Below are 232,852 nucleotides of genomic sequence, written 5' to 3' on the forward strand. Positions count from 1 at the left end.
AAAAAACGGGCCTGCTCGCCTGCCCACAAGGCTCCGGATCTTACCCGCTCTCCAGAGCCTGCTCCCTTCTGTGCTGTTCTCTCGGCAGCGCACACAACTCCTGCAGCGCGGTGAGAAGGTTTCCAAGCTCTGCCGCAGGGAAGGCTCGCTCCGTGCGCACACGTCCTTTCAATGCCAGTTCAACAAGTGCTCCGCATTAGCAGCGTCGGGGCTCCGGCGTGTCGCACCTCACCTCACCTCGCACAGCCCCCTCCTTGAATGTCTGGTGCTGGGCATGCCCCGCTCTCCTCCACCTTATCTTATCGCGTGTGACCACCGACAATGGCCACAATGCCGGGGAATGGCACCTGTAAAGTGTTAATTGGGGCACAGGAACAGCCCGTCTTGTCTCGGGGGCCGGCTTCAAAGACAATACAGCAAACACAGCAGGGCAGGGGAAGAAGACGACACGATACATGCAGGTACATTCAGCTCCGGCGGGAACGAGTCATTTGTCTGTCTTTTTCAAGTGCTGGGAGCCGAGTAATCCTTCGCTTGTATCGTTTCTCCCCGCTGACTAGATCTCACCCTGCGACTCTCGACTGGGCTCACCCACGGCAGCCCAGCAGGTGTGAGCCTAGCCGGCACCCGGATGGGAGATTCCCCCCGGAAAAGCTCAGGTTGCTGCTGCTCCTGCAAGAGGTGTGACTGGGACCAGTAGGGAGCGCTCACCCTGCGGTCTGTGTGGCTTTCTTATGCCCCAGCATCCTGATGGCGACACTCTGCTGCACAAACAGGCGCCGTCCTTCGGGGGGAGGTGGAAAACCGAGGTCCCGACCCTCCTTGTGTCAGTGTCACAGGGAGAGGATGGGCAATGTGAGACTGACAGTGCTGTCTGGGAGAAGCTCCTCCTACAGGACTAGGCACATTAGAGCTTCACCAACAGAGTCACACAGCGAACGTGATAACCGCTACACTATGGCAACCTGCAGGGGAACGATGGGAACTCGTGTCCAGTGGCCCAGCGCTCCTCAGCCAGTTTGATGATTTAATTAACTGTATAACTGTTATCACACTCTGTTTAACTGTATTTTTATAAGACTGTCTGCGAGAGATGTGTGGGAGATGCTGAATCCCAGGGCTGGTGTGGAATCACACACTGACAGATCTTCTGTGTGATCTGAGTCCCACTGCTCAGAGCTAAAGACTGGTCAACTGGTCACTATTGTAGACACAACCATTGGTCTGCTGCTGCTGAGAATCATGATACACTGGTAAGAGTGGCAATACTCACAACCAATTAATTCAACTGAAGAACCTTAGAATAATCGATTAACTTCACTGATTGGTGAGAACAAATTATTTTCCCATTTTGACCCTGTTTTTAATATGTAGAATACAATTCAACTGAAGAACTCAGATTGTCAGGATAAAGAGAAGGATGGAGATGAGCTTCTGTCTGTTCAGGAGGTAGGAGTTTTGGTAAAGTACTGAGGGATCCAATGCTCTGTGTGTGAGTCTGAGCTGTGAATCTGACTGAGATACATTTTTTTATTCTGCCTGTGAGAAGTCTTTTCCTTTGCCGATCAATGTTACATCCCATTCAGATACTCTGCACAGACTGTCAGAGTGAGAGAAAAGGAGAGAGAGATGGACAGATAAGAGCACACACAGCGAGAGAGACAGGAAGTGGGAGAGAGAGGAGAAGGAGCATGAAGACAGCGCAGGTGTTCAACCACACTGTGACCACAGGAGACAGGAGGCTTTTCTCAGCTGCTGAGGAGCTCAGGGCTCATGGCCACTCAGGCTCAGAGGCTCTGGCAGCAGTCAGGTCTGGGAGCTTCTCCTCATACTGACTCTGGAGCTCTGAGAGTCAGCCTCCATTCTGACAGGAATAGCCCCTCCTGTTCAGCCCCTGAAAGACACACTGAGAGAGCTGTTAGAGCCCTGAGACAGCTGTGTGGGTAGAAGACCTGTCACCCTGTAGAGCTCTGAACACTGGGCTCCCCTGTGTGCCTCACTGTACAGGAACAGAGCTCTGACTGGACTCCCCATGTGTCTCTGTACAGCACTAGAGCTCTGAGCACTGGGCTCCCCCATGTGTCTTCCTGTATACCTCATCACACTGCACTGCACAAACCACAAACTCACTGCACAGTCTGACCTGCAGTTCCAGTAAAGCTCTGTCGAAACAGGCCCATTTCCTAAAGACAGGGGAGTGAAGAGATAGTGCAGTTTTACTGAAGATAATATGTCCCTCTCTAAAAATATGCTGTCATATCATTATATTACATTTTTTCATGCTAGCCCAGCAGGAATTGTGGCCTTAAATCACAGCTGTTCAGCTGTATTAACAAGAACTGATTGTTTCTAGTTAATCATTTTATTGTTTGTATTAATATTAAAACTACCAGTTGTACTCTCACTAATATTAACAGGAATACACTAGCATTAGTATTAGTAGCTGTCCATGACATCACGCCGCTCTTTGTGACGAAAGCGAGATGCCTAGCCGGGCATAGTGACGTGGCGCGTGTTGCCGTGGTTACCATACTTATGATTTGTAAACAAATGGAAAATGCATTTCAACTGTTACTCAAACACATTTATCAACTTGGAATATAATTCTCTAGCTCTAGGATTAAATTCCTAAATAATAGGAAAGGGTCAAGAATGGGAAAAGAATCAGTACTCACCAATCGGTGAAGTTAATCGTTAATTCTACAGTTCTTCAGTTGAATTAATAGGTTGTCGATAGATAAGTGATCAATAACTCTCCGCAGTGCGCTCCACGCGCCTCCCGGGATCTCGCTCTCTGATCCCGGTGCTCTGGCTGGTGTCTCTGACGTCACAGTGCTCTTTCTAAAATATATAACATCTCCAAAAAAAAAAACACACCGGGCTTTGAAGAGAGGCGATTCATAACAGCTGGAGAAGGTGTAATATTTGTGTGTGTCAGCAGTGAAACTGCATGTTAATTGATGGAGGGCTGAGCGGGGAATAACGGTTGCTCAGGGTCACAGGGTCACAGGTCATAGTGACTGGATCGGAGTTACAGGATAAATAATAAAGAGTTTGTTCGAGTGTCACATCTTCGTCCTGGGTTCTTAATTTTTACACTATACGTGTAGGAGAAACAAGACAGTGTGTGTGTGTGCCCAGGTAATTCTGGGAGACAGATCGAATCTGGGCTAAAAGAGAGGGGGCTTAGCCCTCTTACATTTGCTAGTTCAAAGTTGTACAACCCATTTGTATCTGCTAGGCCCTGGTGAATTGCTGCGAAATGCTGAAATAACCTCTCGGCTCCTTGGTTGTCATTTCGTCAAACGTGCGTTTGGTACAAGAGTGCATGAAGGCACCGGAAATACATTGGGAACAAATGACCGTTGGCTCAAGACCTCTGTGAAGTAAGGGAGCGTGCAAAAAGAGGTTGTTTCCACATGGTCTCGAACCGGGGACCTTTCGCATGTGAAGCAAACATGATAACCGCTACACTTCGGAAACCTGTAGGAATTGTTGCTGGTGTCTCGCTTGCGTTTCGGGCTGAGAAAGGGAAGCATCACTTTGGCCAGGGGGCGCTGGAGAGAGGAACAAAGGGCGCGATGAAACAAAATGCCAAAACCCGGGATCAAACCAGGGACCTTTAGATCTTCAGTCTAACGCTCTCCCAAATGAGCTATATCGGCGGTGCGCAGAGCCCACGGCCACCTGCTCCAGCCTTCCTGTGTTGCGGCATGAGCGCACCAAGAGTAGAGGGAGAGTGTTGCAGGAACGTCACTCAGAAGGAAAGCCACCCAGCTGCGCCCTCTGAGCTCTGTCCAGCGCATCTTCCTCGCATGGACTCCTGCCTGCGACGGGCAGGAAACAATTAGCAAGAACAGAACGACACCCCATGGGTGTCTCATGACCGCACCTTAGGTTGTGACACGTGCAGGTGTGAGGGGTTGCCGGGCTACTTTGGAGCAGAGCTTGGGCGGAGGGGGTGCGGGAAAGCAGACAAAGAGGTGACACCTCAAGGTCTGCACGATCACAGCTCTCCGCCGCCCCAGGCTTCAGCTCGATAAGCTACTGGACACACCCGCCCCTCCTCACACAGACCGTGGAAAAGCCCCCGAGTGGGAGGGCTCTCTCTTCCTCCCAGGAGCTCTTGGACACGACGCACAGACAGGGCGGGGGGAGCCGCCGCCTGCAAACACGGCTCCAGGCAGGACTCCACTCCGCAGCAGCCGCAGAGCAGAGGAGATGAGGGCAGCTTAGCTCCTGTGCAGAGACCTGAGCTGTTGTTGCTGTGGATGCTGTCTTTTCTGCACTCGGGGTAGGAGTGAATGTTGAGTTGCCCTTAGAAATGAAGCAGAGCACTTCAACGGCACGGGTGTGTGTGTGTGCGCCCTGGTGATTCTGGGAGACAGATCGAACCTGGGCTACAAGAGAGGGGGCTTAGCCCTCTTCCATTTGCTAGTTCAAAGTTGTACAACCCATTTGTATCTGCTAGGCGGCGCAGTCGTCGTAAACAAAGAACGCTTTGAAAAGCGTCAAAGGCAAGTCATTCTGAGTTGGTCATTTGTGTTTTCCGTTCAGACGCGATATGCTGAAATGATCTCTCGGCTCCTCGGTTGTCATTTCTGCTCCGTAAAGGGATCACAGCACGCGTCGGCTTCCAGCATGCTGGGTCGGGACACGATGCCGGGGGTTGGAGAGAGCGATGTCTTCCTCGTTAGTATGGTGGCAAGTATCCCCGCCTGTCACGCGGGAGACTGGGGTTCGATTCCCTGACGGGGAGTAGCTTTTCTTTCACCTCCTTAGAGAAATGACTGCCTTTCACTTCTCTGTTTTCTTTCACAGCGTCGTGCACCTTTTCATTGCTCTCGCTATCAGAGCCTTCGCACGGCACACGACTCGACATCAGGAAGCACATTGAAGTGAAAGCAGGAAGCGCTGCGACATGCACTGTGCAGATCCCGCCACACTAAGAGGTGAGTGGGTCTGTTCGATGCACAAAGAACGCTTTGATAAGCGTCAAAGGCAAGTCATTCCGAGTTGGTCGTTTGTGTTTTCCGTTCAGACGCGAAATGCTGAAATGATCTCTCGGCTCCTCGGTTGTCATTTCTGCTCCGTTAAGGAATCACAGCACGCGTCGGCTTCCAGCACGGTGGGTCGGGACACGATGCCGGGGGTCGGAGAGAGAGCGATGTCTTCCTCGTTAGTATAGGACCTGTCACCTGTCCCCACCTGTCACGCGGGAGACCGGGGTACATCAGGACGCGCATTGAAGTGAAAGCAGGATGCGCTGCGACATGCACTGTGCAGAACCCGCCACACTAAGAGGTGAGTGGGTCTGTTCGATCACAGCGCTAGGCGAATCCCCAATCCCCTTTTGTGCGTGGCGACAAAAGAAGTCTGTTTCCGCCCGGTTTCGAACCGGGGACCTTTCGCGTGTGAGGCGAACGTGATAACCACTACACTACGGAAACGGTGGTAAGACGTGCCCAGCGGCCCAGCGCTGAGCTTCGCCAATGCGATTCAGCTGCTTCCAGTGCCTTTATTGGAGTGCGCTGATGGACCGTGCTCTCTCTCCAGAGACCAGCACGCCTGTCATGGACGGAGCAGGAAAGGCGGCGCCACATTTTACAGCCCTCTCCACGCAATCGACGAAATCGGGCTACTGAAGTGGAGAAAATTGCCTCTCCAGAAAGTGCAAATATCATCTTGGAGAGTATAAATCCTATTGCCGAAGGTCAGCCCTGTCTACCAGAGTAGCCCTCCCACAGTGATGATCAGCTCGTCTCACACGCGAGAAGTTTCGGTTGGAAACAAGCGCCCCCTCTTCTCGCACGTTTTGCACGTTCGAGTGGTTTTAATGCAGCTCCTTCGTACACGGTGCTGATCTTTTGGAAAGCAGGAGGCAAAACCGACACGTTCTCATACCGGGAGTCGAACCCGTGCCGCCTGGGTGAAAACCAGGAATCCTAACCCCTACACCATATGGCAGCAAACAACCACGTTGTTCCCGGCATCATGCAAGCAAACTACATAAATATGAGAAAACACGCAAGAGAGTTGTCACTCAGAGTGTCGAAGGGTCGATGTATACTGGGGCTCAGTTGAAATGCAACGTCAGGACTTTTCCGAATTATGTCACACAAAGATAATTTACTACTTGCACGAATGAAGGCAAAAAAAGCCAATCGATGTGAACGAACGGCGCTTTGCAGAGGAGTACTGCCTGACTGGATCGTTGATGAACGACAGAGGCCACTCCGACCTCTTCTCGGTTTTCTTCAATGACTTACTAAGGATCTTCTTCACATTCGCCCATGCAGGGGAAGCCAGTTACACCAAAGCAAATGCAGGGAAGTGCATTTCAAGCAGAGACCAGGAGGGACTTGTTTACACCGAGAGTGGTCGGAGAATGGAACAATGCGCCCAGCCCTGTTGCTGGAGCCGATTCTTGATGAGATCTTGGGCTCACTAAGAGGCCCCCGCTGGATGCTAATCTTTCTGTTGTTCTTGCAGGTCCTGCGCTGCTTTTAAGCCGACAGAGCTCGTCCTGGTCTGTCGGCACAGCCCAAATGCAAATGATCGGCTCCGCGTACAGAAGGAACGTGCGTTTGGTACAAGAGTGCACGAAGGCACCGGAAATACATTGGGAACAAATGACCGGTCGCTCAAGACCTCTGTGAAGTACAGGAGCATGCAAAACGAGGCTGTTTCCACCCGGTCTCGAACCAGGGACCTTTCGCGTGTTAGGCAAACGTGATAGCCGCTACACTACGGAAACCTGTAGGAAATGCTGCTGGTGTCTCGCTTGCGTTTCGGGCTGAGAAAGCGACGCGTCACTTTAGGTAGGGGGAGCTGGAGAGAGGAACATAGGGTGCGATGAAACAAAATGCCGAAACCCGGGATCAAACCAGGGACCTTTAGATCTTCAGTCTAACGCTCTCCCAAATGAGCTATTTCGGCGGTGCGCAGAGCCCACGGCCACCTGCTCCAGCCTTCATGTGTTGCGGCATGAGCGCACCAAGAGGAGCGGGAGAGTGTTGCAGGAACGTCACTCAGAAGGAAAGCCACCCAGCTGCGCCCTCTGAGCTCTGTCCAGTGCATCTTCCTCGCATGGACTCCTGCCTGCGACGGGCAGGAAACAATTAACAAGAACAGAACTACACCCCATGGGTGTCTCATGACCACACCTTAGGTTGTGACACGTGCAGGTGTGAGGGGTTGCCGGGCTACTTTGGAGCAGAGCTTGGGCAGAGGGGGGGCAGGAAAGCAGACAAAGAGGTGACACCTCAAGGTCTGCACGATCACAGCTCTCCGCCGCCCCAGGCTTCCGCTCGATAAGCTACTGGACACACCCGCCCCTCCTCACACAGACCGTGGAAAAGCCCCCGAGTGGGAGGGCTCTCTCTTCCTCCCAGGAGCTCTTGGACACGACGCACAGACAGAGCGCGGGGAGCCGCCGCCTGCAAACACGGCTCCAGGCAGGACTCCACTCCGGAGGAGCCGCAGAGCAGAGGAGATGGGGGCAGCTTAGATCCAGTGCAGAGACCTGATCTGTTGTTGCTGTGTACGCTGTCCTTTCTCTTCTCGGGGTAGGACATCAGGAAGCACATTGAAGCGCTGCGACATGCACTGTACAGATCCCGCCACTACTGGGCCCGATTTCCCCGGATCGAAACCGGGCGGAAACAGGCCCTTTTCGTTTGTTGCCACGCAGACTGTTTGGGGATTCGCCTAGCGCTGTGATCGAACAGACCCACTCACCTCTTAGTGTGGCGGGATCTGCACAGTGGATGTCGCAGCGCATCCTGCTTTCACTTCAATGCATGTCCTGATGTACCCTGGTCTCCTGCGTGACAGGTGGGGATATTTGCCACTATACTAACGAGGAAGACATCGCTCTCTGCTTAGTGTGTAAAACACTTACTTGCAGCATTGTGGGTGCTGTGGTTTAAATGCTATTGGTTTGTGAACAGAATACCCCTATCCAAGTACATTGTGCCACATTAAATAAACACACGAGAAAAAGAGATTCAGAACGCAAAGCTGTGTCAGTGTTCTGTGTAAAAAATCGGTTTGAACATCATGGGAGCTGTTTTTAATAAGCTGCTGAGTAAAGAATATTTTAATCTTCCTGCTGTCAGTAGTATTGTGAATATAGTTGACTCTTACCCGAATGAAAACAGAACGTAAAGGAAGGGTTTCAGAATTCAGACAAAGCTTTATTCCCGTGCTTACAGTCTGAGTAATTGGAGACTGCGCTATTCTGTTGCCTATGGTCATATACGGGTTTTTCGCATGAAGCCATATTGAACAGTATTTCTCGCGTTGTGAACTTGTGCACACAGCGGTCCCCCGGGTTCCAGTTAGTGCGTAATTACGCATCGATGAAAAACCGGAGGTTTAAAAAAAGATAATTAGCTCACAGATACTTTGATGTAGAGGCTGTGGAAATATCCACATGTCGTGGTCTTTTAAATGCATTTGGTTTGAAGGCGTTCTGTGCTTTCGTTGCGAAGATATGGACAAAAGAATATTCGTGCTTGGTCAAACAAATGTCATATAAACGAAAAAGTAAAGGCTGAGAAAGCATTCACAATGTATTTTATAAACAAAGCAAGTATTCTCGCGATTCTAAGAGGTTTCGTGTAAACGCTACAGGCGTGCCAAAATCGTTTTCGAACTTCAAGCTAACTTTTCCCCGGTCTGGTACCATAGGTCACGTAGCTTAAAATCCCAGTCATGGTTTTTTTCCTTGTGGTACATAACGTACCATTTCGGACTATCACAAAGGGCTTGATTTCGTTAAATGCATGTATTAATTTCCTTTCTGGAAAACTTGTATTTCAAGAAATTCACACAGCTTGCGAGAAATGAAATTCAATTCTTGATTATCAGTGCAGAAGAAATATTGCCATCTGGCAAAAAAATATATTTTTTTAACCGGAAAGTTGCGAGGTGAGACAGGGACCCACCATTCCGTCTGTGTGGCTTGTTTGATTGTTAACTGAAAGGTTGGTGGTTCGAGTCCACCCAGGGACGGGTTTCTTTTGCGATGTAAACATTGTCTTCGCAAAGGTCGATTGGATTTCTAAGCGAAACCTTAACCATTTTAATATTTGCAGGAAATGCGAGTGCTTAACACGTGTCTGAATCACCGGGAAATGTCCGATTGCTGTATGCCCAACATCGCAACTCCACAGGAAACCAAATTCACCCAAGAAAAAGTCGAGTCGTCATTTATACCCCCGTTGCATCCTCTGCTGAAATATTTTAAAAATACAATGCAGATTTGTTTAAGAACTTGCAAGCTTTGTTACATTAGCACCGTGCATTTGGACTTCGATATTTTGACACATTTACCTTAATTTTAAACATAAATACTGTACAATCTATTGTTATTTTGTTGTACTATTAAAATATGTTAGCTGAGGATGCAAAGGGGTGAAAGGGGAAGGTCAGAGGTGTAGTAACACCAAGGTTAGGATTGGTGGAGGTGATAAGGATGTTGATGGTTTTTCTCTGTAGAGAATTTTGAGTTTTTTATCCTTCTCTGAAGTGAGAAACTGGAAGAGTTGGGAGTTGAGGGATCTGATGAGGTTAGTTATGAAAGGAAGTTGATGTGGAGCTGTTAGCCGTAAAAACTCCTTAATGTCTTTGATGTTGTCATCAGCGATAAACTGCATTCAGCAAAGATAAAAAGAAAATTATCTTTGCTTACTGCCCTGTCTTTCTCACACCTGAAGAAGGCTCCACAGCCGAAACATTGTGATTCTTTTCTTCTCTTTTCAGCAGGAATAGTCCTTTACTTGTTCCTTTGCAGTCTACGCATGCTGACGCAGCTACCCACCCGATAGCTAACATTCCTATAATCACAACTATGAATGTCCACTTTGGGTATTTTTTCCATGCTTATTTATTATTATTATTATTTATTCTGTCATTGAAGCATATTTTATGTCATACTGAAGTGTCCTTATCACTGAAAAAATATTTTTTTAATTTAGAAAGTAAGAAAATGATAAATCACTAGGAACTGCATTTAGCCTGTTCTGATCTAGATTTTCTATATACTTTAACATGCCATGTTCACAATGTCACAACTCATAAATGAAACAGTGAAGTGTTGTAATTACAAATGTACATAGTGTCGGGACATTGAGATGTTTTGGTAATGAGGAAGGAGGGACATGCAATGTTCACAGGGTCAAATTTATAAAACGCTACAGTAAAATTTCTTGTATTTCGGGATTATGAGAGCCTGTTACATTGTGTCTCACACCTCAGTGTCAGAATTTTGAGACATTTTTATAACCAGAGGTAGGTTCATAGCAATAAGCAGAAAGTGCGATCATCCTTTGCTCATCTTCGGTTAACCATATATTCTCATATGCCATGTTCTGAATGTCCCATTTAAAACTGCTATATTAAAATTAAGACTTTTTTATGATCAGAAGGCAAGGTTGTGGTAAATATGCATAAAGTGCAAGTGAACTTATGTTTTGCCTTTGTCTTGTTATTGTGAGTTTTGAAAATTGGTTTTCGATTTTCTGAAATGCGTTTCACACAAAAATGCAATTTGGATAGTCACTACTTATATATTCCCCTTAACTGAGGATATGTACAGTAATCCATCCCGATTAGTACTTTTAAAAATTACTGTAGAGAGAGCCATCAGAAAGGGAATGAAAACTTGCATTAAACAAAATCAAGCTGCATGTAATCATCCATAGTGATACATTTTGTAAGACAAGACAGGAAGAAAGACACTGGTGGGATTTGAACGCAGAATCTCCTGTTTAATAGGAAAACACTTTAACCAAATCAGCCAGGATGCTGTCAGAGTATTAACATCATGTCTGCGTCAGTGATTACAGCTGACTATCGCTGGAGGACAGTTCACTGTGAACAAGTCAGCCTGCATAATGAGGGGGAAGAGACTGACCTCTGTGATGCACTATAGAGTTACATTAACCTTCTATCCAACTGTTCTATGCTGCATTCTATCCTAGTGGTAAATATTGGTTTCCGTGCGTGTAATATTCCTTTTTTTGTCAAATTTTATCAAGCACTAATTTTGCTGTTGAAAATAAGCCTTGTGGTTTTCAATGTTGTGATCCTTTTACCCCAGTGTCACCAAAATTGATACATTGTGCTTTGGCAATTCTTCAGGCTATATTGTTTAGAGGAGCTCAGTTGAATTAGTTTATATAAAGTATTTCTTTTCCCTTTAATCCTTTAAAACATATTACATTTTCAAAACATTGTATCTTTCTTCCTACTATTTGTAGCGGCAATGCTTATTAATAAGACAGAATTAAGTGTTGCTGTGCTTTCCCAAATGGGGCCCCATCTCTCTCTTCAAGCTATTCAGGCAGGCTGATTTAAAGATGTTTTCTTTTGATAGGGGACAGCTCCCAAATGGGGATGCATTTAGCTAAGCCTAGCTATCATGATCAGTGGGCATCCATTGGCGTCTATCTGTCTAGGGAGTGCCAGATGGACATCTGGACTGCATTCCTAAGTGTCAGGAGTAAGTGACTCATATCTCACCTTGATCAACCAATCAGGGACTGGTAGGGCCGAGTAACCCACGTGGGTCTCTGATGCCCATGAAACTTTCATCCAATGAACGAGCTGAAGTTCCTCCAGGTAAAAACAGGCAACACAGAGCTCCAAGACTATTCTAAAGGGAATTCAAAGGAGAATTCCAGGAGTGTGAGACAATTCCAGGGCGGGACGGCCCAGGAGCAGAAAGGCTGCCAAGGGCAGGACATTCTCGCAGCGCGCCTCCTGACCATCCTGAGACTCAGCCCGGACAACCACGGAACGGCCAGTGTGTCCGAGTGCCAGAACTTTCCTTTGTTCTAAGAGTCTAGAGCGGAGGTTGCCAGAGAGTAACCAGAGGATCCACCTGAGCAGGCCTCGCGAACAGGTCGGAACTGTGGACAGCTGAATCACTATTCAGAACTAGCTCTTCATCAGGAACGAACCGGTCCTCTTCCTGACTTGCTGGGACCCACAGTCATCTTTTCTCCTGTGTGCAAACTTTGCTAGTTAAAGCCAACACTAACTAGCTGGTCAGTGAGCATCAGCAGTGCACCGTCACAAGCCGCACAGCACAGCCTGGCACCGAGCCAGAGAGCGCGGATTGGACAGCAACAGCCTGCAACTGTTTCTTTGTGCCCGCAGGAGATCTGAATCCCCAGAGATTGGATGAGTATTCAACTTCAATGCATTACAGCTCGAGAATTCAATTGTTATCCCAAACAGTTGATATCAATTTAATTCCTAAGAGTTATGTACTTGTTTTGAGTATCTAATGTAGACGTTGTAACCAAGTTCAATTACGAAATGGTCTAAATGAATGATATACTGAACGTATGTCCTCTTGATATATGTAACTCTTGGTAACTGACTGAATATATACCCTTTGTATTCTGATAACCCTCTCGATAAGATCTGTTAGGTTTATATGCATATTCCATATATTAAGAAATGTATCCTCGTGTATTAGTACCTGTGTGTGTGCATTGTTTGAGTTATATCGCATGGTTAGATTCTAAAGCCATTAAAAGAATCAGTTTGTGATTTACTGCTACAATTAATAATTGTCCCAGTAAATGCCCAAACCCTACAGAACTGGTGCCTTCAGAGAGCACACTACATAGTGATGACATCTTTCTGTATGATCAGGACAGGAGCTGCAGGTCCACTGTGTTGTGGCTGCAGTACAATTTTAGCTTATTATTATAATACTTTTTAACAGCGACAGAATCTTAAGATCACAAGGTGTTTACGATATTATTTCAGTATTAAGCTGTTACTACATTCGGAACTGTCCCATAGGATTCAGTGTTCCATTAGTTTGGCACTAAACTGCTTAGTCTATTGCAGGAATTGTACTTAGTCCTGTCCTGTAGTGTCATCTAGAGAGCAGCAGCTGTTTCCTTGGGCTCATTGCAATTGGGAACATTGTGATTATTGAGCAGGGGACTAAAGTCAGCAGACGAGCGCGTTGCAAATCGGTAGTAATCTGGCGTACAGAGCTGCATGCTAATCTCTGGATCATCTCCAGTTAATGCGATGCTGTTCTTACCTTGCAATTGACCCAATCTGACTACTGGCACCAACCCTGTTATTACAAAGAAACTTCTTGTGTACCTACCGTGATACATAAGTTTGGTGGAGAGGTTTGGCAGCCCATATTCAGTCAAAGATGTGTGTGCAGATCACTGTGATATATAGGCATCAACAAACTGACAAATTCAATATTAAATGTTTAACTGATAAAGCCCAAATGAACCAAACCTGTATAAATTAGTGGTGGAAAGGAGTCTTTATATATAGCAAAAGGTCTCTGATCCTTTGGTAAGAACGATGGGTATATAACCCATTGTCCTCAATATTAGAAATGAATCCTTGAGCATTGCCGTTGTACCAACGATCCTCAAAAGTGCTGCCATTACCACTGTTCCATAAAATCCTAACATTACCTGTCTTGCATAAATTGTAGAACATGCCATCACATTTCAGTTGCTTCTCAGTAGCAGTTTGATCTATTATCACCCTACTCCCCACATCATAACCTTCGCTCTTCTAATTCTAGTCTCCTAACTGTCCCCCAAGCCTGTCTACACTGTATGGGTGACAGGGCCTTCTGCTGTTATGCCCCCAAGCTCTGGAACTCTCTCCCCAAGGATACCAGAGTCACCTTCCCTAAACTCCTTCAAATTCAGACTCAATACCCTTTTCTGTAGAAGACCCTTTACTGAACTGGTTCTATTCTTTACTCCTCTGCTTCTACTTTTCTCCTCAATCTATTGGAATTGTTTTATCCTGTGTATTCTAATTGTAATTTTGTCAAGTGCTTTGAGAAGCCACCTTCGGAACCATTATATAAAATAGTTTATTCTAAATCCTTGAAACTTTAATAGGGCACTGCAGTAGGGCTAAAAATTGACAGCCTTAGTGGGCCATCATGATTTGTGCAAATTATAGGTAGTCACAAAGGAAGACTAGGATTTACTTGAAATCCATGACATGGGACACTGAAACAGTGGAGAGGCTTTGTGTAGTAAGCGTTCAGTCTCAATCTACACCATCTGTGCTGCTGGTAGAGGTAGTTGTGAACACCTGTCTTCCGGATCAAGTACTGGGATCTCCAGTCTCAATCCTAATACTTATGACTGTCCACTACCACTGCTGTGAAACCAACACCCATAACATAAGACCTCCAAGATTCTAACTGCACCATTATTCACTGATGTTTGCACACCAGTATTGTTCCTCTGCTAAGGAAGGAAGGCCTACTTTACACCAAGCCCCTGTTGACAATTCCTTCCTTGTGTTTATTTTAGTCAGTTTGTGCAGCCCAGAATAGGACATCAGATCTCACTCTTACTGGGCACTACAGTAGCAACTCACTCCATAAGCACTACCCCTCTCGGAAACGGGAGGATTTCCAGTATATTGAACACCTCTGTCTCTCCCACAGTAAAAAAAAGTCACAATGACCTGCCCAAGGAATAGTGCGGCCATCTTCCCCCAGTACAACGCTTTATAACTCCAGCCATTTTCAGTCCTCATTGGCAGCAATACAGGAAGCATTCTTGAATGGGGAACCCCCACAAATACAGTACTTTAATTTATTAATGGGTCTCACTTCCCTTGAATTCCTCCACCCCATTCAAACCTGTAAACCATAAAGAAACAAGGGCAGGCAGAAGGGTCTTTCACAGCTTTATTGAAATGTTGCCATTACAAGGCGAGTGGAGGCAGGAGAGTCACAAGGGCCAGGCTGGAGCCTTCATTCAGGCACCTGGGGAGGAAGAAGGAGAACAATCCAGCTGAACTGCAGGACACCCACCCCTACAGGAGCTCCTCCTGCCAGACCCTACCTGTCCACTGGCCAACATCTCCAAAGTCCTCTGCTCCCTCCACATCCTCACTGGTGCTCTCAGCATCTTCACTGGAGATCCCTCCTCATCCTCAGTCCAGTCAGCTCCCACATCCAGAGGAGCTTCTACTGGTGCCACAGCCACCCGACTGCTGGTCACCAGGCTCCTGGTACCTGTGGACAAGCAACACCCAGGAGTGAGGGATCTGCTATACCCAGAGACCCACAGTCTACTCATCTATACAGTCCCTTTGTCCAGCACGGGATCATTCCTCAGTTATCCAAGCATGGTTGTCTCCTGGGCAGAGATGCATCCACAAGGGATAGAGAACCAGACCCACCTTCATTCCGACTGCCAGCACACCTGGACTCACAGCAGGCACAGACCTCATGGTCAACATACAGCTCCTCCCACCTGGAGGAGAGGAGGACAGGTGAGGCCTCCACCTGGCATGTCCCAGAGCACCCTCAGCAGGCTCCTTGCAGAAGTACCTCTTCGCCTCCCTGTTGTAGGTGCAGGACTTGGTCCCTGGTGTTGCTTTAGCAGGAGCCACAGCCATGACAGTGCATGTACAGCTCAGTCACTTCATGCTGCAAGAGGGAAGGTCACAGCATTAAGGGATCAAGGCCAATAGAGGGACAGAGAAGGACCTTCTGCCATCAGTGAAGGCAAGCTGGCAGCTCTAGGCACTACAGCTGCCACAGTCTGGTTCACATCTAGATCATGGATGGAAAAGCAGACAATGGATCAGTAGAGCAAGAAGGCTGAGCAGCCTTTGAGAGCAGTACCTTCCTGGACAGCTTCTTCTGGAAGAGGAAGGCATCAATTGTGAAGCGGAGCACATCCTTCTGCTTGGAGGGGACAAACCTGGACAGGCAGCCATCTGCCTTGCTGTCCACCATGCACCTGGGGACAAGGATGAACCCCTGCAGGCTCTCGGGGCTCCTGCCCACCTCTCCTTCCAGAAGGGGCCATACCCCAAGTTATCGATCACAGGGAAACGGGGCTGCGAGTGCTGGTCCGGTTTCTCGGTTACGCAACACGAGTGGATGTACAGCCTCTGCTCCGCTGTGGCAAAGTAGGCAGTGGCCTGGAAGTACATGGGCTGACCCAGGAAGTACTCATCCTTAGGAGAGAGCCAGACACAGTGGGCTGGAGAGAGAGAGAGGCAGCATTACACCTGCACACAGCACCCCCTGCTGGCAGGAGGAGCTATCGCTCAAGGAACTTACAGTTGGTGGTGAGCAGGACAAAGCTGTGCTTGTTTTTCAGGTCCTTGAAGGTCCTTCTCCTGGCCCACGTGGGGACATAGCCAACCTTGTAGGAGTAGTGGAACCTGCAGGACAGAGGAGATGAGGGGCTTCTGGACACTTTCCCAGTGGCTTCTCAGCAGCAGAGCCCTGCCTACCTGTTGTAGGAGCACTTGACCAGCACAGAGAAGGGAATGAAGTGATGCACAGGCGCACTGGAGGAGGGCGGGGCATAGCGGAGAGTGTTGGAGTACACCAGGCGGCCCTGGACAACCTGCAAGGTCACAGAGGAAGGGGTATTCCCAGGAAAGGCAACCCCGACACTAGCCCTACAGTTCACATCGATACATTGCCTGTAGATGAAGACCCGCTTACCGATCGCTCGGTACCGCACTCGTGAAGCCCGTAGATGAAGTAGAAGTAATGACGTGTGGTTCGGCTGAGGCTGCAGTTGCCCAAGGTCACCTCCGATGGCCGACAGCTGAAGCCGAACAGGAGCCGACTGACCCTCACGTACATCCTGCTGGAGTCGCACCACACGGCCACTCCTCGGGTGCCCCCGATGTCCGGGCGAGCCGGCTGCCGCCCTCGCTGGGGAGGAAACAGGACGCTCTTGATGTAGGCGGGTAAGGGGCGGCTGCCGGCTTCATCTTCTCCTTGTCGAAGTAGGGCGAAGAGTACGCATCTCTGGACACGGAAAGGCGGCGAAAGTCGGGGGCCAAGGACTGCGAGTCGTTCTCGCTTGCAGACAGGTCTTCGGAGGGCGCATCTGCCAGGTTCAAGTCCTCCAACTGGGCTGCATCTTCAGGAGCCGGGAGGTCGGCCTGGAGCGCCAATTCCCGAGAGTCCCAGCCAGCCGGCCCAGCGGAGACCAGTGCGGGGAGCCCGGCCCCTGCGCACAGGCACAGCACAAAGAGAAACGAGCGCATCGCCAAATTAATGTCCCGCTTAATTGCTACAGGAGTAAAATAAGTAAACCACAAAACCGTGTTGAAGCAAGAAAGCATAAAGTGTGAACGCGGTGACTAGGTTTTTATACTGGCAGGACCTGCTACCGCACACCTGGTCACACTACCGCTCAATCAACACAATCAATTACACACAGAGACCCGGATTGTTCTCAGCGTCTAATTAGAACCTGCTTCCAGTCTGAGGCGGGACTCCGTGAAGCCGCCTGAACACTTTCCCGTGTGTATCTGACCTCAGCGGAGGAGTTCCACGCAATTTCGACAGAATTAAATCACCCACACGTGTAAAATTTGCTCAGATTAATTTATTGTTCAATTAGTTTCTAATTTCCGAGGAAAGTGTGTTAAACTCGCTGTCAGACAGAGTACGGAACATGCGACACGTCCGTCCACACTTTCCTTTATCGAGGGGGCTGTTCTATCAACACGTACCGCAATGAAAATAATTTTACTATTTTTCATGTGTAATTGCATGTCATATTAAAATGTGTAATACAAGCATTTCTTTGCTTCCCAGTAAAGAAATACTGATCAGCTTTTGACATGATCTGATAATAATTTGTCTGATTTTCCAGAGATTGCTTTTGCTTCGCAGCACTGAGAACCTACGGAAGCCCGTTTCCGCCAGGGAGTAAAAAAAACGCACTATGGTATCTCAGAATTGTGACTTAGAATCATAGAATTGCGACCTAAAAACTCAGAATTTTGACTTTATCTCTCACATTTGCGACTTCGAAATAGCCCATATTTCATTGTCTGTCCTTTTGTTATTGTAACGGATTCGGGTTCTAGGGCTTGTGCCCTCGCCGCTCCCACCCTACTTCGTGCCTCAAACCCCGTATTGGCTCAAACCCAGGTCTTGCTGGCTAGAACCCGAATCCGTTACAATAACAAAAGGACAGACAATGAAATATGGGCTATTTCGAAGTTGCAAATGTGAGATATAAAGTCGGAGTTGTGAGTTACTAAGTCGCAATTCTGAGTTACTTAGCCGGAATTCTGCGATACCATAGCGCGTTTTTTTTGTAACTCCCTGGCGGAAACGGGCTTTCATACATTTCAAATAGTCTGATCAGTGCAGGACAAGTTAATGTAGAATCATTACTATGTGTGTCTCTTGTTTGTATATAAATGAATGTCTTTGACAACTTAATGTTAGTTTTTAATTTAGTTTTACGATGTAGGTCATGCGTTAACATATGCACGAGCATACGAAATGTCTCACTCCTGATTCAGCTCATGCTCCATAGGAGAGAAGAGATTCCTCCTGCTTTTCTTACAATCATATCAGAACAGAAGCCCGTGTCGCCCAGCTCTGATTCAAGAGCGACTCGCATCTTCAGCCCTTTTTTTATTCGTGATCCTAATTTTCTTTAGTTATGATCAATATTGAACTTTTTCTAAATAAAACGACAATAATCAAACATGCAGGCAGACTTTTAAAAAGTATTAGGAGCTGACACGGTGCCCCTTTGGAATAGTTGTCAGAAAATGTGAGAAAAGGAAAGGTACGTAAGCTCTCACACACAGCATTAGAGATTGGCATCTGATGAAAAAAACAACTACCTGTCTCCCCAGCATTTAAAGGTGCTGTTGTTTTGATTTTACATATTGTTAGCATTTTAATGAATTGTTAAAAGATTGATACACAAATCGCTAAATAAGAAAACGTAAAAACCCTAGCTGTAAGCAATTGGCCATTCATATTCCTGAATTTTAAATCCCTGTGTTTTTCTGTATCCGAATGCCTGGTGCAGCTAATTTGAAAGCAGAGTCTACCATTTACTGTATTGCAGAAGCACATTGTTGCCACCAAGGAAAAAAAAATCCTGAGTTTACAGGAGTAAAGGAGGAAACAAATGCAAACACCGTTTAGAAAAAACACACACGTCTCAGGCCTTAACCATGACAAGAATGGAATTTGAACCTAGATGAGCAGAGCACAATGGATTAGCAATCCAAAAACTCCTGACTCCTGTTTAATTTTCTTTTCGCTTGCTCGATTTGTAGTACGCTCCTCAATCCTTACAACCGATAAACAAAACGGCTTCATGTGCCACAGCATTCTGCTGCAGGTACGGGTTGCACCGTGTATTAGGCGAACCCGAATTAAATATTTCAAATATGTGAAGAATTTCATGAAAAAGATCACAGCCAATGTCAGCAAATCGGAGCCTGTAGGCAGCTTCAACAGAACAAAACGATCTGAAGCCGCAATTCTTTCATAGAGTGTATTGTGACACTCTAACCACACTGTTGCTATTACTGCTACTTCTGCTGCCGTTGGTTAAAACTCTACTCAGCGGGCAAGTAAAGGTGTACAAGGAATAGACTACTTTGAGCCGTCCAAATTCCATTATGTGAATTTAAGCTTTTTTTTAAATTAATAATAGCATTAGTAATACAATGCGTGCTCAGAAATGTTACTTATTAGCTTATGAAGCAACAGTGTTTCGACAATTTGCGGTCTTCAAAAAGTAAACGCTGAAGTTTTTATACTTCCTTGTGAGCAGATCACCTTTGATTTAGAAAAGGAAAACTTACTCCCCTGTTGCTTTCATTGCAATATCTGAATCGAGACCCAAGCGCTAAGAAAGCTGAATAACGCAAAAGACATATTCCCGATTTTAATTTAGATACACATTTTCTAATGCAGCTTTCATTACAAGACAGTCTATTTCTCGAAAGCGTGTTATGTAAAAAAGAGAAAAACGAAAATATATGCGACCCACTATGCCTTCCTCCAAATCTTTTTCTAGATCTCTTCGTCATACCTGCTCTTCCTCCCTGGGCCACTTGCCCGCTTCTCTCACTAAACCAGCATTCCGTCTCTTTACAGCTATCTGTTCCAAGACCAGGCTTTCTAACCACCTTCTATTCCTTTACAGATGTCGTCGACATAATATCATCCCTAAAGGATTTCGCCTTAAATTTAATACCTTTTCTTTTGACTCTGATACCACCCAGAGTAACACTCAGAGACTTCTAAAACAATTTGCTAGGAAACTAATGCTCTCTACCATTTTCTCCCTCAAAAAACAGATTATCCTTTACGACAACAACATCAAAGAGGCTAAGGAATTTCTACGGCTGACAGCTCCACATCATCTTCCCTTCATAACTTACCTCATTAGATCTCTCAACTCTAAACTCTACCAGTTTCTCACTACAGAGAAGGACAAAAAACTCAGTCATCTTCTACAGAAGAAAACCATCAACACCCCGAACACCCTCACCAACCCTAACCTTGTTGTCACCATACCTTCTGACCTTTCCCTTTCACAGGATGAGCGATCCCTCCTCAGCAAAGGGCTCAGTTTTGTACCAGTTCCCAGGAAACTGGACATCACCCAGACCAATGTCGACCTTAACCGCTTTTACCGCAGGATCCGTCTCAGAGCACATTTTGCAGACAATTTCTCTTCACAGGCAGCTGATAACAACCCGGTTATTGATGTCATTAACAACATTAATCCCAAACAGAGCTGTTGGACTCCCTCCTCTGGCCGTTTTCCACCAGTTGATTATTTCATCAACCAATGCACTAATCAAGCTCCCAAGGCACTCCCTATACCCAGTAAACATAGGTCTAACCTCACCCAAGGAAAAAATCAGGCGCTCCAGTCTCTCCGCAACAGGGATGATATTGTCATCAAACCAGCGGACAAAGGAGGTGTTGTTGTGGTGTGGCGTAAGGATCTATATATCTTTGAAGCCTCTAGACAACTAACTGACACTTCTGCCTACCTCCCTCTCCAACAGGACCCTACCACTGACTACCAAAAGGAAGTGGTTTCCACCATTTCCCTTTTTATCAGCAGTAACGAGCTCCCCCAGGAGGCGAACCGGCTCATCATGGAACATCCACAGGTATCTCAATTATACCTCCTCCCCAAAATCCACAAACCGGACACCCCTGGACGCCCCATCGTATCAGCATGTAACTGTCCAACTACTTACATCTCAGCCTTTCTCGACAGCCTCATGAGACCGCTGGTTGAAGATCTTCCCTCATACATCAAAGACACCAACCACGCGCTCCAACTTTTTAATGATTTCCAATTTCAGGGTACCGAATGCTACATTTTTACCATGGACATCACATCTCTGTACACCGTCATTCCCCATAATGACGGCCTTACAGCCCTCAAGCACATGCTGGACAAACGCACAGTGCTTGATCCACCCACCCACACCCTGGTACGCCGTGCAGAATTGGTCCTCACACTGAACGCATTCTCTTTCAATAATCTTTTTTACCAACAGGTCAGTGGAGTTGCCATGGGCACCAGAATGGGACCCAGCTATGCCAACATTTTTGTCAGCTGGGTAGAAGAACGCTTCTTCGCTTCCTACACTGGCTATGTCCCTGACCTCTACAAGCGATATATTGATGACTGCGTCGGTGCCGCCACATGCTCCAACGATCAGCTTGAGTTCTTCCTGCACCATTTCACCAACTTCCACCCGTCCCTCAAATATACGGTTAACATATCTTCCACCACTCTTCCGTTTCTAGACATCCACTTGTCTATCAACTACCCCCGACTGTCCACTTCAGTTTATTACAAACCCACGGATTCACACAGCTACCTCCTGTACAGCTAATTTCACCCCAACCACACTAAAAACTCTCTTCCTTTTTCACAATTCCTTAGGTTACGACGATTATGCAGCGACGACATCGACTTCGAGAACCAAGCCCTCGAAATGTACTCATTTTTCATCAACAGAGGATACCCCAGCAGTGTGATTGACAAGGCCCTTGCCCGAGCCAAAAACACCCCCCGGACCATCAACCCGATCAGGAACTCCCGCCGTAAAAACTGCATTCCTTTGGTGCTTCCTTACCACCCTAACACACTTCCTATCCCCAGGACCATTAACCAGAACTTTTCCATCGTACAGGATGATCCCTGCATTGGGGCCCTCTTTTCTGATCGCCCTATCATCTCATATCGCCGACCACCTAATCTGCGTAACCTCCTTGTTCACAGCTCCCTTGACCGCCCTCAACAACCATGTAACCCTGTCTGTAGATGGCTCTGTACTTGAGCTCCAATCAAAATTGAAAAACCTTGGGGTTATATTCGATTCTGGCTTAACATTCGACCCACATGTACAGCATACTGTCAAAACATCTTTTTTTCACCTTAGAAATATCGCAAGACTACGCCCTATGCTATCATTAACTGTGGCTGAAAAGCTGATCAACATATTTGTATTCTCTCGAATTGACTACTGCAATGCTCTGCTCCCTGGGGTATCTAAATCTACTCTGAACAAGCTGCAGTATGTCCAAAATTCAGCAGCCAGAATCCTGACCAGGTCCAGTGCAAGTGTTCACATTACTCCTATCCTGGAGTCCTTGCACTGGCTTCCGGTCAAATTCCGCGTAGACTTTAAAATCCTCATGCTCACCTACAAGGCTTTACATGGCTTGGCACCTCAATACCTGTCTGAACTTTTATCGCCCTACTCCCCACCTCGCAACCTCCGCTCTTCAAATTCTGCCCTCCTTACTGTCCCCCAAGCCCGTCTACATTGTATGGGCGACAGGGCCTTCTCCTGCTATGCCCCCAAGCTCTGGAACTCTTTGCCCAAGGATATTAGAGAGTCACCTTCTCTAAACTCCTTCAAATCCAGACTCAAAACCCTCCTTTTCAGAAAAGCCTTTACTTAACTGGTTCCATTCTTCACCCCTCTGCTCTTCTTAATACCATCTTCCACGGTCTCCTCTATTGTTATTGTTGTATTGTTGTAATTATAATTGTGTCCTGTCTTGTGAAATTTTCTTATTTATTGTTGTAGTCTTCTTATTTATTGTTATTGTCATCCTGTAAATCGCTTTGAGAAGCCACCTTTAAAGGCGCTATATAAAATAAAGTTTATTATTATTATTATTATTATTATTATTATTATTATCCACACCAGGCACTTTCCCTTGCAACAGAGCTCGCTGTATCACCTGCAAGTACACAGCCACCACCACACTCATTCAAGGCCCCTCAGGACAATTTCCGGATCACCCAGACAGCATCTTGTACCTCCAGCAACCTTATTTACTGTATCTCTTGCAGTAAATGCCCAGCCATCTACATTGGAGAAACAGGAAGGAGACTCGAAGACCGCTTCAGAGAACACGTCAGGGCTGTGAAGATTAAAGATCTCTCCAAGCCCATTGTTTCTCATTTCACCTCTGACGGCCACAACCACTCTAATCTCTCTGTATGTGTTCTCAAAGACAGTTTTCAGAAACTCATACATCAGAAAGACCACCGAAACTAAAATTATTCTGCAGCTAGGATCACACATTCTCCCTTCCCTTAACGACAGACTACTGTTCTTTTAAATTTTCTCCATTCATTGGAAGTTTCATTTCACACCTCTCTGCACCCAATCTGACTTCAAACCTCTTGATTGGCCTCTCTTTCTGTCCCCTGCTCCCGCCTCTCACTCCTCCTCTCTCCCAGCCTTTGTTCTCCCGCTACTTTACCTTTGCCTACTGTCCTGTCTCTCTCACACCTGAAGAAGGCTCCACGGCTGAAACGTTGTGTTCTCTTTCTTCTTTTTTTCAGCATGGAATAAACCTATTACTTGACACTGATTTATGCAGAGAGTAGCGGGGGTGGGATGTCAGGGCCATACGACAATTCTTTACGTAGAGAGTGGCAGGCGTGCAATGTCAGGGCCTGACAATACTGCTTAACGCAGAGAGTGGAGGGGTGGGTCTCAGGGCCATATGACAGTGCTTAACGCAGTGAGTGGCGAGGCTGGGATGTCAGGGCTATACGACAGTGCTTTACGCAGAGTGGAGGGGGCGGGATGTCAGGGCCTGACAACACTGCTTAACGCAGAGAGTGGAGGGGTGGGTGTCAGGGCCATATGACAGTGCTTTAGGCAGAAGGTGGCTGTCAGGGCCTGATGAGACTGCTTTATGCAGAGAGTGGAGGGGTGGGTGTCAGGGCCATACAACAGGGGTTAACGCAGAGAGTGGCGGGGGTGGGATGTCAGGGCCTGACGATACTGCTTTACGCAGATAGTGGCGGGGGTGGGATGTCAGGGCTTGACGATACTGCTATACGCAGAGAGTGGAAGGGGTTGGATGTCAGGGCCATAAGACAGTGCTTTACGCAGAGAGTGGCGGGGGTGGGATGTCAGGGCCTGATGAGACATCTTTATGCAGAGAGTGAAAGGGTGGGTGTCAGGGCCATATGACAGTGCTTTACGCAGAGAGTGGAGGGGGGGGGATGTCAGGGCCTGACGATACTGCTTTACACAGAGAGTGGCAGGGTTGGGATGTCAGGGCCTGACGATACTGCTTTACGCAGATAGTGGCGGGGGTGGGATGTCAGGGCATGAAGACACTGCTTTACGTAGAGAATGGAGGTGTGGGTGTCAGGGCCATACGACAGGGGTTAACGCACAGAGTGGCAGGGGTGGGATGTCAGAGCCTGACAGCACTGCTTAACGCAGAGAGTGGAGGGCTTGGTATCAGGGCCATACGACATTTCTTTACGTATAGGGTGGCGGGGGTGGTATGTCAGGGCCTGATGAGACTGCTTTATGCAGAGAGTGGAGGGGTGGGTGTCAGGGCCTGACAGCACTGCTTAACGCAGAGAGTGGCGAGGGTGGGATGTCAGGGCATGAAGACACTGGTTTCTGCAGAGAATGGAGGGGTGGGTGTCAGGGCCATACGACAATTCTTTACGGAGAGAGTCGCGGGTTTGGGATGTCAGATCCTGAAAGCACTGCTTAACGCAGAGAGTGGAGGGGTGGGTATCAGGGCCATACGACACTTCTTTTCGCAGAGAGTGGCAGGGGTGGGATGTCAGGGCCTGACGATACTGCTTTACGCAGATAGTGACAGGGGTGGGATGTCAGGGCCTGACGATACTGCTTTACGCAGATAGTGGTGGGGGTGGGATGTCAGGGCTTGACGACACTGCTTTATGCAGAGAGTGGAGGGGTGGGTGTCAGGGCCATACGACAGTGCTTAACGCAGTGAGCGACGAGGCTGGGATGTCAGGGCCATACGACCATGCTTAACGCAGAGAGTGGAGGGGTGAGTGTCAGGGCCATATGACAGTGCTTTACGCAGAGAGTGGCGGGGGTGGGATTTCAGGCCCTGACGAGACTGCTTAACGCAGAGAGTGGAGGGGTGAGTGTCAGGGCTATACGACACTTATTTATTCAGAGAGTGGCGGGGGTGGGATGTCAGGGCCTGACGATACTGCTTTACGCAGAGATTGGCGGGGGTGGGATGTCAGTGCATGAAGACACTGGTTTATGCAGAGAGTGGAGGGGTGGGTGTCAGGGCCTGACAACACTGCTTAACGCAGAGAGTGGAGGGGTGAGTGTCAGGGCCATATGACAGTGCTTTAGGCAGAGAGTGTCGTGGGTGGGATGTCAGAGCCTGACCATACTACTTTACGCAGAGAGTGGCAGGGGTGGGATGTCAGGGCCTGATGATACTGCTTTACACAGAGAGTGGCGGGGTTGGGATGTCAGGGCCTCACGAGACTGCATTATGCAGAGAGTTGAGGGGTGGGTGTCAGGGCCATACGACATTTCTTTACGCAGACAGTGGTGAGTTTGGGATGTCAGGGCATGAAGACAATGCTTTTTGTAGAAAATGGAGGGGTGGGTGTCAGGGCCATACGACAATTCTTTAGGCAGAGAGTGGCGGGGTTGGGATGTCAGAGCCTGACAGCACTGCTTAATGTAGAGTGTGGAGGGGTGGGTGTCAGGGCCATACGACAATTCCTTACGCAGAGAGTGGCGGGGTTGGGATGTCAGAGCCTGACAGCACTGCTTAATGCAGAGTGGAAGGGTGAGTGTCAGGGCCTGACGATACTGCTTTATGCAGATAGTGGCGGGGGTGGGATGTCAGGGCCTGACCATACTGCTTTACGCAGAGAGTGGCGGGGGTTGGATGTCAGGGCCTGACGAGACTGCTTAATGCAAAGAGTGGAGGGGTGGGTGTCAGGGCTATACGGCACTTATTTATTCAGAGAGTGGCGGGGGCTGGATGTCAGGGCCTGACGATACTGCTTTACGCAGAGATTGGCGGGGGTTGGATGTCAGGGCCATACGACAGTGCATTACGCAGATAGTGGAGGGTGTGGGATGTCAGGGTTTGACAACACTGCTTTATGCAGAGTGTGCAGGGGTGGGTGTCAGGGCTATACGACAGGGGTTAACGCAGAGAGTGGCGGGGGTGGGAAGTCAGGGCCTGACGATACTGCTTTACGCAGAGAGTGGCGGGGGTGGGATGTCAGGGCATGAAGACACTGGTTTATGCAGAGAATGGAGGGGTGGGTATCAGGGCCATATGACACTTCTTTTCGCAGAGAGTGGCAGAGGTGGGATGTCAGGGCCTGACGATACTGCTTACACAGATAGTGGCGGGGGTGGGATGTCAGGGCTTGAGGACACTGCTTTATGCAGAGAGTGGAGGGGTTGGTATCAGGGCCATACGACACTGCTTTATGCAGAGAGTGGAGGGGTGGGTGTCAGGGCCATACGACAGGGGTTAACGCAAAGAGTGGAGGGGTGTGATGTCAGGGCCATACGACAGTGCTTTACACAGAGAGTGGCGGGGTTGGGATGTCAGGGCCTCACGAGACTGCATTATGCAGAGAGTTGAGGGGTGGGTGTCAGGGCCATGCGACACATCTTTAAGCAGAGAGTGGCAGGGGTGGGATGTCAGGGCCATACGACAGTGCTTAACGCAGTGAGCGACGAGGCTGGGATGTCAGGGCCTGACCATACTGCTTTACGCAGAGATTGACGGGGGTGGGATGTCGGGGCCATACGAAAGTGCTTAACGCAGATAGTGGAGGGTGTGGGATGTCAGGGCTTAACAACACTGCTTTATGCAGAGAGTGGAAGGGTGGGTGTCAGGGCCATACGACAGTGCTTAACGCAGTGAGCGGCGAGGCTGGGATGTCAGGGCCATACGACAGTGCTTTACGCAGAGAGTGTAGGGGGTGGGATGTCAGGGCCTGACAACACTGCTTAACGTAGAGAGTGGCGGGGGTTGGATGTCAGGGCCTGACGAGACTGCTTTATGCAGAGAGTGACAGGGGTGGGATGTCAGGGCCCGACGATACTGCTTTACACAGAGAGTGGCAGGGTTGGGATGTCAGGGCTAAACGACACTGTTTTACACAGAGAGTGGAGGGGTGGGTGTCAGGGCTATACGACAGTGCTTTACGCAGGGAGTCGCAGGGGTGTGATGTCAGGGCCTGACGATACTGCTTTACGCAGAGAGTGGTGGGGGTGTGATATCAGGGCCATATGACACTGTTTTACACAGAGAGTGGAGGGGTGGGTGTCAGGGCCATATGACAGTGCCTTACGCAGGGAGTGAAGGGGGTGGAATGTCAGGGCTTGATGTCACTGCTTTAAGCACAGAGTGGACGGGTGGGTGTCAGGTCCAGACGACACTTCTTTACGCAGAGAGTTGCGGGATTGGGATGTCAGGGCCTGAAGATACTACTTTACGCAGTTAGTGGTGGGGGTGGGATATCAGGGCCATACGACACTTCTATATGTAGAGAGTGGCGGGGGTGGGATGTCGGGGCTTGATGACACTGCTTTAATCAATGAGTGGAGGGGTGGGTGTCAGGGCTATACGACAGTGCTTTCCGTAGAGAGTGGTGGGGGTGTGATGTCAGGGCCATACGACACTGCTTTACACAGTGAGTGGCGGGGTTGGGATGTCAGGGATGACAACCGAGGAGCCGAGAGATCATTTCAGCATTTCGCGTCTGAACGGAAAACACAAACGACCAACTCGGAATGACTTGCCTTTGACGCTTTTCAAAGCGTTCTTTGTGCACGACGACTGCGCCACCTAGCAGATACAAATGGGTTGTACAACTTTGAACTAGCAAATGGAAGAGGGCTAAGCCCCCTCTCTTTTAGCCCAGGTTCGATCTGTCTCCCAGAATCACCAGGGCGCACGCACACACACACACCCGTGCCGTTGAAGTGCTCTGCTTCAATTCTAAGGGCAACTCAACATTCACTCCTACCCCGAGTGCAGAAAAGACAGCGTCCACAGCAACAATAGCTCAGGTCTCTGCACAGGAGCTAAGCTGCCCTCATCTCCTCTGCTCTGCGGCTCCTGCGGAGTGGAGTCCTGCCTGGAGCCGTGTTTGCAGGCGGCAGCTCCCCGCGCCCTGTCTGTGCGTCGTGTCCAAGAGCTCCTGGGAGGAAGAGAGAGCCCTCCCACTCGGGGGCTTTTCCACGGTCTGTGTGAGGAGGGGCGGGTGTGTCCAGTAGCTTATCGAGCGGAAGCCTGGGGCGGCGGAGAGCTGTGATCATGCAGACCTTGAGGTGTCACCTCTTTGTCTGCTTTCCCGCCCCCCCTCCGCCCAAGCTCTGCTCCAAAGTAGCCCGGCAACCCCTCACACCTGCACGTGTCACAACCTAAGGTGCGGTCATGAGACACCCATGGGGTGTCGTTCTGTTCTTGCTAATTGTTTCCTGCCCGTCGCAGGCAGGAGTCCATGCGAGGAAGATGCGCTGGACAGAGCTCAGAGGGCGCACCTGGGTGGCTTTCCTTCAGAGTGACGTTCCTGCAACACTCTCCCGCTCCTCTTGGTGCGCTCATGCCGCAACACAGGAAGGCTGGAGCAGGTGGCTGTGGGCTCTCCGCACCGCCAAAATAGCTCAGTTGGGAGAGCGTTAGACTGAAGATCTACAGGTCCCTGGTTTGATCCCGGGTTTTGGCATTTTGTTTCATCGCGCCCTTTGTTCCTCTCTCCAGCGCCCCCTGCCTAAAGTGACGCGTCCCTTTCTCAGCCCGAAACACAAGCAAGACACCAGCATTGGTCCCTGCAGGTTTCCGTAGTGTAGCGGCTATCTCGTTCGCCTAACACGCGAAAGGTCCCCGGTTCGAGACCGGGTGGAAGCAGCCTCGTTTTGCACGCTCCTGTACTTCACAGAGGTCTTGAACGACCGGTCATTTGTTCCCAATGTATTTCCGGTGCCTTCGTGCACTCTTGTACCAAACGCACGTTCCTTCTGTACGTGGAGCCGATCATTTGCAATTGGGCTGTGCCGACAGACCAGGACGAGCTCTGTCGGCTCAAAAGCAGCGCAGGACCTGCAAGAACAACAGAAAGATTAGCATCCAGCGGGGGCCTCTTAGTGAGCCCAAGATCTCATCAAGAATCGGCTCCAGCAACAGGGCTGGGCGCATTGTTCCATTCTCCGACCACTCTCGGTGTAAACAAGTCCCTCCTGGTCTCTGCTTGAAATGCACTTTCCTGCATTTGCTTTGGTGTAACTGGCTTCTCCTGCATGGGCGAATGTGAAGAAGATCCTTAGTAAGTCATTGAAGAAAACCAAGAGGAGGTCGGAGTGGCCTCTGTCGTTCATCAACGATCCAGTCAGGCAGTACTCCTCCTATTCTGCCAGTATGCGGATTCGAACCGGGGTTGTTGCGGCCACAACACAAATTCTGAGCACTATACGATCACAGCGAGTTCACAGCGAGTTTTGCCTTCTGCTTTCCAAAGATCAGCACCATGTTTTACGCCTCCCCCGAATATCGAAGCTGCCTCTAAATCTGCAAATGAAGATGAGTCGATAAACCACTTGTTTTTCGTATAACTATACATATATTCATTTATTACTTATTTCATTCATTGAGCACGGATACAATAGAGGTACAGCCATTCACTGTTTGACATGTCTGCACTGGTACAGAACCTAGCAATCAGAAAACGGGTGAAACTGTCTTGAGAATTAGCATACAGTACCGAGGCCCCCATGACCAAATAAAGGCTAACCTCGATAATCAGCCTAAATAATGCAGACAACAGCAAAACGACTGACTTTGAAAAGGGAATGAATGTCCGGAAGGAGTAGTGTAACCAGCTTGAAATGCTTCTCCGAACCTCTAACTAAAAGAAACCAGGAACCAGCAGTGGCATCGACTCCTTTCGAACTGGGATCCTATCGTAGCTCGTGGTGTCGTAACTCTTCCGTATCTGATATTGGACGAAGCACATCAGAGGAGAGCGCGAACGCAGTCCCCCACTACCAGAAATTATGCAGTCGAGATTCCCACATTTGGGGAATCCGCAGGGGTCAGCACAGCCGGAGTGCAATGGCCGAGCCTCGCCCTGGGTGAATCGATTTTTTATTTTTAAGAACTTTATTTTCTTTTCACAAAAAAAAACACAGGATATCACAAATTAGAAAGCTTTACATTAATATACATACTTAAAACAGTATATATGATCACATCTCATTACATTTTGACACGGTACCAGTTACATAGCAACAATTTATTTTTTTCTGGTGCAAATCACATTCTTTACTTAAACATGATAATGTTTTTCACAGTCTCTTGAGATATTGACCTATGCTCTCTATTTCCCACAGATTTTCTGCTTCCTCCCTCCCTTCTCTCCACAGATCTCTGAGGTAATAGTTCTCTCGGGTGATGAACAGGGCCAGGCTACCTGCTGCCTTGACTGGGACCTTGATGCCTTTGAACAGCCCCATGTTCCTCACTCTCCACAGGGCGTCTTTCCCACTGTTCACCACGGCCCAGATCCTGTCAAACACGTCAGGAGGAAGTTTGACAGGAGAGATGCCGTATATGACGAAAGCAGCGGTCAGGGTAAATTGGGGCGAGAGAGCCTGCAACCAATCTTCAAACTGTGCCCAGAAGGCCTTAGCAAAAAAGCAGGACCACAGGAGATGGGTCACAGTCTCCTCCTCGCCGCAGCCCACCGTAACGCAGCGTGGGCTGGGGGTGAGGCCCCTACTGTACAAGAAAGTTCGTACCGGTAAGCACTGATGGACGACACTCCAGGCAAAATCTCTGTGAATGTTGCACAGAAACTTAGAGGATGTGTGTTTCCACACCTTCCTTGTTTGGGCTGATGTTAAAATGCCCACAGGGGTCTGCCTATTATTCTGGGGTGCAACGAAATCTTCCAGTTTTTGGACGCTGACATCTCGGAGGGGAATATGGCCAATTGGGTGAGATCTTAGAAAACTTTTAACTGTCCAATAAATTGCAGGGCATGTGTCAGAGAGTGGGACATCCAGCTTGGGTCTGACACCCCACACTCTGAACACCTCCCTACCTACCAAGAGCCTGGAAAAATAAGTCCAGGTACGCGCTGCAGGTGCTGTTGCAAAGCCTCTCAGCACAGAGGCCAGGAAAATACACAGCAGCTTCGTAGCAATATCTGGGACAGACTTCCCTCCTGAGGGTAGCGGCCTGTACATTATTTCCCTTCTGAGTCTTTCCTGCTTCCCACCCCATAGAAATTGAAACATCAATCTCCTCAGCACCGCCGCAACACGGTGTGGGATTGGGAAGGTAGAAGCCAGAAAATTAAAGACAGGCAATAGCTCGTCTTTGATGACCAGCACCTTCCCTGTCATGGTGAGGTCTCGGTCCTTCCATTGCATCAGTTTTTTGTTTAAGATTGGCAATTTGTTCTGACAATTTACTGTTCCCATCTCTTCTCCAAAATACACCCCCAGGACCTTAATTCTCTTCTCTTGCAGCCTGAGATCATGTCCTTCTTTTGGCTCCCTCCAGTTCTGATAAAAATCTCACTCTTAGATTTGTTAATTTTTGCAGAGGAAGCCAAGGAGAAACGATCACAGCACTGCAGAGCTCTGCTAATTGAGGCATTGTCAGAGAGGAGCAGGGTGACGTCATCCATGAATAGAGATGTCTTTACCTCTCCTCCCCCACTTCCAGGCACTGGTATCCCATTAATGGCCTGATCCTGGTGCAAGGCACAGGCTAAGGGCTCCATAGCCAAAATGAATAACAAGGGGAATAATGGGCAGCCCTGCCTCACCCCTGAACAGACTTCAAAGGGGCGTGATCTATTGCCATTAACCATTACTCTGCTGTTGCTACCTGTGTACAGCAGGTTAATCCACTTTCTCATGATGGGGCCAAACTTCATGTGCTCAAGTACCGATGTTAAGTACTGCCGGTTTAGGCGGTCAAAGGCCTTTTCTAGGTCACAGAAAATGCACAGAGGGAGGGAGCGATCCTCAGAGTACAGACAGACATCCCTCAACAAGGCCAGGTTGTCGCTCATCAGGCGTCCTGCTATCCCACAAGTCTGGTCTTTCCCTACCAGTTAGGCCACTACATTTTGTAGGCGCAGGAAAAGGGCTTTGGACAGGATCTTAGTGTCCACGCCTAACAGGCTGAGGGGTCTCCAGTTCTTTATGTCATTCTTTGCTCCTTTCTTAAACAAGAGAGAGATAGTGCCTTCTCTTAAGGAGTCAGGCAGCAATTCTGTCTTATAGCTTTCCTCGAATAGGAGCAGTAGCGGATCCTGAAGCAGATCCCAAAAGGTGCAATAAAATTCTTTAGGGACCCCGTCAGCACCCGGAGTTTTCCCCTTCTGTAAGCTCTCCATAGCCTGTCTCAGCTCTTCTACTGTCAAATCCCTCTCAAGTACTTCCCTATCTTCTTCACTCAAAACGTTTTCTAGCTTTGAGGTAAAAAAATGAATTTCTTCATCCTTTACCTCTGTAGAGCTGTACAGTCTTGAGTAGAAGGCCTCGGTGCAGGAGAGGATAGCACTCGGCTCTGTTCTCTCTCGTCCCTCCTCATCAACTACACTTTCCATGACAGACTTGGAGCCTACCACTTTCCTGAAAAAGAAGCGAGTACACTTCTCATTTTCTTCCAAGAACTGCACTCTGCTTCTTAACAGCACTCCTCGACTACTTTCTTTGGCTATGCTCCGGATGTCCTTTTTTAAAAGGGTGATATCCTCGAGCACATCGAAGCCACTGTGCAGCATCGTGTAGAGACGCTGCAGCTGCCTCTGTTTCCTGGCTAGCACTCCTCTCCGTCTGGCAGCAGCCTTCCTTCCCTCAGCCATGAAAAAGGCCTTTGTCCTCACCTTCACCTCCTCCCACCACTCTCCTACTGACCCGTACAGACACTGCAAGGACAGCCACTGTGATAGTTTCTCCTTGTAGCGGGATACTACCCCCTCATTCTAGCAGCTTTGTGTTGAGTTTCCAGAGGCCTGGGCCAAAGACAATCCAGCCCTGGAGTTCCACTCTACACCCTAAAGCCTGATGATCTGAGAAGAAGACAGGCTGAAGAGTGACCCCAACAACTTTCACTCTCTCTGAGACAAAGCAATAATCAATTCTGGAGCTGCTATTCCTCCCTGACCATGTATATCCTGCTGTTGTGGGATATATACATCTATATGTGTCTGAGAGTTTAAAGTCTTGAACTAAGTTTTGCAGGGCCAGTGAGCTGGAATCCAATTTTATCGGAGAGCTAGACTGCCTGTCTGTGTGCTCTAAGATACAATTAAAATCCCCTCCCACTATCACGTCTGTGCTACATAACAATAGGGGGAAGAGTGCCTTGAGTAGCTCCACCCTTCCTCCCACGTCAGTAGGGCAATACACATTGATTAGCCGCAGGTTAACGGTCCCCCATTCCACATCCACACACAGCAACCTGCCATCTATGACCTTCTGAATACTTTTCAATTTGAATGCCCATCCTTTGAAAAGAATGGCCACGCCAGAGGCTCTGTTGTTATTGTCCCCTGACCAAACAGAAGGCCCTTTATCCCACCTATCTTCAAAGCTTTTATACCTCTCTTGATAGGCTAAAGCACACTCCTGCAACATCAACACATCTCCCTCTCTCTGCTGGAGGTAATCAAAGACAGACTGGCATTTAACTCTGTCATTAATACCTCTGGTGTTAAGAGAAATTATGTTTAGAGCCATATTACATAAGAAAGTGGAACCAGTCTTTACAAAACACATTTCTCTTCTGTCTCACCTGTTACCTTCTTCTTTTTCTTTTTCTTCTTCCAATTTCCTGCCAGCCATCCTCTGAATGAGCCTTCATCAGGGTGGCAGCAGTAAAAGCGTTCACGGAGTCCATTTCAAGGAAGGGGGTAGAGGGAGGGGTGGTTCCAGCTCTCCCCATCGCCATGCTCTCCTTCCTCCTCGCTCAGGGAGAAACAGAGTCCTTTTTCCTTTTCCTCAAGTCCAGCTCCTGGGAGCACTGAGGGGAAAGAGGTGCAGCCGATGCACCAGTCTCCTCTTCCCCCCCACCCACCAGCTGCTGCAGATCCTCTGGGATGGACTGGATGGAGGAGAGGAGGGCATCTGTAGCACTTGCAGAGTCTGAGAGAAGCAGCTCCGCTGAATCCTGGGTATCCTCGCTGGACCCGCTCCACCGGGGGGCCCCACACTGGCCCTCGTTCTGAGCCTTCTCCACACAATCGACAAAATCGGGCTACTGAACTGGAGAAAATCTCCTCTCCAGAAAGTGCAAATATCATCTTGGAGAGTATAAATCCTATTGCCGAAGGTCAACGCTGTCTACCAGAGTCACCCCTCCCACCTCCGGCAGGTTTCCGAGCTGCAGCGATGATCAGTTCGGCTCACACGCAAGAGGTCCTCGTTTGAAAACATGCGCCCCCTTTTCTCGTACGTTTTGCACATGATCGAGTGGTTTATATGTGGCTCCTTCGTACATGGTGCTGATCTTTTGGAAAGCAGGAGGCAAAACTGACACGTTCCCATACCAGGAGTTGAACCCCGGCCACCTGGGTGAAAAATCAGGAATCATAACCACTAGACCATATGGGAGCATACAGCCATGCTGTTCCGTGCGTCATGTAAGCAAACTGTAATTGCTGCCTTCATGACCTGCTTGGTGGAGAAAACATACAAGAGAGTTGGCACTCAGAGTGTCGAAGGGTCGATGTATACTAGGGCTCAGTTGAAATACAACGTCAGGACTTTTCCGACTAGTGCCACACGAAGAGAGTACATCCTTCCCACCCCTCTGCGTCTGTCTCGGTAACTCGCTGTGATCGTATAGTGGTCAGTATTTTGTGTTGTGGCAGCAACAACCCCGGTTCGAATCTTTTTCTTCAATGACTTACTAAGGATCTTCTTCACATTCGCCCATGCAGGGGAAGCCAGTTACACCAAAGCAAACGCAGGAAAGTGCATTTCAAGCAGAGACCAGGAGGGACTTGTTTACACCGAGAGTGGTCGGAGAATGGAACAATGCGCCCAGCCCTGTTGCTGGAGCCGATTCTTGATGAGATTTTCGGCTCACTAAGAGGCCCCAGCTGGATGCTAATCGTTCTGTTGTTCTCGCAGGTGCTGCGCTGCTTTTGAGCCGACAGAGCTCGTCTTGCTTTGTAGGCACAGCCCAATTGCAAATGATCGGTACGCGTACAGAAGGAACGTGCGTTTGGTACAAGACTGCATGAAGGCACCGGAAATACATTGGGAACAAATGACCGTCGCTCAAGACCTCTGTGAAGTACAGGAGTGTGCAAAACGAGGCTGTTCCCGCCCGGTCTCAAACTGGGGACCTATCGCATGTGAGGCAAACGTAATAACCGCTACACTACGGAAACCTGCAGGGGCTGCTGTTGATGAGATCTTGGGCTCACTAAGAGGCCCCCGCTGGATGCTAATCTTTCTGTTGTTCTTGCGCTGCTTTTGAGCTGACAGAGCTCGTCCTGGTCTGTCGGCACAGCCCAATTGCAAATGATCGGCTCCGCGTACAGAAGGAACGTGCGTTTGGTACAAGAGTGCATGAAGGCACCGGAAATACATTGGGAACAAATGACCAGTCGCTCAAGACCTCTGTGAAGTACAGGAGCGTGCAAAAAGAGGCTGGCTGTTTCCACCCAGTCTCGAACCAGGGACCTTTTGTATGTTAGGCGAACGTGATAGTCACTACGCTACAGAAACCTGCGAGGATTGCTGCTGGTGTCTCGCTTGCGTTTCGGGCTGAGAAAGGGAAGCGTCACTTTAGGCAGGGGGCGCTGGAGAGAGGAACAAAGGGCGTGATGAAACAAAACACGGAAACCCAGGATCAAACCAGGGACCTTTACATCTTCAGTCTAATGCTCTCCCAGCTGAGCTATTTCGGCAGTGTACATAGCCCACACCCACCTGCTCCAGCCTTCCTGTGTTGCAGCATGCGACACGGCTCCAGGCAGGACTCCACTCCGCAGGAGCTGCAGAGCCCGTCTGGAAATAAATCCTCATTCTGATTATTGCCCTGGGCATGTACCAATAAATCACTGAGCCTATATATATATATCACTGTGTTGAAGCTAGAAACACAGAATCACTGCAAACACATCCTAAATACAGTGTTCCTGCACCTAACCCTAACCCTAACCTACTTAATAATTTAAGTAGAATAGATTCTAATAATATAATGATCCAGTGTGTTGCACTACTTCACTGATCTATGCCGTCTGGAAATAAAACCTCAGACTGCTTATTGCCCTGGGCATGTACCAATAAATCAAGACGTTGAATTAAAATAAAAGCTTTATTTTATGATCATTCGTCCAACCACTCCAGAGATTGTCCTTCTCCATTAAAAGACTTCCTGGAGACACCATAATCATATAGGAGCTCTTCTCCCACTGCAATCTCTCTTTTTGCCAAGAACAGAATTGTTATGTCAGTCTTTTCGTCAATTACAAAAGATTCTTTAATTGGTCTGATGTTGGCTTTTTTGTTTGAATGATTTATGCGCCTTCCAATTGTGTCCATATCCGGGTGGCAAGTGCAGTGTTCTTCACGCGAATCAATGCACATTTTTTGTTTAGGTCCATCAAAAAAGAATAGATATCCCATGTCTCCTTCTGCCATCTGTGCCGTTAGGGCTTCTCCTGCTGTCTTTGTGATAACCTTGCTATGGTAATCACACACCACCCCTCCCTTTTGGAAACGCCTGGAAGTTATAACCTTTTCCCTTTCACAGGATCGTCAACAATGTGCAGGCCTCTCCAGGTTTGGAGTTTTACCAGATTTTCAATGTCCTTGCCATTTGGTTGGACTTCTACATGCGGCTTCCAGTTCTGAAGTACCTCGGACACAGCTGGTGTATTGGTTGACCATCCCATTTTTTCTATATAATGGGTCACTTGGTTTTCTGTTGGTAACCGTCTTTTGTATTGATCTGTAGTGAAAAATCAGAAATCCACCCAAAGAATATATCCAGTAATAGACTCTTGAAATATTACTCTTTAAAAAGGGAAGAAATCCTGTTCTTACCAAATATGTTCTGTTACCTCCTTTTCCTCTGCTCAGCTCTCCATTTATTGTAACAGTGGCGGTCGTGAATGCCGGTCACTCTCAGGCGCTCTTTCTTTCTGGGAGGCTGCCTTCTAATGTCACGGGAAACATCTGTATCAGCTTCTGGAAGGCTGCAGCATCATCCATCTTTGGGCATCTATATGCAGCAGCTGCCACCGTGGACCTATTTGTAAAAAGAAAACTTAAATATCTCAGATCTAAGACAGAGTGGCTAAAAGGTAACTGAAAGAGGATATTGAATTAAAACTTACCGTATAGCAGCTGAACGTTCTTGTCCATAGCCTAAAGATTGCTCTCCTGATCCTGAACTGAAGTTTAAAAAAATATGAGAAATGTATGTTTATCTTAAATATTGACTTTCAGATACTGAATTTTGATATCACTGTGACACTTAGAGATCCTGCTTCTACAATGCCATGAATTAGTTCCCTGGCTGAGCACATGTCCTCATCTGTCAGCCTTCTGGCTAGGTTTTCAACAGTTCCATTTGAAACACCTAAATAATCATTCAGGACAGTTTTCTGATCAATAGGTAGCGTCTTTATTTCCATTTCAAATGCCCTTCTTGCAACATAGCAAGTAATCAGTGGTAGGTGGTACCTGCAAAACAAACATATATAAAATAGTTGTTTTCAAGCCACAGAAAAGTAAAAAGAAAATACATCAAAATAATTATATATTTCAATTTACTTCTCATGCAGTCTTCGCAGATCATAGGTAGGATTGTGAACTGGTTCTCCTCCTGCATACACAAAAAATGTTCTATTTCCATTCTGCAGTTTGCATCACAGCGTAACTTAATGAAGTAGCAGTGAAACATCTGAGAAAATAAAAAATAAAAATGCAGTTTAAATGCAGTATTCTTCACATACCATTGAATGCAAAAAGACAGTTTTTAGCAATGAAATATCAATAAAACCTTCAACTCACCTTTTCCTCTTCTTCATTTAGTGCAAAGGAAGCTAGTCGCTGAGTTGCAGCCATGCGCTCTTTGACAGAGATTATTACCCTGTTTTTACCCACTTTTATTCACAACAATTTTTCGCTGTATCCAATCCAGGACCTGAATTCAGAAGATTTTTTAATACAAATATTAATTAAATTCAATTTCTCGAAAAGAACATCTATAATCAAAATTCTCGGTTGTATGAAGGGATGCTTACTGTCATATTCTTTACCACCCCTGGGCTCTGAAGGTGCTTCAGCTGGAGAATGGCCTGCAGGTAAAGCATCACAACAATCCGCTCACTTGTGGTGATGTCTGCAGAGGTGTGTGTCTTGCCCAGTATCTGCTGCACATCTTTCTTTGCAACACTCAACACCTTCAAGCAATCGCTTAGTTTAGGTGGAGGACTCTGCAGCTGTGTTTGTCTTGGGGAGAGAGAGCAATACTATCAGCTTCCAAAAGGCAACATTCATGTGTTTGAATAGAAAAGCAAGTATAAGTTGAACCAACATTTAATAAGTAATGTACCTCTTTCTGGTTATTTCCTGTCTGACACTCTTGTTGTTTCTCTTTTTTTATATCCTTTAGATTGCTCTGGAAGTCTAATAAACTCTTAGCTAGACTGGGATCCTCCACTTGCAGGCTAGTGTTTTTTAGGATGAAGAGCAGGAATCTGCTGATATTAATGATATAACCTGCAATGGTCTGGTGAGACAGCCCAGTCATCTTCAACTGGGAAACAAATGTCTGCATTTTGGAAATGTCCTTCAGAAAACTTAAGGAAACTTCTGATGGATGCATAAAAAACAGGAACCTGGAGACATTTTCAACCTGAAAAACATATATAGAGAAAGTCATTATTTTTATAACCAACATCCGTGGTATGTGAAGTTTAAGCCGAGTAAAACCATGTACCAAATACCTACCTCCTTGAAGCAGTTTACCATTCCCAGGCCCTGGATAAGGTATTGTTTAAAGCCAGCCAGGAGAGGAGAATCAAGAGAGTGTTTTCTGTAAAGTCCAGCCAGGGCAACTCTTTTTTGGAGAGCTTTTAGATTACCTTTAACTGACACCCTGTAGAAATAAGACACATGGACAATTACATGTATTATAAGTGTTTCCGTTTTCTTAGTTGGCTTCTGGGAGAAAATGGCTTTAGATGTGGCCCCGTGTGAATATGTATATCTACCAATTAACTGACATCCTAATTAAGGCTACATTTTTTCTTGTCTCTGTGAAACAAAATCATTTTTTATACATACAACGTGCAAATAAAAAATAAAGCACTAGAAACCCTATTGAGCAGAGAGTCTTACTGTTCTCCATCTTCCCCTTCCTCCTCCGCTTCTGCTTCAGTTTCTGGAGCAGCCTCTGGCATCTCTTCCTCCTGGACAGCAGCCTCTTGCTCAGGGCCACTGGAATACAGGTAGAATCTTTTCAACATGCTTTTACATAATATGTTGTAACAATGATTTCAAAAAGAAACTACAGAAGCCTTACAAATTAAAAATATCTCACCTTGCCAATGTGTCTTCAGGCTTCCCACGTACAAAAAGGCCCAAGGACTCTAGCAGTCTTACAACCGCTATCCTGTTTGCCTCACCAGACACGATCTCTATTCTGTTGTAATCCACGATGACCCCGTTCTTCAGGTGATTCATCATGTCCTTTCTCGCCTGTTGAGAGGCCATCGTGATCTCCTCTGCCGTGGCGTGCTTCATACACGCCCTCTTCAAGTGAGCAGGAAGCTGATCAAAAGTATTCAGGCACATCTTGCACACCAGGGGAATCCTCGTGGGGTTTCCTTTGAAAATAAATAATATAATTTGTGTATAGAAACAAGCTAAGACTGATTTCTTAAATTATCCTTAATTTTCTCTCTCATAGTTTGAGCATAATGATTTTATTGTATTGCTCATTGCTCCAAAATAAATAATGGTTTCATAAAAAAAGTGAACATTCTCATCTATATTCATTTGCAGTTACACTATTGCAATTAATCTGTATCCATTCTGCATTCATATCTACTAGAAAGAGCTCTCAATTAATTAAATGCCCCATTGAACTGGCCCTGATTATACAATGCAAGGAGAAGTCTTCTAAGCCAATACTTGTAACCAGAAAGAGGCTGTATTTCAATTACACAATATACAAAACAACACCATTTAACACAAAGATATATTCCACACCTCAGCATGCACATGATGAGATTCTTGATATTAGATTAGTAAAAACAATATCAATGCACTGAGAGATGCTTAAGAATAAAGATGCATCTGCCTGACTGCATATTTGTTTTAAAAGGTTATCAGCAAATGCATTTAAAAGTAAAAATGTAAAGTCTTACCTCTTGATCGTGGTGGTGATTCAATAACCAGGACCTTAGTCAAGTCTCAGAGTTACTGTACCTCCTGTCTTGTTATAATTTAATTTAAAAACATGGTTAAGCATGGGTTTAAGGTATATTAAAGTATATTCAACAGTGCAGGTGCATCCAAAGAAATCCAAGCCCTCGGAAAGAATTACCATTTCCAAAGATGTCTAGTTTCAAGCATTAACATCCAAAGTACCCGTCTTAGCTGGGGCAGATAGTTTGCCAAGCCATCTGAAAGAATTACCATTTCCAAAGATGTCTGTTGTAGCCAGGTTCAATCATTACCATCCAAAGTATCGGTCTTCCCTTGGGGCAAGGGAGTTTCCTGTGTGTCTAGGATGTGTACTTCCCTTAAATAAAGGATGAATATGGGTACCATAGGTATTAAATCTCTCAAAGCTCAGAGTAAACTAAAAAACCCTTGGTAAGTGTGTTATAACATGGATGGGTATTTATAGTCCAGTGCCTTCTATTTGGTGTCCCCTGAAGGCATTTTGAACCCAGCAGGTGACACTGATTTAGTTTTATTTGGCCCTGATTATGCAATAAAGGATAAGTAACCAGAAAGAGGTGGTATTTCGATTTTACAGTATATAAAACAATACATATATTCCACAGCTCAGCATGCACATGGTGAGATTCTTGATATTAGATTAGTAAAAAATACCAAGGCACTGAGGCTTATTAATAAAGATGCTTTTGACTGACTGGACCTTGGGGCAAGGTGTGTAAATTACAACAGACATCTTTGGAAATGGTAATTCTTTCTGAGGGCCTGGGAAACTCTATTTCTTTGGATGCACCTGCACTGTTGAATATACTTTAAACCCATGCTTAGCCATGTTTTTAAAATTAAATTATAACGAATTTTGTGTTTGATAATGGTAGCAAAGGCTTCCTCCACCCACTGCTTTGCCAAAGGGGAGTGCTGTTTTCTGGGAGGGGTGGAGTCTTTGCTCGGGGTAACTTTCTGCTGAGTGCAATATACCTTTCACTTTTCACCTGCAATCGAGACAGGAGGTACAGTAACTCTGAGACTTGACTAAGGTCCTGGATATTGAATCACCACTACGATCAAGAGGTAAGACTTTACATTTTTACTTTTAAATACATTTGCTGATAACCTTTTAAAACTAATATGCAGTCAGGCAGATGCATCTTTATTCTTAAGCGTCTCTCAGTGCATTGATATTTTTTTTCTAATCTAATATCAAGAATCTCATCATGTGCATGCCACGGTGTGGAATATATCTTTGTGTTAAATGGTATTGTTTTGTATATTGTACAATTGAAATAAAGCCTCTTTCTGGTAACAAGTATTGGCTTAGAAGACTTCTCCTTGCATTGTATAATCAGGGCCAGTTCAATGGGGCATTTAATTTATTTAGAGTTCTTTCTAGTATTTAAGAATAAATATTAAATTTATGGTGTATTAAATAAAGGGTGAATATGGGTACCATAGGTATTAAACCTCTATAATCTCAGGGTTAAAATAAAAAAAAAACAAGGTGAATGAGGTGTAACATGGATTACATTGATTATTTAGTAGAACTTTAACTTTAGTAGAAAGTGGCTTTCAACAGCCATCTTTGGAAATGGTCAGTCTTTTAGACACCTGGGGAGAAGGTACAGAGTAATTTACACACCTTCCTGCTACCACGATCAGAGCAGTATTAGATTCAACTTGTAATTTATTGAAAGCCCAGTTTTTAACAATCATTTTCATTTTAACTTACTTTTTTCAAAGAAGGATCTGAGGTTCACTTCTTGAATTAAATCTTTTGACAAGAGGTAAGACTTCTATTTTACATTTAAACCCATGTTTAGCTGTGTTTTTTAGATTCAACTGAACCAATTTCTGTGTGTGATAATGTCCTTGAATTCTGACAACATCACACTAAATTACATGATATGAAACAGCTAACGTTTCTAGAGATTAAGTTTCTGGGATGCTTCTCATTACTTTGCATTACCAGGGACAGTTTAATTCACCTTGTACAGTATTGAAAGACCAAGATGCTTTTTTTAAAGTTATTTAACATTTTATAGAACTTTGTCTACTATGGCAACATGATAAGCTTTTGCACCTACCTGCCCCCGAGAGAAGGCCAATGCTTTCTAAATTGATGGTTCCCTACAGTAGACTGTACCTTATCTTCTAAGGCAATGTATATTGACCCAAATCAGTTTTGGAATCCAATCTACTGACGAGATGGAGCACATCCTTTTTTGGATACAGATTCATTGCAATAATGTAACTGCAAATGAATATAGATGAGCATGTATGTTTGTTCATATACAGTGGCAGGAGCAGTCTCTCATTGCAGTGAATTTTCAGGGCCAATTCATCTCTCCATCTTATACTGAATATGAAAGGTAGCTGTGTCTATATGGACTCCTCACTAGTTGGAATTTGTATATATTCCAGTGTTCCCTCAGCCAGTCCTTCTGTTGTAATTCAATTTATCTTATAACATTCCTTCCCCACTTCTAGGACCAGCAGTTTTTGAACTCCACAATGGCTCCTATTGGAAAGTCTGTGACTGAGACCAAGTAAGAGTTCACTTTTTTATATTAAGCCATTATTTCATTTGGAGCAATGAGCAAGTCTGATATAAATACAATAAAATCATTATGCTCAAACTATGAGAGAGAAAATTAAGGATAATTTAAGAAATCAGTCTTAGCTTGTTTCTATACACAAATTATATTATTTATTTTCAAAGGAAACCTGCAAGGATTCCCCTGGTGTGCAAGGTGTGCCTGAATACTTTTGATCAGCTTCCTGCTCACTTGAAGAGGGCGTGTATGAAGCACGCCACGGCAGAGGAGATCAGGATGGCCTCTCAACAGGCGAGGAAGGACATGATAAATCACCTGAAGAACGGGGTCATCGTGGATTACAACAGAATAGAGATCGTGTCTGGTGAGACAAACAGGACAGTGGTTGTAAGACTGCTGGAGTCCTTGGGCCTTTTTGTACGTGGGAAGCCTGGTAAATGATTTGAACTAATTTAACGTCATATTCGGGAAATCCAGAGAACGTCTTCACACTTGTCGTGGCTGTTGCAGGAAACACCTGTTGAATCTCACTCGGGATTTCTTGAGAGATCATTCAGCGAGCAAGTCGCAATTAGGAGATAATTTGGTATTTCTTAAGAGAACTCAGAGAACAACAGCACCGATAAATGCTGGGGAGACAGGTAGTTTTTTTGTAATCAGATTCCAATGTCGAATACTGTGTATGAGAGCTTACTGTACGTAACTTTCCTTTTCTCACATTTTCTGACGACTATTCCGAAGGGGCACCCTGTCAACTCCTAATACTTTCAAAAAATCTGTCTGCGTGTTTGATTATTGTCATTTAATTTTAAAAAAAGTTCAATGTTGATTATAACTAAAGAAATTAATGATCACAAACAAAAAAAGGGCTGAAGATGCGAGTCGCTTTTGTATTAGAGCTGGATGACACGAGCTTATAAATAAAAAACGTTTTCCTCCAATAAATCATACATTTTGTTCCATCCTTCTTACTATACTTCTCTCTTGTAGTAGTAAAGCATTTTGATTGAAACCGAACAATACATTAAAGGTTTCATCTATACACTTATACTTACGCTGCTGTGCAGCGGAGCCTGATACACCCCAGTGGGCAAAAGACGTATAATATATGTCTTAAACGCATACCTTAGACGTATAAATGTGGTCTGCAATTCGTCTAGAATGAAATTCTAATATACGTCTATTGTTATACGTCAATTATACGTCTATGATTAGATGTTCATTATACATAAATGGTTGGAGTTCTATTATATGGATAAATTTAGAGGTCTATTATACGGATAACTTTAGAGGACTATTATACGTATAACTTTAGAGGTCTATTATACGTATAACTTTAGAGGTCTATTATATGTATATGGTTAGAGGTCTATTATACGGATAACTTTAGAGGTCTATTATACGTATATGGTTAGAGGTCTATTATACGGATAACTTTAGAGGTCTAATATACGTATATGGTTAGAGGTCTATTATACGGATAACTTTAGAGGTCTATTATACGTTTATGAGTAGAGGTCTATTATACATCAAAGATAGGTTTTACTGGTGTAGAAACTAGTAAATCAAGCCAATGATTTGGTTTAGAAATTTATTCAGAAAATACACATTCACACCTGAAAAATATGTATTTCAAATTATACATTGTATACAATCGATCAACAATCAACATATGGGTGAAGAAAGATGTGAAGACGGGGTTTTGAATTTAATCTTTTCTGTAGGGGGTTTAGACTTCCAAGTCACAAGCAGGGGTTTATGGCAGGAAAGGGGGTTAACTGATAAGGATTGCAGATGCCAGCTAGGAACCCCCCTGGGTGTAATGTTAAACTGACCATTTGCCCAGAACATCATAAACTGGCCAAATACCATGAACCCCCCTCTTTACCATCAGACCGAGTGACGTCAGAAACGGAGAAGAAAACTGTATATAACCCAAAAGTTTGTAACAGTACGGGGAACAATACTTCGGTTTTGTTGTTTCTTGCGGGAAACAAGACTTCGGCTTTATTGTTCCTTGCATGCAATAAACTCATCTGTTTTACTTCATCTCGGGATCAAGAACCTTATTTTTTCTGTTACAACATGGGCAATAATCATAAAAAACACAACTAGTCTTAAACTTCAGCTACAAATTCTACTAACATGGCAATATACAGTATAGTAATGACAAACACTAATTACATTAACGCACTAAAACAAAAACACATTTTGATTCAAATATAAATTTTAAAATGCACAACTTCTACATTTCCAAGAAAAAAAATATTACAATGGAAATTAAGACGATTTTTGTCCACCATTTGCAAACCCTGTCTAATTGTCCTAACAATTAGAACCAGAAACTTATTATTTTCAGTGTCCAGATCTCCTGGCCCCCTGCCTTGCATATGCATTCTTCAAGTAATGCATTTTGTGCTCCTTAATTTCTTTTAATGTCGATGTAGGGTGGGACTATATTTATTACTATATTTAGTATACACGTGTAAATAAAGTAATTACTGCAAAAATAATTTACTTCGTGCACGATGCAGATTGCTGTATACTCCTAGTTGCGGCACACAAGACATTAACAGTAAAAAGCCTCAGGGACTGTGTCAGATGTGTTTTCGACGTTCTATATGCATTTATTAATGTTGTCGATTTTACGGTTGCAATTCGACGTTGATTATACGTCGTGACAACGTATATATAAGTATAGCCGTATTTTCGCCGTGATATATACGTATATTCGACGAATCACTGCCCACTGGGACGGTGCCGTCCGGTTTCAGCCGCACAGACACATCTGGACCCCCACTGAACGATCAGCAATCAATAACATTTGAACGATATAAGCTCCTGCGCTCCGGATCATGTGAGAGAGAAGGCACTGAAAAAGTCGTGTGAAAGTGGATTTTGCACCTGCGCCAGTGCTGTAGTGGTATCATACAGATGCCCATACAAATCCACCATAAAATATTGCTCTGCCCGTTGGTGGATTAGGTATGCATGCTATATTTCAATTTAAATATAAATTGAACCTATTAAAAATTCGATCTTAGATTCAAAATCGATTAATGTAAAAACTGATAAAGCTAAGGCTTTTTTTCAGGGCTATATCTACTTTTTTTTTAAAGAAGTCTATCGCAATTGTGAAAATTACATAAGGTGTACCAGCACAGGGAGTGAGAATGACCTCAGTCCGGCTCCCAGCAGAATCCGTCCTGGTTTGGTCACTGTCAGACTGTTTGGATCGCAACGTGGAAAAAAAAAATCGCTCTCATCGTGTGACTTCAACTAGAGGAAGGGAAGATCTCATGTTTAAAAAAAATTAGGACTGAAGATAACGTGAACTGAATCCGGGGCCTCACACTTATCAAATTATAAAATAATAATTATTAAAATATCAGGTTGTTTTATGCAGCATTTTGTGCATAGTACGTCGTATTTATCTAACAATAGAACAACAGCCTACCTCAAGGAGGGATTCACACGCAGTCTGGGGTATTTTCCCCTTTACATTTTTGCGATTTTATATCGAACCTGTTATACTCCCAAAAGTGCAGAGTAGCTTGTACTGTGTGCCCTGTTTGCCTTTGTAAGCATTTGATTAAAAAATAAGTTCACAATACGATAAAAACAGAGAAAGCACAAATGTAATAATATAACTATACAAAATCAATACCAAATCATAAAGCCAATTAAGTGCCTAACTTTTGAAAACAGACAACACTTTATCTACAAAAAACTTGACATTGGTATCTATTTTTGAATTACAAAGCAGATAGAGCAGTCCCTGAATTCAAAGACCAGATTAGTTAAAATCCCTTCCACCAATTTAGATTGATCTCGGTCAGAACAAGACCATCAGACGTGAAGGGAATTCGGAACAGGAGCCTCTGCTTCATCATTTATTGAGCTTCTGATCAACATGTGAGTGATAGTTATTTATTGTCTTTGATTAAAGTACACAAAAGTCGCCTTCCTTCGAGCCGGAGTCGAATCAGCAACCTTAGGATTCCCAGGTGTTCCTACTACAGTCCTCCGCTCTACCATCTGAGCTATCGAAGGGATAACAGGAGCTGTTTCCTCGCACACACTGCACAATGTAGTGAAATGTTCCAGGTTATTTAAATCCCAGTAAGACATCAAGTTTCCAACTCTTTTCCTTAGTCTTGGTTACCTTGAATTTAAGCTACGAACCAGGATTCTACTGTATACACTTCCGGGGATATTACAAAATGTTTGGTGTGCCATCAATCATTACAGGTGGAAATTGACTCTTTTCTTTCTCGAGGGATCATATTAAACCTTTCATTTGGATCGAGAAGAGGATCGGCATGAGACACAAAACATACCTGTCTTTTTTCTTAAAATTGAAGAATTCTTTAACTTAAGACTACAACGAACTCGGCCGCAGAAATCAGTCCACAGCTCCTTAATTAACCTGTTCTTCACTTCAAGGAACCCAATCCTGCGCCCTCTAGAGGTTACTGAAATAGAGGACAGACTGAAATGAAGACATTCAGAAGCAGACTAAGGGGAACACTGGATCTACATTAGAATATTACCCTTTATAGTGGGAATAAAATTGTCGCGACATAATGAATTTACGCATCAGTTGCTTGGAATATCATTGTAATATTTAATTTGCTTTCCTGTCACACCACTTTTATTAATTATGAAGTTTATCAATACACATTTATTTAAAACAATGTCATTTATTATTAATACACTTTCATTCCATTCTTATTAGAAGCTGTATCACAGATAATGCATGTAAAGCCTTCAGTATGCGATTGTGAGTTCAGTTATCCCAGGGAGTGAAGAGAACTGAAATTAAGTGAAATAACATTTAAATAGAGTGTAAATCTTCAAAGTTATCTCTCACTTCAGAATATTTACAAGAACTTACGAGGCGTGGGGTTTAAACCCACGTTGACATTTGTTTATTAGACCTTAAATCCCACGCCTTAACCACTCGGCCATCCTGGTCAATAGCAATTTTCTCTCCGTTCTTTAAAATTTCAATATGATTCAACAAGTTAAAAAAATAAACCACGGCCCTTTCACAGAAACGTATCCCGTTCTGCCGCGCACCAAACAGGGGTACTTAGCACTGTACTAAAGAGGAGTTGTTTACTGTCAGCAGACATTTCCTCATTTCAAAAGACGTTTTCGCCTGCTCTCAGCTTTTTAAAGACGGTCATAAACGCTCAAGAAGTAATTAATTTCAGTTTGAAGTCTGTTTCTTTTGTCTCCGCTCTTGATGAAGAAAAGCCGTGCGTGGGAGACTCCCTCTCTGAAGAAGTTTGCCGTCACCCTGCAAGAGAGAAGATCCATCATTCACCGAGGCAACCACTGAGACAATTAACATTAAACACGTGAAATGCGAGATGCTTTCTACCTAGGGATTTTATCGTTTCTCCTTTGTCAGAAGTGGGATGTAAACAATGGTCTCCAGGAAAAGCTGCAACCTAAACGCAACGCCTTAGACCACCAATACGGAATTATATTTTATTTCTTTCTACTTGTTGAAAAGAAAAAAAGTGAAATCATGTAATGAGGGAAATGTCTTTTTTTCCATGGGAAAAACTAGTACGAGGAAAGTTTATTGAGCAGCGCTCAATAAAAACGATCAGAAACCGAAAGCGCTTCTTATGCGGATCAGTATATTCCGATGCCGGTGATTCTGCAGAAGAAATAAGAAAAGCTGAACTCAAAGCACTGTGCTGCCATTACGGCTACTGTGTCTGCAGCTGCTTTAAGATCTACTCACACCGTGTTGCCATTAAGGCTACATAGTTAAAAAAAACATATCGTCATCTTTTTGAACGTGATTATTAGACACCCGTTAAATCTCCACCGAGGTTTCTTGAGAAATCGTTCAGCGAGCGAGTATTAAAAAACTACGTCGCTTCCATCCCCTGCTGTCACTGTAAACTCGGACGTGATGTTCTGCAGATGTGCAGTGTGCCTTTCCTCTTGTCGTATTCAAGAGTACTCACTGTGATTTAATTTAGATGATTACGTGGAGTAGAGTGACAAGATCTACTTGAACATTTTCGGTTTGTGAAATGAAACACTAAATACACTACTGTAAATACAAGTAATGGACATTTAAAATAACCACAGTACAGATAGAAGAGTGAAAGATAAGAGACTACTGAGAATGACTTTCACAACTGACTTAAGACCAGCACAACCGCCCGAACAGGGACTTGAACCCTGGGCCCTCAGATTAAAAGTCTGATGCGCTACCGACTGAGCTATCCGGGCTCTGAAAGAAAAGCGACACTGTCGGGATCCTCGCAAGTCACGTGTCTCTTGTGCTGAAGAGCAGTCATACCTGACCCGTCTGGAATGACCACTGACAGACTTTATCATGAAGCGACGGCACCACTCCCAGTAGAATGAGTGAGAAATACAGCATGACATTGGTAGTTAAGGGGCTCTCACAATCCATCTTTCCTCACATTCCTGATTTTTTTCAATAGCATTTTGACTTTTTTTCACATTCAGATTTTTTTCACATTTAATAAAATCTTTTAATCAACAACATTAAAAAGAAAACAAATGGAACATTTTTTGGAACAATAATTAAAAAAAAACTTTCAATGCCTTGGTTGTATACGTGTGCACACCCTTTATAAAGGGAGTTGCAACAGTGCTGAAATTTAAAGAGCATTTCTGTAGAGAAAACAGCATTTTTTCTGCCTTGATGTTAAGCTTAGGGAGCCTGTCTTTTAGAAATTCTATTTCTTAACACCTTGCACAGCCTCCCGACAGACTAACGAATATTTTTGTAGAAATTGGCTCACACACCGGAAGACACTAACGTTTATTTACATTAGAGTATGTAAAACTCAGGCTTTAACAGATGTTCATGATGTTTCACACGGGGTGTTACCTGTTGTAGTGTTTCAAAAGATGTGTTAGCGGACCACAAATTATCTTGAAAAGATTTGGGTTTGTACTGGCGGATTCAAACCCGACTCAATTATTTGGAAGGCGCTTGTACCACCAACGCACTTCCGAGAAGCACCTGCAAATTATCACAATCCTCTCTCTCACCAACAAAGTTATAGAGACACATACGTCCAATGAAAACTAATTTTATTCACTCAAGGCTCCACTCTTTTGTTGTGATTTCATTTTAATTGATATTAGCTTTGATAAGGTGTCGTTTTTGCCTCTTAAAGTCTGCTCCTTTCTTCCTGGTATAGAAATAACATGTTCCATCTTTGTTTAAAAACACCACTAAAAGTAAATTATTCAGCTCTAACGCCTGTGTGCATTGACAAGACATCTCAAAAGGACTTATCAAATAAGAACACGATCCTGCCTGTTACCATTCCTGTGGTTGGGGCGTTGTTTCACCCTTTTATGTTCTTCTACAATATTTGCAGACAGGGCTTTATCACTCGAGTTGTACAGAACAAGTGTGCATCGGCCCATGAAAATAATCAGTAGTGCTGTTTTTCTATGCATAGTTTAATCAAGAGCACTTAAAAGATGCAAAAAGCTTTCAAATAAAACAGAATTGAAAGACAGTCGAGTAAGGAGGTAGAAAAAAGCACTCCCGCGTCTGGGAATTAACCACCGTCGCACGTGTGACTGGATACAAAAATAATAGATTAATTTGTGCCCAGTCTCTTGAAGCTTCGATGCGATTATTTTTCCTTCCTTATTTCTTCATTCCCATGCATTTACTCTGTAGTAGAGGAAACGCACAAGTGGGAAACTGCAGGCATTCTTCGTGAGTGGTGGATTGTGATCAGTGAGCATCTGGACAAGTCTGTTCCATTACCTTTTCCATCGGGGATGTAGCTCAGTGGTAGAGTGCATGCTTCGCATGTATGAGGTCCCGGGTTCAATCCCTGGTATCTCCAGGTGCTTTATATTACAGTACTCACATCGCAATCTTCTGTTGAGTGAGAACTCTTTGCTTGTGTTCAGAGAGAGCCAGGTTTACACAATTAAATGCAGGCACACTCGACGTGCTGCAGAGTTGCGCTGCTGTTTTAAATGTACCTCATTTAGTTCTGTTAAATCCTAAATTATTTGAACTAATAATTTAGTTCAAATTCAGGAAATCCTGAGATTGCTTCACACTTGTCATGGCTGTTGCAGAAAACACCTGTTGAATCTCACCCAGGATTTCTTGAGAGATCATTCAGCGAGTGAATCCTCCTTCTAAACTCCGCACTAAACTGAAAGCTTCACGAACTCCTCACTGCTTGTCCTGTACTGTTACAAGTGCTTTCGTGTAGATGTGAAACACTGCCATAAACACACTTTGAACTTTTTCCGTTTGTTAAGGAAAATGCAAAAGAGCATGACAAGTATTGAACGTATAAAATATCCATGGCACAACTCGAGAAAGTACTGAAGGACTACACATCGACTTTTGATGATTACAAGAGATTCAAGAAACACAATCGTCCGCAGCTGGGTTTGGATCCTGAACTCTAGAGTTAAAAGAACATAAGCGACGGATATGACCTATAAACTCTCTCATTATAGTTTATGAAATAAAACAATTTCTTAATAAATTCTAACTGTTGATAGACGATTTATTGAATTTTAACAAAATCACAATGACAAACTTTTTCGGTTAAACTGTTATTCACATACTCTAACGTAAATAAACGTTAGTGTCTTCCGGTGTGTGAGCCAATTTCTCCAACAAATATTTGTTAGTCTGTCGGGAGGCTGTGCAAGGTGTCAAGAAATAGAATTTCGAAAAGACAGGCTCCCTAAGCTTAACATCAAGGCTGTTTTCTCTACAGAAATGCTCTTTAAATTTCAGCACTGTTGCAACTCCCTTTATAAAGGGTGTGCACACGTATACAACCAAGGCATTGAAATATTTTTTTTTAATTATTGTTCCAAAAAACGTTCCATTTGTTTTCTTTTTAATGTTGTTGATTAAAAGATTTTATTAAATGAGAAAAAAATCTGAATGTGAAAAAAGGTCCAAATGCTATTGAAAAAAATCAGTAATGTGAGGAAAGATGGATTATGGGAGCCCCTTAACTACCAATGTCATGCTGTATTTCTCACTCATTCTACTGGGAGTGGTGCAGTCGCTTCATGATAAAGTCTTTCAGTGGTCATTCCAGACGGGTCAGGTATGACTGCTCTTCGGAACAAGAGACACGTGACTTGCGAGGATCCCGACAGTGTCGATTTTCTTTCAGAGCCCGGATAGCTCAGTCGGTAGAGCATCAGACTTTTAATCTGAGGGCCCAGGGTTCAAGTCCCTGTTCGGGCGGATGTGCTGTTCTTAAGTCTATTGTGAATGTCATTCTAAATAGTCTTTAATCTTTCACTCTTCTAGCTGTACTTGGTTATTTTAAATGTCCATTACTTGTATTTACAGTAGTGTATTTAGTGTTTCATTTCACAAACCGAAAATGTTCAAGTAGATCTTGTCACTCTACTCCACGTAATCATCTAAATTAAATCACAGTAGAGTACGGAACACGCAGTGAGGAGCTCACACAGTGAGTACTCTTGAATACGACAAGAGGAAAGGCACACTGCACATCTGCAGAACATCACGTCCGAGTTTACAGTGACAGCAGAGGTTGGAAGCGAAGTAGTTTTTTAATACTCGCTCACTGAAGATCTCTCAAGAAACCTCGGTGGAGATTTAACGGGTGTCTAATAATCACGTTCAAAAAGGTGACGATAAGTTTTTTTTTTAACTAGGTAGCCTTAATGGCAACACGGTGTGAGTAGATCTTAAAGCAGCTGCAGAGTACCCGTAATGGCAACACAGTGCTTTGAGTTCGGCTTTTCTTATTTCTTCTGCAGAACCAGTGGAATCGGAATATACTGATCCGCATAAGAAGCGCTTTCGGGTTCTGATCATTTTTATTGAGCGCTGCTCTAAGTACCACAGGCAAGATGGCTGGTGGTCTTAGGCGTTGCGTTCAGGTCGCAGTTAACCCTGGAGACGTTTGTTAAAATCTCACTTCTAATAAAGAGGTCTTTCTCCTTAGAGTAGAAACGATAGAAGCCTTAAGCGGGAAAAAAATCACAACATCTCGCATTTCACGTGTTTAATGTTAACTGTCTCACTGGTTGCCTCGGTGATTGATGGCTCTTCTCCCTCGCAGGATGACGGCAAACTTCTTCAGAGAGGGAATCTCCCACGCACGGCTTTTCTTTATCAAGAGCTGAGACAACAGAAACAGACTTCCAACTGACATGAATTACTTCTTGAGCGTTTATGACTGTCTTGAAAAGCTGAGAGCAGGTGAAAAAGTCTTTGGAAATGAGGCAATGACTGCTGACAGTAAACAGAGCTGACGCTCAGCTGCAGACAAGCGCTCCTCGTTAGTATAGTGCTGAGTACCCCCGCTTGTTGCGCGGGAGACTGGGGTACGTTTCTGTGACAGGTCGCTGGTTTAATTTTTTAACAACCTGACTTCACTTAAAAAGTGTGTACTGTGTCCTATGTTTCGGACTTCTTACAGCGGTAGAATATGGAGATCATCTCCAGCTTTGAGCTCAACTGCAACAAGAAGTCATGCTAAATGTAGTATAGTGAGTAGACATCGCGAGACAACAGAACGAGAGAGTAGAAGGCAGGAATATATGGTGTAAGGGCATGATCTGTGTAGTTAACAAAATAGTTAAAATAATATAAAAACGTATTTTTATTAAGATACAAAACATTTATTGCAACGAGAGATGAGTGCTTGACGGACTCAAAGCGGGCAGAACACTGCAGATTTTAGTTCTCTTGCTGGTAGAAACGAACTTTTGAATTTTAGGACTTTTCGTTTAGCTAGCGCCATGGAAGATATGGCAGCCGCGCCGAGAAGCTTTGCTTATGCCCAGCTTTTTCCACCGCTTCCACTGAACCTCGGAGCTCCGGATTTGTATACGGAATACAAGATATGGATGGAGTCGTACAGATTTTTTTTAAATAGCCAGTGGATCTACAGAAGCTCAGGATGCTGTGAGACGTGCTACATTACTGCACTGTATCGGGGCTCCCGTGCAGCGGATTTTTGCCAACCTCCCTGGAGAAAATGACTGTAGCTGTCTCAGACGCTTCCTTTACACCGCGGAGAAAAGTGGTTTTAGAACGGCATAAATTTAGGCAGAGAACTTAGTCTCAGGACGAATCTGTTGATGCTTTTGTAACTGCACTAAGAGAACTGGCTAAATCTTGTGACTTTGGAGTATTGGAAACTGACATGTTAAGAGATCAACTTGTGGAAAAATGTGCACATAAGAGACTATAAATTGCTGCAGGAGGAAGGGCTGACACTAGAAAGAGCTCTTACAGTCGCTAGAATTCATGAAGCAGCTCAAGCAGAATCAAGAATGCTTTCTGACCACAGTGACAAAGTGACACTGAACGGGGCGCTCAAAATTTACAATCAAAAGCCGAGCAGCAGGACACAGTCATGCTAGAGAAATAGAAGAACAGGGGACGGCTGACATTACATGTTACAGGTGCGGACTAACAACGCACAAAGCAGATGAATGCGGAGCGTGAACAGCAAAATGTCTACACTGCAAGAAAACAGGACATTGTGCACATGTCTGCAGAACATCACGTCCGAGTTTAAGGACAAGTATCCCTTTTATTGTTGTTGCTGCCTCCGGTTTACATTTGGCGATGTAAACCAGATTCAGAAAAAAATAATTTGAACAACCTTATTCCCATGCTTACAAGTAGGCGCGGTGGCCAAGTGGTAAGGCGTCGGTCTCGTAAACCGAAGAGCGTGGGTTCAAACCCCACCCGTGCCTGTTTCATTTGTCACCGCTTTCCTTTAGTTTCAAAGTCTTAAAAAAACTCACAATGTAGGGATCTCAATAGTAAGAGAACATAACTGTCGCCAGTGATTAGTATTCTTGCATATCCTGCCTTGTTTTTTAGTCGACAAAGCTTGTTTCTCTTCACACCCATCTTCTGAATGATCGCCTCAGCATTGGGAAGGAACGTGCGCTTTGTACAGCCCCCGACTCCATGGTCTGATCACAAACAGATCGGGTGAGCTGTCAGTCCAGGTTGGAAGGAACGTTCGAAAGCACTAAAAATCTGACTTAGAAACGAGAATATGTTTTTTTAAATGAGTAAACGATAAAATAATATACTGCCTGCAAGACTATGTCAAGTTCAAGTTCAAGTTTAAAGTTCAAGTTCAAGTTTATTGTCATTATACTCATACACAGGTATATGGTATAACGAAATGCTATTTAGCAAGCTCTCGGACATAAGTAGTACAAAGAAGAAAACACAACAACAATACAATTGTATAACAAAAGAAAGACAGAGACAACAGCCGATGTGCAAAAAACAACAGGCAGCGTGCAAAACAACAAAAAGGTAACAGGTTATGTGCAAAAACATGCATCAAAAGAATGAAATAAAGGGATAGAAATGATGGGGAGTGAGCTTTTGACATGTATGGTAGAGGCAGATTTTCAATGTGTGTTTGGGTTTTTGGTAAGAAAGAAGGCACCGTGAGGTTCAGATCATAGGTGAGAGGTGAGGAGAGAGTGAGAGAGGCTGGGAGTTTAATAGTTTGATAGTGCGGGGGTAAAAACTGTTTCTGAGTCTGGTAGTCCGGACCCGAATGCTCTGGTACCGTTTTCCATGTCATGCTAAACGCCACAAATTGTGTTTGTCCAGTCGTATCAATCATCCTAAAGTTACAGAAAATCGGATGCGACTGGTACAATCAGCACACATTTTTTCAGGATAGTCGAGCGGTTTAAAACAGCTTATTCACAGCTTCGTGTCTTTTAAGCTTTGTGTTTCACTCTCCAAATAGAGGCAGGGGTTCAAATCCCACTCCCGACAGTCAGGCGTTTTACCCTGTCTTTTTTGCCTGCTTTTACACTGTTTCAGTCTTGTTGTGCTCGCTGACAATCACAGTACGAGGAAAACGGAGAAACTGCTTAGCAAAAACATAACGGACAGAAAAAAGCTTCATAAACATGTGAATGTGATTAGCAGCAGTAAGGTATGCATTCAAATGTTTAAGGCTGATTTATAACAGCAGCAGAAGAAAGTTGCAGCACAATGCAATTTGTGAGAATTCACGGGTTTTTATGCTGCTTGGACTTCTTTCAAGCCTATGAGGTGACCCCCGTTTTATTTTCATTTTCAAACTTCAGAACCGAATAACAAAAAGGTTTCATGTGTGACAGCATTCCGTTGCAAATACCGTTTCCACGATGTATTCAGCGACGGGAATGAAATATTTTAGTGCTGGCTCAAATGCGAGGAATTTCAGAAAAACCTGGAAAAGCAACGCTTGCAGTAAATGACATATCTAAAGCGTGTAGTCAGCATGAACAGAACAACGCAATGCTCTGTAAAAACGATCTGAAGCCGCAATTACTCTTTTATCTCAGGTAGTTCATTCCGATACGATATTTCCGCAGACTAAATGAAATGCCGAACTCCAAACATGTTGTTGCCATTATTGTACTCCTGCTGAAAGAAGAAAGAAAGAAAGGTGTCCTAAATGAACTTTGTCGCCCGTGGGAGATGTCAAGTGCATTGGACATGAAAAGTTCCCGATAAAACCCATTTCTGTACGTTTCTCTTAGTGTCGGGGCTCCTATTGAATGTAAAGGAGGCAACATGCTCAGCCAGCCGACTCAACGCTAACTTAACGCAGGTGTCTCAGAGCGGAATTATTCAGAACAGGAGCCTCTACTTCTTTGTATACTGAGCTTTCGGGTGAACGTCAAAGTGAAAGACAAATTCGCAATTTTCACTTTTTGATTAAGGAACAAGAAAACACCATCCTTCAAACTGGATTCAGACCAGGGACATAAGACATACTCGCTGCTTTTTCTACAGTTTTAAGAGCTAGCAACTGAGCTATCGAGAGGTCTAAAGTAAACGTTTTGTCACACGCGTAGCCCAATGCAGTGTAGTGTTCCTCTTTATTTAAATCCCAGTTCGACATCAAAATACTCACTCCCCATAGTCTCGTTTAGTAGAAGAAATGGACCAGGCTTCTACTCTATAAACGTCAAGAGTTCTTCTAAAACATTTGAAGGGATATCAGTGCAGGCGGAAATTGACTCTTTTTCTTTATGATTTGGTTTTGATTTTGAATCGTTATATTATTAAGTTTGTGCTTTCTCTGTTTTTATCGTATTGTGAACTTATACGAGCCTTACAAAGGCAAACAGGGCACACAGTACAAGCTAAATACCCCAGACTGCGTGTAAAGTCCTCCTTGAGGTATGCTTTCAAAATAGCTGCACCAGGCACTTGGACACAGATAAACACAGGGATTTAAAATTCAGGAATATGAATGGTCAATTGCATACAGTTGGGTTTTTTTCGTTTTGTATTTAGCGATTTGTGTATAAATCTTTTAACAATTCATTAAAATGCTAACAATATGTAAAATAAAAACAACAGCAACGTTAAATGCCAGGGAGACCGGCAGTTTTTTTTTACAATCAGATTCCAATCTCTAATGCTGTGTTTGAGAGCTGTGTGTGAGAGCTTACTGTACATAACTTTCCTTTTCTCACATTTTCTGAAAACTATTCCAAAGGGGCACCTGTCACGGACGTCCAAAGGGACTAGCCATGGGGAGTAGGAGAGCGGAAAAAGACCCATATGCGTAGCGGCGAGACGGGAAAAAGGCCCGGGCTCATTAGTGCAAAGAGTTCAGGAATGCCGTAAAGAAACCTATGCCTTCTCGGCCTTTTGGCTAAGATCAAGTTCAAGTGCCATGCCCGCAGTTCTTGTCTTTCCAAAGGTCTAGAAGGCGATCGAAGATTCTGAAGAGTGCTTGAGCTGGTATCGCTCTAGGTTGAGCCTAGGGGGTTAAGGCCAAGCAGCAGCTGAGCTGGGTGGAATCCGGCATCAACGTTCTCTCTCTCTGCTCTCTCCTCTCCTCTCCCCTCCCCCTTTCTCTTGCTCTGCCTCCTTGGCCTCTTGGCTGGAAGTGGGTACACGTGGCCTGCCCGCGGTGCTTGCTTTCTTCTTCGAGACTCGGAAGCGCTATCCGCTCCCTCTCTCTCTCGCTCTCTCTCTCTCCCTCTCTCTCTGCCTCCTTGGCCTCTTGGCTGGGAGTAGGTACACGTGGCCTGCCCGCGGTGCTTGCTTTCCACCTCGAGGCTCGGAAGCGCTATCCGCTCCCTCTCTCTCTCGCTCTCTCTCTCTCTGCCTCCTTGGCCTCTTGGCTGGGAGCAGGTACACGTGGCCTGCCCGCGGTGCTTGCTTTCTTCCTTGAGACCCGGAAGCACTTTCCGCTCTCCTCTCTCTCTCTCCTCCTGCGCCTGCACCTAGCTGGGCTTTGCCCACAAGGACAAAGGCCAGGGCTCCCTCGCTGCTCCCTTTGCTCTCTCTCTTTCCCTCCTTTTTTTTTTTCTCCCTCAGAGATGGCAGACAAGAGGACATTGATCCGGTTCCACTGGACAAAGAAGACGGAGCCGATGCCGACTGCAAAGGCCTTCTTTATGACCTTCCTGCGAGGGATCTTGCAGTTGGTGGCCGGAGATCTCTACTGCCTCCAGGACAACAAGGCAGAGAGATACATGGAGGCCTACATGGCTACGGATGCATCGTACGAAAAGGCAACGAGACTGATCAGGGAGAAAGGTAAGCACCCTGGTTTCTCTGATTACAGGCCGGAGCCGATGAGGAAGACGAATCAGAGGACCATCACGGTTTGCACATACAATCCCTACGTACCAGCGGAACGGGTAACAGCGTACCTAGGGAGGTATGTAACCGTGGTGGGAAAACCGACAGAGATCAGGGACAAAGGCGTCTGGTACGGCAAACGCCAGTACCGAGTCCTCCTGAAGGAGGACCCAGAGGGCGTTGACGGTTTCCAGCACCCCCCGGCTCGCTTCAACATCGGAGCCGACAGGGGGTACCTCTACTACCCCAAGATGCCGGATTTTTGCAGCAAGTGCAGACAGTCCGGCCACAAGACAAACACATGTGACAAAAACCTGCCGGGCAGCCAAAAAGTGCGACGGATGCGGCGCCGAGGGACACCTCCTTCGCCAATGTAAGGTAAGCAAACCTTCGTTTGCGCAGGTGGTGGAAGCCGGCAGGCAGAAACCGGTCTCCAGACAAAGGGAGAGGGCTGAGAACAAAGAACCCGCACCTCCCCCGCTGAGAACCGAAACTGCCGAGGCCACACCCCCAGCCTCATCGGTGCCACAAGATGGCCGCCAGGAAGAGGGACAAGACGGCCGACCGGAGTAAGGGTCCTGGATAACTCCCAGCAAAAAGGGAAAGAGAAAGCGGGAGAAGAGACCCAGGGCGGACCCACTTTCGGAAGGACAGAAAAAAAGAGTGGTAAGGGAAAACCGTTTCCTCGTCCTAGAGGAAATGGAACTTTCTTCCCTCGAGGCCCAGGAACAACCGGAGGAGGCTCCCCAGGAAACGGAACCCCCCTCCCCCGAGTCCCACGGACAAAAGGAGGAGGCAGCCCAGGAAGAGGTAACCCCCTCCCCCGAGGCCCAGGGACAACAGGAAGAGGCAGCCCAGAAATTGGAGCCCCCTTTCCCCGAGGCCCAGGAGAAACTGGAGGCCCCCGAAACTCCCGGAGAAACGGAAGAAAGGAGCCTTCCCGAAGCGGTGGCGGAGAGTATCCTCGAGGACGACGAGGATTATTTCGAAGCCGCCCTGGAGCCCGGACTGATGGTAGGGCTGGACCTGTCCAGCATGTTTACATTTCAGTCCCCAGCGAAACCTGGAGGGAGCCCAGCATATTCCCCCCAGGACCCGAACGAGAGGAGTTACATCTAGGCTAAAGAGTGCCCAGATGTAGACTCCCAAGTTTCAACTGTAAGTACAGAGAGGAGGTTTAACTTTCACTAGTTTAACCATGACTGTGAAACTAACCTTCCTAACAACTAACGTGAGAGGGCTGAGAGACCCCGTGAAAAGACGGGGAGTCTTTCATGATCTGGCCTCAAAGTCTTTCTCAGTTTGTTTCTTACAGGAGGTCCACCTGAAGGATGAAAGCGACAAGCTGACATTCACCAGGGAATGGACGAAGGGAGAATCATGCTGGAGCGTAGGAGGGGTCCATTCTTCCGGAGTGGGAATTCTCCTCGGACACCCAGAGATGACACTGGTTTCCTCCTTCTCGGTGGTGCAGGGCCAGATCCTGGTCGCAGACATCGACTGGAGGGGGCAGAAGTTGAGAGCAATTAACGTCTATGCTCCAACAGAACCCTCTATCCTGAAGGAAGTGTTTGCTGACCTGGCCAGCTGCTGCACCACCAACAGACAGATGGTGCTCGGCGGGGACTTCAACGTCGACCGGGAGAAGGGGAGCGACGCTAGCTCGGCAGAGCTGGAGTCGCTACTCAAGCAGTTCTCCCTGGTAGACGGCTTCAGACGGTGCCGCCCTAACGATGCCGGAACGACCTGGAAAAACTCCCGGGGAGTGTGCAGCCGCCTGGACTACATCTTCCTGCACACGACCTGCTCCCTGGAGTCGGCGACGGTGTCCCCGGCGAGGTATTCCGACCACGGTCGCTTGACGGTGGTGGCTAACACCAGCCTGCCGGCATTCGGTCGTGGGTACTGGAAGCTAAACTGGGAGATACTTGAGGAAGACGACTTCAGGGCACTGTTCCGGAAAGACTACGCGAGCTGGGTTGAGAGACGGCTACAGCTCCGTGGTGGAATGGTGGGAGTCGGTGAAGGACGGGACCCGAACCCTGGCGCAGACGTACTGCAGACGGAAGGCGGCCAGGGAGAGGAAGGAAGCTGCACGTCTCCAGAGGCAACTCGAGGAGGAGTACAGCTCGGCTAACGGGGGAGGAGCCTTCAATTCAGCCCGGGCACGGGACCTGAAGGAGAGGCTCCGCAAACTGCACACCGAGAAAGCCAAGGCTTTCCTGGTCAAGGCACAAAGGGAGCATTATGAAAATAATTAAACCTGTTCCTCCTATTTCTTCAACCAGGTCCGGGGAGCCCAGAAAAAGAGGGTGATCCACAGCCTGAGACGGGGAGATGGAGAGGAAGTGCTGGACGAGAGCGACAAAGTAGAAGCGGCCACCGCTTTCTACACGGAGCTCTTTTCAGAAAAGCAGACGGAGGTGGAGGCAGGCGATGCTTTTCTGGAGGGGCTGAAGGCACGAGTACCGGAGGAGGTGAGGGAGGACTTGGAGGGTCCGATAACGGCCGAGGAGCTGAAGGCGGCGTGCTTGTCCATGGAGAATGGCAAGGTGCCGGGGCCGGACGGACTCCCCAAGGAATTCTACACCTGCTTCTGGGACACCCTGGCGGCAGATCTGGTGGAAGTGGTGCAGGAGATCTTCCGCCGGGGGAAACTCGGAATACTCCATAGCCTCGGTGTCGAAGCTCTACCGCTGAAAGAGCAAACTGAAGTTCTTCGGGCCCTGGAAGCACAGGACGACGGCGCCGGAGGGTCTCGAGCTCTGCACGGAGCCCCTCAGAATACTGGGGGTTTCCTTCCAGAGCCGGGACAACGAGACCAACAACTGGACCGAGAGGATCGCCAGGGTGAACGCCAAGCTGGGTCTGTGGAAAACACGGTCGCTGTCCTACACAGGGAAAGTGATGGTGTTGAAACCAGACGTCCTGCCGGCTTTGGTTTACCTGGCGGTGGTGTACCCGCTGCCGGCTAGACTCAGACGAGCGCTGCAAGGGATGATCTTCGACTTCGTCTGGGGCGGGAGGTACGAGTACATCACGAGAAACCGGATGTGTCAGCCGGTCGAGGAAGGGGGTCGAGATGTCCCACATTTCCCCCTGAAACTCGACTGCATCTTTTACTGCAACCTCTGTCGGACGCTGCGAGAGCCCACCGGCCACAAGTACCAGTACTTTGTCAGGCTGTGGCTCTCCATCCCGATGAGGCACTTGGTCCAGTGGTCAAACACTGGGCCCAAGGCAGAGAGGCGACCAAAGTTCTACACCTACGCTGTCAAGTGGAGCAGGAGGTACGAGGCCACGAGACAGCCAGAGCTCTGCACCAACCACAGAGCTCTGTACAAAGAGGTGAGGGGGCATCTGGTCGCCGATGAAAGGCTGCAAGTTCCCAGACAAGTCTGGGAAAGGACACAGCCTAAAGAACTGGACAACGAACTGAAGGACCTCAACTGGATGGCCGTACACAAGAGACTGGCTACCAGAGAGGTCCTCTACAGACACTTGCTTACCAGGAACCCGCATTGCCCCCGGGACACGTGTTTCGTCGAGGAGACTCAGGAGCACGTGTTCTGGAGCTGCCCCTTCGCCAAGGCGGTGTGGGGCAGAATGGACAACACCATGCAACTCCTGGGGACGGGTGCGGTGCTCAGTTACCAGTACATTCTGCTGGGGCTGGCACCTACCGGACTGGACAGAGGGACACAGTTCCTGATATGGCTGCTGCTGTCCCTCACAAAAAAAGGCCTGTGGGACGCGAGGAACAATCTCATCCGGCACAACATCGAGTGGGGAGCGAGAGAGCTGGAGGAGAGGATCCTGGCGGACCTCAGGAGAAGGATGAAGCGCGACATTGCTAAATGGGGTTTCCCCACGGCAAAGGAGCACTGGAAAGGCCTATGGACCCTGTACAGGGATTAATGGTTTACAGCAAACGGTAGGGTTTGGAGGGACTCTCATAATAGCGCAAATCCGCCCACCCTTGCAAAGATTGATAACGGACAATCACCGCCGTTCCGCCGTTGTTTTAATTATGTGAAGTGATGATGTGTGAGATGTTTTCTTTTTGAGATGTGTTTTTTTCGGAATAAAGTATATTTTATAAGAAAAAAAATATGCGAGCTTACTGCCTCCTACGGGCTCTGTATTTGTTAGCGATACAAGACCGGCCGTGGAGAAATGAAGTGAGGAGGGTGTGTACGTTAAAAGGCTCATAGCGTCCCTGGAAGGGCTCAAACCACCACCCTTTTGGTTAACAACTGAGCCACAAAGACGCATGTACAGCTTAACACTTCTAGGTCTCAGTGAAAGTGATACACTCCGTAAAATTTCCAGAGATTCATTTATTTTAAAAGGAAAATCACCAACAGCGGCCGAGATCTACTGGAGTTTTTTCATTCTATACAGCGATTTCTGAAGGGTACCCTGTGAAAATACGAGTTTTGACGAGAAGGGATGGACATATAAGGTCAAAAGGCTTGGGGAATTGAACTTTAAGGTGAAGACTGTGGGTTCAGTAGCAGCAGAACCTGATCAGTATCAGTTGACTCCGATATACTTTGAAAATGAACTTGGGGATTTAGAGTCAGACGTGCTACCGTTGCACCATGGGGTACTTAATTTAAAAAAATAGAAAAAACAATCAGTGTTCCTGGATCTGTAATTGAGAACAACACCTACACAAGAGCTGCGCAGGAAGAATAAAATGTGGTCTAGGAAGAAAAGACTCTCTTCGGAAGAGCTGCGCTCTTCACAGATTTTTCTTTGTGAAGCTCATTTGTCTCCTTTGGGGAATTCAAAGGCACAGACTGCTGTGACTTCATGGCCCAATGGTAGCGTGTCTGACGCCAGATCAGGAGGCTGTGTGTTCAAATCATGTCGAGGTCAGCTGTTACTTTTTCAGGTTCTGCTGGTCCTGAACACAGAATTCACACCATGCAGTTGAGTTGTATCTGTACACCACATAGATAATCTAAACAAAATAGAGCAGTACAGGACACGCAGTGTGGAGCTCACACAGGCTTACAGTCTCCAGCATTGGAGTGAAGGGGAAAAAAAGAACTTTTTTTTTTAAGAGAAAAGGCACAGTTCACATCTGCTTAACATCACGTCCAACTTTAGAGACAGCTACATCAGATAATGGAATTCCTGAAGTTTCAGATAACTTTTTTTAATACAGGTTCAAGCAAACCTGAAAGTTAATGAGTTTCCGGACACTTTTGTTTTATTAAAAAGTGTCTGAAGCCTGAAAATGTAATTTGAAAAAGAAAAAACATTAGCAGGTGCTTTTTGTAACGATTTGCTATTTCATGCTGGAAACAGACCCAACGTTTGCTTTCAGGTGCGGTTCATTACATAATATACGTCTATTACTGAGGAGCTTGAATACAATTTACACGAGCCAGGTAGAAGTCGAACCTACAATCTTATGATCCGAAACCAGACGCGTTGTTTATTAAACCTCTGGCATTTCACATGACCTGAATTCCCCCATAGGGTGCTCAGCGTCGCTACTAGTAATGCACCGCTCCGTCTAAAATTTCAAAGTGAGAAACATGTGTTTTCTGATTTTTTATGAGTTTTAAAATATAATCTCTTTAAATCAGACAAGGGGTTTATGTTTCGCACTGAAATTCCGATTGACTGAGAATTCAAAGAAAGACTGTTTTCTTCCACAACACCGTATAATTATCACATCCACCAGACTCTCCAACCTCTCCAGACCTTGCTGGTTGAGCAATTGCTCCGATAAATTAGGTCATGTTAAATGTTAAATCATTTCTTCTCAACACAACATTTCCTGGTGCACGTTTTCTCTATGAAAAAAAAGACATTTTTCCCTTGCATGATTTCTCGTTTTTTATCAAAGCGTACAGAAATAAAAAAGAAGAAGAAATAGTGTGGCAAAAGAACTCTGTCGCCCTTGGGAGATGTCAAACGCATTGGACATGGAAATGCCAGATAAAAGCCAGTTCTCTTCGTTTCTCAGTGTCGGGGCTGCTATGTAAAAGAGGCAATTTGCTCTGAGCGCTGGTTAAACGCTTACTGAACGCAGATGTCTCAGAGCGGTGTGTCCAAGCGGCTGTAAAAGGTGATGGGTGTCCTGTCACCGTAGCCTAGTTGGTTAAAGCGCTTCTCTATTAAACAAAAGAACCGAGATTCAAATCCCGGCCGTGTCTTTCTTCCTATCTTGTAGTACAGAACGTATCATTTCGGGCAATCACAAAGGGCTTGATTTCGTTAAATGCATGTGTTCATTTCCTTTCTGGAAAACTTGTTTTTGATGAAATTCACACAGCTTGCGAAAAATGAAATTCAAATATTGGTTAACAGTGCAGAAGAAATATTACCATCTGGCAAAATAAACGGTAAGAGATTTTTTTTTAACCGAAAACCTCTGATTCGAGAAAAGAACACACCAGTCAGTCTCTGTGGCGCAATCGGTTAGCGCGTTCGGCTGTTAACCGAAAGGTTGGTGGTTCGAGTCCACCCAGGGACGGGTTTTCTTTTGCGATGTAAACGTTGTCTTTAGTCGATTGGATTTTTCAGCGAAACCATAACCATTTTAATATTTGCAGGAAATGCGAGTGTGTAACACGTGTCAGGGTCACCGAGAAATGTCCAATAATGCCCAACATTGCAACTCCCCAGAAAACCATATTCACCCAAAACAAATTATCGTCGAATCTTCATTTATACTCCAGTTGAATCCTCTGCTGAAATATTTTAAAAATACTATGCAGGTTTGTTTGAGACTTGACAAGCATTGTTAAGATAGCACTGTGCAGTTGGATTTTGATATTTTGACATATTTACCTTAATTTTAAACAAATACTATACAGTCTATTGTAATTTTAAAATATGTGAGCTGAGGATGCAAAAGGGTGAAAGGGAAAGGTCAGAGGGTATAGTAAAAACGAGGTTAGGATTGGTGGAGGTGGTAGGGGTGTTGATGGTTTTTCTCTGTAGAGGATGATTGAGTTTTTTATCCTTCTCTGAAGTGAGAAATTGGAAGAGTTGGGAGTTGAGGGATCTGATGAGGTTAGTTATAAAAGGAAGTTGATGTGGAGCTGTTAGCTGTAAAACTTCCTAACAACTTTGATGTTGTCATCAAAGATAAACTGCAGTAAGCAAAGATAAAGAAAATTATCTTTGCTTACTGACCTGTCTTTCTCACACCTGAAGAAGGCTCCACGGCCAACATGTTATGTTTCCTTTCTTCTCTTTTCAGCATGGAATAATCCTTTACTTTTTCCTTTGCAGCCTACGCATGCTGACACAGCTACTCACCTGATATATAACATTCCTATAATCGCAACTATGAATGTCCACTGTGGGTATTTTTTCCATTATTATTAAAACATTTTTTCATTTAGAAAGAATTAAAAAAATATAAATCACTATGAATTACATTTAACCTGTTCTGATCTAGGTTTTCTATATACTTTAACATGCCATGTTCAGAATGTCACAACGCAGAAATGCAACAGAGAAGTTTTGTAATTACTTAGTATGTGTCAGAATACTAAGATGTTTTGGTAACGAGGAAGGAGGGAAAAAGTAATTCAGCAGAAGGGGTGCTATTTTGTTGACTATAAATCCTCACATGGCATGTTCAGAGGGTCATATTAAAAAAATGGTACAGTAAATTTTCTTATACTTCATGATTTTTATAATTTGTTACATTGTGTCTCACACCTTTGTGTCAGAATTCTGAGATGTTTTTTTCTAAACAGGGGCCATCGCAATACAACAGAAAGAGCAATTAGCTTTTCCCTATGAATTCTCTCATGCCATATTCAGACAGTCATATTTTAAAAATGGTACAGCAACATTTCCTGAAGTTCAGGATTTTGAGAGTCTGTTACATTGTGTCTCACACCTCAGTGGCAGAATTGTGAGACAATTTTATAATCAGGAGGGAGGGTCATAGCAATAAGCAGAAAGTGTCATCACCCTTTGCTCATCCTCCGTTAACCATATATTCTCATATGCCATGTTCTAAATGTCCCATTGTAAACTGCTATAATAACATTTCTTGCAAAATGCAAGATTTTGAGACTTCACGTTTTGCCTTTGTTTTATTTACTTGTTGTCTAACATGCCAGTTTGTGTTATTGTGAGTTTTGAAAATTGGTTTTCGATTTTCTGAAATGTGTTTCATACAAAAATGCAATTTGGATAATCATTACTTACATATTCCCCTTTACTGGGGATATGTGCAGTAATCAACTCGGATTAGTATTTTTAAAAATGACTATAGAGAGCCATCTACAGGCAAAAGGCGGCATAACATCACAGCAGCAGCACTTAAGCTGGCGAATAAGCAGCCAACTTCAGCCTCGTTAATGCAATAGGATTGGGTGAGGTAGAAAAATATTTCTTCCTCTGAATCCTAACATTTTTGTAGGTGTTCTAGGACTTCTCGCCTCAGATAAAGCTGCCAATACATCACTTATTTCGACTCTATCAATATCAGCAGTGTTATCAGTACTGAGCCCTAAGTGTAGGTCCTGTCATAATATAAAAACTTGAATGTATCGACTGCATTCACCTGAAAAAATCTGATCAAATTGAAAAATACATCGGAAACAAATTTGCTTGTTTTTTTTCAGATCCAGAAGAGAATCATCATGAGACTCAAAACAGACCTGTTAGTAGTATAAAGCGACACCTTTCGTCAAACTTTTGACAGGTACCACGCCCCCTTTTCCAGCCAATGGTCGTCTGCGGTGGTTGGCTGTCCCGCCCCCTTGCCAGCCAATGGCGTGTTGTTATTTGTGCATGTCCCACCCCCTCAGGAGCCAATGGTATGTCGTTTTTGGAACTCCCGCCTCCCCCCCGGCCGGTCGGTCCGGAGCCTCAGGGTCCCAAAGCCCCAAGGCAGTGCATCCCTCGCTTTAGGTGTGTGAAAGTGTGTATTGGTTTGTGAGGGGACCATGTCTGCCGTGGGGTTGAGTGCGCTCTATTATAACCCTAGGAAATCGGGTAGTTACGGCGGCGCGGGGAGTCTGGTGCGGGCCGCGAGATCCCGGGGTGTGAGCGGCGCTAGCCGCGGCCGGGTGGCCGAGTGGTTGTCCGGCCAGGCTGCTTATACGCTGCACAAGCTGAGTCTCAAAAGCAGCAGGGGTGCAAGCACACACACACACTGACTGCGTAAAGTCACACGGAAAGAATTCGCAAGACAAACACCATGTGAAATGTGAACCGCTTTATTTCAACAGGGGGTTTTCAAACACAGAAACAGCGCAGCAGCACTTTTTACACAAGTTACAGACTCCAGTTTGCAAGTATGTGAAATGTGAACCGCTTTATTTCAAGTGGGGGTTTTCAAACACTGAAACAACGCAGCACACACGCGTTACTGGCTCCTGTTTGCATTCAACAATTAAACGTTGGTGCGGAAAATTAGTTCGGTACACGTAACCACCACCCCAACATTGCTGAGAAACTTTGCGGAATCTGAAAAAGCATTCATAAACCCCTTCCGCTCCCCGTGTCTAAAGCCATGCGAACCACACTGGGCGATCTGATCTAGCAGGGCAAAAAAATTTGCCTGCGTAATCAGCGGGATGGTGTTACCACAGGTTCTGTGCAAAAGACGCTGTATTTTGGAATACACACTGTAGAACCCCCAGTGTTTTTTCTGTTTGGGAGTGTTAAAAAACCTTATTTTAAAACTGCTTAGCTTTTAAAGTTAAAAGCGACTGGTCTGTGCGCGGGTCTATAGGCCGTTAACCACGCCACTTGACCCAGTAGCGCCACCACAGCCGTAAAGGAAACCGGTGTAACAACATGTCCGTGTAACTTGTTCCATTCACCTGCAGCCCTGTGTGTAAGGATGCGCCACATGTGTGGCGTTTTTATCATAGTTATCGTAGTTTTCTGATTTTGACAGTTTAGATTTCATTGATTGTTGTGTTGAAAAGACTTTTATTTTTAACACCGTGTAGTTTTCTGATTTTGAGATGTGGAGCATTGGCGTGGTAATAAAAAGTCTTCTATTTTTTCACACAGCCGCTGTATCGACGAGCGGCGAAACAAATGTGGCGGAAACGTCGGACCCTAAGGTGGTGAGTGCATCGGAGACGGCTGTTTAGACCCTGACCAAAGCCAGACATGTCAAGCCTGCGGAGAGAAATCATAACGCGCCTAAAGACTTGGTGTTGGGTGATGTGCTAGATTCAGTGCGCGGTATTACACAGTCACTATCAACGGCGATCAGTAATGAGGTGGCCAAAAAACGAGCTTTAGAGCATCTAAGAGCGGTTTTAGCCGGTGTACAGACCTTGTTTCCAAAACAGATCCAGGTTTTCACCGCTAACCTCTTAGATATAATTTCTACAGAAGATGCCGCTCTAAGCTCAGGATTTCAGACCATGATGATGATATTTCATGCTTCATTGGTGCAAAACCCCGGTGATAAATGACTAAACATGCGGTCTAAAAAGTGTTTAAAAGACCGAGCGCTTGCCAACAGCAAGCGTTTGTACATAAATAAAAGAATTAAACTGGCAAAAGCATGTTTGTTGCGTCGTCAAAGATTCAGAGAGAGGTATCAGATTTCCCAAGGGCCGCCCGAACCACCCAATGAGAATGCCGTGGTAGAAAATAACTTAAGGCCCGAGGTTGTTGTAGCAGAACAGGATGTCGGTAACCGAGAACCGGTTGTACTGAACGATCTGAATCAGGTTGGTGGCGGTGCAGGGGCGAATAGAGACCCCTTAGTTTTCCTGGAGCGTATACGTAGTTATAACAGGTCTTATAATAATTTTAGAGCAACAGAGCACCATGAAGAATTTCGTTTTGTTAATCTCGACAGAATAACCTCGTATGTACAGGCTATAGACGCTGTGCATGGTGCAGTCCAGAGAATACTGGATGAACTTTCTCCAAACATCGGGGCGAATGATTTTGTACAGCTGCGTTTGACTGCGGGTGGTTTTAACAAGCCCTTGTTCTCACGCAGGAGACACCCCGGAGAATTAAATGCTGCCGATTTTTTAAGCCACATCTCGGACCTCTTACAGAGCCACACAGAGGTTCTCACCAATGACAGCCACCGCTTAGTGGTGACGATAGTTAGGAATATGCAGGGGGGTGCCCGCCGAAGATTTAAATCCGTTCTGTACAGCCGGGTAATTGCTCAGAAAAAAGCGCACCTTATCGACTTACAATACACGGGCGGTAATCTGTGTTTCGCCGGGTGTGTGTACGGTTTGTTGAATGAGGGTTGTACCGATGGGGAAATGTTACAGGGCGCTAAACGAATGCACAAAGAGTTGGGTTTTCCAGAGAATCGGAAAATTAGTTTGTCAGACATTACCGCTTTTGAAAAACATTTCAAGGTGGTCATTAAAATTTTGTACCACGACCAGGGTGATTGGAAATATTTTACAACGGGACCCACACCACCAAATTTCTAAAATACTTTTTGTTCTACTGCATGAAGAGCATTTTATGGGGTTTTAAATATTAAAGCTTTTGTGGGGGCGGCGTATTTTTGGACTAACTGCCATGCGGCGTATAGCCACAAGAACACACACGCCTGTGTTAAAGCTTGTAAAACCTGTTTAGATCCCCAGTGTTGCAAAATTGATGCCGAAATTCAGAATTGCCCGGCCTGTAAGGTCTTTTGTCGTAGCTCTCAGGGGTTGGCGAGACACTTGTGGAATGCGGCGACGGGTGTGAGTAAGTGTGAGCGCAGGGTCTTTTGTGAGAAATGTGGGGTTTATAACCTCGCAAGTCACAAATGTAAAGAGAAACTGTGCTCGCGTTGTAACAACGTGATCGACACCCCAGACACACATTTGTGCTACATACCGCCTTTGGACAACCCCAAAATTTCAAACAAGTACATTTTTTTCGACTTTGAATGCATGCAGGAAACGGGGACCCATATACCAAATTACGTCCACGCCCTTCATATTGACAATAAACGCAGCTGGGAATTTTATGGTGAAACTTGTCTAAAGGATTTTGTGTGTAAATTTATCGATAGGCGTTTCAAAAACCATACGTTCATATCGCACAATGGCAAGGGATATGACAATTACCTAGTGATCAGGCAGTTGTTAGCTGAAAAGATGGACGTTGAACTAATTAATCAGGGTGGTAAGATAATGTGTATGACCGTAAAAGCTCTGAACATCCGATTTATCGATTCTTTAAACTTTCTGCCTATGAAATTAAGCAAACTGCCGGCCGCCATGGGGTTCCCCGGGTGTAAGGGTCATTTTCCACACTTGATGAACACTGCAGAAAACCAAAATTATGTCGGACCGATGCCTCCGCCTGAACTTTACGGCGTTAACTACATGCTGCCGAGCGAGAAAGCAGAGTTTTTGGTTTGGTATGAAGAATGTCGGAGAAGTGTGTTTAACTTACAGAGAGAGTTGAAACGTTACTGCCAGTTGGATGTGCCAATTCTAAGAGAAGGCTGTATCAGGTTTCGGGACGAGGTCATGAATATGACCAGACAGACACGCGTGACTGAGTTAGGGGCCGTCTGCGTTGTGTGCATCGATCCCTTTCAGTTTGTGACCATCGCTAGTGTCTGCATGGCCATGTTCAGACTTATGTTTTTACAGGAAGAGAAGATTGCGTTGCTACCCCATGACAATTACCACCGCCAGCAAAAACGATTTTCTACACCCAGCACACGTTAAAATCCAACACGCGTTAACCACGGCCGGTGAGTTCAAGGTTGACCCATATTTTCTGGATGGTTATGCTGTAATTGACGGAGTACCAACAGCCTTTGAGTTTAACGGTTGCTTTTTTCACGGTTGTTATTGTGTGAAAACGATTTTAATCCGCTAACAAACACTACTTTTGGTTGGTTGTACAGAAAGACGATGGTTAAAATTAATTTTCTCAAAACGAGAGGTTTTAATGTGTGTGTTTTGTGGGAGCACGAGTTCAGAGACATGCTTGTTGAAAATGGAGACTTGGGTAAATTTCTAACAGCTGCGCAGTTACCAGAGCCTCTGCAACCGCGCGAGTCGCTTTTTGGGGGGAGAACAAATGCTATTTGTTTGCATTACACAGCGCAGCCCGGTGAAAAAATTCATTACTATGATTTCACCAGTCTGTATCCGTTTGTGAACAAAACTAAAAAATACCCACTGGGGCACCCCCGAATACTATATAACAACTTTGGAGATTTAAAAAGGTATTTCGGTTTAGCGAAGGTGAAAGTTTACCCACCCAGACATTTGTACTTTCCAGTTCTTCCAACGAAAATTGACAAAAAACTGTTTTTCACTGTGTCGTAAAACAGACCACTCCCTGTGAGCACAGTGATGAAGATTGCGCCTTGACTGGTGCCTGGTGCACCCCTGAATTGCAGATGGCCTTAGATCTGGGGTATAGAATGCGTAAAATTTATGAAATTTGGCATTTCAAACTGCATCTGAAAGGGAAACAGGAAGCTTTGGGGTTTCCAGAGTGGTGTACAGATGTCACGAAACAACACAGATATATCAGCGAATATTATGAAAAAGATGGTGTCCGGCTGGACCCCAGCAACAGTTTGCCTTGAACAGTTTGTGGGGGGAAGTATGGACAAAGAGACAATTTACCACAGACCACCATTGTGAGAAACCCCGATGAATTGTTCAGGTACTTTTTTTATGCCATATCATGAGCTGACCAGCGAAATCAATGCTGGACAACACATCAAGTTTGTATCAACAGGGCCCAAGTCGTATGGGTACAAGCTGTCTGGTGGGAAAGCCTGTTCACATTGAGCGTAATAATTGTGAAAAAGTTAACTTTGAGAGTCTGCGGGACTTGGTTTTTGACTATGGCGTTAACCCTTATGCAGAGTGCCGGAGATTGAAACATTTCTATTCAACTGCCGATGATCGTGCGTGTTAAAAAGGATTGGCGCAGTGAGACCCGGACCTTAAAGAAAACCCAGAAGGTGGTGTACGACAAGCGGGTGCTGCAAGAAAATTTGACATGTTGCCCTACGGATATTGACACGATGGATGTCAGGTTAAAACACCCTTTTTCATGCATTTTGTCCGGACCCTCAAATTGCGGTAAAAGTTATTTTATAAAACAGCTCTTGGAGAACGGTGATACTGTTATGACTCGTAAACCCGAAAACATAGTCTGGTGTTACAGCTGCTGGCAGCCTCTATACGCTGAGTTGCTTGTGAAATTTTCATACATTCAGTTTATAGAAGGACTACCGACGTCATTTTCCGACGACCAGCTACTGCCACTGGAAAGAGTAAATTTGATTATAGTTGATGATTTGATGGAGTCTGCGTGTGAAAATAATGAGATAGAAAAACCTTTCACCAAATACGTACACCACCGAAACCTCAGCATCATGTATATCGTCCAAAATGTGTTTTGTCAAGGCCGGAAAAGTAGAACCATATCGTTAAATACAAAGTACATGGTGCTGTTTAAAAACCCTAGAAATAAACTACAGATTACAACCCTGTCCCGGCAGATGTACCCCGGTAAAGCCAAATTTTTTATGGAAGCGTTTGATGACGCTTCTAAAAAACCTTTCGGTTACTTGTTGGGGGATTTAAATGCCGACAACCCAGATGACTATCGCTTGTGAACAGGTCTTTTCCCCCCAGATGTACCCGTGGCTTATGTATTTAAAGAATCTAAAAGTCGGTGATCTCGCAACCATGCCAGCCCCAGTCACCGGAAAGCTATTCTCTGTGGGGCTTCAGATGATCTTGTACAGGCAATAGCTAAGCCTGCTAAGCAGTTTGGGACCCTGAAGAGAAAGCGTAAGCTTTTAAAGGCTTTGAGTCAAAAGGGTCTTTCTCTTAAAAGAAAGAGACTTGGTGAACCAGTCCGGCAGTTTTATTGGGACACTGTTGAGTATTGCAGTACCATTGATTACGGAGCTTCTACAACACTGATAATGGACCACACTGAAAAAAAAATGTACCTTGTACCTCAGAAACAGCTCGATAAACTGTGAGACCGGTCCGGCAATGAAACAGATTTGAGAAAAATAACAACCCGCAGGTTGGATGATGAAATGAGAGACATTTTTCAGAACTCGCATCTGCCTGAATATGAAAAAGTGAGATTATATAGTCAGGTGTTACAACAGTATTTGACATTAGTACACCAGGAGGTTTCTGAAGAGGGGACTTTAACTGTTGTACTACCCGAAAATGCACCCGCCGATCTATCACACGCATCACCACAACAGCCGTCATCGACCAGCGCTGACTTTGGGTATATTTTAGGCAGCGCATCTCAGTGGTTCAAGAGAAATGCCGAGATATTGTTAAAGACTATGGCATACAATAAACCATTAATAGCCTGGAATTAAAAAGGAAAATTTGTGTACAAGGGGGCACCCGTTGAGGGCTCTCACATGATTGATCTTGTCAGAGCTCTCACACAACAGCAATCAGTTGCTGCCGGTAAGAAGCTAAAAGGTTGGGATGTGTTCACAGGGGTTGGGATATGTTCACAATCAATGTACCAGGTACCTTGCTAGCCAACGCTGGTAACCGAGAGCTACTTGAAAAACTCAAGTCTGCCCCACTGTGGTGTGCAGCGTCTGTCAAAACTTTAAAACCCCATGTCCCGCCCCCTTTTCAACCAATGGTGTGTTGTTATAGGGCGGATGTCCCGCCTTCCCCCACCGAGCAGTAGTGTGATAGAGAGGTTTAACAGAACTATTAAAACAAAATTGTGGAGGTACCTGACACACAAAAACACTTCTATATATTGCCGATCTGTCTGATCTTATTTACTTTTATAATCATAGTTACCACACGACTATTAAACGAACCCCTGCTTCTGTTACGACTGACAACTCCCTTGAGATGTGGAGAACTGTCTATGGCGAACACTTTAAGCGAAAACAGTCAAAGTTTTCATTTAATGTGGGTGATCATGTGCGGGTGTCCAAAATAAAGGGAGTGTTTGAGAAGGGGTATGAACAGTCCTTCACAGATGAAATTTTCATTGTCAAAGAGCGGTTGCCAGCTCTGAAACCCTATTACAAACTGCAGGACTACGCAGGCGATGACATTAAGGGCTCCTTCTACACAGAAGAGCTACAGAAGATAAACCCCACTGCTGAGAATGTCTGTCGCATCCAAAAGATTTAAGGGGTGTGGTAAAAACAAACAGCTTTTGGTAAAGTAGCGCAGATAGAGCGATAAATTCAATAGTTGGGTAAAGGCTTCTGAGGTCAGAGAAATAGAGGTGCTGAAAAATGAACCCCAATGTCTATGTTACGCTGCCCAGTAATTCATCCTCAAAGATGTTTCCAAAGAACACCAGCACGTACTTTACAGAGCATCTAGCAAAGGCAATTGACCTGGACAGGAACTGTGAAGTGGGTCTGTTCGAGCTGCACTATCCGCATACACTAAACACGTTTGATCAAGATGAAGATTTTCTGTCCATATAGTCTCATCGCTGATGAACATGTACCTTACCTAGAGGGTACTACTGCAACATCGATCAGCTCATACATGAAATGAAACATGCTGTGGAAAAAATTCTGTTAAACCTCTCTATTACACTAACCTTCACATCACTGGCCATAATGAATTGTTCAATATTCTCACATTTGAGAAAATTTTGGAAGGTCCTGTAAAGAAATTCTTTTCTGTCATCAGTTTGTAGCATTTTAGGAGTATGACCCTCTTGAAATATATTTCGGAAATCACTTGTCACGACACCTCCAGAGTTTTCAGTGGCACGGCCCAGGCATATTTAGACAACATGTCTATACGTGATAAGATGTAACAGAAACCATCGTTGAACTCATTGTAGTCTCTCATGTTCACCAAGTCAGCCTGCCACTGCCAGTCCATTTCAGGTACCAGCGTCCTGTTTCTCTTAAAGCTCACACGTGCTGGCTTGTGTAGCGTATAAGTCAGCTGGCCAGACAACCAGTCTGACACCCGGCCGCGGCTGGCACTCACACCCCGGGAAGTTGTGGCCCTCACCAGACTCCCCACGCTGCCGTAACTTAGTTGGCAAGACCTGGGTTCGAGCCTATACAGTGAGGCACGAACTAAGGCGGGAGCGGCAAGTGCACAAGCCCTAGAACCTGAATCCATTACAATAACAAAAGGACAGAATTAAATGGGGTTAATTTCGAAATCGCAAATATGAGATACTATAGCGCGGTTTTTTTCCACTTCCTGGCGGAAACGGGCTTCCGTAGTTTTGTGTATTCTTGATGCATCACAAGGAGGTACAGATGCAGCCATTCAAAGTGCGCGGTACAGACACGTACCGGAAGTAATTGCATCACGATGCGCGACGCCGTAGCCATGATGATGCGGGGTACCGCGGTATGTGATTGGTTGACCGACAGGGGCACTCGTGGTCCGTTGGTCTGTCGTAGAAAGACTTACAGTACAGTAAACGTCTTTTCTGTGCCCGTTGTAGATATTTAATTTTACCACTGAAGGGAAATCTTAGTAGCAGAGCATAAAAAGAATAGGAGCATACTGTAACGTGTGTGAAGGCCATAAACGATATTAATTTTGGAATATAAACATACAGTATATGGCTGGTCTTGGAACTTTAAAGTAAAAAATACACACCAGTATTCCATTTCTCCCTAAACATTTTAAGCATCGAAGTCTAACTAAAGAGATACCGGAGTCAACAAGCATACTTTTAGAATTTGATTAATAGGGAATATAATATGGAATCGCGTATCTACAGAATTTAATAGCGATATGATTATATTTGTGTACTGCGACAGGGCTGTGTAGGACTGTTTCGTCTCCCTCTTCCGGAACTTCCCTTGTAGCCTACTGGTCTACGTGCTCGACTACCAACTCACGGGTTGTGTGTTCAAATCCAACTGGGGCTGGACATTTCTTCTAACAAACAGTTCTTCGAAAAAATAGAATAGTGATATTATGGACAATCAATTGACTTTTATATTTCAAAATATCAGAACATATATCGATTCTGAGTCATTTTTGATAACAATGAATAGTCACCTTCTTGCCTTCTGACAACAGTCCCCGCTTCCGCTTCCTGCTTCTATTGTGTGTGTGTAATAGAGTAAATTTTTATAGAGAAATGGAGGCTGGACAGTATGCGTTACAATATAAACATTTATATTGATTTAAATCGTGTTTTGAATTAAATCGCAAACGCGTGTTTAATTATGTGTTTTTTAATAATCAGGCTAATGCAACATAAATTGATACAGTATCTTTGTCTTCTAAGTATCTTAATAAACTTTCAGCATAGCTTTCTACCCGTTTAGATTTATATCTCTTGGGATTTTGGGATCAAACTTGGAAGGATTAGATTGTAAATGTTTTTATTTTTCAAATACGTTTTAGAAAAGTGTAATCTATACCTGCCCAGACTGTACGCCTTCCTAAACCTCGCCTTTCACTCCTGTCCTGCTCTTCCCCACGCACCCCAGCTGGGCGCTCTTCAGCCTCTGCCTGGGGCGAATGTATATTTTGATATTTACACCCGGCGCAGCACCGAGGGAGCATCTGCATTTATAACTTAGTTTTTAAAATTAGTCAAGCAATATGAAGCATCTCCTTTTACTTTTAAGTCCCTTAAATACATTGAGCACAGCTTTCTCGCCACTTAAGATTGCTTTTTGATACCATCCTTACACAAAGCAGAAACTTTCCGATGACATACAGTACAAGTGGAAAGATTACAGATTTTAATCGTCTTTAATTTTGTTACGTTATACATTTTAGGAACGTTTCATCTAAACAAACACCACAAAACTATTCTCGATTGTATTTCTGAATGTTATGTTACATCTACAGTAGTTCACTGCTTTAAATACATTGAATTAAGAAAGTTATGTGTAGCACTTTAGATCTTTTCTGAACCAGGGAAAATCTGATCATGTTTCGCTATAACAATAAAAAAAAACTTTATTTTACATATCACCTTTAAAAGTGGTAGTACTTTTTTTAGTACTATATTTTTGTATTATATTCCCTATTAATCCAACTCTAAGAGTATGTTTTGGCTTGTCCCCTCCTCCCGCCCCTCTCTATGTACAGTAGAGCCTCCTGTCCAGCCAGCACATGTCCACAGAGATTCACAACAGCGACATATCATAAAACGATTGCACATATAGTTAAATTATTAGTTGTTTTCCAGGAAGTTAAAAAAAAAACACTCGAATTACTTATCCAGTCTCTCGAAATAAAATTATTTTTCAAGCAATGCAACAAACGTCGGGCAATGTGTTTTTTTTAATCCAACATTGACAGCCACATCTTAAATCTTGTCAGTCAGGTCTTTTTTCTCTAGTTGAATTGTGGTTTACACATCGCACGACTTTAAAAGCTAGAAAGACAGGTTTCGGGTCACATTAGCTGGCGAGCCTTGTTAACAAAACAGACAATACCCATGGAGGGGGAGGTCAAGCCAGAGAGAGAGTTTTTTACCCTCTGTCTAAAAACCCAAATAACCCAGGGCAGAGACTGCGGGGGGATCATTGCGTGGTACAGAGCGGAGCTCAGTCAATTCTTATGGAATGTGTTTTCTTTCTTCTTTTTTTCATCATGGAATAAACCTGTTACTTGATACATATGGATGCCTGGTTCCGCCGGGGATTGAAAACTTTTTTTTTTTTTAATCGGGTATCAAAGGGAATAGGCAGTATAACCCTGTTCATGCACAAACTGTGGCATGTTACATTGATTTGGGTGTCTCCTCTTGCCAGAGAGCTCTAAATTGCATTTTGAGCGCGGTTTTTGACTTTTTTTAAATTGCATTTTGGGCACGGACAGCACATACAATGGTTAATGAACTGCGCCAAGAAATTTAAAATAGTATTCTTTAGGTGTGAGGGTAGGAGTGGACCGCAGCAGGCTTAATCAGCAAACCAGGAAAACAAAGAACAGGACAGGTGAGACGTGTATCCAGAAAGCGAGTGATCAGAAAAAGGAAATGGTGTGACGCCCAGGTTTTCGACCCAATTGTTTTAACTTGCTAATGCATCAGACACATTTCCTGGCGTATTGTGTTTTAAATAAAATAGGAGTGTCTTTCCCTGGCATTAGCTCATCGGTATGGTGTAAGTTTTATCTGTACCATACCATACAGTATATAGGTACAGAATTCAAGCTGCACCACTGTATCGCTTTGGTAAGGAGACGCACAATGACCAAAATCACGAAGACTCTCTCACACCAAATAATGAAGATGAAAAGAAACGGGAAGTCAACACGGGACATTGTACAGCAGTTGGCTTCGATGGACATCTTCGTTTCTGAAAGCAAAGTGAGACGGCATTATAAAGGGGAGAGGAGGCAAAGAGAATCTAAACCGAGGACGATTCAAAGGTAAATAAATTTCTAAAAATACCTTTCTTGCATGTAAATACAACTACGCACATTATTTCTTAAAACTAACTGTTGATCTCTTTTTTTTCCAAGTCCTATTGTGCGAGCTATCGACAAACTGACTGATGAAAATGATGAGCTACCGGCGATGCAAGTCCAAAGACGGCTATGGGCTGACCTCGGTGCGACCATTAGCCCGACATCGATAAAAAGAGTACGCAGGAGGCTTGGATGGAGATACAGAAAAACCAACACATGCCCCATGATAAGGCTAAAAAACAAAGACTCAAGCAAGCGCTCCAATGGATTGAACAGGGGAAGGCATTTCAGGATGTCCTTTTCACCGACGAAACAGTGGCTCTGGAACAGTTTTCAACAATGGCATTTTGCAAAAAGGGGAGATATGTGGACAAGCCAAAGCCCAAACATCCACTGAAGGTTCACGTCTGGGGGGGTATATCTAGAAGAGGCCCGGGACCACTTCTTATTTTCGAAGGAATTATGGACCGTGTATTCTTCGAGGAAGTCGTGGTCACACACCATGCCGCCCCATATATCAAGGAGCAGTTTGGATCAAGGCACCGTCTCTTTCAAGACAACGATCCGAAACACACAGCAGCAAGGGCGAGGCTTATAGCAGAAGGAGTGAACTGGGTGAAAACTCCAGCCGAATCACCAGATCTAAATCCGATAGAGATGGTTTGGCATTCGTTGAAAGACTACGTTCGGAAAACTGCTAAGCCCGTCACAAAGCAGGAACTGATCGATGCGATCTATAAATTCTGTGAGGAAGAACTGACCGAACAAAATTGTAACAATTTTATAACAGGCTGTTTCGTGTTCTTCCTAGGATTGTTGACCGGGGCGGGGGACATTCAGTAATGCAAGTCTGAGAAAGAGTCTCACATTTGTGGACAGTCTGTCCACAAACAAAACATGTAAAAAAACAATTACTTTTTGTCAATGAAAACCGGTGTGTGTGTGTCTCTCTCTGCTGGATGTCCCTCTCACTCTCTGCTGAATGAATAAAAGCATTTTATTAAAAACGCATTTGCGTTTGTCTGGTATTTACTTTGGTCCCTTTTAACTGTTTTTCCATCTACTTTATTGCTTTGAGATGCCACTTTTAAAGGTGATATGTAAAATAAAGTTTTTTTATTATTGTTATAGAGAAACACGATCAGGTTTTCCCTGGTTCAGAAAAAAGACGATTAAAATCTGTAATCTTTGCACTTGTATGTCATCGGAAAATACAATCAGTTTCTGCTTTGTGTAAGGATGGTGTGGTGAGAAGGTGAGAAAGTGGTGAGAAAGCTGTGCTCCTCAAAGCGCTTTAGAGGATAAAAACAATAACAACAATAGTGGCTGGGCAAACGATTTTTTTTTATCGAAATACAAAATGAGATACTGTATAATGTGCATGAACAAAGTTATACTGCAATTTTCCTTAGATACGCAATTAAAAAAAAATATATATTTTTTTGAATCCCCGGCGGAACACATTCCATAAGAATCAGCGCTTTACAACCCTTACTGCGTGCGACTGGAAAAGAATTCGTGATTGGATCAACGAAATGCTTCGTAGAAGGAGGCGCTCTTTTCCTCTAGTCTAACCACAAACAGAACATTCCTGTTAGACAAGAGGAATTGAAAAAAAACAATTTTGTCAATGGAAATTGGTGTGTGTCTCTCTCTGCTGGATGTCCCTCTCACTCTCTGCTGAATGAATGAAAGCATTTTATTAAAAACGCGTTTGCGTTTGTCTGGTATTTACTTTGGTCCCTTTTAACTGTTTTTCGATCTATTGTATTGCTTTGAGATGCCACTTTTAAAGGTGATATGTAAAATAAAGTTTTTTATTATTGTTATAGAGAAACATAATCAGATTTCCCCTGGTTCAGAAAAAAAGATCTAAAGTGCTACACCTAACTTTCTTAATTCGATGTATTTAAAGCAGTGAACTACTGTAGATGTAACATAACATTCAGAAATACAATCAAGAATAGTTTTGTGGTGTTTGTTTAGATGAAACGTTCCTAAAACGTATAATGTAACAAAATTAAAGACGATTAAAATCTGTAATCTTTCCACTTGTACTGTATGTCATCGGAAAGTTTCTGCTTTGTGTAAGGATGGTGTCAAAAAGCAATCTTAAGTGGTGAGAAAGCTGTGCTCAATGTATTTAAGGGACTTAAAAGTAAAAGGAGATGCTTCATATTGCTTGACTAATTTTAAAAACTAAGTTATAAATGCAGACGCTCCCTCGGTGCCGCGCCGGGTGTAAATATCAAAATATACATTCGCCCCAGGGAGAGGCTGAAGAGCGCCCAGCTGGGGTGCGTGGGGAAGAGCAGGACAGGAGTGAAAGGCGAGGTTTAGGAAGGCGTACAGTCTGGGCAGGTATAGATTACACTTTTCTAAAACGTATTTGAAAAATAAAAACATTTACAATCTAATCCTTCCATGTTTGATCCCAAAATCCCATGAGATATAAATCTAAATGGGTAGAAAGCTATGCTGAAAGTTTATTAAGATACTTAGAAGACAAAGATACTGTATCAATTTATGTTGCATTAGCCTGATTATTAAAAAACACATAATTAAACACGCATTTGCGATTTAAATCAAAACACGATTTAAATCAATATAAATGTTTATATTGTAACGCATACTGTCCAGCCTCCATTTCTCTATAAAAATTTACTCTATTACACACACACAATAGAAGCAGAAAGCAGAAGCGGGGACCGTTGTCAGAAGGCAAGAAGGTGACTATTCATTGTTATCAAAAATGACTTAGAATCGATATATGTTCTGATATTTTGAAATAAAAAAGTCAATTGATTGTCCATACTATCGCTATTCTATTTTTTCGAAGAAATGTTTGTTAAAAGAAAAGTCCAGCACCAGCTGGATTTGAACACACAACCTGTGAGTTGGTAATGGGGCACGTAGACCAGTAGGCTACAAGGGAAGTCACATGAAGAGAGAGGCGAAACAGCCCTACACAGCCCTGTCGCAGTATACGAATATAATCATATCGTTATTCAATTTTTTTAGATATGCGATTCCATATTATATTAGCAGAAAAGCTTAAAACTACCACTTTTTAACATGCTATTTCACATGCTAGTTAAATACTTGGATGCTTAAAATCGTTAGGGAGAAATGGAATACCGGTGTGTATTTTTCCTTTAAAAGTACCGATTCCTGGAATCTGACTGGCTGACACCCTTCTGAAGTGATTCCATAAAATCTGGTATACGGAAAAGAAAGCGTTGATACATACAAGTATCTTTTAATACAGTCTTTGCTGTGCTCTTGAGGATCCTTGTGATATTTTGAGCTCTAGTTGAATGATAGGAGTCGCATTTTAAATCATTTTCGTAGTTAGAAATTATGAAACGCCCTGTTAAAAGCAAGGGAGTTTTTATGCCCGTTGAAGTAAAAGAAAATGCCTGACAAAGTATGGCTTGGACAGATTCCAAGTGCTTGTACAAATGTGCTAAAGTAGTTATACTTTGAGTATACAGCTTGTCCAAAGTCATTCATTATTAATACTATTAGTAATATCTTTGGTAAAGGCTTTGATGCATAAATATTTCTGATAAAGGTAGGTTGTGTATTTTTGTCCAACTGAGCAATCTTGCTTTCATAAAATATACCAACATTTTAATGACTGATGATTAACATACTGTAATACACAGTTCAAAATTAAAAGGTCAAATGCTGTACATGAGAGGTTAAGCTCCCCCCGGCGGTTTTACAAGGTGACGCGGATAGTTTCCGGCATGGCATCAAATGACGTGATTAACCGCGTGATACTGCGTGACACCGCGACACGCCCACCGGGGTATGCCGCGGAATACCCCACCCATTTTGAATGGCTGCATCTGTACTCTTCTCTTTACCGCACGTATGGAGTTTGGGTCTGATCGAGCTCGTTACTCGTCACTCACGCAATCTACTACTTTCATCCAATACAGCCCTTTATTTGGCTTTAAACTCCACCTGTTACCCCTCACACTCAATGTTTCAGCAGTGTTTGAGCAGACAGAAGAAATAGAAGCGCCATTCGCGCCAGTTTAGCATAGTAACCACTAACTCCAATAATCCACTAATTATAATTATAATAATTATTATTATTATAAAAGCAAAAGAATCCTAGCTTCTGCATTAAAAAAAACCCACAAAAAAAACTATTGATATAGTGCATCTCCAACACTGGCTGGAGACTCTGTGTGTCCGGGCTCAGCGGTTATATAGGACAGGACTCGGCGAGCTGCAGGTGAAACTCATTGCTCTGCGCTCCCCGTGGGGAATGCGCGTCTCCTCCCTCCAGACTCGTCACACCGCCTTCTACAGCGGGAAAAAAACAAACTCCCTTTACTGTCTTAATACATCCCTCTTAAATCCCAGGAACACAGAAACTCCGGGGCGTTTCTGTGAGTCAGTACTGGGTTTCTCTGTTCGAGGTTACAAGCGGAAACAATAAAAGCGCTGAAAGCAGGAAGTTATTTCTGCTCGTAGGCATAAACGTGTAAAAATACATTTTGTGATTCCTAAAACCTAATAACATCCATGTAAGTCTCCCTTTTGTTCCCAATGCACATAACTGAATATAAACCAGTCAAGTTCAGGTACTTTTCTGATGTATATGAATACACTAGTTCTGGCGCTGCTGTTACAACAAAGATACTTACGAACTATTTTTTTCATACGAGCTCTTGCCGTTTTAAAATTGAATATTTTTTAATTTCGCTAAATCACACGAAACACCAACAACACTCATCGTAAGCATCTGACCAATCACATTCCTGAATTTTAAAAGTATTTAGTATTTATTTTTAACTTGTTTTATTTTTAAAAAATTGTATACACCTGTTTTACATATTCTTGCCATTTTTGGCATATTGTAAGTGGATTGTAACTTCAAAAAGATAATTCTTGATCTTTATAACTGTGTATCATTTCTTTTTACCTTGTTTTAATATGTTCTAATTATTTTTGCATTTTATAGAACTTTTTTAATATATTGAGCATTTTAGCATAATTTTAAAATAGGACTATCAATGCTCCTGACTTCTAAAACCTGTATTTATTCTGACATTTTTCTCTCCAACTGCAGATGAGGAGGGATGCATTTGATTTTAAATTGGTTGATTTTAGGGGAAAATGTACATTAATTTCTTTGTACGTATCATCAGTGGGAAACTTGGCATTTTGGGATGAATTGCAATCTTTACTGCAAGACTGATATAGAAATGATGGGAGATTTAAATGACACATTTGATAAATCAGACAGGCACAGTACAACATCTAAAATGGCAGAACCCTCTAAAGTGCTGAAATATTTTAGGCACATTCATAATCTACGAGATGTTTGGTGGTTACTGTGTCCTGCTACCCTTTCATATTTTTTAGTGTGCATGAATCTGTCCCACTTCTTTTACTAGTTTTTAAGGAAGATTCTGAAATATCTGATTATGAGATCAAGCCAGAAGAAAAATGATGACAATTAGTAGGAAGAAAGATACAATGTATTGACAATGTAATATGGTTTAAAAGATTAAAAGGAAAATAAATACTTTATCTACGCAAATTAATTCAACTGAGCTCCTCTAAAAACTATAGCCTGAGGAATTGCCAAAGCACAATGTATCACTTTGGGTGACACTAAGGGAAGAGGAACACAACACTCAAAACCACAAACAACTTATTTTCAACAGCAAAAATATGCTTGAAAATATTTGACAAAAAAAAGAAACCTTACACGCATGGAAACCAATATTTACCGCTAGGGTAGAATGCAGCAGAGAACAGTAGGGCAGAAGGTTAGTGTAACTGTATAGTGCATCACAGAGGCTGGTCTCTTCCCCTCATTATGCAGGCTGACTTGTTCACAGTGAACTGTCCTCCAGCGATAGTCAGCTGCAATCACTGACATCAGACATGATGTTAATACTCTGACAGCACTTTGGCTGATTTGGTTAATACGTTTTCCTATTAAACAGGAGATCTTGAGTTCAAATCCCAGTAGTGCCTTTCTTCCTGTATTGTCTTATAGAATGTATCACTATGGATGATCACGTGCGGCTTGATTTTGTTAAATGCAAGTTTTCATTTTCTTTCTAGAACAACTTGCTTTTCATGAAATTCATACAGCTTGCGAAAGATGAAACACAGATCTTGCTTATCAGTCCAAAACAAATATCACAGGCTGGCAAGAATAAAGCCTTTTTTTTTACCAAAAGCTTGCAAATGGAGAAAAGGGATGCAAGTGAGTCTCTGGGAGCTGTTAATTGAAAGGTTAGTGGTCCGAGCCCATTTCTCATTATTCTACTTAATTGGGTTTCTTAGTAAAACTTTAACCCAATTGATATTTGCAGGAAATGCAGTTGTTTTGTGCGTCGAACTACAACAAGTAAACAATTGAGTACATTAATCATTACCACTGGGAATGACCAGTCATGGCCAACATTCAAGGGAATCGTATTCAGCCATGGACTTTGACCTTCAAATTGCTGGCGGGAGAATTCATTTATACTCTCGTTGCACGCTTAGTTAAAATATTAAAAATTACAACACAGATTTGTTGTAGAACTTGAAAAGCAAAAAAGACAGTTGGACAGCATGATTATGTTAGGACTGTACATTTGTATTTCAATACTTTTGTATATTTATCTTAATTTTAATATAGATGTAACCATAAATGCTGTTCTATATATATATAAAGATTGTTGTATTTTATAATATTTTAGCAGAGGGCACAAGGGGGTCTATTATACCTTGCGAAACATCCAAGACATCTATAATAGAGGCTCATATTTTAATAAAATTTGCTTTAAAAGAAAACCAAAATTTGTATGATATCATCCCTTAATACCGACGTTCAGTTGAAGGATTTGAAAAAGCAACACAGATAGGTGAGTACATTGATTGTGGACCCATGTTTGCATCTGAATAATCTTTCCTCCTGGAAAGAATTAAAAACAGGTCTGTTTTGAGTCTCATGATGATTCTCTTCTGGATCTGAAAAAAAACAGTGCAAATTTGTTTCCGATGTATTTTTCAATTTTATCAGATTTTTTCAGGTGAATGCAGTCGATACGTTCGTTTTTATATGATGACAGGACCTACACTTAGGGCTCAGTACTGATAACACTGCTGATATTGATGGAGTAGAAATAAGTGATGTATTGGCAGCTTTATCTGAGGTGAGAAGTCCTAGAACACCTACAAAAATGTTAGGATTCAGAGGAAGAAATATTTTTCTACCTCACCCAATCCTATTGCATTAACGAGGCTGAAGTTGGCTGCTTATTCGCCAGCTTCTTATTCGCGTTTTTTGTTCCACCTTAAGTGCTGCTGCTGTGATGTTATGCCGCCTTTCGCCTGTAGATGGCTCTCTATAGTCATTTTTAAAAATACTAATCCGAGTTGATTACTGCACATATCCTCAGTAAAGGGGAATATGTAAGTAATGATTATCTAAATTGCATTTTTGTATGAAACACATTTCAGAAAATCGAAAACCAATTTTCAAAACTAACAATAACACAAACTGCCATGTTAGACAACAAGTAAATAAGACAAAGGCAAAACGTGAATTCTCAAAGTCTCAAAATCTTGCATTTTGCAAGAAATGTTATTATAGCAGTTTACAATGGGACATTTAGAACAAGGCATATGAGAATATATGGTTAACGGAGGATGAGCAAAGGGTGATGACACTTTCTGCTTATTGCTATGACCCTCCCTCCTGATTATAAAATCGTCTCACAATTCTGCCACTGAGGTGTGAGACACAATGTAACAGACTCCCAAAATCCTGAACTTCAGGAAATGTTGCTGTACCATTTTTAAAATATGACCCTCTGAATGTGGCATGAGAGAATTTATAGGGAAAAGCTAATTGCTCTTTCTGTTGTATTGCGATGGCCCCTGTTTAGAAAAAAACATCTCAGAATTCTGACACAAAGGTGAGACACAATGTAACAAATTATGAAAATCATGAAGTATAAGAAAATTTACTGTACCATTTTTTAATATGACCCTCTGAGCATGGCATGTGAGGATTTATAGTCAACAAAATAGCACCCTTTCTGCTGAATTACTTTTTCCCTCCTTCCTCGTTACCAAACCATCTTAGTATTCTGACACTAAGGTAAGAGAGACAAAATCACTCATCATGAAAATTTGTAATTACAAAACTTCACTGTTGCATTTCTGCTTTGTGACATTCTGAACATGGCATGTTAAAGTATATAGAAAACCTAGATCAGAACAGGTTAAATGTAATTCATAGTGATTTATTTTTTTTAATTCTTTCTAAATGAAAAAATATGTTTTTCAGTGATTATGACACTTCGGTATTACATAAAATATGCTTCAATGCCAAAATAAATAATAATGGAAAAAATAACCACAGTGGACATTCATAGTTGCGATTATAGGAATGTTATATATCAGGTGAGTAGCTGTGTCAGCATTCGTAGGCTGCAAAGGAAAAAGTAAAGGATTATTCCATGCTGAAAAGAGAAGAAAGGAAACATAACATGTTGGCCGTGGAGCCTTCTTCAGGTGTGAGAAAGACAGGGCAGTAAGCAAAGATAATTTTCTTTATCTTTGCTTACTGCAGTTTATCTTTGATGACAACATCAAAGACGTTAGGAAGTTTTACGGCTAACAGCTCCACATCAACTTCCTTTTATAACTAACCTCATCAGATCCCTCAACTCTCATCTCTTCCAATTTCTCACTTCAGAGAAGGATAAAAAACTCAATCATCCTCTACAGAGAAAAACCATCAACACCCCTACCACCTCCACCAATCCTAACCTCGTTTTTACTATACCCTCTGACCTTTCCCTTTCACCCCTTTGCATCCTCAGCTAACATATTTTAAAATTACAATAGACTGTATAGTATTTATGTTTAAAATTAAGGTAAATATGTCAAAATATCAAAATCCAACTGCACAGTGCTATCGTAATAATGCTTCTCAAGTTCTCAAACAAACCTGCATTGTATTTTTAAAATATTTCAGCAGAGAATTCAACTGGAGTATAAATAAAGATTCGACGATAATTTTTTTTGAGTGAATATGGTTTTCTGGGGAGTTGCAATGTTGGGCATTATTGGACATTTCCCGGTGACCCTGACACGTGTTAAACACTCGCATTTCCTGCAAATATTAAAATGGTTATGGTTTCGCTGAGAAATCCAATCGATTGAAGACATCGCAAAAGCACCCCATCCCTGGGTGGACTCGAGCCACCAACCTTTCGGTTAATAGCCAAACGCGCTAACCGATTGTGCCACAGAGAGTGGCTGGTGGGTTATTCTCTCGAATCACAAGTTTTCGGTTAAAAAAAAAATCTCTTGCCATTTATTTTGCCAGACGGTAATATTTCTTCTGCACTGATAACCAAGAATTGAATTTCATTTTTCGCAAGCTGTGTGAATTTAATCAAAAACAAGTTTTCCAGAAAGGAAATGAACACATGCATTTAACGAAATCAAGCCCTTTGTGATTGCCCGAAATGATACGTTCTGTACTACAAGATAGGAAGAAAGACACGGCTGGGATTTGAATCTCTGTTCTTTTGTTTGATAGAGAAGCGTTTTAACCAACTAGGGTATGGTGACAGGACGACCATCACCTTTTACAGCCGCTTGGACACACCACTCTGAGACATCCGCGTTCAGTAAGCGCTGAGCCTGCTCTCAGAGCAAATTACCTCTTTTACATAGCAGCCCCGACACTGAGAAACGAAGAGAACTGGCTTTTATCTGGCATTTTCATGTCCAATGCGTTTGACATCTCCCAGGGGCGACAGAGTTCTTTTGCGACACTATTTCTTCTTCTTTTTTATTTCTGTACGCTTTGATAAAAATCGAGAAATCGTGCAAGGGAAAAATGTCTTTTTTTCATAGAGAAAACGTGCACCAGGAAATGTTGTGTTGAGAAGAAATGATTTAACATGATACGTGACCTAATTTATCGGAGCAATTGCTCAACCAGCAACGTCTGGCGAGGTTGGAGAGTCTGGACCGGGGTAAAGTTAGCTCGAAGTTCGAAAACTATTTTGGCACGCCTGTAGCGCTTTCACGAAACCTCTTAGAATTGCGAGAATGCTTGTTTTGTGTATAAAATACATTGTGGATGCTTTCTCAGCCTTTACTTTTTCGTTTTTATGACATTTTTTTTACCAAGCACGAATATTCTTTTGTCCATATCTTCGCAATGGAAGCACAGAACGCCGTCAAACCAAATGCATTTTAAAGACCACAACTTGTGGATATTTCCACACCCTTTACATCAAACTATCAGTGAGCTAATTATCTTTTTTTAAACCTCCGGTTTTTCATCGATGCGTAATTACGCACGAACTGGAACCCGGGGGACCGCTGTGTGCACACGTTCACAAAGCGAGAAATACTGTTCAATACGGCTTCATGCGAAAAACCCGTATATGACCATAGGAAGCAGAACAGCGCGGTCTCCAATTACCCAGACTGTAAGCACGGGAATAAAGCTTTGTTTGATTTCTGAAACCCTTCCTTTACGTCCTGTTTTCATTCAGGTAAGGGTCAACTATATTCACAATACTACTGACAGCAGGAAGATAAAAATATTCTTTACTCAGCAGCTTATTAAAAACAGCTCCCATGATGTTCATACCGACTTTTTACACAGAACACTGACACAGCTTTGTGTTCTGAATCTCTTTTTCTCTTGCTTTTATTTAATGTGGCACAATGCACTGGGATAGGGGTATTCTGTTCACAAACCAATAGCATTTAAACCACAGCACCCACAATGCTGCAGGTAAGTGTTTTGCACACTAAGCAGGTAATCTGACTATTCCCAGCTTTGTTTTGGGTTATGGAACCTTTATTTTTTTATGATTTTCTGAAGATAACACTACAGGTAATACACTGGGATGGGTGGGTCGTCCTCATGGCTCAATAGCATTTCAAATACAACAGCCACACTGCTGAAACCAAGTGTTTTACACACCAGACAGGCCCCCGAACCTCATACAACCTTACTGTGGCTGTGGCCCCTTTCTTTATTTTGTAATGAGTTTCTGAAGATAACACTACAGGTAATACACTGGGACAGGTGGGTCGTCTTCATGGCTCAATAGCATTTCAATTACAGCACCCACACTACTGAAACCAAGTGTTTTACACACCAGACAGGCCCCCGAACCTCGTACAACCTTGCTGTGGCTGTGGCCCCTTTCTTTAATTTTTTATGATTTTCTGAAGATTACACTACAGGTAATACACTGGGACAGGTGGGTCATCTTCATGGCTCAATAGCATTTCAAATACAGCACCCACACTGCTGAAACCAGGTGTTTTACACACCAGACAGGCCCCCGAACCTCGTACAACCTTGCTGTGGCTGTGGCCCCTTTCTTTAATTTTTTATGATTTTCTGAAGATTACACTACAGGTAATACACTGGGACAGGTGGGTCGTCTTCATGGCTCAATAGCATTTCAAATACAGCACCCACACTGCTGAAACCAAGTGTTTTACACACCAGACAGGCCCCCGAACCTCATACAACATTACTGTGGCTGTGGCTCCTTTCTTTATTTTGTAATGAGTTTCTGAAGATAACACTACAGGTAATACACTGGGACAGGTGGGTCGTCTTCATGGCTCAATAGCATTTCAAATACAGCACCCACACTGCTGAAACCAAGTGTTTTACACACCAGACAGGCCCCCGAACCTCATACAACCTTACTGTGGCTGTGGCCCCTTTCTTTATTTTGTAATGAGTTTCTGAAGATAACACTACAGGTAATACACTGGGATAGGGGGGTGCTATTCATGAGTCAAAAGCTTCATCACAACATCTGAAAATTTTAGATTTTACATTCTTTTTATTTCCCATGTTTCGTTTAGTTTTTTCCTCTAATTTCACATTTTAAATAAGCTATATCTGTAATCACAATGAAGGTGTGGTATGCAGTCTTGATGATGTGCCGCACTGCACGTGTGAACAGGGGAATGAGCGAGCGAGCGGGGATAGGGCGCCTCCTGCGCTTAAAAGCTTGCAGCACCTGGTATTCCCAGGCGGTCTCCCATCCAAGTACTAACCAGGCCCATCCCTGTTTAGTTTCCGAGATCAGAGAAGATCAGGCGTGCTCAAGGGGGTGTGGCCGTAAGCGAGAGCAATGCTCGCTGGCACCCTTCTTATTGAGAGGACAGCTCCGTCACCTCTTTTACGACGCTGCTTTTTTTCCCTTGCGTTTTTCTCTTCTTCCCACGTTCTCTCTCTTCACTGCCTTCGTCCCCGCTCTATTTCACTTCAGCCCTTCACTCTTGCTTCCTTCCAATGAGGACGGAGCTGCGGGAGAAAGGGCGCTATAGAGGATCGCTGTGGAGAGCTGCTGCTGTGCTTTGACATCTGAGCTCTGTGGAAAACGATCTCAATACAATTCTGAAAAACGCGACTCCCCGAATGCCAGCCGAACCAGTCTCCACAGCCGAAGCGCTGTGTCTCTTTTCAGCTGGCAATAAACCTTTCCTCGATCCTTTGCGGACTTGTAAAACTGTTCCTGATCAGAATAAAAACCGCTCACGCTAATACACAAGCACCCGTGTCTCGCCAAAGCTGACAAATAAACAGACGGACAAGGTGCACTGCACTTGTGAACGGGGGAATGAGCGAGCGAGCGGGGATAGGGCGCCTCCTGCGCTTAAAAGCTTACAGCACCTGGTATTCCCAGGCGGTCTCCCATCCAAGTACTAACCAGGCCCAACCCTGCTTAGCTTCCAAGATCAGACGAGATTGGGCACTTTCAGGGTGGTGTGGCCACAAGCGAAAGCCATGGCGCCTAACTAGCTACTTGAAGCTATGTGTGGCTGGGGCTCTGTGTCCCCCGAGCGGGACTGAAGGATTGTTCGTGAGCAACTCTTTGGAAAGGAGCCTCTTTCCAAATCGCATTGCGTACCTGGATGTTGGCGAATGTGCTCCCTTGTGTTGGCTTGTCCCGCACTGGAGGAGAACAAACAAACTGCACGGAGGAGCACAAGGCAAGTCTTCACAAGACAAAAACGTCCAGTGCACAGCACTCTGAAAACATTTCTGGGCTGTCGCGTGTTTATTTCAGCACATAAAGCGCACCAGTCCAACACGTCGGCCGGGCTCGCGGTGCCTCCGCCCTGTTGTGGCCTTGCGGCGTCAGAGCAAGAGGCTCCTTCTCGCTGCCTTTCCGCTGTGTTGCAGAGCCCCGAGAGGGAACCTGGAGCGCACACTTTGTGGGGGGCGGGGAACCGCGTTCGCGCTCTGCCCCCGGTCTCTTGCGCGAGTACTAAATCTCACGGCGCCAGCCAGCGGCCAGGAGACAAATACAATATCGCGGGACAGGGGGGCCTCGTCATTGATTGTTACATATGAGACGGGGATTAGGAGGAGACCCCGACTCATTGGTAAAGGGGAACATTAACACCAGAGAGACACCCCCGGAGTCTCTTTTTGAGAGACGCCCTGGGATTTCTTAATGGCCAAGGAGGGTCGGGACCTCGGTTTTATGCCTCCCCCGAAGGACGGCGCCTGTTTGTGCAGCAGAGTGTCGCCATCAGGATGCTGGGGCATAAGAAAGCCACACAGACCGCAGGGTGAGCGCTCCCTACTGGTCCCAGTCACACCTCTTGCAGGAGCAGCAGCAACCTGAGCTTTTCCGGGGGGAATCTCCCATCCGGGTGCCGGCTAGGCTCACACCTGCTGGGCTGCCGTGGGTGAGCCCAGTCGAGAGTCGCAGGGTGAGATCTAGTCACCGGGGAGAAACGATACAAGCGAAGGATTACTCGGCTCCCAGCACTTGAAAAGACCGACAAATGACTCATTCCCGCCGGAGCTGAATGTACCTGAATTCCCCCGCCCCGCTGTGTTTGCTGTATTGTCTTTGAAGCCGGCCCCCGAGACGAGACGGGCTGTTCCTGTGCCCCAATTAACACTTTACAGGTGCCATTCCCCTGCATTGTGGCCATTGTCTGTGGTCACACGCGATAAGATAAGGTGGAGGAGAGCGGGGCATGCCCAGCGCCAGACATTCGAGGAGGTCTGCAGATGTGTAGGAAACGGCGCGCTCGTTTTCTCATTTTGCCCACCCTTTTGAGTGTTAGTGTGGCGTGTGAGTGTGCGAAAGAGTGGACCCAGCAGGAGGCGGTGGTGTGCGGGGTGAGGAGCAGGCCTAGGCTGCGCGCTTTGTGCTGTGGGTGCGGGCCGCTTGCAGGGGCTTGTACAGCTCATACTTACCTGGCAGGGGTGATACCTTGATCAGCCTGTAGGTGGAGTAGTTGGATTGTTTTCTTGTTTTGTGGAAGCAGTGTTTGTTTTTCAGTTTTCGAAATGGCAACCTTTGGATCCCGCAAGAATGCTGTGCGTTTTGAGCTTTTGGATGACCTCTTCATGGACCGTATGCAGTTCAGCAGAAAAGTGTTGCAGAAGGAACTTGGCTTTGAACCTCGGCACTTGGATTTCATCTTCGCTCTCCCAGGTCAGAAAGCATTTGAGGTTGTTTTTGCTACCTATTCTCTGTTTGAACAATGTGTGGATGTGTTTGAGGCAAAAAGAGGGAAAGTTCCTGCCCTTGAGAAGATCAACTTGCAGCCTCTGACACAGAGAGAGAGGAAAACGGTGCATGTTATTATGTTCTGGGAACTGGCAAAGACGGAGGACATTCACACCTGGCTTAACCAGTACTGCACCGTCCACCATGGAACTGAGGTTAGAGATGTTGACGGTATAAAAACAGGAGCAAGGAAATTCGAGGTTCGCTTGCTACCGGACAATGTAAATGGAGGCTTAAGGCACCTGCCCTCTACAATCCGGCTGGGCGCCTGCAATGGCTATGTTTTTTATGTGGGACAACCAAAGGTGTGTCGGCGCTGTGGTGCTGTGGGACACCTGGCATCATCCTGCACTGTGAAATGCTGCAAGACCTGTGGCAAACAGGAACATTTAGCCTCTGACTGTTCAATGCTGCCAAAGTGCAATTGATGTGGCTCGGAAGGACACGTTTTTAAGAACTGCCCTCACGGCTACACCAATAAACTCAAAATGAGAAAGGATGAACCAGTGCTTGTTTCAGCCAAACCGGCCCGAAAAGCCAAAGCAAACAAGTCAAACAAAGAACCCTTGTTGGACAAAGACTCTCAGCCTCCAGCCAGGATCAGTCCTGCTGTGGCTCCGGGGCCGGTGGAAGAGAAATCCACTATGCCCCCACAACCGCAGACTGCACCAGACAAGCACGAGGGTTTGAAAACCCCCGAGAACAGCGAGGACCCCTCCCCCACTCCTGCTCCTCAGAACGAGGGCCAGTGTGGGACCCCCCGGTGGAGCGGGTCCAGCGAGGATACCCAGGATTCAGCGGAGCTGCTTTTCTCGGACTCTGCAAGGGCTACAGATGTCCTCCTCTCCTCCATCCAGTCCATCACGGAGGATCTGCAGCAGCTGGTGGGTGAGGGGGAAGAGGAAACTGGTGCATCGGCTGCACCCCTTTCCCCTCAGTGCTCCCAGGAGCTGGACTTGAGGAAAAGGAAAAATGACTCTGTTTTCTCCCCGAGCAAGGAGGAAGGAGAGCATGGCGATGGGGACAGCTGGAACCCCTCCACCCCTCTCTCTACCCCATTCCTTGAAATGGACTCCGTGAACGCTTTTACTGCTGCCACCCTGATGAAGGCTCATTCAGAGGATGGCTGGCAGGAAATTGGTAAGAAGAAAAAGAAAAAGAAGAAGGGAACAGGTGAGACAGAAGAGAAATGTGTTTTGTAAAGACTGGTTCCACTTTCTTATGTAATATGGCTCTAAACATAATTTCTCTTAACACCAGAGGTATCAATGACAGAATTAAATGCCAGTCTGTCTTTGATTACCTCCAGCAGAGAGAGGGAGATGTGTTGATGTTGCAGGAGTGTGCTTTAGCCTATCAAGAGAGGTATAAAAGCTTTGAAGATAGGTGGGATAAAGGGCCATCTGTTTGGTCAGGGGACAATAACAACAGAGCCTCTGGCGTGGCCATTCTTTTCAAAGGATGGGCTTTCAAATTGAAAAGTATTCAGAGGGTCATAGATGGCAGGTTGCTGTGTGTGGATGTGGAATGGGGGACCGTTAACCTGCGGCTAATCAATGTGTATTGCCCTACTGATGTGGGAGGAAGGGTGGAGCTACTCAAGGCACTCTCCCCCCTATTGTTATGTAGCACAGACGTGATAGTGGGAGGGGATTTTAATTGTATCTTAGAGCACACAGATAGGCAGTCTAGCTCTCCGATAAAATTGGATTCCAGCTCACTGGCCCTGCAAAACTTAGTTCAAGACTTTAAACTCTCAGACACATATAGATGTATATATCCCACAACAGCAGGATATACATGGTCAGGGAGGAATAGCAGCTCCAGAATTGACTATTGCTTTGTCTCAGAGAGAGTGAAAGTTGTTGGGGTCACTCTTCAGCCTGTCTTCTTCTCAGATCATCAGGCTTTAGGGTGTAGAGTGGAACTCCAGGGCGGGACTGTCTTTGGCCCAGGCCTCTGGAAACTCCAGGAAACAGAGGCAGCTGCAGCATCTCTACACGATGCTGCACAGTGGCTTCGATGTGCTTGAAGATATCACCCTTTTAAAAAAGGACATCCGGAGCATAGCCGAAGAAAGCAGTCGAGGAATGCTGTTAAGAAGCAGAGTGCAGTTCTTGGAAGAAAATGAAAAGTGTACTCGCTTCTTTTTCAGGAAAGTGGTAGGCTCCAAGTCTGTCATGGAAAGTGTAGTTGATGAGGAGGGAAGAGAGAGTACAGAGCTGAGTGCTATCCTCTCCTGCATCGAGGCCTTCTTGTCACGGACGTCCAAAGGGACTAACCGTGGGGAGCAGGAGGGCAGAAAAAGACCCATATGCGTAGCGGCGAGACGGGAAAAAGGCCCGGGCTCATTAGTGCAAAGAGTTCAGGAATGCCGTATAGATACCTGTGCCCTCAGGGAGCGGACATGGGGCGCCCTGGTGCTAGGCGGGTCTCAGGACATCCGAACGTCAGTGCTGAGCGAGGACAGAGTGCAAGACCCGGAAATATATAACCCAAGGGAAAGAGAGGGACAGAAAGGACAGCAGACCAGAAACTAGGGACAGGACAGAGAAGGACCGCCCTCTGGCTGCAGAGGGCGTGACACTTCTACTCAAGACTGTACAGCTCTACAGAGGTAAAGGATGATGAAATTCATTTTTTTACCTCAAAGCTAGAAAACGTTTTGAGTGAAGAAGATAGGGAAGTACTTGAGGGGGATTTGACAGTAGAAGAGCTGAGAGGCTATGGAGAGCTTACAGAAGGGGAAAACTCCGGGTGCTGACAGGCTCCCTAAAGGGGCGTCTGCTTTTACTACTTGCACGAATGAAGGTAAAAAAAAGCCAATCGATGTGAACGAACGGCACTTTACAGAGGAGTACTGCTTGACTGGATGGTTGATGAACGACAGAGGCCACTCCGAGCTCTTCTCGGTTTTCTTCATTGACTTACTAAGGATCTTCTTCACATTCGCCCATGCAGGCGAAGCCAGTTACACCAAAGCAAACGCAGGAAAGTGCAATTCAAGCAGAGACCAGGAGGGACTTGTTTACACCGAGAGTGGTCGGACAATGGAACAATGCGCCCAGCCCTGTTGCTGGAGCCGATTCTTGATGAGATCTTGGGCTCACTAAGAAGCCCCCGCTGGATGCTAATCTTTCTGTTGTTCTTGCAGGTCCTGCGCTGCTTTTGAGCCGACAGAGCTCGTCCTGGTCTGTCGGAACAGCCCAATTGCAAATGATCTGCTCCGCGTACAGAAGGAACGTGCGTTTGGTACAAGAGTGCATGAAGGCACCGGAAATACATTGGGAACAGATGACCGGTCGCTCAATACCTCTGTGAAGTACAGGAGCGTGCAAAACGAGGCTGTTTCCACCCGGTCTCAAACCGGGAACATTTCACGGGTTAGGTGAACGTGATAGCCGCTACACTACGGAAACCTGCAGGGACCGCTGCTGGTGTCTCGCTTGCGTTTCGGGCTGAGAAAGGGACGCGTCACTTTAGGCAGGGTGCGCTGGAGAGAGGAACAAAGGGCACGATGAAACAAAATGCCGAAACCCGGGATCGAACCAGGGACCTTTAGACCTTCAGTCTAACGCTCTCCCAGCTGAGCTATTTTGCCAGTGCAGAGAGCACACAGCCACCTGCTCCAGCCTTCCTGTGTTGCGGCATGAGCGCACCAAGAGGAGCGGGAGAGTGTTGCAGGAACGTCACTCAGAAGGAAAGCAACCCAGGTGCGCCCTCTAAGCTCTGTCCAGCGCATCTTCCTCGCATGGACTCCTGCCGGCGACGGGCAGGAAACAATTAGCAAGAACAGAACGACACCCCATGGGTGTCTCATGACCACACCTTAGGTTGTGACACGTGCAGGTGTGAGGGGTTGCCGGGCCACTTTGGAGCAGAGCTTGGGCGGAGGGGGGGCGGGAAAGCAGACAAAGAGGTGACACCTCAAGGTCTGCACGATCACAGCTCTCCGCCGCCCCAGGCTTCCGCTCGATAAGCTACTGGACACACCCGCCCCTCCTCACACAGACCGTGGAAAAGCCCCCGAGTGGGAGGGCTCTCTCTTCCTCCCAGGAGCTCTTGGACACGACGCACAGACAGGGCGCGGCGAACTGCCGCCTGCAAACACGGCTCCAGGCAGGACTCCACTCCGCAGGAGCCGCAGAGCAGAGGAGATGAGGGCAGCTTAGCTCCTGTGCAGAGACCTGAGCTGTTGTTGCTGCGGACGCTGTCTTTTCTGTTCTCGGGGTAGGAGTGAATGTTGAGTTGCCCTTAGAAATGAAGCAGAGCACTTCAATGGCACGGGTGTGTGTGTGTGCGTGCGCCCTGGTGATTCTGGGAGACAGATCTATCCTGGGCTAAAAGAGAGGGGGCTTAGCCCTCTTCCATTTTCTAGTTCAGAGTTGTACAACCCATTTGTATCTGCTAAGCGGCGCAGTCGTCGTGCACAAAGAATGCTTTGAAAAGCGTCCAAAGCAAGTCATTCCGAGTTGGTCGTTTGTGTTTTCCGTTCAGACGCGAAATGCTGAAATGATCTCTCGGCTCCTCGGTTGTCATTTCTGATCCGTAAAGGAATCACAGCACGCGTCGCCATCCAGCATGCTGGGTCGGGACACGATGCCGGGGGTCAGAAAATGCGATGTCTTCCTCGTTAGTATAGTGGCAAGTATCCCCGCCTGTCACGCGGGAGACCGGGGTTCGATTCCCCGACGGGGAGTAGCTTTTCTTTCACCTCCTTAGAGAAAGGACTGCCTTTCACTTCTGTGTTTTCTTTCACAGCGTCGTGCACCTTTTCATTGCTCTCGCTTTCAGAGCCTCCGCACGGCACACGACTCGACATCAGGAAGCACATTGAAGTGAAAGCAGGGAGCGCTGAGACATGCACTGTGCAGATCCCACCACACTAAGAGGTGAGTGTGTCTGTTCGATGCACAAAGAACGCTTTGATAAGCGTCAAAGGCAAGTCATTCCGAGTTGGTCGTTTGTGTTTTCCGTTCAGACGCGAAATGCTGAAATGATCTCTCGGCTCCTCGGTTGTCATTTCTGCTCCGTAAAGGAATCACAGCACACATCGCCTTACAGCACGGTAGGTCGGGACACGATACCGGGGGTCGGAGAGAGCGATGTCTTCCTCGTTAGTATAGGACCTGTCACGCGGACCTGTCACCTGTCCCCACCTGTCACGCGGGAGACCGGGGTACATCAGGACGCGCATTGAAGTGAAACCAGGATGCGCTGTGACATGCACTGTGCAGATCCCGCCACACTAAGAGGTGAGTGGGTCTGTTCGATCACAGTGCTAGGCGAATCCCCAATCCCCTTTTGTGCGTGGCGACAAAAGAAGTCTGCTTCCGCCCAGTTTTGAACCGGGGACCTTTCGAGTGTGAGGCGAACGTGATAACCACTACACTACGGAAAGAGGTAAGAGGTGCCCAGCGGCCCAGCGCTGAGCTTCGTCAATGCGATTCAGCTGCTTCCAGTGCCTTTATTGGAGTGCGCTGATGGACCGTGCTCTCTCTCCAGAGACCAGCACGCCTGTCATGGACGGAGCAGTAAAGGCGGCACCACATTCTACAGCCCTCTCCACGCAATCGACGAAATCGGGCTACTGAAGTGGAGAAAATGGCCTCTCCAGAAAGTGCAAATATCATCTTGTATAAAACCTATTGCCGAAGGTCAGCCCTGTCTACCAGAGTAACCCTCCCACCTCCTGCAGTGATGATCAGCTCGTCTCACACGCGAGAAGTTTCGGCTGGAAACAAGCGCCCCCTCTTCTCACACGTTTTGCATGTTCGAGTAGTTTTAATGCGGCTCTTTCGTACACGGTGCTGATCTTTTGGAAAGCAGGATTCAAAACTGACACGTTCCCATGCCGGGAGTTGAACCCGGGCCACCTGGGTGAAAACCAGGAATCCTAACCGCTAGACCATATGGGAGCGCACAACCTCGTTGTTCCGGGCATCATGCAAGCAAACTACATAAATATGAGAAAACACGCAAGAGGTGTCACTCAGAGTGTCGAAGGGTCGATGTATACTGGGGCTCAGTTGAAATGCAACGTCAGGACTTTTCCGAATTATGTCACACGAAGAGAGCACAGCCTTTTCCGCCCTGCCACGTGTGTCTCGGTATCTTGCCGTGATCGTATAGTGCTCAGTACTTTGCATTGTGGCCGCAACAACCCCGGTTCGAGTCGGGGTCCCGGTAGAATAGGGGCGTCTGCTTTTACTACATGCACAAATGAAGCCAAAAAAAAGCCAATCGATGTGAACGAACGGCGCTTTACAGAGGAGTACTGCCTGACTGGATCGTTGATGAACGACAGAGGCCACTCCGACCTCTTCTCGGTTTTCTTCAATGACTTACTAAGGATCTTCTTCACATTCGCCCATGCAGGAGAAGCCAGTTACACCAAAGCAAACGCAGGAAAGTGCATTTCAAGCAGAGACCAGGAGGGACTTGTTTACACCGAGAGTGGGCGGAGAATGGAACAATGCACCCAGCCCTGTTGCTGGAGCCGATTCTTGATGAGATCTTGGGCTCACTAAGAGGCCCCCGCTGGATGCTAATCTTTCTGTTGTTCTTGCAGGTCCTGCGCTGCTTTTGAGCCGACAGAGCTCGTCCTGGTCTGTCAGCACAGCCCAATTGCAAATGATCGGCTCCACGTACAGAAGGAACGTGCGTTTGGTACAAGAGTGCATGAAGGCACCGGAAATACATTGGGAACAAATGACCAGTCGCTCAAGACCTCTGTGAAGTACAGGAGCGTGCAAAAAGAGGCTGTTCCCGTCCGGTTTCGAATCGGGGATTTTTCTGCGTGTAAGGCGAACGTGATAACCGCTGCACTACGGAAACGGTGAGAAAAGGGATCCCCCGGCAGTGAGTATTCAACCTTATTGCATTACTGCTCCCAACCAGTTGATATCAATTTAATTCCTAAGGGTTCTGTACTTGTTTTGAGTATCTCATGTAGAAGTTGTAAACAAGTTCAATTACGAAATGGTCTAAATGAATGATATACTGAACTTATGTCCTCTTGATATGTGTAACTCTTTGTAACTGAATGAATTTATATCTTTTGTATTCTGATAACCCATACGATAAGATCTGTTAGGTTTGCATGCATATTCTATATATTAACAAATGTATCCTCGTGTATTAGTACCTGTGTGTGCGTTGTTTGAGTTATGTCGCGTGGTTGGATTCTAAGACCATTAAAATAATCAATTTTGTGATTTACTGCCACAAAAATAATTGTCTCAGTAAATGCCCAAACCCCTACAGAACTGGTGCCTCGTGAGAGAACACTACAACAGTGTGTGATATCCTGTCCCAGCCTGTGGAGCAGACAGCGAGCCTGTCTCTAAATAATACTAATAATACAGTGTGTGATTCCCTGCCCCAGCCAGAGGAACAGACAGTGAGCCTGTCTCTCAATAATAATACAGTGTGTGATCTCCTGTCCCAGCCTGGGAAACAGTGAGTCAGCCTCTCAATAATTATAATACAGTGTGATCTACTGTCCCAGCTGAGGAACACACAGTGAGCCTGTATCTAAATAATAATAATACAGTGCGTGATCTCCTGTACTAGCCTGAGGAACAGACAGCGAGCCTGTCTCTCAATAATGATAACCTAGTGTGGAATGTCCTGTCCCAGTCTGAAGAACAAACAGTGAGCATGTCCCTCAGTAATAATAGAACAGTGTGTGATCTCCAGTCCCAGCAGGAGGAACAGACAGTGAGTCTGTATCTCAATAATAATAATACAGTGTGTGATCTCCTGTCCAAGCCTGGGGAACACTGAGGCTGTCTCTCAATACTAATAATACAGTGTGTGATCTCCTGTCTCAGCCTGGGGAACACTGAGCCTGTCTCTCAATACTAATTATACAGTGTGTCATTTCCTGCCCCAGTCAGAGGAACAGACAGTGAGCCCGTCTCTCAATAATAATAATACAGTGTGTGATCTCCTTTCCCAACCTGAGGAACAGACAGGAGTAAGCCAGTCTCTCAATAATAATAAAGCAGATTATGATCTGCTGTCCCAGCCTTAGGAACAGTCAGGAAAGAGCAGGTCTCTCTATAATAATAATACAGTTTGTGATCTCCTGTCCCAGCCTGAGGAACAGTGAGCCTGTCTCTCAATAATAATAATACAGTATGTGACCAACTGTCCCAGACTGAGGAAAAGACAGTGAGTCTGTCTTTTAATAATAATAATAATAATAATAATAATAATAATAATAATAATAATAATAATAATAATAATAATAATAATAATACAGTGTGAGTTCCTGTCTCAGCTTGTGGAACATACAGTGAGCCTGTCTCTCTATAATAATAATATAATGTATGACCTCCTGTCCCAGCCTGGGGAATATACAGTGAGCCTGTCTCACTATAATAATAATACAGTGTCTGATCTCCTGTCCCAGCCTGAGGAACAATAAGCCTGTCAAACAATAATAATACAGTATGTGATGTCCTGTCTCCACCTGAGGAACAGAGAGTAAGCCTGTCTCTCAATAATAATAATTCAGTGTGGGATCTCCTGTCCCAGTCTGATGAACAGACAGTGAGCCTGTCTCAAAATAATAATAATACAGTGTGGGATCTCCTGTCCCAGCCTGGGGAACAGTGTGCCAGACTCTCAATAATATTAATAATAATAATACAATGTGATCTACTGTCCCAGATTGAGGAACAGACAGTGAGCCTGTCTCAATAATAATATAGTGTGTGACCATCTGTCCCAGACAGAGGAAAAGACAGTGAGTCTGTCTCTAAATAATTATAATAATACAGTGTGGGATCTCCTGTCCCAGCCTGGGGAACAGACAGTGAGTTTGTCTCTCAATAATAATACAGTGTTATCTCCTGTCCCAGCCTGGGGAACAGATAGTGAGCCTGTCTCTCAATAATAATAATACAGTGTGTGACCATCTGTCCCAGACAGAGGAAAAGACAGTGAGTCTGTCTCTAAATAATTATAATAATACAGTGTGGGATCTCCTGTCCCAGCCTGGGGAACAGACAGTGAGTTTGTCTCTCAATAATAATACAGTGTTATCTCCTGTCCCAGCCTGGGGAACAGATAGTGAGCCTGTCTCTCAATAATAATAATACAGTGTGTGATCTCCTGTCCCAGACTGAGGAACAGACAGTGAGACTGTCTCTCAATAATTATAATAATACTGTGTGAGCTCCTGACCCAGCCTGGGGAACATACAGTGAGCCTGTCTCTCTATAATAATAATTCAGTGTGGGATCTCCTGTCCAACTCTGAGGAACAGACAGTGAGCCTGTCTCTAAATAATAATAATACAGTGTGTGATCCTCTGTCCCAGCCTGAGGAACAGACAGTGAGCTTGTCTCTCAATAATAATAATACAGTGTGTGATCTCCTGTCCCAGCCTGAGGAACAGTGAGCCTGTCAATCAATAATGATACAGTATGTGATGTCCTGTCTCAGCTTGAGGAACAGAGAGTAAGCCTGTCTCTCAATAATAATAATACAGTGTGGGATCTCCTGTCCCAGCCTGAGGTACAGACAGTGAGCCTGTCTCTCAATAATAATATAGTGTGTGACCACCTTCTGTGGTCTGTTTCAAATCCGCCCGTGATGAAACACCGAGGAGAAATGAAGAGCCCCAGTCGCGCTAGAAAATCACCCGGGAAAGAGACTTTCAATGTAGGAAAAAAAAGTCGTTAGTAACAGACATAATATGTTTGTTTTGTTTTTTTAATCGCTGCGATGTGTGACTAAGCTCATACGACTAAGAGTCGCCCCCTTTGTCTAGATCTGGTAACCTGCTCGTCGCTGGTGGGCCAGATCGTGTCCCCCGTCACTACACTGGGGCATTAAGACCCTCACAGACAGCAGGGTGAGTGCCCCCTGCTGGCCCCACTGAGAGGTCGAATCCCACCTCCTCCGCTCTCTGCGAAAAGCAGTATCTTCAGGCCCTGACATCCCACCCCTGCCACTCTCTGCGTAAATAAGTGTCGTATGGCCCTGACATCACACCCCCACCACTCTCTGCGGAAAGCACTGTCGTATAGCCCTGACACCCAACCCTCCACTCTTTGAATAAAGCAGTGTCGTCAGGCCCTGACATCCCACCCCCGCCACTCTCTACGTAAAGTAGTATCGTCAGGGCCTGACAGCCCACTCCCGCCACTCTCTGTGTAAAGTAGTGTCATATGGCCCTGACACCAATCCCTCCACTCTCTGCATAAAGCAGTGTCTTATGGCCCTGAAGCCCTCCCCTCCACTCTCTACATAAAGCAGTGTTGTCAAGCCCTGATATCCCTCCCCCGCCACTCTCTGTGAAAAGCACTGTCGTATGGCCCTGACATCACACCCCCACCACTCTCTGCGTAAAGCACTGCCGTATAACCCTGACACCCACCCCTAAACACTCTGCGTTAAGCTGTGTTGTCAGGGCCTGATATCCCACCCCCGCCACTCTCTGTGTAAAGCAGTGTCATATGGCCCTGACATCACACCCCCACCACTCTCTGTGTAAAGCACTGTCGTATGGCCTTGACACCCACCTCTCCACTCTCTGTGTAAAGCAGTGTCATCTAGCCCTGACATCCCACCCCCTCCACTCTCTGAATAAAGAAGTGTCGTATGGCCCTGACACCCACACCTCCATTCTCTGCATAAAGCGGTATCGTCAGGCCCTGACATCCCACCCCTCCACTCTCTGCGTAATGCGGTATCGTCAGGCCTTGACATCCAACCCCCGCCACTCTCTGCGTAAAGCAGACATGTTACAGACATTTACAACAAAGACATATTATAAAATATTGACATATACTGTAGGCGGCTGGAGCATTATTGGGAGACAGACTCACTGTTCCTCAGGCTGTGACAGGAGATCACATACTGGGCTCCCAGATCAACTGAGTTCCCTCCTCCCTCTCCCAGTAGGATTGGGACCCGTTGTGATTCTGGCAGGTGTGGGAACTCTGGGATTAGATTTCTGAATTTCGGGAAGAATGTTTCTCTAATCCCAGAGTATCTGTCACAGTGCAGTAGGAAGTGCACCTCTGTCTCTATTTCTCCCCCTGGCAGTGGGAGCACAGCCTGTCCCCTCTGGGCAGCCAGGTCTGCCTGTGTCGCCCAGTTTCTATGGCCAGGTTGTGGTCACTGAGCCTGTACTTCGTCAGGGTCTGTTTCTGTTTGTTATTTTTAATTTTGGTCAAATATTCAGCTAGTGTGTATTGTCTGTTTAAGGTTCTGTAGCATTCCAGTTTATGTTGTGTTTGTGTGTGTGTGTCCCAGTGTGTGAGATATTGCTGTTTAATCTGTGCTGTGATGTGGTTGAGTCTGGGTTGTGGTGCTCTAGCAGTGCTGTCCTGAGGCTGGTTAGTGTCAGTGTCACTCACTGCGAGTGTGATTTCAGCAGAGTCTCTGTACTCTTGGGACACTTGACTCACCTGTCTCTCTCTTTCTCTTCCTGTGCTGTCCCTCTCCTGCCCCCTCTCTCCCTCCTCAGACTCCAGCTGGAGGAGGTCCAATCACCACCTCCTGTGAGACAGAAGAAAAATAAGGAGGGTAATGCTCTGATCCTCTCTTTACTCCTGTCCAGTGTCCAGTCAGTGTCCAGTCAGTGTATCTGTATGAACCCCCCTCTCTCTCAGTGCAGTGTTCATGTACTGGAGTGTCCAGTCAGTGTGTCTGTATGAACCCCTCTCTCTCTCAGTGCAGTGTTCATGTACTGGAGTGTCCAGTCATGTGTCTGTATGAACCCCTCTCTCTCTCTCTCAATGCAGTGTTCATGTCCTGGAGTGTCCAGTCCGACTCTTAACGTGACTCTCCTGTCTCTGCTGCAGAATCGCTGGTGCGTCTTTTTAAACTCCCTGAGCTGCGTGTCGGTGGAGACAGATGATCAGGACGAGCCGATGGAGGCGGCGGAGACCGTGGGTCAGGAGAGGAAGAGCGAGGGAGAGGAGGAGCAGGCTGCCAGGAAGGACAAGAAGAGGAAGAGGAGGTGCAGGTGAGCAGACAGGGGGGCGCCGCCCGGTCGTGTCTGTGATTCAAGGAGGAGTCTCCTCTTGCTGTTTGATGTCATGGTGACGTCTGAGTCTGTGTCCCTCACACCTGCAATAACAATATTCTTTCCAGGTTCCTTTCCTGGTTCTGTGCCAGCTAAGATCTGGACTGGACTAGACTGGACTGGACTGGAGCTGAGGGACGCCAGACTGGACTGCACTGAAGCTGAGGGGCCCCAGACTGGACTGGACAGGTGCTGAGGGACACCAGACTGGACTGGACTGGAGCCTAGGGACACCAGACTGGACTGGACCGGAGCTGAGAGACACCAGACTGGACTGCACCGGAGCTGAGAGACACCAGACTGGACTGGACTGGAGCTGAGGGGCCCCAGACTGGACTGGACTGGAGCTGAGGGACCCCAGACTGTGCTGGACCGAAGCTGAGGGACCCCAGTCTGGACTGAAGCTGAGGGACCCCAGACTGTGCTGGACCGAAGCTGAGGGACCCCAGTCTGTGCTGGGCCGAAGCTGAGGGACACCAGACTGTGCTGGACCGAAGCTGAGGGACCCCAGTCTGGACTGAAGCTGAGGGACCCCAGTCTGTGCTGGACCGAAGCTGAGGGACCCCAGTCTGGACTGCACTGGAGCTGAGGGACACCAGGTTAGACTGGAGCTGAGGGGCCCCAGACTGGACTGGACTGAAGCTGAGGGGCCCCATTCTGGACTGGACTGAAGCTGAGGGACCCCAGACCCCAGTCTGGACTGAAGCTTGTAATTTTTGTTCTTTTGTTAAGCATCAATAAAATTTTTTTTTAAAAAATCTGTTCAACTTTTGGTTTTTTCCCTCCCCCCCCCCCCCAAAGTTGCTGCTGGGAGAGGTGTGAGTGGGGCCAGCAGGGGGCGCTCTCACCCTGTGGTCTGTGTGGGTCCTGATGCCCCAGTATAGTGACGGGGGACACTGGACTGTAAACAGGCGCCGTCCTTCGGATGAGACGTAAAACCGAGGTCCTGACTCTCTGTGCTCGTTAACAATCCTGGGGTGTTTCTGGAGAAGAGTAGGGGTGTTACCCCAGTGTCCTGGCCTGATTCCCCCCCTGGTCTTGACCCATCATGGCCTCCTTATCACCCCCCTCTCTGAACTGGCTCCATCCCTCTGCTCTCCTCCCCACTGAGAGCTGGTGTGTGCTGAGCGGACTGGAGCATCATCCAGGTAGGGGCTGCACACTGGGGGGGCTGGAGGGGATCCCCCTGACCTGGGAGGAGCTCTGAGTGGAGAGTCCAGACTTATTAATTATTATTATTATTCGTGCTGCACTGGTCTTCAGTCCTGGCAGTGAGAGGGGGACTCTGTGATCAGTACAGATACTTATGACTGTCTAATAATACACGATACAAATGGAAAACAGGGTAGCGCTGTAGTCCCTTCGAAACGTTTTGAACTGCCAGAAGAAGTTTTCACAACCCGGACTCGTGAAGGTACAGGTCTTCTCCCTTCGTCCGGAGTAAGGTGAGAGGTCACCCCCTCGGGGCGCAGTATCCCCGATGCACCCCCCCACCACCACCCAAAACGACACACACTTCTGTGACGATTGGGAGACCCCGGTTCGACCAGCCCATGCAGTGGAGGAAACGACCCGCTGGAGAGAACACGCAGACTCCACACAGAAGGGTCACCTCGGCATTTATTCCAACAGCAAAACAACACCAGAGAGAAACGGTCTCCGAAAGATAAGCGCACACCGGGAAAAACACGACGGGGTCATTACAAATGGGAATAGGAGTTCTTTTTTTCTTTTCCGGACGTCAGTTGTATAGTGTCCTGGTGATTTCTCCCGTTTCGAACGGAGTTTAATGTTGCGTTTCTACTTTATTAGAGAGAGGCACTGAACTTTGGGGAACGTGACATCCACCCAGTATTACTAGTAGGTTGATAAATATAAATGTTCTTTTTCCCCCCGTATGATACCTCGCGAAATATAACGATGGCCAACTCCTTAAGTCAAAATTTAAACCCTTCTCATGCTACAAGACAGTCCGTCAACATCGCCGCGGCCCGAAGCGCGACCTTCGGTATGACGTTGGCGGAAAAGGGGGTAGGGTAAGTACGTCACAGCCGGGGGAAGCCCCTATCACGTGAGAGGGGTGCGGCGGGCGATGAGCCCCCGGGGGCGAAGAGAAGTTGATTTGCGTGGGGTGTGGAAACACTACACAACCGGGCAAGCGAGCCGTTTTTTTTTGTTTTGTTTTTTCCAGAACATCAGAACAACCGCAGAGATGACCATCGATCCACCTCCAGACGTTTCCTTTTTTGTCCTCTTTGGCCTCCAAAATAAAAAAAAAACTGGGATCCATCGCCAAATTAAAACGTCAAGCACTTTTCGGGCTTTCGTGCTGTCCATGATGAAACCGTCATGGTTGTGTAAGCATACGTTACGTCACAGACCGGCGGCGCTCGGACGTGAGGAGTGTCGTTACGTTTTTGAAATGGCACGTCAGACAAGATCTCTGACAAGATCTCTGAAAAACCCAAACCTGTAAGATTCAATTTCAATTCAGTTTTTTTTATATAGCACCTTTCACAACAAGAATGCCCCAAGGCCCCGAACAAAGGAGTTGTTCCACACCCCCACCACCCTCTGTGTACAGTAGAGCCCCCTGTACTGACTGGAGGAGCTCACCCAGCTGTGTCTGGAGAGAAGCCGGGGTATCGGCTTCAACCACAGGGCTGGGCGGCTTGTTCCCCACCCCCTTCTGTGTACAGAAGAGCCTCCTGTCCTGACTCCAGTAGGAAATGTCACCTGGAGGCAACACACCGGCTTCTTTTAACAGATCACCTCGGGAATCGGGAACAACGGAGCTGTGTGCGGCCGTCTGTACGGAGGGGTTCAGCGCGGGGGGGCTCCGGGCTCGGGTCTGGACCCGGGGGGGGGGGGGGGGACTGTCTGTGTGGAGTCTGCATGTTCTCCCTGTGTTCTCCAGGTCCAAAGACAGGCTTTTGGGCTAATTGGCTTCTGAGAAAACTGGCCCAGGTGTGTGTGTGTCCTGTGATGGAGTGCTGTCCTGTCCAGGGTGTGTGAGTGAGTGTGTGTTTGTCATGTGATGGACTGGTTCCTGTCCAGGGTGTGTGAGTGTGTGTGTCTGAGTGTCCTGTGAGGGACTGGTGTCCTATCTAGGGTGTGTGTATGTCCTGTGATGGACTGGTGTCCTGTCCAGGGTGTGTGAGTGAGTGTGTGTGTGTCCTGTGATGGACTGGTGTCCTGTCCAGGGTGTGTGAGTGTGTGTGTCTGTGTGTCCTGTGATGGACAGATGGTACCAAGCCTGGACACCCATGAGACACTGGCTTCCTCAGAAGACTCTCACGGAGGGCACACTGTCCCTAACCCGGGTCCAGAAGAAACTACAGTGATCTATAATTCCTGCGCCTCGGAAGGGTTTATGACGTCTATGTCCGGTGCCCGCGCCCGTGGACTGGCGGTTTGGCGTCGCGCTCCGCAGCTCGAGCTTCGGTGCGAGGCAGGGCGGGAGGGAGTCGATGTGGCCTCGGCGCCATCTTTGCTGGTGAGTCAATTGTGACCGTTGCGGTACAATAAACCATCAATAAACCTTTTCCCACCCCGTCCAGTATTTCTGTCGCGGCCCACGTCCCTTACAATCGACAAACTATAAAAAAAACAGTAGCCCTTCGCAACATTACACGCCATTTTTTTTATTTTAAACGTCCGCTAGATACGCAGGTGGCTCGATACCTGTCTTATCCTCTCCGGCGTCTTTATACCGGCAAGTGAATTTTATTTGGGGTCCCTCAGAATTGTGACAGAAATGTCAGTGAACCACAATAAAAAACGAAATTTTTTTTTTAAAGGCGGTGAATGGATTTTCTGAGTAACCGTGTAGCGACTAACGTAAGGAAAAAAAAGTTGTCTTTCCCTACGAAGACGTTTTGGTACAGGACTTTCTTTAAATATCAGTTGTGCATAGCGTTTTACAAAAAGTTGATGATGATCTTGGAGATAATTGCAAAGGAAAATTGAGATAACTACCAAAACATTACGTGTGAAACGACAGGACAGAACTTTGAACCCACAAAGAAACAAAGGTATGAAATATTGCCTCGTCATGGGGGGTTGATAATTGTAGTAAGTGTTCCTAATTTTCGTAAAGAAATGTATATTATGGGAGTCACACGTGAGATTTAGTGTATATACGTTTCATATTGTGCATATATACGGGGTTAAAAAGTGGAATGAGTATGATTATAAACTCGTGTGTCCTATAATCAGATAATTTTTGAACAAGCTTTGATTAGACAGGTGAAAAACAACATCAGATCCTTTTTTTAATATATTCTCACGTCTGAATATCAGCTTCTCCCCTCTGGCCAACATTTCAGGGCTCCCAGGTGTAGATCCCAAATTGAAACAAATATTAATTTGTTACCCAGTTAAACAGTTAATAGAAGTGAGTGACCAGGGTAAATAAAGGTTGGTCAGTGTAAACTGTTTATTCTGGACCAGACTTCGTCATGTGTGATATGTCGTGACTTCTTATATTAAGTTTTATCTTTATATTTAGTTCTACATGTGTAATAGATGCGATGTGTGTCCATAAAAAGGTTTCTCCAGGGGAAAATCAAGTTGGTTTTAAAACCGTGTTTCCTTTTTAGGGTACGTTTGCATTCCAAGTGTGGGGTTTTTGCCTTTTTATCATATTTTGGATGTGAATCCGTGGTATTTTTGCTGAGACAAGTTGCCTTTCTTATACGCGGAGGGATCTGCTCGTGAGATGTCCGCTTGGTCCATTTCTGAGCTCAGTATAAGGTGTAGAAAGCATGACTGTCATCATAACCCGCCTCTCACCCAGGTGTGGAATAATGTTGTGACTATTGCTTCAGCAATAACACGCTGATTGCATGTTTCTAGATGGGTATAACAGAGATCTCAACTACTGAGGGGCCTTATTAATAAAGTCTCCACAGCCGAAGCGCTGTGTCTCTTTTCAGCTGGCGATAAACCTTTCCTCGATCCTTTGCGGACTTGTAAAACTGTTCCTGATCAGAATAAAAAACGCTCACGCTAATACACAAGCACCCGTGTCTCGCCAAAGCTGACAAATAAACAGACGGACAAGCCGCACTGCACGTGTGAACAGGGGAATGAGCGAGCGAGCGGGGATAGGGCGCCTCCTGCGCTTAAAAGCTTACAGCACCTGGTATTCCCAGGCAGTCTCCCATCCAAGTACTAACCAGGCCCATCCCTGTTTAGCTTCTGAGATCAGACGAGATCAGGCGTGTTCAAGGGGGTGTGGCCGTAAGCGAGAGCAAGGCTCACTGGCACCCTTCTTATTGAGAGGACAGCTCCGTCACCTCTTTTACGACGCTGCTTTTTTTCTCTTGCGTTTTTCTCTTCTTCCCACGTTCTCTCTCTTCACTGCCTTCGTCCCCGCTCTATTTCACTTCAGCCTTTCACTCTTGCTTCCTTCCAATGAGGACGGAGCTGCGGGAGAAAGGGCGCTATAGAGGATCGCTGTGGAGAGCTGCTGCTGTGCTTTGACATCTGAGCTCTGTGGAAAACGATCTCAATACAATTCTGAAAAACACCGGGGTAGAGTTAGCTTGAAGTTCGAAAACGATTTTGGCACGCCTGTAGCGCTTTCACGAAATCTCTTAGAGTTACAATAACACTTGCTTTGTGTATAAAATACATTGTGGATGATTTCTCAGCCTTTACTTTTTCGTTTTTATGACATTTTTTTGACCAAGCACGAATATTCTTTTGTCCATATTTCCGCAATGGAAGCACAGAACGCCTTCAAACCAAAAGCATTTTAAAGACCACGACTTGTGGATATTTCCACAGCCTTTACATCAAACTATCAGTGAGCTAATTATCTTTTTTTAAACCTCCGGTTTGTCATCGATGCGTAATTACGCACGAACTGGAACCCGGGGGACCGCTGTGTGCACACGTTCACAAAGCGAGAAATACTGTTCAATACGGCTTTGTGCGAAAAACCCGTATATGACCATAGGAAGCAGAACAGCGCAGTCTCCCATTACCCAGACTGTAAGCACGGGAATAAAGCTTTGTTTGATTTCTGAAACCCTTCCTTTACATCCTGTTTTCATTCAGGTAAGGGTCAACTATATTCACAGTACTACTGACAGCAGGAAGATTAAAATATTCTTTTCTCAGCAGCTTATTAAAAACAGCTCCCATGATGTTCAAACCGACGTTTTACACAGAACACTGACACAGCTTTGTGTTCTGAATCTCTTTTTCTCGTGCTTTTATTTAATGTGGCACAATGCACTGGGATAGGGGTATTCTGTTCACAAACCAATAGCATTTAAACCACAGCACCCACAATGCTGCAAGTGTTTTGCACACTAAGCAGGTCCTCTGACTTTTCCCAGCTTTGTTTTGGGTTGTGGAACCTTTCTTTATATTTTTTAGGATTTTCTGAAGATAACACTACAGGTAATACACTGGGATAGGTGGGTCATCTTCATGGCTCAATAGCATTTCAAGTACAGCACCCACACTGCTGAAACCAAGTGTTTTACACACCAGACAGGCCCCCTAACTTTATATAACCTTGCTGTGGCTGTGGCCCCTTTCTTTATTTTTTTTATGATTTTCTGAAGATAACACTACAGGTAATACACTGGGACAGGTGGGTCATCTTCATGGCTCAATAGCATTTCAAATACAGCACCCACACTGCTGAAACCAAGTGTTTTACACACCACACAGGTCCCCTAACCTTACACAACCTTTCTGTGGTTGTGGCCCCTTTATTTATTTTTTTAATAAGAATTTTAGTTTTTCAATATGGCACCATTAGACAGGCGGTACATGGGGATTGGGGGGGGCTATTCATGAGTCAATAGCTCTTCAAGCACAACAGCCACAGTGCTGCAACCAGGTGTTTTACACCAGACATTTCCCCTAACCTTATACAACCTCGCTTTGAGTTGTGGAACATTTCTTTATTTTTTAATGTTTTTTTTTACTGTAATCAAGTGTTGTGCTCACTAGGCAGGCCTCCTGACCTTTCACAGTCATGCTTTGTTGTGTGCAACTTTAATTATCTTTTTAGGATTTTTTGAACATGGCAACTTCCACCGAGACGGGTGGGGGGTGTGGGGGTGCTCTTCAATAGCTTTTTCATCTATACACACAAACGGATGTAACCAAGACACTCAGAACCTGTCACGCAGGGGCTGACTGCTGAGGATAGGGATCCAATGCGGTGCCCTTGGTAGGGTTGGCGCGAGACGCAGGCGTAGTCGGAGTAAACAGGCAGGGGCCCGAGTCCGGGAAGGCGTAGTACAGGCGTAGGCACAGAATCGACAGGCGAAGGCGTAGTCGAGGGACTGGCAGGGGTCGGAGTCCGGGAAGGCGTAGAAGTTGCGTCGGTAGGCAGAGGCGTAAATGAAGAGACAGGCTGGGGTCAGGATCCGAGAAAGCGTAAAACAGGCGAAGGTACAAAATCGAGTGGCTAAAGCAGTTGTCGGAAAAGCGGGGTCGAGGTCCAGGGGAGAAGTCATAGTAAGGCAAAGGCGTAGTTAGTAGGTAAGCTCCGGGAGAGAATCTCAATTGTGAGCAATGACCGGGGGACAGATGAGGGTTTAAGCAGAGGACTGATTGACATCGCACGTTTGGTATGGGGAGAGCTCGAGGGAATGCGGGAGCGCTTGCCTGCGTGAGGGAGATTCATGACAGAACCAACAGAATCAACCTGAACTCATAGAAAAACAAGAATGCCCCCGAGACACCTGAATCCCCCTCCTGGACCACTCTGGTATCAACACCCCCAAACCCATCCATACCAGCTAACAAGACTCAGAATCGGTGCAACCCTCCAACCTGGACCAAGAGCAGGATGGGACAAGAACCTGCACCACACTACGTACACAGGTTTGTATTTTTGGCTGAAGATGAAAATGTCTAACATAGATTGTTTTGGTTCTAGTAAAACACCTGGTTGCAGCACTGTGGCTGTTGTGCTTGAAGAGCTATTGACTCGTGAAGAGCACAATGTACTATCCCCATGTACCGCCTGTCTAATGGTGCCATATTGAAAAACTCATAAAAAAATAAAGAAAGGGGCCACAACCACAGCAAGGTTGTATACGGTTCTGGGGGCTGTCTGGTGTGTAAAACACTTGGTTTCAGCAGTGTGGCTGTTGTATTTGAAATGCTATTGAGCAATGAAGTCGACCCGCCTACGGCACTATATTACCTGTAGTGTTATCTTCAGAAAATCATTACAAAATAAAGAAAGGGGCCACAGCCACAGCAAGGTTATATAAAGTTAGGGGGCCTGTCTGGTGTGTAAAACACTTGGTTTCAGCAGTGTGGGTGCTGTATTTGAAATGCTATTGAGCCATGAAGATGACCCACCTGTCCCAGTGTATTACCTGTAGTGTTATCTTCAGAAAATCATAAAAAAATAAAGAAAGGGGCCACAGCCACAGCAAGGTTATATAAAGTTAGGGGGCCTGTCTGGTGTGTAAAACACTTGGTTTCAGCAGTGTGGGTGCTGTATTTGAAATGCTATTGAGCCATGAAGACGACCCACCTATCCCAGTGTATTACCTGTAGTGTTATCTTCAAAAAATCATAAAAAATTAAAGAAAGGGGCCACAGCCACAGCAAGGTTGTATGAGGTTCGGGGGCCTGTCTGGTGTGTAAAACACTTGGTTTCAGCAGTGTGGGTGCTGTATTTGAAATGCTATTGAGCCATGAAGATGACCCACCTATCCCAGTGTATTACCTGTAGTGTTATCTTCAGAAAATCCTAAAAAATATAAAGAAAGGTTCCACAACCCAAAACAAAGCTTGGAAAAGTCAGAGGACCTGCTTAGTGTGCAAAACACTTGCAGCATTGTGGGTGCTGTGGTTTAAATGCTATTGGTTTGTGAACAGAATCCCCCTATCCCAGTGCATTGTGCCATATTAAATAAAAGCATGAGAAAAAGAGATTCAGAATGCAAAGCTGTGTCAGTGTTCTGTGTAAAAAATCGGTTTGAACATCATGGGAGCTGTTTTTAATAAGCTGCTGAGTAAAGAATTTATTTTCCTGCTGTCAGTAGTATTTTCAAAATAGTTGACCCTTACCTGAATGAAAACAGGGCGTAAAGGAAGGGTTTCAGAAATCAAACAAAGCTTTATTCCCTTGCTTACAGTCTGGGTAATGGGAGACTGCGCTGTTCTGCTTCCTATGGTCATATACGGATTTTTCGCACGAAGCCGTATTGAACAGTATTTCTCGTGTTGTGAACGTGTGCACACAGCGGTCCCCCGGGTTTCAGTTCGTGCGTAATTATGCATCGAAAAAAAAGATATCTTATGTATCTTAAAAAAAGATAATTAGCTCACTGACACTTTGATGTAGAGGCTGAGGAAATATCCACAAGTCGTGGTCTTTAAAATGCTTTTGGTTTGAAGGCGTTCTGTGCTTCCATTGCGAAGATATGGACAAAAGAATATTCGTGCTTGGTCAAAAAAATGTCATAAAAATGAAAAAGTAAAGGCTGAGAAAGCATTCACAATGTATTTTATACACAAAGCAAGTATTCTCGCGATTCTAAGAGGTTTCGTGTAAACGCTACAGGCATGCCAAAATCGTTTTCGAACTTCAAGCTAACTTTACCCCGGTCTTCTCGGAATCATCTGTCCGGTTTCGGAAAACTTTCGAAACTTCGTGCACGATCGATTTAAGCACAATCTCCATGAAAGAGTACGCCTCAGTTTCCAGATTAAGCAACAAATTCTCCATTTTTTTCAGAGTTGATCTGAAAAACAAAAAAAATTCCTGCAGCTGCAGTGGCTGTAAACACGTGGGTTTGAACACAGAAAGCGAAACGTGGTCAAACAGAGGACTTCCGGGTTATCAGATGAACTTCCTTAGTGACCGTTGCTATGAACCACAAAAATATTAGTCGAATAATAATAATCTGAAAAAAAATAGTCCAGAATAGATGTTTGCGTTATATTATAGTGTAACGTATACGGCCGACATTTTTTTTATTATTTTTATTAAATGTGTAAATAATTAACAAATACAACTACAGGAGCAGAAATGGATAAAAGAAATAAAAACACGAACAGAAAAAAAAAATAACTGCCAGAGGTAAAGTAAGTAAATTATATTTTTTAGATATATCAAATGTTTTCCTTGCTTTAGCATTTTTTTTTTCATTTTTATAGAATTTAAATAATATTTCAACTCAATCTGAAAAGTACTAAAAAGGGGAGTATTACTGGACCATTTTGATTTTATGAATGTAAAATTTACTAAGAATGACTAATAAATTTGCTATAAATAAATGCTTTTTTAAAAAAGGTATCTTACACAGTAGAATATCAAAGTCCTTAAACCTAAAAAAAACACCTTTAAATGCCTACAAACAAAATTCTGCAAGTCCGTCCAAAACAACTTCACAAACACACACCTTACAACTAAATGTACCAAAGGTTCCCTTTCAGCTCGACAAAAAATGCACAAATCATCCTGCTCATGCTTAAATAAGTACTTTAGAGAGTACTTATTTAACTGGATAAAACCTATGAACAATTTTAAATGATATCTTTTTAACTTTATTTGTAATACAATATCCAACAGGAGTTGTCCAAACTAACTTCCAATTTATATTTTCAAATGGTGCAATCCAAAAAGATCAACTTGACGCACATGCCTTTCCTGTATAAAGTAAAAATCATCTCTCATTTTTTTACAAAACAAATCGCTTTTCTTTTTGCAACATTTTGAATACCGTCAATTTCATAGAAACATCTACCTCAATTTCTTATTTATTCCGCACGTCTGCAGTCACTGTTTACATGTCTGCATTGTTTACTTGTACGTTGTCTACTGTTTGTACAGTATATTGTCTTGATGCACTGTCTGTACTTTGTGTAAAGTATCTATATCTAGATATCTAGATATATCTATATCTATGCTCTCGCAGTCTCCTTCCTCACCGCTCCTGCTCGCTTGACACTCAGTCTCTATGCCTGGGCTCGTTGAATCTCTGTCCAAGTCTTTTGGATCTTAATGACTATATGACCAAAAAATAATTTCAGGTTTACAAATTTGACACCAACTCAATTCAGAGTGCACATGTTTCTTGTTACAGAGGGGAAAAAATGCACATGAAATTTCTCATGCTCACCTATAAGGCTCTGCATGGCTTGGCACCTCATTACCTGTCTGAACTATTATCGCCCTACTCCCCACCTCGCAACATTCTCTCTTCTAATTCTGCTCTCCTAACTGTTCCCCAAGCCCATCTACATTCTGTGGGTGACAGGGCCTTCTCCTGTTATCCCCCAAGCCCTGGAACTCTCTCCCCAAGGATATCACAGAGTCACCTTCTCTAAACTACTTCAAATCCAGACTCAAAACCCTCTTCTTTAGAAAAGCCTTTACTGAACTGGTTCCATTCTTCACCCCTCTGCTTTTCTTAGTACCACCATCCACGGTCTCCTCTATATATTGTAATTGTGTTTTATCTTGTGTATTTTTATTTATTGTTGTTGTCATTCTGTAAAGAGCTTTGAGAAGCCACCTTTTAAGGCGCTATCCCCATGTACCCCATGTATTAAGAAGACCCCCCTATTCCAGTATATTACCTGTAGTGTTATATTAAAAAAAATCATAAAAAAAGAAAGAACACTTTCACAACCCAAAGCAAGGTTGTATAAGGTGAGGGGAGCTGTATGGTGTGTAAAACACTTGGTTGTAGCATTGTGAATGTTGTGCTTCAAATGCTATTGAGTCATGAAGAGGACCTCCCTATCCCAGTGTATTGCGTGTCTAATAGGTGCCGTATTGAAAAAATCATAACAAAAACTGAAAGAGGTTTCACAACCCAAAGCAAGGCTGGGAAAGGTCAGAGGACCTGCTTAGTGTGTAAAACACTTACTTGCAGCATTGTGGGTGCTGGAGTTTAAATGCTATTGGCTTGTGAACAGCATCCCCCTATCCTAGTGCACAGTGCCACATTCAATAAAACCATGAGAAAAAGAGATTCACAACCCAAAGCTCTGCCAGTCTTCTGTGTAAACAATCATGGACATCATGATTTGAACATCATGGGTGCTGTTTTTAAAAAGCTGTTGAGTAAAGAATAGGAATTTTCCTGCAGAATGAAAACAGGAAATAAAGAAAGGGTTTCAGAAATAAAACAAAGCTTTATTCCCGTGCTGACAGTCTGGGTAATTGGAAACTGCTGTTCTGCTTCCTATGGTCATATATGGGTTTTTCGCATGAAACTCTATTGAGCAGTATTTCTGCGTTGTGAATGTATGTATGTATACAGCGGTCCCCCAGTGTTCCAGATGGTGCGTAATTGCGCATCAATCAAAACCCCGAGTGTCAGAAAAGAATAATTACCTCACTGATATGTTTATGGAGGGGTTGTGAAAATTTTCAAAGTCTTGGTCTTTAAAATGCATTTGGTTTGAAGGCGTTCTGTGTTATATGATATGTGATATGGACACAAGAATATTCGTGCGTGGAATAAAAAGACAAACTGAAGGCTGTGAGAACATTCACAATGTACTTTATACACAGAGCAATTGTATATACAAAGCAATTGTTTCATAAAAACGCTACAGGCGTGCCAAAATCGTTTTTGAACATCAAGCTTACTTTACCCCGGTCAAAGTGATGAAGACACAGACATTCAATGAAAACGAATTAGATTCACTCAAGGCTCCGCTGTTGTGATGTCATTTTAATTAATGTTAGCTGTGATTAGGTGTCGTTTTTGTCTCTTTTAACTTAAGAGTTAAAGAGTTTAAGAGTCTGCTCCTTTCTTCCTGGTATAGAAATAACATGTTCCATGTTTACAACCACCACTATAAATTATTTGTTCAGCTCTAACGCCTGTCTGCGTTGACAAGGCATCTCAAAATGACATATAAAATAAGAACACGATCCTTCCGGTTACCATTCCTGTGGTTGGAGCGTTGTTTCGCCCTTTTTCGTTCTTCTACAATATTTACAGACAGGGCTTTATCACTGGAGTTGTACAGAAGAAGTGTGCATCGGTCCATGAAAATCATCAGTACTGCTGTTGTTCTATGCGTAGTTTAACCGAGAGCACTTAAAAGATGCAAAAAGCTTTCAAAGAAAACAGAATTGAAAGACAGTAGAGTAAGGAGGTAAAAAAGCACTCCCCCGTCGAGGAATTAACCACCGTTGCCCGTGTGACTGGATATAAAAATAACCGATTTGTTTTTGCCCAGTCTCTGGAAGCTTCAATGCGATTATTTTTCCTTCCTTATTTCTTCATTCCCATTAATTTACTCTGTAGTAGAGGAAACACGAAAGTGGGAAATTGCAGGCATTCTCCATTAGCACACACTACTGGGGATGTAGCTCAGTGGTAGAGCGCATGCTTCGCATGTATGAGGTCCTGGGTTCAATCCCTGGCATCTCCAAGTGCTTTATATTATTGTGCTCACATCGCAATCTTCTGTTGAGTGAGAACTCTTTGTCGGTGTTCATAGAGAGCCAGGTTTACACAATTAAGTTCAGTCACACACGAAGTGCTACAGTGTTGCTCTGCTGTTTTAAATGTACCTTCAAAGCATTTAGTTCTGTTAACTACAACAAATGATTTGAACGAATTTAACGTCATATTCAGGAAATCCAGAGAACGTCTCCACACTTGTAGTGGCTGTTGAAGAAGCCACCTGTTGAATCTCACCCGGGATTTCTTGAGAGATCGTTCAGCGAGCGAGTCCTCCCTCTGGACCCCGCACTGAGCTGAAAGCTGCGCGAATTCCTCGCTGCGTGTCCTGTACTGTTACAGGTGCTCTCGTGTAGATGTGGAGCCATAAGGACACTTTGAACTTTTTCCATATGTGAAGGAAAATTCAAAAGAGCATGAAAAGTATGGATTGTATAAAATATCCATTGGACAACTCGAGAAAAAACTGAAGGACTAAACAACGACTTTTGATGATTACAAGAGATTCAAGAAACACAACTGTCCGCACACTGGCTTGGATCCTGAATGCTTAAGTTAAGACAAAGCGAAGGATACGAACTGTAAACTCTCTTACAGTTTGTGAAATAAAACAATTTCTTACTTTCTTAATAATTTCTTACTGCTGATAGGCGATTTATTACATTTTAACAAAATCACAATTACAAACATTTTGGGTTAAACTATTATTCACACACTCTAACGAATATAAACGTTAGTGTCTTCCTGTGTGTGAGCCCATTTCTAATAAGAATAAAAAATAAGTTATATCAATTGAATTGTTCTACTTTTTATACTTACATAGTCTTATTAATATTTCAGTTAAATATTTTCTTCTGTAGTAATACTAGTCTCGATTTACAATTTTTGGACATGGTAAATGTCCAAATAACTTGTGCATCTTAAATAACTTTGTTATTAGTTTCGGTTTTGGAAAATCGCGCCCAGAAGCTACCAAAACTGGTAATGCAATAGCAGCCTTCTGGGTGGAAAACAAAAAGTATTTCTTGGTATGAATCCTAGCTCATTTATAGGCGGCATTCTAGGACTTCTCGCTTCAGAAATCCTGTCAACGCATCGTACGTTTCTACTCCATCAATATCAGGAGTGTTATCACTACCAAACGCTAAGAATAGATCCTGGCAATACAAGATCTTCGTTGGAAAATTGTTTATTTTATTTTTTAAAAATATTTTCAATACCATCCAAAAAGTCAAGTTTCAATTGTATGCAACTGATGAGATCTCTCTTCGATGGAAGTTATAAGTACATCCAAAACACGTTTCTTGTGGATCCAGAAGAGGATCATTATGAGGCTCAAAACATGACTGTCTCTTCATTTTTTGAGGACGAATTGATTATTGAGGTGTAATCATTGGTTCAAAACCCAAATCATCTGCTATTGCTGCTGTTTCTTTGATAGTTTCTTCAAATCCTTCAATTGGTCTTCGATATCGAGGGATAATATCATACAAGTTGTGGTTTTCTTTTAATCACCAATTTTATTAAAATTTCACCTTCTTTTACTGATGTCTTGCATGTATCACAAGATATAACAGTCCCCTTGCGTCCTCAGGTAAAATGTTTTAAAAAGTACAACAAAAGTACAATATACTGAACAGCATTTATGGTTAAAATGAAAGTACATACCAAGATATTAAAATACAATTGTACAGATTTGTGAAGTTTTCCACCAAATCTGCAGTGTAATTTTGAAGTATTATAGCTGAGAATGCAAGGTGAGTATGAAGATCAAATTCAATGAGTGAAAATGATTTTCTTGGAAGTTGCCGATGTTGGTCATTATTTATCATTCCAGGTGATATTGACTTAGGTACTCAAATGTTTACTTGTTGTAGCTTGAAATGTGCAAAACACTCAAATTTCTTTCAAATATGAAGATGTTTTACTGTATCTAGTGCTCTGTACTGGTCAATCTGGGTGCTATCAAATACCTATGGTTTGAGGTGCAGTATAAAGTGAATATTGGGGTGTCTCTAGTGCTGTGGGATGCTGCGTTTTAAATTGAGCAGCTCCTGAAGGCAGGACAAGGAGTCTTAGATAGATAGATGCAATTTCTTCTCATGGGATCAATAAAGTATCTATCTATCTTAATCTTTTGATTTGAAGGGAATGTAAATAACAGCCAGGTTGTCTCTTTGGTTGTGTTGTATCTGGCTCTGTCGACAGCGCCTTTTGTTCCTTGTGTGGAATAAATCATACTTATGAATTGATCACAAACATTTAGGCATTCTCTCCTTCTGGGGTTGATTTTATCATTGTGAGTGGCCAAAGGTTCCTTATATATTTAATTAAAAGTCTTTAATTGTACAAAATTAAGAAATTACAAATGAATGACAAAATGATTTTAAAAAGTTTATTTTTAAAAAGGAAACGTTAAGAAAATGTCTATACATTTCTGCACATCAGAAATGTTACATTCAGAATTCTATATCAATTAATAGTTTTATTTCAGAAACATATCATATTGTACAAGAAAAAAGACTGAATGGAATAGGGAACTTTAAGGTCTCCCTGTTTTAAAACACAAACTGCAGGTCCTGTAGACAAAGTCAATGAGGACAGTGACTCACTGGTCAGAGCTCTCAGGTGACAGACAGTGTCAGTGTGGAAGCAGTGGAGTGAAGTGGACTCAGGTCACAGACAGTCTCAGTGCTCAGAACTGTTGTAAGACTGTGTGACTCTGTTGGTGAAGCTCTTCTGTGTCTAGACCTGCTGGAGGAGGTTCTCCCAGACAGCTCTGTCAGTCTCAGAGCACCCATCCTCTCCTTGAGAGTCATCCCCAACATCATCGTAGTCAGTCCTGTCAGGGGCAGGGGCTCCTTCTTCAGAGGGCAGTGTGGGCAGGACCCTGTCCACTCCAGGGCCAGGCTGGAGGACACCTGACAGAGAGACAGACTCATGATTTGTCAAATGAGCCAGTTATTGAAATAATATTGTTACATATTAGGATTATGGAAATTGTGAATATCAAAAATGACTGAGTAGATAAATTAAAAAATAAATTAATCATAACCCCCAACTTTTAAAGATTTTGCCAAGAATATACCCAAGCATTTGGTATAGTTAAAGGCACATAAGAGATTTGTTCTTTGGAACAGCTTTATTGAAAAAAGTAATAGTTCAGACAATTAGTTAAATATTTGTTAACAACACTACACACAACATAAACATACAACACGCAATTACAAATTTGCTAACAAGATGTTTTAGACACCTACATCCTAAACACCCAGAAAATCCTCAAACTGCTACCAAGTATTCAGCTTTTACAGAACACCTATATAAAAGAAAGAGAAACCAAACCTTCTAAACCAAAGACATTACAACCTACAGTTAAATCTCTTTCTTTGTGAACCCAATTGCTACAAAATGAATGGGAACCTATCTCCCTGTTCTAAAGATGCTCCCACTAGCCAGGAGAGGCACTCTTTAACTAAGGGATTCTCTAAAGAAGAAATAAAAGTTTCTAAAAACAACAGAAAGGCAAGCTCTCTTTATGAGGTTCAAAGACTAAACTCCAGTCTGGTCTTTCCAGTTGATCTGGACAAGTAGTAGAAGCAAGAAGTAGCTCTCGCCTTCTATCATTCCTGGACAGTTGATTGACAATCATTTACCCAGAACTTTATGGTTGCTTTGATCTCTGAATCTCACACCTCAGCATCTCAGCAAACATCTCCTTGCTTTGCAGCCCCTAGCCATGTACTGTAATTGGAATTGGAATTGATGACATTACCCAGGTGTACCTAGATTTTTTAAAACACTTACATAGTCACAATAGTGTAGTGAATGGGGATTTTAATTTTCTGTAACAATCAGAAATTAAAGCAGTATATTTTGAGAGTACTTGTAGACTTTTAGGAACTAATCAAACATAATAATCTATAGTCTCACACATATATTCTAACCAGACAATATACAATTTATTGATATAATCATAATTTGCATAACAAACAATAAGCATAATAGAACATACTGTATCTGAGAAGTACTCTGCTTTGATATCAATGGCTATTAGTGGGCTAACAGTTCTAGTATACAGAATAGATGTTACAATATTGTACTCAAAAGCATTTAATAGGTTTTTTTAATTAAATTGTATCTTTTTGGAAGAATTGATGATTCAGTGTAGAATTCACTTATACTTATGAAGTATCAATGCTCTAAAACCACAGTGAGGAAGACCTAGTAATTTCTGAGCCTAGTAATTCTCTCTGCAGTCAGAGAACAGAATTCCTGGTCTTGGGGAATCTAAAGCTTTGTTCTGCCCAGACCTCATTCACTCATCATTAATCAGCTCCTGATCAATTTAAATCAATTTAAATCTGATTGGCTAGGTGTGTCAGTAGGTGGGTTTCAGTGACACTGTGATCTTTGTGATCTAACTTTGTACAATTCAGGTCACTCAGTCTTTATTGGCTGTTATTGATCCTTGTAGGACATGATAGAGTGAAGCTACTGCTACTGCAAAATGCCTGATTCCCCCCTGTCTTGGATGACAGTGCAACAGAGATGGATTACTGGAGGTTATCTTTTCCATCCCTGAACTACCTAACCCACACTGAGCCGCCTGGCTGTAGCCCCTTTTACCTGAAGTGGGGTCTTCCTCACTGCTGAACACATCACTGTACCCAGAGGGTGTCTCATCAGAGAGGAGTCTCCCTGTGAACAGAAGAGCAGGTCAGTAATGGCTCTGTCATTCTGACACAGACTGGCCTGTCAGAGACCTCTTCTCTTCTAGGTAGTGTTTATTTGAAGATATGAAATTAGGTTGAGACTAATTTCTAATGACAAAGGCTACTGTGGGCTGGTACAGGGGGTACTCCTTAGTCTTATTTATAATAACTCACCTGACACAGTGTCTGGACTCTGGGGCACAGTGATGGCATCATCATAGTACTCAGGGGCCTCTTCTTTCACAGAGGACATCAGCTTTCCTAAAGCACACAGAGCACAGCTTCACTGTCACACATCAGCATACTGAGTTATCTAGAGCACAGGACTGCTGGAGCTCATCAGAACACACTGATTAACTGAACATCACACAGGATCTAAAACTCCAGGCTCAAAGTACAGGAGATCAGGGGGAACCTGATTTCCAGTCCTATTCACAACTGTAATAAATGTAAAACAATTCCTAGATTTTTAAATAAGATGTTGAAGGAAAACAGGGCAGAGAAAGTTTGGCTGTATTTGGACAGAGAGGGTGGTGATGTGAACCCTATGAGATACTGAAGAGGAGCCGGACACTGTCAGCAGTGACCCAGATTGAGTGTGCAGGGCTGAGATCACAGAGAGAGAGTCAGATTCATGTAACTGGTACAGAATAGTACAGACTCCGTATTCAGAGGCTGAGATCCAAGAAAGAGTAGAGAGATTCAGACTCTGTGGGAGTCCAGACTGGAGTTTAGTCTTTGAACCTCATAAAGAGAGCTTCCCTTTCTGTTGTTTTTAGAAACTTTTATTTCTTTTTTATATAATCCCTTAGTTAAAAAGTGCCTCTCCTGGCTAGTGGGAGCATCTTTAGAACAGGGAGATAGGTTCCCATTTATTTTGTAGCAATTGGGTTCACAAAGAGAGAGATTTAACTGTAGGTTGTAATGTCTTTGGTTTAGAAGGTTTGGTTTATCTCTTTCTTTTATGTAGGTGTTCTGTAAAAGCTGAATACTTGGTAGCAGTTTGAGGATTTTCTGGGTGTTTAGGATGTAGGTGTCTAAAACACCTTGTTAGCAAATTTGTAATTGCGTGCTGTATGTTTATGTTGTGTGTATTGGTGCAGAGTTTCCCCATGTGATTGGACTGAAATAACCCACCTGACAAGGCATCTGGACTCTGAGGTACAGTTACAGCATCATCATAGTACTCTGGGATCTCTTCTTTCAGAGAGGTTATCGAGTCTCCTGAACCACACAGAGAGACAGAGAATTTACACTTCAGGACTCAGACTTACTTTGACCATAGTGCTGCAAAGTAATTGGAAAGTGTGATTTTAAATGTTTTGTGGTGTATAGTTAAGCCAAAACTCTAGGGTCGCTGATTAATCTGATCTGAAAGGCTGTTTTTACAGCATGCTGTTCCGCAGTCTCCTTTTCTATCAAAACCAATGAGAGCACCCCAGTATTGACCAGGTCTAGTTTTGCTCGGCATCTATGATTTGCTGATGTAGCGGCAATGCTTTTTAATAAGACAGAATCAAGCGTTGGTATGCTCCTAAAGTAGGCCCCATCTCACCCTCCATCTCTGTGGTGCAGCCACAGAGAAAGAATTCATGCAGGCTGATTTAAGATGTTTTCTTTTGATAAGAAACAAGCTCCCAGACGGGGATGCAATTAGCTAAGCCTGGCTATCATGATCAATGGTCAACCATTGGCGCCTATCAGTCTAGGGAGTGCCGAATGGACATCTGGACTGCATTCCTAAGTGTCAAGAGTAAGTGACTTATATCTCACCTTGACCAACCAATCAGGGACTGGCAGGGCGTGATAATACCACGTGGGTCTCCAATGCCCGCCAAACTCTCAACCAATCAGCACACATCTGGGTCTTGATCAAAAAGGGAGCGCAAGCTCAGATCGGAGCTCTCCTTGGCCATTTTTGCGCATCCTCAGAGACAATCACGTGACAACTGCTGTTGTCTGCAAAAGGACTTGGACTTTGTTCTAAGCGCGAGGCCGAGGATCCCGTACGTACTCAGAATTCTACCAACGTGAATGCTGCGCTTGATCAACGGCAGCCTACAGTTGGACCCTCGTCGACAACCTGAATAGCTTATTCAGAAGCAGCGCTGGACCGGGAACGAACCAGCTTCTTCCCAGGCAAAAGAGTGACTTGTGAGGACTCGCAGTCACACTCTGTGCATAGAGACTTTCTACTAGCCAGCCGGACTGCTGGTAGATCCCCTCGGAGCAACGACTGCCCTGCGCGCCGCAGTCAGATTCCTCCGCCCGTCCTACTCCGAGCTGCACCTTGACTGGTTGGCCGGTAGCCAGAGGACGCCGACACAACGCCCATTGGACAACCGCTGGAACAGAGGCTGCAACAGAGCCTGTCAGCTGGTTTGGTGTTCGTGCCGGGAATTCCAAATCCATACACAGTGGATAAGTAAACCCCATGTTCTACATTGCATCTCGAGAATTCAATTGTACCTCAACACAAGTTGTTATCAATTTAATTCATGAGTAATGTATTTACTTCCGAGTTTAGAGTAACAGTGGGTAATAACACTGATTAGCGATTTGGTAACCGAACGATATATATTGACATATATTCTCTGTTGTGTATCTCTTTGTGTTTGCATCTCTTCGAGATTATATACCTTGTATATTGATAACCCTCACAGTAAGGTCTGCCGCTTGTATCCAGGCAGACTAGTATATGTTTGGTGCACAGTTTATATTAAGAAATGTATCCCGTGTATTGAACCCGTGTGTGTGCGTTGTTAGTTGTTCTGACGATTGATTTTCTAAAAGCCCCAACGAACAACCTCGTGATTACTGCTACAATTAATAATTGTCTCAGTAAACCCATCAAACCACTACACTGAGATAAGGCTAGTGTGAGGCAACACTGAAGAAACACGTGTGGTTATATTTATATAATTCTGGATTTTCTACATAAGTTCTCTAAACGTCAGCCTGGTTTGAGGTGAGAGTGAGTACTGGACTGAAGACCTCCTCACTCCCACACTGAGCCCCTTGACTCCATCTCCCCTCACCTAGTACTGGGTCTCCCTCACTGTCCTCCACATCATCGTATCCAGAGGGCAGCTCGTCAGAGAGGAATCTCCCTGTGAACAGGAGGACAGATCAGTATTACCTGCAGTCAGACAGCAGACTCATTGCCTTCCACTGGCTGTGGAAGAAGCCAGGGTGTGAACAGTATCTCAGAGTTTGTGTGTATAAGGCAGATCAGGAACTGTGAACTGTGGTGTCAGTTACTTTAACACCAGTTGAGAAAAAACAATCCTACAGTCAGTCAGCACTGTCTCTTACTGGGAGAGAAGCCAGGTTGTCAACAGAAACACAGAGTTTATGATGCTTTTCTTCACTTACTTTGACAGAAGTTGAGAAAGAAAACTCTACAGATTTAAAACCAGTATGGTGAGATTTTCTACAAGTGTTAAGTCCTCAGATCTTCCTCAGAAGATGGAGACTAATCACTCCTGAAGACTCTCTCCACTCACCTCTCCTGGGGGCACTGTAGGTTCCCTCTCTGGCCAGTTTGTACTCTATTTCCTCGTAAACGGCATCATGATAGGGTGCGAGTGCTCCCTTAGATAGGGCTGTGTGAGAAAATAGACACTCAGGGTTAACATGCAGGGAGAGGAGTACAAGATCAAACATTGACTACTAAACCTTCTTTGGACATTACAGCACATAAATGTTATGCTTCTGGATTTGCAAATTTCCTGATATCTCCATCTGTAATTGTTGATAATCTTTTTTAAACTTTAAATGGTTTTCTCTACCAGGTCTCTACCAGGGCACAGCCGGTGCCCCTCAAGGCTGTGTGCTCAGCCCACTGCTCTACTCCCTGTTCACCCACGACTGTACTGCTAAGTTCAGCACAAACACCATCACCAAGTATGCTGACAATACCACAGTCGTGGGCCTGATCATTGACAACGATGAAGCTGCCTACAGAGAGGAGATAAAACAACTCGCAGACTGGTCCTGAACCAACAACCTATGTCTCAACATCAGCAAAACCAAAGAGCTGATTGTTGACTTCAGAAGACAAGGAAAAGTTCACTCCCCCATCTACATAGAAGGGTCTGCGGTGGAGATGGTGAATAACTTCAAATTCCTAGGTGTTCACATCTCTAAGGACCTTACATGGACACTGAACACCTCCAGTCTCATCAAGAAGGCACAACAGCGGCTGTACTTCCTGAGAAGGCTGAAGAAAATACACCTACATCCACAGATCCTCACCAACTTCTACAGATGTACGGTGGAGAGCATACTGACCAGCTGCATCACAGTCTGGTACGGCAACTGCACCGCATCCGACCGTAAGGCACTACAGCGGGTGGTCAAAACTGCCCAACACATCGTCGGCAGTGCCTTACCATCCATCCAGGAAATATACAACACCAGGAGTCTGAAAAAAGCCACCAAAATTATGTCTGACCCCACTCACCCCGGTCATAACTTGTTTGTTCCCCTACCATCTGGCAGAAGGTTCCGGTCACTCCAGTCGCACACAACTAGACTCCAAAATAGCTTCTTCCCCAGAGCTGTCAAGTTGGTGACGCCCCCACTCCCTTCCACCTTATTATGATCGCTCCTAACATCCTCCTGTACCCACAACCACTGTACTCCTACACCACCACACACACGTAAGCCAAAATTGTACTGTCCCCTCGATAGCCCAGTAAAATTGTAACAGGCATAATAATATTCAATATTAATTAACCATACTACTTTTAACCACTGTTTTTTTGCACTGTTCCAAGAATTACCTTGCACTGTTTTTGTCCTGTTAAATTTTCTCTGCGGAATTTTGCACAGTTTTCGATTACTTGATTACATGTTATTTATGTTATGTTATTACATGTTACTATTATTGCTATTGTGTAACTGTCTTATTGTGTAACTGTCTATTGTCTCATCTTCTGTCCTATTTATATACTGCACCTGAGTGACTAATGAGAAACACTTTTCATTATACTATGCACCTGTGTAAGTTTAATGACAATAAAGTTGAATTGAATTGAATTGAATTCTTCCTCAAGGTAATTATGTAAATATAAGTTCCATGTGAGTGACAGAACTGACCACTAGAGGTCACTATGTGGATGGAGAGTTCCCTCCCTACCTTTCCTCAGATTCCTGTTCTGGATCAGCTGCCCCACTAACAGGGCCAGCACCACGAAGAGCAGAGCCCCCAGCAGCAGAAGGACCAGGGGCAAGGCAGACAGGCCTCCCAGTGGCTGTGTCTGGGGTGTTGTCCTGGTTCTGCCTGAGAGAGGGGGAGACAATGGATGAACAGGGATCAGGAGAGGTGCTCTTGGGCTCATATACACTTCGACACATGTCCTGTTCTCCTCCTGTTCCGATATGTGGCTCTCATGGCTTCAGGGTGAACCCAAGATCAATGAAGAACAGTTAAGGATTCCCAATCTAACCCATCAGGACTGTCACTAAATCAGTGTGGAAAGAGAGGAGACTAGCACAAGATCTACACTGGAAATCTGAAAACACTGATCTTCACTCTGAGAGAGGAGAGGAGACACTACAACAACACTGGGAATCTGAAGAGACACTGATCTTCAGACTCAAGGAGGAGAGGAGACACTACAGCTACACTGGGAATCTGAAGAGACAGTGAACTTCACCCTGAGGGGGGAGAGGAGACACTACAGCTACACTGGGAATCTGAAGAGACAGAAAGACAGGAGTTATCAATGACAAGGAAGATTTCTGTTCACCTGTAGCTGTTGCTGGACTGGCTGTTGTCTCTGACAAACCTGTAAAAGAGATAGGAGAACTGTCATTATTTTGTCTTTGGTTTTAAAGCAAGTTGAATCCAGAGTGGTCTTAATAAAAAAAAAGATCTTTTTGTTCCTTGAGGTCAAATCTAGGATTGCTGGATGAATGGTGTCTTGTTCAGAATTAAAGCCTAGTGCTGTTCACACACACATGGCTACAAAACATCCAAATCTTGTGACTGATGATCTTAGTTGGTTCAGTTAGATATTAAGCAGTGATAGAGTATTGGGTGACATCAGTCTAACTTCTCCATTGATCTGCTACCTTGTTTATCTACAGTTCTAAGACTATCCTCACCTGTACAGGTAACCCCTGCATCCTCCTTGTGTCGACAGTCACCCTGATTCAGTCCAGAGTGACAGCAGTCCCACAGGTGAAGCTCACTGCCTGTGCAGTTCACCTCGTCCAGCCAGATGGCACCACTCCCTGGTCCGAATGAGGCCTCTATTGCTGCACTCACTGCATCCCCACAGCCCAGCTGTCTGCAGACCACCTGGGCATCCTGCAGGTCCCAGGAGTCGTCACAGACTGTTCCCCAGGAGCCCTCGTACCGCAGCTCCACCCGGCCAGAGCAGTTAGTGCCTCCAGCAAGGCGCAGAGCCAGTGGGACTGAAAGTCAACAGAAAGGTTATCAAGTGTCATTAGATCTGTGACTGTAGACGAGAGCAGAGAGCTTACTGAGTGTCTTCAGCTCAGTGACTGTAGTAGAGGTCAGTGAGGTATTGAGTGGCTCTAGAAGAGAGCTGTATGGTTACTGTTCCTCAGCTCAGGGCTGCAGTGTCTCTGACTGTTTTACACACTGAACTCACCTGGGCAGTGCTGCTGTGGCTGCTCTTCCTGAGGGGCCGGAGTGCTTCTGTCAGCTTCTTTTCTAGGACCTTCAAAGATTAATAATAATTATTTCATTTTATACATGTTTGGAGATAAATTAATAAGAATTCAGTTTAAAGCTTTTGTCTGTTCTAAAAATGGCAAAACACTAGTTTACAGAGCATTACTCTTCCCTCTGTACCTGAGCAGGTGATCTCAGCCACTTCCCGATCTGTGCAGTCATTCTGACCCCAGGGGGAGGAGGGACACTGCCACAGGGTGGAGTCGTGTTTGCGACAGGAGACAAAGTCCAGCCATTTGGGATCAGGGCTCAGCCTGGAGTTTGTTTCTCTAGTGGTTCCCTTGTCTCCACAGCCCAGCTGTTTACAGATCACTGCAACTGTGAAGTCTGTCATGCTGTTGGCACAGATGCTCCCCCAGGTGCCATTGTAGTAAACCTCTGCCTGTCCTGAACAGCCTGCAGACAGCCTCAGGAGAGTGTGATCTGCCAAGACAGCAGGGAAAGTCAAAGGAAACAAACCCTGACAAGACAGCCCAACGTTTCAATCTGAACTGGTAAGAAACAACCAGCAAACAATGTGAACAGCAACCAGTCTCATTTCCTGTAATAATCTAGTTATAACTGACTCACGTAATGAAACAAGGACAGCTGTACAATAACACAGCTGACATGAAGGTGACAGGACTGTGTGGTTCCGTTCATTCAGAACCTGGACAGTGCATCACACAGAGCTTTAAAATCCCATTACATGATCAGGTTGTGACCCAAAATGTAATTCTGATCAGCTTGGCTTTTCAGCAGCAGCACAACTAAGAGACTGAGGCATGAAAGTAGAATGCGTGGCTCAGGGTGAGCAGTGCAGCGCTGTGAGTGGAGAAAACATTTAACATTTAACATTTAACACCAAGTGGTTCATCAGGATCTGACCAGAAGCCATTCTTGGAACAAATCAAAATGAAACATTTGAGGCAGAAAATCATGAAAGATCATGGCCAAGACAAATACACCCAAACAGACACCAGGTCTTATTGATGTGAGAAGTTTAAAGTTTGGACCCTAGATTTTACTGGAGGACTGAGATTAATATATCCTCATTAAAGTGGAGGGGAATTTCTCTTGAGTTTCTTTCTCTCTTTATTTATTTTTGCTGGGATGTGCATTCACACCTGTATCATAAATATAAATATTTATTTTAAAATTAATTCTGCATACAGCTCAGTCTTTTCCTCAACAAGATATATTTAAGCACTCCAGATGCAAACCATATCCACAATGTGGAATTTAAGACTATGGATTATTTTACTTAACTAACTTACTGAACACAAGATTCTCAAATCCTCACAAGTCAAACATATCTAGGCACTCTAGATGTAAGCCATATCCACAATGTGGGATTAAATTATCTGAATCATTGTAATTTTAATTATCTCCCCTACCTGAACACAGGATTCTCACATCCTCCTTGTGTCCACAGTCGTGCTGTCCCCACCATGCTGAGGGACACTCCCCCAGGGACGACTCATTCCCCAGACAGCCCACCTCGTCCAGCCAGATGGGACCAGTTCCCTGGCTAAAGGAGGCCGGCACTGGGGCACTGAGGGTCGTCCCACACTGAAGCTGCCTGCACACCACCTCAGAGTCTGCCAGGTCCCAGGAGTCATCACACACTGTCCCCCAGGAGCCATTGTGATAAACCTCCAGCCTCCCAGCACAATCATCTCCTCTCCCAACCAGCCTAAGGGATAGCTGATCTAGGACCAGAAAATTAGAGGTCAGGGGTCAGAGATCAGGAGTTCTAAGAGATCACCATGACCTCCTGTTACAAGTTGAAGATTATCTCGGCCCACTAGGCACAGCAGATACAGTTCAAGTACAGTGTTTCTTGACTTTTGATTAATTTAATATATACACTTATTGTAACAGATTGTTCATAAGCAGTATATATGTATATATATATTATTCTATTATATATATATTTAATATATACAGTAAGTTTAACATATTACACATTGTTCATAAACAGTATACCAGATAAGTTATTTTTTCTGACCCACTGTTGGGCATAGAGACAATAGCTCCACCAGTGTCAAATTGCAGTATTCAGATAGATGTGTTTGCTGTAGATCCCAAAGACCCGAGTGTGTTTGTGACACAGAAAAAAACTGCACACACACAGCTGTTGCCTCACTGACTGATCTGGGATTCCACTGAGCAACAGAGACATCAGCACACACTGAGAGTCCTGGAGATACAGAACAGGGGCTAATTCATACCTGGTGTTTTGGAAGAGGGAAGAGCTGAAGAAGGGACGTCTGTGAAACAAACAGAGAGAGAGAAATCAGACTGTTAACCTTGTGTGAGAGGAGCAATTTAACACCAGAAATGAAACTACAAATAAAACAGCACTGATGTGATTAAGACAGTCCTCATTCTCTCTTTACCTGCTCCAGGTGAATCTCTGGTCATATTTGAGTCTGTAAAAGAGAAGAAAGGAGCTCATTTCTGTCCACAGGAGTGATGTTTCACCAGTGGAATGTCAGCTGTGTGTGGGGCTCAACTGCACATAACATCTGTAAACCTTGACTTTCTGAGACTCACTTTCTTTTCAGGCTCTTGTTTTATTGGGCTCTATTAATTAAACCAATTAAGCAGGTCAGATGTTAATTACGGGATACTGAGGTACAGAACTTTCTTTAATCTTTTAGAGCATTGATATCAACATAAATATACAACTGAGCTTTAGTCCTCAGTGTATTTGTGCATCTATCCATCAGAAAGAAAATAACCTAATAACACCTTGAGGGAAAATTTGAGATAGATATGACATGTTAAAAACACACTCACGTTTTAAGGAATATGTGTTTTCATTTTTGCATCTCTTACATAACTGGGAGTGTGTAACAGAGCAGATATTCAATCATGAAAACAGTGTGCTTATGTGTGTAAGCAGAGGGAGTGTCACTGTGTTTTAAATACACGATTCTTACCAGAGCAGATGACTCCTGCGTCCTGTCCATGAGAGCACCCTGCTCTCCCCCATGAAGAGACAGCACAGTGTGAGAGACGGCTCTCATTGCCCTGGCACTCAAACACATCAGCCCATACTGGTCCACTGCCCTGTCCAAACCTGGCCTGTCCTGGTGCTGCTACAGCCTCCCCACAGCCCAGCTGCTGGCAGAGAGCCCTGGCATCTCTCAGATCCCAGTAGAGATCACACACTGTCCCCCAGTCCTTGAAGAGCCACTGTAACTCCACTCGGCCAGAGCAGGAGTCAGAGCCGTTCGCCAGCCTGAACCCTGTGTATCCTGCAGATAGGAGAGAACTTCACCAGCATGACACCACAGCAGGCCACAAGAAATACAACAAATTAAAGTACCAATACAGTGAAAAAAACTATAAGATCCAGCACATAGTGATTGAAAAACCAATAGCAGGCATAGAATAAGAACAGATATTGTGATGCCATAAGTGATTGTTTCCTCAAAGGGTGCTACTTTCCCTGGGGACTCATTTTTCCAAGTTTTCCCCATACGTAAGATAACGATGTGCAGCTCATAGGAGACAATTAGCACCCTGCTCTAGGCCACATAAAACCAGGAAGGACTTGGAGAAGACAGAAAAATTCCCCAATAATTGCCTAAGCCTTGCACATATTGAAATAAAGTATTAATAAACCGTCCCCAAGATGAAGGTTTTCACTTATATTTTTATCTCTACAATTCCAGTCTTAGGCCTGAAGAATAGCGTTGATATTTCTGTAACAGTCCTTGCCATCACACTGGCTGTTTACCTTACTTTTCCTAGCTTCATTGGTGAGGAGCTTTGTTACAATTGAAACATCTACCTACTACCTGCTAACTGTACTTTTTTTCCCACACAGTCTGAGGGCTGAAGGGTAGGCTGCTGCTATTAAAACAGGCTTTGGCACAGCCTAGGCTGATTCGTTTTCCCAGCCTCAAGGCTGAAGGGCAGTTTTCGCCATTGCACAGGCTGTAGATACACGTTTCACAAAACAGCCCAGGCAGAAAGCACCATCCCCTCAGTTGTTACACTAAACCACCTGTGTTATTTTCTTCCCCTAGCAGTTTCCACACCGGGCGCTGATGGGAACACCGACACAGCCACAGGGACTGTCCTACGGTCACTCACACTCCCCTCTGCTACACCCTGGTTATCCGCAAAAATGACAACATCCTCAAAAACAACAAGCTCCTATGTCTAGTGTGCCCGGTCCAGGTCATATACTGTAAGTTCCAGCTAACAAATCATGTTTTAAATTAAGTCTGGTGTGTGGGGTGTGTGCTTGGGACCCTGCCTAGAACATGCCGATTGCGTGCTGCCCCACTCGACACTCCTCAGGAGATCACCCACTCTCCTCAGGAGATCACTCAGTCTACATCAGAGATCACCCAATCAAAATATGTATCATTTATGACTCTATAACGATTGTTTCCATGAGTGAAAACAGTGTGACAATCTTACCTGTACAAGTCAGACCCACAGCTCTACTCTGGGAGAAGCTCTGCTCTGGCCTGGCTGCAGTGGGGCAGTGCTGTAGTTTGGACTCTTGTCCTCTACACTGGAACTGCTTTGACCTGACTGCACCCTGGCCCTGTCGGAAATGAGCGCCTCTGTGTATCACTGCAGGAGCCCCACAGTCCAGCTCCCGACAGACAACCTCTGCATCCTGCCAGTCAAAGTCAGAGTCGCACACTGAGGTCCAGGTGTTCTTGAGATTCACCTCCACTCTCCCAGAGCAGAGACTGTGTCCGTTCACCAGCCTCACAAAACCTGCAATAGAGAACTACAGGCTGTCAGTCTGAGCAGGTAATCTCTCATAGTGCAGCTCATTGCTCACTGCCACTGAACCTGGTGCCTGTGAGAATTAAACTTACTACCCTATGAAAATAAATTACCTTCATGTGAAAAATAGATATCATAGATTCTCAATTTAAATCTTGACTTCTTATTGTTCCATTCATAAATAGATTTACACCTATGATTAGGCGTAGAAAATTACATTTTATAAATGCATATACTATTACAATCAATTGTACAATAATGCAAAGTGCTTTCAATAAGAAAATAGATAATAGGATATAAAAATTAAATGAAAGAGGGGAGTGTTGGAAGAAAATCTGAAAGGTCAACGTCAAATAGTTAAACCAAAAAATATTTTGTGGCTGAATGTTTTAACTGAATGTAAAATTGATTAATTTCTTCCAGAAATAATGTAGATATATGTTAATCAAATAATTTTAGATGTATATTAAGATCAAAGAGGCTAAATCACCAATCTCCACCTCCACCTCCACCTGTACTCTAAACTGTGTCTCTGAAGAAACTCAGTGCATTATTAGCTGTACACTGGGGCAAATAAAACTCACAGACACCAAATTGATCAGTCTGTAGAACATTACAAAATACCCAAATTATCACTATCATTCCAGCTGCTCAACATGCCCATAACTATTACTACAGCGCTGACAGTAGTGCTATATGTTGCACACCGACTGCTGTGAAATCAATCAAAACAGAAACTGATAACAAATCCATCCATGAATTCTGCTTCTTCCAATTCAGTGGAGCCAGAGGTATGAAATTAATAACTACAGAAGAAATGGCTGATGATTATCATCTAATTCACAAAAGAAGAGCACCGTTACTCCAGGCGTTATAAACCCAAGGAACAGAGATCTCACATCCTGGCACTGCTGGAGCAGGACAGTCTGACCTGGGCACTGACAGATACTCTGGAGATGACCAGGACTGTCACAGCCTGGCACTGCTGGAGCAGGACTGTCTGACCTGGACACTGACAGACACTCAGGACAAGACTAGGACTTTCACAGCCTGGCATTACTGGAGCAGGACTGTCTGACCTGGGCACTAACAGATACTCTGGACAAGACCAGTACTGTCATAGCCTGGCACTGCTGGAGCAGGACTGTCTGACCTGGGCACTGACAGACACTCTGGGCAAGACCAGGACTGTCACAGCCTGGCACTGCTGGAGCAGGACTGTCTGACCTGGACACTGACAGACACTCTGGACAAGACCAGGACTGTCACAACCTGACACTGCTGGAGCAGGACTGTCTGACCTGGGCACTGACAGACACTCTGGACAAGACCAGGACTGTCACAGCCTGACACTGCTGGAACAGGACAGTCAGACCTGGGCACTGACACACACTCTGGGCAAGACCAGGACTGTCACAGCCTGGCACTGCTGGAGCAGGACTGTCTGACCTGGGCACTGACAGACACTATGGACAAGACCAGGACTGTCACAGCCTGGCACTGCTGGAGCAGGACTGTCTGACCTGGGCACTGACAGACACTCTGGACAAGACCAGGACTGTCACAGTCTGGCACTGCTAGAGCAGGACTGTCTGACCTGGGCACTGACAGACACTCTGGACAATATGACAACACACATTAGCTGAGGGCAAGACACAGTAAAGAGAAATAGACCCTGAGGAAGTATAGGCTCAATTACCGAAGCTCACTTCTATTAAGATTAATAGAAACAGTATTATTCTTCATGTATTTACAGTATATATTGGCTACAGAAGGGTGCATACAGTATGTGACCTTATTTCAGGCACAGTGCCTACATATTATTTTCTAATTTGTAAAGGGATGAGCATGTGGAGACAAGACAAGATTGTGATTTCTGTCAAACCCCTGAAGATTGATCTGCCATCCTCAGTCACCTGTAAGGTGACATTTAAAAGCAGGAAGCAGTTCACCCTGATGAGATGGGAGCAGAAGGAAGGGACTGATCACTTTTGAGAAAGATATTAAAGAGCTGGTAAGCAGCTTAACTGCCTGTTGTATTAGTTCATGTGAAGATGCTCATTCAAATGTTTAGCATTAGTTTTTTTTTTGTTTTTGGGTTGTTTTTATTGTTCTGTAAATAATGGAACACTACTTTGGAAATGAAGGCTGTATTTGTAATCATCCAAAGAGCTACCTGTTTACAGCAGCTGGTTTCTGGATTTGACACTAACTTACAAAGCGTTTTTGTTTTCTGAAACCTGAACCCTGGAAGACATGGAACAGAGGGAGAAGGACATTTTCTGAGATGTTACATCAGATTTTTTAGTTATTTTCTGAGAGTGTGATTGAATTCATTATGTATTTAAAAAAGTTTACATATGTACACTGAGAACTGAGGGCACCTTTGCTAAAGGATTGTAGGAATATGGAACAGGTTACCAGATATCGCAGCTTTCTTGAAGACACAGTGGATGAGATCCTTGGATCAATACTGACTACCAAATGGACCAGGAAGCTGAGAGATCTCCTCTACTTTGTAATAGATTACATTTTGAGAATACATATCAGTCATATTGTTTTTATTCTATAGTTTTTATTTCTATAGTTTTTAGATATTGTTGTAACTAATTTGTTTCACTCAATCTCACAGAATGCGGTCATTGTTGTTATGTTTGTAAATATATCAGAGAAAAGCAACTGATGTACAATGTCAATGCTGTAATTCTTTGATCAATACAGCTCTTTGAATCTGAATTTAAATAGAGAAAAGGGAGAAGTAAGAGAGACATAGCAGAACTGTAAGTGAAAATGATCCTGATGAATTACAAGGAGGACAAACTGGAGTTTTCAAAAAAAGACCAAGAATAAATTTGTTTATACAGATCTATCGGTCACATACTGTAAATGTATTTGTAGATTTATAGCCTTATGATCAAACTCTGTCCTTTGGCCTCTTTATTGATCAATTGTAAAACCTAACAGAAAGCATACAGGTGGGGTTGGGGGTTTCAGACAGTTTTCAATATCTTTTCTACACACTGCAGGAAAAACAATCCAGAAGGAGAAAAGACACACAGTGACTTTGAGGGGTGCTGTCACAGCTCTCAGCAGGACAGGAGCAGTAAGAATGGGAGGATGGACAGATGGATTGTGATGATGGACTCTAGATAAATCGAGGAGTTTTAATTCTCCTCGGTGCTGGAGACTGGAGAGAGTCTGTGTCTCCTACCTGAACAGATCACTCCAGAGTCCCAGATGTGAGAATAGCCTTTCTGTTTCACTTCATCTTTTCCACAGTCCATCAGAGCAGACTCAGACCCGCTGCACTCGACCCAGCTCAGCAGGACTGATCCAGACCCTGGTCCGAAGTGAGCGCTCTTTTGTGCTGATACAGCAGATCCACAGCCCAGCTGTCTGCACACCACTGCAGCATCATTCAGATCCCAGCCAGAGTGACGTACTGTCCCCCACTCTCCACCATGATACACCTCCACTGTGCCCTCACAGGGACTGGCACCATTCACCAGCCTCACATCAGCACTGCCTGCAGAGAGAGAGAAAAACAATGTTTATCGCCACGTCTATTGTATATTTTATATTAATCCATTTTAGAAACACACCTGGAATTTGTATTTGGTTTTACCTGTTTGATTGGATTGCTAGTCTCTCCCATGGGGAACAAGAGACAGTGGAGTGACAGGAAGTCCACCAGCAGCCATCTTACCTCTCCCTCCACACACCTGTGTCCAGATCCTGTTATATATCTCTCTGTCCATATCACTGTGTGACTGCAGAGGGCTGTTCTGCTGTGGTTACTACAGTGGACAGTGGCTGTAAAGACTGTGCTCATGTGTTTCTAAAAGCTGTGGTCAATATAGTGGACAGTGACTGTAATGACGATGTTCCTGTGTTTCTGGGAGCTGTGGTCAGTACAGTGGTCAGTGGCTGTAATAACGGTCTTCCTGAATTTCTAGAAGCTGTGGTCAGTAAAGTGGTCAGTGGTTGCAATGACTGTGTTGCTGTGTTTCTAGAAGCTGTGTTTAGTACAGTGAACAGTGACTGTAATGACGATGTTCCTGTGTTTCTGGGAGCTGTGGTCAGTATAGTGGACATTGACTGTACTGACGGTGTTCTGGGTTTCTGGAAGCTGTGGTCAGTACAGTGGACAGTGGCTGTGGTGTCAGAAGGCTGAATGACTGAAACCAGGTTTGGTGTATCTGGTGTATCTGGGTCTCAGGCCCCACATGTACTTAGCAGTGCACACTGACCACACGTCTGTATCAGACACTGATTTAAACACTGATAAGTCTTTTTAATGGTCTACTTTGAAAATAAGTTATAAAATCCAAAACAGAATCAATAAAAATATTTTCTTAATAGATGGATGCTTCACAACTTGTGCTGAAATATGGGAAGTGTAATGCTGCAGAAAGATGGAAAATCTGCAGCAGGAGATATAATTGAAACCCAGGCGATGGACTTTGAGCTCTTTCAGAGGTTGAATGATCAGGGAGTAACAGATCGAATGCAGGCTGCTGGGGTGAATGAAAAAGGTGAACAGAAAGAAAAAATAAAGAGGGACACCTGTCTCCCAGCTGAAATAAAGAAAAGAAAGGCTGGAGAGTCAGCGAGGAAAAGGAAAGAATTAAAACACAGAAAATATTTCAGGATCGAAGAGCAGGAGTAGTGAGAAATTAAAATAACCGAGTGATAAACTTGACTATGAGAGGAATGCGATCGCTAGGTTCACAAGGTTTAGCTCTAATGATGGAGATTCGGTGCTCTGAACAGTTTCAAATAAAGAGGTGATTAGTGTGACTGGGAGCCTGAATGAAAGACTGAAGGTTTAATTGAAAGACGTCCTGACCCAGTCTGAATGACAGGGTGAGCGCTCAAGGGAATGTTGCTGTTGATGCGAGTCAGTCCCAGCCCAGACTGTACGTGAAGTGTGTATACTTACTGTCCAGGGCACATTTACAGTAACTAGATTTGTTCTTTTTGATTACATTTTCAATCACCTTCAGTTGGAGTGTGAAATATTTTTTTCCATTACACACTATATGCTAAATTTCATTTAAATACTACTTTTTATTCATATATATTTTTTGCTATGCTTACATGATAAATATGTGAACAATGTGTTTTAGCTTTTACCTCTCAAGATCTTAGTACATAATTCACAGATTTAATTATAGTTGCACTTAATAATATATTCTAGAATCACAGTGCACAGGTTGTTTTTATTAATCTTTTTTTTTAATTCCATAATGTAAGAAAAATTGTCCCTATCATTAGTTATCTAAGACTTACAAACAACAATTCATTTAGCTGTGAAGTATCAGTCAAATGCAGAATAAACATGGAACAAGAATTAAACCTTTCTCTCTTCAAAATGAAGGACTTCCGGGTCAAATACACATTTCTTCCAACATAATAGACACATTTCTCAAATAAAACTCCAGTCTGAACAGATCCCAAACTTTTGTTTAGAGTTGAAAAAACTACAAGATTTGCCTCAGGACTCCTGTGTTGTTACTGAAACTGGACATTGTTGTCTAAAAGCACCCAGTATGGATTCAGGTCAGAAAACTACAACACACTGCAATACAAACACCTAACACCTGAATGTGACTGTTATAACAAATAAACACAACTATATGTCTTGTCCTCAATCGTGTTACAATGTTAGATCCTTCTGTAATATAATTACCATAGTATCTAAAACTACCACTACTATCATTCTAAAAAATAACCATGGATCAAAAATATTTTAATACATTTACCTTCAGTACTCTTATTTGTATTAGCACATTCACCTGCAATAGTTACTAATATTATTTGTTAATCGGAAACGTGCTTTAAATATACTTTTATCTCTGATCACCTGTCTGTATTAGTTCTGTGCACTAAAATTGTCACCTTCTCTCAAAATACTCTATTTTTTAATAACATTTCCATAATGTTATAATGTTATTATTATTAATGTTACTTTAATAATACAGTAAATACAAAATGTGTCAATAGTAATAATACTGGAGTCTCAATAATACTGTAGTATTAAATAACACACTTATCTCAGTTAAAATATTAGTCTAAAAATACTCCAGTGTTTAAAACACATATTAATTCATCAGTGTGTAAAATAAAATATCAGTCCGATCAATACAACAGTGTTTAAAAACACACTGATCTCTGTTAATACACTAGTCTGTTATTATACCTGTTAGAGAAGGTCGAATTGAGCACAATGAAATAAACAACCCCTGATAAATATTTTGAAGATGTTGTATTATTGTTAAAACATTTGTATTCCTTTTTGTTTGCAAATGGGAAAATTTCCACAAGTCCTAGCACATGACCCAAATTACAGCCAAAAGTTTGGATTTTATTATTATGGTAATAGATAAGGGATTGTCAAGTTGTACAACATTTTTGATAAGGTTGCTAAAAATCTACAATATTAATAGTTATAATAATTATATGTTAGTACTTAAAAAACACTATCCTTAGTCTGTGTTGTGTGTAATAGTGTATAACTGCATATAAAAATATTAATACAGCATTAATAGAAAATAGTTTAAAAAACATATAAGCTGAATTAATATTATGATTAATTGTAGAGGTGAAATTCTTGTTAATACTGCAAATTGTTAATTATTTTTCCTTATTTATAGCATCAATTATAATTTTAAGGGATATCCATAAAGCTGAGTTTTAAATTAAACAGAAAAGCGCTTCTGCATACTGTGGTCACTACAGCGGGCAGTGGCTGTAATGACCATATCTATTACCATAACCTCAGATGGCTGGTCCTGGGTTCCAGGAGACAGTGGTCACTGTACTGGACACTGTACTAACTCTGTGGCTTCCAAGTCCTGGGACCAGTGTTTCTGTGTTAGTGGGACCTGTGGTCACAACAGTGGTCAGAGGCTGACAGGTACTTCACATGTTGTGCTGAAATGTATGTGAGGTGTATATTCCCATTGTCTGTATGTGAATTGTTGACAATGATTTTCTAGCCTTTACCTGCCAACATCTAAACTTAACACATGATCATCAGATTAAATTATATTAAAGAACAACATTTTTCAAAAATACCAGACAGGTTTAACATATAGGCACAGATACATTTATTATGATGTTGTCCTGAGCAACTGCTCAAAAATCTAAACTTGAGTCCTGTGATTACGAATTAATTTTTAAATATTGCATTTGTATGATAACATGTAATTAAATATTTAATTTGTATTACTCATACTTATATAATTGCATTTGATAATAATTTCAGATTTCGAATGTAGTCAAAAACAATAAAGCATTCTTATTAAAACTTCACAATTTACAAAAAAATTAGATAACTAACCTAAAAACACAAAATAAGTTATTTAGCTGTTAAATAATAGACAAATCCTGTATAAACACAAAACACAACTACCATTTTTTAATGCTTGCTGTAATGCCACAATGTCTTGTAGTTGTTAAATTATTAATGTTACACCTCAGTTTCTGATGAGACCCCAGTTAATAATAATACACCTACAATACTAAGAATTTTCACAACTGTGTTAATATTTTTCATTTTATAACTTATAAAGCAATAAAGAATGTAACTTTTATCAGCCTGTCCTTTTCAATGTGAAAACAAGCAAGCCTGGTCTTTATGAACAAGGTTATACATACAGTATACAAATTTTATTTTCACACTATAAAAATACAAGAGCTAATTGTCCTATGACTGAAAATGTTTTACATTTTCAAAATGTAATTGTATGTCTTTAAAATGAAGAATTCACATTCATAACTTCCTATCATATTGGAACACATATTCTTATAACACCTAGAGGAACTACTTGTTTTCACAGCAACTGAATATCACACAGCTTAACGATAGAAACCTGGACTGTCTGAATACACCAAAGATATAATGGCAGCATTAAAACTCCATTCTCTAGCACTTTAGGTGGTAATAACACATTTACTGTATATCTATTAATACATCAGTCTGTAATAATTTAATATCAGTCTCAATAATAATTCACTATTTAAAAACGCGTGTATCTCTATTAATGCACCAGTCTGTAATAAGACAATACAGAGGAGTCAGAATTGAACACAATAAAACAATAAACAACCCAGGGTATTTCTTAATCATCCTGTATAATATGATATTATTCTAGAAAATTTTTTTATTGCTCACACTTTTTTTGTTTTCGAGTAAATGAAGACTTTTTCACGTCACAGCATATCACTCAAATTGTCACTTATATATAAAGTTTATTATTACAGTAACGAGTAAGTAAAATAACTTTTTAAAGATTTTCACAAACTATCAATCGAGGGTGATAATGGCCAGCTTCTGCTCTATCCATCTATAACATTATTATTATATAATGTTTAGAAATCGTAAGAATATTTTTAAAAAATCCAATAAAAATTAAAAGCAACTAATTATATTTAGACACAGCTAATTATATTTCCTTACTTACAGACCAAGATAAAATACAGTTATAATATTTTTGATGAATACCCACAAAGCTGAATGTAAAATAAACATTTAAAAAATGTTCAACCCACTTATTTGCTCCATTTCCATCCAAACTTTACTTAATTTAATTCCAGTTGTTGTCTGTCTGTCTGGACTGGAGAAGACTGGTCACTTACTGGCTGAGCTGTGCAGCACCAGGACAGCGAGAGAGAAGATGGACAGGCAGCTCTCCATTGTCATCAGGACAGAGCGCAGCTGAGACCCCTGTCTTCACCCCTGAGCCCACAGGGCAACTGAGCTGCTGCTCCGCACCCCAGACCCCCAGTAACAACACAGCCCCCCGCCCCGCCAATCACACACAGCACTGCCTTTTCAGACTGACAGCAGGAACCTCTCACACAGGCGGGACGGCCAATCACACAGGGCCCTTTCAGTCTTCTCCATATATATCAGAGACACATCACTGTTTCCTCTCCCTGAAGACACTCCCAGCAGTGCGGAGGAGAGGAGAGACAGGAGCAGCTCTGTGTCTCACTGGAGGAAACACAGATACAGATACAGACAGCAGGGCTGCAGGTGCTGCAGGGGCAGGAAGAGATCAGATATTAAACTAAAAAAATTGTAGACAAGTATTATATTTTTAAATCAGTATCAAGATAATCAATTATGTATATATGGCCCTGTAATTCTTGCTGTCTGTATCAGGAAGTGTCTAGTGACTGGTGTCCAGAATGTGGTCCTGTGTGCCTTCCTGTCTGTGTCAGGCAGTGTCCAATGACTGGTGTCCTGCAGTGACTCACAGAGTTGTTGTGTCTCCAGACAGTAATGTCTTCTAGTCCTGGTCAAGGGCAGTGTGAGGAGAGCCTGTGCTCAAGGTGGCAGTGAGGTCATTCAGGTCAGCACAGGAATACAGAGACAAGGTGGACTGAATAAGAACTGGCTGTCCTGTGACTGTGATCAATAATTTAAATGAAAAAGAAAGAAAAGCTCAGCAGTGATTGTCCCCTCTGTACTGAGCCTGGTGGAGAGCAGCACTTCCAGTTGAGTCCCTCAGACCCTGAGTCTGTCTCTGCGCAGCTCCAGTCCACACAGATGTTCCAACCCCTCCAGTTGTGACCCCAGTGTCTCTCTGTGTGGAGCCAACTGCATGACTGAGACTCTCTAACAGCACAGTGGAGCTGAACTGATACTGATACACTGATACACCACCAGTCTGAACAGTGTGAGGGCACAGCTCACATCCTCTTCCTTATTATTATAGGTAGTAGGAGCAGCAGTAGGAGCAGCAGTAAAATATTAGTAGTAGCAGTAGTATCAGTGGCAGCAGCAGTTGTGGTAGCAGTAGTAGTATTAGCAGTTATGCTGTATTTAAACTCTCCTGTTCAATATAGCAGAGTTCTTGTGTTACAGCTTCACCATAATAGCTGCAGCATCAGGAGCCACAGAGCAGGAGTCAGTTTCAAATTTGAAAAAGCAACAAAATTATGAAAAAAAAAGTTTAGTCCTTGTTAATACAATGGTGATTTAAGGCAGAGCTTCACTGGAGCTACAGGTCAGACTCTGCAGTGAGTCTGTGGTTTGTGCTCCTCCAAGCTCTTCCAGCACAGGAAGCCAGGTTCTATTGTGAGGCTGTGGGTGTCAGTGTAATGAGGCAGCTGAGAGCTGAGCTGTACAGAGAGACACACAGGGAGCCCAATATTCAGAGCTCCAGTGCTGCACAGGGAGACACAGGGAGCCCAGTGTTCAGAGCTCTAGTGCTGCACAGGGAGACACAGGAGAGTCCAGTGTTCAGAGCTCTACAGGGTGACAGGTCCTCTCCCTACACAGCTCTCTCAGTGTGTCTCTCAGGGCTGAACAGGAGGGGCTGTTCCTGTCAGAATGGAGGCTGACTCTCAGAGCTCCAGTGTCAGTATGAGGAGAAGCTCTCAGACCTGACTGCTGCCAGAGCCTCTGAGCCTGAGTGGCCATGAGCCCTGAGCTCCTCAGCAGCTGAGAAAAGCCTCCTGTCTCCTGTGGTCACAGTGTGGTTGAACACCTGCACTTTCTGCTCCTTCTCCCTCTCTCCACCTTCCTGTCTCTCTCACTGTGTGTGCTCTTATCTGTCCATCTCTCTTTCTCCTCTTCTCTCACTCTGACAATCTGTGCAGAGTATCTGAAGGGGATGTAACATCACTTGGCAAAAGAAAAAAAATTCTCAGAAGCAGAATAAAAAAAAAAACTCTTCACAGTCAGATTCACAGCTCAGACTCACACACAGAGCTCTGGGTCCCTCAGTACTTTACCCAGACTCCTTCCTCTTGAACAGACAAAAGCTCATCTCCATACTGTTCTCTATCCTGATAATCCAGAACCAGAGGACATTGAGACAATCAGTGCTGCTACATGAATAATATCAGACAGAACAGCCTGGACTCAGGTCACATCTCCCCCTTTTCTCCTTCCTCCCAGCCCTCTTAACCCTCTTAGCCCTCCCAGAGCTCCTGGTTCTCCTCTCTGTGAACTGGGCTCACAGGTCACTGATCTGGCAGCTGTGGGCTCTGTTCCAGGGCAGAAGCAAGAAGCTTCTCTTAACCCTTTCCAGGACCTCCAGTATTACTGTCCTGATTCACTGTCTTTACTGTAAGTCAGCCTCCAATCCTCTGTCAGAAGTGTTTGACTGACAATTGAGCAATATGTGATTATCTTTTATTATTATTTTTACTGATTTAATGAACAGCAGTATTGCCACTGTTATAAGTGTATTATGATTCTCAGCCGCAGCAGACTGATGGTCGAGTCTACAATAGTGACTAGTTGACCAGTCTGTAGCTCTGAGCAGTGGGACTCAGATCACACAGAAGACCTGTCTGTGTGTGATTCCAGACCAGCCCTGGAATTCAGTATCTCCCACACGTCTCTCACAGAGAGTCTTATAAATACACAGTTAAACAGAGTCTGATAACAGTTATATAGTTAATTCAATCATCAAACCGCCTGAGGAGCTGAGAGCTCGAATGGAAATAAAACCAGGAGATGCACTTGAACTTCCAGGATCTGATCTTCTAGGATTATATTCTGTGGAGATTTGTGTAAAATGCTTAAAAGCGCTGATTACAGGCACTTGTGCTATTTCTCGTCTGCTCTACGGGAGTACGCTATACAACGTATTAGTCTGTAAAGTAAACTATATATTTTTTCTGTTAAATGAATTTAATTCCTCGGTTTGTCGCTCTCCTTCTCCAACTGTTATACAGTAAATCACTTCTCTTCACAGCCCGGTGTGTTTTTTTTTTGGAGATGTTATATTTGTAAGAAAAGCCTCCCGGGCTCCGGACAGGAGTCTCCTCCAGCGGAGACGCGCTCTGCTCTGTCAGAAAGAGCGCTGTGACGTCACAGACACCAGCCAGAGTGGTAGGATCAGAGAGCGAGACCGCGGGAGGAGCGCTGAGCGCTCGGAGGAGAGATATTGATCACTTATCTATCGACAACCAATTAATTCAACTGACGAACTGTAGAATAATCGATTTACTTCACCGATTGGTGAGTACTGATTCTTTTCTTTCTTTAAATTCTTTAAATATCTAGAAAACAGTCAATACAGCCTGTATCGATCAAATACCATAGTGCGTTTAGTGTTCATAATGTTCAATCCCAAATTAAAGAATGATTATTCAAATGATTGTTTAGAAATTGTATTCTAGAGCTTGAAAATCATATTCCAAGTTGATACATTTGTGTAGGTAACAGTTTAAATGCATTTTTTCACTGTTTACAAATTATAAGTATGGTAACCACGGCGACACGTGCCACGTCACTGTGCCCAGCTAGGTGTCTCGCCTTCGTCACAAAGAGTGGTTTGACGTCACGGACTAATACTAATGCGAGTGTATTCATATTTAATATTAGTGAGAGAACAATCGGTAGCTTTAATATTAATGCTAGTGTTCATGTCAGTGTTAATGGTGATTGCGCTTCTGATAGTTTTGATGCCAGTATTCATGTTAATATTAGTTATAATTATAGTGTTACTGTTAGAGTATTTACACTAGTAGTCATGTTAGTTTTAGTTATAGCATTACTGTTATTATTAGTATTAGTAGTGTAGTAATAGTTTGTGTCAGTGATAATGATAGTGTAATTCTTAGTGATAGTGTTACTGTTTTAATGTTAGTGGCATTTGTGTTAGTGTTAGTTATACTGTATTTGTAGTTATGAGTGTGTGTGTTTTTGTCTGTGTGTGTGTTGGTGTGTGTCTATAAGTATTTGTAGTCTATGTGTCTGTGAAGGTGTGCGAGTATGTGTGTGAGTGTCTGATTGTGTGTATAAATGTATATCGTGTCTGTGAGTGTGTGTTGTGTCTGTGAGTGTGTGTAGTGTGTGTGTGTGTGTCTGTCAGTGTAAGAATGTGTGTCTGTGAGTGTGTGTGAGTGTCTGTGTGTGTGTGTAATGTCTGTGTGTGAATATGTGTGGGTGGGTGTCTGTCAGTGTGTGATAATGTGTGTGATTGTGTGGGTGTATATCTGTCAGTGTGTGTGAGTGTGTGTGTAGGTGGGCTTGGGCTCCACTCGTGTGTCTGACAGAAGTGACCCATCAACAGGTGTTGAGGTCCAGAGTCGCCTGAGAATGGAACCACTTTCTAGAGTCCAGACCAACGTCCAGAGAGCTGTGAGTGCTCTGTTTTTATCACTATTACTAGTAATGACAGCAGTAGTAGTATTAATATCAGAATTAGTATTAGAATTTGTAGTCATGGTCATAGTAGTAGCAGCAGAAGTAACAACAGTGGTAGTTGGATTATCCAAGCACTTACTCCAGGAACTACAGTATTACACATTTATACTCTATTTTCCAGGTATGTTTTGTAAAGTGCTTTGATGTTCTGGATTAGAAGGTAAAATATAAGAAAAAATTGATTGATTGATTGACTGTGAGAGTGAAGTCTGGTCGAACTTGTTTGTCTAACTGAACTGTCCTGTCCACAGATGAACAGAGAAGATGTCCAAACCCACCAGAGACTGAAGACAAGTTTGAGAGTCAGGCCCCAGACCCAGAGAGCTGTGAGTCCACTGCTGATCTTCTTCATATTGTGATTCTTCCTCTTCTTCCTCCTCCTGAAATTAAAGCTCATCGCAGTAGCAGGGCTCTGTTGTCTTCTCTTGAAGAAGAGAAAGACTCTACCTGACAGTGTGTGCATCTGCGTGTCTGTTAGTGTGTGGGAGTATGTGTCTGTGGGTGTGTGTGCTTGTGAGTCTAGTCCAGCCTATGTCTGTAACACAACTGTGTCTGACATCCCCATATCAGGAAGGAGGTAACAGGAGACTCAGCCAACACAGGTTTTGGAGCCAGACCCAAGACGCCAAGAACAGTGAGTCTGCATTATTATTATTAGTAGTAGTAGTAGTAGTAGTAGTAGTAGTAGTAGTAGTATTTGTAGTGAGAGGGTGAGTGTGTGTGAGGTTGTGTGTGAGAGAGGGTGAGCATGTCTCAAACTCCATTCCTAGAGGGTCTGGTGCATCATCTGGTTTCCTGCCCAGAGGTCTTGGTTACAAAGTTGATCTAATTTTTGAATTAAACAAAAAATATTCTAATACTGTACCTTTATTCAGACCTTAAATATCCAACTGTGCCTTGAATATTTTGAGTCTTCAACAGTGAGAGACATCAAAATATATTATTAAACACATTATTTCCACATCTTCTTATGAAAATAATTAGCTTAATTGTTTAATTGGCTAGCCCCTTTTGGAAAGAAAGCCTGGAGATGCACCTGGCCCTCCAGGGATTGTGATTAGGCTTGAGACCCATGGTCTACCAGAACTGGCCCCTCAAGAGGTCTCAGCAGGGATGTTGGGGATCATGAAGCGGTATAGACGAGGGCTGGACACTGCTTCTGAATCGAGGACGACACGTCACTGTCATGTAGGGTCATCTTGGCCCATGATGATGATGACAGTGTGTTTGTCTGTCTGGTAACTGTTTTCTCCTCCCCAGTGCCGCCGGGAGAAACTCCCTCAAGTTGAGAGAGGAATGGCCGAGCAGAGAGAAGGGCGTCACACCGAGACCTGGGGCAGATCTCACAGGAACGTGAGTATTGGGTTCAACAACATGGTTGGATAGCTTGTTCCACACACCCACCACCCTCTATGTACAGTAGTGCCTCCTGTCCTGACTGTAGGGTCTCATCCAGCTCTCTCTTGAGACAAGCCAGGGTATCGGCTTCAACAACATGACTAGACAGCTTGTTTCACACCCCCACCCTCCTCTATGTAAAGAAGTGCCTCCTGCTCTCATTATTAAATGCTCTTCCCCAAGTATTAATTCTGTTAGACTAAGAATAAACCTGTACTGAGACACAAACTTGGTTGGCTTCTGCTGGTGAGACTAAAGCAGTCAACTTGTGGACAGGTCTCGACAGAGACGGACGTGACCCTGAAAGGCCATAGAGGGTCGTCCAATACTGAGGCGCTGAGCAAAGATTCTTCCAGTGTAAGACAACCATGTGTTCTGCTCAGGATGATGCAGATGATAGTGTAGATAATGAAGGTGGTTATGATAATGATGTTGATGGAAAGGTGTTGATGATGATGATGGTGGACATGATGATTGTAATGATGAAGAAGGATATGGTAATGAAGATGGTGTAGATCATTTATTAGAAATGTGATGAAGATGATGGTGACAAAGATAGTGGAGATTGTAATGGTGGGGGTGATGATGATGGTGATGAAGATCGTAGGGGTTGTGATGGTGGAAGTGATGATGATGGTAATGGAAGATAGTGGAGATTGTGATGGTGGAGGTGGTGATGATGGTGACACAGTCATGCCTGTGTGTGGCTGTGTGTGAAAGGGAAGGTGGGGTTGGATCAGGTCTGCCGCTGTCATCTAATAGAACTGTCAGAGGAAGAGGGAGCAGACTCCCCCTGCGTCTCACCCCGGGCAGCCGAGAGCCGAGAGCTGCAAGTCTGTGAGCCTGATATGTCTGTGACATCTATCGAAAGTTTGGTTTCAGCTGCAATGATGATGACTGTGATTGCTGGGAGACCAGGGGTAGGGCCTGGTCCTCCTGGAGAAGACCCTCTCAGTTTTCTCTCTGTCCTCCTCATGCCCTCTCTGTGCCCCTGTCCCCTCAGGCCAGCCAGCCAATCACCAGGCAGGAGGTCAAGACCCAGCTGTGAAACTGCCCAAAGGGCCCGGAGAGGGATCTACAGAAGGACAGGGCATGGACCTCCTCCTTGGCAGCCCACATACCCCATTGCTCGCCCCCTCACACACCCCCTCACCCACCCCCTGGTACACCCGCTCACCCGGGCCTGACCCCAGCGGCCCTGTGGCAGCTCAAGGAGGGCCTGCAGGTCGAGCTGGAGGGGCTGCTCCAGGAGGAGGAGATACTGTTATTGTTTCGGTAATAGGGACCGAACCAGTGAGTGAACCCACTTGCAGGAGCGAACAAAGCCAAGTCGTAATCCGAAAGCAAACCGTAATCGTAGGAACGAGCCGAGAGTCCAGGGGAAGCCAGATATCCGAAAGGGAACGAGTACCGAAGCCGAAGCGAGATCCGAAGTCGTAGTCCGTAGAGCAATCCGAGAATCCAGGGGTAGCCAGTGATCCAAAACAGAGCGAAAGTAACCAATCCAAGCCGAGATCCGAAAAGCCGAAGTCCAAAGGGAAAAACCACAAACCGAAATCCAAGACGAACACAGAGTAGAAGTAGCGCAACCAGGAAGCTCGAAAGGGAAAACCAATACTGAGCAACGAGGTAGGGAAGGACAGGTGTTTAAGTAGGATGAGACGGGGGTGTGGTGGTGAATAGGAAAAACTGATAGGTGAACTGATGGATAGGGGCTACGCCTACTTCTGCCTCCTCCGTTGCCGGGAGGCAGGGATCGTAACAGATACGGGTGCGGACCTGGGCTCAGAACATGATATCATCTATCCAGCTGGGCTGCCCGGCGCTGTACAATGAAGTCCTGCCTGACTTTGAATCAGAGGGTGCATACGCGGGATTGGTAAGTCCCTTAAACCCCTCCCCCTTGCTTGAATCACACTGAGGTACACAGGGGCTGGGGCGACTCACCTCTCCAAGACACCTGCGTCATCCCATTCCCATTTCACCTCAACATGGTTCTGAGAAAATCTCCCGGCTCCAAGGGGAGAGAGACAGGAGCTGGGCTGGGTCTCCAGCCCTCTGTTTATTCAAGATTATTCCCTCAGGAGGTGGGTGAGGTGGAAGACACACTGTCTACAGATCACCACTAGGGACAGCGTAAAGCAGGGGGTGAGACTCTTGATCATGGATAAGGATAACAGTGGGATGACTCCCCCTCTATTGACTCACTGCCTACTTATGATGTCATGAAGTGAAACTTCACTCACAGTGGTGCCTTTCTTTCTGTCTTGTTGTACAGAATTTATCATCATGGACAACATAGGTCATAGTTTAATGCAAATATTCATTGAGTGGGTGGCGGAATAATTCATTTATACTCCTTTTGTCTCCTCAGCTAAGATATTTTAAAAATACAGCGCAGATTTGTTAGAGAACTTCACAAGTAAAAACGACAGATCGCCGGTGTCATTAGGTTAGGACTGTAGAGTTCTGTTATAATCTTTTGGCATATTTTTCTTAATTTTAATGTGAATCTAAAGACAAATGCTATTCAATATTTTGTAACATCCAATACAATTGTAAAATAGGCTGTTATTGTAATAAAATTGGCGAATAAGAGAAAACCACAATTTGTATGATATTATCACTAAATATCAACGTTCAGAGGAAGGATTTGAAGAATCTATCAAAGGATAAACAGTGACAGGAGTGGATTTTTTATTCGGAACCAATACTTTTGTACCTCAATAATCCACTCATTCTTGAAAGAAGAAAACACAGGTATGTTTTGAGTCTCACCATGATCGTCTTCTCGATCCAAAAAAAAAGCTTAAATGTGATAGTGTAACGAAGGCTGGGTTGTGATGAAAAGGATCCAATGCAGATGCAGGATTCCTGGGGCGGTGAGTAGGCGGACAGAGCTATCCAGGAGCTGGGTCGTAATCCGGAGGCGAAAGGTAGGTCGAGATCAGTAAACGGCACTGGTGGCGAACAATCCAAAACGAGAGACAGATACGTGGTCGGGACAAGAGCAACAGGGTCGATACCAAAAATAATCACAGGTAGTAAACAATCCACGGGGCAAGACAAGAAACGAAGTCCGAAGGCAAAACGATGAGGTCAGAAAATCCAGAAGGCAAAGTGCAAGAAACGCTAGGTAGAGCCACAAGTAGGGAACTCAATACCGAGCATTGATATGCGAGTAAGAGCGGCTTAAATAATGCAGCCTGCCGCACGGTAAGACGTCTGAAGAGAATTAACACGTGCGGCGGCGTTTGTAATTATCCCCCACCTGCTGGGACTGATTAGACCTCTTCGGAGCTGGTCTGGGCCGGTTAGTGGTCGTTACAGATAGTTTCCATTGTATTTTGGATGCAACTACCCTCGAAGACAGTTTCACCTTGAGACAATGACTCTCTCACCTGGTAAAATGTATTACCTCTCTTCTGTGATTGAGACCTGTATTAAATCCCAGAGCCCTGGCACAGTGACTCTCTCCCAGTTGCATGCTGTAGTGTAATGGAAGGTTACTGAGAAAAAGTGTTTTATCCTAAAAATGTTGTTTAGGGACAGAGAGCTAGATACTTAGAACAAAGTGTGATAGCACCAAACTCATCAAGGGCACTGGATGTTTTAATAATGTTTATCTCTGTTGCTTGAAGAAGGGATTATGATAAACTATTTTATTAACTGCTCTTCTTCGCTTAAAGCAGAAACCTATAAGGAATGGAAAATTACTGCTTCGCCTGTCCTTGAAGTGTTGCGTCAGCTTAAAAAAAAGATACAAAACAAGGGGTTCTCCTTGCTTGCTTTTGAATCAGCCTTCACTTCTCTGCACAGACCAGTGATTGCTTTTTCCCATATTGCAATATGAATAAAGACCTTACTGAGTGAATGAGAACACCTATCCTGGCTCTTCTTTGATAAAATTCCACGGCAGTAGCTATCTCAGATATCTGTTTACAGGGCACTCAGTACTTGCACAGCCTCACCCAAACTTCCCGCCATTCTGACATCTCCTGTCCAGCCCCACCTCCACCTCTCTCCCATCACCAACCTTCCATATCAAACAAAACACTGTGCACCCTGTTCACTCTTCACTTTAAACTGTTCCCTTTCGACAGCAAACACTTTAAATCAAGTCTTCACCCCTGAGGTTCATAGTGCAAGTAGAGAAGCATCTAGTAAACCATTACTCAGTCATTAACATGTAGCATTGCTTGCAAGCCTCAAATATTAAAGTCTGATTTATTTTATTGAAGACCTTGGTTAGAAAAAGTATTACAATAAAAGTTTCAAAACATATTCCTGCAAAAGTCTCAAACAGACAGACTAGAAAGGCTTTTGAGAGCTGAGAAAGATGCATTTAGTTCTCAGATTCTCTTCTTGGTGCATTTAATGTGCATTTGGTGCATTTAATGTGATTTAATTAATATAAAATGAAAAGCATATTCAGGTGCAAACATGTTTTTCCAATGTTACACTCACTATACCATTGTCAATTTATCGCAAATTATCTTCAAACATGTTCAAATACAGTACGTATTCCAAATAATAACCAGAAAGAAAAGAGAAAATTTAATATTTTGATTTTAAATTCAAATTTCAGTAGTGCAACAATGACCAAGTCCCAGTACTCAAGTCTCACTGTAGCTGGATTCCAGTATCATCAGCTGTTGGCTGGTTTGTAAATCCTCTGATCCTCATGTCCTCCTCTTGGGGTGCAGGGAAGACGGGGAGATTGTTCCCCTAGTCCTGTCTTGTCTCTGTTCCCAGATTATTGACCGCTTCCTGTCACAACAGTGCCTCCAAGAGGAAGAGCCCTGAACAGCGCAGTGTCTCAGATATATCAGGATAATTAGCCTGAAGCAACTATGCCAGTTTCAAATCTCATTGAGATAGTCACCCAGATACAATACAACCCAGAAACCTAGATACAATCACAGGCCTAAAAAAACAAACATTAAAGAACAAGCAGAATAAGTGAAGGAGGGCATGAAAGATTACTGGTGAAAATGTCTCGGCACAGCTGACTTTAAACCTGCTTCTCTGCTCTGGCACACATTTCTCTCAGTGCTGGAGGAGCTGAGTGTGTGTTTAAGCATTGTGTTTCACTGCTTCTTGATGCTGCAGTCAAGACACTGGTGAAACTATGTAGGTCAGTGTGTATAAAACACTTGTGACATTATATTGTGTGAACTAGGGGTCACAAATTATATTCCAGCATTATTTGCTTTGTCTCAACATCACTGTTTAGCTTCTGGCTTTTAGGTTGCAGCATGGGGTCAAATTCTTCAGCGTGATCGCAAGCTCCTCTATCTGTCACACTGGAACTGGTACTCCCCTCCGAACTGATGTGTGAAGAAACACCTGAAAGACCAACAACAGACACACTGGCCATCACCAATCCCACAGCTACCGACTCCTGACCACTGCCAACAACAATAACAACAGACACACCGGTCGTCACTGATCCCACACCTAGCGACTCCTGACCAACAACAACAACAGACACACCGGCCATCACCACTCCCACAGACACTGACTACTGACCAACAACAACAACAGACACACTGGCCATCACTGCTCCCACAGACACTGACTACTGACCAACAACAACAACAGACACACTGGCCATCACCAATCCCACAGACACTGACTACTGACCAACAACAACACCAGACACACTGGCCATCACCGATCCCACACACACTGACTACTGAACAACAACACCAGACACACTGACCATCACCACTCCCACAGACACTGACTACTGACCAACAACAACAACAGACACACTGGCCATCACTGCTCCCACAGCCATAACTACTGACCAACAACAACAGACACACTGGCCATCACTGCTCCCACAGACACTGACTACTGACCAACAACAACAACAGACACAATGACCATCACTGCTCCCACAGCCATTGACTACTGACCACCAACAACAGACACATTGACCATCACTGCTCCCACAGCCATCGACAACTGACCAACAATAACAGACACACTGACCATCACCACTCCCACAGCACAGCCACTGACTTTTGACCAACAACAAAAGACACACTGGCTATCACCACTCCCACAGCCATCGAATACTGACCAACAACCACAGACACACTGACCATCACTGCTCCCACAGACACTGACTACTGACCACTAACAACAGACACACTGTCCATCACCACTCCCACAGCCATCGAATACTGACCAACAACAACAGACACATTGACCATCACTGCTCCCACAGCCACTGACTACTGAACAACAACAACAGACACACTGGCCATCACCACTCCCACAGCCATTGACTACTGACCAACAACAACAGACACACCGGCCATCACCGATCCCACATACACTGACTACTGAACAATAATAGACACACACTGGCCATCACTGCTTACAAACTCTGACTACCGAACAACAACAACAGAAACACTGGCCATCACCACTCCCACAGACACTGACTACTGACCAACAACAACAACAGACACACTGGCCCTCACCACTCCCACAGACACTGACTACTGACCAACAACAACACCAGACACACTGACCATCACCACTCCCACAGACACTGACTACTGACCAATAACAACAACAGACACAATGACCATCACCACTCCCACAGCCACCAACTACTGAACAACAACAGACACACTGGCCATCACCACTCCCACAGCCACCGACTACTGAACAACAACACCAGACACACTGACCATCACCACTCCCACAGACACTGACTACTGAACAACAACAACAGACACACTGGCCATCACCACTCCCACAGCCATCGACTACTGACCAACAACAACAGACACACCAGTCATCACCGATCCCACAGCCACTGACTACTGACCAACAACAACAGACACACCGGCCATCACCGATCCCACACACACTGACTACTGAACAATAACAGACACACACTGGCCATCACTGCTTACAAACTCTGACTACCGAACAACAACAACAGAAACACCGGCCATCACTACTCCCACAGACACTGACTACTGACCAACAACAACAACAACAGACACACTGGCCATCACCACTCCCACAGACACTGACTACTGACCAACAACAACAACAGACACACTGCCCATCAACAATCCCACAGACACTGACTACTGACCAACAACAACACCAGACACACTGGGCATCACCGATCCCACACACACTGACTACTGAACAACAACACCAGACACACTGACCATCACCACTCCCACAGACACTGACTACTGACCACCAACAACAACAGACACACTGGCCATCACCACTCCCACAGACACTGACTACTGACCAACAACAATAGACACACTGGCCATCACCGATCCCACACACACTGACTACTGAACAATAACAGACACACTCTGGCCATCACTGCTTACACACTCTGACTACCGAACAACAACAACAGACACACTGGCCATCACTGCTCCCACAGCCACTGACTACTGACCAACAACAACAACAGACACACTGACCATCACCACTCCCACAAACACTGACTACTGACCAACAACAACAGACACACCGGCCATCACCACTCCCACAGCCACTGACTACTGACCACCAACAACAACAACAGACACAATGACCATCACCACTCCCACAGACACTGACTACTGACCAACAACAACAACAGACACACTGGCCATCACCACTCCCACAGACACTGACTACTGACCAACAACAACACCAGACACACTGGCCATCACCGATCCCACACACACTGACTACTGAACAACAACACCAGACACACTGACCATCACCACTCCCACAGCCACAACTACTGACCAACAACAACAGACACACTGGCCATCACTGCTCCCACAGCCATTGACTACTGACCACCAACAACAGACACACCGACCATCACTGCTCCCACAGCCATCGACTACTGACCAACAACAACAGACACTCTGACCATCACCACTCCCACAGACACTGACTACTGACCAACAACAACAACAGACACAATGACCATCACTGCTCCCACAGCCACCGACTACTGACCAACAACAACAACAGACACACTGACCATCACTGCTCCCACAGCCACCGATTGCTGACCAACAACAACAACAGACACACTGACCATCACTGCTCCCACAGCCACCAATTGCTGACCAACAACAACAACAGACACACTGACCATCACCACTCCCACAGCACAGCCACAACTACTGACCAACAACAACAGACACACTGGCTATCACCACTCCCACAGACACTGACTACTGACCAATAACAATAACAGACACACTGACTATCACTGCTCCCACAGCCATCGACTACTGACCACCAACAACAGACACACTGTCCATCACCACTCCCACAGCCATCGAATACTGACCAACAACAACAGACACAATGACCATCACTGCTCCCACAGCCACTGACTACTGACCAACAACAACAACAGACACACCGGCCATCACAGATCCCACACACACTGACTACTGAACAATAACAGACACACACTGGCCATCACTGCTTACACACTCTGACTACCGAACAACAACAACAGACACACTGGCCATCACTGCTCCCACAGCCACCGACTACTGACCAACAACAACAGACACACTGACCATCACCACTCCCACAGCACAGCCACCGACTACTGACCAACAACAACAGACACACTGACCATCACTGCTCCTACAGCCACCGACTACTGACCACCACCAACAACAGACACACACTGAACATCGTTGCTCCCACAACCACCTGCTCCTGACCACCAACAAATACAGACACACACTGGCCATCACCGCTCCCACAGACCCTTCCCATCACCCTCCCCCTTTCGGCAGAGTCACACCTGAGTCTCCACTGTCCACTGAGGGGACTGAGACTTTTTTACTCAGCATCTCTCTCCCTGGGAATGAAGCAGTAAGTCATGTTATTTAGTCTGCAGACAACACAGTCACCAGGAGTTTTTTAACTTTGAATCTCTAAATTCATATTTGTGTACTATATTAATACAGTCCAATATCACTGTCATACAGAGAGGCACTTCTCATGTGTGACCCTAGACCATTCTATAATACTGAACTACACATCCAGAATACAGAGAGACAGCACTGACAGTATGAGTGACAGATACTGTAATGTGAAGAGACAGTGCAGTACTTGCTATGTGTAAACTGGCAATGAACTCTTACCCATCTTCCTCTTCCAGAGAAGAATGCAAACAGCTCCTGTTGCCAGAAGTACCAAGCAAACTGCAGTTGCAGCTACACTGATGGCAACTCTGGGATCTTGGGACTCGGATCCACCTGACAACACACACAGCACAGAGTTATACAGTGTGTCAATGTCTATAGCACAGGAGACTGGAGAGCTTCAGTGTAAAATTAGTACAATATAATCTGAAGAGTTCCAGTGACGTACCCCATGTCAATGTAACATTGTAGTTGGAGCCACGGTGAATAACAGTACATCTGTACTCCTCTCTCTCACTGGCTCTGATCTCCACACTCTTCCTCAGCTGGAAGGTGGCATCACCGTTGGGTCTGATCCCACTAGACTGCACCTCCTCTGTCTCGTTCTCTCCATTCCTGGACAGACTGACCACTATGTCTCCAGGGTAGAAACCAGTGACCAGACAGGAGAGATAGAGAGTCTGAAAGAATCCCGTTTGCTTGGCAGAGACAAACACCTGAGGAGAGACTGAAAGACATGGATTAATGAGACCCACTGCCTGGATACTCCAGGACATGAACACTGCACTGAGAGAGAGGGGGTTAATACAGACACACTGACTGGATACTCCAGTACATTAACACTGCACTGAGAGAGAGAGGGGTTCATACAGACACATTGACTGGACACTCCAGTACATGAACACTGCACTGAGAGAGAGGGGTTCATGCACACACACTGAGTGGACACTCCAGTACATTAACACTGCACTGAGAGGGAGGGGGTTAATACAGACACACTGACTGGACACTCCAGTACATTAACACTGCACTGAGAGAGAGAGGGGGGTTAATACAGACTTTGACTGGACACTCCAGTACATTAAAACTACACTTAAAGAGAGGTTTTAATACAGACACACTGACTGAACACAAACGTGCTTCTTATCTGTTTATTCTGGAATAATTTCAGAGTCCGCTGGGTCACAACCAACAAGGATCTTAACATTGTATTAACAGGGAAGGGTCAGTAAAGTACTTCAGCCTTGAGAGCTTTACAAAACCATATGTAAAACCAACCAAAAATAAAAACACAGCTCCCTGTTTTTAGGAGGAATAATATGAGCAACTTCTTCAGTATTACTCACTTTGTTCTCTCTAGAGTCTAAAATAAACCATCATCAAAAGCTAGACTGTCTCTCAGGTTCTCTTCAAACAAAAGGCCCCGACTTGTAAGCCACCACCTTTGGAGCCAGAGAGAAGGCGGATAATTCCTCACAGCTCAGAAAAAAATGAGCAGGCTGTTTCCCCCAAAGGTATCTTGGGACTTATAGTTCTCTTCCTGCATAGAGGAAACTACATTTTAAACAGACAGGGTCAAGAGGGTAGAGGCTCCTTAAAACTCTAGACCCAAAGCACACTCCCTCTATAATTACGCTTACGTCGCACTTTTCTGGATACTCCACTCATAGCACTTTACAAGTAATGGGGACTCCCCTCCACACCACCACCAAAGTGTAGCCCCCACCTGGACAATGCAAAGGCAGCCATAGTGTGCCAGAACACTCCCCTCACACCAGCTGTCAGTGGGGAGGAGAACAGAGTGATGAAGCCAGTTCATAAATGTGGAGTTTTAGGAGGCCATGATGGATAAAGGCCAATGGGACATTTTTTGACCAGGAAACCAGGGTAACACCCCTACTCTTTTCAAGAGATGCCCTGGGATTTTGTATGACAAAAGAGTGTCAGGACCTTGGTTTTACATGTCATCTGAAGGACAGTGCCTTTTCACAATCATCACTATATTGGGCATTAGGGTCCACCCAGACCAAAGAGTCAGCATCTCCTACTGTCCCCCCTAACACCTCTTCCAGCAGCAACCTTAACTTTACCAGGAGGTCTCCTATCCAGGTACTGGCCAGGCTCATGCCTGCTGAGCTTCAGGGGGTTGTTATTTGTGAGTTACAGGGTGATATGGCTACTGGCACATTTATGCACACCTGTCCTGGCCCATATTTTGGCACAATTTCCATTCACACACTCACCTGAGTGATGTCCCCTAAACTTCAGGTAGCTGTCCATGAGCTCGGGACAAATGTATTTCGGATAATCTCTGTTCTCTCTATTGTAGTCTGTGTTGCGGTCCATGTGGATCTTGAGAGACTGGTGGATTGGAGAGAGATTCACCCACTGGGTGTTGAAGCTGTCGAACTCGAGCATGTCCTCCCCATCGTACCCGATCCAGTCGAATGATTCCACCCTTCCTTTCTCATCCTTTGAGCAGCCCACAAACCTCTGTAGGATATGAACCCCTGAGAGATGGACAAGAATGAGCTTCACTGTTATCTCTATTCAACACCTGAGAGACCACCAGAGAAATAACATACACAATTCACAGGCAATCAACAAAATGTGTCAACAAAGAGTTCTATACATGTGAGGACAAAATATCACATATTTGTGACAAAATATTAAGTTTTTCCTCTCACCACCAGTTACGTTTTTTAGCTCTTTCATCATTTCAAAGAAGAAAAGCTCCTCCAGAATGCATTGGTTTGCAGAATCTACTGCGACCTGCTTCAGCCAGTCCTGCTTGAACATGACACGCTTCATACCACTGCTGTACTCCATCAAGGGCTCCCCATCCAGAGAGACTAAGCCCTGGAATTTCCCATTCTGTTCCGAACCAAGTTCAACCATATATGAGTCTACCAAAATATGTCTCTCTGGAAAAAAAAGAAATGGTATGTAAATACTTACTGCACAGTATGTACACTTCAGTACAGTAACACTGCACCGAGAGAGAGGGGATAATACAGACACACTGACTGGACACTCCAGTACATGAACACTGCACTGAGAGAGAGGGGTTCATACAGACACACTGACTGGACACTCCAGTACATTAACACTGCACTGAGAGAGAGGGGTTAATACAGACACACTGACTGGACATTACACTGCATTAAGAGAGGTTAATCCAGACACACTCAACATTATATTATATTGCAAAGGAACAAGTAATAGGTTTATTCCATGCTGAAAAAAAGAAGAAAGAGAACACAACGTTTTGGCCGTGGAGCCTTCTTCAGGTGTGTATTCAGTATTATATGTAATATAATACATTATATTATGTATAATATAATACATAATATAATGTATTATATAATATAATATAATATTATATTAACAGTGGTCCTGGAGAGATGGTTTGTTTGCATTTTTTTTTCATTCCAAATCAGCTGATTTAACATAAATCAGTTCATGTATATAAATAAAGCCTTTTTGTCACTGCCTCTCCCAGCTTTTCAGGTCTGTCAATTTCCAGCGCTGTAGACACTTTTGCTCCAAATATGAGCACACTTTCCTTGGACCTTTATGAAATTACCCAGCTAGGTGAGTCTGGCAAGACACAAATTGCTAGAAATCACTCATTCATGACAACAGGCCTGTTTGTACGTTAAATCTATGGAATTGAGACGTGAAGAGGAAATTATGTTTTTGTTTTTGTTCACGGAAAGCGTATCATAATTATCATAATTAATGACCCCCAAGGCTGCAACCGAAATGTACAGATGCAAACTAAGTGACGACAATAAAATAATGATTAAAGTATAGCTTTAGCCATACATAAACATAAAAAAACAGCGAGCCTTTATCACGAGTTTACTACTCGTGGATCTGGAAAAGCACCAGCAGGACTCACCTCCAGCGACCTGGAAGACCCAAAACCACCAGAGCCGCGAACAGCATCATCATGCCCCTGCTCTGTTTGATTCGAGCTCTTAAAAAAGAAAAAGAGCCCTTAAAACACCAAAGCGAAGGTGATTGTGCAGGTGAGGACGCCAGTGTTTCATAACACTCAAGTACTTTCGATTTCAGTAACCTGTCAGACTCGTTTTACACGTTGGCGGTGCTCAGAAAGCCCGTGTATTTGCTTGTGTGTATCGCAGATACTGTTTTTACTGGTAAAAAAAAAACGACATAGGGAAATTATATACAAACTGATATCATGAGAGGCCCCAGGAAAGATACTGTATACAATAAAAGTTATTACAGTTTGTTGATAAAGCACTAAAACGCCTTGGTGGGGTTATTTCTGACCTGTGCGCGCGGGACAGACAGCTCTGAGTGACAGCAGGCGACACACCTGGGCGCAGGTTCACACAGACGCACCTGTCGCCTGTGAAACAGACAGCTTGAACCATCAGCCTGGGACACAGCTAACCTAGAGCCAGGCGACCCAGGGACCAGGACTGGGAACCCCGAACTCGCTGTGTTTTAGTCAGTGAATGTAATTTACCCGAGTAGGGTAAACACGGTCTTGCGTCGGTTTTAGCCTTTTAGTTACTGTACGTGTTCTGTGATCAGTATGTTTTACTTATCACGGTTTGTCCTGTCAGTGGCTTTTCCTAATTTTAATTGTGTATTTGTTTGCGTATTTGTTGTATTCAGAAAAGGGTGGGAAGTGTCTAAAATAACTTTATCAAACGCGAGAGCGCGGTGTCACTGCAAACACGATTCACGGGCTCCGTGGCTGCTGGACTCCTGTCGTCATGGCAACCGGGGGAAAGCACATTGAACAAGCCGACGTACAGAAATCCCGGAGCACCGTGAACATGTGACTCGTTTACAGCATGTTGATCCCGCAAATGAACGGGAGAGAAAGAGAAACAACATTTCGGCTGTTGAGACATCTTCATGGTCGATACTGCATTGTTTTTATAGCGTTGTTAGTCGAACAGTCATCTGATACCGAAGAGCTTTACTGTCTCAATGGATATAATAGTCTCTGGACAGACTCAGTCTTCACAATAGCAAACCACTGCTCTGTTAAAATAGACAAAGACTCTCTGCCTGAATTCCTGTATATTATCATGTCCCAGGTCTGTCAGCCAATTACCAGTCTGTACAGAGCTATTACCACAACAGGTTCTTCTTGACTGCTAACATATCACCTCCGACATCCTACATCATATATGTAGTCTAAAAGTTCCATTACTGGAGCAACATTACCAGAAAGAAACAGAAAGATACATCAGGTTTTGTGAGTAAGATATCTAGTACAGGAAAGTGCTTGTTCCACCAAGACCACAACCATCACAGAGTAAAATATTATATTTTATTCTTCACATTCATTCCTAATCTGGATAGGACAGAGACAATCCACACTGCCCCACACACTCATCTTCCACCTCATGCTTTTTCTTTTTGGCGCCTGTAATATAAACAATGCTGCTACTCACACTGGCAACCCACTGAAGCAGTTGTGAGCCTGGGTACCTGGGAAAAGGTTGCTGCTGGAAGAGGTGTTAGTGGGGCCAACAGGGGGTGCTCACCCTGCAGTCCATGTGAGTCCTAATGCCCAAGTATAGTGACAGTGAGACGTTAAACCGAGGTCCTGACTCTCTGTGGTCATGAAAAATCCCAGGACATTTCTCGAAAAGAGTAAGGGTATAACCCTGGAGTGTAACGAACAGTTCTTTCCGGACTCTATGCGGATGACACAATCCGACGGAGTGGGGAAACACTAGGGAAACGTCATGCAGGAATACGGGGCAGAAGACAGGGGGGCGTGTCCATGGTGCGCTGGTGCACGGGGGAGGTGTGGCCGAGGCGAACAATCCGAGAGAGTAGTCCTTAGGGAGTATCCAAAACCAGAAGATCCATCAGAACAAGTTAAAAACCACGAAGGCCGGGTCGGAACCGGCGGATGGGGAACGGGAACGGGACCGGGACCGGGACCGGGACCGGGACCGGGACCGGGACCGGGCGCTTCCAGGTCCCGGACTTGCACGATATGGAAATCAGATGCAGAGCCCAGAAGAGCGTCAGCGCCTGGCTTTTAAGGTGGGCTGGGAATAGGGAGCAGGTGCACAGAATAAAGTCTTGAGTGATAGGGCTGGAGCACCCTTAAGGAGGGGGAACTAATAATCGTGACATAGAGTCCTGGCAAAATTTCCCATTGGCCCTTACCAATCATGGCCTCCTAATAATCCCCCTCTATGAATTGGCTTCATTACTCTGCTCTCCTCCTCACTGATAACTGAGGAGTCAATATTATTCAGGTCAATATGTTCTTGCCTTCCCAAACATCACAGCTATTATCTCAACATCAAGTCCCTTACCAAATACCGTGAACTAATAAAAACTAATAAAAACACTAACAATTCTTTCTATTTGCCAAAATGTTCAGATTATTTCTACTTTTATGTTTCCCCTTTTCCTTGAATATTCCTGATACTTCTACAGGTTGGACGTTTATTCTTTCAAAGGTGACGTTCATTATGCCCTTAAACGTTATGGTTCCATCATGTCGCCACCAGAGGGCACTGCAATCTCCCTTTGCTACTCCAGCTGCACAGCAGACCCACAGACTAAGCAGATGTCTGTACCCGATCTACATGTTTGTTGTGCCATGCTCTTGGTGTTTTGTTTTTCTCCCTGCATTCCTTACCTGGTTTTAGACTGGCATTTTTCTTGACTTTGTTATTGGTTTCTGTTCAATTGTTGACTTCCTGGATTACTTTCCTGGTTCTGGACTTTTTATTTGTTTCTAGGAGAATCATAAATGGACTCCACATCAGGGGTAACGATGAGTATTGGCATAGGTGAATGTAAGCAATTATCATATGGAATTATTACACTATATTAAAAAAAAAAATCACATCCCTGGGTGGGCTCAAACCACAAACTTTCAGTTAACCGACGAGCGCGGGCGAACCTATTGCGCCGCAGAGACAGATTTTTTTTTTGCTAGCGGAAATTATCGTCTTCAAGGTGTATTAATTAGATTTCAATTTTTTCAAATCAAAATGTGCATTTTGGTCTGATTTTTACACATACGGGGATGTTAGCACAGTATTCGAGAAGGTGAAGCAATAAATGTTTGACTGCTGGCTCCACACCGAAGAGAACAATAAAATCGTTACCGGAAACTACAAGTTAGAATTTAGCTGGTTTGATAGAAACGATTATAGGCGATTTGCATCGTTTTCTCAAAAGCATAACTGTATAATCAGAATATTGACAAATACTACTGGCCTGGAATGTCTTGGGATTTTGAAAAATTGGCAGGTTTTATAATTTGTTGAAATTGATTTTGTCTCATGTTTAATTGAAATTGTCTTCATGAAATATATTTATTTGTTAAAAATGCTCTGATGTATATTTGCAGGTTTCGCAATGCCCCAAATTTCAGTCAAGGAAGATCCTTATAAAGCAAGATACAACTTGCTCTGTAATAGAGGCTTCTTGACTTCATTCATTAATTCATACTGTATGTACTCTATTTACATTCTTACTACTGTCAGTCACTACTTTCTGTACAGATGCTTGCTAACATTTCCTTTTCAGTTGTTTGCCAATTTTGGGAGCATATCATATCAGCATGGATTCCAACAATTACTGCTGAATTTGTGTGCAGAGTGAAAGCAATAGGATGGTGACACAAATGACATAACACTCGAAATGTAGAATTAATTTTGACTTTAGGTCAAAGCAGGATTAACGGACCCATAATGCAATTATTGAAAGACTCAAGGAGAAGGTTGAAATGTGCAATGTTGCCATTGAGTTCTGGATGTGAATTTGTGAATGAGGTATTTGTTTTGTTACTTTCCAAATAATAACTGAATTGAAATAATTGTGGCATTTTGACATATTTTACTCCCATTTTTTTAAATAAGCATTGTGAATATGCTGAACGTGAGTACCTTTGTGTTCTTTTAACATGTAAAGGTTAACACAGTTCTCTGCAGTTTGCTAGACATTAAAAATCTGCTCCATTTCACCCACAGACCAGATGAATTAGAGAATGAATGGCCCAATTCAGTTACATTAAAACAGTCCTGGTTACACACAAATCAGTTAATAATATATTAATATTATGTTTTTTATGTGTGATGTTAATGAACAATGAACCAGTGATCTTTGCACTATAAGCTCATAATACAACACAGCCTTTACTGGACCAGCAGTCTCTATACTGTAGGATTACAAACTTACACCATCCAGAATGGACCAGTGATCTCTGGACTGTAGGGTTACAATATGACACAGCCCAGACTGGAGCAGTGGTTTCTGTCACGACTATAGTCCCCCCTCCTTAAGGGTGCTCCAGCCCTTTCACTAAAGACTTCATTCTCTGCACCTGTTTCCCATTCCCTGCCCACCTTAAAAGCCAGGTGCTGACGCTCTTCCGGGCTCTGCATCTGATTTCCGTATCATGCGAGTCCGGGACCTGGAAGCGCCTGGTCCCGTTAAGGTTTTAACCTCCGTTCCCGTTCCTGTTCCCCGTCCGCCGGTTCCGACCCGGCCTTCGTGGTTTTAATTCCGAGTTCTGATGGATCTCCTGGTTTTGGACTTACCTTCGTGTTTTGGATACTCTATGGATTATTCTTTGGGATTGTTCGCCTCGGCCACACCTCCCCCGTGCACCAGCGCACCTTGGACACGCCCCCCTGTCTTCAGCCCTGTTTTCCTGCATGACGTTTCCCCAGTGTTCCCCCACTTCGTTGGACTGTGTCGTCCGCATAGGGTCCGGAAAGAACTGTTCGTTACAGTTTCTGGACTGTAGGGTTACAATTCGATTGAGCCCTAAAGCTCAATAAATCTCAATCCACCATGTCAGTTACAATAAATTAATCAATTTATTTATCACCCATACCAACATTTATAGATAAGTTTACAACACAATGTCCTCCTCACAGGTCTTACTGACTGGGCAGGATGTGAAAATAAGACTGGAAACTGAGTCTGCAGCTCTGAACTGATGCTGCAGAGGTGGTGGAACTGACCCCCAGGTTCAGGACTCCTGGATGGAGCAGATGTTCAGGAGGCACTGTCCCAGTGTTGCTGCATCATAGGGGCTTCTTCGCCACACAGACACCCAGAAAGTAATTCCTGTCAGGTCAGGGCACCGATACTGTCACATCCTGCACTTGCCCTCACCCTCGCTAACCCCATTACATTCCCAAACCCATTGTTTCACGCTCTCATTCCTAATTCCTAACAGCCTTTGCCCATCGGAACAGCAGCTGAAACATTCCAGGTGGTTCATCTTCCTCTGTCTGTTCTGCTATTTAGGATGTGGCAATCAGAGCCCAGTTTTTGGCATATGAAGGCAACAGGAATCCTAGCAGGACAGAACAGTTTGTCCTCACACCAACCTGTGGATACTAACCCCAGATCACTCACTGTCCAGGTTCCAAAGAGATGAGAATGAAATTTGCCGTCCATTAATCTCTTCAGTGACACAATAATCTGAATAACTGGCAGAGCACTGATCTACTAATCTGTGACTTTAGACCATAAGGAATTCATGAAGAGCTGCCCTAGTTGTTCCAGTCAGAGGTTATTGTGATGAGTCTGTCTGTGTAAGAATTTCAGATCTCTGTGGACATGGATTGAGCTAAGAAACACCTAGATAACTTTGGACAAAACAAAACGATATGACATAGTTGAGAGTTGTACAGACATTCCCTAATTGTTAAACAGTATCTGGAAATACAGTATATATTAACCTTCTAGTCATCTCTGTTACTAATGTAGATAATTAATGATAAAAACAACATGTAAATGAATAAGAATGTTGATTCTACATCGTGTGATGATGTGTCTTCATCCATTTGTGTCACTTAATTTCTAGTGCATTTATACAGTAGGAGTGAAAGGTGAGAACAGAGCTCTGTAACTGCTGTGTTAACTGGACAGTTCAGTAAATGAACGGGAGTTAGGGGTGAGTACAGAGCTGTTAGTCACTGCTGTTCAGTCCAGTGAATGAACAGGAGTTCACAGGAGTACAGAGCTGAACCAGGTGTGTTGCATTCCATTCATTCCAAAAGAATAATGAGCAGGTGAGGCGTGTCTACAAAGCAGTCAGTCACTGCTGTACTGCTAGTATTCTATGGACTCTGAAACTGAGAAATACTTCCTTGTTCCTCTATGAACTATTACAGTGAAAACCTGTTTTTTTAAAATCTCCAGAACACATGGTGTGTAAAGATCAACTCACACATACCTTATCATCACACACTCCTAACACCCCTGTTTCCCCTGTACCTGAAAGCCCTCAGTAAAAAAAAAGTCCTCACCTGTTTCTCAGTCCTTCCTGCTGCAGGAGAGACACTATCATGACCTCTGTGTTCATCCATTGTGCACAAATAACAGACAAATTTTGGATCAGTACGACAATAGAACTCCAGGGGTTTGTCGTGATTCAGGCATACAAGTTCATCCAGATGTCCAGTAGCATTAACCATCGTGTGTCTCTTCAAACGGGCAACTTCATGGTGAGGTTGGAGGTGAGTCTGGCAGTAAGAGGCCAGACACATCAGCCAGGATTTCACAGCTCTCGCTTGACTCCCACTGCAGACAGCACACAGCACATCTCCAGGCCCAGCAGGACTGTGAGCAGGAGGAGGAGTGCTGAGCCCTGTCTGCTTCAGTTTCTCCATCAGTTCAGCCAGCATGGTGTTCCTTCGCAGAACAGGTCTTGGAGTGAAGGTCTCTCTGCACTGGGGGCATCTGTAGACGCCAGTGTGATCATCCAGATCCCAGTGTGCCTTAATACAGCCCATACAGTAGCTGTGCCCACAGGGAAGAGCCACTGGATCCTTCAGCAAATCCAGACACACAGAGCAGCTGAACTGGTCTTGATCCAGGAAATCACCTGCTGTTGCCATTTTGTCATTCAGCACAAATACCACAAGGAACTAGAGAGCTGTTTCAGCAGAGGTGAAATTGAACTTTTTGTCTGAGCTCTCTTCCTGGAGATGCAGGGGGTGTGTCCTTTGTAAAGGATGTGGCTTAAAAAGGGGTGTGGTTTTGAAACCAGCACCCAGCACTCCACTATGTTGATCGCATTTAGATCCATGAAGAGAAAGTGCTTCTGTCCCTGCCTGGCTGTCCCTGTGGTCAGATTGTACTTGCAAGATGGGCTGAGAGTCTCAGTGCCCTGCAGAGGATGACTACAGGATCAGCCAGCTGCCTGCTGGCTGGTTTCTGTCTTCTCACAGGTCATTCTCAACTACACCCCAGTGTTCTCCCCAGTTTGGCATTAAGCGGTGGCACGTTCTGTGTGAAGGCAGAGCCCTTGTCTAAGGGTGATGGGTTACCTTGACAACCACAGCTGGGGCAGTTAATTTTGGATGAGCCACAGCTGTGGGAGCTCTTTAGTCACACACTGAACACTTCCCCAGAGGGACCAGGTTAGTTGCCTGGGTTAGTTGCAGCTGAGAGAAGACGAATTCAAGGCTTCAACTAACAGACTCCCTCAAGGGGAGACAAGGACCGCTGCCGTGGTAGAATTCTGGCCATCACAGAGGACAGTCACCACCCCGGGCATGAGCTCTTCACCCCACTGCCCTCAGGCAAGACATACAAGAGCATACAGACACTTACCACTAGATTCTTCAATAGCTTCTGCCCACAAGCAATGCGATTGGCGAACACATTTGGCCATGCCCCTTGGACCACACCTACACCATCTACCTCATTATAATTTCTTATTTATTACAAATCTACAGTCATTGTTTACATCTGCATTGTTTGCATTTGAACTGTTTACTTGTTTACTTGTACATTGTCTGCTGTTTGTTTGTATATTGTCTTGATACACTGCCTGCACTTTGTTTTACACTTTTTTTAACAATCGAGAGACTTCCTGTCAGTAAAAATTCCATTGTACCAGTACATGTACCGGTTACATATGGCAATAAAGTTCAAGTTCATTACAGTGACAGTGTATCCTCACCAGGACAGGTTGAGTTTTTAGGCCTCGCTCACCTTTTTCTCCAGTCATGGCACTGCAGAATAGGGACAGTCCACGCTGGATGCCGCTGCTCCAAGCAGTGCACTTTTTTCTTTCTTTTTTTCCCCATTTACACTGCTGCCTCAGCCCCCTCAACCAGGGCATTGACTTTTACCGGTGTTTGCTGTGGCTCCTCCCCAGAACCTGCACTGTTACACCAGAAATCCACATCTTCATGGAGATTTTAAATGTGTGATACAGCAGAGTCCAACAGCCTGTGACTGACAAAATAGCACTTGCTGGCTTCAAAACTGCAATATTTAAACATCCCTCTTTATTATTAATGAAGGATCATGAATAATTAATTTCTGATTCATTAACTTGGTTAATTCGTTGATTCATTAACAGGTCATTGCTGATTCCTGCAGACAATCCTGGTTTGCTGTGTAAAGGGTTAAAACCCATTTGAGTCTTTCTGGCTTTGTCTTTTCCTTCTGTCTGGGGACAGAGAAAATATCCTCTGTCAGAAAATGAGAGTGAGAAACAGAGAAAATATCGATTTTGTTTGTGTGAAAAGGTTTTTGTGTGTTGGTTATTTTCTCTCATGTTGTGAATAAAACTCCACTGAGTCTCTCTTACAGCTGCTTTGTGTGACTCTCACTTGTGCCTGTAAAGACTCTTATTCCTGACACCTCTATCTAGAGAGTATCACACCCCTGTCTCTGTGATTCTCTTTGGCTTTGACAAGGATTTCAGCACAGAAATACAACGCAACTGCTAGAGCACTGATGAAGCAGTCAGACCTCCTGTCTGGAGCCCTGGAACAGTGGGACCCAGGACTGGGAATCAGGATTTGGTGCTGTGTGTGAAAGTCAGCGTCATATTAATCCAGCACACCGGTGAGACAGGGTGGCTCTGATTGAGCTGTGCTGGCAGTGTCACTGTTACGGTTTCCAAATTATTCGAAACCACTAAAGAACTTAAACAGACCCTGCGCAGCACAGCGGAAGCCTTTAAAGGGCAAGTACCAAAACAAAAGTCTGAACATACATTTGAATACAAAGTTTTTATAACAAACCCATGGGAAATTACAATATAACATTGTCTATAACACAGTCTAAGGTCATGGATATCAGGCGAACAGGATATCAGGATTTACAAGTTGAAATACAGGCATAAGACAAAACACTGGGTCCCTCCAAACCAGACTTGTGCGATTACGATGTAATCCAAATACAGAGTCCCACATTCCAAGCTTCTCCATACGAAGGCACCTGTCACCAGGAACCGGATACAAGGCCATTCACACTGGGAAAACCAGGACCCAGAAAACCAAGAACTTCGCAACCCAGGAACATGGAATAGGATTCATGAAGACGTCTGAACCAGGAAAAACCAGGAGTCTATGCCGAAGATCCAGAACCAAGAAACCGAAAGCTTAAGTGCTGGAGCAGGTCCGGCTGTACAAGCTGACACTGGAGATCTGACAATGCTGAGCCCCGAATACAGGGTTAATCAACCTTATATTCAAGGAAGCAACCAGTAAACCGATTCTGACTGGCCACCGCATAATCAGCACCACTCAGAGTGTTCTGACAATTAGCGCTTCTTGACAGTCACAGCCCCTGTTTCACCCTGATTCACTCCTGCTTCTCTCTTGAGCTCCACTCCTTCTCCACATTCCTAACAGCCTGTGATGAGATCTCAACATCTGCCTCTTGTAGTTGGTCTGGCTGCCTCAGTGTGGAGAGAGATCTCTTCCCTGTTTCCCTCTGAAGAGCTGTTTTTTACCATCTTGTGTTTCTGTCTCAAACTCCTGAGTCTGTCTCTCCTTCATCTTGACAGATCTCTCTGACAGCTGACGGCAAAAACTGTGTGTTTTAGAAGCTCCAGACAGACATGAGGCTGTCATGTAAATCAGATCAGACAGGGTTGGTGATGACAATGCTCTGTCTAGAAAAGACTGAAACACTGAACGATTTTATTTGGATTCAGGTCAGGGTGTAAATTAACAAGGGACTCAGTGAATGAGGTCTGGACTGTGCAGGAAGGTCACTGTGTATCCAGAGATGCTACAAAACAACAGGTTTCCAGCCCTGTGATTCACATTCACTCCTTTTCTGGGGGATCGAAGGACAATTACTACAGTTTTCCTATTATTCTGACAGAAGGAGCAGCTGGAACCAGAGCACCACAAACTTGGGATGCAGTGATTCAGTGTGAGCTGACAGCAATCTGATTGGTGAGAAAAGGACACACAGGCAGAACAGACTAATCCCTGAGCAGACCTCCACTACAGTCCCACCCCCACAGCCCAGTAAGATACACCCTGGTACTTATGATTGAAGATAAGAGGACAGTCAGACAGGCAGTGTGAAAACAGTCATTAAGGAGGGGGTCTCCTTTTATACCCCAGTTGTGCCCAGATGAGGGAATTTACAATTATTATCATCACCGCCGTCTACATCCCCCGATGTAGAGGTACTGTACTGCAATAAACAAATAGGAATCTGCAAATCCCAACGTTGTCACAATCATCATCCCTTCTCTAGAGGGTGCTCCTACCATTTTTTGTTGTGTTCCCAGCTTTATTTGCCCCAGCTATGTCCTTCCCCTTTTCCCTATTGAGCCTGGCATCTCCATAGTTCTAGGCTCAGCTTTGGAAGACCCTACCACCAGGCACAGAAGTGGCCCAAGGGCAAAGGCTTCACCACGGCCCCCTGACCTACTGAGTCCGTGGCTCGGAGTGCTTTATCCCATAAAACTTTTAATTATCCGTGTTCCTAGTTCCCTGTTCCAGAGTTCATCTTGGATGGATCTCCTGGCACTTGGACCTTGGACTGCGCCCTGATTTTCCCTATTGGACTTCCTTTGGACTCGTTCGTCTGCGCTCCCCCCATGCAGCAGTTCACTGCTGTCATTACCCCCAGTGTTTCTACTCGACCCGATCCTGCTGTGTCTTCCCTGATGTCCTCCTCCAGTCACTACCGGATTAAACCATCTCGTATAGGGTCTTTAAACAACGCATTTTCACGGGAGTCAGAACCGGCTTCCCTGACAGACACAGCCTTTATCATCGTGGGTGATTTAATCATACAAATCTCAACTCCGGTCTCCCGAAATACCATGTCTCCTTCCTAACGAGAGGAGAAAACACCCTGGACCACGTTTACAATACGATTCAGAATGCTTACAAGGCCGTACCCCTCCCCCACTGTGGAAACTCAGACCACATCACTCTGTTTCTCCTCCCGGCATACAGACAGCTTCACAGGCGAGTGAAACCAGCCGTCAGGATGGTGAGTCTGGCATGAAGGATCTGAATCAGTCCTGCAGGACTGTTTTTAATGCACTGACTGTGATGTGTTTAAAGTGACAGTCAGCCAGGATCAATCTAAAGAAGAGTATTGCAAAAAACACACTCAAACGGGAATTAGAGGGACACTTCACCACTAATGACCCATGGTGCATGTGGCAAGATATACAGGCCCTCGCAAACTACAAAAGGAAGAACATCTGTGCACCTGCGCATAATGCCTCCCTGCCTAACAAGCTCAACACCTTTCATGCTCAGTTTGAAGCCAGCAACACAGAACCAGTCAACAGAGCTGCAACCTCCGCAGCTGACCAGGTGCTCTCGCTGTCTGCAGATGAGGTGAGGAGATCTCTGCTAAAAGTGAACACATGCAAGGCTGCAGGATCTGACAGCATACCCAGTCACGTCCTCAGAGCCAGCACCAATCAACTGGCAGGTGTATTCACAAACATTTTCAACATGTCCCTGGCCCAAGCTGTAGTCGTCACTTGCTTCAAGACAACCACCATCATCTACTGCCCAGTGGCACTAACCCCTGTTATCATGAAGTGCTCTTAGAGGCTAGTCATGGGGCACATTGAGGATACAATTCCAGACACAGTGGACCTATTCCAATTTGCCTACCAGCCCAACAGATCCACAGATGATGCAATGTCCATTGCCATACACACTGCTGATAAAAAGAACACATACGCAAAACTACTATTCATCGACTTCAGCTCAGCTTTTAACACTATCATTCCAGAGAAACTAGTCAAGAAACTCAGTGCACTGGGTCTTGACACCACCCTCTGCAACTGGATTCTGGAGACTGCAGGCTGTCAGGCTTGGAAACCACACCTCCGGCACACTAACTCCAAACACTGGGGTCCCCCAGGGGTGTGTGCTTAGTCCATTACTCTACTCCCTCTACACCCACGACTGTAAAGCCAAACACAACAGCAACTCCAACATCACGTTTGACAATGACACCACAGTTGTAGGTCAGATCACAGGGGATGAGGGCCTACTGGGAGGAGGTCAATGTCCTTAAGGCTCCACGGTCGAAACGTTGTTTTCTTTCTTCTCTTTTCAGCATGGAATAAACCTATTACTTGCTCCTTAACATGTGTTGTGAGCACAACAACCTCATCCTCAACATCAGCAAAAGAAAGGATCGTTCTGATCGTTGATTTCAGAAAACTGCAAAAGGGTCATGACTCTAGCCACATCAACAGGACTGAAGTGGAAAGGGTCAGTAACTTCAAATTCCTTGGCACCCATATCACAGAGGACCTCACATGGTCTCTCAACATCACTTGTCTGATTAAGAAAGCGCAACAGCACCTGTACTTCCTAAGACGGTTGAATAAGGCTAAGGTATCTCCCCAGATCCTCACTAAATTTTACAGATGCACTACAGAAAGCACACTGACAGGTTGCATTACAGTGTGGTATGGCAACTGCGGTACTGCTGACTGCAAAGCCCTACAGCGGGTGGTGCAAATTGCCCAGTCCATCACAGGGGTTGCTCTACCATTCATCCAGGACATTTATGACAGACGGTGCTTGAGGAAAGCTCTAAGCACCATCAAAGACCCCACACACCCCAGCTACAGACCATTTGACCCACTTCTGGAAAATGTTATCGGAACATCTGGGCCTGACTACCAGACTCAGAGACAGTTTTTACACCGACACTGTCAAGCTATTAAACTCCCAGCCTATCTCACCTGTGATCTTAACTCTTATGGTACCTTCTCTCTTTATCAAAACTCAAATGCACACTGAAATCTACCTCTACTTCAAGATGTTTACTCTATATAATTTGTATCCTTTATTTCATTCTGTTGATGTAGGATTTTGCACAACTCTTGTTGTTTTGCATATTATGTGTTGTTGTTTTGCACATTGCCTGTTGTTGTTTTACACATTACCCATTTTCTCTTTCTTTTCTTACACAATTGTATTGTTGTTTGCACTACTTACCATCTGAGAGCTAGCTAAATAGTATTTTGTTATGTCATATACCTGTGTATGAGTATAATGACAATAAACTTGAACTGAAGAGCATTTAAAACTGAAGGGCAGGAGGCACTGTTTTACACGGAGGAGGGTGGGGGTGTGGAAGAAGCTGCCATGTCGTTGAAGCCGATAATCTGGCTTCTCTCAATATACAACTGGATGAGATCCTCCAGTCAGGACAGGAGGCACTACTGTACATAGAGGGTGGAGGGGGTATGAACCAAGCTACCCAACCATGTTGTTGAAGCCAATACTCACATTCCCCAGGTCTCAATGCGACACTCCTCTCTCTGCTCAAGCATTCCTCTCTCACCTTGAGCAAGTTTCTCTCAGCGGCGCTGGGGAGGAGGAAACACAGTTACCAGCCAGTCACACAAACACACCTTCATCATCATCATGGGCCAAGATGACCCTACATCACAGTGGCTTCTCGTCTTCAATCCAGAAGCAGTGTCCAGCCCTCGGCTATCTGTCTTCATGATCCCCAACATACCTGCCAAGATCTGTCAAGAGGCCAGGTCTGCTAGACCAGGAGTCTCAAGCCCAGTTCCAGTCCAGGAGGGCCGAGTGCATTTTCAGGATTTCTTTCGAACTGGGGCTAGCCAATTAACCAATTAAGCTCATTATTTTCTTATTAAGAGGTGGAAATAATGTGTTCAATAATATATTTTAATGTCTCTCACTGTTGAAGACTCAAAACATTCAAGGCACAGTTTAATATTTAGGCCTGGATAAAGGTATTAGAATTATTTTTGTTTAATGAAACAATTAGATCAACTTTCTAACCAAGAGCTCTGGACATAAAACCAAGAGAAACACCAGACCCTCAGGAATGGAGTTTGAGACCCCTTGTCTCACACACTCAATCTCTCTCTCACACACACCCTCTCACTTCTAATAATATTAATAATAAGAAGAAGAATAATGCAGACTCACTGCTCTTGGGGTCTTGGGTCCGGCTCCACAAAGTGTGTTGGCTGGGTCTCCTGTTACCTCCGTCCTGAAGTGGGGACAACAGACACAGTTCTGTTACAGACACGGACTACACCAGACTACACCAGACTCAAAAGCACACAGACTCACAGACACACACTCCTACACACTAACACACACGCAGATGCACACAGATGCACACAGATACAGTCTTCTCTTCCCCAAGAAAGGACGGCAGAGCCCTGCTACCGCGATGGGTTTTTATTTCAGGGGGAGGAGAAAGTGGACTCACAGCTCTCTGGGCCTGGGGCCTGAGTGTCAAACCTGTCTCGGGTCTCTGTTATGTCTGGACACCTTCTCTGTTCACCTCTGTTGACATCTGTGGACACTACAGTTCTGATAGACAAATGAGCTCTACCAGATGTCACTCCCACAGTCAATCAATTGATCAATCGATTTTTTTCTTATATTGTGCCATTTAATCCAGATCATCAAAACACTTTACAAAACAAACCTAGAAAAATAGAGTTTAAATGTGTAATACTGTAGTTTCTAAAGTAACAGCTTGGATAATCCAACTTCCACTGCTGTTACTGCTGCTACTGCTGCTATTACTACTACGACCACAACTTCAGATTCTAATACTGATTCTGATACTAATACTCCTGATACTACAACTGCTGTCATTACTAGTAATAGTGATAAAAACAGAGCACTCACAGCTCTCTGGACGTTGGTCTGGACTCTAGAAAATATTTAACAGCTCTGGACCTCAACAACTGTTGATGGGTCACTTCTGTCAGACACAACATTGGAGCCCATGTCCACTTACACACACATTTACAAACACTGACAGATATACACCCACACACTTACACACATCCACTCACAGATACACTACACACACTCACGGACATCACACACATTTATACACACAATCAGACACTCACACACACACCCACACACTTACAGACACACACATAGACACTATACATACTGACACCCACACACTGACGGACACCACATAAACTCTTACCTACAGTTACACTATAACTAAACATAAAAACTGCTAATATTACAACAGTAACACTATTACTTAAACTATCATTATTTCTAAAAATAACACAAACGTCTACACAAATAATACTAATAATAACAGTAATGCTATCACAAAAACTAACGTTAATATTCCGACACTAACTATAATTATCACTAATATTGACATGAATACTAGCATTAAAATTAAAATTAAAAGTAGCTCTATCATCACTAATTATCTTAGTACATGAATACTAGTATTATTAGTAAAACTACTAGATATACTCTCATTAATATTAACATGAATACTAGCATTAAAACTAAAACTATCAGTAGTGCTATCGCCATTAATACTCACATAGACACACAGACACTATGCATACTCACAGACACACACCCACACACTGACAGGCACCACATACTGTACATTCTTACCTACAGATACACTATAACTAACACTAACAGAAATACCATTAATATTACAAAAGTAGCACTATCAGTATGACTTACACTCATTAACACTGACACAAACTACTACTACACTAATAATACTAATAATAACAGTAATGCTATTACTAAAACTAACATGACTACTAATGTACTCTAACAGTAACTATAATTATCACTAATATTAAGATGAATACTAGCATTAAAACTCAGTAGAGCTATCACCATTAATACTCACATGAACACTAGCATTAATATTAAAACTACTGATTGTACTCTCACTAATATTAACATAAAGACACTAGTATTAGTATTAGTATTTTTGTTGCTGTCACGACCACCAGCCAGCGGAGATCAACACGTAAGCGAGCCAATCGGCACCAGCAGCGGATTACTTCTAACAAGCGCCGCCGCACGAGTTAACACACCTGCAATTGCTCTACCGTGCGGCATGCCGGGTTATTTATACCATTCGTACCTGATTCCCGTTGCTCGGTATTGAGTTCTCTTCTTGTTGCTCAGCCTAGCGTTCTCACCCCTCTTTTGCCTTCCTGGAATTCTGCCTGCACCTATTGCCTTCGGACTTCGGATCTCGTCTCGCCCCTTTGGATTGTTTGCTATCATTGCCTGTTTTGGATTTGACCCTGTAGCTCTCTTTTCGACTACGATTCTGTCTCACGTTTTGGATTGTTCGCCACCCGTGCCTTTACCGGATCTCGACTTACCTTCGCCTTCGGACTACGGCTCAGCTCCTGGATCTGCTCGGTACGTTTACTTACCTCCCTGCGACTCCTGCATCTGCATCGGATCCTTTTCACCTCTACAGAGCAGCGTTACAGAATACCGAGCCCGATTATGGATCCCGCAGACGCACAGACCCTTCGTTCCCTTCTCCCGCAGCAATCCCAGACCATCGCCCAGCTTCAATCTTCTCTCCAACTGCTCACTAACCAAGTCGCCTGGCTTTTTTCTTCCCCTGTTTCGCCGGCTCCCGCACCGATTCCTACAACGCCTTTTTTACAAACACCTGCTCCAACCACCGCGGCCCCGCCCACTACTCCCTCAACTTTACCATTTGTACTCCCGGAGAAGTATGACGGCAATCCTGCAGGCTGCAGGGGCTTTATTGCCCAGTGCTCCCTGGCTTTTCAGCTGCAGCCTGAGCGTTTTTCTACTTCTCGACAGAGGATCGGATTCGCACTTTCCTTGCTCACAGGATGATTGGTCATCACTACTTCCCTGGGCAGAGTATGCCCACAATTCTCTTACCTCCTCCTCCACAGGTCTCTCTCCCTTCCTTTGTTCTTTAGGTTATCAGCCCACTCTCATCCCTGTCACACCTCCACTCACGGCAGTGCCGTCCGTGCAACAATATAGTGCCAAACTGCGAAGGACCTGGAAAATGGCGAGGACAGCTCTTATTAAGTCAACCCAGTGCCACGCCAAATTCGCCAACCGACACCGCAGACCAGCCCCTCGTTTTCGGAAAGGACAGTTTGTTTGGTTATCTACACGGAACCTACCTATACATCAGCCTTCCAAAAAGCTTGGGCCTAGATATATTGGTCCCTTCCGGATTCGTTCCCGGTTACCTTCCGTCTTGCTCTCCCCCCTACCCTCAGAATCCACCCCTCATTTCATGTCTCCCTCCTGAAACCTGTTTACCGCTCGCCCCTTGCGGCTCCCCAACATCGCCCGCCACCTCCTCGTCGCATTCAGGGGCGCCCGGCTTATACGGTCCACAAGATCATTGACTCCAGATGGAACCGCGGTACCCTGCAGTATTTAGTTGACTGGGAAGGTTTTGGTGCCGAGGAGAGATCTTGGGTTCCAGAGAAGGATATTTTGGACCCTACACTAATCAGTGACTTTCACAGGGACTATCCTAATCGGCCGTCTCGGGCGTCGGGAGCCGCCCGTGAAGGGGGGGGTACTGTCACGACCACCAGCCAGCGGAGATCAACACGTAAGCGAGCCAATCGGCACCAGCAGCGGATTACTTCTAACAAGCGCCGCCGCACGAGTTAACACACCTGCAATTGCTCTACCGTGCGGCATGCCGGGTTATTTATACCATTCGTACCTGATTCCCGTTGCTCGGTATTGAGTTCTCTTCTTGTTGCTCAGCCTAGCGTTCTCACCCCTCTTTTGCCTTCCTGGAATTCTGCCTGCACCTATTGCCTTCGGACTTCGGATCTCGTCTCGCCCCTTTGGATTGTTTGCTATCATTGCCTGTTTTGGATTTGACCCTGTAGCTCTCTTTTCGACTACGATTCTGTCTCACGTTTTGGATTGTTCGCCACCCGTGCCTTTACCGGATCTCGACTTACCTTCGCCTTCGGACTACGGCTCAGCTCCTGGATCTGCTCGGTACGTTTACTTACCTCCCTGCGACTCCTGCATCTGCATCGGATCCTTTTCACCTCTACAGAGCAGCGTTACAGTTGCTGCCCGTGACATCACACCACTCATTGTGACGAAGGCAAGACACCTAGACGCGCGCACTTATGTGGCACGTGTTGCTGTGGTTACAATACTTATAATTTCTAAACAGCGGACACGTGCATTAAAACTTATTTACATACATGTATCAACTAGGAATATAATTTTATAGCTCTAGGATACAATTACCTAAATAATAATTTGAATAATCATTATTTAATTTCGGATTTAACATTATTAACACTAAACGCACTATGGTAATTGATCGATACAGGCTGTATTGACTGTTTTCTAGATATTTAAAATAGGGTCAAGAACGGGAAAAGAATCAGTACTTACCAATCGGCGAAGTTAATCGTTTATTCTAAGGTTCTTCAGTTGAATTAATTGAGTGTCGATAGATAAGTGATCAATAACTCTCCTCCGTGCGCTCCTCGCGCCTCCCGCGGTCTCGCTCTCTGATCCCGGGGCTCTGGCTGGTGTCTGTGACGTCACAGCTCTCTTTCTGACAGAGCAGAGCGCGTCTCCGCTGGAGGAGACTCCTGTCCGGAGCTCGGGGGGCTTTTCTTACAAATAAAACATCTAACAAAATAACATACCGGGCTGTGAAGAGAGGTGATTCATAACAGCTGGAGAAGGACAGTGACAAACCGAGGAATCAAATTGATTAAACAGAAAAACATAGTTTACTACAGACTAACGCGTTATAAAGCATACTCCTGTAAAAGACAAAGAGCACAAGTCCCTGTAATAAGCGCGTTTAAGCGTTTAACACGAATCTCCACAGAATAGAAGCCAGGAGGATTCGACTCCTGATCCTGGAAGTTTAAGTAAATCTCCTGGTTTTATTTCCACTCGAGCTCTCAGTTCCTCAGCCTGTTTGATGATTTAATTAACTATATAACTGTTATCAGACTCTGTTTAACTGTGTATTTATAAGACTCTCTGTGAGAGACGTGTGGGAGATACTGAATTCCAGGGCTGGTCTGGAATCACACACAGACAGGTCTTCTGTGTGATCTGAGTCTCACTGCTCAGAGCTACAGACTGGTCAACTGGTCACTATTGTAGACACAACCATCGGTCTGCTGCTGCCGAGAATCATAATACACTGATAAGAGTGGCAATACTGCTGTTCATTAAATAAGTAAAAGTAATAATAAAAGATAATCACATTTTGCTCAATTGTCAGTCAAACACTTCTGACAGAGGATTGTAGCCTGACTTACAGTAAAGACAATGAATCAGGACAGTAATAATGAAGGGCTGGAGGTCCTGGAAAGGGTTAATAGAAGCTTATTGCTTCTGACCTGGAACAGAGCTCACAGCTGCCAGATCAGTGACCCCTGAGCCCAGTTCACAGAAAAGAGAACCCGGAGCTTTGCTCTGTCTCTAAGAGGTTGTGAGGAAGGAGAAAAGGGGGAGATGTGACCTGAGTCCAGGCTGTTCTGTCTGATATTATTCATGTAGCAGCACTGATTGTCTGAATGTCCTCTGGTTCTGGATTGTGAGGATAGAGATCAGTATGGAGTTGAGATCCTGTCTGTTCATGAGGGAGGAGTTTGGGTAAAGTACTGAGGGACCCAGAGCTCTGTGTGTGAGTCTGAGCTGTGAATCTGACTGAGAAGGGAATTTTTTTTTATTCTACCTCAGATAATTTTTATCCTTTGTCATGTGACGTTACATCCCCTTCAGATACTTTGCACAGACTGTCAGAGTGAGAGAGAGATAGACAGATAAGAGCATGCACAGCGAGAGAGACAGTGCAGGTGTTCAACCACACTGTGACCACAGGAGACAGGAGGCTTTTCTCAGCTGCTGAGGAGCTCAGTGCTCATGGCCACTCAGGCTCAGAGGCTCTGGCAGCAGTCAGGTCTGAGAGCTTCTCCTCATACTGACACTGGGGCTCTGAGAGTCAGCCTCCATTCTGACAGGAACAGCACCTCCTGTTCAGCCCTGAGAGACACACTGAGAGAGCTGTGTGGGGAGAGGACCTGTCACCCTGTAGAGCTCTGAACACTGGACTCTCCTGTGTCTCCCTGTGCAGCACTGGAGCTCTGAACACTGGGCTCCCTGTGTGTCCCTGTACAACAGTAGAGCTCTGAACACTGGGCTCCCCTGTGTCTCCCTGTGCAGCACTGGAGCTCTGAATATTGGGCTCCCTGTGTGTCTCCCTGTACAGCTCAGCTCTCAGCTGCCTCATCACACTGACACCCACAGCCTCACAGTACAGCCTGGCTTCCTGTGCTGGAAGTATATTAAATATATTTTCTCATATAATGGTGTGTTTTTTGTCTAAAAATCGTTCATGAATGGTTTAACAGACACTTTGCATAATTAAAAAAATATATTTATGAATTTTAATGTTTTATACAATAAAGTTTTATTGTGATCATGAGCCCTGTTTATCGATATCACCAATACAGTTCTGGATTTTATTCTGCCTTCCTACGCACATATGAATTTTCTTTCACACAACAGCTCGCAAGTGTGGTAGCTTATTAGCGCCAGGGAGAAAAAGAATGTTGTTGGCTTTTAAATGAGAAACCATTTGCGTTTATACAAAATCACAATGCGTTGTCCCAGACATTGGGACATCCTCTGTTTAAACACCTGTTGTTTTCTCTAATATTGGCTCCTGTCCTTCGGTCCATTTGTGAGAGGAGAAGACACTGAAAAAGTCGTGTGAAAGTGGATTTTGCACCTGCGCCAGTGCTGTAGTGGTATCATACAGACGCTCATACAAATCCATCACACTCTGGAAGCTCTGGAAGGCAACGTAAAATATTGCTCTGTCCGTTGGTGGATTAGGTTTGCATGTTTTTTTCAATGTAAAATGCAATGTACAAAGATCAAATTTGATTCAAAATCGTTTAATGTAAACACCGTTTTATCTATGTCTATATCTAGATTTTCAAAGTTCTTTAAAAAAAATGTTTATCGCGATTGTGAAAGTTAGACGTGTACCAGCGCGTGCCTTCATATCACCAGCTTCAGTCTCGCCTGTAGCTGCGAGAAGGTTAAAAGGTTAAAAAATCAGAACTGAATATTTGGATCCGGGGCATCATACTTATCAAATTATTAAAATAATAATTATTAAAATATCAGATTGTGTTTCTGCAACATTTCATGCACAGTACGCCGCATTTAACAATAAAACAACAGTCATACCGAGGCCTTTACACGCAGTCCGGGGTATTTTCCCCTTTTATATTTTTGTCACTTTGTATCGAACCTGTTATACTCCCAAAAGTGAACAGTAGCTTGTACTTAAAAAATGTACAATTCACCGCTGGTATAAACAGATGTGTGCCATGTTTGCCTTTGTAAGCATTTGTTTCAAAAATAAGTCCACAATACGTTAAAAACACAAAAAACACAAACTTAATAATATAACGATACAAAATCAATACCAAATCATAAAGCCAATTAAGTACCTATCCTTTGAAAACAGAGAACACCTTTATATCTACAAAAAAAACTTGACATTTGTATATACTTTTGAATTACAAAGCAGACAGAGTAGTCCATGAATTCAAAGATCAGATTTTGGCCAAAACAAGACAATCAGACGTGAGTTGAATGCGGAACAAGAGCCTCTGCTTCATGATTTATCGAGCTTTTGATCAACGTCTGAGTGAAAAAGATTCACTATTTTAACTCTTAGATTAAAGTACACAAAAAGCACATTCCTTCGAGCTGGAGTCAAACCAGTGACCTAAGGATGCCCCACTATTTCCACTACAGTTCTCCACTCTACCAACTGAGCTATCGAAGGGATAGCGGAAGCTGCTTTCTGGCACATACTGCCCAATGTTGTGCAATGTTTCGGTGATTTAATTCATCAAGTTTGACATCAAGTTTTCAGCTTGTTTCCTTAGTCTTGTTTACCTTGAATTTAAGCCACAAATCAGGTATCTACAGTATGAACTTCCTGGAATATTACAAAATGTTTGATGGGGCATCAATCATTCCAGGTGGAAATTGACACCTTTTTTTCTCGGGGGATCATGTTAAACATTTCATTAGGATCGAGAAGAGGATCACCATGAGACACAGAACAGTTTCATTCTGTCTTTATTAGAAAGTAGTGTTTGTGCTACATTAATAATATTTTCGTGGAAATATAGAAGTTGTAATTTTTAAAACTCATTTTGAATCGAAATTTGGTTTTGAGTTAAATATTAGCATGTTCATGTAATTAGTTTGTGTTTGTCATTACTATATATATTGCCATGTTACCAGAATTTGTAGCTGAAGTTTAATACTTGTGTTTTTTATGATGATTAGCCATTTGTTTATTACAATATTGTATAAAATGCATAATTTGAACTATATATTTTTCAGATGTGAATAATTGTATATTTTCAGAATAAATTTCTAAACCAAATCATTGGCTTGATTTACTAGTTTCTACACCTATAAAATCTATCTTTGATGTATAATAGACCTTTAACTATATACAGATGCAGCCATTCAAAGTGCGCGGTACAGACACATACCGGAGGTAATTGGCTACGGCATCGCGCATTGTGACGCAAGATGACGTGCGGTACCGCGGTACGTGATTGGTTGACCGACAGGGGCACTCGTGGTCCGTTGGTCTGTCGTAGAAAGATTTACAGTAAACGTCTTTACTGTGCCTGTTGTAGTAGTGAATATTTATATGGAATTTTACCACTGAAGGGAAATCTTAGTGCCTGAGCATAAAAAGAATAGGAGCATACTGCAACGCGTGTGAAGGCCATAAACAATATTAATTTTGGAACTTAAACATACAGTATATGGCTGGTCTCGGTACTTTAAAGAAAACATACACACCAGTATTCCATTTCTCCCTAAACATTTTAAGCATCGAAGTCTTTAACTAACGTGATACCGGAGTCAACAAGCATACTTTTAGAATTTGATTAAAAGGGAATATAATATGGAATCGCGTATCTCAAGAAATTAATAATGATATGATTATACTCGTGTACTGCGACAGGGCTGTGTAGGGCTCTCTCTTCATGCGACTTTCCTTGTAGCCCACTGGTCTACGTGCCTGATTACCAACTCCCAGGTGTTCAAATGCAGCTGGCGCTGTGACTTTTCTTTTAACAAACATTTCTTCGAAAAAATAGAATAGCAATATTATGGACAATCAATTGACTTTTATATTTCAAAATATCACAACATGATCGATTCTAAGTCATTTTTGATACCAATAAATAGTCGCCTTCTTCCCTTCTGACAAAGGTCCCTGCATCTGCTTTCTGCTTCTATTGTCTGTGTGTGTGGGGGGGATCCCTTTAGATCTCCCTTCAGATTTAAAAGGTTATTAATCATATCTTCGGTGTCGCATCTTACCAGTGCAGCTGATCTTTTGCTGCCTGGGTGGGTCAACTATCACAAAGCTTTAGAGAACCTAACATTTCTATTATCAACAAATTGTAAATTTGTAATAGAGTAAATTTTTATATAGAAATGGAGGCTGGACAGTATGCATTACAATATAAACATTTATATTGATTTAAATCGTGTTTTGATTTAAATCGCAAACGAGTGTTTAATTATATGTGTTTTTTTAATCATAATCAGGCTAATGCAACATAAATTGATACAGTATCTTTGTCTTCTAAGTATCTTAATAAACTTTCAGCATAGCTTTCTACTTGTTTAGATTTATTTTTCTTGGGATTTTGGGATCAAACGTGGAAGGATTAGATTGTAATCGTTTTTATTTTTCAAATACGTTTTAGAAAAGTGTAATCTATACCTGCCCAGACTGTACGCCTTCCTAAACCCCGCCCTGACCACTTTCACTCCTGTCCTGCTCTTCCCCGCGCACCCCAGCCAGGCGCTCTTCGGCCTCTGCCCGGGGACGAATGTATATTTAGATATTTACACCCGGCGCGGCACCGAGGGAGTGTCTGCATTTATAACTTAGTTGTTAAAATTAGTCAAGCAATATGAAGCATCTCCTTTTACTTTTAAGTCCCTTAAATACATTGAGCACAGCTTTCTCACCACTTAGATTACTTTTTGATACCATCCTTACACAAAGCAGAAACTTCTTGTATTTTCCGATGACATACAGTACAAGTGGAAAGATGACAGATTTTAATTGTCTTTAATTTTGTTACGTTATACGTTTTAGGAACGTTTCATCTATACAAACACCACAAAACTATTCTCGATTGTATTTCTGAATGTTATGTTACACCTACAGTAGTTCACTGCTTTAAATACATCGAATTAAGAAAGTTAGGTGTAGCACTTTAGATCTTTTTTTCTGAACCAGGGAAAATCTGATCATGTTTCTCTATAACAATAATAAAAAACTTTATTTTACATATCACCTTTAAAAGTGGCATCTCAAAGCAATACAGTAGATCGAAAAACAGTTAAAAGGGACCAAAGTAAATACCAGACAAACCAGTTTTTAATAAAATGCTTTTATTCATTCAGCAGAGAGAGAGGGAGACATTCAGCAGAGAGAGACACACACACAGGTTTTCATTGACAAAAGTAATTGTTTTTTTTACATTCTTCTTGTCTAACAGGAATGTTTTGTTTGTGGACAGACTGTCCATAAATGTGAGACTTTCTCAGACTCACATTCCCGAATGTCCCCCGCCCTGGTCAACAATCCTAGGAAGAACACGAAACAGCCTGTTAATGCTGATTTTAAACCCTGAGAAAAGAGTAAATCAGTTCATCTGCGGTTTTGCAGGAACCAATCATGGAATAAATGGGGAAACATTGACAGATGTTTGATCAGATAGATGTGATCAGGCTGTGTTTTGGAATAACACTCATGGTGAATGAAAAGGACATATGATGCAGGTGACAGGATGCAAGTCAGCCAACAGCACGCAACACTATCAGAAGTGGCTAGCTTGAAACTGGTCCTCTGGGGTGGACAGTGGAAGACACTGCTGCAACCTGGAAGAGTAGCTTGATGAGGAAATAGGAACAGAGCTATTGCTTGGTAATATTTGCTTAAAAGAGAGATGAGAATATACAGTATTTCAAATTAAATCACAGAAAGAAGAAGAAATATCAACTACACTCATGGATGGAAGCTGTAGAAGGGGGATAAGTAATGAGCCAACACAGCACCAGTTTGACACCAACCACGGGAGGCTGCAAAGTGTGCAGACCCAGAGCCAGGCAAGAGAGAGGAAAGCAGAATGAGTAAACCAATCTAAAAACTGAAAGAAAGGCCATCATGTTCATGAGGGAAACTGATTGGGGAGGTGGAGCAGTTCAGAAGCTAGTTTGGGAATATCAGTTGGGGTGGAGAGATGAAGCAGCAGTCATTTCTGGGCACGTGATGCAGGGTTTGTAGCGAACGTTTGGAGGAGGCACATAGAGCAGGTCACAGCTTCACCACAGAAATCAGAAATACAAAGGAAATGGCAAAAAAGCAGAATGAAGAGAGAAATCCTTGGTGAAAGGAGCTTTAAAAGAAGTTTTAGAGGGAGGGACTTGGGAAATTCCTAACTGTGTCAAGGAAACTAGAGTAGAGAGATCTGGAAAGTTGTGAGAAAAGTTGGGGTAGGTAGTAGGCGTATGGTAGGTTGGATAAATGGGAATCTAAAAGCAGAACAGATGAGGAAGGGGGTGTGTGGGAAATGAGGACTCCTACCAAGCTACATTGGACACCAGTGGGACAGGAATGAGAGAAGATACCTGCTGACTGTGGCATCAGGGACATTTAGGACCAAAAACTGGATTATGGTAAGGATGGCACTGAATGCATTTGAACTGAGCCAGATGGGATGCTGGGGACAGGTATATAAGAATAACTGGAAGACAGTGGAGAAGGTATGGGATCTAGACCTGGGGTTAGAATATGGTGGAAGTTGATGATTTTGAGCAGAAAAAAAAGATTTACTGGTTTTGGGATACATGGAGGAGGCCATCAAGGCTAGACGGACACATGAAATTAGAGAAGAGAGGTTCATAGTGCATCTATAGGTTCAGAATATAGCAGCATAGTTCATGATGTCATATGGATGTCCTGGAGGACCAGGGGTGGTTTATCGTGGGTTTTGTTTCAGTTTGTTGGAGTTTGGCTGAAGTCCAGTTGTTGATATCAGGAAAAGTAATGGAGCATAGAGCAGAAGCACTACAGGTGCTACAGTGTATCTGTAATCGACCAGAGCCAGGATCTGCAGCAGAAAGCGATAGAGATAGTTCAGGATTGTTTTATTGCATTGTAGAAGAAGAAACAACAGCAGATCTTTGATATGACAGGGATGTTTGAGAAGATGGATCTGGTGAGAAAGGTGGCTTGAACTGAGAAGCATGTGATGGGGGCTGTGAAATGTCAGAGGGAAAACATGCAGAAACAGTCTGGTTGTGAGGAACTGGAGGTCATCATCTGGGCATAAGATGGTCCATGGAAAAAGTGAAAATGTTTTAAATTTTGGAAATGATGTCAAAATAATTCTAAGCTAGGGCAGCTGTAATCCCTCCTGAATCTTCGTTGTGAACTCAATTCACCAAAGTGAAGCACTTGGGTTAGTTCAGCAATTAAGTATTAATTCAGGACTGGAATGTGAGTTTTAGAGGAATGGAAGTTCCATGCCAAGGATGATTACTCCTGGAAAATTAGAACAAGGTCTGAAACTGTTTTATACTAAGCTTGAACAGGAATAAAACTGACTTCTTGAGTGATTTGAGAAACTGTAGCTATTTCCTAAGGTGTTACAGCTGCTCCCTGCTGGCCTTGCTCAACATGGAAGATCTATATTTCAGCCAGCGTAACTCAGGGGAACTTTGTACCTAAGGATCCTGGAGGTTCCTGCTTTTATTTTTAAAATAGAACAAAACTCTAACCTTCTCCAGGCAAAAGGGAGCGAAACCTCACTGTTTCCGCACGTGTGTGCAATCCAATTCCAGCGTCACCTTTTTCTTGGATTTTATTCTTGCAAAAGTGACGGCAAAGATCATCCCGCTCAGACCACACACCATGAGTGTGGCGTACACTGGGTAGAAAGGGGAAGCTCTTGTGGAAGTATTAGCTGTCCCTGTGGAAATTAAAATGGCCATTATTAATCAGAAAGCTGATGTTCATGGAAAGACTGCTCTCCCTGTTCAATCAATGGCACCTAGTTTTCCTGTCACTGTGGTTTCAATATCCTTAAATACTCTTTTATCAAATACAGTATCTTTACCTCAGTGGCCTCCAGCCCTGGTTACAGTCCAGCAAAAATCGTGCTGTTCAAAGCTAGAGTTTAGACTTGTGTTCGTATCTTGTTAGTGGACTCTGAGAGCAACGTTCCAAGCCGTTCCTTTCCTGGTAATGCTGGCACAACGGATCTATGTAAATCTGCCCTTCCTCTGAGGATAAGGGCTGTTCATGTTCTTTTTCTTCTTCTTCTCGAGGAAATATAAAAGTTACACAATGACCAGACACAGAACAGATCGATCCCTTAAGGATGTGAATTTAAAACACTGATCAAGTCCGAGAGAAGACAGCCTGTCTTCCTGGAACAGGATGGGAACTAGTGAGGCAAGAAAGAGTTACTTCAAAGAGGCTGGGAACCAGGAAACTCACAGATGGTCACCGAAACAGATACAGAACTTTGGTTTTATTTAGGATTATACTTTATATGAGAATTCTTACAAAGAGTACTGGAATTTGTTAAACAAAGGGATATATTTGTGAATGTTTGGACATATCACTTGTTTGATTTGACTTAATTGAAAGAGCAGTGCAAAAACATATCAAAAACATCCTATATTTAAAATCTTTTTTTTTTCATTCTTGAGGACCTGACCACCAAGAGCTAAACACAGTCCCAGATGCCTTCAGCTCAGAGGTCTTTCTGACGACTGTTCTTGGAAGAGAGCAGTGATGTTACTGAGGGCTGTCAGCTCAGTGACTATGAAGGAGACCAGTGAGGAATAAAGAGTCCTCTGGATCATGTCCTGTGGTCAGGGCTGCTGTGTGACTGACAGATCTGCACAGTGAGCTCACCTTGGGTTTGCTTCTGAGGCTTTTCTTCCTGGTGTGATGGTGTGATTAGAGTGTGGTTTCTCTTGGGGCCTATCAAGACAAGTTTAATTATTCAAAACATTTCAAAATAGTAACGGTGCAATAAAATTTCCAGTCATGGCCTCCTAATAATCCCCATCTCTGAACTGGCTTCATCACTCTGCTCTCCTCCCCAGTGATAGCTGATGTGTGGGAAGCGTTCTGGCGCACTATGGCTGCCGTGGCATCATCCAGGTGGGGCTGGACACTGGTGGTGGTGGAAGGGAGTCCCCATTACCTGTAAAGCACTTTGAGTGGAGTGTCTAGAGTGTAGAATATGTAAAATATACATCTAAATGTTAAAGCATATAAAACCTTACTAGGTCTTCCATAATACATTCAATAATTAATGATTTATTTTTTATTGTTAAAGCTGTTTTAGAACAATTAATTATTTTAAAAGAGAATTACTGAATTTAAAAAAGGTTACTGAATGACTCCAAAAAGAGAATGACGGGGTAACTGATTCTGTTCCTCAGCTCAGGGCTGCAGTGTCTCTGACTGTTTTACACACTGAACAGCTGAGGCTGCTCTTCCTGAGGGGCTGGAGTGCTACTGTCAGCTTCTTTTCTAGGACCTTCAAAGATTAATGATATACAAAATCAAACTCACAGAAAATAGTTTATACTTTTGTTTGGATATAAATTGCTAAGAATTCTGTTGAAAGCTCATGACGAGACAATCACTGCAGAGCTGCTCAAGAGGAAGCCAGCATCACTCTTCCCGCTGTACCTGAGCAGGTGATGTTAGCCTCTTCTCGGTCTGTGCAGTCATTCTGACCCCAGGGGGAGGAGGGACACTGCCACAGGGTGGAGTCATGTTTGTGACAGGAGAAAAAGTCCAGCCATTTGGGATCAGGGCTCAGCCTGGAGTTTGTCTCTCTGATGGTGCCCTTGTCTCCACAGCCCAGCTGTTTACAGATCACAGTAGCTGTGGTTTCTGTCATGCTGTTGGCACAGATGCTGCCCCAGGTGCCATTGTAGTAAACTTCTGCCTGTCCTGAACATCCTGCAGACAGCCTCAGGAGAGTGTGATCTGTCAAGACAAGAGGGAACCAAATCCTGAGTCCAATGTTTAACTCAGCACTGGTAAGAAATGGCAAGTAAATACGTAACAAGTAGAGGTTTATTCCATGCTGAAAAGAAACAACTGTTCCTTTGCAGCCTATGCATGCTGATGCAGCTACCTATTTGAACTACTAGCAAGTAAATATGAGCAGAAAATAGTCCACGTTACTGCGCTCTTCCAGTCATAAATGACTCAGGTACTGTAGGTGTAACAAGGTGTAAGAGAGCCCAGCAGTTTCAAACAAGATGACAGCCTTGTCTAGACTATGTTTCCCAGAAAGCTTTGGAGGATTGAGCTTCTGGTTTTGGTCACCTGACCTGGAGCTGGATGACAATCGGTAAGGTATAAAAACCATGAAGCACAGGCTGTCTGAGGCACAGGTCCTCTGTGTTTCACCTTGACAGCAGCTTACGGTGCTTTGCCCTGCACTGTTAAAATAAAGAGCATGATTTTTTTAACCTTACAGCTATTTAGGGTGAGTTGTCATGAATCATACATTTGACATATAGGTGACAGGAGTATATAGGCATGCTTATGTTCCAACCTGGACAGCACAACACAACAAGACCTGGATGGGAGTACTACAGACTTCAGGGTTGTGACCTTGATTAAATTAAATTCAGATCCCATTATAGGATCATTCTTATTGTTCTTGGCCCTTCAGCAGTAGCAGAAAAAGTAAAAGCAGAACACATTCAAGGACATCCAACATCAAGTGATTCCACGGGATCTCGGATCTGACCAAAATGAAAACTTTGAGGCACAAACTGAGAAACGCAAAGACCAAGACAAAACAGGCAATAGGCCTTGCCGATGTTGTCAGTTGACAGTTGACAGTTCGGTCTTAGACTTCACTGGAGGACTGAGATCATGAGCTGTCCACACCATATTCTCAGTCACTAGTGGAGGAGAATTTGAAGAGGCCACTACCTTCAGTGCCAGCATTGCTTTATCTGTTTACTGTCTATACATTTATCAGACTTTGTATTTAACATCGCCATTATACCTGAAATGTTAAGGTAGAGAGACAATTACTCCAGACAAACTGCAGTGTTTCCACGGAGCCCTGCCTGTTTGTGTTTGGGTGGCAGAGCAGGACAGTCTTGAAAACACAGAGCAGCAGTCTTTTCAGCCTAATTCGGGAGTCAAGTGAGTAACAGAGGCTTCAACACACACAACAGATATGAGCCGTAAGGATACAAAATGGGGGCCAGCTTATACCTGATATTACAAAGGAAGGAACCACTGAAGACGGAAAACCTGTAAACACAAAGAGAGAGAGACATAGGTGTGTGAATTATGTGTGAGTGAAGCAGTTTAACAGCAGTAATGAAGAAGCAGTCCTGTTTTAACTGCCATGTGACAAAGTAAGTCCTTATACCTGGGGCCATTACAACGTACCTTTTGCAGGTAGATCCTTGCTGCTTTTCGAGTCTGTAAAACAAAGAAAGAGCTCAGTACCGTCCGCAGGTGTAATGTTTCACAAGTGGTGTGTCAGGTATGTGTGTAAACAGGCCAGTTCTTCATACAGGATACATAGGTCAAGCACATTCTTTTGTCTTTTAGCACTAACAGTGACCTGAATAAAGATTGAAAACTAATTTGTATTCCTTACTATGTTTGTCTACCCAACTGAAGAAAATTCTACAGTAATCTAATATATAATATTTGTTATATATGTTTAAAATTAATCATTTACTATCATTAACTGGCAGTATGTAGAACCGGCAGTGTGTAACAGAGCACGTATTCAGTCAATCATGAAGACTGTCACGCCCTCTGCAGCCAGAGGGCGCTCCTTCTCTGTCCTGTCTCTCATTTCCGGTTCTTTACTGTCCTTCTGGTGTTTCTCTCTCTCTGGGGCTATATATTTCCGGGTCTTTCATTCTGCCTGTGCTCAGCATTGACGTTCGGATGTGCTGAAACCTAGCACCCAGGTCGCCCCACGTACACTACATGAGGGCATAGGTTTCTATATGGCATTTCCTGAACAGCTGAGCCCGGGCTAACCCCCGTCTCGCTGCTACGCATAGGGTCTTTTCGCTCTCCTGTCATTCTACGGTTTGTCCTTTCCAACATCCGTGACAAAGACAATGTGCTGCTGTGTGTAAGCACATGATTTTTAAACACGATTCTCACCAGAGCAGATGACTCCTGCGTCCTGTCCATGAGAGCACCCTGCTCTCCCCCATGAAGAGACAGCGCAGTGTGAGAGACGACTCTCATTGCCCTGGCACTCAAACACATCTGCCCATACTTGTCCACTGCCCTGTCCAAACCAGGCCTGTCCTGGAGCTGCTACAGCCTCCCCACAGCCCAGCTGCTGGCAGAAAACACTGGCATCTCTCAGGTCCCAGTATTGGTCACACACAGTCCCCCATTTACTGTCGTACTGCAGCTCCACTCGTCCAGAGCAGAAGTCCGAGCCGTTCGCCAGCCTGAACCCTGTGTATCCTGCAGATAGGAGAGAACTTCACCAGCATGACACCACAGCAGGCCACAAGAAATACAACAAATTGAAGGATAAACACAGTGAACAAAACTGCAAAAATCCAGCACATAGTGATTGAGAAGCCAACCGCAAGCTTAGACTAAGAAAATACTTTTTTTCATTTTGAAATACACTACAATCATCTCCATGAAGGACAGAGATGTGACTCTCTTACCTGTACAAGTAAGATGCACAGCTCTGCTCTGGGAGCAGTTCTGCTCTGGCCTGGCTGCAGTGGGGCAGTGCTTTAGCTTGGACTCTTGTCCTGTACACTGGAACTGCTCTGACCCGATTGGACCCAGGCCCTGTCCAAAATGATCCCCACTGTGTATTACTGAAGGAGCCCCACAGTCCAGCTCACGACAGACAACCTCTGCACCCTGCCAGTCAAAGTCAGAGTCGCACACTGAGGTCCAGGTGTTCTTGAGATTCACCTCCACTCTCCCGGTGTCCATTCACCAGCCTCACAAAACCTGCAATAGAGAACTAAAGGCTGTCAGCCTGAAAACTTAATATCACATACTACAGTTCTCACAACACTGGACAAGGTCAGGACTGTCACAGCCTGGCACTGCTGGAGGAGGACTTTCTGACCTGGACACTGACACATTCTGGACAACACCAGGACTGGCACGGCCTGGCACTGCTGGAGCAGGACTGTCTGAGCTGGGCACTGACAGACACTCTGGACAAGATCAGGACTGGCACAGCCTGGCACTGCTGGAGCAGGACTGCCTGACCTGGACACTGACACACACTCTTGGAAAGACCAGGACTGGCACAGCCTGGCACTGCTGGAGCAGGACTGTCTGACCTGGGCACTAACACACACTCTGGACAAGACCAGGACTGGCACAGCCTGGCACTGCTGGAGCAGGACTGTCTGACCTGGGCACTGACAAACACTCTGCTTCAAGACCAGGCCAGTGTTGTGATTCTCCACATGACAGCAGATCTCAGAGAAACAAACACAGTCATATGGATCATCTGGAGTGGAGCTCCAGCTACACATCTCTGGGTCTGCAGTCAGAGCCCAGCTACACAACATTGCAAGAAAGTGCAGGACCCTTTATGCCATAAAGAGGCCTTTAAAGGCTCTTTAAAATGGGACAATTCTTAAACTTTAATTCCACATCATGAATGCAATTTAAAATTGCATATTTCTTGAATGAGCGCAACAGAACTGCTCCCTTTGGAATTCTTTATAAGCCTATTGCAAAGCCACAGAAATGACACAAATGAGACGCTGAGCTGGGTCTTGGGGCTCTTCCAGGTTCATCTGAACCAGTGTGACAATCACCCCACCACAGAGACCTGCTGAGGGGGCAGCTCTGAGTAGAGAATCACCTCCTGGGCCAGCTGGTACTGAGGCAAAACAAACAGCTCCCTGTATCAGACTGAAGGGACAAGTGAAACAATGGTATAATTTCTATATTTTTGCAAACTATGCAGTCTTGTGTGGTCGAAAGTTGGCTTAATGCCCAGAACATAAAGCAGAACTAGTTAAAGCCAAGAGAAATGATCTAAGATATAAGATGATTATTATCAACATTTCCCTCAGACATTTCTACAGGGAAATTATGCTTATTTGAACATTTGAGCAGTTTGTCATGTATCACTAGGTATGCTCATTGAGACACAGTCACATGGGCAGTGCGCTAAACAGTTTGCTTCACTAATCTTTGCATGAACTTTGTGATGTATATCCATATATAGACATACTTCTGTATTACTATTAGGGGGAATTGTCACGCCCTCTGCAGCCAGAGGGCGCTCCTACTCTGTCCTGTCCCTAGTTTCCTGCCTGCTGCCCTTCCGGTCACTCCCTTTCCCTTGGGCTATATATCTCCAGGTCTTGCACTCTTCCCTCCCTCAGCATTGACGTTCGGATGTCCTGAGACCTGCCTAGCACCAGGTCGCCCCACGTCCGCTACCTGAGGGCATAGGTTTCTATACGGCACTCCTGAACTCTTTGCACTAACGAGCCCGGGCTTTTTTTCCGTTCCGCCGCTACGCATATGGGTCTTTTTCCACTCTCCTGCTCTCCACGGACGTCTGTGACAGGAAAGCACAGAGGACTCCACTGGCCTCATAATAATCCCCATCTCTGAACTGGCTTCATCTGTCTGCTCTTCTCCCCACTGAGACCTGGTGTGTCCCGAGCAGTTTGGCGCATCATCCAGGTGGGGGCTGCACATTGGCGGCGGTAGTTGGATTCCCCATTACCTGTAAAGGGCTCTGAGTGGAGTGTCCAGAAAAACGCTATATGAATATAAGGAATTATCATTACAGCATATCTGTTTATTTGTTTAAATCACTTCTTCCAATGCAGGGTCACAGGAGAGCCAGAGCCTATCCCAACAAGCAACAAGAGCAAAGCAGGATTCACCCTGGACAGGAAGCTAAGTCCATCACAGGACAGACACACTCACACAATGACCACCGTTCCCAGAAGCCAGTTAACCCATCAGTCTGTGTTTGGACTTTGGGAGGAAACCTGAGCAGCCATACGGAACCCACTCAAACACAGAGAGACCATGGAAACTCCACACAGACAGCACCCCAGGAATTGAACCCGAGGCAGCAATGTTAACCACAGCACCAGTGGGCTGCTTTCAATTACTTAACAGTGCCAATAAAATCAACAACAGTATTTAAAGAAATATTAGATAAAATATGTTTCCATCTCCTGGGATACACGTATGTTTCATTGCTGAATGTAATATTTTCTGTACAGTTGTGAGAGAAGCGATTGTTATAGGTGTGAGGCAGAGATACCTGCAGTACTATTCAGTACTGTGACAAACAGGGCATTCAGAAAATAGCAAACAGACACCTGACAAATTCGAATAATTTGAGGCATGTGACTTCTTTATTCTCTGGCACAGCTTTGGTGAAAGAGCAATGCCAGTCCATCTCAGGGCATACACAGACACAGACCTAGGCCAAATTTTTCCACTACCCTGTATACCATATATTTATTTCTTATAGAAATAATCAATATATATTCAATATTATGATTAACTAAAATAATGCTATTTTAGTACATGGGCGGACTGTCTCTGTGGCTAAGGATCTGCGCCTGTGGCTGGGAGGTTGCCCATGGCATACAGATCCAACGTCCAGGATTTCAATTTGTTCAACTCAGATCCATTGGTGACATAGTTATATTACCTTATATATTAATGTATATTATACTGGAAAATGTGGTCAGGACAGTGGACAGTACCTGTAATGAGTGTGTTCCTGTGTTTCTGGGAGTTGTGGTCAGTAGAGTGGACAGTGGCTGTAATGACTGCATTCCTGTGTTTCTGGAAGCTGTGGTCAGTATAGTGGACAGTGGCTGTAATGACGGCGTTCTGGGTTTCTGGAAGCTGTGGTCAGTATAGTGGTCAGTGGCTGTAATGACTGCATTCCTGTGTTTCTGGAAGCTGTGGTCAGTATAGTGGACAGTGGCTGTAATGACGGCGTTCTGGGTTTCTGGAAGCTGTGGTCAGTACAGTGGACAGTGGCTGTGGTGTCAGAAGGCTGAATCACTGAAACCAGGTTTGGTGTATCTGGTGTATCTGGGTCTCAGGCCCCACATGTACTTAACAGTGGACACTGACTGCATGTCTGTATCAAGTAAGAGATTTAAACGCTGATAAGTCTTTTCAACATTCTACTTTGAAAATAAGTTATAAAATCCAAAACAGAATCTTATTTTCTTAATAGATGGATGCTTCACAACTTGTGCTGAAATATGTGAAGTGTAATGCTGCAGAAAGATGGAAAATCTGCAGCAGGAGATATAATTGAATCCCAGGCGCAGGACTTTGAGCTCTTTCAGAGTTTGAATGATCAGGGAGTAACAGATCGAATGCAGGCTGCTGGGCTGAATGAAAAAGGTGAGCAGAAAGAAAAAATAAAGAGGGACACCCGTCTCCCAGCTGAAATAAAGAAAAGAAAGGCTGGAGAGTCAGCGAGGAAAAGGAAAGAATTAAAACAGAGAAAATATTTCAGGATCGAAGAGCAGGAGTAGTGAGAAATTAAAATAACCGAGTGATAAACTTGACTATGAGAGGAATGCGATCGCTAGGTTCACAAGGTTTAGCTCTAATGATGGAGATTCGGTGTTCTGAACAGTTTCAAATAAAGAGGTGATTAGTGTGACTGGGAGCCTGAATGAAAGACTGAAGGTTTAATTGAAAGACGTCCTGACCCAGTCTGAGTGACAGGGTGAGCGCTCGAGGGAATGTTGCTGTTGATGCGAGTCAGTCCCAGCCCAGACTGTATGTGAAGTGTGTATACTTACTGTCCGAAGCACATTTATAGTAACTAGATTTGTTCTTTTTGATTAAATTTTCAATCACCTTCAGTTTGGAGTGTGAAATATTTTTTTCCATTACACACTATATGCTACAATTCATTTAAATACTATGTTTTATTGATATATTTTTTTGCTATGCTTACATGATAAATATATGAACAATGTGTTTTAGCTTTTACCTCTCAAGATCCTAATACATAATTCACAGATTGAATTATAGTTGCACTTAATAATATATTCTAAAAGCACAGTGCACAGTGTTTTTATTAATCATTTTTTTTAATTCCATGATGTAAGAAAAATGATTGGTGTCCCAGTGTTTGCTGAGATAACCAGGGACAAATTGACAGGCTGCTCAATGTCATTGCTGAGAGAGCAGCTCAGAGTGAGATATTGAAGTGTTTATACAGCTGGGGATCAGTACAGACAGCAGTACTCTCACCTGTACAGACCAGGATGATGTTATTGCTGTGAGTGCAGCTCAGAGTGAGATATTGAAGTGTTTATACAGCTGGGGATCAGTACAGACAGCAGTACTCTCACCTGTACAGACCAGGATGATGTTATTGCTGTGAGTGCGGCTCAGAGTGAGATATTGAAGTGTTGATACTGCTGGGGATCAGTGCAGACAGCAGTGCTCTCACCTGTACAGACCAGGCCGATGTCATTGCTGTGAGTGCAGCTCTGATGCTCCCTGGTTAAGGTGGGACAGTCGTGGATTCTGGTCTCATTTCCCCGACACTGGATCTCCTCTATCCTGATCAGCCCCTGCTCCTCTCCAAAATGAGCCCCTCTCAGCAGCTGTGCTGGAAATCCGCAGTCTAGCTGGCGACAGATGACCTCTGCGTCCTTCATGTCAAAGTCAGCCTCACAGATTGTACTCCAGGATGGCCATCGCAGAACTTCGACTCTGCCAGAGCAGAGACTCCTGCCCCCTGCTAACCGCACTCCTGTACCTGGAGAGAAGTTGACACTTAATCTTCACAATGCTGCAAGACAGTAACTGAGGTTCTTATGAGTTACCCTTCAAGTATTTACTGTATTTAAAATATCAGCATGAACCCTCTCTGTGTTTAAAACGTCTTGTTCTGCTCTGGCGTGACACTGATGCCTGCTTATTTTAATCTCATCCATCTGGGACACATCCATCTGCATCCAGTACAATAGACTTGACCAGACATGTGACACAGGTATACACAAAGCATCTGACAAACTGTAGCAGTAATAGAGCACATTAACAGTGTGCATAACATGACACAGTAATGTAAATGTAAAGAGATAACTGTGTGTAGATCTTTTGTATTAAATATTTTAATCCTAAATTTAAAACAGCACAAAACCATCTTTTTATTCAATAATTTAAGTAGCATTTCTAAATGTTCAGACATATAAACTGCCAAAATAAACTCAGTTTTTAAATTTAGATAATTTAATATTAGCAGGTTTTCATCCAGGAAGAGGTGCAGAAGGACAGTCAGAGACCTGAGATCTTGAAAGAGAATGAAGCAGGACTGAGATCTAGACAGACAGTAGGAGCAGCTCCTGGGGTCTCAACAGCAGGCAGAGAAACTGAAGCCTCATGCCCAGATCTACCTTGAGATATGCTTAAGCAACAATTAAAATCATCAGACATAGTGTACAAGTCATACAAACCCTGTATTCTTCTATAGCTCTTGGGATGTGGTAGCTCATAAAACTGTCAGGTCTGGAGGTACTTTGCTGGGTTTAAATCTACCCAAGTGAATCCAATCAACCTGCTTCTAGAAGAGCTGCATTAAATCAAACTAAAAAATGTCCATAATCCCGAGTCTCGATAAAGATTTTCACTACAACAGGCTGTACAATAAAAAAAGTCCAGTAAAAAATACAAAAACATCTTGTTAAATGATCAAATCAGTCTGTTCCCTTTCCTTGGATATGATGCTGCCAGGGTGTTGAGAGTTTGACAGATCTCTCACGTTCCCTCCAGCAGAAACAGTTATTACTACAATATTAATAATCTTTGGTTTACAGTGTTATTTTGTTTTTTGTTTTCTGTACAAAAGGTTAAGTGTTTAATCTTAAAACTGCAGTGTAGGGTGTGACAGTATGAAAAGTCCTTGTACTGCACACTACTATAGGGCACTCCAGCTGTTCCCTCTCTAACCAGTTTTTGCATGAAAATGGGAATTAGTATCACCTAGGTCCTCATTAGAGAACCCTATAAAACATTCTCACGTGATTCCCCTTGTGTTTGCCTCAGAACCCCAGCATCAGCTGCAAGACAGCAGACATCTGTATTACTTCACGATCAGTGCCCAAGAGTCTCTCGCTATTAGGTCAAACTTGAGGACAAGAAGAAACACATCTCTTACACTGTGTGTCAGCTCTCTACTTCTACTAGAAGTATCAACCCTCCACTGGGCGAAAAGGCAGCCCGAAAACCCACTCTGTCACAGGGGTCTTATTACAGCTCTTGAGTAAGAAATGAAAGAGACTAGTACACACAGAATGACTGGTGTAGGTGTGTCTGAGTGCAGGATTGTTAAGTCTTTCTCTTTGTCATCACCAGGGCCATAGATACTGCTGAGGAGCCCATTGAAAATCTGTCAGACTTTTCCCAGAATCAGCTGAGACACAGGTCAGCATTCAGACTGGTGTCTTGACCATATGAGACTCAGCTCCAGTTCCAACAAATTAAGCATTTAAACTATTATTATAAGTCCTGCTGCTCAGCATGTCCATAGATATTACTGAACTGCTGAAAAGAAAACCAGCCATGGAACAAATAAAAACTCTAGAACAGTTGATTATCATACAGCATGTCTCTCCCTCCAGGTTTCACACAGTTCAGAGACTGGAGCAGGACTGTCTGACCTGGGCACTGACACACACTCTGGACAAGACCAGCACTGTCACAGTCTGGCACTGCTGGAGCAGGACTGTCTGACCTGGGCACTGACAGACACTCAGGACAAGACCAGGACTGTCACAGCCTGACACTGCTGGAACAGGACAGTCTGACCTGGGCACTGACACACACTCTGGGCAAGACCAGGACTGTCACAGCCTGGCATTGCTGGAGCAGGACTGTCTGACCTGGGCACTGACAGATATTCTGGACAAGACCAGGACTGTCACAGCCTGGCATTGCTGGAGCAGGAGTGTCTGACCTGGGCACTGACAGATACTCTGGACAAGACCAAGACTGTCACAGCCTGGCACTGCTGGAGCAGGACTGTCTGACCTGGGCACTGACACACATCTGGACAAGACCAGGGTTGTTCTTCTCCACATGAAAGCAGATCTCAGAGACTACCACAATCTCATGGAGTTCAGCTCTACTTACATACACCTGGGTCTAGCAGTCAGCTCCTGGCTACAGTGCATTGCAAGAAAATGCATGACCACCTTAAAGAAGGCAAAATATGAACTGCTCTCTTTCTTTTCTATTTATATCCAATGCTACGCTGAGAGCTAATCTCACATTAAATTCTTAAATTCTGGACTCATCTGAATCAGACTGACAGTCACTCCACCACCAAGAATCAGCCCCTTGGACAGCTGGTAGTGCACCTGAATACACAGTCCACTACATCACTGAGCCCACAATACCATTAAGATACACCTACTGTAAAACTGACACCAAAATACCACTGTTACAATTTTAGGTAACTGAGAAGTGTCTCTTAGATTTTAGATAAAGTTTGTGAAACTTGGAAGAGTAAACACTTCTAACTTCAAAGCAGTGAGGATGTTTGCTAAGGTCTGGGGGGTACCTTGAGCAAAAATTATTGTAAAATTTACCTTAGTATACCTAGGTAAGCTGTGGATTAATGATTGTCAAGGAGCAGTACAGACACAAAATATGAGATCACATTAAGAAGAAGAAAAGGAAGAATAAACAATAAGCAGGAAGGAGAAGAGAGAGAGAAGTCCAGAGGAGATGGGACTTGAGGCTTGTGTCAGACAAGAGCCCCTATTTCGTGATCATCCAAATTAAATCTGACTGGAGCTAAGTATCTGAACCTTGCTAGAGAGAGCATGCTATTCTGTGTTTTTAGGGAACTTGGGTTTCCTGGGTAAAAGACACCTTGGTTAGAAGTGTCTTTCCTGCTTAGTGTGCATTTTATGGATAGGGATATAAGCTCCTATTAATTTTGTGACATCCAGGGTGTAGATGGAGAGATCTAACTGCAGGTTGCATTGTATTTAGTTAGAAGGCAGCTCATCTCTTGTGTGGCCTCTGTAGGCATTAAGAGTTTTAAACAATATAGGCACAGTGAAGTAGATACAGACTCAGTGACCACAGCCTGGCTGTTTAAACTGACTGACACTAATAAAAGTCCTGGACAGAGGTTCAAAGAGACAGAGACACTTCATATTCTCCTTCTGCAGAAACACACAAATCAGGTGCAATTTGAAATATAATTATCAGTTAATAAATAAATATAAATATAATATTTACTTGAGTTATTTTAGGTATAATTGCTACATTAAAATTATGTAATATTTTATTTAATTATAAAATGTATTTATAATATTTGTTTTTAATAAAAACATGTAAAAGAGGGAGCAGTAACTGTAAAACCAGGAATAGTGTAAAGTAAGTTACAGTTGGTTTTCAATATACTGGTTAGATACTGTATAACAGTTATATACTGTTTTTTTATCATTTTCAAAAGTCAGAAGAGTTTTGAGAGAGTTTGTGACTCCTACCAAAACACCTCACTCCAGCGTCATAGTCATGAGGTATGGCCCAGTCTTTCACTTCAGTGTTTCCACAGTCCCTCAGTGCAGACTCTGACCCTCTGCAGGAAATGTATCCCAGCAGAACTGATCCAGACCCTGGTCCAAAGTGAGCTCTTCCTGGAGCTGATAGAGCAGATCCACAGCCCAGCTGTCTGCAGACAACTGCAGCATCATCCAGATCCCAGTTAGCCTGAAAAACTGTCCCCCACTCTCCTTTATACCTAATCTCCACTGTACCCTCACAGGGACTGGCACCATTCACCAGTCTCACATCATCATGGCCTGGGGAGAGAGAAAAGTACTTATTATATTACTACAGAATATTTTGTATATTTATAGATATTCATAATGATATTTATAGATATTCATAATGTACACACATAGTTACATTTTCTTGAACCTATTTGACTGGATTGCTTTTAGAAACAGTGGAGACACAAACTCCACTAGCTGTCATCTTCAGATCCTGATTGTCTGTAACATACTGGAGAGTCAAGTGGCACAGTGACTGTGTGTCAAATACTGGAGAGTCTAGCAGCACAGTGACTGTGTGTCAAATACTGGAGAGTCTAGCAGAACATTGATTGTGTGTGAGATACTGAGAGTCTCCCAGCGCATTGATTGTGTGTGAGATACTGAGAGTCTTCCAGCGCAGTGACTGTGTGTGAGATACTGGAGAGTCTCCCAGCGCAGTGACTGCGTGTGAGATACTGGAGAGTCTCCCAGCGCAGTGACTGTGTGTGAGATACTGAGAGTCTAACAGCACAGAGACTGTGTGTGAGATACTGAGAGTCTTCCAGCACAGTGACTGTGTGTGAGATACTGGAGAGTCTCCCAGTACAGTGACTGTGTGAGAGATACTGGAGAGTCTCCCAGTACAGTGACTGTGTGAGAGATACTGCAGAGTCCACCAGCACAGTGTGTGTGTGTGTGTGTGTGTGTGTGTGTGTGTGTGTGTGCTCAGAGGGCTGGGACATGTTTTCTTGGAACTGTGGTCACTACAGTGGTCAGTTGCTGTGGTGTGAGAAAGCTGAATCACTGATAACCAGTCTGTTGCTTTAGTACACGAGAACCCCACATGTAAAAACTGCATAAGAGTGGTCTGACCGCTAGTCTATATCAGGTAAGATATTTAAACATTGGTGAGTCACCTTACTCTGAGTGTTGTACTTTGTAAGTGAGAACACAAAATAAAAAAATTGTAATAGTACAAACTATTCATACCGAAGAAGTGCTTCACAGATGCTCAGTATTCATTCACGTTCAATCTGGAGCATGTCATATTGCTTCCATTATAGATAACTCATTTTTATACTGATCTATTTTTTACATTTATACATTGTTTGCCTTGGAAATATTAATTATGTATTTTTTTTTTTACCGTAACCTATTAGAATCTTAATATTTAACTAATGACTGAATTATATTCCATACACTGCACATTCAGTAACGTTTCATTTTTTCTGTTTATCTACTGTGTTGTGAAGTCATTCTGATACGTTCTGATAAGTAATTACAAATGCAACCCCTAGAAAAATTGGTAGGATAAGTTTATAAACCCCTTTGTCATAGTTAGTATGTGCTGATTTAACCATTTGCCTTCCAAATTACACAATAAGTTAATTTTTAATAGATGATTGTTGATTGTCGATTGTAAATTGTCCATTGTCAATTGTTACCTGCGTTTTGTCATTGTGATTCAGATGATTTCAAAATAAAATCTGTCCTGCTGTATCTCAAAGCACAGATTCAGTCATCTTCAGGTATTTGGTATGTTGTGGGGGAAAGTCTGTTAAGGAGTTTCATTGGTTAAGTTTGTAGAATAGGTTTGTTGTCTGGGTTTTGGAAAGAGAAGGGGTTTTAAAGGAGATATTTAGGGGCTGGGATGATTTTTACCTTTTGTATTCATTTTGTAAAGAGGGTAAGATGTCAGCTGATGTTGGAGTGAGAAGTGTGATTCTCACCTAAGAGTGGAAAGGATGACAAAGACATCAGACTGAGTAGATCTCTCAAGAAAAGTTTTTGGATTTAGTTTCACTTTTATCTGTTTGCTCAGCCTGCTTTACTCAGACCTCCTGGCTCCAGTCTGCCTCTACCAGATCAGTGCAGCAGGTATCACAATATGCAGATCCAGCTATTCACAATGTACGAGGGATGCTGCAGTAATTCGCAGTGCATGGTTTGCAAGGTACCGCAGGTTTTTTTAAATAGGATCCAGTAGTTTGTAAAACCGCCAGCTGGAGCAGTGAAAGCTTAACATGGCAAGTGAAGCATTTCGGCTTTCACCAGAAATCTCCTGGTTTCGAATCCTGGTCAATACTAAGGAACAATTGCTTTCCAGTTACAGAATTTATGTATTTAGACTTTTAATAGTTTTAAACTGTGTATTACAGTTTACAACATGAAACTGATTAAAAACTAGCTATATTTTTTCTAAAAGCAAGATTGCTCAGTAGGACAGAAATACACATTATCCCCCCTTCTTCAGAAATATTTTATGCATCAAAGTCTTTAGCTTGGTAACTTACAGTGGGTTATGGTTTTAAGCTTGTTCCAACATTATATAATTTATATACTGTATTTAATAAAAATTATAACGTTTTATCCTTTTCTTAGAATATGTAGTAAGAACACCACTTGCTGTTATTGTAAAAAATCAAAGTTGTACTGATTTTATACCACTTGATAGTAATATTAATTGTGTACCTAAGCAGCTAAAATATCACAAGTGGATGTTTTGGAAACATATTAACATTTTTTTAACTTTTATTGTCCTCATAGTGGTAATTGGCAATGGACTGTAATGCTACACCCAGGCGGCTCACAGCCCAATCAGAGAATTACTTTTGGTCTGTTTCTTACATAGCCGAATACATAAAAATAGTCCACTATTATAGGCTGCTGTTGTCTCCAGTTTGAGGGTGTGAATCTGGATGAATTATTATAAGTGATGGTTTCATGATTAAGGATTTCTTCATGGAATTCTTTAGGTTAAACAAAGAAGGGAAGAAGGGCTATTTTTACAATTGCCGCTAACCGGAGAACAGCTCGTCCATATATTGAAACCGTATTGAAACCATACCATGACAGTGAAGACAGATGTGTTAAACTAATGAAAAAGAAACTTCAAATAGACCAAATGGCTCCTACCTGAGCAGAGCAGAGACACTTCCTGTCCAGCACTACAGTTGACTGTCTGTGGAGAACTGCAGTTCACCAGATGAGACTCGTTACCAGAGCACTGAATACCTGTCAGACACACAGCACTGTCACTGTCTCACACAGAGAGGAGTTATAGACTTGTACTACAGAGCACTGAATACCTGTCAGACACACAGCACTGTCCCTGTCCCATACAGAGAGGAGTTATAGACTTGTACTACAGAGCACTGAATACCTGTCAGACACACAGCACTGTCCCTGTCCCATACAGAGAGGAGTTATAGACTTGTACTACAGAGCACTGAATACCTGTCAGACACAGTGCACTGTCACCTGTCTCATACAGAGAGGAGTTGTATATTAGCACTACAGAGCCACAGCCCAGCTGTCTGCAGACCACAGAGGCCTCTCTGTAGCCCCAGGAGTGCTGGAGGAGTCTCCCCCAGGTGCTGTTGTAGTGAACCTCCACTTGACCATCACAGTGACTCTCTCCTCCTGACAGCCGGACTCCACCGTCTAGAGCTGACAGGGATGAACCTGTAAAAATCATTAAGTTTTGGTCAACTGCACATCATTACCAGAAAGCTGATCCATAGATGTTTTAAATGCTGACCTGCATTCATACATGAGAGGAATCATCTTGAACAATGACATGTTCACAACTTATTGATTATACTTGTTTTATTGCAGCTTACAAGAACAATACAATCTTCAGGTAAAATTAACTTGATATTTCCCCACTTTCTACATCAGAAAGTATTGTTTTTTAAGATTAACAGTTATACAGCAAAATGTTGTTTGAATATTGTATTTCACTCATTTGTGTGATTATTTATCACATTGAGTGACTACCATCAAGCAAGAATGGTTTTATTGGTGATTTTATAACTTAATGGTGAAAATATTAACAACCTCTGCTATGTACAGTAAGCAGCCATGTACACCTTGTTTTCAATGCACTACTGAATATCTGAATACACTGATACTTCCAGAGGATTTCGTTTCATCATGTCAAGGCTGTAAGATAGGGCTGCTAGGGCAATAGGATCCTATGAAGGACTCAAGACAAGAGAAAGACACTAAGCAGATATGCTAGGCAAAAATGAAAACCAGGAGGCAGGTGAGTAGGTCGGAACACAGAGAGACAAGGAGGAAGCAACAATCCAAATCACAAGGCGAAACTGAAAACGAACAGCAGGCTAGGAGATCGAAAACCGGAGAGAAGCAAGAGGTAAATGCGCACTAGGGAGCTCGAAGAGAATCCGCAATAGTGAGTGGGGAAGTGAGGAAAAAGGAGAACTAAAATAGAGACGGGAGAGAAAGGTGATTGGCGTTTACTTGCGGCGTGAGCTTGTCTTACAGGGTGTGCGCGTGGGAATGCAAGAAGGAAGAGCGGCGCGAGTGGAATGCGTAACAAAGGCTGTGCAAATTAGAGACTAAAAATAATTGTCTTATATGAATGATTTGGGGAATTTTCTCATCACTCTTTCCAAACTGAATTCATAGAACAAATTGAGTTTAAAGGAGAAACAGATTAATGTAAGTGTAACATTTATAGTGTGTCAAAAGCTTCTCTACAATTTGCGTGTAATGAAAGCATCCACACCTTCTCCATATGTGCAGATCATCACATCATTGGTAGGAGTTAACATCTTTAAAGATGTAAATACACTGAAATACATTAAGAATTGTATTTGTGCATCTCTGTCCTTTAACTGGTAGCGTGTAAAAGAGAAGTCCTTCAGTCAATCATGAAGACAGTGTGCTGCTGTGTGTAAGCAGAGGGGGTGTCACTGTGTTTTAAATGCACAATTCTCACCAGAGCAGATGACTCCTGCTTCCTGTCCATGAGAGCATCCTGCACTCCCCCATGAAGAGACAGCGCAGTGTGAGAGACGACTCTCATTGCCCCGGCACTCAAACACATCAGCCCTTACTGGTCCACTGCCCTGTCCAAACCAGGCCTGTCCTGGTGCTGCTACAGCCTCCCCACAGCCCAGCTGCTGGCAGAGAACACTGGCATCTCTCAGGTCCCAGTACAGGTCACACACTGTCCCCCAGTCCCCAAAGAGGGACTGTAACTCCACTTGGCCAGAGCAGGAGTCCGAGCCGTTCACCAGCCTGAACCCTGTGTATCCTGCAGACAGGACAAAGGGAGATAGAGCAGACACACAACTTCACAGCACAACAACCAGCAATAACCCTGAATTGCACCTTCAAGGATATTTACAAACTTGATTTTTAGATACCTCACTAATATGTTACTGTTGATCATGAGGCTGTTCTAGTAAAGTGTCATGGTTTGGCATGAATCCACAGTACTGATACACTGAGTTATAGCAACAGTCATCGATGGGAGCTGGTCCTGTTGATTTGTGTGATTCATTTTAATGTGAACATTCTAAACATAGTAGTTCAGGTGGGTAGATGCGTCAGCATGCGTAGGCTGCAAAGGAAAAAGTAATAGGTTTATTCCATGCTGAAAAAAAGAAAGAAAACACAATGTTTCGTCCGTGGAGCCTTCTTCAGGTGTGTCACATTCTAAACATGGCTGTGTGGAACTATCCATGATCTCGCACATTGTTAACCGAGTCTTTATAGAGCCTCACAATGACAGTGACTGCTGTATGAGAGTGTCCATGATCTCTAACATTCTGAACTGAGTCTTTGAATCTTTAAAAAGCTTCTGACTTTTGACTTTTGAAAATTAAGCTAAATTTTCACTAATCACTCCATAGTCCTTTCAGGACACTTTATTCCTAGTGAAGTGATATTTCTGTTCTTTTCTCTTCAATGGTCTCACAGAGGTGTGCATAAATCTCCAAGTGGATTTAGTCATTCACTGTTTAAGACCTGAACTCAGGTCACACTCAAGTCTTGTCACTGACCTGTGACCCCGAGCCAGAGGGGAGAGGGCAGAACTGCCCTGGTGTCACAGGGAGGGTGGGAGGGAATGCCAAAGTGAGCTCTGTGTCCTCAAGCACAAAATAAAGGCTCAGCAGCAATTACTCAGGTGCAGAAGTGATGGATTGTTTTGACAAAGCTATATGTATATGTATTTCACAGAAAATGGACCCATAACAATCCATTTATAATCATTAAACAATAGAAAATACATATAATGTCAGAAAAAAAACTGCTAATTTTCTTGAGTAAAATTCTTTCCCCTCCAACCATATTTACTGAAATGGTGCTTCCTTTCCCAGGAGATGTGCACATGCTTTTCACATGTATCACCAGGGTCTGACAGCTCAGGACATGCAGCAAGAAACCACAACAGGGAAAGGACTGACAAACAAGCAGACAGGGGACTCTTTTTCACACAGATATGTACAAATAAAGATCTACATGTAATGTTATGCTTGAGTGTGCGTGTCTGATTTCTTTACAAACACCAGGAACTGATTGAGGGTAAAACATGGTTGTGTTAATGCATGTCTGAAACAGTGTGCACCCTCTCAAGCTAGCCAGCTGACAGGAAAATGAATGTATGGATCTGTGAATAATTTGAGTCAGTTAATGCTGTTTTTTAGGTTTGTGATGTGAAGTGCTGCCCATGGGAGGTGACAGAGATCTCTCTGACACAAACGGAATCAGAACAGATGGATAGTCTGTACCATGTGGGCAGGATTGTTTTCTTTCACATATACAGAGTTAAGTTCCAGAGGTCTGATTTTTAAATATTTTTACTAGTATCAGATAATTAAGTTATTTAATAATTATTTAACAATTTATTGATATTTTAATTAGGCAGAACTATTAATATAAGTGGAATTGTGAAATAAACGTTATATAGATGAATATAGATGAAACCTGATGTAGCGGCAAGGCTTATTAAAAATACAGGAATTAAGTTTGCTGCTCCCTTGCCAGTCCCTCTGTCTCTCACCTCAGTGGTGCTGGACACAGAGATGCCATCCCACCTGGTTCACATTTAAGGTGTTTTTCTAGCTGATAGAGTTTCCTGATAAGGAACAGCTCCCAAGGCTGAGATTCACCAGCCACCTTAACAAATGGTCATCTCTGGTGCCTTACTGTCTGGGAGATTCCAAGGGAGAGTCTCATCCCAGGTTGTTTACAACCCTAATGTCAGAGAGCATAGTTACTCATCCTCCACCTCAATCAGCCAATCAGGAACTGGTAGGGCAGGGTAACCCCACGTGGGTCTCGAATGCCCACAGAACCTTCAACCAATGAGAGACTGTAGTTTCTCCAGATAAAACAGGCAGCACAACGCCCAGAAGGTGCCCTTCCAGGACATTCTAAGAGTCAGCTCGAACAATCACATGACAGCCAGTGTGTCCGAGTGCCAGGGCTTTACTTTGTTAGAGTCGAGAACGGAGGTCACCCGCGCGTAATCAAAGGATCCTCCTGAGGTTAGCCCAGCTGACAGCCTCGTGAACTGCGGTACCCCACCGCGAACGCTCGCCTGATCAACGAGTGAACTACGGTTGGAACTGTCAACAGCTGAATCTCAGTATTCAGGACCAGCGCTACATTGGGACAAACCGGTCTTCTTCCCATCTAAAGAGTGTGACTTGCTTGGACCTGCAGTCACTTTTCATGTGCACAAACTCTTCTAGTTCTGCCAGGTCTAACTAGCCAGCCTTCAGAGAGCCCACTGCCAGAATCGCAGCAGGAATCTCTCCCTCCTCCCACACCTCACACCGGACCAGCACTGGCTGGAACCGGGCCAGAGGACGCAGATTGGATGCAGCAACAGCCTGTCGCTGTTCCCTTGTGTCCACGGGAGATCTGAATCCACACAGATTTGATGAGTATTCAACATTCTGCATTACAGCTCGAGAATTCAATTGTTACAGTACCTCAACCCCAGTTGATATCAATTTAATTCCTATGAGTGACGTACTTGCTTTTGAGTATCTAGTGTCGAAGTTGTAATCATAGCTCATTAAGGAAACAGTATAAATGAATGGTATACTGAATGTATGTCTCTCTTTGTCTGTAACTCTTCGTGATTGAACAATACCTTTTGTATTATGGTAATACTCACTATAAAATCTGTTATGTTTATAATAACATTTCATGTATTAATAAATGTATTGTCATGTATTAGTATCAGTGTGTGTGCGTTGCTGAGTTATCCCACGAGGTCGGTTTTCTAATAGCCATCAAATAATGATTTTGTGACTTACTGCTACAATTAATAATTGTCCCAGTAAATGCACAAAACCCCTACACTGATAATCTAAAATCTGTAAAGACTTGCGATCCATGCAGTTAAGACATGTTTGTCTGAATCTCTTTTGGCCTGAGGCAGCACAGCCTGTTGTTGTATTAAAAGACACAGGGCTGCTGTCCCTGCTGTATTGACATTGAGTCAGGGGAGGGGCCCTAGAGCAAAGACTGCTGGGAAGGATGGGCTGCAGGTTTGTACCAAAATGAGCAGGTGACTGGTGGGAGCTGAGGATTGTCTCTGTGAAACTACTGTAATTTCAACTCAGAGCTACACTAAAAAATACACATTTTTTCCTGTTCTTACCAAAACACTTTAGTCCCACGTTGTTCTCATGGGTGCAGTTCTGTGATTTCGTGGATGACTTTGGACAGGAGAAAATTTGAGATTCGTTGCCCTGGCACTGGAGCTCCTCTTTCCAGACCTGTCCTTCCCCCTTCTCGAAATGAGCCCCTTTCAGCACCTGTGAGGGAACCCCACAGTCCAACTGTCTACAGACAACTTCTGCGTCCTGCCAGTCGAAGTCAGAGTCACACACTGACCCCCACGTCTCTCCGTGCTGCACTTCCACTCTTCCAGAGCAGAGACCAATGCCCTCAACCAGTCTGACCCCTCGATGAGCTGGAATATCAGAACAATAACAGAGATCACTGTCCCTGACCAGTCTGAGCCCTCCATGAGCTGGAATATCCGAATAGAGTAACAGATCACTGTCTTGAGCTTGTCTTGAAACTGTCCACACTGACAAGGACAGAGTCCCTCAGTTAGCTGGTTCTGAAACTGTCCACAATGTCCACAAAGACCTTCGGTTGACCCTGAAAGTGTCCACATTGAACAGGACAGAGCCCCTCAGTCAGCCGGTCCTGAAACTATCTACCTCAACCAGGACCGAGTCTGTCAACCAGCTGGTCTTCAAAGTCTCTGGTGACTCCTCTCCAGAACAACACTATGGCATACACCAAAAATATGATGTCTGTTGTGAGATGTCACCATGGAATTGAGTAGACGATAATTTTTGGAGATTCAAAAGGGTCCTAGCTAAGGAAGGTAACAACTCTGACGTTCCATGCAAATTATATGGGTATAAATTGCAAACTTTATGCAACTTGGGAATATTTAAAAAATGACCAATAGTTTACTCTGAACAACACATGGAACAAGCAAACCATTGTACTAAAGCTGATACTGATAATCTTGTAACTGTCAAGAAATGTCTGGAAGAGAGCAAGACATCTTGAATTAAGTAACCATTTGAAGAAATTAAAAGGCAAGATAGGCAGAAAATACCTCTCATATTAGTGACTATTATTTGTTATTGTTAGTATATGTTATTGTTATAGTTCAGGTGGGTAGCTGCGTCAGCATGCGTAGGCTGCAATGGAACAAGTAATAGGTTTATTCCATGCTGAAAAAAAAGAAGAAAGAGAACACAATGTTTTGGCCGTGGAGCCTTCTTCAGGTGTGACACACCTGAAGAAGGTTCCACGGCCGAAACATTGTGTGCTCTTTCTTATTTTTTTTCAGTATCTTATTGTTATGGTATAATTGCAATTCTAATGTAAATCATATCATACATGAATATTCAGATTTTAGATGACAGATACCTGAACAGATTACTCCAGCACCATTGTCATAGTCATATGTATATTGATCTTCATATTCATTGATGAATTCATTGGAGTTATTATCTGAACTTGATACACAGTCTCTCAATGCAGACTCTGACCCACTGCAGGAGATGTTATTAAGCAGGACTGATCCAGACCCTGGTCCAAAATGAGCTCCACTAGGTGCTGAAACAGCAAATCCACAGCCAAGCTGTCTGCACACCACTGCAGCATCATTGAGATCCCAGTCACCTTGAGCTACTGTCCCCCACTCCCCATCATGATACAACTCCACTGTCCCCTCACAGGGACTGGCACCATTCACCAGCCGCACATCAGACCTGCCTGCAGAGAGAGAGTGACTGATTAATACACACACTGACAGTATCTAATAATTCAGTGTCTGGTGAGAGACACACAGACTGATTAATACACGCAGTGACAGTCTCTAATAACCCAGTGTCTGTAGAGAGAGACACAGACTGATTAATACACAAACTGACAGTATCTTAATAGCCCAGTGTCTATAGAGATAGAGAGACATTGATAGACATTGATAGAATCTAATATGTCAGTTTCCAGAAAGAGACATAGACTGATTAGTACAGACACTGACTCACCAAACTAATGTCATTGAAAGGTTGAATAATATATATGAACACATGGAAATATTGCTTCATTTTTTCTATAATCCAGAAGATGTTGTCATGACAGCAGACATTGACAGTAATGCCTGTAGGACATCAGAAGCCTGGGACTTCCTGTATTCCTGTATTCCTGTATTTCTGGGAGCTGTGGTCACTGCAGTGGTCAGTGGTTATAATGACTTTATGATGCCAAAGGGCTGGGACTTGTGTTATTGGGTATTTGGGATCTATTATTACCACAGTGGACAGTGGCTGTAATGACTGTATGATTTCAGACAGTTGGGAGTTTGTTTAAGTGTTTCAGGAAGATGTGGTCTCAAAGGTGGACAGTGGGTTTAATCACTGTATGAATTCACAGGGCTGGGACTTCTGTTTCTTAATGCTGTGGTCAGTACAATGGACAGTGCAATGACTGACTTCCTGGATCTTGTCACCACAGTGGACAGTGCCTGTAATGACTATGAGTTCAGGGGGCTGAGACTTGTGTTTCTGTTTTTTTTTTAGTAGGCTTTGGTCACTATTGTGACTGATTACTGCATTCTTGGGTTTCTGGGAGCTGTTGTCACTTCAGTGGTAAATGGCTTTAATGGCTTTTTTGACTTCAGAGGGCTGGGACTTGTGATCCTTTATTTTTTATGTGAGCTGTGGTTACCAAAGTGGACAGTGTCTGTAATGACCGTGTCTTCAGAGGACTTGGATTTATGTGTGTTTTTTTAATAAAAATAATTCCTTCACTTATTTTACTTATATTGCACTTTTCTGGACACTCCACTCAAAGTGCTTTACAGGATTTAGGGACTCCATTCCACCACCAGTGTGTAGCCCCACCTGGATGATGTGACGGCAGCCACAGTGACTGTGTTCCCTTGATATTTGTGCTCTGGTCAATACAGTGTATAGTTGCTGTAATGACTGTGTCCCTGTGTTTTGGACACTGCTCAATATAGCAACTGCTTATGAATCTCTATGTGATTGTCACATATTTAAATCTAAATGTAAATCATATGATATTATGTAATTAAATATTTATTGTGTATACCCATACCTAAGTACTTGCATTTTATTATACATTTCTAATGAACACAGAACAAATAAAATAAAACATTCTTATTTAACCTTCACTATATACAAAAGTAAGCCCAAAAGACAAAATCTAAACACACATTAAATGATTTAGCTGTGAAATAGCAGTCAAATCCTGTATAAACATAAACCACAACTTCTATTTTTTTTTGTTGTTGTTGTAAAGCCACAATGCCATGTAGCTGTTACATTATTGCTGTTACACCTCAGTTTCTAATTACACCCCAGTGGCTAATAGTACACCAGCAATACTTACAATTTTCACAACTGATATTAAATTACTAATTTTCTAACTTCTACACTGGTAGAGAATGTGACATTTACAGTATAGCATGCCTCTTCAATGTCTGAAAACAAGAGACATAATGGCAGCATTAAAACTGCAGTCTCTCTAGCATAAACACTTTAGTCTCACACTTACTGTATATCTGTATATCTACATCCATCCTTAATAATAATAAAATTAATATTAATATTTTTATTAATACAACAGGCTGTTATAATAATAATATATCAGTGTCTCAATAATACTCCAGTTTTTAGTAACACTCTAATCTCTGTTAATTGACCAGTCTGTAATAATACCATATACATGAGACAGAGCTGAGGAATATAAAACAACAAAACAATAAAAAACAAGGTAAATATTTCAGAATCAACTTGTGTGACAATAAAACAGTAAACAATCCAGGTAAATTATTCCTGAAACACCCTGTATTATATTATTGTAGAGACATTTTTCTTTTTTGCTCGCACTTCTTCTGTTTTCACGTAAACGAAGAATTTCTCACATGTTCCAGCAAATCACTCAAATTGCTGCTGATGTATGAAGAATTTCATTATAATATAACAGCAACAGATTAGGAATTGTAAAAAAGAATTCAAAGATTTTATACACAAAATATTTTCATAAATTATAAATAGAGGGTGAAAATGACCAGCCTCTATTGTAGATGGTTAACATGGTGGCGGAAAATAGTCCAATCCTGACCCAACCTGACACATATATGGCATATACAGTAGTTTACAAATCTGTATAAACTGCGTATTAATAATCTGTTAATATGTAGTTAACTGACAAGTATACTGGAGATATGAGTCTAGTACATGTAACATCCATGGTGTACATATTATTAATTCTATATTTGAATAAAATTACTGTAGATTATTATTTTATTTCTGAAATTGCAAACCCATTTAAAATAAAATCTCTCCACCAAAGCTCATTTTCAATTTAATCAGTACTTCTACTTCGTTGCTTAAACTATAACCTTTTGATTAATTGTACATTGATGGACATTAAATTATTATTAATATCAGAGCTTTTTTAAATGAAATTAATTGTTTTTTTCCTTGAGTTATAAAACCCGAATAAAATGAATTATAAACTTAATAACGATATATTTATAATTTAAATAATATTTTAAAATCATGTAGAGTTTAATTAAAAATTAAATACAAAGATTTCAAACTAAAACAGTTTTAAGCAACCAATTATTTTTACTCACTTGCAGACCAAGAAAAAAAAAGTTGTAATACTTGTAAAAAAATACCCACATAGCTGAATTAAAACAAAACATTAATAATTTTTCAGCTCACTTCTTAGTCTTCTTTCCCATCTTAACTTTAATTCCAGTTGTTTTCTGTCTGGACAGGAGAGCAGTTAATGACTGGACATGATAGGAGAAGACTGGACACTTACTGGCTGAGCTGTGCAGCACCAGGACAGCGAGAGAGAAGATGGACAGGCAGCTCTCCATTGTCATCAGGACAGAGCGCAGCTGAGACCCCTGTCTTCACCCCTGAGCCCACAGGGCAACTGAGCTGCTGCTCCGCACCCCGGAGCCCCAGTAACAACACAGCCCCCCGCCCCACCAATCACACACAGCACTGCCTTTTCAGACTGATAGCAGGAACCTCTCACACAGACGGGACGGCCAATCACACAGGGCCCTTTCAGTCTTCTCCATATATATCAGAGACACATCACTGTTTCCTCTCCCTGAAGACACTCCCAGCAGTGCGGAGGAGAGGAGAGACAGGAGCAGCTCTGTGTCTCACTGGAGGAAACACAGATACAGATACAGACACCAGGGCTGCAGGTGCTGCAGGGGCAGGAAGAGATCAGATATAAACACGAAAAAAATCTCTTCAGTTCTAGACAAGTATTATAATTTTAAATCAGTATCAAGATAATCAATTATGTATATATAGTCCTGTGATGCTTGTTGTCTGTATCAGTGACTGGTTTCCTGAATATGGTCCTGTGTCTCTTGTTGTCTGTGTTCCTTGTTCTTTGGTGCTGTGGTCACTATAGTGGACAGTGACTGTAATGACTGTTTTCCCTTGTTTCTTGGTGCTGTGGTCACTATAGTGGATAGTGGCTACACTGAATGTGTTCCTGTGAACTGTAGTCACTGCAGTGGACAGTAGATATAATGACAGTGCTCCTGTGTTTTTGGGAGCTGGCGGTACTGCTTTAATTACTATATTTCTGGGTTTCTATGTGTTATGTTCACTAAAGTGGACAATGGCTGTAATGACTTTGTTCCTGAGATTCTGCACCTATGGTCACTATGGTCACTGCAGTGGACAGTGGTTTTAAAGACCGTGTGCCTTCAGATCAGAGATTTGGATATTTGTGTCCTGAGAGCTGTGGTCTCTATAGTGTACAGTGACCACAATGACTGTAGAATTGTGCTGACCCTATTTCTTCCTGTGGGTTCCTGTGTCATTGTGATCTGTGATCCACGCAGTGGACAGTGGTTTCAATGGCTGTGTGAGTATCCAGTGACTGGTGTCCTGAATAAAGTCAGGCTGTCTGTGTTAGGCAGGGTCCAGTGACTGGTGTCCTGCAGTGAGTCACAGAGAAGTTGTTGTATCTCCAGACAGCAGTGCCCTCTGGTCCTGTTCAAGGACAGTGTGAGGAGAGCCTGTCCTCTAGGGGGTAGTGAGGTCACTCAGGTCAGCACAAGAATACAGAGACAAGGTGGATAAAGTATGAACTGTCTGTCCAGTGGCTATCATTGGAGACCAATAATTTAAATGAAAAAGAAAGAAAAGCCCAGCAGTGATTGTCCCCTCTATACTGAGTCTGGTGGACAGCAGCTCTTCCAGCTGAGTGCCTCAGACCCTGAGTCTGTCCCTGTGCAGCTCCAGCTCACACAGATGTTCCAGCCCTCTAGTTGTTGCCTCAGTGTCTCTCTGTGTGGAGCTGACTGTGTGATTGAGACTCTCAAATAGCACAGTGGAGCTGAACTGATACTGATACCCTGATACAACCCCAGGCTGAACAGAATGAGGACATGGCTCACCTCCTCCTTATTATTAGTAGTGTTAGTAGCTGTAGTGATAGCAGTATTTGTAGCAATAACAATAGTTCTTGCAGCACTAATTATATTAGTAATACTAGCTTTAGTAACATTAGTAGTAGCAGTAGGAGTAGCAGTAAAATCTTCTTAGTTGCTGTTGTATCAGTGGCAGCAGTAGTAGTAGCTGTAGTAGCAGTAGTAATAGTAGTAGTATTAGTAGTTATTCTATATTTTTACTCTTCAGTTCAACAATATAGCAGAGCTGTGTTGGAGCTTCACTATAATAACTGCAGCAGGAACAGAAGAGCAGGAGTCAGTTTCAAAGTCGGAAAAACAGCATAATGAAAATTCAGTCCTTGTTAAGACACCCAGTGAGAACACAACTCATTTCCTCCTTATTAATCATAGCAGCAGTAGTGTCAGTGGCAGCAGTAGCAGCAGTAACGGCAGTACCCGCAGCAGTAGGAACAGTAATAGCTTTAGTAGCATTAGTAGTAACAGAAGGAGTATCAGTAGTACGTTTTGCAGCTTCACCATAATAACTGCAGAAGCAGAAGAGCAGGAGTCAGGTTCAAAGTATAAAACAACAACAAAATTATTAATAAGAAACAATCAGTCCTTGTTAATACAGCCTAACAGCTGTAATTAAACACATCAATCCCTGATAGGCCAGGATGAAACATTTTCATATAATGACATGACAACATATATGTCCTTCTGTAAAAGTTGTTTTCAGCAAACCTGCATTTTCTCTTCACTCCCCTGTCTTTAGGAAATGGGCCTGTTTCCTCAGAGCTGTACTGGAGCTACAGGTCAGACTGCAGTGAGTCTGTGGTTTGTGCTCCTCTGAGCTCTTCCAGCACAGGAAGCCAGGCTGTACTGTGAAGCTGTGGGTATCAGTGTGATGAGGCAGCTGAGAGCTGAGCTGTACAGGGAGACACGCAGGAGAGCCCAGTGTTCAGAGCTCCAGTGCTGTATAGGGAGACACACAGGAAAGTCCAGTGTTTAGAGCTCCAATGCTGTATAGGGAGACACACAGGGATGCCAAGTATTCAGAGCTCCAGTGCTGCACAGGGAGACACAGTCCAGTGTTCAGAGCTCCAGTGCTGTACAGGACAGTCCAGTGTTCAGAGCTCAAGTGCTGCACAGGGAGACACAGGAGAGTCCAGTGTTCAGAGCTCCAGTGCTCCACAGGGAGACACAGGAGAGTCCAGTGTTCAGAGCCGCGTGCTGCACAGGGAGACACAGGAGAGTCCAGTGTTCAGAACTCTAGTGCTGTACAGGGTAACAGGTTCTCTCCTCACACAGCTCTCTCATGGTCTCTCACAGGGCTGAACAGGACGGAATGTTCCTGTCAATATAGAGGCTGACTCTCAGAGCTCCAGCTTAGAAAAGCCTCCTGTCTCCTGTGGTCACAGTGTGGTTGAACACCTGCACTGTCTTCCTGCTCCTTCTCCTCTCTCTCCCCCATCCTGTCTCTCTCGCTGCGTGTGCTCTTATCTGTCCATCTCTCTCTCCTCTTCTCTCACTCTGACAGTCTGTGCAGAGTATCTGAAGGGGATGTAACACCACTTGGCAAAAATCTCAGAAGCAGAATAAAAAAAACTCCTCTCAGTCAGATTCACAGCTCAGACTCACACACAGAGCTCTGGGTCCCTCAGTACTATACACAAACTCCTCAGTCCTGAACAGACAGAAGCTCATCTTCATACTTTTCTCTGTCCTGACAATCCAGAACCAGAGGACATTCAGACAATCAGTGCTGCTACATGAATAATATCAGACAGAACAGCCTGGACTCAGATCACATCTCCCCCTTTTCTCCTTCCTCACAGCCTCTTAGAGACAGAGCAGAGCTCCTGGTTCTCCTCTCTGTGAACTGGGCTCAGGGGTCACTGATCTGGCAGCTGTGGGCTCTGTTCCAGGTCAGAAGCAAGAAGTTTCTATTAACCCTTTCCAGGACATCCAGCCCTTCAGTATTACTGCCCTGATTCATTGTGTGTACTGTAAGTCAGCCTCCAATCATCTTTCAGAAACATTTTGACAAATAATTGAACAGCAGTCTGATTATGTGATTATTGTGACTATTTTGACTTATTATTACTTATTTAATTCAACCTCCAAACATCTGTCAGAAATGTTCTGACTCACAATTGAGCGATTATTATTACTTATGTAATGAACAACAGTATTTATACTCTTATCAGTGTATTATGATTCTCAGAAGCAGCAGACCGATGGTCGTGTCTACAATAGTGACTACTGTAGTTGACCAGTCTTTAGCTCTGAGCAGTGGGACTCAGATCACACAGAAGACCTGTCTGTGTGTGATTCCACACAAACCCTGGGATTCAGCAGCTCCCACATGTCTTTCACAGAGAGTCTTATAAATCTACAGTTAAACAGAGTCTGATAACAATTATACAGTTTATTCAATCATTAGTCTAGCTGTGGAGTGCTGGGAGGAAATAAAACCAGGAGATGCACTTGAACCTCCAGGATTAGGAGTCTGATCCTCCAGGCTTCTATTCTGTGGAGATTCGTGTAAAACGCTTAAAAGCGCTTATTATAGAGACCTGTGCTCTTTCTCTTCTGCTCCACAGGACAATGCTTTATAACGCATTAATCTGTGAAGTAAACTGTTTTTTTCTGTTTAATGCATTTCATTCCTCGGGTTGTCGCTCTCTTTCTCAAGCTGTTATAAATCGCTTCTCTTCACAGCCTGGTGTGTTTTTTTTACAGATGTTATATGTGTAAGAAAAGCCCCCCGGGCTCCGGACAGGAGTCTCCTCCAGTGGAGACGCTCTCTGCTCTGTCAGAAAGAGCGCTGTGACGTCACAGACACCAGCCAGAGCGTCGGGATCAGAGCGAGACTGAGGGAGGCACGCTGAGCGCACAGAGGAGAGTTATTGATCACTAATCTATCGACAACCAATTAATTCAACTGAAGAACCGTAGAATAAACGATTAACTTCACCGATTGGTGAGTATTGATTATTTTCCTGTTCTTGACCCTGTTTTAAATATCTAGAAAACAGTCAATACCGCCTGTATCGATCAATTACAGTACCATAGTGCGTTTAGTGTTAATAATGTTCAATCCGAAATTAAAGAATGATTTTTCAAATTATTATTTAGGAATTGAATCCTAGAACTAGATAAATTTGTGTAGGTAACAGTTCCATTTGTTTACAAATCATAAGTATGGCAACCACGACAACACGCGACAAGTTACTGTGCCCGCTGGGTGTCTCGCCTTCGTCACAAAGAGCGGCGTGACGTCACGGACAGCTACTAATACTAATGCTAGTGTATTCCTGTTAATATTAGTGAGAGTACAACTGGTAGTTTTAATATTAATGCTAGTATTCATGTTAATATTAGTGCTTATTATAGATTTACTGTTAGACTATTTACACTAGTAGTCATGTTAGTCATAGTGATAGTGTTACTGTCGTAATATTAGTGGTATTTTTTGTTAGTGTTTGTTATAGTGTAACTGTAGGTAAGAGTGTATGTGATGTCCATCAGTGTGTGAGTTTGTGTCTGTGAGTATGTGTACTGTTTATGTGTGATTCTGTAAATGTGTGTGTATCAGTGTGTGGGTGTGTATCTCTGAGTGTAGTGTCTACAGTATGTGTGTGTCTGTGAATGTGTGCTAGTTTGTATTTGTGCATGTATGTGTCTGATTGTGTGTATAAATGTGTATGGTGTCAGTCAGTATGTGTAGTGTCTGTGTGTGTGAGTGTGTGGGTGTACTGTACATTGGGTTGCTGTAAGTGGAGCACTAATAACCCCAAAGCTCTACTTATTATTTTACAAGAGAATGCACCTGACCAGCTGGACAGTATGCTTCTCAAAACGCTTTACAGGATAACAACAACTCTAACAACTTACAAGTTCTGGGAGAAAAAATATTATCAATATTAATAATAATAATAATAAACGTTATTTTATATAGCGCCTTTAAAGGTAGCTTCTCAAAGCGCTTTACAGGATAACAACTGATGAAACAACAGTGGCTGGGGGTTGAAAATACCTGTGAAACCGGTTTGTTCACAAACCATGTACTGTAGGCACAGAGACTCAGTAGCAATAGCAATTACTGTAGCAATAGCAAAATAGCAATATTATGGACACACAACTGACTTTTTTAAAAAAAATAACTTTTTTTTGACAGCTGTTTTTTGTTGACAGCTTAACACAAGTTTATCAGTGAAAAGACCACGAGAATTCTTCCTCCCCGCTACAATCTCAGAGTAGAATAGAATTTATTATTAGCACAATTTATTACAGTGCTAAATTTATATTATATTATTGATTACTAATAATTTATGCCAACACCTAGCTTTCTTAACACGAGAAGTACTACTGTAAGTAAGGGAACAAGTAATAGGAAGGAGACTCGGAGACCGCTTCAGAGAACACGTCAGGGCTGTGAAGATTAAAGATCTCTCCAAGCCCATTGTTTCTCATTTCACCTCTGATGGCTGCGACCACTCTAATCTCTCCGTCTGTGTTCTCAAAGATGGTTCTCCGAACTCATACATCAGAAAGACCACCGAAACTAAAATTATTCTGCAGCTAGGATCACACATTCTCCCTTCCCTTAATGACAGACTACTGTTCTTTTAAATTTTCTCCATTCATTTCACACCTCTCTGCACCCATTCTGACTTTAAACCTCTTGATTGGCCTCTCTTTCTGTCCCCTGCTCCCGCCTCTCACTCCTCCTCCCTCCCAACCTTTGTTCTCCCGCTACTTTACCTTTGCCTACTGCCCTGTCTCTCTCACACCTGAAGAAGGCTCCATGGCCGAAACGTTGTGCTCTCTTTCTTCTTTTTTTCAGTATGGAATAAACCTATTACTTGTTCCTTTGCAGCCTACGCATGCTGACGCAGCTACCCACCTGAACTACTACTGTAAGTAAGTACTGTAAGTACTTACTGTACTGTACTAAAGTACTACTGTAAGCAAAAAAAAGGGGTTTTGGAGGGGGGGAGGTGTCTTTCGCTGGAAGACTCACCCCCTTCTACTTTGAAAATACCTGTGAAACCGGTTTAATTCGTCACAGCCAGCACTCCCGCAGAGAGTGATGAAAACCGCGCAGACCCAGGAGAATGAACATTAATATGTTGGGCTTTTGGGCTCAGGTGGATTTGTGCCCTACAGTTCAACCTGCGGTACTGCTGTGTACTGTACATGCAGTACGAACATGTGTTATTTTGAAATATAAAAAATGTCAATATACTGTAGTGTCTATAATATTTGCTATTTTAGTTTTTCAAATAAATGTTTCTGTTTAAAGAAAACTCATAGCAATGGATTAATTGCTGGATTTGAAAACCCAACCTCAAGCTTATATTGTAAATCTGTCTCTTAAGCCATGACACCACTGAGGCAAGTCATGTGACACACACTGAAACAGCAATACAGATATTACAGTAATATGGTCGGAAGGTCAACCACATGTAAGACTTTGGTGCTTAAAATGTTTAGGGAGAAATGGAGTATTGGTGTGTATTTTTTCTTTAAAATACCAATAACAGCAACATACAGTTTACATAATATGTTTATGTTCCTAAATTTATATAGTTTATGACCTTTATGACCTTCGTTGTGCTCCTCTGCGTTTTATGCTTAGCTACTAAAATTTCCTTTAGTGGTAAAATTCCATATAAATATTCAATACTAAGTCGATTAAAATGTGCACAGTAAAGAGATTAAATGATTAAATCTTTTCAATAACGACCAATACACTACATTATCTTCCATGTCGCATTAACATTGGAATGTTTTTTTTTACAAGTATCAAAAGAAGCGATACGCAACCTGTCTCCTCTATAACTCTTCAGCTTACAGAGAAATTCCGCCAGAGCCTCACAACATTGTCCAATAATACTCTTCTCGTGTCTAATTTTTAGTTAAGCAGGATTTGAGCTGCAGACCATAACAGACCAAAAAACAGAATCCACCTGCGATTCGGGTGTTAACAAAATGTGTTTACAAAGAAAGTGAAATACAGTAATACTACCAGCTATATAGATACATAGATTTACATTATCATTCAGAGATCCTCGCTGAACTTCTGGAGTGAGTATGCTGCACTGAAAGTAAAGGGGCCGAATAATTTTGCACGCCCCACTTTTCATTTTTTTATTAGTTAAAAAAGTTTCAAAAATCCAATAGATTTCGTTCCACTTCACAATTGTGTCCCACTTGTTGGTGATTCTTCACATAAAATAAAAAAATTATATCTTTATGTTTGAAGCCTGAAATGTGGCAAAAGGTTGAAAAGTTCAAGGGGGCCGAATACTTTCGCAAGGCACTGTAGATATATAGATCCTTAAATTAATATCATTATTAATTTCTTTAGACACGTGATTACATATTATATTCTCGATTATAAAACAGATAATTCTGGTCCTGGAATCTGACTGGCTGACACCCTTCTGAAGTGGTACCATAATCTCTGGTATACGGACATTCCAGAAATATAACTTTTTACTGTGTGATAAATTTTTAAGACTACTTCTTAGCGTAGATAAGAAAGCGTAGATAAAAAGCTTGGATTCTCATGTATCTGATACAAATATCTTTTAATACAGTCTTTGTTGTGCTCTTGAGGATCCTTGTGATATTTTGAGCTCTGGTTGAATGATAAGTGTTGCAGTTTAAATAATTTTCGTTGTTAGAAATTATGAAATGCTCTGTTAAAAGCAAGGGAATTTTTATGTCCGTTATAGTAAAAGAAAATGCCTGACAAAGTAGGGCTTGGACAGTTTCCAGGTGCTTGTACAAGTGTGCTAAAGAAATTAACAAAAAAAGTAATTTATTCCTTTATCATATTGGCTAGCTAATGTCCTGTCCTCATTAGTTAGATCAACGAAATACTATGGTGTTTGTCAAAGAAAAAAATAAAAGTATTTTTGTTTAAAATGACGGTTAGAAAGAATGTGGACCAGTGTAATACTTTGAGTTTACAGCTTGTCCAAAGTCATTCATTATTAATACTATTAGTAATATCTTCGGGAAAGGCTTTGATGCATAAAATATTTCTGCATAATTAAAATATTTATGATAAAGGTAGGTTGTGTACTTTTGTCCATCTGAGCAATCTTGCTTTCATAAAATGTACCAGCTTTTTAATGACTGATGATTAACATGCTGTAATACACAGTTTAAATTTAAAAGGTCAAATGCTGTACATGAGAGGTTAAGCTCCCCCTGGCGGTTTTACAAGGTGATTCCGGATACTTTCCGGTATGACGTCAAATGATGCGTTACACCGCGTGATACTGCGTGAAACTGCGTTTTGATGAGACACGCCCACCTTGGTGTACCACCAAATACCCCACCCATTTTGAATGGCTGCATCTGTATGTCGGTGCTGTGGGACACCTGGCATCATCTTGCACAATGAAATTTCGCAAGACCTGCAGCAATCAGGGACATTTTCCCTCTGATTGTTTAATGTCTCCCATGTGGTTACCACTATGAACCTTCTTGTACCACAGGTGCCTCACTCCCAGCTCTTGCTTTGTGACAGCAGTCGGATGTGAACAGGAGACTGGGCTTTCTGAGCCCAGTTGGAGGGCTGGTTACAGGCCCTTTCACCTCAGCCTGACCGCTGCTTGATTTGGGCTGTGGTGAACAGTGGGAAGGATACCCTGTGGAGATTGAGGAACATGGAGGTGTTTATAGACATCGAGGTTCCAGTGAAGCGAGCAAGTAGCCCTGTTCATTATTAGAGACAGCTACAGTGGTGTGAAAAAGTGTTTGCCCCCTTCCTGACTTCTTATTTTTTTGCATGTAGGTTTGGATTTTTTTTCCTTAATAATAAAAACCTTCATTTAAAAACTGCATTTTGTGTTTACTTGTGTTATCTTTGTCTAATATTTCAATTTGTTTGATAATCTGAAACATTCCAGTGTGACAAACGTGCAAAAAATAAAAAAATCAGGAAGGGGGCAAACACTTTTTCACACCACTGTATAACCTAATGAGATGGTTTCATTTATATTGTTTTGGGTATATTTATTAAAGTTTCCTACTTTGTGAATATGTGTATTTGTTTGTGAAATTAAAATAAAGTTCTTAAAAATAAATAATAAATAAATGGAAGGTTTTCTGAAGTCGGAAAGCCAATTTATTTGGTGGAAAAACAGATTGGTGAAGCTCCTCCTCTTCCTTACCTTACAAGGAGAATTCCAAGGTCATCTCCAGAGCTACAATCTAACAGTTGCAGTCACTATCCAGTGTATTTGTTTACATTTTTTGTTTCTGGCGTAGCTGTTATATTAATTATGCTAATATGTAACTTAACTCCAGCATGAATAACTAGAAGAGGAGATCAGCTCCATTCCAGACCATGAGTCTTGTGATTGGCTGGGCCAGATCTCTCATTTGCATATTGGATTTGGAAATATAACACTAAACCCTCTTCTTGCATGGATTTAATTTACACCAAGAGTCACCTTCTGTGTATTGCCACTTCAGTTTTTTATGAGTAGTTGGGATTAACAGTTGACAGGCTTTATTTGTTGAATTTTAAATCGTCTTGTATTATCACCCTGACTGGCCTGTACTCAAAGTTTGGTAAGGTACATGTGTTTTCATTTCCTTTACCAAGTGGAATTTTTGCTCTTTTAGTTTAGTCTAGAAGGCTTTCTGAAGTCAGGAAGCCCATTTTTGGTGAAAAAAAGGTATTGCACTTGGATATCATGATAAAGCTGTGTGTTTCCATACAATCTAGAAGTTATGATTCCTGGTATTTGACTGTGATTCCCTGGGTTCAACCTTAGGTGTGGGAACGTGTCTTTTTTGCCTTTTCGTTTTCAATTGATCAGCACAGTATAGAAAATAGACCCATAAAGCAACATCAGCAATGAAAAATGTGAGAAAAGTGATCACTTGTTTTAGCTTGCTTTCAAAAACAAACCCTTTGATGTGTTAAGAGAATGTGATAACCACTACACTGCGCAAGGTGGGAATGAGTGACTTGCAGAGAGTGTTGAACTTTGAGAAAAGGACTTTTCTAAGGAATATATTTCCACTTTCTGAAGAGGAGATTTTCTCCATTTCTGTAGTCTGACTTCCTCTATGCTAGAGAGCTGTAGAATGTGGAGTCACCTATCCAGTTCTGGGAACAGTGTAGGTAACAGGTTTGTTACTGCCTGATGAGCACAGTAAATTAATACAGCAGAATAAAGACACTGTGAGCATTTGAAGAGAATTAACAATCTTTTACGTCTCGCCACGTTCAATGCTGCTGTCATTTCTGTAATATTGTGATTATCATGTTCATCACACATGCGCAAGATCCCCTGTTTTAAATTGGGCAGAAACAGGTGTCTTTTTATCTTCTCACATTTTGCACTCCTGCCAGTGTTTTAAGGATCTTGTTTTGTCTTATTGCAAGAATTCGAATTTCCTGTGTCATTCATCACATCACATCACATCAAACAGCCAGCAGATCATGTCACCTTTCAGATAGTCATTCTTCTGCTTCCTAAATTTCCTAGAGACAGGTCTTTACAGCAGAACTGACAAACATGGCAAAGCAACCTGATAAGACCAGGTCCTAGAAGTCACTACTCAGTCAGTTACTACTGCCGAAATGCAAGCCCTTCCTCCAGCCTGAAGAAGTTGATCCTACATTACTCGTGAAGAAGATGTATCTACCAAACCTCAGAGAGCTGAGCTGGATCACTCCCCTTCTGAATGACGTTGCAGTAACACTCTACCACTCCTCTTCGTGCACTCATGCTGGAACTTTGGGAGGCTACTGCAGACAGCAGAGGTTGGATCGTACACAGAGGTTGAAATAGCTCAGCTGAGAAAGCCTTAGACCGATGCTCTAAAGGTCCCTGGTTCAATCTGGGGTTTTGGCATTTTGTTTCTCTCTGCAATGCCCTGTGTCCAAAGTCACACTTCCCTTTCTCAGCCTGAATCCCAAACTAGAGTCTTTGTGTCCTTGAGTCCCTCTTTTACCGACACTGATGAAGTACAGAAATAACTTAACATAATTTGCACTCCTTATGGTGTTTTATGGTGGGACCTGTATTTCTCTATGAATTTCCTTAGTGACAGCCCATTTGATTTCAATATATTTCTGGTGACGTTATTACATCGGTCTCCCCTGGTGGCTTGTTTTCATATCCCACTTCTGACAATGACTTTTCTTATGTCACTTTGATGGGAGTACAATTGGAAAAAAAAACTAAAATGTGTGTAGTTGTTTCCATATCAAACCTGTCTTCCATTTTATACAGTATTCCACAGGAGTGAATCAATTCCTTGTTTAATTTTGCAAATGACCCTGCTTTCAAAAAAACTAAATTCCCATGTAGCCAAGGAGTTGCTGAAAAGCAACTTCACTTTGATGTTTTGTGTTGTTATAACTAATTCATCTCCTTTAAAAACAATTCATCTGTAGAAGAAAGGTGTCTTACACTACAGTTTAAATTGTAAACAGGTCATAGAAAATGCTCCTTAGCTCCCTGTCAGGAATCAAACCCCACTCTCCTGTATGACAGGCAGGGATTCTCACCATGGTTAAATTGCAACCGTAATAATATTGACAACATTAATAAATGCATATATAATTGAAATTGAAAACATGTCTAACACAGCATCTTTTCTGGTTATATACCACAATGCATTGCTGATATTTGTTGTTTGCCATTTAGGTTAAATACTGTCATGTTTTTCTCAGCAATCGTCTTTTGATGCGTAAGTATAAATAATGATAATACTATTTGAATACATACAGGTCTTAATATTATTTTGATTAAAATAGGAACAAGTTATAGGTTTATTCCATGCTGAAAAAAAGAAGAAAGAGAACAAAACGTTTCGGCCGTGTAGCCTTCTTCAGGTGTGAGAGAGACAGGGCAGTAGGCAAAGGTAAAGTAGCGGGAGAACAAAGGTTGGGAGGGAGGAGGAGTGAGAGGCGGGAGCAGGGGACAGAAAGAGAGGCCAATCAAGAGGTGTTAAGTCAGAATGGGTGCAGAGAGGTGTGAAATGAAACTTCCAATGAATGGAGAAAATTTAAAAGAACAGTAGTCTGTCGTTAAGGGAAGGGAGAATGTGTGATCCTAGCTGCAGAATAATTTTAGTTTCGGTGGTCTTTCTGATGTATGAGTTCGGAAAACCGTCTTTGAGAGCACAGATGGAGAGATTAGAGTGGTCGTGGCCGTCAGAGGTGAAATGAGAAACAATGGGCTTGGAGAGATCTTTAATCTTCACAGCCCTGATGTGTTCTCTGAAGTGGTCTCCGAGTCTCCTTCCTGTTTCTCCAATGTAGATGGCTGGACATTTACTGCAAGAGATACAGTAAATAAGGTTGCTGGAGGTACAAGATGCTGTCTGGGTGATCCGGAATTGTCCTGAGGGGCCTTGAATGAGTGTGGTGGTGGCTGTGTACATGCAGGTGATACAGCGAGCTCTGTTGCAAGGGAAAGTGCCTGGTGTGGATGGTTGTTGAGGGCGGTCAAGGGAGCTGTGAACAAGGAGGTTACGCAGATTAGGTGGTCGGCGATATGAGATGATAGGGCGATCAGAAAAGAGGGCCCCAATGGAGGGATCGTCCTGTACGATGGAAAAGTTCTGGTTAATGGTCCTGGGGATAGGAAGTGTGTTAGGGTGGTAAGGAAGCACCAAAGGAATGCGGTTGTTACGGCGGGAGTTCCTGATCGGGTTGATGGTCCTGGGGGTGTTTTTGGCTCGGGCAAGGGCCCTGTCAATCACACTGCTGGGGTATCCTCTGTTGATGAAAAATGAGTACATTTCAAGGGCTTGGTTCTCGAAGTCAATGTCGTCGCTGCATAATCGTCGTAACCTAAGGAACTGTGAAAAAGGAAGAGAGTTTTTAGTATGGTTGGGGTGAAATGAGCTGTACAGGAGGTAGCTGTGTGAATCCGTGGGTTTGTAATAAACTGAAGTGGACAGTCGGGGGTAGTTGATAGACAAGTGGATGTCTAGATTTCTACATCATTCTACATCATGAATTCTACATCAAATTACCTTTAACAGTCCTTTGATGTAGAATTAAGAAAATGGGGAATTATTTGATCCCATTCTCAATCCAGTAGTTTATGGACAGGCGCTCTCAGCTGACTGTGTGCAGGAGTGATGGGTGATTTGGAATTCTATGGGCTCAGTGGGACTCTGGGAGTCAACTCAGGGCTCTGCTGTAGATTCCTGTAGAACCGGTGTGAAATGATAATGTATCGTTGGCTGGTATTGTTAATGTAAAGTTTACTGGTACGTTTCGGCCAAAACATTTTCTTTCTTCTTTTTTTCAGCATGGAATAAACCTATTACTTGTTCCTTTGCAGCTTACGCATGCTGACGCAGCTACCCACCTGAACTACAAATTGTATGTTGGCCATTCTGTTACACTATATTGATGAATCGTACAAGATCATAGGATCTATAAGCCTGAAGACTTGTCTTGTACAGTGCCCTGATAAAAATCAAATTAATTACACTAATTTTTATGGAATCCCATTTCCGCTAGTGAGGCTTCCATAGTACCTGGATGGAATAGTGGACGGTGGGCTTTTAAATTTTTTTTTTATTTAAACACCAGAAATACAAAAACGAAGACAGAATATGAAATAAGATACAGAAATAGACACTTCACATCCAGAAGAATTCACAATTATAAAAGCTGAAACTTATACTTTTTAAATATTTCCATTGTCTGTCCTTTTTTACTTAAAAAAGAAACTCTTCTTTAGCTCAGCTGGCAAGGCCTGGGTTCAAGCCAATGCAGTGAGGCACGAACTAGGGTGGGAGCGGCGAGGGCACAAGCCCTGGAACCCGAATCCGTTACAATAACAAAAGGGCAGACAATGAAAAATGGATTATTTCGAAGTCCCAAATTTGAGATAAAGTCGCAATTATGAGATATAAAGTCGGAATTCTGAGTTTTTAAGTCGCAATTCTCAGTTACTAAGTCGGAATTCTGAGATACCATAGCGCGTTTTTATTTTTACTCCCTCGCGGAAACGGGCTTCCATAGAAATGGTCAGATTCAGAGCCATTGCAGTTCATGCTAATTAGAACAACGCCAGTACTAACCCTCAGCACCGTACTGACTACTGAGCACAAGTTCAGCTGCTCGCCAGCTTTGTTACGCACAGTTTTGCATTGCTATTGAGCTCAGAGCAGGAGCTGATCTTCAGACAGTACCGTGTTAAAAAAGCAACATGAGCCAGGCAGGAGTCAAACCTACAATCTTCTGTTCCGAAGTCAGATGCGTTATACATTACGTCACTGGCCCTAATCTTACGGTGCTCAACTGCACCATAGTGACCTCAGCTCATGTTTTTTATCAAGTTTTATCTATATCTATATCTAGTTTTTCAAAGGTCTTAAAAAAATGTTTATCGCGATTGTGAAAGTTAGAGAAGGTGTACCAGCGCGTGCCTTTATATCGCCAGCTTCAGTCTCGCCTGTAGCTGCGAGAAGGTTAAAAGCGCACAAGTGATCTGTCTTTCGTCAAAATAATTGCTGGAGCAGCAGCTGTAGATGGTGCTCGGGGAAGAGCTAATTCTGTTTTCAGCACAGGGACCAAGAATGAGCTCAGTCCGGCTCCCAGCAGAATCCATTCTGGTTTGGTTGCTGTCAGACTGTGTATCTGAGGCTTTTTGGATCGCAACGTGAAAAAAAAAATCACAAAAAACAATTGCTCACATCGTGTTACTTCCACCAGAGGAAGGGAAGATATCACTTTAAAAAAATCAGAATTGAATCCGGGGCCTCATACTTATCAAATTATTAAAATAATAATTATTTAACTATCAGATTGTGTTTCTGCAACATTTTGTGCACAGTATGCCATATTCAACAATAAAACAACAGTCACAACGATGCCTTTACACCCAGTCTGGGGTATTTTCCCCTTTTATATTTTTGCCACTTTATATCGAACCTGTTATACTCCCAGAAGTGCGCAGTAGCTTCTACTTAATACAAATATACAATTCACCGCTGGTATAAACAGATGTGTGCCATGTCTGCCTTTGTAAGCATTTGTTTAAAAAATAAGTTCACAATATGTTAAAAACACAAAAAGCACAAACTTAATAATACAACGATACAAAATCAAATCCAAATCATAAAGCCAATTAAGTACCTATCCTTTGAAAACAGAGAACACCTTTATATCTAAAATAAAAATGTGACATTTGTATCTACTTTTGAATTACTGTACAAAGCAGACAGAGTAGTCCCTGAATTCAAAGATCAGATCTT

General features: G+C 43.8%; 4 protein-coding genes, 3 long non-coding RNA genes, 17 other non-coding genes and 2 pseudogenes across 25 annotated transcripts; 9 read left to right on the top strand and 17 right to left on the bottom strand.

Annotated features, from left to right (window-relative positions):
- Positions 1-3,592: 3,592 nt before the first annotated feature.
- trnaf-gaa (transfer RNA phenylalanine (anticodon GAA)) lies at positions 3,593-3,665 on the bottom strand. The gene has a single exon. It is a non-coding gene; the product is annotated as a tRNA-Phe (tRNA).
- A 1,712-nt stretch (positions 3,666-5,377) lies between these two features.
- trnav-cac (transfer RNA valine (anticodon CAC)) lies at positions 5,378-5,450 on the bottom strand. The gene has a single exon. It is a non-coding gene; the product is annotated as a tRNA-Val (tRNA).
- A 1,234-nt stretch (positions 5,451-6,684) lies between these two features.
- Positions 6,685-6,757, bottom strand: trnav-aac (transfer RNA valine (anticodon AAC)). The gene has a single exon. It is a non-coding gene; the product is annotated as a tRNA-Val (tRNA).
- A 109-nt stretch (positions 6,758-6,866) lies between these two features.
- trnaf-gaa (transfer RNA phenylalanine (anticodon GAA)) lies at positions 6,867-6,939 on the bottom strand. Its single transcript has one exon. It is a non-coding gene; the product is annotated as a tRNA-Phe (tRNA).
- A 7,768-nt stretch (positions 6,940-14,707) lies between these two features.
- On the bottom strand, positions 14,708-14,909 carry LOC138242952 (uncharacterized). Its single transcript, XR_011191833.1, has 2 exons — positions 14,877-14,909; positions 14,708-14,797 (listed from the first exon to the last, which is right to left on the bottom strand). It is a non-coding gene; the product is annotated as an uncharacterized lncRNA (long non-coding RNA).
- Positions 14,910-14,980: 71 nt separating this feature from the next.
- Positions 14,981-15,787, bottom strand: LOC138242863 (uncharacterized). Its single transcript, XR_011191727.1, has 4 exons — positions 15,665-15,787; positions 15,368-15,466; positions 15,217-15,290; positions 14,981-15,049 (listed from the first exon to the last, which is right to left on the bottom strand). It is a non-coding gene; the product is annotated as an uncharacterized lncRNA (long non-coding RNA).
- Positions 15,788-16,088: 301 nt separating this feature from the next.
- LOC138242517 (zona pellucida sperm-binding protein 3-like) lies at positions 16,089-37,509 on the bottom strand. Its single transcript, XM_069198050.1, has 5 exons — positions 37,482-37,509; positions 16,846-17,018; positions 16,502-16,813; positions 16,285-16,400; positions 16,089-16,212 (listed from the first exon to the last, which is right to left on the bottom strand). Exons 1-5 carry the CDS (start codon positions 37,507-37,509, stop codon positions 16,089-16,091), a joined length of 753 nt encoding a protein of 250 aa, XP_069054151.1.
- trnaf-gaa (transfer RNA phenylalanine (anticodon GAA)) lies at positions 28,766-28,838 on the top strand. Its single transcript has one exon. It is a non-coding gene; the product is annotated as a tRNA-Phe (tRNA).
- LOC138243679 (U1 spliceosomal RNA) lies at positions 30,123-30,261 on the bottom strand (annotated as a pseudogene).
- Positions 37,510-49,300: 11,791 nt separating the features above from the next.
- On the bottom strand, positions 49,301-49,373 carry trnak-uuu (transfer RNA lysine (anticodon UUU)). The gene has a single exon. It is a non-coding gene; the product is annotated as a tRNA-Lys (tRNA).
- A 1,541-nt stretch (positions 49,374-50,914) lies between these two features.
- On the top strand, positions 50,915-50,986 carry trnaa-cgc (transfer RNA alanine (anticodon CGC)). Its single transcript has one exon. It is a non-coding gene; the product is annotated as a tRNA-Ala (tRNA).
- A 1,312-nt stretch (positions 50,987-52,298) lies between these two features.
- Positions 52,299-52,371, top strand: trnak-uuu (transfer RNA lysine (anticodon UUU)). Its single transcript has one exon. It is a non-coding gene; the product is annotated as a tRNA-Lys (tRNA).
- A 2,426-nt stretch (positions 52,372-54,797) lies between these two features.
- On the top strand, positions 54,798-54,869 carry trnat-cgu (transfer RNA threonine (anticodon CGU)). The gene has a single exon. It is a non-coding gene; the product is annotated as a tRNA-Thr (tRNA).
- Positions 54,870-65,168: 10,299 nt separating this feature from the next.
- Positions 65,169-65,242, top strand: trnan-guu (transfer RNA asparagine (anticodon GUU)). The gene has a single exon. It is a non-coding gene; the product is annotated as a tRNA-Asn (tRNA).
- Positions 65,243-91,132: 25,890 nt separating this feature from the next.
- Positions 91,133-91,251, bottom strand: LOC138218800 (5S ribosomal RNA; annotated as a pseudogene).
- Positions 91,252-91,788: 537 nt separating this feature from the next.
- On the bottom strand, positions 91,789-91,907 carry LOC138216624 (5S ribosomal RNA). Its single transcript, XR_011180336.1, has one exon. It is a non-coding gene; the product is annotated as a 5S ribosomal RNA (ribosomal RNA).
- A 5,282-nt stretch (positions 91,908-97,189) lies between these two features.
- Positions 97,190-97,262, bottom strand: trnaf-gaa (transfer RNA phenylalanine (anticodon GAA)). Its single transcript has one exon. It is a non-coding gene; the product is annotated as a tRNA-Phe (tRNA).
- Positions 97,263-98,288: 1,026 nt separating this feature from the next.
- On the top strand, positions 98,289-98,360 carry trnad-guc (transfer RNA aspartic acid (anticodon GUC)). Its single transcript has one exon. It is a non-coding gene; the product is annotated as a tRNA-Asp (tRNA).
- Positions 98,361-99,507: 1,147 nt separating this feature from the next.
- Positions 99,508-99,579, bottom strand: trnae-uuc (transfer RNA glutamic acid (anticodon UUC)). Its single transcript has one exon. It is a non-coding gene; the product is annotated as a tRNA-Glu (tRNA).
- Positions 99,580-110,841: 11,262 nt separating this feature from the next.
- Positions 110,842-110,960, bottom strand: LOC138217778 (5S ribosomal RNA). The gene has a single exon (XR_011181439.1). It is a non-coding gene; the product is annotated as a 5S ribosomal RNA (ribosomal RNA).
- An 8,070-nt stretch (positions 110,961-119,030) lies between these two features.
- trnaa-cgc (transfer RNA alanine (anticodon CGC)) lies at positions 119,031-119,102 on the top strand. Its single transcript has one exon. It is a non-coding gene; the product is annotated as a tRNA-Ala (tRNA).
- Positions 119,103-121,879: 2,777 nt separating this feature from the next.
- LOC138242518 (antigen WC1.1-like) lies at positions 121,880-133,007 on the bottom strand. Its single transcript, XM_069198051.1, has 11 exons — positions 132,940-133,007; positions 132,772-132,810; positions 131,935-132,249; positions 130,679-130,981; positions 130,051-130,275; positions 128,993-129,136; positions 127,356-127,454; positions 126,888-126,959; positions 124,987-125,073; positions 124,024-124,110; positions 121,880-122,055 (listed from the first exon to the last, which is right to left on the bottom strand). Exons 1-11 carry the CDS (start codon positions 132,962-132,964, stop codon positions 121,880-121,882), a joined length of 1,572 nt encoding a protein of 523 aa, XP_069054152.1. The 5' UTR covers positions 132,965-133,007.
- Positions 133,008-134,576: 1,569 nt separating this feature from the next.
- LOC138242519 (antigen WC1.1-like) lies at positions 134,577-199,704 on the bottom strand. Its single transcript, XM_069198052.1, has 6 exons — positions 199,494-199,704; positions 194,435-194,503; positions 191,714-192,016; positions 138,513-138,827; positions 135,094-135,289; positions 134,577-134,598 (listed from the first exon to the last, which is right to left on the bottom strand). The coding sequence occupies exons 1-6, from the start codon at positions 199,702-199,704 to the stop codon at positions 134,577-134,579; spliced, it is 1,116 nt and encodes a 371-aa protein (XP_069054153.1).
- On the top strand, positions 148,043-153,756 carry LOC138242887 (uncharacterized). Its single transcript, XR_011191760.1, has 5 exons — positions 148,043-148,412; positions 148,730-148,804; positions 149,049-149,112; positions 149,739-149,831; positions 150,880-153,756. It is a non-coding gene; the product is annotated as an uncharacterized lncRNA (long non-coding RNA).
- Positions 154,087-169,800, bottom strand: LOC138242811 (class I histocompatibility antigen, F10 alpha chain-like). 2 transcript variants are annotated; one of them, XM_069198366.1, is made up of 7 exons: positions 169,114-169,800; positions 161,509-161,745; positions 161,065-161,331; positions 159,270-159,548; positions 159,041-159,154; positions 158,698-158,754; positions 154,087-155,225 (listed from the first exon to the last, which is right to left on the bottom strand). In XM_069198366.1, exons 2-7 carry the CDS (start codon positions 161,717-161,719, stop codon positions 155,062-155,064), a joined length of 1,092 nt encoding a protein of 363 aa, XP_069054467.1. In that variant the 5' UTR covers positions 161,720-161,745; positions 169,114-169,800; the 3' UTR covers positions 154,087-155,061. The 2 variants fall into 2 exon arrangements, with proteins under 2 accessions (XP_069054467.1, XP_069054468.1); XM_069198367.1 differs by lacking the exon at positions 158,698-158,754.
- Positions 199,705-227,219: 27,515 nt separating the features above from the next.
- Positions 227,220-227,276, top strand: LOC138243901 (U7 small nuclear RNA). Its single transcript, XR_011192519.1, has one exon. It is a non-coding gene; the product is annotated as a U7 small nuclear RNA (small nuclear RNA).
- The last annotated feature ends 5,576 nt before the right edge of the window (positions 227,277-232,852 follow it).

The sequence above is a fragment of the Lepisosteus oculatus genome, chromosome 14 (assembly GCF_040954835.1).
Source record: "Lepisosteus oculatus isolate fLepOcu1 chromosome 14, fLepOcu1.hap2, whole genome shotgun sequence".
Classification (NCBI taxonomy): domain Eukaryota; kingdom Metazoa; phylum Chordata; class Actinopteri; order Semionotiformes; family Lepisosteidae; genus Lepisosteus; species Lepisosteus oculatus.

Coding starts and splice junctions, on each gene's coding strand:
- LOC138242811 (XM_069198366.1), bottom strand. CDS start 161,719: ATGGTTGAACTTGGTTCGGAACAGAATGGGAAATTCCAGGGCTTAGTC. Junction 161,332..161,508: donor GCTAAAAAACGTAACTGGTG/GTGAGAGGAAAA, acceptor TCCATCTCTCAG/GGGTTCATATCCTACAGAGG. Junction 155,226..158,697: donor AGTGGACAGTGGAGACTCAG/GTGTGACTCTGC, acceptor TTGGTCTTTCAG/GTGTTTCTTCACACATCAGT.
- LOC138242518 (XM_069198051.1), bottom strand. CDS start 132,964: ATGACCAGAGATTCACCTGGAGCAG. Junction 130,982..131,934: donor TGTGAGAATCCTGTGTTCAG/GTAGGGGAGATA, acceptor CTGTCTTGGCAG/ATCACACTCTCCTGAGGCTG. Junction 122,056..124,023: donor GAGTCCAGACACTGTGTCAG/GTGAGTTATTAT, acceptor TCTCTCTGTCAG/GTGTCCTCCAGCCTGGCCCT.
- LOC138242517 (XM_069198050.1), bottom strand. CDS start 37,509: ATGGACAAGAACGTTCAGCTGCTATACG. Junction 16,814..16,845: donor AGAACGACTCGCAGTCCTTG/GCCCCCGACTTT, acceptor TTCCGTGTCCAG/AGATGCGTACTCTTCGCCCT. Junction 16,401..16,501: donor AGTGCGGTACCGAGCGATCG/GTAAGCGGGTCT, acceptor GTGACCTTGCAG/GTTGTCCAGGGCCGCCTGGT.
- LOC138242519 (XM_069198052.1), bottom strand. CDS start 199,704: ATGAAGGACGCAGAGGTCATCTGTCGCCAGCTAGACTGCGGATTTCCA. Junction 194,504..199,493: donor CATCGGCCTGGTCTGTACAG/GTGAGAGCACTG, acceptor TCCTATCTGCAG/GATACACAGGGTTCAGGCTG. Junction 134,599..135,093: donor CAGGGCCAGGGTGCAGTCAG/GTCAAAGCAGTT, acceptor TGTTCCCATCAG/CGCCCGGTGTGGAAACTGCT.